At 40.0% G+C, this 237,614-nt stretch overlaps 19 protein-coding genes across 35 annotated transcripts; 5 read left to right on the forward strand and 14 right to left on the reverse strand.

The window, feature by feature from the left end:
* Positions 1-1,783: 1,783 nt before the first annotated feature.
* LOC111612002 (RIMS-binding protein 2-like) lies at positions 1,784-10,218 on the reverse strand. 6 transcript variants are annotated; one of them, XM_023351500.1, is made up of 6 exons: positions 10,045-10,218; positions 5,760-6,026; positions 3,887-4,043; positions 3,406-3,527; positions 3,238-3,309; positions 1,784-3,137 (listed from the first exon to the last, which is right to left on the reverse strand). In XM_023351500.1, the coding sequence occupies exons 1-6, from the start codon at positions 10,045-10,047 to the stop codon at positions 3,072-3,074; spliced, it is 687 nt and encodes a 228-aa protein (XP_023207268.1). In that variant the 5' UTR covers positions 10,048-10,218; the 3' UTR covers positions 1,784-3,071. The 6 variants fall into 6 exon arrangements, with proteins under 6 accessions (XP_023207268.1, XP_023207269.1, XP_023207273.1 ...); XM_023351501.1 differs by having other exon boundaries at positions 5,760-6,546; XM_023351505.1 differs by having other exon boundaries at positions 5,760-6,023; positions 6,463-10,218.
* A 151-nt stretch (positions 10,219-10,369) lies between these two features.
* LOC102218733 (14-3-3 protein gamma-B) lies at positions 10,370-18,238 on the forward strand. The gene is made up of 2 exons (XM_023351499.1): positions 10,370-10,613; positions 15,085-18,238. The coding sequence occupies exons 1-2, from the start codon at positions 10,527-10,529 to the stop codon at positions 15,739-15,741; spliced, it is 744 nt and encodes a 247-aa protein (XP_023207267.1). The 5' UTR covers positions 10,370-10,526; the 3' UTR covers positions 15,742-18,238.
* A 7,592-nt stretch (positions 18,239-25,830) lies between these two features.
* Positions 25,831-39,155, reverse strand: LOC102216953 (calcium/calmodulin-dependent protein kinase kinase 1-like). 2 transcript variants are annotated; one of them, XM_014473278.2, is made up of 17 exons: positions 39,074-39,155; positions 37,614-37,935; positions 37,482-37,529; positions 37,350-37,403; positions 37,217-37,268; positions 36,457-36,590; positions 36,276-36,312; positions 36,166-36,187; positions 35,969-36,057; positions 34,513-34,712; positions 34,381-34,434; positions 34,217-34,290; positions 33,247-33,334; positions 32,766-32,894; positions 30,887-30,990; positions 29,036-29,080; positions 25,831-28,724 (listed from the first exon to the last, which is right to left on the reverse strand). In XM_014473278.2, the coding sequence occupies exons 2-17, from the start codon at positions 37,866-37,868 to the stop codon at positions 28,643-28,645; spliced, it is 1,467 nt and encodes a 488-aa protein (XP_014328764.1). In that variant the 5' UTR covers positions 37,869-37,935; positions 39,074-39,155; the 3' UTR covers positions 25,831-28,642. The 2 variants fall into 2 exon arrangements, with proteins under 2 accessions (XP_014328764.1, XP_023206641.1); XM_023350873.1 differs by having other exon boundaries at positions 37,614-37,940.
* Positions 39,156-41,885: 2,730 nt separating this feature from the next.
* On the reverse strand, positions 41,886-47,843 carry LOC102218998 (mitochondrial uncoupling protein 2-like). 2 transcript variants are annotated; one of them, XM_014473275.2, is made up of 6 exons: positions 46,509-47,843; positions 44,749-44,956; positions 43,951-44,154; positions 42,430-42,531; positions 42,158-42,338; positions 41,886-42,087 (listed from the first exon to the last, which is right to left on the reverse strand). In XM_014473275.2, exons 1-6 carry the CDS (start codon positions 46,632-46,634, stop codon positions 41,967-41,969), a joined length of 942 nt encoding a protein of 313 aa, XP_014328761.1. In that variant the 5' UTR covers positions 46,635-47,843; the 3' UTR covers positions 41,886-41,966. The 2 variants fall into 2 exon arrangements, with proteins under 2 accessions (XP_014328761.1, XP_023207342.1); XM_023351574.1 differs by having other exon boundaries at positions 41,886-42,338.
* A 99-nt stretch (positions 47,844-47,942) lies between these two features.
* c2cd3 (C2 calcium dependent domain containing 3) lies at positions 47,943-69,811 on the reverse strand. The gene is made up of 33 exons (XM_014473279.2): positions 69,546-69,811; positions 68,663-68,932; positions 68,249-68,406; positions 67,603-67,781; positions 67,368-67,507; positions 66,463-66,595; positions 66,248-66,385; positions 64,398-64,545; positions 64,212-64,321; positions 63,918-64,121; positions 63,706-63,821; positions 63,183-63,301; positions 62,465-62,596; positions 61,959-62,378; positions 61,364-61,515; positions 60,018-60,261; positions 59,553-59,736; positions 58,353-58,536; positions 57,700-57,872; positions 57,466-57,601; positions 56,931-57,199; positions 56,754-56,828; positions 56,078-56,665; positions 55,498-55,839; positions 54,844-54,982; positions 54,705-54,769; positions 54,416-54,621; positions 54,180-54,310; positions 53,960-54,109; positions 52,834-53,024; positions 51,219-51,906; positions 49,845-49,953; positions 47,943-48,160 (listed from the first exon to the last, which is right to left on the reverse strand). The coding sequence occupies exons 1-33, from the start codon at positions 69,595-69,597 to the stop codon at positions 48,020-48,022; spliced, it is 6,486 nt and encodes a 2,161-aa protein (XP_014328765.1). The 5' UTR covers positions 69,598-69,811; the 3' UTR covers positions 47,943-48,019.
* Positions 69,812-71,395: 1,584 nt separating this feature from the next.
* On the reverse strand, positions 71,396-84,929 carry p4ha3 (prolyl 4-hydroxylase subunit alpha 3). Of its 2 annotated transcripts, XM_005810982.2 has the most exons (13): positions 84,546-84,928; positions 83,343-83,497; positions 83,016-83,239; positions 78,910-79,059; positions 78,781-78,832; positions 78,050-78,207; positions 76,383-76,562; positions 74,568-74,632; positions 74,312-74,471; positions 73,482-73,544; positions 73,106-73,174; positions 72,461-72,557; positions 71,396-72,012 (listed from the first exon to the last, which is right to left on the reverse strand). In XM_005810982.2, exons 1-13 carry the CDS (start codon positions 84,731-84,733, stop codon positions 71,942-71,944), a joined length of 1,632 nt encoding a protein of 543 aa, XP_005811039.1. In that variant the 5' UTR covers positions 84,734-84,928; the 3' UTR covers positions 71,396-71,941. The 2 variants fall into 2 exon arrangements, 1 of the variants encoding a protein (XP_005811039.1); XR_002754390.1 differs by lacking the exons at positions 71,396-72,012; positions 72,461-72,557 and having other exon boundaries at positions 73,048-73,174; positions 76,379-76,562; positions 84,546-84,929.
* Positions 84,930-87,473: 2,544 nt separating this feature from the next.
* LOC102219771 (olfactory receptor 472-like) lies at positions 87,474-88,409 on the reverse strand. The gene has a single exon (XM_005810983.1). It carries the CDS (start codon positions 88,407-88,409, stop codon positions 87,474-87,476), a length of 936 nt encoding a protein of 311 aa, XP_005811040.1.
* A 5,424-nt stretch (positions 88,410-93,833) lies between these two features.
* Positions 93,834-94,769, reverse strand: LOC102220031 (olfactory receptor 13C8-like). The gene has a single exon (XM_005810984.1). It carries the CDS (start codon positions 94,767-94,769, stop codon positions 93,834-93,836), a length of 936 nt encoding a protein of 311 aa, XP_005811041.1.
* A 3,543-nt stretch (positions 94,770-98,312) lies between these two features.
* LOC102220292 (olfactory receptor 51I1-like) lies at positions 98,313-100,517 on the reverse strand. Of its 3 annotated transcripts, XM_023351884.1 has the most exons (3): positions 99,630-100,517; positions 99,423-99,518; positions 98,313-99,305 (listed from the first exon to the last, which is right to left on the reverse strand). In XM_023351884.1, the coding sequence occupies exons 2-3, from the start codon at positions 99,486-99,488 to the stop codon at positions 98,553-98,555; spliced, it is 819 nt and encodes a 272-aa protein (XP_023207652.1). In that variant the 5' UTR covers positions 99,489-99,518; positions 99,630-100,517; the 3' UTR covers positions 98,313-98,552. The 3 variants fall into 3 exon arrangements, with proteins under 3 accessions (XP_023207652.1, XP_023207651.1, XP_005811042.2); XM_023351883.1 differs by having other exon boundaries at positions 98,313-99,518; positions 99,634-100,517; XM_005810985.2 differs by having other exon boundaries at positions 98,313-99,518.
* A 1,161-nt stretch (positions 100,518-101,678) lies between these two features.
* LOC102218762 (diablo homolog, mitochondrial-like) lies at positions 101,679-103,300 on the forward strand. Of its 3 annotated transcripts, none has more exons than XM_023350922.1 (6): positions 101,679-101,977; positions 102,079-102,196; positions 102,272-102,397; positions 102,490-102,600; positions 102,700-102,796; positions 102,901-103,300. In XM_023350922.1, exons 1-6 carry the CDS (start codon positions 101,862-101,864, stop codon positions 103,104-103,106), a joined length of 774 nt encoding a protein of 257 aa, XP_023206690.1. In that variant the 5' UTR covers positions 101,679-101,861; the 3' UTR covers positions 103,107-103,300. The 3 variants fall into 3 exon arrangements, with proteins under 3 accessions (XP_023206690.1, XP_005817238.2, XP_023206691.1); XM_005817181.2 differs by having other exon boundaries at positions 102,079-102,178; XM_023350923.1 differs by having other exon boundaries at positions 102,079-102,154.
* Positions 103,301-104,187: 887 nt separating this feature from the next.
* LOC111612067 (neuropeptides capa receptor-like) lies at positions 104,188-105,111 on the reverse strand. Its single transcript, XM_023351992.1, has one exon. The coding sequence runs from the start codon at positions 105,109-105,111 to the stop codon at positions 104,188-104,190; it is 924 nt and encodes a 307-aa protein (XP_023207760.1).
* A 1,891-nt stretch (positions 105,112-107,002) lies between these two features.
* LOC102234754 (nociceptin receptor-like) lies at positions 107,003-107,926 on the reverse strand. The gene has a single exon (XM_005817084.1). The coding sequence runs from the start codon at positions 107,924-107,926 to the stop codon at positions 107,003-107,005; it is 924 nt and encodes a 307-aa protein (XP_005817141.1).
* Positions 107,927-113,505: 5,579 nt separating this feature from the next.
* Positions 113,506-115,126, forward strand: LOC111605760 (diablo homolog, mitochondrial-like). Of its 3 annotated transcripts, none has more exons than XM_023350917.1 (6): positions 113,506-113,804; positions 113,906-114,023; positions 114,099-114,224; positions 114,317-114,427; positions 114,527-114,623; positions 114,728-115,126. In XM_023350917.1, exons 1-6 carry the CDS (start codon positions 113,689-113,691, stop codon positions 114,931-114,933), a joined length of 774 nt encoding a protein of 257 aa, XP_023206685.1. In that variant the 5' UTR covers positions 113,506-113,688; the 3' UTR covers positions 114,934-115,126. The 3 variants fall into 3 exon arrangements, with proteins under 3 accessions (XP_023206685.1, XP_023206686.1, XP_023206687.1); XM_023350918.1 differs by having other exon boundaries at positions 113,906-114,005; XM_023350919.1 differs by having other exon boundaries at positions 113,906-113,981.
* Positions 115,127-115,894: 768 nt separating this feature from the next.
* Positions 115,895-116,818, reverse strand: LOC106700364 (nociceptin receptor-like). Its single transcript, XM_014475731.2, has one exon. The coding sequence runs from the start codon at positions 116,816-116,818 to the stop codon at positions 115,895-115,897; it is 924 nt and encodes a 307-aa protein (XP_014331217.2).
* A 4,016-nt stretch (positions 116,819-120,834) lies between these two features.
* On the reverse strand, positions 120,835-121,761 carry LOC111612063 (growth hormone secretagogue receptor type 1-like). Its single transcript, XM_023351961.1, has one exon. It carries the CDS (start codon positions 121,759-121,761, stop codon positions 120,835-120,837), a length of 927 nt encoding a protein of 308 aa, XP_023207729.1.
* A 4,314-nt stretch (positions 121,762-126,075) lies between these two features.
* On the reverse strand, positions 126,076-127,008 carry LOC106700441 (growth hormone secretagogue receptor type 1-like). The gene has a single exon (XM_014475877.2). It carries the CDS (start codon positions 127,006-127,008, stop codon positions 126,076-126,078), a length of 933 nt encoding a protein of 310 aa, XP_014331363.2.
* Positions 127,009-129,558: 2,550 nt separating this feature from the next.
* Positions 129,559-130,497, reverse strand: LOC111612066 (growth hormone secretagogue receptor type 1-like). The gene has a single exon (XM_023351978.1). The coding sequence runs from the start codon at positions 130,495-130,497 to the stop codon at positions 129,559-129,561; it is 939 nt and encodes a 312-aa protein (XP_023207746.1).
* A 10,971-nt stretch (positions 130,498-141,468) lies between these two features.
* Positions 141,469-144,241, forward strand: LOC102225495 (diablo homolog, mitochondrial-like). 2 transcript variants are annotated; one of them, XM_005813232.3, is made up of 6 exons: positions 141,469-141,559; positions 141,825-141,942; positions 142,017-142,139; positions 143,407-143,517; positions 143,621-143,717; positions 143,925-144,241. In XM_005813232.3, exons 1-6 carry the CDS (start codon positions 141,516-141,518, stop codon positions 144,119-144,121), a joined length of 690 nt encoding a protein of 229 aa, XP_005813289.2. In that variant the 5' UTR covers positions 141,469-141,515; the 3' UTR covers positions 144,122-144,241. The 2 variants fall into 2 exon arrangements, with proteins under 2 accessions (XP_005813289.2, XP_023206648.1); XM_023350880.1 differs by having other exon boundaries at positions 141,499-141,559; positions 141,849-141,942.
* Positions 144,242-152,007: 7,766 nt separating this feature from the next.
* LOC102226791 (nectin-3-like protein) lies at positions 152,008-201,348 on the forward strand. 2 transcript variants are annotated; one of them, XM_014474177.2, is made up of 6 exons: positions 152,008-152,184; positions 180,319-180,669; positions 187,053-187,352; positions 190,237-190,354; positions 194,536-194,687; positions 199,808-201,348. In XM_014474177.2, the coding sequence occupies exons 1-6, from the start codon at positions 152,097-152,099 to the stop codon at positions 200,461-200,463; spliced, it is 1,665 nt and encodes a 554-aa protein (XP_014329663.1). In that variant the 5' UTR covers positions 152,008-152,096; the 3' UTR covers positions 200,464-201,348. The 2 variants fall into 2 exon arrangements, with proteins under 2 accessions (XP_014329663.1, XP_023207304.1); XM_023351536.1 differs by having other exon boundaries at positions 180,322-180,669.
* Positions 201,349-237,614: the final 36,266 nt, after the last annotated feature.

The raw sequence follows: 237,614 nt of genomic DNA on the forward strand, positions 1-237,614 counted from the left end.
AAAGACCCCGGGCCGGGAATCGAACCCAGGACCTTCTTGCTGCAAGGTAACAGTGCTATTGTGCAGCCTGGACCAGTCAAAGCCCAGACCTAAATTCAATTGATGTTATCCAGTTTGCAATCCAGTTGAATATAAATGCACACCATTCGTCATTGAATTTTTGTTTGAAAAAAATAGAAAAAAAAAATCAGAATGTGTAACTTTAAGTGAAAATTGTAGTTATTTCATTTGTATTTTCTTTTGGCTTTTTTGTTTGATTTTTTTTTTTTTTTTTTACAAAAATTGTCACAACTGTCTATTTTTATTTTTTCTACTAGAACTTGGTTTCTCTCTCTTGCACACTCTCTTGTTCATGTAGATGTGTGTTTGCCGAACCCAAACACCTTTGGGTTTTGATCCATATTCTGTTGTCTGCAAATTGGCTGTTAAAGGCAATAAAGATACAAAAATATACATAAAAAATATTTTAAAAAAAAAACATTAATCCTTTCTATTTTACAATTATGCTTTTGTTTCTAGTGTGAAATCCCAATAAAAACAATGAAATATTAAAAGTAGGACGTTATCCAGTGCTCAGTGACGGCTGTACTTGGACGTTTTGGGCTCCTGGCTCCCTGATGCCATCTATCTCTGTCAGCTCAGCGCGCTGATTGTTCTGGATGCAGTCCCACGTTGTACAGGAATAGACTTGTGATGCAAGCAGAGCTCTGGGTGCAACAGTGCTGACATAATCTGCAGACTGCATAGTCATGCTCCCCTACCATGGGTTCACTCTGAACATGCACACCCCCCCACACACACACGCCATTATGACAAACATGAGCACACTTTTTTTTCTTTCTTTTTTTTCTGCATTCATATTTGCTTTCTTAGCTTTCAGTCAAGTTAAATTTACTGTCGGTTCATGCACTTTTAATATTTTTAGCACCACTGCTTCTCTCTCATTTTTTTTCTTTTCTAACAGGGCCATCTTTTCTCGGTTTGATCGCCGCCCATCCCCCTCCCTCCCCCAACTTCCTCTTATTTCTTTTGGTGTGACTCTGAGGTTTGGCATTGTTATGACAACGGAGGACACAAGGCTGTCTCTGCTCCGTTTGCAAAGTTTCTGTTGCTGCATGCACATTGCAGAGCAGAGCGTGTACCGCCTCGCCTGGGGATGGGGAAGCCTCTGCAACAGCCCCCCCCCCCACACACACATACACACGCATGCACACGCCCACACACACACACGCCTTATCACACACAGAGGTAGGCGTGAAGAAGTTCTCAGAAATATGAAGACCTTCCTGTAATCTGAAACGCAGAATGAAACACCTGCATGGCTTCCATCCTTTTTATTTTCTTTTTTTTTTTAACCTCAAGATCTCCTGAAATTTAAGCTTTCTAGATCATTTTTTTCATGTGAATTATTATTGATGTCTGGAATCAATAGGGTCCAAATTTGCCGCCAATGCAAGGCTTCATCTCTGAGGGTTATTTCCTTAAAAAGGGAGGCAGCAGCAGCGATGCATTCATGGGTTCAGAGTTTGAATTTGCATCCTCGTCTTCGCGTGAGTGTGTCTTCGAACTGTACATTCAAACTGACAAAAGAGCGATCATTGAAAATACATGAATTCAGAGACACTTCTGCAACATCAAAGAACATCCAATTGAACCATTTAGTATTTATGATAAAATATCAAAAGTTACAAAACAAAATGAATGAGTAATTTGAGTCACATCAACCACAAGTTCAAAAACCAAATAATGAAAACAAAAACATCAAGAAAGATGGAAAACATTCTATTTTATGGCAATTAACTTTTATTTCAGCTTTAAGGATGTGTTCAGACACTTCAGCACGCTAACCACAAGTGTGTGTGCGCGTGCGTGTGTGTGCGTGCGGGTGCGCGTGTGAGCTTTTCCTGTGTTGACCACGTGGCTCAGACAGGGTTAATAAAAAGATCGCGCTCACTTCTGGGTTTCCTCTCTTCTTCAGAAGTCGATACGCTGGTAAGATCTTGATTAGTGGGTTTATCTAATCATTGGGAAACTTGTTGATTGTTTTTACCGTTTTGTCTCTTTTTACATTAAAATGCTTCATTATCAATTTGATTTTACACTATGCTTCGGTAGTTTTGTTCTGTTTTTTTGTTGAATGATGTTGAGTTGGAAGTTTGTGGAAACCAGCTTTCACCTTCACCTTCGCCGTCATTCTTCGGAGTTTGAGCGGGAGCGCCCAGAAGCTACTGACATACAGTGTTGTCACCCATAAAGTAGAAAGCACTACTAAACTTCACTACACAGTGTAGTGTTTCCTACTTTATGGATGAGTATACTGTTAGCTGCAGAGGAGAGTTAAAGAAGAATCAAGCCAGATGACGTCGAAGTTCATGCACTTGATTTGAACTTTTTTACACTTTGTACAATGTTCTATTAACCAACAGATTGATGTTAATATTGATAACATTTGTTGAGAAAATGATTAAGTCTGATCTGTAGATGGAAGCATGATGTTGCAGTTGTTGCTTTAACTTGGTTTTCTGAGCTTTTTTGTTTTTACATGAATGTTTTAATGTGTTATTTATTACCTCTTGCATCAGAGATTAAGCATGTTTTAGAAAGCAGATGAACACAATATAAGGCAAACTAGATTCAGACACTCTGGTCTGCACAATTCTGTGACTAAAAGTGTATTTTTTTTAAGGCTAGAAGTCACCAGACATCCTTCAAGTTAAATTCTCTGGAAATAATTTTGCTGGATTACAAAAAATATATATATTCTTGACTAAATCATGGTTTTAAAAATTGTCTCTTTTTTTCCCCTATAAGGTGAGTTGGAGTTTTTATTTAAAATGATCAATAAAGAATCTTATCCTATAACCTGTTTCTCTTCATTGTTCATCATCCTGATTGTTGTGGTGGGCTACTTGTCATACTTTGAAGGCCTTCTACAGCAAAAGTAATACAACACTACTATATAAAATAAAAATATACACAAATATTTGACATATTTACATTTTCTCAGTAAAAGCTGCTGATTTGATTGTGTATGTGACTTGGTATTAGTAGCAGAGGTGTAAGAAAGGTGTCTAACTCCAGGGTAAGGGTTGCAGGAAGTTTGAGGGAACCAAACCTCGTCTTCCGTGAAGATCTCCCTTTTAAAAAAAGAGAGAGAGAGAAAGCGAGAAAAATGAACTTCTGTGCAAACATTAAATTAGAAATCAGTCATAGAGTCACAGCAGAGTTTGTGCTCACAAAGTAAAAACCGTCTTGATCCATGTCACCCAACACATAGATGATGTCTCCAGATCGAAAGCCCAGTTCGACCTGAAACCCAAGGAAATTCATTTTAGGGTTGAAGACCCCCCTATACATAAGTAATATGCAGAAGTCTGTGGTTAGTTTGACATTTGAAGCGCTCACTTCACTGTCCATGTTGGGGGAGTTTTCCCATGGATCGTAGTCGAATAACGCCACCATTCTTCTAACGATCACATCTTCACGAATGCTGGCAACATCACTTAGCTCTGGTGTTAAAGACATACCTGTTTTGGAGAAAATGTGCAAACGTATTCTTTAAACAAGAGTAAAATAAAGAAGAAAAAAACAAGTAGGGAAGCTGTATTTAAATTTCAAGCCTGCCTTATGAACCCACAAACACAAAATGCTAAATAACTTTTTTTTTGTTACCACTTCCTACATAAAGAAAACTGCTCTAAGCTAACCTTGCACATGAGCTCAGAGGAACTGGAAGAGGGTTTAGCTCTAATCAGATTTTTCCAGTCAATAATATTAAAGATGCTTGAGTGCAAAATGTGTTTTTGCTGATTTAGGTTCATTTTCTCTCTATTTTCTGTCTGCGAGTCACAGTCTGACATTCTTGCAGAAAATGAAGAGTTGGTACCTGTGTGGTCCACGGGCAGGAAACCCTGCTGCATGAGAACGTGCTTCAGGTACTCGTCGTCCACTGGGACTTCAGCCACCATGTTGCTTGGCACGTAGCCGGAGAGACCACCAGACTCTCCATGGTAGAAACCATCGGAGTCTTTGTCTCCAAACACCTGGCGAGGCACACAGACCGCACGTCTCATCACTTTGTTCAAACATTAATGTGTGCACTTGTTTAGGTTGCTTTTTCAGAATATTTTTAGATTGCTAATTTTGCTAACGTGTTTCTCCTGACTTCCTGACAGGTAGTAAAATTATTAATGTTCTGAAGTGGCCCAGTCAAAGATTTGAAAATGTTTATTTTAGCATTTAGTGGCAAAGAGGCCTTCCAAGTTAAAAGACTCGGAGAGCAATACTGAACACAAATTACTGACGTACCATTTAAAACATGCAAAGAGCAGAGTTTGATTGCCGTTTGAAGAAATGTACCTAATTTTTTCAATGAGCTGTTATTCATTCACATGTAAATAAAGACATAATTAGAAAACTCACACTTTTATATTGGTTTTTTATCTTCATTTTCTTCATCTTATTTAATGTTGAAAACAAAAGCCCTCTTGGTAGGATTAGAATAATTTTAAGTCAAGTCAAATTTACTTTTATTGCACTTTACAAATAGTATGTTGCCGTTCCAAAGTGTTGTACAAGATCATCTAACACAAACCTAAATCTTTTAGGGTTATGAATAATTGTGGATTTATCTTTACTATTCAAAAACCAAGGGAGCACCATTTTCTGAATCAAGTTTAGGTTAAGGCAGGAGTTGGGAATGTACCGGTAATGCTTAAATCAAGGGTAAGTGAGAGAGCATAGAACTCAAAAGAATGTCATAATACTGCTAGAAATACCGGTGTGTGGGTGTGTGTGTGTGTGAGCGTGTTCTTGTATTTAATACATTGTAAGGACCATATTTCTAACGCTACTTTATGGGAACCCGCTGCTTCTTATGGGGCCCAAACCACAGGCCTTTTAAGAAGGGCAGTATTGGGGTTATGGGTTAGGTTTAGGACTAAGGTGTGAACTGAGATGAGGTTAGACTAACGGTTAGATGTGAACTGGTAAAGGTTAAGTTTAGGATAAAGAGCAGGGTTAGACTACAGAAATGAATGAAAAATAATAACGAAGTCAATGCAAAGTCCTCGTGAACACACCCAGACATACATAGTGTGTGCATGTGTCTCCTTGTATTTATACATTGTAAGGCCCGTTTTCTCCACAAATACTTATGTTTTGAGGACCCACTGTTCCTTACAAGGCCAAGGTTAGCCATAGAAATGAATGAAAAATCCCTTGTGAAGATATTAAAGCATATTGTGTGTGAGTGTTTGCGTGTGTGTGTATGAACCAGGTTCTTATATCCTTGTGGGGACCTATTCTTTCAACAATGTGGACTTGTGGGGACCACTGCTCTCTGTGGGGACATTTTCTTGGTTTCCATGTTTTTGGGGTAAGAAGTCAGGTTAAGGACCAAGATGTGAATTGACTTTTGTTTGGGGTTAAGTTGTAGAAAATTAATGGAAGCAAATGTAAAGTTTCCACAAGATATGAAAACACGAATGGGGTGTGTGTGTGTGGGGGGGGGGGGGGGGGGGGGGGGGGGGGGGAGTGAAAAAAGGCGGCAAGTCACCTAAATGAGCATCAAAAACAGAAAAGAAAAAAACAGTTACAGGAACTCAAGAGAAGAGTTCATGTCTCTGTACATGTTCAGCGGGCCTGCACAAACAGGAAACAGCAGCAGTATCTAATTTCAAAGAAACCTCTCTGCAGATTGAAAATGAGGAAGCACAACACACATTGCAGAGAATCACTAAAACATAAAGCGTCTTTACCTTGATGATCTGGCCAGGCACAAAGGGCAACTCCTCCGCCGCTGTGTCAGGGTTGGGAGACATGGCAGCCGGGTTGTACGGGTAAAGAGCCACAAAGAGTCGAACTGTGGGGATGGAGACCTGGCTGGCGGTCTCCAGGTCCCACTGCCTGAGGTCCTCCGGGGTGGCGACCCTCACCTCGTCAGGGTATATCAACACATCCAGCTCTAGTCTGGTCTCCATCAGCGCCGGCAGCTCCCGACTGTCCACCTGGCAGACAGATGGCTGCTGTAGACAGCAGACCTCTCTTTAGCTTCATCCTAATTTGAGGTAACTAAGCTAAGCAGAAGGAGCTGTAATCCTCTTTGAAGCAAGTGGATGGATTCATTAGTTCAGCAAAGACTGTGCACCGTAAGACTGCAGTTTGAAAACAAATGAGAGGGAAGACATCAATTGAAAGCATCAAGTCAATAATTTACCTTTTTCATTGCATCTTAGCATCAAGAAGAAGATACATTTGGAGTATGTAGTGACCATTTAGGAGTTCTTTACATTAATACTGAACAAACTGTTTAAGATATAAAATTAAATAACTTCTAACCAATTCCAAGAAGAGTCAAGCACAATTATTCAATCTGAACCGTTTGTCTGCAGTAAAGCTCACAGTGTGAATATTTTTGCCTTGATTAGAGCCATTTTTTAAACTCCTCCACTTCCTGCTTACGTGGCTTGACCCAGTTCACAGGCCATGGAAAATAAACACTTCCTCTCTTGACCTTTAGTCGGCAGGGTAGGTGGCAAGCTGCTCCTAAAAGAAACACAAGTTTTGACAGCTACTGTGATAATTGGGATGGACTGAAATGTAAAAAGGAAAACTGATTTTGAAAGATCTGGGTTGGACATGTCCGACACGTATGGCGCCTTGAACTTTACAACATTTTTGTCATGTTTCAACCCGCAACGGCTGCGTCAAGGACTCAAGGCCTCCAAACGTGGGTCACGCTAGACCCTACGCCACCACAGCATGCAGAACTGTACTCTTAAGAATGTGTTTCTTAATAAACAATTTTAAAAAAACAACAGGAAACATTCACTCTGAGAGAACAAAAAAACCCCTTATATTGCCAGAAAGAACGTAGTCAAAGATCAGGATTCCAGGAATGATGTTCATTAGACAGATGAATCTGAATTATTTGGACACCAGAACAGAGGACATTTTATAGCAGTCCTAGAAAAGAGTCTCTTAACAACTGTGAAGCATGAAAGTGGATGTGTCATGGTCACATCCACTTTAGATTATACCGTATAAAATTCATGGTGCACTTACAGTATATAAGGGGAAAATATAAAACATGTAAACAAAATAAAACTGAAGTAGAACCGGACCTTTCAATGTGGTCGGTGACCCAAAACATACCAATAAAGACTATCTGAGAATTCAAAAATGGAAAATCCTGAGTCAGGTCAAAGCCCAGATCTGGATCTTATTGAGATGCTGTGATTTGAAATTGACTGAACATGAAAAAACTTAATAATGTTACATCCTAAAGAGAAAAGTGGAGCAAACTTTACTCAGACCGGTAGTAGTTACTCACTAAAATAGTTTTAACTCTACTCTTAATAGCAAGAGCTAAAGGGATTGATCCTAATTGTTAGGCCTAGTTTTGTCCTGAGTTGGAACTTTCTTAAAAATTTACATTTTTGTTTTTTAAGTGCAAATAAATACATTTCTTTTCTAGGGATAAGAATATGTAAGAAAACATTAATACTGTATGTGAACATTTTAAACAATAAACAACTGAACACTGAATGGGGTGCAGCTCAACTTGGCACTTTTTTCCCCACAATGACCTCAAATAGACTTGTTCTGTAACTATCAAGAAAATCCCACTAGAACAAGATTTTCTAAACGTGACCCTTTTACCACAAGCCAATGTCAGCGTTCAAGCAAAAATGTTTCCCACAAAAAAGCCGGTAACAATTGCTGACATTTTGTCATCGAAAAATAAAACCCACCCCAAATTAACAGGAGTTTAAGTAATTGAACAGGATGCACCAAAAAAAATGTGCAACGTATGAAGCTTGCTGTTTATTTCACACAAATCATGCTACCCAGTCTGCAAACCACACATTTCAGTTGCAGTGTAAAAATAAACTACCTTGTGGCTTCTCAGAGCGCTGCAAAATTTGGGGCTTTGTGCTCTGCTACGTTTTTCTGTGGTCTCGCTCTGAGCAGCAGCAGCGCATCCACAAACTCCAGAAACTTTTGTAAGACATTGCCAGATGGAGTCCACTGATAACGTTGGCCTGGCAAATGGACAATGAGAAAAATTGGGAAATGTTTCTTCCACATTTAATCTAATTTAATTGGCTATCATATTTTCTTTGTATTTTTCATCTGGCAGAGAGAAGAGGGAAGTCTGGGCCTCCCTACTTAGGCTTCTATCCAACCCCGGAAAAGCACAAGAAAATGGATGAATAGATGGATGCATGGATGGAAAGTTTTTTGTGTGTGTTCTTGTATTTTTTTCTTCCAGACTTTAAATGAGAGACAATGTAATTTAAGCGTAATAAATATTTTTCTGATTAATCCAGAGGGTTTATTGGGAACACAAATATTAACACACAGTCACATCAAATATGAGACACCCAATACTTGAATGAGGCAGTTCAGAACATGCTTATCCTAATCTGTTGCATAATTCCTCTGTATTTTGTTTTATCAAGTTAAACGTTTGCACACTGTAACACATGAATTTCCCCAGAAACGAAAGTAAAGAAAGTGGAGCTAAATTATTACTGGAACAGTCTTTACTAATCCTGACCAGAAGGTGGAGCTGTAACAGCTAAAGTTGCAGGTCGGGAGAGACAGCATTGTGAGAAAGATTAAGAATCTGAAATCAAAATATCTCTAGATCAAAATATACACAATACAAACAAAACTTTTGACATGTAAACAATTACAATAGAAAAATCCATGAGGTGATTTTAAGTTGATAAAATTTTCTAGCTTAACCTATAAATCAAAATCAAACTATGTCAAATCTTGATGACCCAGAGTTGTAAAAGAGGCTTAAAATCAACATTTTAAATAAAATGAGACATATTAAATATTCTAGTGAGTAGTTGTTGAAGCTGAAATCTTTTATAGAGGTTTACAAATCAGTATCTCTAACCCTGAGTCCTTTTTATTTTTATACTTTTTGTCAATGTTTTGTATTGTAATTTTATGTCACAGACCAACAAAATGTGACATCGCCTCAATGATAGCTGAAAATACTTTTTGGCAAGTCTGAAGAGTTAACCGAATCGAGAGTGTGTGCAAACTAACATATGACAGTAAATTAATCCAATTTGTTCTAATTGTTCTGCTGAAAATTGAAGTTCTGCTCCTGCTCAAGTCTTTTTCATCAAATAAACAGTTTTGTTTTTGCTCTGAAGCCAGTCAGTTGCACTGAGATCTATTTAGGTCCATCAGATTCATAAAATACAAATTCCACAAGTCAGATTTCAACTAGCAAACATTTTTAAAACCACTTTCCTTCATGTCACAATGAAGTGATGGAATGATCAGGACCCCTGACCATACCTTAGATCAGGGGTCCTCAATTCCAGTTTCTGAGGTTCCATGTCCTGTAACGTTTAGATGAGCGCCTGGTTCAACAAGCCTGAATCAAAATCACTCAATTACTTCCTTGGTATGCAGTCACATCCTGCTCATGATCTGATTATTTGACCCAGGCCTGTTGAAGCACAGGCACAGTGGCGGTTTCTGATATGGGTGACATGGGCATCGGTCCAGGGCGGCATCTCATCAGGGTCGGCATGAGACCTCCACCTCCTCGAATCCCCGTAACTCCACAAGGCCTCACAACCGCACCCTCTTTGGTGGAAGAGAACTCTGGTGTGGTTCTAATGCATATGTGGACGCCAAAACGCTCGACTTGAGTGCAGGGTATTCTGGGTAAATACAGCAAGTCTAGTGCAAGCAGGAGAAATGGCTCGTGGTCGTTCAGCAAAGAGAAAAGAGAAATCCTGCTACTGCTAAAATCGGACGCCACTCCATTTGTTTGCATTTTGTGAAGAAAGGAAGTTGCACTCATGTCTTCTTCAGAGGTTTTCCTGTCGTTTCCTTCAGTGGTGCCTGTTGCAGCGCCACCACGTGTGAGGAGGGGGAGCATATTTTTCAAAGGGTTTCAAAGCTGAAAATGTAACAAATGTTACAATTTTGTCTACCGGACTACCAGTGGAGAAAGAACACCCTATAAATGTATTTTATGTTTGATTATGTCTTATAACAGCTTACCATTCAATGCCAGTTGATTCCCTGCTTTCTGCGCCAGCATGCTGCTGCCACTTCAATAAACTCCATTTCCCAGAAGGCCTTCAGTACCATCCATCCCCATCCTCCTGCTCATGTCTGTCTGCCTTCCATGTATGCAGTGTTACATCATTTGCACAGACACCCACCTTCCCGAGTGATGACGCAGCCCGTGGAGAGTGTGTGAAGAGGAGGGAGAGGAGGAGGAGGAGGAAGGTATGGAGGGAGGGGGATAGAGAGAGGAGAGAGAGAGAGAGAGAGGGAGAGGAGAGAGAGAGAGGAGAGAGGGTGTCCTGTCTGCACTGAACCTCAGACAGACAGCAGGGAACAGCTGCAGCACGCGCTTCGCCTAGGATTTCACTGCACTGCAATTTCAAATATCAGCCGTTTTCATCCACGAAGCCCACGTCGCGCAGCTCGACCGAGCAAAGCCCCCCATCCCCTCCCAGCACTAACCAGTAGAGAAAATGGTCGACCGCGAGCAGCTGGTGCAGAAAGCCAGGCTGGCCGAGCAGGCAGAGAGATATGATGATATGGCAGCAGCCATGAAGTCGGTAAGTCCAATCCAGCAGCGGGGGGGGGATGATGGTGATGATGATGATGATGGTGACTGAGTGATGATGATGGTGACAGAGGGATGGGTGGGAATATGCTTCTGGTTCTTGTTAGCTCCGTTTTAACAGCTACCACACTCAGCAGCTGCTGTAAAATAGCAGTAAATCTCTTTATTACGTTGTCATCAGCTGGACTGCAGCTCAGCCCCCCACCCCCATTTGTCCTCTGAGTTGGGTCCAGCCCCCCCCCCCCCCCCCGACTCCTCCCCTACCCCTACCCCTGTCCTCTGAGTCGGGTCCAGGCCGCGTTCTGCTGCTCATTGGGCGGTGCCTTTCTGTCGACTCAGAGGATGCTACAATGAGAACGCGTGCAGGCCCTGACGTTCATCTGTGGACTGAGACAGGAGCCCGGCATCAGAGTGACGTCCTGCTGCAATGCATCAACAGATTTCTTAATGTCGTATTCATGATATGATAATCTCCCGGTACCGCTCTGTCTCATTTTCCTCTGTTTTGGAGGTAGAGGTGCTGGGAGCAATGTAAGGTTCTTCTGAAAGAAAAAAAAAAAAGAAAGCTGCTGCTTCCTCCTCCTCCTCCTCTTTCACCTCCACCGTCTCCATCACCACCTCCCTCCCCCCACCTTACTCCCACTCCTCCGCCTTCTCCTTGTCTTTGTCATAAATTATACACTACTGCTCCTTTTAAACATGTTTTATCCAACCTTTTACTCAAATATACCCAACAGGAGCTGTTCTCTCCTTTGAAACAAAAGGTAGGATTCAGCAGGTTCTCTCTGGAATATTCTCTGTCATACTGCAGTGAGTCAGATTGAGCAGATTTCTTCCCCTGCCGTCTCCTCGGTGTGCGACCGAGGCAGCAATTCGGAGTCGTTTTCGGGTTAACAGCTCCTGATTTAACGGCGTAATAGCTGATGTGAAGTGGATGACATGGATGGGCTGTCTCACATTAGCTCGCTCAGCTCTTATTGGTCAATGCTGAGAACAGATCCTTTGTCTGCTTGCCTCTCTTCCTCCCTTTTTCCTTTTTCCTTCTCCTTTTATGACATATCAGTGCTGAAAAAAAAAAAATCGCTGTGTCACTGGTACCGGCAACATCCTTGAGCTGACGCCCCCAGATTAAAACCCATCTCTGCTAATGGAGAAAACCGTTTCACTACCTTGTGCATCGTTTATCGTTGCAAGAAGTGATTCCATTCCCTTCTTTCCAGTCTGCTGTGTCAGTCAGCGCCAAACTGGGCCCAAACAGCCTCTAACCAAAGGGAATCCCTTTGCCCTTGCGGCCCACGGAACGGGGAGGCCCTGTCGTCTTCATGTTAGCCTCGTGACAAATATGCTCTAAAACTAAAACTAAAGGACAGTCGGCCACTTGAAATCATCAAAAATGTTGATACCAGCAAGTTTTTTTTTACAGAATATTAATAATTGAACCAATGAATGGTTTGTTCCTGAACTTAAGACTGAGGAGTCGAAGGAAGCTCGGACGAGTCCATTCCCTCTCCACCCACTCGCTGTGACGTCACCTTCCCCCATCCTGAGCACGTAACCGTAAATGAGAAATAATTGCTCCTCTCAAATCAGTCATTCCCTGTGTTTTCTGCATGATCTGTTTTAACCCGACCCGATCTGCGGTCCGATCCTGTTAGAAAACCGATGCAGTCGAGTCTAAATATAACGGCTCAGCTCAGAGTGATGTCACTAAAGGTAAAAAGGTCATTTTGAGCCGGAGAGAAGGTCACTGGGACATGTGAACCACCCGTGCAGTCACGGTTTTCACTTACACTGCAGCCGCCCCCCAACCCGCCACCCTCCACCCCCCGCTCCAGTCCCCGTGAGAGCACATTAACCGTCTCTGTCCCTCCTTCTCTTGCCTTTCCTCTCCCTAAACCCCTTCACTCCGCTACCCTTCCTGCTAACCCCCCCAACAATCTTGAATATAATTTCTCGCTAGCTGGCATTAGCTGCACACGTGGCAGCTGGAACTACTGGTGCACTAAATGAATGGATTGCCATGGAAACTGGGAATTGCGCATGATGAGTGGAATATTGTTCATCCTCTTTGCTGTGGAAGGAGGACGGTCGGCAGCCAAATGAGCACAGCTAGAAAAACCTAATGATTGCTTCCCTCCAGAGAAATCATTATTAAAGTTCATTCTCAAGGGATCTGATTTCATTGGAATCAGAGGAAAAGGAAGCTGTGGATGAATTTGAAGGAGTTTTTTTTCCCCTCCTAAATACATCGAAGGGCTTTGAATGTTCAATGGACTTTTTTTAGGGTGTTTTCACACCTGATAGTCTGGTAGACATGGTTCAACTGGGGACCAAAATCGCAACATTTGTTACATTTTCAGCTGGTGTGATTCATTTTCACACTGAAATGTGTAAAAAAAACCCCAAACCTTTAGAAAAACCGGGGGCTGCTGTGACGGCGCAGGGGCAAAGCACGACTGGCGACATTTGCCGCATGTCTTCCCCCTCTCTCATTACCCTATTTCCTGTCAAACTACTTTCAAATAAAGGCCACTAGAGCCAACAAAACCTTTAAAAAAAAAAAACGTTCCTGCCCTTGCCTGTGGTGGCGCTGCACCAAGAACCACTGAAGTAAACACTGGGCGAAAGCTCATTCTTCATGAAATATAAACACAGAATGAGTGTCACTACATGACTCACATATTTGTTTTGGTTGTATTTACCCAGGTTGCCTTGCGGTACAGGCTGCTTCCTGCTTTTGGCGTGGACTCTGGTCCGCTTGGCGTTTACATATGCATTCGAATCGCACCAGAGTTCACTTCAACTGAACAGAAGCCTGGGTTTTTGGGCGGACCTTCTTTTTGGTCACATCACCCCAAACAAACCGTATTTTCTAGGCAAATGAACTAGAGTCAAATTAAAGCAAACTGAGCAGGGCGGATGTGAATGCACCATTAGTCACTTGAGAAGGTTGAGGTGACCCTGCTCCAGCCATGGTTGTCAAAATCCCATATCGGACAACAGAGGCAGGGGTGAGCAGGTTTTGTGGCTCGACAGTGAAAACAAGGCCAATAGATTTAAGGCGAATCAGTAATTCAAACTCACTATTTATCTCCACCGTTGAATACTGGAAGGGTTGCAGTGAGATGCGTCAAATCACTGGAATTCAGCCAGAGGAAGTTTCATCAAAGGAAAATAAAACTGAAATGATTTGTGCTTAATAAGAGGTGTTATCTTAGAAATAACACTCTATTGCCCCTGCCTCGTTGGCTACTCAATGGTGGCTTAATTTTGTAAATTGCTCTGAGAGGTCCAAGGTGATTGGGGGCTTGAAGTCAACCCGCCAGGGTTACACCTCAGAGACACCAAGCATAGTGGTAACAGCCCTGTATCAGTTGACTTATTTAGGGTTTAGCTGACTTTGCAGGTTGAGGGTTTATCATAGTGATGATTGGCAGTGTGGTTAAGGTATTTCAGGATCATTGTGTCATGCACACACTTTTTTCCATTAACACACATTGGATGAGTCACACTGAAGTCCGTAATTGATGATAATTAGGCTGGGATGGTTGTTTGCCAGAAAACTGAAGCTCCTCACCCAACCGGTATGTTTACCTAAGCTAGAGCGGGTTTCTGACAATTATTTAATGCACAACAGCTTGCCTACCCTGAGTTTTACACAGAGTTTCTCTTCACCGTTTTGAATGCGTGAAATATTGAGAGCTTGATTGGTAATCTATGAACACCAGAGGTAGTATAGAGAGGGACTTAACATAAAAAGTGACTTCAGTGTTTTTCTGAGAGTGGGTTGAAGTCAACCCACCAATGTTACGTGTCAGACCTCTAGCCATGCAGTCATAGCTGACTTTAGTAGGTCTGAGTCGACTTCACATCTCAATGATGATGCGACAGAGCAATGACAAGCGGTGTGTTCATCCAGCCGGCCGGGAAATTAAGAGGAAGAAACATCATTGGTTAGGATTTGTTGTAACCTCAAGGTGAGCAATGTTGTAAAAGTCTGCTTGGACGCAATATTTGATCAGCTGTCCATACATTAGAACTTTTTTTCTAATATCTTTAGCATTCAATGCAAGAATGCCAATGCATTGACTTACTAATCAGGATTTCAGTTAGTAACCAAAATCCTGAAGCTCAGGATTTCTTCCATCATCATTTTCCATCATTATAATGGAAAAGAAATGTTTCCTTTTGCTATTAACAGAACTTTTGCAGGTTTTTATGAAGTGCTTTAAATTGATCACTGGAAGTTTTTTCTTTTTCAACTAAACGCCTCTTTGGTTCCATGAAGTTGACTTGCTTTTTGAAAGCTCATGTCATCAGCTTGGTTGGTGGTTTAATGATCAGAAGCATCTCAGATAGGGACTTCTCTTTGTTGGTTTCAGACAGATCCAGTTCGTGAGAGAGGTTAGTGATTAATTGGCATGGTTCTTCAGAATTAACAGTATTTGTGCTCTGTCTTCCAGGTGACGGAGTTGAATGAGGCCCTGTCCAACGAGGAGAGGAACCTGCTGTCCGTGGCTTACAAGAACGTGGTGGGAGCCCGCCGCTCCTCCTGGAGGGTGATCTCCAGCATAGAGCAGAAAACCTCCGCTGATGGCAACGAGAAGAAGATCGAGATGGTGCGGGCCTACCGGGAGAAGATTGAGAAAGAGCTGGAGGCCGTGTGCCAGGATGTGCTCAACCTCCTGGACAACTTCCTGATCAAGAACTGCAGCGACACGCAGCATGAAAGCAAGGTGTTCTACCTGAAGATGAAGGGCGACTACTACCGGTACCTGGCCGAGGTGGCCACCGGCGAGAAGAGGGCCACGGTGGTGGAGTCCTCGGAGAAGGCCTACAACGAGGCGCACGAGATCAGCAAGGAGCACATGCAGCCCACCCACCCCATTCGCCTGGGTCTGGCTCTCAACTACTCTGTGTTTTACTACGAGATCCAGAACGCCCCGGAGCAGGCCTGCCATCTGGCCAAGACCGCCTTCGACGACGCCATCGCCGAGCTGGACACCCTCAACGAGGACTCCTACAAAGACTCCACTCTCATCATGCAGCTGCTCCGAGACAACTTGACACTGTGGACAAGTGACCAGCAGGACGACGAGGGCGGGGAGGGCAACAACTAAAGGGGAAGCCTCACCTCGAAAATCAGAAAGTCAAAATAATTACAAAGGGCCGGTGGACTTTGGCAGCCGCTTTCGCCGATGAAACTACCGCAGCAGCAGTTCTTTATTTTTCCATGTGTTAAAAGAAAAGAATCAAAAAGAGAGGTGAGCGTGGGAGGTTAAAATCTTAGTTCAAATATATATAGAAATATATATGACAGTTGAGAGGTGAGGCCTCCGTCTTCTTGGTTTTCTCTTTGACATTTGCCAAAAACCACTGATACGTCAGCCAATCAGCCTGAAGTGGTTGTTGTTGGATTGAAATGGCAGCCTCACACTGGCATAGGAACTGATCTTGTTCTGTCAAGATAAGCTGCTTACTTAGATTTTGTGTGATAGAGATGCATTTGAGTCACTTGAGAGAGAAAATGCTTGAATGGGGAATAAAAAAAGAAAGGCCTCACTAAAAAAAAAAACTAAAAAAAACTAGGCTGCATTGGTTCCAGTGGTAGATGTAAGGGCCCTGAAAGCTGTTAATTTTACTCTGACAAGTAGAAAAATCTGCAAAGATCCCCTAAATTTTTACGTGATTATTTCATTTTGAAAATTCGGTCAAAATGAGCTCCCTTACTGCTAATTTAAATGTTTTTGGCATCTTACAGATAAGTCTGTTGTGTTATTGGAGCCACTGATTCTTTTTGGAGGTGAGGGTTACTAAAAGGCAGAGACTTAAGGAAATGAATTACAAAAATGGAAAAAAAAAAAAAAAAAAGACAAAAAAACCCCAAAACAGATAAAAGCAGCTTCAGAGTTTGTGGTTTACTTCTGTGTTCGTTTTATTAAATGCACATGCCTACTATACTGTTTCTTCAGTGTAAGATGACAACAATAATATTGCTTATTCAATATTGTGCATGCTGGTGATGTATTTATATACAGTAGCTTGACTTTATTAACTTATACTGTGGGTGTTACGTATTCATATGATTGAGGAAAAAAAACAGGCTTTGTCTAATGTTGATATTTTTTTATTTCTAATTTATTTTTATTTTATTATTTTTTTTTTTATTTTTAATTTGCTATACCAAAATGGTGATCGTAAAAAGTGACCTGTAACGGCCGTTGCTTTAGTGACATGCAATATGTGTATTTAATTTGTTAATGAAAGAAAAAAAAGGATAATTTACAAAAAAAGAGAGAAAAAAAAATAACCCACCAGTGCTTACTTAATCTTACCAGCTGGTGTTTTTTTTTTTCACTTTGAAGAATGATTATGACATATTTTGTTCTTTGAACAGTATTTACGTACTTTTTTTTCTGTCACGCTATCCAGTTTGAAATGACAATGGTGACGTTTCCAAGGCTCGATGTTTCTGTTATGAATCTGCCTACATGGACCATATTTTGTTTCTGACGGTATACGTTTGACTTTTTTTTTTTTTCTATTTGTTTTTATAACTTTTAGCTGTTTTCCTGAGTGACAAAAATATCTTGAATGTGAGTCATTATGTAGCAGTTGCACAAGAACCGGAATAATAGCTATGATAATAAAAAAAGAACATGACTAAATTATACATGCACCATTTCCTCGGTGGTCTAGTGTATTGTTGTGTTGTCACCCGTGAGAACACTTTGCATTTAAGAGGAAGCCCTTCGTTCGTAGCTCGTTTTATCGTTTCGTGTGCTTTATTTTCCGTGCCTGTATCGTTTCTACATGCCTCATTTGCGAGTAAATCTCTAGCATTAAAAAGAAAAAAAAGAAAAAGGGAATCTATTACGGTATTTTGGACATCCTGCAAGCATGTTATAGATATGCACATTAAACACTAATGCACAACGTTACACCGCAGAGAACGCTTCAGTAAAGTTTCAGAACAAACACACACACAAAAAAAGCTGCTGAACAGATTTGTCGTCGTTAATGCTGCTACTTCTATAGATTATTTATATATCACATGGACAGCAGTTTGATCGACTTTTATTGTTTTTTTTTTTTGTTTTTTTTTAAATCAGTGGTTTGATGGATTTAAGAGGGAAACCAGAAGCCTTAAGGCCAGTAACACAACCTTGTTCATGTCTGCCAATTATGCGTCTCCATCCTGAATCAGCCTGCATGAGCTCACAGTATGAAACAGCTGCTTTGATTTATTTTTAAATGTATTGAAGAGCAGAAGCTCCAAAAGCTCAATTTTATTTTAATTTAATTTTCAGTTTTTTGTTGTTGTTCTTTTAAGTTATTTGTAAAAGAAAATCATGTCTGGGACTTTCATTGTCGCTAAGAGACTTTGCATTGCTCGTTTTTTTTTTTTGTTTTTTTTTACTTTTCATTCAGTTTTCTCTGCTTATTTGGCTTTTATTGTTGTTTCTGTGACTCAGCATCATGCATGTACACATTATGAGGTAGTTTGATCCAGAGGATCTGACCTAATGGTGAAACTGGGGATACAGCCTGTATGGTTAGAGTTTATTTTATTTTTTTGGTTGCCATCTGTTGTCCATTAAAGTTATTTGTTTATTGCTATCAATCTATATATTTATTTCTTGTCTATTCTAGCCATATATTGCCATCGTTGCATCAACGCAGATCATCCCTCTTTATTTAGCAGCGTTAAAGGTTTAGTATTAATTTTTAGTATTTAGTATTAGTATTAATCAAGCAACTGTTACAGTAACAGATAAAACATGAAATTGGGCCTCTGTCTCTTTAAAAACTCCTACTCTTTGTGAAACTTCAGGAAGTCATCACAACATGGCTCCTCTATTGGGAATTTAACAATATTTTTACCAGCGTTGCACTGAGACGTAGCTCTTATAAGGAGCTCAGCTGATGCGCATCCAGCAGGGGTTTGCTAATTGCTGCTGGCTAGTCTGAAGGAGCTGAGGTGTGGCCAGGAAGAAGCATGGAAACTGCAGCACAGAGGAGGAGCTGCAGCTTGTAGGCGGGGCTAGGTCCACCGAGGCATTTTGCTCAGCTGTCTGGTTGCCATGGGAGATTAAAGGATTCCTCAAACATGCATGAAAGAATGAAAGCAACACTTCAGGTATGTTTTTGATGACATTATAACCCGATGTAAAGTTTTTTTTTGTTTGTTTTCTTTTTAAAGTCAATTTTACATAATACTGCTCCTTTAAATCTTCTTTTTGCCCACACAGCAACTCTATGACTTTATATAACCCCCTGCGGGTCAAATAACTTGGGGTGTGTGTGTGTGTGTGTGCGTGGGTGTGTGTGTGTGTGTGTGTGATATGCATGCATGCTCGGAGCCGCGTTCAGGTGGGGACCGTGTGTGTTGTGTAAACCTGTGCTGAGTGCTTGTGGGTGAGATCGTGAGATGGAGTCGGTTTCAGCTGCAGAGCGAAGACACAAGCAGCGAACGCACAGCGAACATCATATTTGCTTTAAAACCACTTTTAGCACACAAATCACCAAACGATTCTGCAAAACAAAAAACAAACAATAAAAATAAAATAAAGTATCCAACATCCAAACAACGACAGAAGAGCATCTTTCCTTTTCACCTGGCCTGTGTCAGGCACTCAGAAAAGATCAAGGCTGCAGATCTGTGTGTTTCAGACAGGAAGATGGAGCCTTCTGATGATTGATAAACTGAAGTGGACGCCCCCCGCACCGCCCTGACCACCACCCACCACCTTCCGACTGCAGCCTCTCCTGCTGCAGCCCGCTGCAACTGAAGCTTTCATGAGATGAAATTCTGAGCTTTGAAAGGTCCTCCTCGCCAACCAATAGCTGAAAGGCTCTATCTGCTTGGCCTCCAATCCCGTCTCTGTTGCTAGGGCTATAATAAGTATCCCACCATCAGCCAAGCTCCTCGCTGCGCTTGCTGCAGACACCTTTTGCATCCTGGAATTAAAAAAACAAAAAACCCAGAAAGCTCTAAGCACAGGAGAAGAGTCGAGGTTCAGCATCAACCTACATATGTTCTGGTGTTTTAATGCGGTGCAGCGCTTTCTGGCACGCCTGCAGAACGGATATTGGGAAATTGTGGTGACATTAGAAATCCCTAAACACCCAGGAACCAGCTGATGGATTTGTAATTGGATCTCCAGCAGCTTCAAACTCAGTTTAGTGCTTGCATGACAAATTCTTTTCAATTAAAGCGACACTAAACAGATGTTTGTGCTAGGAAGGTACAGATTCCACAACTAACTATACGTTAAACAAGCATTGGAATAAAATTTCCCTTTATCTTAAGAAATGATTTTTAATCTGGTTTCATGGAAGGGAAAACATTTTGTTCTGCCGGGTTCCCATCACAGCCGTTACATAAAGGGAGGTGAGGATGAAGGAGCACATATGAAGCAGATGAGACGAGAACGCCTCCGTGAACGTAAACGCAGGCAGGTTATTCTTTCACTTTTTGGATTTCAGAAAGTCTTTAATAATCGATAAAAAAGGCAAAGGATTTTTTTTTAACTTCGTGTTTTAAAAAAAAATACGTTGCACTGAAAGCCACTGCCAGCAACAATAATTAAGTCACACGTTTGTTTTTTGTTCTACATGACAATACATCAGACAGTAAGAATGACACAAATATTAGCTAAATCCCAGAACAATAACATAAATTTTTTTAAATATTTTGAACTATTTCAAAATCCCCGATGATATTTTCATGGGTTTCTAAGCTTCAGACAAGTTAATTTATTAATTTAGAATATTTGAGTTAACTACAGGCAAACTTATACATATATTTTAAAAGAGGGTATTATGTAAAATCAACTTTTTTAACTTTACATCATGTTATAATGTTATTCCCTCATCAAAAACATTCCTGGAGTGTTGCTTTGATTCTTTCATGCATATTTGAGGAATCCTTGATTCTCCCATGGCAACCATTCAGCTGCGCTAAACTCCTCTGAGCTGCAGTTGCCAAGCGTCCGCATCACAGAGCAGCTCACTCGGCTCCTTCAGACTAGCCAGCAGCAATTAGCAAACACCTGGTGGAACTGAGCATCTGCTGAGCTTGTTATAAGAGTTGCTTCTCATGACCCTTTAACCCTTTAACGTAAAAACGTCGTTAAAGGGTTAACTGAAGAGCAATGTTGTGATGACTTCCTGAACCTGGAGTTTCAGAAAGGGAAGGAGTTTTTAAAGAGACAGCAGCCCAATTTCCTTTAAGTCATGACAATATATATTTAAGAATCAAAGCAACACTCCAGGAATGTTTTTGATGAGGGAATAACATTATAAAGCTTAAAAAGGTCGCTTTTACATGATACTCTTTTTTAAAATACATCCAGAAGTTTGACTTTAGTTCAGTGGATTTTGGTATTTAACACAAAAAAAAGATAAAAAAAAAAAGAAAAAACATACAAAAAAACACAGGGAACACAGGGAGCCAGAGCTGAAGAAAAACAGGAATCCAGGGGAAAAAGCCAGCAGGGAATAGGAAAAATAACAGGCTATAACCAGGAAAGTAACGTGAGGATCCAGCAAGGAGTGAGAGAAAGAGATGAGTCTATCAGGGGTCTCAAACTCCAGTCCTCAAGGACCGCAGTCCTGCAACTTTTAGATGTGCCTCTGCTGCACCACACCTGAACAGAATAATTAGGTCATTAAGGCTCTGGAGAACTGATCTACACAAGGAGGAGGTCATTAAGTCATTTCATTCCAGTGTTTTGTACCTGTGGCACATCTAAAAACTGCAGGACTGCGGCCCTCGAGGCCTGGAGTTTGAGACCCCTGACTGAGAGGCTGGGGCTGATTGGCTAACAGGATGCAGGTGTGAGGAGAGAGACAGAGAAAATGGCACAGGGGGCGACGGAGAGCACACAACCAGGAAAATGAATCAAACTAACAAAACAGAACACGCTACCAGAATCAATAAATCAAAAGTATTGGTTTTACACAATACTGCTCCTTTTAATTATCATTTTGTGAATCAGAGCAGACATTTTTGGGTCCAGGGCTTTCTAAGCTGGTAAGGAAAGTGCGGCCTTTGAACTTGTCAGTGAGTAAACACGAGTTAGTAATTACTGCCACTTCAGGAATATTAACATAACTCTGCTGGCTTTCCCTCTGTCTTGTTCTCTGACATTTAAAACACCAGGTTATTTGCTTCGTCCACCACCATCAGTCAGTTTGTGATATTTTGCTGAAAGGTCATCACAAGGTCCAGGCTCTGGTGCCGTTGTCTATTGATTTTACTTAACAGCACCGCCGCATGATGAAAGCGAGGCCTCAAATCTCCCGCCGTTCATAGATCTCACTGTCCATGTTGAGCCCCCCCCAAAAAACTCAAGGCTGTCAGGGATTACACCGGACCAGCGGTGAGTCTCCCCCCCCACAGTCCAAAGACGGATCTACTTGTAATCGACTCCTTATTTGGGCGGCGGCCAGTAGCCAAAAAGGAAATCAAAAAATGTTGGAATAAAACACTCTGTTGTATTTCTGAGTAGCTCCCCAAAACTAGAGGCGTCAAGTTTTAGAAGTTTAAAAACAATTTTAAAAAATCCAGCTGGCCATGATCTGCGGCTTATAGATCTTCCGGAAGATTACAGACGTGCAGCTTCAGAAATATCAGGCCATTAGAGGTAGAGAAGGAGGGGAAAAAGAGCGATGGAGAGGAAAAAAGGGGGACTGAGAACAGAAACAGATCTATAAATAGGCTTCCCTGCAGCCTGAGTAGACAGTGAGTAGACCAGAGACATCAATGTGACAGCCTTCCCACTAAACACACTATATGCTTCTTTAGTATGAATAGAAAAAGATAATATCCTATAACTAAAGATTCATTGTTTGCGTGTGATTTTTTTTTCTGAAAAAGTGGCATAAAATTAGCCCAAACACAGGTAAAGAAATGAGTTTTTTTCCTAAGTGATAAATGATAAGATGCAGAAGGCAGCTGAATTTTTCTGGCACGAACGCAGCCGTTACGCTCGACTGCTTCAGCATGAATTATTCAAGCTAACATTTAGACATTGTATTATTTATCAAAAAGTGCCACAACACTTAAACCAGAGGGTTTTTATGAAGCTATCCGAGCTAGCATCCCGTCGCTAAGCATTTAAAGCTGCGATACGCGACTCTACCCGGCTGCAGTCCGCAGCACCAGACGCTCAATTTTTCAAAACGCTTTAAAAAAAAAACCCCAACAACAATCAGATGTGATTATTTATAACTACAAAGACTTGTGTGATGAGGACAAGTTTGCAAAAGGTGAGTCTAAATTTAAGTCCCCACTCGTCTCCCCCTCCCTGCCTCCTGTTGTGTTACATAACAGCTCGCTCCTTGCCGGCCTTCCATTTCAGGAGAGACGCAGCTGGAACAAAAAACATAACTAAACCAAGTTAAAATGTCATTATGTAACCTATAAATGTTACTCCTTTTAACTTTCCAACTGTAGGAGAAAAAAAAACCAAACAAAATGAAACATGAACTTCAATATTAGTCAGTTATGATTTTGAGCTCAGTGGGTGTTTGAAGGTTTAAATAATGGATGGGAGGCTTTCTGGTTTAATTCTCTCTCTATAAACTTTTTATTGCCTCCTTGTCCTTGTTCTTCAGTGAAGACTCAACCACTTTTGGTGTTTTCACAGAAACAGCTCGCCCTCTTCACTGCCAAATGCCCTTAAAGTGGCTTGCAAAAATTATTCACACCCCATATTCATATTTTGTCCTGTTACAACCACAAACTTCGATTTATGTCAATGGGACTTCATGTAATAAAACAACACAACACAGTGAATAATTGTAAAGCAGATTACAAGCTATGGGGAATGTTATGTGTTTTCCAGCCATATCAGTTTATAGAACCATCAATTAACTATATACGAAATATGACGTAAAATAAATTTGACCTTGTAGTTCGGTGCTTTGAAATTGAGCCTCTGTCGCTTCTTTCTGAAACTCAACATGGCTCCTTTACTAATTCTTTGTTATTTTGATATTTGTTGAACATGAAACCTGGAGGAACTCTGGTGGCGCAGGGGTTAAGCACAACCCACATATGAAGGTCTTAGTCCTCGATGCAGCAGTCGCAGGCTCGATTCCTGGCCTGGTGACCTTTGCCCCCCTTCTCTCATTACTGTCAATTCACTATGAAATAAAGGCCACGAGAACAAAGAAAACCTTGAAAAAGAAAGAAAATGAAACCTGGGTGTAAATTCAAACTGGAAGACTTTCTTCACCTCCCAGCCTATCGTTGCTGGTCTTCTCCTCAGCTCCTCCAATCATCATCGCTCCCTTCGTGAGGTCCTGTTAACCCACCTCCACCTGTTCTCCACCTTCAGCTCTCAACTTCTTCAGTCGTTCTGCTTCCTCTCCACCACCAGAGTCCGGGCTCTGGGGGGAAAACGTCTCTAATCCTCTCTGACGGCGGTTATCAGCGCTACATCAGGGGTCGGAGCCAGGAGGCAAGTCTTAGCGTGGTCAATCACCCTCCGTGTGGCGCTGCTCATCCCACCCTCTACCTTCCCATTTGCTCTCTGCTACGCTGCAGCTAACAGAGCTAGTTGTGAGTGCTATGGCTAGTTAGCATAGCCACAGATGATGTCAGGTAAACGGTTTTCTCCACAATCAGCACATTTAGCAGCACGTTCAGGAGATTGATTGACAGCACTGAGACCCTCCTCCTGGCTCAGATTGGTTGCTTTTGGTTGGGAATGCTGCATTTCTGCAGATGGCAATAGCAGCTCAGGGAGGAGCTGGAGGAGATCAAACCTTTTACATATTATCGGTCTCATAACAAACTGTCACAACATGGTGACAGTTTAAACATACATATAAAATACATATATGCATATATATATATATATATTTTTTTTTTCTTTAGAAAAGTTACATAATGCAACTTTAAGAGCCACTTGTGGCTCCAGAGCCGTAGGTTGGAGAACCCTGGCCTATCTCACATAAAAACCTGACAAAATAAATAAAAAATTTTGTTGGGTCTCAGCAAAACGTGGAAAAGTTGAAGTAGTGATAACATTTGATCAAAAACGCTGCACATGCTCTCACCCTAACAACGTCTAGCCAGTCCCGGTTTGTTTTACAATCAGCTCCCCTGGTGCCAGCTGGTTGACAAATTATACCTCCCCCTGTTTGTGGGTCTGCTGTCTGTTATCTAAGATGGTGACTCATTATGAATGTGGGCTCGGGGGATTCCCCACAGCGCATGGAAGAAGAATAAGAAGCGTGCTTCTTTCACTTCACCTTCTCTGGGGCGGTGGGTTGAAGGGGGAAATGTACAGTCAAGCCGGTGGGTTCAGACGTGGGGAACTACACGCAGACAGAGGTCAAAGGCTGAAACCGAAGCGCCGAAACGCAGCGCGGTGACAGGAGCGGAGCATCGACGGCGAGAGAGAGCCAAGGATTAGAGCTCAGCTGAGGTTCAACTGGCTGGCTTTGTTTGTGGAAACTAAAAGCGGTCTGGGTGTGGGAGCAGACGCTGAAGCAAGTTTCCCCTGACCGCCGCTGAAACAAGGACACCACAGTTACTGCCGCCCCCAAACAAAGACTCCATTGTGCATTTGAGCTTACAGTAGAAAGAACAGAAGAGAAACAAGCAGGATGTTGCATGGCTGCATGAGGTAGAGATAGAGAGATAGAGAGGGAGAGAGAGAGAAAGAGCAGCCCATACAGTGAAGTTAGCACTCTGTACAAGCGCTGTATTGTGCTGTTGCATGGCAACTGTTTCCACAGAAATCTTTGCTCAGAAACACTCCTCTTTGGTCGTCACATAACTGTAGCGAGCGGAGAAATGGGCCGACAGCAGGAATACAAATCAACCATTTCGGCCCGCAAAAGCCGAGCAGTTATTAAAATTGCTCTTTAGAAACGTTAACAGCGGAGATTAAACATGTAGTTTCCTCACTGTGCAGTCTAAGCCTGGGTGTTTCTGGGTTTTAATGCATCACGTCAGACGCCTCAGGATGCAGAGAATACGGATTGTAGAGAACAGAAGCTGGTTCTGAAATAAATCCCAAAACTCTCATTTTTCTTCCATTTAATTTTGCCTAATAGAACAGCGAGTCGACATGTTGGCCATTCTGGGAAAAAAAAAGTCACATTAACTAGCCTTAAGTGAGAGAAAAATGAGGATATCCAATGAAATATTTATTTCTCTATTAAGAAATATTCACATACCAATGTCGTGTCTCATTTTTTTTATTTCTGGAAAAAGAAAATTGAGATAATTCAGATAATGGATGAATGAAGAGAGTGTTTTAATCACACATAAACAACAGAAACATAATTGTGTTTGAGTCACATGTGTAAGTATTAAACTTCCTTCAAAATGCCGAGACAGGATAGTGAAGATCCTAAAGTAATATGATGCTGTGCAATTTTATTCACTTATGTGGGAATAATGCAGGCGCGTCGCCATTGATTTCTCATCACAAATTATTTTTTTTGTTTTTTTTTTGTTGTTCTGCATTGTTTTTGTTCAGTTTTGAATGTTTGGTTACTTTACTTGAGTTCAATATAAAAGTCATATTAAACACCCATTTGTCAAAATATGTTAGAAAAACACACCGGATTTGAAAAGGGTATAAATGAACTGATTACTAAATCATTTCTGTGATACCAGAAATATCTTTATAACTTCCACATACTATATTCTCATCAGAGACAATCTTTTACAAACTGCACAACCTTAGAAAAAAAAAATAAATACCAGTGCACTTTCCAGAAGTTCAGCTCACAATGATCAATGTGATTTTAGTGCTGATCAGGACAGACTGTGCTGGGATAATGCTTGCACTGGATTGCTAAAGGATTTCACATAATGCTGCATCATGCTTCCTCTCAGTTCTCAGAGCTGAAGCGTCTATTTTTGCAGGATAATCAAAGGAGTATGAATAAGTGCATTAGATCAAAGATACTTTGATGATGACAATAGATTCATATAAATGGGTCAGACAGCAGAACTCTGAACAGAGAGTTATTTCTGTCTACTAATAAATCACAGTTTATGCTTGCAATAAGCTAATTTGCAAGTTTTTACTTACTGAAAATTTGTATTTTCAACTACACGCTCACAAAAAGGAGTTTATTGTTTATTGTATTTCATACATATACCTTTCAAAAGCATTAAAAAGTCAAGATTCTTTTTTATATGTGAAACTAGGGCGGATGCCCAGGGTGGCATTAGAAATGGGCGACACAAAAGTACCAGATGAAATAAAAAATACCTTTTTATGTTAAGACTGGACTCTACTGCTGTGGCTTTATAGTGAAAAGCTGTGTATGAAACGTTTGGACGCCCAGAGCGGCATTCATGCAACACCTGACTCCGTTTCTAACCTAAAAAGAAATAAAAATAATAAATGACTTTAAGGCTTTTAATGCGACGTGAAGAAAATGCTGCAATAACTTGTTTAAATAAACGTGCACACCTTTAAAGAAATTATTTGTTGAACCGACTTTTGGTATAATATTCATAGGAAACATTTAATTTCACTCTATCTTACAAAAACTCTCCAAATCTCTCAGATTGCTGTTCAGGTGAACCTGAAGAGGTTTTCTGACTTTTAGTTCTGGACTCTCGCTTGGCCTTTCCAAACCTTTACTGGTTATCTAGTGAAGCGGATTTGGAATTAGGTTTGAACAAAAAGGCTAAATCCCTCTCTCCTCCATCCTGAGTTTTCTAAACTCAGAGCCTGATGCTGCCAACACCTCGTTTCACTCTGGGTATAATCGTGTTCCTGTTGGTGATGCGCTGGTATATTTCAGTCAAATTTAATCTTGGCCCAAAATTTCCAACTTGGTTCCGTCAGACCATGTCATTCTAGACAAAACTATATGTTTTATTTGGAGTAAAAAGCTTTGTTTTGCATATTCAAATGTATTTGTTTGTCCAAAAATATGGAAAATATAGAAGACTAATGTCAGAAGTTGGGCCCGGTACTCAGCAAACATCCCGGCACCACTTTCAGCGCTCCTTCTTAACAGATTCCTCACAAGTTTTTGCTTTTTGTAATTTGTGAAGAAACTGTCCTTCTCCTGACAGCTACCTTTGCAGAATGAGATCATTTTTGAAATATACTTTTTCAAAATCTTTCTGCATAGTCTGGCTGCAGCTGAAGGTTTTAAATGTAGAAATGTCAAGAGAATCCTACAAGGATAGCTGAACTTTGTTTAACAAGATTAACCATAATTGAAGTTGGGTTTGCACCCAGGAGGGTTTACTGCTGGAGTTTAATCAAAATGTGTTTCAACAAAGCCTTCGCTTCCAGAAGTGGACTTTTATGCTAAATAATTTCACCGTTTTCTTTGTTTTCCTCCTAACAGATTCTTGATTTTAAATTTGAAGATAATTATGAAGTTACTTGGGGAAATAATCTCATTATAATTTTGCATTTTTCTATCAGGAAACCCTGGAATTTCCTGCTCTAAGGAACTTCAGGAGAGCTGATGCTTGCTGTTTTATATATATTTATGCTTTAGAAAATCAGTGACTTTAAATATTAGAATCCTTTAAGAAAAGATACAAAATGAAAAATATGTCATAAATAACAAAAGTTACAAAATGCTGCCTTCTGGTGTTCGATATTAAACATTACAGTTTTGGCTGCTGCCTTTACACACAACCAAATATTCAAACCCTGCTTGAATATAATGACTTTTATTTTATTTTTTTAAGATGCTGTAGGAAAACATAAAAATGCTTTTTTGGATGATATTTACATTGTGACTCTATCCATAAAAGTGACATGCAAGCCAGGTGGGACAGAAAAACAGCAGCAAACAAGCACAGTGGACAGAATGACATCACAACTAGTGTTTTAGTTCAAAACTAATATAATCTCAAGGTCCTCTGCACAGAGGTGGAAAAGAACAGTCGGCAGGTGAGCACAGCGAGAACGGAACAAGAGGAAATGCGAGGAAATGAAAAAGGACAAAAGAAAGGTGCAAAAACTCATCTTTTCCGCCTCCCTGCTGCTTTAATCTAAACGCGTCACTTTAATCGTTGCTCTCGATGAAGGATTCGTCCTCGTACAAGTCCTCCAGCTCTCCTTCTCTGCTCCCTTCTCTGCTGATTTTCCTGCGGGAGACGAACATCTGTTAAACCTAAACCTTCCTAATTGAGACAGCAGATGAGGCGGGCGAGGAGGAAGAGGCGTCGCTAAGCTAAGACAGTCACAAAGTTACTCTGCTTTGCAGCAAAGCTCATCAGTTTTCATCCAAGAGGAGACGAGAAGCAGAAATCACCCATCAACAGGATTTGAGATTTGTTTGTTTGCTCCTGTCTAATTTAAATCCTCTTACGGCTAAACAACCCTGATGAGCTGAGCTACGTGTGAAGCACTACGAATCAAGCTCAGCCTAAAACGCTTTTTAAAAAAAACAATTTACCTCGAAGACGGATGAGACGAAGACCCCAGTAAGCCCAAAAGTCCCCTGCAGGAAGGAGACGTGATATATAATAAGCCAGAGTTCAAACCCCAACACACTTCATCAGAAATACACCAGGGGTGTCGTGTTCCTGCTGCATTTTAAAAGGTGGCATCCAGAAAAACTGGTGTTTTTTAGCTGAGAGAATCATGTGTGACGTTTAAAGTTTAGCAGCCAGCTGATTATAGTTTAGGTTAGAATAAAGGCTAGAAATATAAGAAAGTAAACATTTTGTAGTTTGCTTCTTCTTACAAATGACCAGTGCTTGGTTTTCTGGTTGTGCCTCTGCAGAAACGTTAAAGGAGCGCAACATTCATTTGTAGCTTTATGACACTAACCGGTAAGGTTGAAATGAGGTAATGAGACTTTTGGGGAAGACCTTTTATTTTATTTTTTTTTACCGGCTGCACTACGTCAATATATTTGAAGAATTTTGTTGAAGGACTTTAACATATTTTTACCTGGTTAAAAGTAAAAAGTAACCGTCCAAGAAATTACTCAAGTAAGAGTAAAAAAGCATTTCATAAAAAGGCTACTCAACTACTACATGATCAAAACATCTGATTTATGTTTTAAAAATGATGTCATCAGACAGACAAAAGCTGTAAAACTATGTACCAATTCTGTTACTTTAGAATCTAAAAGGAAAGTATATACAAATAAATAACACAATTACAATAGATTCTGGCATAAGAAACACTTCTAAATCTTTTTTTTTCCTAGAAAAAAGTCAAACTTATGAAACTAATATTGTTGGAAATGCAAATATACTTTATGTTAATAAAGGATAAAGTACTACTGGTGGCAAAAAAGCACAGCAAGCACAAATACAAACTACCACTTTCACTTAAATTGTATCTGTCTGATGCATTTTTTCTCTTTTCTTCATTCAGTGACATCGGCCATCTTAACTTCACTGTATCTGGAAATTTTACCCAGACTTCTGGTCTCCACAGTAACCAGATCTCAGTCAAATAGAGCAGCTTTAGTACAATGGGAGACTAACAGCTGACAAATCTGCAGTAAATGTTTGACGTCATCAGGTCAACATGAACCAAAAGCTCTGAGGAATGTTTGTGACCGCTTGTTGAATCTATGCTGGGAAGAATTAAGGCAGTTCTGGAGGCAAAAGAGTGTCAAACCTGCCATTAGCAAGGCTAATTAACTAGCTAGCTAAAACTAGCCTCTCTTAGCTACCTAGCTAAATAGCTTTATTGAGCTCTCTGGTACTTTCCCTAAGGGAATTTGTCATCTCTGTCTCCCACACAACACTCTTCAATGCTACATAAAACACTTAAAACATAAAAAATTTACTATCACCACCCCAATCTTACAGTTCATTTTTTTCTGTTCTCCTGTTTGCTAAATCAAGTAGTTCTTCAGATGGGCTGTTGCTGAAGAACTGGAAGAAAAGACCAACTCCTTCTCTCTCAGAAGGAAATCATCTTGATATTTAAGCACCACTCTGTACTGACTGACAGAATTATAATTAAATAAATGTATTTAAAATCCTCTTTAAGTGCTTCGTATGTTACTGGGTGTGCAGAGCAGTTTCAGTGCTGCACACGCTTTCCATCAAGTTCATTGCCACAGAATGAATGTTTCAGTGTGCACACAGACACACACACACAATGAAGAACTCTTCGGAGTGACGGCCTTGGTATGCGTGCTATATGTGAGCAACACTACATGTGAAGTATAGAAGTGATCTATTTTTAATCCAAGCATCTGCTCGCTGCTTTGTTCCGTTAGAGGCCTAATCGCAGAGCTGGCAGAGAGAAGCAGACAGGATTTGCAGAGTAGGCTACTTACGTAAGAAGACCTCCGGGGGCAGACATGGACCTCTCTGCCCGTCTGCCCTGACACTCAAAGGGATTACTGAAAGAGCGCTTCCTCAGCATGGACTTCACCAGAATCTGCAGTGGACATCAGAAAGAGTCTCAGTGGATCTCTGTAAAAGCGCCTTCTAAAGCCCACTCAGCAAAAACACTGTAAATCACATTACAGTGTGATTTACCAGATTTAATCATGTAATCTGACAATTTACACAGTTAGAGATGATAGCTGACAGTGATAAACCATTTCTATTATCTTGACATGCAAATAATGCAAATCCACTCATGTAAAGGAAACCATGTTAAAAGGTTTTGTTGCTGATTAACAAGTATATTTATAAAGTATGGTTGTGTGAAGATCAGAGACAAAAGAAACGTTTGGTTGACTGAAAATTTTATGCTAATTTATAACGACATAATAGGTTTAGAGCTGCAACTAGTGGTTAATTCATTAATCAATTGTTTGATCCATTGTTATGATGATTAATCTGACCATTAAAGCTGATTTCATGCAATATTAGAAACGCATAAAAATACAAATAAAAAAAACATTTAATTTGTTTATTCAATAAGAAAGTAAACATTTTATTCTCTAAAAGGCAATAACATAGCATTTCTTCATTTATTTCTTTGTAGCAAAGAATTCATTTGCATAAAAAATATATTTTTAGCATCAATATGTGAGAAGCTCAGCCCATTCTCCTAATCTGACTAATTTTTGATGAACAAATTAATATTTGGATAGCAAAAGTTGCTTAATAAAAAAATCTTTTTTGCGGAATTTGAAGCAAGTGAACTAAAACTGCAACATGAGGAGTTCAGGGTGAACATATTTACAGACAAAGACGGTTTTTCAGTTTAAATGCAATATATATTGTACAGTTTTATCTTAATTACTGCACTAAATGTGTTGTTCTTTCAGTCTGTATTCTCCAGTTAACAATTAATCGATTACTAACGTAGTTGACAATTATTTCAATAATCGATTCATCACAATTAATCGTTTCAGGCCTAAATAAGTTGAGATTTGCTGGGTTAAACTGGCAGCACATCCTGAATTGCAAAACTATTTCTGGAACTTCTTTACATTTTGTCACATTTGAGCACAAAATTCAATGCAAGTCATTGAGGATTTATACCAAAGTCTCTTCAGGTTTGCCTTAACCAGCCTTGAATATCTAGAGGTTGCAATTTTTAGTCAGTCATCCTTTGCAAAAATAATAGTGAGTTCATTTTGACTTTATGTCAAACATAAATTTGCACATTCTGCAACAGACTGGATTTAAGTTGTAACTTTGACTGGGCCAAATAGTTTTAGTTTCGTCTCATCTGACTGGACCATCTTTTGCCAGCTATTTGATTACTCTCTCCATTTTCAAATAAAGTGCTTAACTCTGAGATATTGTGCTATAACTCATTTATACTTACATTTTACACTCTGTGGAGTCTGTTCATTAATTAAGTGACTGATGAAGGTGATTTAATCTTTACTTTGATTTAGGGGTATCAGAGTAAAGAAAGCCAAACAGATATGAATGCCACACTTTGAAAGATGTTGTGAAAAATGGCTTTATATTCCTTTTATGTTACAATTATCCATTATGTTATATTGCTCGGTCGGGAAAAAAAAAGAAAATCCTAATAAAATAGATGGAAGTTTATGAGATAGAAATATGTTTGCAAATCAACAAGATGATTGTTAAACTTTATAGGAAATTCAGAGAAAACACCAGAAAGGTATTTTCCAAATTCCCCCCCCAAAATTTTTTCTGACATAAATATCATAGGAGAGTAAATAGTAAAACTGGAAGATATGAGCTGGGCCTGGCTCTCCCAGCGGGCGCAGTGCAACTCACCACAGCGGACAGGCTGGGGATGAGCTTCACGCTGTTCTGCACCTCCTCGTCGGTGACCTCCACCGCCTTGCAGTGCTCCTCCTCCAGAGGGAGAGGACTGGAGCCGTTCTCCGTCACCCACGGATGGAGCTGTAGCAGCCACACACACACACACATGCCCACGCACACCCCCACGCACACACACATTTTCATCACTTGTGGGGACTTCACATTGACTTCCATTAATTGCTACGGCCTAACCCTTACCATAATCCTAACCGTAACCATCACATACCTAACCACTAACCCAAAAACAACAATTTCCCTCATAGGGACCAAGAAAATATCCCCACAAGGAACAATGGTCCCCATAACCCCACATAGTAGACAGAAATAGGTTCCCATAAGGATATGAAAACCTGGTACGCACACACACACACACACCCACGCACACCTGTGTGACACCCTGTGGTGATGCAGCGATTAGTGTTTGCATACTCGCCTTTATTTCAGGGATGGTGATTCTGGTTGCAGGGTTTTTATCCAGCATTCTTTCAATGAGATCCCTCAACTCACTGCTTATTGAAGGGCTGTTGGTAAGAGATCAATAAAGACGTCAGAGTTAAATGTCATAAATAGAATAGAATGAAACAGAAACTTCCTTCAATGTCCCACAGCGGGGAAATCGACAAGCAATCAAAGCCAGTAGATTCACACAAAGACAGAAATAATCAAGATATAAAAACAGGACAAATGAAAATATGCTGTACAATCCCAGAAAAATTTCAACATAAAAGTTATGAAAGAAATATGGTGTCTCCTGGTTTAAAAAAATGTTCAGCTGAATTTAAATATGTACTATGTTTATTTGGGTATTAAAAAGGCAGATTATTTGCAAAAATAGACCATAAAACCTGCAACAGAAGGCATATGCAGGAAACCCTAACTTTGTGATTAGCAACTCCAAAACTGAAAGGCAGAAGAAGTTCCTAAGGAGCGAGACGCTAAAGATTCTGGTTTGTAATTTCAGGTGAATTAAAAAATACTGCATTAATCTCAAAGTGAAATTAAATGTTGTTGTAACTTGTATTAAACAATTTTCTTCAAAGGTGTTGTTGTACACGCTGATGGCTGTGGGCAGGAAGGATTTCCTGTAGCGGACTGTGCTACAGTGGTTCTGAAGAAGCCTCTGACTGAAGATGCTCTGTTGTATGACAGTTTCTCAAACAGGGTGGTCAGCCATTCTTTGGCATTAACGAAACAGCGGAACTACCTGAAATATACAAAAAGCTCTAAAATGACAGAATCCAACATCAAGCTCAACAGCATCAAATAAGATGGAACCATAACAACAGGAATAAAGAATAAGGTGTTTTACTCCCTTAACGTCAACATCGTGACTTCCTGTTTCAGAGCCTCTACGGTTTAAGTTAATGTTTCGAAGCTTTGGGTCAATATTCAGACATTCTTACGTTTCTGGAAACTCCACAGGTTTATTCTTGATCTTGTTGTGCAAAGAATAGATGTACTCATCATAAAATGGGCACTGTGAACGAGATACACAGGTTAGAAATGATAAATGTGCTTAAATGAACTGATGAAACGGTTCATACAAGCATCCTTCGGGCGACATTACCTCCCCGAAGACAAAGCAGTACAGCGTGACCCCCATCGCCCACACGTCCAACGCCTGTGGAACAAACACGGCCACTGTCATGACGGGTCCTCACGCCGTGGTCTGTCAGTGATCCACAGGTGATCAGCTCACCTTCCCGCTGAAGCTCTGCTGGAGCTCGCTCATCATCTCAGGAGCCATGAAGGCCGGCGTCCCCGCCGTGCTGGACAGGAGGGCGTCGTGGCCCTCAAACTCGTTACTGACGCCAAAGTCTGCGATCTTGACGTGACCATCGTCCCCCAGCAGGAGGTTGGAGGGTTTGATGTCTCGGTGGATGATCTTATGGTAGTGCACTACACACACACACACACGCCCGCATACACACACATACACACAGGAAGAAGGCTGAGTTGTTATTGATTGTTTGAGAAAAAAAAATCTATCCAAGTTTATTCTAAAAGTAAATTTTGGTAAATGGCCTGTGCTTGTGTAGAGCTTTATCAAGTCCAGAGGACTCCAAAGAAATTCATTCACCCAGTCACAGATATTAACACACTGATGGTGGCAAGATACTTCACTGTAGTCACAGCTGCACTGGGGCCAGGCTGCCAGGCACCGGAGCCACCAGGTTCTCTGACCACCACCAGCAGACGGGTGTCTTGCCCAACGGCACAACAAGTGAGACAGACAGAGCGGGGCCTCGAACCGGCAACCCACCAATTATAGAACAAATTATAGCAACACAAACCTAAAGCCTTTAGCTGGAAAAACACAATGAAAACATACACACAAACACTTCTTCAAAAATGCAGCAGCACCTCCGACAAAAAAAAAGAAAAGAATAATGAACAAAAATATGAAAAAAAAACAAAAACCACAACGACCATCAAGCTCAAGAATTCTTTTATTCATGTTAAGTAGATAAAAATGCATCTGAATAATATATATATTTTTTATTTATTATTAAATAAACACAACAAGAAGCTTCTCAGAGCCTATCATCAGAAAGCCTGTTGGCAAATGATGAGAAGTTGACCAGTATTATGCTCTCTGTCGAGGTGAAAACATTGAGTTTTCTGGCTGATCTTTAAAAAGTCTCACCTGCAGATTCTGATTTTGGCCAATACTGATATTTTTGTCTGAAAAGTCACTAAATTTAAAGACAAATTTACTAAGTAACAGTAAAGCAAAATGGGACGGTGGTTGATTTTCAGATCTTTGCAGAGTTAGATCAGATCAGTGGGACTGATTTCAAGTGTAAATATCGGCAGATTGTCAAACTCCCAAAATGAAGGAAATCAGGACCAATTTATCAATCTACCTCCGAGTCTCTATTAGGGCACTGGAGGTCGTGGCTGTTCTGTATCAGTGAAATCAAGCTTGGGCTGCTTGGAAAGCGTCTCCCCATCTCCTTCATTTACCGAGCTCATGCTAGCCTCACTTGGGTTCAGGCTGCTCTTGAAAGCATCGATGGGATCCCAGTTTTGTCGAAGTATGTGACGTTGCTGCTTTGTGAGATTCAAGTTTCTCACAACCGATATAAAGAGCAACTTTGCTCCCACGACATAAATCACATTCAGATTATTCACACGTCCAGTCCTGCACTCACAGTACTCTATTCCCAGGACGACGTCTCTGAAGTAGAAGCGAGCCTGGTCCTCGGTCAACGGGTTGTCTGTGGGCACTTCTATCACCGGCCTGAGGGGCAAAGAAGCAAAAACCACACACAAACATTTTATTGCATCTCGTGGGGGCCACTCCTGCCATCTAACATATCAAACTGATGGATTAGTATGTAAAACATACCCCTCTTTCATTAGTTCGAAGGCTTAAAGAGAAAATAACTTGAATTGAATGATCAATTAACTTTGCTTTCTTTTATCATGCTGCAGCAAAAAAGGTGAATGATTCCCTACCCATGTGAAGTCCATCTTCATCAGGGTCATCAAGCACCTGCAAGATACATTAACATTGCTACCTCATGTTTGTTTAGGGTTTTTTAAAGCTATTTAAACAAATATTATTTCTGATCTTGAAAGGAGTCCATTAAATGACGCGTTGCTCTGCTGCTTGTTGTTCTGGTCATATCTGACGCACCTCTACCAGTTTAACTACGTTCGGATGGTCCAGCTTCTTGAGGATGGCGATCTCTCTGTACACTCTCTCCAGAGGCTGCATGAATTTGGGGAACAGATCCTGCTGAGAGTTTGACCCCTGAGGAGGCGGGCGACCTGGAAGTACAAACACACAGCGCCGGTCTGGATGAAGGCAATTTAAGGAGCTATTTCTTGGTACAAGAATCCCTCAAAATCCCTCAGAATGAGGGATTGCTGCAAAGCTAACAGCTCAATGCAGTCCAATTGTCCATCAACGGATTTCTGCGAAGGATCACAGGGCAAAAAAAATTAACACACTCAGATATTTGCATAACCTCGTACTAATGTTGCAGACAAACCAGACCATTTTCTGTAGCCATAAATAAGCGTCTGGCAATATTCTGAAGGCTTGTTTGACCACACTTCCTGCTAGGAGTGACAGAGCTCATTTAATTTGGTTGATAATTTGCCACTTCCTGATTTTGTCTATGTAGTTTTTAAACAGTGTTAAGGTCAGCGCTTCCCAGAACCATAAATTGATGATGGTTTTGGATCTATTTTCCATTGCCTTGTTGGAACAAATTTAAACCAACTTGCTGTTGTAAAACTTCCATTCAGCAGGCCTTTGACGGGACCTGGGTTTCTCCTCGCCTGCTAAAAACCAGCCACTTGTTACACACTATTTGCCTTGTACATGCAAACCTTTCACTGGAACCGTAAACCGCATAAGACTGAAGCAATCAAAATGAGATGTTACTCACGCAAAAATCCACACAGCCTCATCAGCTTCTTCTTTGACACTACCTTCATTGCCTAGTCAAAGAAAAGAAAAAGGACTAATGACGATTTCATTAAGCGGCAGTCAGGCTCAAGCAGTTTAAAGCTTCAGCTTACGTAGTACTGTTCAGAATCTTCATTATAGGCTAGTTTCACCACTCCATAAGAGCCCTGCAGGGAACAAATGAAAAGAGCTTTATGATTCGAGAATCAGAAATTAAAGCGCTGGGTTTCACATTGGCAGGTCACCTTCCCAATCTCTTTCTTCAGTTTATACTGGTTGAGCTGGAGACAGTCCTGTAGAGGTGAAATGGGAAAGTTTTAGTCTCAGAAACGAGGAGCTCAGGTGAGTCATAAGACGGTCCATCTGAGGTTCCTCACGTCGGCATCAGTGATGGAAACCCGTTTGGTCTCGATGGTGGGCTGCCGGGCCACGCGGCTCCCCCTCTCCTGCAGAGACATCTTCCTGTCTGTGAGGCGGGCCTTTTGGCCCACGGTAGACCTGGGCGCTCCTGACCTGCAGCCGTTAGGAGGGGTCAGGCGGTTGGCGGTGGTGTTCATAGACGCCACCATGTCGGCAAGCTCGCCCTGAGGGTCCGACTCCATCTCCGGTTTGAAGACGCTGTCCGAGCTCATGGTTTCCCTGACGATGTTGCCTTGTTTACAGTTGAATGGTTCAGTGGGACGGGCAGACGATGCATCACTGCGCTGAGAGGAACATGAAGAACTGGATGAGAAAATAATCTATAGAAACAGGCTTTATTTTTATTGAAGATAAATTTTTATTGGAGTTGGAAATTTTATTTTTGTGCGAAAGTCTCATGACTAGCTACGTTTCCATTAATCATAGAATTGCACAAACTGAAATTACGAAAATAAATTTGCTTAATGGAAAAAAAATAAAATTATATATATATATATATATATATATATATATATATATATATATATATATATATATATATATATATATATATATATAAGTAGTTCATAGAGTAAAAGAACAAAGAATAAACATATGTCTATAAAAAGTAATTTTTAATGAATTCTTTCCAGATCTGTATGTATAAATGACCTTTAATTACATTGAGCTCAGTGAAATGAGGCTTGCTTCAGCTTTCCCAACACTATAACGCCATTTCTAAAGGTGATGGTGAAAAATTTTTACTCAGAAATTAAACATTTAACTCCAAGATCTGAGGAATTAATTTCAAAACCATTTTTAAAAAGTTGTTCTGTGCAGCATAGCTAAGAATCTGATTTACTGTACTGCCAATATGCAGCAGTAATAAGGTGAGTTAAGGTCTTTTTTCTTTTAGAACGGGTTTCTACAACGTATCTGGACTTTATGTGACAGAAGCAGGCCTAAAAAGGCAGATCATGCAGCTTATTCTCTGAACATCAATGGGGCACATTAATTTGCAGAGTCTAAAAATAAAAATAAGAAGGAAGCTGAACAATTACCAAAGAACACATAAAAAAGTGAAGTTTCCACCCTGTGACATTAGGCTGCTAGTAGAAAACAATCAGCTTCCTATGAACAAGACTCATTGCTACCTAAAATACAGTACAGAGAATTGAAAAGCCTCTTATGTAACTTAGCGGGAAGCTTTAACAGGCTTGTAACTTCACAATATTTACACAAAGGACTGGACTCACACATGCAGACACACATTTAAAAATGCAGTCTGATGCTGCTTATAAAGTTACAAAAAAAAAAAGAGAAGTTAAAAGTATTTCTAACAATGTTTTTGCATACACTGGGTAAAACAAAAGCCTGAATGTCTCTGAAATATCACAAACTTCAGCCGGGATAACTGCGAGATAACGGATTTACTCACAGACTGGAGCCGTCCTGTTTCCAGGGCTGTATCTGTGAATCTGCATGTTGACTGGGGCTGAAGCTCCTCTCGCTCTGCAGGACGTTCACTGCTGAGCGGTCAGGGACATCAGCAGCACACGTCTTAGGGATTAACTCGGGCTACATATAGATGAAGCAGAGTTGTTCCCAGGACAGCAGGACGATCGCTTGTGTTTACAAGACGGGCAGCGGAACAAAAGCACAACACCGGCAAAATGTGCTGCTTCATACAGCTAAATAACAGACAGGATTACCATTTATTTATCGTTTAGTTTTGTCTGTACACTTAAATTATTCTGCATTAACTACATGGAACTGGATAAAAGCAAGGTCCTTTATGTAATTTAGTTCACTATTACATATAATGTTAGGAAAATTATAGATTTTTTTTTAGAACATGTTACATGATGATTGTGCCTAAAATCCAAACACTACAGCTTCTGTTTGTATTTTGTGGCTTTTGGTTGTTGGGTTGCAATTATTGGTTGCCGAGTCATGACGTTTAATTGTTGCATTGTGGCTTGTTGGTGAGTTGTCGCTTTTTGCATTTTGCTGATCCTACGGGTCCACCGAACAATAAAAATACACATCACACATTTTTATTTTACTTTTACAAACACACTAAAACAGGTATTATTTTTATTTCACTTCACAATAACGCTCCATGTTGGTTTAAAATCACCTCCAGTAGACTGGAGTTTAAGCTCTAATAGTTTAAGCTGTGCTCACTTATACTGGCAAAAACTAGTTAAAAAGTTCTCTGTCTTTCTCAAAAACTAAAATCTGGAGGTGCAAAGTTGCAGTAAAGTTGTAAAATCTGAATGACCTTAGAATAATCATTCATGGCAAAACTAGGGCACCTCTATCTATCTCAAAACTAGTTTTGAGATATGTCTTGTTTTTTCTTTTTTTACAATGCTTTAAAGCTGATGTTTTAAAATTGTGTTTTATTATGTTGGAAAACCCCAAACCCTTGTTTTAATCCTGCACGTCTGTCTGTAGTGTTGTTTCCCTGCTGTTGAAAATGGGGTCAACTTATTACCATTCTACTGTAGGATCATTCCACAAATGAGAGGATGTTTTCTCAGTGTCACATTAAGGAAAATGGGTCGTTTCCCTGCTTCAGGATAAAACATGAGGTCTGAAACCATCTGGCCCAGCTGTAAAAATAATAAATATATATATAAAAGAAGGAAAGAGGCCTGGAGTCAAATAAAACATGTCAGCGCAGTTTTTATAGTTAAAGGATCAACGTTTCAGGCTGCTGTATAGCAGTTATATTCAGTAAATTAGAATATTATGGAAAAGTTCATTTCACATTATTTAGATTAATTACACCAGACAGATGTTAACAAGATGCTGAGATGTTAATTATGATAGAAATTAATAAAATTTAGGTTTAATATCTGATTAAAGATTAATTTCAAATCATACGTTTAATCTGATAAACTCAACGGAATGTATTTTCCAATTTATTAAATATAATTGTGTCTATATATATATATATATATATATATATATATATATATATATATATATATATATATATATATATATATATATATATATATATATAGGAGTGCATAGAAACAGTGCTCCATTACTTTCTATACAGCCAGAGAAAACGACCAGCACATATCATTATAAGCACTTTAAAATGTTAAAAATATTAATGATAAAATAAAGACAGAAGTTACTGACAGGAAGTGCCATCAATGCTTTTATATCTTTAGTCTTTTTTATTTTTGCACATCCAAAAACAGTTTGAAACAGTTTCTTTAGCAAAAAAAAAAGGTTCAACATCAAGCAGCAAATTGCAGCCTTACACTTCTGTTTATTATGTACATAATGTAAAATGTAGTTTTTTTTAAAGAACTTCCTCTTCCTGATCTCTTCGTGTGGTCTGAGGTACAAAATGTGAAAAATGCACCCATCATCAGAACACGTTGTTATCCTGCTGAACTTGAAGAAGTAAATATACCTTTAAAATATTCCATGTCAGTGTCATTCTAGAATCAGAAGAAATTGATTCACAAAGATTTTAACTGGGCTAACATGCTTACTTTAATATTTTAAAATTCTGGTTTAAGGTACCCTATTTTTATTATTTTACTAAGATTATTACTTGGCTCTCCAGATGTTAGCTTCCATAAAACATCAATCATTTCCTCCAGTTTTTCATAATTCAGTGATCACAAAAATTCATGTCCAATCAACAGATCACCACATTTTTTTGGGCTAATGGAAAACTCTGAGTTTATTGCAAATTTTCTGCAAAAATGGTTAAAAACATTGGGTTGAAGCCACTGCTAACCCCTAGCTGCAGGTGGCAGCATTTCTTATTTTTACGACACAGTTGCCTCAGCCTTACAGTCAGTCAAGTGACAGTCCATAATCGATATGGCGAGTAACAAAAGTCATACATAAGCACCAATATTACTAAATTATTTACACATATTTCTAAAGCAGCACCATAAAATCTGTGAATTTGATTGCAAAAAATTACAAAAACAATCACAAAATCCTATAGAGGGAGATTCTCGTGAAAAAAAATCTATATTACGGTATTTAACTTTAAGACACATATTGACACTGACATTTATTGATATTTGAGCAGTTTGTAAATGGGTTTTATCAATACATTCTGACACAACCGGCCGTGAGAACATACATGATCTTGATTTGGGCCCAAAATGTAAACAAATTTCTGAGAGTCTGACAAATCTCAGTTAAAAAACAAAAGAGTGTCTCCGATTATGACCTAAAATAATAATCACCAATCAAACCTGCAGCTTGCCCTCTCTGGTGAGGTACCAGGTCCGGATCGACCGCTCACTATGAACGCTGCTGCAGATCCCGCTGCACAGCTTCGCTCAGTCAAACCGTTCTGAAGCGAGACGCCGCTGAAATCTTACCACGGCCCTCTGAATCTGCTCGTAGCTGACAAACATCACTATGTTCCAGGACCCCAGGCGAAGGAACGACGGCATGAAGCTGCAAGGAAAGATTGAGAAAAATCAGCTGCTGGACTGGATCTGCCCCGGTTTTCAACGACGACACCCACCCTTTGTAAAAAGCAGAGGGCCCCTCTTTAAGCAGCATGGTCAGAGCGCAGTTGGCGGCGCCGCCGTACTGCCCGGGCACGGAGTTCATGAAGCGGGTTTTCACCACGTCCACCGGAGAGGCCACCACGGTGGTGCAGAAACCTGCGGCGAACGCAGCAGTGAAGTGACACGGCATGTTGTCTGCAGGGGGGGGGGAAACACAGAGAATGCTTTGCTAAAGACCACAAAGACTGGAGAGAGATCAACAGGTGGGGGTGGGGGGAGACCCTACCTGTCATCAGTTTGTTCTTCAGGATCTGCTCTTTAATGATGTCATACGTCACCAGCTCAGAGCAGTTCACAATAGCGTTACGAGCTATGTTCAGCAAACACCCTGGAAAAAAAAAATTTTTATACGTGAGAAAGTATAAATAAGCTGGAAAAACAATAATAGAGCACTGAAACATGACGCAACAGCAGACCAGCATGAGTTTCTGTGAATCAGGCCAAAGAAACAGCAGCTAAGACGCCATCAAAACATAGTCATCAAGAACCTAGAGGGTCTTTGCCAGGTACATCAGGGCACAGTGTTCTTAATGGGGCAGTATTTACATCACGATCTAATGTTTCTCCCCTCATCAAAAACATACATGGAGTGTTACTTTGATTCTTTCATGCATGTTTGAGAAATCCTTTAATCTCCCGTAAGCTGTGCGAAATGTTTGGGTGGACCTAGAGCAGCCTTCAAGATGCAGCACCTTCAGACTAGCCAGCAGCAATTAGCAAACACCTGGTGGACCTGCACATCTGGTGAGCTCATTATAGGAGCTACTTCTTAGTGCAACGCTGGTAAAAACGTTGTTAAAAGGTGAATAGAGGAGTCATGTTGTGATTAAAGAGCAGGAGTTTTTAAAGAGACAGAGGTCCAATTTCAAAGCTTTACATTATGAACTAAAATTTATTTAAAGTAATATTTATATATATATATCATGAATTCCTCATTCCAGACTTATGATGTGATATACAGTATATATCACATCATAGCATTTTTATAATAACTGAAGGTAACAGTAACTTGCTTGTGCTAAAAAATGGCACTATGTGCCTGAAAAACACATAATACTTCTTTAATTATCCATGAAAGAGAAGGAGAAGTTTCCCGTCATTTTGAGAAAAATTAAATGCACAATCTATGCATTGTGTAAATAGATAAAGCATCATGATCTGTGCACATTGATTTAGATTTGGCACCCAGTGAGGGTTCACAGCTAGAGAGAAGGGCACACACCTCCAAACTGTGCATGTGGCTGCTGAGAGAGAGAGAAACGTTTCTGAAACCTATACTGGAAATACTGACAGAGGAGGAGGAGTAAAAATAGAAAAGTGCATGTGAAACTTCATGGGGTTTGGAACATAAAGAGTTTTATATAATAGTTGCAGCATAAAAGCTGAAATACACCTTTAAGCTTTGATGTGAATTGCTGACGGTGATCAGGAAAAAAAATCTCAATATTCTGATTGCACTAGATTGCACTACAAGCTTGGTAGTTGGAAGAGTTCTGACAAAATAAAAACGTGGATAGAGTTGAAAACTATTACTAGTAAGTAAATTGGTTATCAAAATAAATGTCAACTAATTTAGTATTTGATTAATCATTAACTGTAGCATGCTAACTAAAAATAAGTCCATCTGTTGAAAAAAACGAAAGCAGTAATTGAGCCAAAACTGTTAAAAAATATATATACTTTTTGAATTTAAGATTAAATAAATATCTTTTTAGTAAATATGTACACATCTTGACTTTGAAAATACCTTTCCAGAGCCCTTTGAGGCCCTCCACCCTGGCGATGGTCCTGTAGGCCTCGGTGGTGCTGCTGTACCTCTTGACGGATCCGTTCTCCGGCTGGTGGACCTGAGCCTGGAACCTGACCTTCACAACATCGGTGGGCTGAGCAAAAGCCACCGCCATCGCTCCGGTGGTGGAGCCCGCCAGCAGTCGGGTCCCCAGTCCAGGATCTGTCACACAGCAGTTCGTGACAACTAGCGACTGCAGGCAACTTTGCAGAAACAAGTCATTGTAGGGTCAGCCATGAAATCTGCTGTCAAAGTTTTACTGGCTACATGTAATATCATGAATTCCTCATTCCAGACTTAACACAGTGCAGGCACACAGAGCCAGCTCTCTTCTTGGCCTGCCAGTCGAAGACATTCTGGCTGCAGTTTCCTTTTTCTTCTTTTTTTTTTTTTTAGTAAAAATCAGTTTGTTGGGCACCAACAAGAGAAACACTGATTGTACTGTACAGCCTTTCAGGATTTCCTAAAGATTCAACACAACAGATGGGTCTTTCCTTGATGCAACTATTTCATAAACAAGCTAAAGTAATTCTGACTTTACTTTAGAATTACTCAAGTAATGTAATTCTAATTATTGAATGTATTCTATAATTAGAATACATTCACGGTATTCTAATTATACCATGAATGTAAGACACTGAAAGCCTAACACTACTACACTTAATCCAAAACCTTGACTGTTATTTCAAAGTGTTTTCGTGGCTGAAGCTTGTTGAAGGTTTCCCAGGCGTGCGGTGTTGGTCAGAGTGCACATACTCTCTGCTCCGTGGGCGTAGAGCTGCTTCATGGTGTCGTACAGACCGATCCGGACGGAGGCGAAGCACATCTGTCGGTGCAGCCCCGCCAGGAGCCCGTTGTACAGATTCCTCGGCCCCTCGGTCCTCACAATGGTGATGATGGTGCCAAATACACCTCTGTACGCCGCCTTCTGGCCTTTTGGGAGGGCCTTCGATTCTCCTTGGACCTGAATAAATATTACAGGTGAAAAAAATAAGTGAATAAAAAAAAACTGTTGAGAATAAGAGATTTATACTTGGAATACTTTTAGAAATGTCAATATTCAGTGTGTTTTTCAACATTTTGTCACGTTAGAAGCACAAATGTCCAAGTATTTTAAAGGGATTTTATGTGAAAACTTGCATACAGAATGAGATAATTTATGGTTTTCAGACCTTTTGACAAGAGAAACAATTTATTGCAAAATATCTCATTTCAGTCAAATTGAATGGTAAGCATTTATGAACTCCAGTTTTCAATACTTGACTATGATTCTCAATTGGATTTAGATCTGGGCTTTGACTAGGCCATTCTAACACCTAAATATGCTTTGATCTAAATTAGTTCATTGTAGTTCAGTATATATGTTTAGTGTCATCCTGCTTTAGGTTGAAGGCCTTTTAAAGCTTCCAACAGTTTGGTTCCTTATCAGCATCCCCACAGCATGATTCTGCCACCACCCTGTTTCACTCTGGCTATTGTTCTTCTCCAGCCCAACCAAGCCCAGATTTGTAACATACTCTACTAATAGTTCTCCAGTAAACAGATAATCCCAACTAATTACAAGTGGCCTCTTGGCTGCTGTTATAAATAGTGTTGTCTGGGCCCAGCCTGTCAGCTTAAATGGATGGTATTGTCTTGGTAGGTTTAGTCCAAGCAAGGTAAAGAGATTTGGATGGAAACGAACCACACTTATCAGTTTTTATTTGATGAACAAAAGAAACTACTGAGCTTTTCTTAAAAAAGGGGGGAAAAATTATTTACAGATGTTTCATCACTGTACTGCAACAGTCAAAAGGTGGGAGCAAAAGAAAAAAAAACATCTTAAAGCCTAAAAAAATGGAAAAAGTAAATTTTATGTCAATTGACCTGTAGAAAATAACACCAAACAAGATTCAGAAAACTGTTTACTGGGTTTATTTTACAAGATGAGACGGCGTTAAGTGGATAATAATTATTGAAAAAGTTGAATTTAATTTATTTGGTAAGAACAATGCACATTACAGGTGATTAACAATTCACCAGAATTAGACAGAATTCTAGTTTTCATCTGATACTTGTCTTGCTAAAGGAAAATTCTTAAAGATTATGAATAAAACAGCATCTTTTGCAAATCCTTGTATTTAACTTTAAAGTGCTAAGCTGATGAAATCTTGCAGGAAGACCATTAAATAGATGCTTTCTCCAAAACTATTGCACTTGATTTGTTTCAAACAAATGCTGAGGCAAACTACGCCTTCTGAAATATGCCACAACCATCAAATCCAAATCTGAAAACTCTTCCAAGAACTTTCATCTTTTAGCACCTTATTATTATTATTATTATTATTATTATTATTATCCTGAATTTGATCAAATTTAAGGATAAAAAGTTAAAGATAATGAATGATTTTAAGTCACTTCGGTGTGTACTGATAATTCTGGAGAGTCACAAGTCTGTGTAGGAGCTTAGCAGTAAATGCTGTTTTTGAAACATTAAAACCCATCCCACGTGTCCTGGCTGTGATGCTTTTTGTTACCTGCAGTCGTACTTTGGCGGTGTCCAACGGGAAGGTGACCAGGTCAGCCACGCAGCCAGCTGTTCCAGCTGAAAAAACCTTGACAACAGCTGTAGGTCCCAAGTCAGCTGCTGATCCTCCTGCCATGTTCAAAACGGTAAAGGATCAACGCAGTCTTTAAAAAGCAAAAATCAATCCAGAGCTTACAGTCATCCCACAATCTGAACACCGGATCCTTTCAGGACTTTATGAGCGGCAACAAACTGAAGCAAAGAATCATGTTCCAGGTAATAAACAGAATGTGTCTTATTAAAGTAGAGTTCACTTCTTGTGCCATTTCTTGTTGTCACTTAGAACTGAAAGCAGGCGAACAGATAAAATCACTTAGCTGGCATAAAAACCTGATGGGAAGGTGTTAACTGATTATTCTGAGACTGTTGCACTGCCTTCTCTGGGGGCGGGGGGAAGAAGAAAAAAACAAACAAACAAAATGAACACAGTGTGCGGTACACGCCTGAACAAAATACCAAACGTCTGGCTGCTGGCGGGGCGAGTTTTCAATACCCGACTCACCTGCTTGGTGACGCGAACGTTTGAACAGCTGGTCTGATCGGGTGACACGCTGGTTTAAACCAGAAATGTTGTGTAGCAAGTTGGAGTATCAGCTCAATATAAACTAATTTTTAATTGCAATAATTACAAATGCTAAAAATGAATTTATTATGATTAATTACTGAGGTTATGCTAACTACAGTAACCGCCTTCGAGTATGCAGCTCCTCCTCGGAGCTTCCGCCTCACAGAGCAGCCACTCCTGACTCCTCCACTCTGCTCCTTCAGACTAGCCAGCAGCAATTAGCAAACACCTGGTGGAGCTGCGCAGCTGCTTCAGTCAATATACGAGCTAATTCTCGTAGCTGGAAAAAATGTTAAAAGGAGCAATGTTATGACTTTCTGGAGGCAGAGTTTCAGAAAGAGCAGGAGTTTCTTAAAGAGACAGAGGCCCAATTTCAAAACGTTAAATTAAAAAGTCACATTTCTTTCAGGTCGTACTTGATATGTAGAGAAATTTTACAACAAATGTTGTAAAATGTTATGTTATGTTATGAAGGTAACATAGTTGATGGTGCTACAAGATGGCACAATATGCCTGGTAAATACATAATTCTACTTCTACTTTTGTGGCCCTCCGAGGTATAGAGGGCCACATAGGTAGATATGGCGGGCCGGATTTGGTCTGTGGACCTTGAATTTGCAACATTGTGCATTAGTTCAATAAAAGATTAATCTATTTGTAAAGCTTTTCACACATCTTTAACAAATCTTCCAACAGAATCGTCCAGATCTTTCTACCATGCAGATATTCATCCACAACATCTGCTTGGTTACGTCTAGGGTTTGTAACATTCACTAAATCTCAAGTTCAAACACACACAAAAGGTTCAAAGCGCAGAACATTTTTCAATATTTATTTATAAAACATACAAATATAAAAATTAATTTACATGATTATCGTGGTGTAAAACCACTGAGCTAACTGGACTTATCGAAACGAGCTGCGAATATCTTTGCAATTCTGTCCGTCTGTTTCTTCAGGGAAGAAGGGGACATGTCCGGCCGTGGCCGGGGACCTCTGCGAGGGGGAACACTGCGGCGGTCTGAGGAGTTCTGACCCTGCAAATATCACAAAGAAATAGATCTTCGATCATAAAAACATTAGAGTCAGGGACACGCCATTGCATGTTAAGGGTTTAAAATAATGAGTCAACGAGTCATTCTTTGCATTTTTTTAACATGAAAGACTCGCTGCTGATCGCTGTATGTGTGGAACACACAAACACAATCATGGATTCAACACTGAGTAACAGGCTTAAACCGGTTTCTTAGCAATGATGGTAGGTGTGCCGTACTAATTCCCAGCATTCACTCAAGCAAGAACATTACTGTAGTAACTAACTGCTGTTACTACAGTAGTTAGTTTTAGCATTGGTGTTGAATGTTTTATAGTTATTTATGTAACAGAATCAGCTGCTTTATCAGTGCATCAAAAAGCAACCTTATAATTTATCTGAGGATTTTATGTAGCATACCAAATGTGAATTTAAACAAAAGTTCTGCAAACTGTTTGTCAAAGTTCAAAATCTCCAAAGTCTTACCTAAAGTTTCGACTCCAACATTATGCAGTGGTACGAGTTTCATTTACTATTTAATTTATTGGTAACTGACTGTTATATTATTGATAAACCCAATCTGATGCACAGCAATAGTCAGTGAGGAGACAAATGGACAAAATTGTTGGTACCCCTCCGTTAATGACTGAAAAGCCCATAATGGTCACTGAAATATCTTGAAACTGACAAAGCGATAATAATAATGAAAAGATCTGTTGAAAATGAACCAATGAAAATCAGACATTGCTTTGGAACTGCGGTTCAACCGCATCGTTAAAAAAAACAAAAACCAATGAAACTGGCCTAGACAAAAATGATGGTACCTGTAACTTAACATTTGTTACTCGATCTTTTGAGGGAATCACTGCAATCAAACAACCTCTGCAGCAGCCAATGAGACCTCAGCACCTGTCCACAGGTAGTCAAATCTTTTTTTTGTATGATTATTTTTGTCAGATTCAAGTTATTTCAGTGACTAATGTGGGCTTTTTGGTCATCAGCAGAAGGGTACCAACAATTTTGTCCGCATGTGTATATTTTTAATAAAATGCAAATATTACTAAATTGTTTCACATTTACTTCTGGAAAATAATTGGAATGCAACTAAAAACTCAACACAATTTTAGGGCTATAGAAATGTATGGGCTGGGATGCTTACCTTGAGTAGAAATCAGTTCCATGGTGTTTACACAGAAATTAAAAAACAAAAATGACATAATTTTACTACTTTTATTCAAAACACACAAAAAAACATATTTCTATTGCTGGTAAATTAACTAAACATATTGTTTATTAATTAGATGAATAAGTGGTGCTCCTTTGGTTTCAACACAATGGCTATAAGTGCCTTTTTTCCCAAAGAGCCAAATTTATCTTTGCTATATGTATGAAGCGGAGCAAAAATGTTGTGGCATGTTTTAGCAACTTAACTGGCCATGCGCAGCAACAATTAGCAACAACAACTCTCCATTAAGCTGGAGAAAAGTCCAGTATTTCCTTTGGTGTATCAGTAAATAGACTTGAGACTTTGGGATGAGCAGGAAAACTGTGAGCATTTCAAAAACCATAACTTATAAAAATGTTAGTACCCGAAACTATCAATACCATGTCAGAATGAAACTATTATGATTCAAGTAGGAATAGCAACAAAGGTTTTAATATCAGAAATAAAGCTGTAAAATACTTACAGATTCATAAGATGTGTGGGAGAAGGATGGAGCTAAACGGATGGCTCTCAGTGACGCCTCCAGTTGGTGAGACGGGAGGAAGAAATTAGGGACTTCCACAGGTAATGAGCTTAAGGTAAGAAGTTTAAAAAAACAACAAGACTTAAAGATAGTGTCCTATATCTCTGTTATAAATCAATATAAAAACTTCATTAGTGCTCAAAGCGAAGTCTAAAACTTCTCAAATGCTAAAGCCTTTTAACTAATTTGGTTAAATTAGACTTTAAAAAAATTAAGAATCAAATTTGAAAAAGAGGACTGTACTACAAGTTATTGAAGTCCCTGAGCTTTATAAAAGGCTTTGACTCTGAAATGGTGGCATATAGAAGAGATTAAGAAAAGCACATATTTATTTAAAAGTTAAAAGATCAAAGTAAACTCTTCAAAAACTCTGTTTTGACAGATAAATGGCCAGTTTCCTCCTCCTCACAGACTCTCAACCTTGGAGTCGACTTCGACTTCCAGCTCCCATTCAGGAATCAAACTGGTTCGAAGACCGCCATCTTAAATCCCAAGAACATTGATCACCTCTGCATTTCACTGTTCCTCCTTTACAGCTGAATCTTTGACTCACTCATTTTCCACCTCTTGACTTGGTTACTGCAACAGCCTCCACATGGTACGATCAATATAAATAAAAAATACATCCAATAGCATGTTCAATAATTTCACTGAACTCCAAACCAGAACCGCACAGTATTCTGGAGGATGTAGGCAGAGAAAAGGCTTTCACTGCTCAACTGATCACGACTAGCTGAGGAACGTTGGTAGCATCAATTAACTCACTTGCTCTTTGGTTACCTAACAACTTGCACAGCAACAGTTTCAGGTTTCTCCACCGTGCCTCATAAATGCATAAAAATGAAAATAAAGGCATGGAGTGAAAGCTGTGGATAAATCAGGAAAGATCACACAACCAGCTTGGCAGTATTTTACATATTTAAAACATAAAACTAATCAGTAATTATCAATATCGACTGATTGGAAACAGTTTTATTATGATACGATTTTCAGCCATATTGCCCAGCCCTATGTTATTTTTTTTTTTACATTTTATTCCCTTCTTTACTTGGGAAGAATTAAAGTAAAGATCAGAGACACTGTAAAGTATCTCTGAGTTTCCTGCACAGTGCTAATAATAATAAAATAATAATTACAATTATTATTATTTTAAATTAATAAAAGTATAACTGTTGCAATACTAGGTTCTACATGATGGTAGCTTTGATATAAACTGCTAATCTGACCTGGTTACCAGTTAAACAGACTACTCAGAAAAATCAAGCTAACAATACGAAATAAATAAATGAATAAATAAAACCAGGTTAAGGATACGTCTGGAGCTGGTTTTCATCAGTGTCCTGAGTTCCTGAAGCACCGTGTGTGTCAGCGACAGGCTGTGGAGATGATGACGCCTCATCTGAACTGTTGGGGCTGTTGGACCCTTTTGTCTGATCGCCAAATTGTAGCATCCTGTCATCGTCTCTCTCTGTACGGTGAACATTTTCTGTGCGTTTCTCATCGGAAAGGCAGCCGTCTCGATTTTCTTCCAGACTTTTGTCCTCATTCTCACTCATGTCTGACTCCTTCTGATCCTCTATGCTCTCTACAGAAACCAGGTCGGGGTCTGACAGGATGCTGGTCCAAGGACTGGTTCTGTCTGTTAGTGAAGTCACCTCATTCAGAGACCTGGGCTGGAGCACCACCTCCTCGAAATTCTCGTCTCCTTCATCATCATCATCATCGCCAGCTTCCTCGTCCTGTCTAAAATCCTCTTGGTGTTCATCCTGTGACAGGTTGTCCTTGCTGCTTTGCTCGTCCTTTTTGTCGTCGTGGTCAGAGTCGGTGTCGTCCTCAGACGTCTGGGCAGGCAGCGGAGATGCAACATCCAAACGATGGTGAGTGGCTCTGTTTGGACTGGACTTGCTGTCTGGGTCGGGCGGAGGGCTCCTGCGTTCATCTGGTGAGTCTGATGAGCTCTGAGTGTTGGAGGGAATGGTTTCCAGGAAGTGACCTCGTAGACCTGAAAGACGAGCCAAATTATGAAGAGAGAAGAAAAAAAACCCCAAAACAGCACAATTTTGGTTTCTGTTCTCAGATGTGGTTTGATAAAAGAGGTTGATGTTAAAAATATTATCAAATTTATTTATCATTAATATTTTATTGCATAACTGTAATAAAGCTGCAGTAGGTAACTTTTATTTTAAAAAAGAAAAAAAGAATGGGTAACACTTTATTTGATGGGGTGTTCATAAGACTGACATGAACTGTCATGAACATGAAGGAGTCTTTCATGGATATCTATGACTGTTGTCATGAAATGTCATTTGGTAAATAATGACACTTTTAATGCAAAGTTGCTCTAAACGTTGCATTGAAAGTCCATTAGAAGTGCCAACGTTGTATTATTTTGTAAATAATTACACTCTAATGCAAACATATTTGTTAAACCTATAACTGTCATGACAGTATAACATGAGACATAATTGGGCATGATTGACTGCGCCAAGACTCGCCTCCTGGCCCTGATTGGTTGTTTATAGTTAGCACTGATTGAAGGCAGTGGAACTAAAATTTTTTCCCAGTCTATCGGTCTTGTACCAAACTGTCACAACATAGTGACAGTGTCAGTAAATACGTATGTAAATTTTTTTTTATAAAAGTTACAAACTGCAGCTTTAAAGCACGTTTTATGTCTTTAATTTATTGTATTTTATACTATGCATCTGTTGTTATGTCTTACTCATTTGTAAAGTGCTTTGTGAAATTTTTGAGTCATAACTGCTGGGTATTGTTTTTATTATGTAGGATAAACATTTGTTTTCCCCAACTTTTTACCTAGGTATTTTGTAATACATTTGTTTTTTTGGAAAAAAAAAAACAAATGCAAATTTGATCAGAATTGGCTGGCCGATCATTTTATATTTTTAATATTTGGGAAGAAGCTCACCACTGATGATGCTGTTGACTTCCCCAACAAGCTGGTTGGACTTGAGGAGCAGCTGACTCGAGTCGGTCTCCAACACACCCCGATCCACCTCTTGGTTGTGGCCGTCTTGTTCGGCCGCAGGCGGGAAAGTAGGAGTCGATAGCTTACGATTGAAGTATCGCTGAATGTTGTCAAGCTCGCTAAGTTTTCTCCTGTCGTAAAAATATTAGTAGTTTTATATTGGTACCGTGAGTTTTTTAGACAAAGTGTCAAATGTAAATGATTATTCTAGTAATTGATTATTGTGACGGTCAATCAATGAATCAGACAAAAAAAATAACAAAAAATCACATTCTGCAGATTTTTTTTAAATCGAACCACTTTAAAGATTTTTATATACAATATTAAAAATACATTTAACATTTTTTAAAACATATTTACACACAGAGAAGGCTTTTCATCTTAAATGCAATATTTTTTTAGAGTTTTATTTTAATTACTTGGTTGGGTATATTGTCCTTTCAGCAAACAGCCTTTTATGAGTCTATATACGTATGTTTACGATTAATTGACCACTAAATTACTTGACAATTAGGACTGTCACGATAACAAATTTTGCTGCGTGATAAATTTTCCCAAAACTTGTTGTGATAAGCGATAACATTGTTGTTTTGAGACCATTTTTGAGTAATATAATAGTAATAACGGCGTAACAATGCAAGAACACATTGTCAAGGATAAATAATCTTTAAATTCTAATGAACATTTAAACACTGGAACTGGAAGACATTTGAAATATCCAAAATAATTAAAGAAAACAACAGAAACGACAAATAAAATGAATTATAAAGTCTGTGTAAACAAATTTATCTTTTAAAAAAGGGATAGTTGAGACCAAAGCACCAGACTAAAAACTTTTATCATTCAGTTTTTGGTAAAAGCAGAGAGAAAAGAGAAACGATAAATCAAACAAATTAAAATTACTGAGTTTCTTTTAATTTATCATTCGATTAATTGATTTATTGTTTATTGTGGCAGGTCTATTGACAATTATTCTAATAATCAATTCATCACAATACATCTGATTAATTGTTTCAGACCTAATGTCCAGTTAAAGAATGGGAATTTAAAAAATTCATCTGAATACCTGAGTGCTGAAAACAAAAATGAGCTGGAGGGATTAACGTCATCGGGCGGCCCGCCACAGGCAGAGTGACACGCTGTTTGTTCTTGCAGATTCTGGTGGTAAAGACGAACTTTGTCCATGTGCTCAAAATGGCGATCGTTCTCACTTGGCCTGCGACATGAAATAATTAATGAAAAGGACCAAAACTGTTTGGATGTCGTCAAACTGCGAGAGTACCAACCTTTCAGAGAACGGCACGTCGCTGTGGTTTGGCGACGAGATCTTCTGCTCCGGGAATCTGCTGATGTGGGACGGGAAGCTGCTGTACATGGCTGTGGTTTGATAGCTGAGAGGACTGGTCTCAAACAAAGCCTGGAAATAAACACGTTCTCAGCTTGGGATTCAGAAAACACGTTTTCTAAATCTAGGGATTTAGCAATCACCCGATATTACATTTCATCAAAGCGGCACACTTACTGATGAGTTTGTGGCAGCTTCATTGTTGGTGTTTTTTCTCTGTCCACGAAGGTCCTGGACTCCCCTCAAAGGAGTTATAGACACTTTAATCTGACCGTGACACTGGCCACTGAAGTCTGTGATGTTGTACCAACCACACACTGACGGGAAACCCCAGAGTAAAGGAGACAGGTCTACAGTGGCAAATCCAATCACCCGCTCCATTTCTGCAGACGTAAAACATCAAAACGGTTAAATAATACCACGAAACAAGCCAAAACATCATAAATCACTATTCATCTCACAATACCTCCTTTGTGCCACACTTTGAACACAAGAAACTGATGTGGATCGACCAGCAGCTCCTTTGAAAGTCTGGAAATGTAAAGTAAACACGTTAACTTGTTGCAAATGTGTTGCATATTTTGAGGTCTGTGTGGAAAGCAGACCTGCACTCGTGCTGATGGTCCCACACAGGACAGTCCGTGTTGGTTACAACAGATGTGCAAACTGGTTCAGGCGAGTCAGCGGTGACGTATGAAACACAGCAGCAAGGAGTTCCTTCAGTGCGCTCAGTAAGAGGACAAGCTGGGGGAAAATGAAACACTTCTTTAGTCTAAATTCTTTGCCATCTAGAACATGGCAATGTATTTCTGGGGATTTTATGTGATAAACATCCATGTGTACAACATAGTGCACAAAGTGTAAGGGACACAATGAATGGCTTCCAAAAGAAGAAGACATTTTTGCAACATCCCTTCAAAATGCCTTTACAGTTTACGAACTAAATACAGTTCGTAAACTGCAAACTTGCCCGTGGTTTTGAAGAAGAATGGGCAATAATTTCAGTGTTAAACATGCCAGGCTGGTAGTGAAGATCCCTGAAACATTTGTTTCTGTAATGACAGTCAAAGATAGCCCTACAAAGGACTGACTCAAGGACTTTAAAAACAAATGCACTCCATAATTTGATTGTTTCTTGATATTGAAAACTATGCATCATTTTGCCCTTTTGGGATGTGCAACTCTGTGTTGGCTCATCTTATAAAATCCCAATAGAAGACAGTAAAGTAAACATTAAATGTTTTACATAACATACTAACCTTTCAGATTGAGGTGCATGGCTCGGTCCACTGCCACAGTCACAGGGAAAGAGTCTTCCACGCTCACCTCTGTGTGATGCGCAGACGTCAGGTCTGGAGTTTCCCTGCAGGGTTTACTCCTGTGTGTGCTGTGGGTGTGTGAGGATTTTCTGGGAGCGCATGGGGAGCCATCTGCTTCTTCCACTTCCTCCAACAAGATCTCCTCCTGACTGTCAGAGTCCAGCTGGGTGTCATGTGCAGCTGACAGGTTTGTGGGAACGGAACCATCCAACGGTGTGATGTGCACCCTGAGAGCTGCGCCTTGTAGATCGGCGGCAGAGCGCATGAACAACGGGTACACTCCTGCAGAAACATAATAAACAGAGATTCTACATGTTTCACCAACTCACAATTAAAACTTTTTAAGAGCTTTTTAAAAGCATTATGAATGAAATTTAAAACCAGTATTATGACAAAAATATACAAAAGAATACAAATATTCAAATATTCTAAGGCTAATTTTTAGCTTCATGGATGTAAGACTTTTTAAGGTTGCCTGATCACCCTGAATTAAGCAATAAGTACTTTTTTTCTTACATACCACTCAGGGACTGCTTCTGCTTGGGAGTCTTTGCAAGACAAGCCAGATCAACAAATGCAGACCCCACCAGTCGGTCTGAGTCGCTTGGCCTTGTAGTCCTGTTTTTAGAGAAGGTGACCCACACCTGGACCTCCAGCTTCTCCTCTCGCAGATACCACACCAAAGGCTGAGTGGCTCTGAGCTCCACCGTTCTACTTCCTTCAAAGCTCACCGTGGCTTGGTCGCCCTCAACACATGGGTGCTGCAATCGGGAGCAGACGGCGTCCTGGTCGAAGAACTTGTACCTGATGTAGCAGTAGGTAGAGCGCTGAAGCTCGCTCATCCCCGGAGGAAGCAGACAATGGATAGGAAGCCACGCTTTAGGCATTGAAAAAGTCAGTGAGAGTTTTCTCATGCCTTCTTCCCAGGATTCTTCATCATCTTGCTGTGCCATTTCCCAGCCCAAACCCTCGGCGGCTTTAATCACCCTTTCTCTGTCTGAGTGGTGAGCGAAGCTGATGGAAAGCTCCAGCCCACCAACCAAGATGTGCTCCGGCTGTGAAGGACGTTTTTTACGAACTAAGTACAGCCCGAACCAGCCAGAAATACCTAAATGTTTGAGAAAAACATGAATTAACTTCGGTGTTTATTAAAGAGAGCAGCTTGCCCCATCATACTTTTTTAAGAAGTAGCAGACCTGTTCTTTTATGAATGAGATCAACCAATGGTATTTTCACAGAACCCAACATGATCTGCGTTTGCTCAGGAGATGCTGCAAGAGAACAGAACAAAAATGTTAGAAACACAAACTCACCTTTAACCGTAATAAGACTCTCATCAAATTTGGGTCTGAGGCAAGCTGAGCTCCTCTAACCTTTTTGACCGTCTCTGTTCCAGACAGTAAAGACAGCAGACGCCTGCTCCAGTTGCTCAGCCAGGCTGCAGGTTTCCCCGCTGCTCATGTGCAGCAACAGATCACAGGTCACCTCCATGTGGTGGTCGAAGTCGGGGCAGAAGGTCCTGGCCGCAGTGCGGGTACACCTCCTCTCGCTGTCAGGTAAGAAGGACAGGTGGACCGTGACGAAAGGGTTCACCCCGACCTCTGTTAAATGGCTGAATTGATTGTTTTCTTCTGATAATGCTCTGAAAAGATTGAAAAGAGGATGGAAGGAAAAAGAACCAGGTGTTACTGTACTAGTACAAAAAATGCTGGGCTTTAACTTGAATATGTTTCCAAAGCTTTGTATACTTAAGCATTTATCACTTTATGACCTTCTGTTTGTGAACATTACACAGACAAATCACAGTAAAACAATCCAATCTGTTTTGAGGTAGAAAGCTCAAAACAGCATTCTACCTCAAAATGCTGTTTTGAGCATTTTGAGCATCTAGGCTGAAGACGGCAGTACCTTGCTGCTGCCTGCAGCCCAGACGCTCTGTGCACTTGAACCACAAGCGTCACAACACGGGAAGCAGCTCCTCGACCAGCCTGTCCTTCAGGTCGGACAGGCCTGTGCTTGTAGCGAATGCAAATATCCAGCAAACCTGGGGAAAAAAACAAAACAAAAACAGATTAGACACATTGTTAATATTTTAGATATTGTCTTCGTTTGGATCACCTTTATAGATGTGCATGTGCTTACCTGAAGGCTGAGGTTGAAATCCTGAGTGGCCCTCAGTCCTTGGAACCAGGGGAAGGGAGAACATCTGAGCCTCGTTAGGATGTTGTTTCTGCATGGTTGCCATGGCACATAATTTGGACAGGGGAAGCAATCCTCTGGCCACAAGCTGATCTCTGACATTTGGATAATAATATCTGCAAAGAAACATGATGACAATCGAATAAACAAACCATCAGCTGTCAGGATGGGAAATGTTGGAGTTTTAATGTTACTAAATGAGAACAGCAACTTAGGGACATGTGTACAGTGTAACCATATTATGTCAAAGCCAGGACAAAATACTCAGTCTTTAAAGGTGATTCTTTGAAAGGGTTAGGGTAGGTCAATGGCCTATGCAAAATATAATGGTAAAAACCAGCTGACCAAACCTCCTGGACCTCCACTGGGGTTGCTGGGGTTTCAAGGGGACAGGCAGTGCCTGCTAATTTATGACATTACACCGGATGTTTTTGACTTTTTTTTTTTCCAGACACCAAAAAACGTTAACTTATTGCCAAAAACCAACTAGGTGTTTTTTTAAGCACTTTTTGGTAGCAGTCAAAAACCAAATGGAGGTACAAAAACATGCAAAGTGGGAATTTTGAATAACACGTCCCTTTTAATATGACACTTACCTGCACCACACTTCAAACTGGACGCCTCCTCCACTAGTCAGGCCTTGGCTCGACAGCGAGCTGAGCAGCAGTCGCTGGACAGGAACTCCTTCAGGAGCGAGAAGGACGTGAGTCTCGGTGTGACCAAACACCGGGTCCGGGACGCAAAGAGTGGTGATGGTACGATGCGGCTTCAGGTTCAAGCCTGGTGGAGGAAGAATTAGGGCTAAGAAGAAAGTAACATGTTGGGTTTAAGTAGGCCTGTCGCATTAACAAATTTTACTGAATGATAAACTGTCCCAGAAATGATTGCGATAAGCGATAACATTGTTGCTTTGAGACCATTTTCATGTAATATATTGATAATGGCATACCCTCTCAAAGTTTATAGAATAAACTTTAACTCTATAAAGAACACTTAGCACTGGAAGATATTCTAAATATCGAAAATAACAATAAAAAAATAAAAACTATGTTAAAAAAACGAAATTAAAAACCAGAGGTTGACCAATATATCTCCGACCAATACTTTGGGACGATATTTGTGTTTTGTTCTTATATCAACGTCGGCTGTTACAAGTATGCATTCGCCGATCCAATAGTGCATCCAGAAGCCATGCCTTGAGATAACGTGACCACACGTTTTCTGATCCCTCCATGCTAGGCAGCGGCTGGTAACGTAGCAAGACTGAATGCCAACAACAACAAGGGTAAGTTTTTAACTTTCAATGTATTTTTAACTGTCTGATTTAGCTCTATCTGCCCTTTGAAACAGAGACAGAGACCCACTGTCTCTGTCTCAGTGTGAGCTGGCCGGAACAGTGGTGTCAAACGTTCCACATTGTTTGCCCCCAATTCTTAATATGTTGCATTAATAAATTGAGACTTGTGCAACATTTGTTATGATTATCCCATTTTTATCATGTAAATGAACAATTAAAAAGCAATATTGGCTTCCAGAAGAAAAAACATCGGGAGCACATATCGGGATCAGTTGGATTGATGTAAAAAGGATCGGTACCGGTCTTAAAAAAAATTCATGCATTGGTCAATCGCTAATAAAAACGCGCACAACTGAATAAATAAAATGGACTATGATGCTTCTGTGAGGAAAATTGCCCTTCAAAAAATATTAATCGTCAGAATGGAAATTTTCACTTATCATACAATTAATCCATTAATTAGGTTTAAAGTTTCATTTTTATTTAAAGGCGGCCTTACTGCTCTCTACGAGGCTCGGATCAACGTTGGAGGCAGCATTGAACTCCTGGGAGGGGAAACTGTACTGAACGTAGCAGTCAGCCTCTCCCCACACTGTGGACTGCAGAGGGGTCAGTCCGCTGACTTTCTCCACTCTTAGAACAAACACATGCTCCCTCATAATCCTCACTTGTACTGCATTCACCTGAAAAACAAAGACCGGGGTTAAAGATTATTTAAGAAAAGTAATTCAAGCAAAGGTTCAAGCAATATTTCAGTATTTGTGCATCGACACAGTTGTACAAGTGCCTTTATGTAGCATAAGTAGAAGAAGAGGGTGAGGCTCTGAGTCTTTTTAAAGTAAATTCTTGACTGATGTAATCAGCAATTCTATTATTTACATCAGTAAGCAAATATGTTTAATACGAATAAGTGAAAGCAGAGTAACAGCTCTTATATTACATATCAGAAGTGCTGAGCACATACCTTTGTTTGTGGGTGTGGCTGGTGATCGAGCATGTGAACCGGTCTCACCGCGTGAGGAGACGAATCGTACTCCTCATCTCTGGTGCGCTGGAAGGAGACGATCTGCTCCGCCCGACCCATGGCCAGAACAACCCTGAGGTTTCCCCTGCAGCAGCCTGAGAACACGTCGACGACAGGCATGTAGCAGTCGACCCCTAAAACAGGGTACTGCGCCTGCAGAAGGAGCTGGGTGATCTTCGGGTCCCTGAAAATAAAAAAAGGAAGGGAAATATCAAATACCATTAAAAGGGCTTCTTGCGGGGCAGTTTGCAGTCAGTTTTAGCAAGTTATCATATTGAGGCCATGTGTGACACAGATCACAATTAACTGTTAAGATGCACAACAGTGCCCTTCAGAGGAGAAAGTAAATAAGGCAACTTTCAGCTTGTTTACTGCTAACAGGAGTTTGGATGGATGTAGGCCTGTCAGGAAAACAAATTTTGCTGGACAATAAATTCTCCCAGTAATTAACAATAATACTGTTGTTTTGAGACCATTTTCAAGCAACATATTGATGATGGAATAATAATGCAAGCTCACCCTCTGAAAGACCAACAAACTTTAATTTAGTAAAAGCACTCCACTCTGACCCTGACAGATATTTTAAATGAAACCAAACAACCAAAAATAACAACAAAAACATACTTATAATGAAATTTATTATGATGTCTTTGTAAACAAAATTGCCCTTAAAAAATGTTAATCAACAGAATGGAAATTATCGAGCTCATTTTAATTTATCATGCGATTGATTACTGCGCATTTATTAGATGGATGTTGACGAATGTATTTTCTAGCTACAAAGAGACACTTTATAGCAAAATCAACTTACTATGTTACCTTTAGTTTTCATGAAAATGTAGTATATACCAAAGTGTGACGTCTTGAAATTGGCATCTCTTTCTTTAAGAACCTACTAGCTTACACTTCCCCTTCAGTGTGTCAACACAACAGTGTGTCCACTGACGCCGTTTAAAAGCGTTCTCAGGAGCTTAGAAGACCCGCAGTTCCACCAGGTGTTTGCTAATTTCTGCTGCCACTAGTCTGGAGGAGTAGGGAGGCAAGGGACTCAAGCTCAAAGGACGTGTCAAATTAAATAGCAGATTGTTTGAGCAAGCGTTAAGGCACCCCTGAATGGTTGCTATGGGAGTCAAGGATTCCTCAAACATGCAAGAAAGAATCAAGACAAAACTCCAGGTATGTTTTTGATGAGGGAATAACATTACAGCATGACATAAAGCTAAAAAAGACAATCTTGCTTTATAACTCCCTATAAAGTTATAAAAAAATAGACTTGTTTTTGTTACCTAAATGACATGTAGAACTGATGTAAAGGTAGTTTAACGAGGCCGAAGAGTCGATCGTTCCCAGAGCTTCCAGTTTTCTGCCATACTTCAATCACCATCATGTTATCCTTCATACGCTCTAAAAGTTTTGTTGTTAATCCCACTGGTGTTACCTGTTACACAAAAACAAAACAAAAAAACAATCAGATTTGGTTTATTTTGAAGTCTGTTTTTTTTTTTTTAACATTTTCACTGAAATGTGTATCCCAGCAAATCTACTTGCTTCTCTCCTCATCATGAGAGCACCTTTACATTAAATTAAACCACAAAGTAGGTTATGTTGTCTGAATGTTCGCAGAACATTACTTAAAGTGCTCGGACAAAAATAGAAAAGTAAGACAGCAAAAGCTATTTAAAACATAAATACAGTGAAAAACACAACTCTCTTAATATTCAAATATTTACTGAGGAAAAGCAGATTTCTTAGTGATTTAAGTCTTCAAAGATTAAATCAGAAAAGATGGCTAGCAACAAACAGACACGTTTAGCAAGAATGGCAGTGAAATGAAATGAAGTGATTCAGACCGACCGAGATGGCTGAGTTTCTTGAACCCACCTGAACGAAGTTGAAGGTGGGGTTTGCCTGGCCCCAGCTGACCGTGGATCTGGCCGTCTCATCACACCAGAACAGCTTAGAGTTCAAGAAGACGTTTGGAGCCTGCTGCGGCCCGCAGCTGAACTTCTTCCCATCTGGAACCATGAGTAAAGCATGCAGGAGGATTTGGGGCTCCTCTTCGGCCCGAGAAGATTTAAGAGGAGATGTTCGGATCCCGGGAGGATTCGACGGTTCCCTCGTATGTGTCTGAGGAGTCCAAACATTCAGCCTGGGATGATCCATCGTTGGAGCCGTTAAGACCTCCATGTCAGAACGCTGAGACCTTCCAACATGTTCTCTTTCGGGGTTGGCTGCGATTTTCACGTTCCCTGATTTTTCTTTAGAGAAACTTTTGCTGTGTGTTCCTAGTTCTATGGAAACCTGCAACATAAATAGCAACTGGGTCACAACCCCTTAACTTTGTTGCTTACAAAAATAAACAAGTAAAATAAAAAGTTAAAAATTACTGTGAGAGGTCCAACGTCCCGCGTTTCTCTGGTTCCCTCCGAGTTGCGAACCGGCAAAACAACGGACTGACTCAGCTCCTTACTTTGCAGCAGACTGCGCAGAGCGTGAACGGCCTTACCAATAAAAACAGGCTGCAAAAACAGAGAAAACTTGTCTGAATAATATCGGTATTTAACTTCCACTCATTGGGGAAAGCTAGCGGGAGTTTTTAAAACAATGTGCCGGGAGTCAGGCGTTTTCCTCTGGTATACCGAATATGAAGCGCCCGGCCAGCTGGCGAGGGGAGCTGGCTGTTAACGCAGCGGGAGCAGACATGTCCGAAAATGTCAGAGCAGGTTATGTTTTGGTGAACCGAGCAGATGTTTGAGGCTTACACACTTACATTCTCGCCTAGAAACGTTGTACAAAATAACGTTGTGTCATTTAAAGTGTAATATAACAAAATAATTTGCCGCTCTTCACCGCCATTGTCGCTCTGCCTGAACGCCCAGTTGGGACCTGCAATGAATTATGGGATATAGTGGGCCGTGAAGGATATACCGGACCCATCCTTCTAATCTGGGGAAAAGAAGGCAACATTTGGAGGCCGCATGGGAAGGAGTCTTCGAATTCGGACAGGCCTTGTCGCCACGCTATGACGTCATCGGCCTACAAATCCGTCCTTCGAAGGATGCAGACCCTGAATTTGAACACAGCTAAAGTGTCTGAGTAACTTACTTTTTTCTGGTCACTCTTTCTTGAGTAAATCTTGAAAGTGAGCTCACTCTCCCACCACAGCTTGATCGCTGCGGCGTTGAAGTGGACCGGAAACACAGAGAGCTGGTGGAACTTCACAGCTTAAAGAAACACACAGAGAAGCTGCATCAGAAACAAACACCATAAGGAACAGTTTTACAAGTTTTCTGCTTGACTCAACATTACAGTGTAGGGCTGATCTGTTGATTTTCTGGATTAACCGATTAACTGAATACCAAAAGAAGCTTATTAAGACATTTTATTTTACTGAATTTGAACCCGGTGAAACTACCACTAGATGAAACTACCACTAGATGAGTTCTGTGTTGAACATATTTATTGACAAATGTTTTTTTTTTTATCTTAAAAGAAAAAGTTAGATATTTTTGTGCAGCTTTGGGTTAATTACTGCTCTGAGTATGTTGTTCTTTCAGAAACTTTTAAAGTTAACTCCAGTTAACGATTAATCAATTAATCAGTTACAAATAACAACAGGAAGAATTACCTCCAAAAGTGATTTTACTGGAAACGGCTCTGGTCACGTCTACATCTCCACCTTTACTCCGCCGAAATTGACCCGAGGCTGAAGTCATTGGAAAAACATATTCCACAAAATATGTGCTATAAAAAAAAGAAGAGACTCAGAGATTCTCAAATATAAGTGTTACAAATGCTAATATGATCTCTATTTAAAATGAACATTACTAAATGTTTTACCACTTCTTGCTGGGTAATGGGCGCGGAGGTTTCTCTTTGACGGCCTTCCTGGTTGTGGTGGCTGAGCCGCCTGCAGGAACGGCCAGCGACTCGACGGTAACTCTTGCTATTCTGATGAGACTCAGCAACTTGAACTGCTCTGCACTGAATGAAGAGCAGAGATCATCGCCACGATCCGCAAACTGCTGTTCATCTAAATTTGGACTGAAAAAAAGTCAAAATGTGGGTCAGAACAGCCTTTGCCGTTTTCAGATGAAAAAAAACGACTTTAGGATGTTTTTTTTAGGCTCTTACCTTTGGCTGATCCCAGGTTCAGACTGCCTCGGTTTCTCTGGATGAGTTTTATTTGATGTTGTTGCTCCTTGACCGTTGTCCCCTGCGAAATCCGGTGCAGTGTCTGAGTGCTTAAAAACAATAACTTCAATCACTTGTTGCCTGAAAAAAATAGCTAAAACTAAAAGATAAAGAGTAAATACTCACAGGAGTTTTGTAAAACAGATTTTCCAGTAAGCTCTGATCATAAAGCGGATCGCTGAGCTCGCTGTCTCCACACACACTGCTGTGGCCGGAGAGAGATTCAGGAGGTGAGCCCTGGATGTCCCACAGAGGCAGTCCAGATGTCACAGAGCTGGGGGGGGAAAGAAAACAAATTTTAAAAAATGCTGGAAACAATTCAAATTTATTCTAAGACAAAAAGATCTTATGAAACTTGCTCTTCTTTTGAGCTCATATTTTATTAGCTTATCTAATTAAGTAAAAATTCTTAATTGCTTGTTTTGTTGCTTAATTTGTAATTTTGTTTTATCAAAACAGGACTCTATTGTAAATGGGAATTTGGATCTCAATCAGACAACCTGTATTACCACACAACTTGTATGGTCAAATAAAGAAATACAAAACGTAACATTTGCAAAAGGTTTGTCACATCAACACAACAAATTTAATATTTTTTATTCTGATTTTATAATATATCTGTGAGGCAAGGTTTACAAACATTTTAGCAATAAAAATAAAAAATAAAATCTGATGCTTGAATAGGAAAGAGAAATGATGTGCATTGAAAATGTAATCAGTTATAAACAGTGGAAAATTGAATACTTTTTAACAATGAAATCACAGCAACTGTTCTACACGACAGGTTGATATATTTACTTTTTAATGTATTTATTTAGGAACAAACAAACATAGTGGTTATGTTACAATGTCATTGATTTGTCAGCAGAATACAATTCTGCATTCAGAGTGCTTGCAACAGTTTTTACACACCCTAAATTTTTTTAACTCCATTGCATTTTATTGAATCTTTATGTGGTAGACTAGAGTTATCTGGTTGTGATCGTCATGTTAGCAAAATTTAAAAAGTCCAGCAGCTCACTGGGGAGAGGAAAGGTTTGTCATTGTGGTAGCATTGCAGGCGGGAGAAATGCAACAATTTGGGAAAATCTGAACTGGTCTGTTATTATCAATTTTGACACAAAGGAATGAATGATAATTTTTTTCCAGTAACGATTATATTGACATATTTATTATTTTTGACGAAGAGGTTGTTGCAAAGTTTGCAGACATACTCTAAGACTTCCAGCTTTATTTGTACTTAAAGTATTTTGTATTTTCCAGGCACATAGTGACATTTCATGGCAGAATCAAGTAGCTATGTTACCTTCAGTTACAATAAAAACAATGCATTTATCAAATATGACTTGAAAGAAATTTGACTTTGTAATTTATTAACTTGAAATTCAGCCTGTGTCTCTTTAAAAACTCCTGCTCTTTCTGAAACTCCGCCGTAAGGAAGTCATCACACCATCGCTCCTCTCTTAGCCCTTTATGTTTATACCAGCGTTGCACTGAGAAGTAGCTCGTATAATGAGCTTAGCAGATCCGCAGTGCCATCAGGTGCTTGCTAATTACTGCTGGCTAGTCTAGAGGAGCAGAGAACGGGAGTCACAGGGGAGACCTGCTCTGAAATGCAGAAGCTGGGAAGAATGGAAACTACAGGTCAGAAGATGAGCTGCGTGTCCAAGGCGGTGCTTGGTCCATCTGGATGTTTTGCAAAGTTGAATGGTTGCCATGGAGATGAAAGGATTGCATGCATGAAAAAGTCATAGCAACACTCCAGTTATGTTGCTGATGAGGCAATAACATTTTAACATGATATAAAGCTGATTATATAAAACCACCCCTTTAAAAGTGGTTCTACAAATTACGAATTTAAAATGGAGTGAATACAAAACCACTCAATCCCAATAAAATGTCTTGCCATTCGTGATTACACTAGGAGTGATAACACTAGGAGCAAAATGTAAGTGACATAAATCCAGTGAGTCTACCTGCCAAGCAGCAGATCCACAGCTCTTTTGTCCATGTCTGGCAGACAGTCCAGGGTGCTGTCTGAGGGGAAGGCTCCATCCCCAGAATCTGCATGCAGGATATTCTGAAGAAACATACCTGATATAGAAGGGAACAACCTGCAAACATAAAGCAGGGTAGTAGGTATTTAAAAACTGTGCATTTCTGGAATCTTTAAAAAATAAAAGCCACTGACTCTTTAGGTGTTTGGATGTTGTCCTTAGGGAGAGGTAGAGGACTGTCCTTCAGAGGCAGAGAAGAGTCGATGTCACAATTCAGAGCCGACTCCGCCATTGCATTCCTGAGCTTGTTTCCCCGCTCCAGAATGACTGCAACCAGAAAAAGGTTAACAGCTATGACTGAACATTTTTGCTTTTGCACATTAGTGACTGACTAGCTGCGTTTCTATTAACCATAAAATTGTGCAAACTGAAATTACAAAAATAAATACGCCCGATTTAGAAAAAACTCAAGTTTTTTGATAAAGGTTATTGAGCTAGAATGAGATAAATACAATAGTTGACCATAGCTAAATAGTTGTATTTCACAAAACTGCAAGAGAAACACTTTTTATGCGTCACTTGAGTCACGTCATAAACAGCCGATTGTTACTATCTATAAAAACGACTAAGAAGATAACAGGAAGTAGTAGTGTGATGATAGTTTGTTTTAGTTTTTATTTTTGAGACAATGTGCAGCTGGCTCCACAAGAGCTCTCACAGCATCACACAGTTCGTAAAAATGTTTCATTTAAGTGTGTTGAATCTGTAAAATGTCCGCCTATGTAGCTGCTCCCAAGTATAAGCAGCTTGTTGCTCCAACACTTGAGTAAGACACCAATGTCTCCTCTGATGGCTGATAGATGATGAGCTAATTGGCTAAATTATGAATACATCTTGTGTAACTGTTTACATCTGTCACTGCCATGATTTTTAATGACTTATCGCGTGAACAAGCTTATTTACATGTTATTTTAATTTCATGTCTTATTTAATGGAAACACCGCCATTGCAACGCTGTGTTTTTTTCACTTTAGTAGAATATAGACAAAGATTTGCACTCATTTGGAATGAAAACGCAGCTAATGATGTTGCTGCTGACCTGAGATGATGTCAGTATTTCCCGTCTCCGCTGTCGAGGGATTCCCAGCAATTTCACTGTTTTGAAATGTGCTGGACGTAGGAACCTGATTCTCCAGCATCTTCTTCTGGACATTTTGAAAATACAAGTGGTCTTTTCCTCTAGAATGAACAAAGCAAGAAACAAAAGAGATTAACAGAGGAGACAAGCAAGGGTGATTTTTTGTACGGGTATTTGTTCAGTAACTTTCCCAAACCTTGGTGTGTTTCCACCACTGCTCCCGCCGGATTCTTTCCCACCTCCAGTGGTGACGAGTACTGGAGGCGGGGGGGCCATCAGTTTGGGTACCTGCAGCTTATCGATGCTGGTGTCTGTGGCGGGGGCCGAGCTGCTGCTGTCGTAGGTTTCAGCCAGAGGCTCCAGGTTTAGGGAGACCTAAGAAGTCAAGATTGGAGATGAAAAGCAGCATATTTTATTATTCCATAATATCTAAGTTACATTTAAGCCTGTAAAAGGCTATTGAACTATTAATCTCATAATAAAATAAACTGAGCTTCATAATTTCCATGTTGAGGACTAATCATTTTTGAAGAGCAATTTTGTTTACAGAAACATCATAATCCATTTTATTTATGGTTTTATTATTGTTTTTGGTTGTCTGTTTTTTTTACTTTGGATATTTAAAATATCTTCCAGTTCCAGTGTTGAGTGTTCTGTACAAAAATAAAGTTTATTAGTCTTTTGGAGGGAGAACTTGCATCATTCTGCCATGATCATTATATTACTTGAAAATTGTCTCAAAACAACAATATCATCATTTATTGCAATAATTACTGGGACAATTTATCGTCCAGTAAAGTTTGTTATTGCACACAAAGCTTTGAATTGATCAGTCTGCTCACCTGGACTTCTCCCAGCTTTTCTGAGGTTGGCGACACCAGAGTGTAAAATCCACTAACAGGTTGCGACAGAGACAGACGGGAGATCCCGGCAACTTGAGCCCGAGCGACTGGTAAATGATCCGGCTTAGTCAGAACCTCCAGCACCAAAGAGCCCATATCTGTTCAGAAAAAAAGAGCTATTGATTTGTAAAGGCAAAAACGTGACAGATATCCATCTAAACATGCTTATCCTGGGAGCTGGCGGTTATTTCTAGCAGTAATTGGGCGAGAATGAGGGTTCACCATGCAGAGGCTACCAAGGCAACACAGCAAGACAGAGACACAGAAAACAACTGTGCACGTAGAACGATGAACCTAACAGTCATGTTTTGGACTGCGGGAGGAAGCCGGCGGACCGGGAGAGAAGATAATCACCTGTAAGGTATGAGGTGAACTGCTTCGGGCCGCAGCGGATTGCGTAACGAGCTGTGCTCTTGATGGTTCTCTGAGCCACCTGGGATGCATCTCTTGGAAAGAAGTGCGTGCCGTTGGATGACTCGCCCCACCAGCGCAGCCTGACGAACGTTGCAGACGGAGGCTTGTGGACTGTCCATAAGACCCTGCTCACTGTCACACACAGGAAGCACCTCAGCTGGCCCTCAACAAGAGGGGGGAGGCTTGTTGAGGGCGACACATCGCTGGGGACTGATAAGAGTTATGTCAGGTTACACCAAGCCGGAGACACACAACACACAGTTACTTAAAAAGTTAGCTAGAATTTATTGCAGTCCAAGCTGGTCTTTGCTATGCATCATGCAGGCCTAGCTGAAAGAAACATGTTCAATAGATCTGAGACAGAAAAAAGCTTGTGTAGAAACCAGAGCTCTCACTTTAACAGTGTGTGTCTCTGTCTGCTATATTTGTCATGCTTCATTCATTTCATTTATTCAAGTAATTCACACTAGAGTATTTAGACATTTGACTCAGTAAAAGTACTGATTCTTACTACTAATAATGTTCAAGTAAAAGTAAAAAGTACGTTATCGTAAAAGTACATTTCCCCCAACAAGCTACTGAAGTAAATGTAACCACCTCTAGCTGTAAAGGATAAAATACCGAGTTATAACATATTAAATATTATTGTGAGTCATTGTGTCGAATCAAAAATGTCAGTACGGTGTAGAATAATGAGAAATAACATAATTTATATATGAAAAGTTTCATAGCGTTTGTATATGTTCTTACGCAAGTGACAGTTGATTGAACGAGCTACCCATAAGTAGCACAACATTAGCAACATTAGCTACGTTACATTTACCTTTCCTTTTGTTGCTTGCAGCTTTGGCAGACTTCTGTTTCTTACTCTTCATTCCTCAGTTCAGTAAAAACAGACCGTAAGTGGCAGTCTCTCAGTAACAGAGCCTGAACCCGTCGCTGACATGTTTATTATCGCTCTTCTGTGAAGTAATAATCAGTTTAACTGGAGCTAAACTAGCCGCGCGCACACACAAGTACACACAAACCGAACAAGCGCGGAAAACTGTCTCCGAGCAACAAGACACACTTCCGCCATCACCGTGTCTTACTGGTGTATTCTGGGAAATAGAGTCTGTTTCTTTCTTCCGCTCTTCCTTTCCTTCCTTCTTTCTGTCTTTAGTTCTTTTTCTGTTTTTGGTTGTTTCTTTCACTGCGACATCTAGGTTACAACGACGATCATTTAAAAATTATTATATTGATTAACCCCTTTTTCCAATTACTCCACCCTCCCAAGTTCCTTTCAGAGACTCTTATGAACGGTGTATTAATAATTCAGGAAGCAAAGGCAAACGTATTACTTTTAGGTTCACAAGATATTTAAATTAAGGGCAAGAGAAGTATAGTTTCCCAAATATCTTAGATTATAAATGTAATGTGATGTACATCACGGAAAACACTTCAGTCTACCAAAATTTTGTCAAACTCCCTTATCAAAATGATAAATGTATTAGCTGATTTAATACTCCGGATAATAACAAAATGTTGCACTGTGTAGCTTAGATAATGTATTTTTTTTACAAACTGATAGAAAAAAATTACAACTTACTGTCAGACACTTCTTAATTTGGGTTACAAATAATTGAATTAATTAAGTTTCCAATACTGTTTATATATCTAAAACATGAGGCATCACAAAGACTCCATCTTGTGCACCACCAGCAGAGGGAAGCACTGATCCGTCACATCATTTCTATAAAAACGGAGGAGATGCAGAAAGACTCTGTTATGACATGAATGATTTAAACCCACTCACATGAGGAAATTTAATCAGGTTGACAACAAAATGAATTGCAGATTAAAATTTTTTGGCAGATCATTTTAAGCTTCTATTTTTCCCCAGTGTTTGTTTTTGACAGTTTGTTACCAAAGATCTTCTCATGTGTGTTTTAGGTAGTTTGAAGAGCCGCTGAGAGTCACTCTGCATGTTTGCTGTGGTAACAGTGAGAGCTGCACTGTGTGTGTAGGGAGAGGGAAAAAAAATAATGTCACATCAGTGACTTTAGTTTTCCAAACTTTCTGGTTTATTCGATTGCAGATCCTAACAGCATAATTTCTAGTCTTGATAAAAGCCCATAGCGTATGTAAACCACATGATTACCACTTCTGAATAATATAAGCTCCAAAATGTGAATTTTTAAACAATGCCGTCAAAGTCCAAGGGTCATTTTTGTTGTACATTCAAGCTTTTTACTAGAGCCTCCAGCGAAACAATACAGAACAACCTTCCTCTCTTTTAACAGCTCCATGGGAAAATATTGCTCAGTGTGTGTGCAGGAATGTGCAATAGAGATCTGTTACATGCTGTCTTCATATATTTTCTGTGTGTCTGTCTGTGGCTGGAAAGGCTGCCTCAGCTGGAAAGAAAATTTATGTCTCCGCGGGAACGAAAAAGTATTAAGTTAAGATCTCTGCCAGTCAAGCGGCAGGATGCTCCCCACAACATTTCCATGCAGAAGGGTTCGGTGGATTTGAGATTTTAATACTCTACGAGCCAACCTCAACCTGTTTCCAGGTGGCTTGAGAAGTATTTTGACACATATCAGAGAAATATGCACACAGGATGAGCTGTGTTTATTCAGAGAGATTTAAAAACGGTCAGACTATCAGGGATATAAGTATGAGGCATAGAGAGAGGCTGTTTTAATAGTTTATTTGTTTTGCTTGACCGCATCTTCATCGGTCTTAGTCAGAAGGGATGACAGTGACGACACTCTTCTGTCAGGCATGACAGAATGAGATGTTATACGCAGTCTGAGCTTTACATCGTCAACGATTACCAAATTTAGGACACGTTTCATTTGATAATTTACGTCCAACGCGGATCGTGTGCCCTGCACGAGCGTCTTCCAGCATTCCTGCGAAATGCAAGAAATGTAAACACTCCTCCACTAGCATGAAGTGACTGGTGGAAACAGTTGGTCTCCATGGGCTGATTTTGCTCCACCTTCACCTCCACATCCACGGCAGGAGTGTCCAGGCTCCCTGGGGCCCTGGGCTCCAATCAAAGACGCAGGCTGGCCCCTCCGGTCCCTCCCTCGTCTGTGCACACACACACACACACACACACACACACACACACACACACGCACACCCCCACACACATGCTCTCTCTCTCTGGCTGCTGCCTCGTCTCTTCCTGCCAACGTGCCTGACAGTAGTAAAGGCCTGTGCTCCCTCTCACTCCTCAGGATTCAGGCTGCAGCGACGCTCAAACTCTTGGCCGTACTCGTGGATCCATTTGTTGGCCACTGTGGCACAGAGACAGATTGGAACAGCTGTCAAACAAAAATAAGCAAACAGCTTTGACAAATGCGTCTCTTTTTCAGCCTTTCCAAGCACGTTGCCAACAAGCATTCCCACCTGTTTTGGCACTGCAAGTTGTTGTTGACCTACACAGCGACTTCTTTTGCAGCTGCTTCCCAATTATTATCATCATTATTATTATGCTTAGGTCGGTTTAAAAAGCCTGCGAAACAGATTTCGCTTGTCTGAGCCAACCGGCAGCAGATGTTCACTTTCCAAGATGAGCCCTCAGAGTCTGAACTGCAGGCTGTAATGTCGCTATGCTCAAACGCAAAATGAAACACAGATGGGCTCCAGTTCGCCGACGTGAGGAGATTAGATTAGTGTTTCGGGAAGCAGACGGCATTTTCTTGGCTTTTATCAAAAGTCTCGAGCGGGAACACCAAGACTTACCCCACTTGTCACCGATGAGCACCGGGCAGCCAGCATGCAGGGTGTCTTCGTCTCCCTGACCATTTCTGTGGAGGTTCCACCAAAAGATGGCAGCTTTCTGAGAAATACCATGAAGAGCAGATTTTAATAATTTTAACACTATTTAATTTTCACAGCAATTACTAAATGAATTCTAATTAATAAAAAATTACCTGAATTCATCCAGTTTTCTGAGAGGTCAAACATGTTTTCAGAATTTGTAACAGGAGTTTCAAGCAGCACGTCTCTATGTGTGATTACTTTTTTTTTTTTTACGCAGCGTTAAAACGCAACTAAGACTCCGGTTACAAAACGTAAACGCTACAAAACGTTCACATCGTTTCCACTCAGAGAAAACATGTTGGTAAAATTAAATGATTACTTTAAACCCAAATCTGCCAGAAATATGAATAATTGTGCGACTTAATGGAGGTACATAAAGGAGTTTCCTGGCAACCAGAAAAGAAAACCTCAACTTGGACGCAGAGCTGTGGGTAAGAAAATCTCTCCTTTTATAATTCTCACACAGCTGGATTAGAAGTAACGGGTAAATATGAATGTAACTCAGCCTCGACGTCGAAACGTGAAGTTAGGAGAAACGTCTTGTTGATAACCGAAGTGTTTTACCTCCACAACTGGAACACTGAAGTTGGCATATATGAAGGCCGTGGAGCCGCCAGCTTCCACTGAGCTGAGCTGTGGAAAACAACATTTCTTTAGAGCAGCGTCTTGTGTTTATGCCTTGTTGTAATAAATGCAAGTGAAATTCGCCAGTCAAAATAATTTAGGGATCATGATTTCTCGCAGCTATCGTGTTTTACGATCAGTTCATTCCCATGTAAAAAGGAAATCGCTGAGAAGAGTTGTAAATATGAAAGTGGGAGTGGCTGGAAACGCATCGTGAGATAAAAGGCTTTCTCCAGGGCAACCGCTGGATGAGCCCACGATACAACTACAGGAATCTGACCAGCAACCTCAAGCCAAAAGCGCAGATTTGACTTACGTAGATCATGAAGGTCGACATGCGGTTCCCAGTTCTCAGCTTGAAAACAGGACTGGAGGGTGACTGGGTTTAAAAAGACACAGAAACACTATCAACATTTAACCAACACACGCAGCACTTTGCAAACGTGACATTTGTCCTTAGACTTTTTCACGTGTTGTCATGTTACGGCAACAATCTTCACTTTATTTTATTGGTGTGTCAATTTATACATAGGACAGTGCCGCATAGTGACGTGGAGAGAAAATAACACGTGGTTTTCCAAACTTTTTCCAGATAAAAATCTGAAACAAATGACCTCAAACTGAAGTTGTGATTCACTTTCCAGCAGGGCAGTGATCCTAAATATACAGCCAGACTTACATTAGAACAGCTCAGATGAAAGTGCTTGAATGGCCTAGTCAATGTCCAGATGTAAATCCAACTGAAAATCTGTCTACTCATGAAAACTCTCCATGCAATCTGACTGAGCACAGGGTGTTAGAAAATGGATGGATCGGTTTGACCAAGAATTAGCAAAGATGTTGACTCTCAGTGAGGCAGACTGCTATAGACAGGCACCCACAGAGTTAGTGGTGTAACTATGGTGATGAGAGAAATAAGAGAAAAAGGGCATGATTAGAAACGAATGCCACACTTTTCAAATTTTAATTGGTAAAAGATTTTGAAATCCATGCACCCTTCAATTTACACTTCAAATTCATGCGTCACTTGGTGTTGTTCTCCCAAAAAAAATCCCAAATAAATACAGCTTTGCGCTCGAAATGTGGAAAAGTGAAGAAAGTTTAAGGGGAATGAACATAAACCTAACCGCAACTCTGTCGACTTACTGTGGCGTGGTCAAAATGTGGTTCATAGTGTCCACCAATCCCATAATTCACCACCTGCAGGAACTCGCCATACGGGTGCGTCACGTTCAAACCCGTTACCATGGAAATCCTTCGGTCCAACCTCCCAACGGTGGAGCTCCCCGAGGCCTTCAGCCACGCACTAGAAATGAAACATACCCAGTCGGTTTGTTACGCCTCCGGATGTTCTGATCCACACCAGCAGCAGGAACAATAGTTTGAAACTTTTTTTTTTTACCTCTTGCTGATTCGATAATCTGCTGTTTCCTGCTTTTCTCCAGCTGCCACCACGGATCTCTTCAACTTGTTATGAAAGGGCAGAAAATAAAATTTGACCAGTTTTATTTGGGCTTTTAAAAAAAAAAAAAAAAAAAAAATTATTGCTCAAGCTGTTAAAGTGAACCGCAAACTGTGTCACTGCACATATTTTTGGACTGACTCTCTCCACTTCTCTAAGCCACTAAAAGTAGTTGGCAATCCCTTTGCCTTCTGCTAAATTTACGTTTGCCAGTCTCCAACAGAACTATAAAACAGTCCCATTTTGTAGAACAGCAATCTGATAGTCACATCAACAACAAAACAAATCTGCAGTTTAAACTCTTCGGACGCTGAAGCAGACGGTGTCCTTTCGTGAAAACCCGTGAAATATGCCAAAAACCTCTAAATGGAGAGACCTGTTGGAAACCACTCTGGGGAAGTAAAGAGCCGTCCAGCTCGGTACCACAGGCCTGCTTCCAATTAGCCCACAAGCTGACATAGCGATGACATGGAAACTGAGCTCTCCATCTGACCAGCGGATGGAAAACTCTCAGAGAAACCTCAAAGAGACTAAAGAGGCATCATCCTAGCTAATCCACCAAACGGTTCCCGAAGCGCCTGAGTCGGCAGGCTGAGAGCTAGGAGAAAGGTTTGGTCTCCCTGGCAAAACTCAGGGAGATTGTTTGCTCTGCTGGAGGAATTTAGCTAAAAAAAAATAAAAAAAGAAGAAAGGATTCATGCTTCAGGAAGTAGAATGAGATTTGCCTTTGAGGGAAGTTGAGAATGGATTGTACCATCTTGAAAAGCGGAAGGGCATTTCTAATCTGACTGAGATGCTGAAGCGGTGATTTGATTTCATGAAAGAGAAACACAGCTACGGTATCTGGTTAAATGGCCGGGAGGTAGGAGGAAATTAAAAAGGGCTGCTATAAAAATAATAACTTTCAACTCATTCCTCAGGAGGGTCGCATTAAGTGCAAGGGGCAAAAATGATGGAATATGATAACAAAGCAATAAAACAGAGAGCATGAGGAGGTAGTAGAAATTAAAAAGCAAACAAACATGAAAATAAACATATTTTTCTTAACATTGGGTGCGTAAAGGGGAAGCATTATGTACTTTCCGGGCACATGATGCCATTATATAGCACAATCAAATAACTGTGTTACCTTGAGTTGTTGTTATAATAATGCTGTAGATGTCAAACATAACTTTAAAGAAGTTGGACTTTGTAATTTGAGGCCTTGAAATTGGGCTTCTGTGTCTTTAAGAAACCCCGGCCCTTCCCAACAGTCCGCCTCCTGCATATCATCATAACGATGCTCCTCATTGTGCCATTTACAACCGTTCTTAGGAGCGTTGGACTGAGAATAGTTCCACCAGGTGTTGACTAATTGCTGCTGCCGCTAGTCTGGAGGAGCTGAGAGGGGAAGGCGTGGGAGGGGTGTTCTTCACCCCGAATGGTTGCCACCGGAGACTCCAGGCTTCCCCAAACACGCACAAAAAAAATCAAAGCAAGACTCAGAGTATATTTTTGATTATAGAATAGCATTAGAACATTTCATAATGCTCAAAAAAGTTGATTTTACATAAAATCCACCCTTTGAAAGATAAATGTAGGTCAAAATGTTATTAGTTCTTCTCTTTACTAATTCAAAGAAATTAAAAAAGACTGTCTTAAATTCTGCTTCAGAATCACTAGACAAACCCAGACAGACAAACATTTGGGAATTAAAGCAAATAAAAGTCAAACGTTTACGCTGGAAAACGATACGCTCAAGCGACGATCACCTACGCCAGGCTGGGCGAGCCTCTTGATGTCATCCGCCTCGGCGTCTGTGAGGAAGTCGTGGTAAAGCTCCACATGAGGCTGCAGGCTCAGGATCTCCCGCCTCACAGGCTGCAGCAGCAGCGCAGGGCTGTTGTTGCTGGTGAAGAGGTCACAGAACAGTCCGGGGTTTTCAAAGTGCATCGGCTGCAAGAAGGAAAACAGGCATTATGAAGAAGTCCGTCAATGAGATCGAACAAGGATCAAAATTTGCTATACAGTATAAATAGCAAATTTTGTCACATATGTCATATATACTGTATATGTGTGTGTGCGTGGGGGGTGTATGTCTGTCTGTCTGTCTGTCTGTCTGTATTATATAAAAAAAATTAAGAGACCACTTAAAATGATCAGTTTCTCTGATTTTACTTTTTATATGTATATATTTGAGTAAAATCAACATTGTTCTTTTATTCTATGAACTACTGACAACATGTCTCCAATATTCCAAGCACAAATTTAGTATTTATTAGAAGAAAATGAGAAAGGGTCAAAATGACAAAAAAGACGCAGTGCTTTCAGACCTCAAATAATGCAAAGAAAACAAGTTCATATTCATGTAGAAACAACAAAACTAATGTTTGAACTCAGGAAGAGTTCAGAAATCAATATTTGATGGAATAACCAGGAGGTTTTTAATAGAGTTCAGTGCAGTGGGTTCCTTCATTCTCATTCATATAAATATATGAATGAGACCAACAGACTTTGGTAAAGTACCAAAGTCTGTTGGTACATTAATTGAATAATAGCACAACTAACAATCCTGACAATAAGAAAAGATTTAGCTAGCTATATTTAGATATATATATATATATACTGATGCTTAAATCCCCCCCAAATCTTTCCTTATTGTCAGGATTGTTAGTTGTGCTATAATTCAATTAAAGTACCAACAAAAATCAATACATTTGAAAATCTGTGAGCAATTAAGTGATATGAAATCTCTCTTCTATATGTAACTGGTATCGTACTACAAATAGGAATGTTTTTCAAGAGCAATGTTTTTTATTCATGGGGCTGTGATTGCTGTGTCATGCAGTGCACTACCATACAGTTACCCAAAAAATAAGTATTAAATAGTTCTTATCACTTTTATTGTTATCATAATAGTACTAAAAATATATCATGATAAAACTTCAACACTAAACTGACGGTCATGGCCTGAAGACGCCCTGAAGTCAAGAGTGGGTAATACTTCTACAGCGTGGTCCTGCCCTCTGCAGAAGCACAAAGCGCATCAGGACCGGACAACACAGCTGCAGTGATGCCTGCAAGAACCTCAGGAAGGCACAGCCAGGAGGAACGCCACATACAAAACGCTCCTGAATCTGAGCTGGAGCCTCCTTACTCAACACCACAGACAAGATGTTTTATGGAGCTTCAAAAGTGCAGCTGCTACAAAATTCTGCAAAGTTAATCACAAGCTAATCCTGCACTAGCAAACAATCCCACACCATCCATGAATCCTTAATTCATGATCACAAGATTTAGCAGTTTTCCTTTGAATCCACTTTCGCTACTTTATTGGTTCAAAATAATAAAAAGGCAGACAATGTGGACATTGACATGTCTCTGCAAGATGAACTATAGGTCAGTTTGGGACACTATGTGAAGAGTCCAATGCTGATGAATACCTGGGAGCCCTGAGTCAGGCACAGTCTCTCATAAGTGTCCCGTGTGGTTAAGAAGGAGGAGCCGGGTCTTCTGAAGCTGCTCTCCCCGGTCGGACCTGCAGAACCCAGCAGCTTCTCATATTTCTCAACATTCTGCAACACCCGTCCATTCATCGGATCTGGGAAAACAAAACACGTGCAAAGAGTCACCGAGGCCGGATACAGTATTATTACAAACCATTCATTCTTCTTGAAATCTCCCGTAGTTTGTCAAAGATACAGAGTTTGCAAAAACAAAGAGCGGCTTCTGCAAAATTTTCAATTTTCTCTTGTTATAAGTGAATTAATCTGCCAGTGGAGTTAGTACTTTTTATCAATATTCAAGAATTATTGACTTCAAACATGCTGTAAGTTAGTTTTGCCTTATTTCAATTGCACTAAGATATTTGCACTAGAAACTAGACAAAAATACTTGGTAAGATTTCCTGGTTTTGCTGTTTCTACCAGGAGCAAATTTCTTATGTGAATGAAAATAAGTCTAAATCCACAGATAATTTGGGGTTTAGCTGTAACTTGTGGCAAACTTAAAAATGAGATCATTGATTTTCCTTTACTTTCACTTTATAATTATGCAACACTTGGCGTCGGTCTATCACAAAGAATTAAGGTTTTGAAACAGGCAAAATGTTGAAAAGAAAAAGTGCAGGCACCGTTCTTATTGCCCGGCACGTGAAACGCAGGCGTAGACTCACCGTGATGCAGTAACTCGTGAGACAAACTCAAGGCATACGAGACATTTCCTGTCTGAATCAAACAGAGGAATTTAGAGCAGCCCTAGCAGTCAAACATGGGACCAACGTGTGTTTTCTCTGCTCTCCTACTTTAAAGTGGGAGAAAGCCAGGTGATCCAGAGCGTCCTCTAAGGTCCCTTCGTTCTCAGGACTCCACTGTCCCGCGGCTCCCCTGAAGAGACGAACCGACTCCTCCAACCACTGCACCGAGTGGTAGTAGTCTTCCTGCTCATAGGCCACCTGTGCACAATGAAAGAAATACTTTATTCTGATGTTAACATGATTTAAGTCAGTATTTTATAAACTGTATCAGGTATTCTTTTGTGTTCCAGCATTCAGGCAAAACTTTAGTTCTGAGTCAAATAAGATCAACAACTGAAGCAGAGCTCCTTCAGATTCTCTCTGTGCTGCCATGGACTTTTTATAGAAGACAAATAAAAACGTTGTAAGATTTTGACTCCTTCCCATTGAGACAGTCATAAACAATTGCCTGTATAATCTTTTTACAGTGTATATGTTTAACAGGTCTATTGCTATTGGCTAAAAAAGATAAATGATCACATTTATGAACCTGGAAGCAGTGCTTCATGGACGCTCCTCTCCCCCACAGCTCCTTCAGACTAGCCAGCAAAAATGGTCAAATATCTGGTGAAACTCAACATCTTATAGGAGCTACTTCTCAGAGCAATGCTGATAAAAAAAAAATGTTGTTAAAAACGTTGTGATGACTTCCTGAAAGCGGAGGGCCACAAAGAGCAGGAGTTTTTAAAGAGACACAGGCCCAAGGTGTTAAATTACTTTGTATTAAATTACTTTGTAATTTAACACCTTACTTTGGGACCAGGTGGGTATATTCAGTAAAACCCACCTGCTTCCAAAGAGCCATTTAAAATCCACATTTAAAGCCGTCTGTGGAGCACTCAATATGTAATTACAATAGTCTTTTGCATATTTACCAGGATGCAGCTAAACATGCATCAAAATCAGATCTAGAACTGACTTATTGCTGTGGGGCCTCAGGTAGGCACACTTAAGTTGAAATAAACTAGTTCCTGTAATAAATCGTCTTGTCAACGATTCCCTTATGACGCCTCAGTTCCCTTCAATGTGTGTAAAGATAACAAGTTTGAGCGTCTGAACCATTACAAGGCACGTGAAAACTCCCATCAGAGACTCAGGCTGGGATCTGGTAAAACCTACAGATGAGTTCAGTTTAAATATATTACATGCTATGCTTTAGGAACCAATACATTTTTATGAGAGAAGAACTGCTAAAGCAGCTATTGGCCACTGGCTTTCTTTCTCTCTCTCTCAGTTAAATTTCTACATGTATATTCAATAAAACCCACCTGTTTCCAAAGAGCCATTTAAAATCCACATTTAAAGCCGTAAAACAAATCATCTGTCCTTTTGATAATCATGGCCTCAGTAACAGAAGGTTCTCTGTGTTCATTGCTCGTCGGCATGAGAAAATGTCTTTTCCATTGCAGTGTCTCTCCCACACAGTGCCCTACCCTTTCACAACGCCGCTGTTATAGAAAAACAAAAAAGTAGCATGGAAACATCTTTCTCTCTTTTCTCATCCCAGAACAGCTGGGTGATCTGCTCTCTCATGAAAGAGATGACTAAGTATGGAGTTGGAAGAATCCCAGTTCTGAGTGACTGAACCCCCCAACACACACGACTGACAGGCCTGGAATAGAAGCACTGCAGACCTTAAGAAAAGGAAATTATTCATGCGAAGGGACATTTATGGAATAAATCTATTTTATTTTATTTTTATTAAACGATTTAGTCTTTTTATTTGAGTCCCGAGAGAATTTAACAAGGTTGTGCGTCCAATGAACAGCAATGACAGATAACCACCAGAGATTTCTTTCCTAAGCTCAAAAGAATTATATGTTACAGTTTCTTTTGTCATCATTTACTGCAGATTTAAGTTGCAGTATCTAATATTTAGAAAAATCTGTTTTTTCCCCATATTTATTAAAACTATCATCATGTATGGTCTGAGACAGATAATCTGAAAAAAATAAATAAAAATTAAAAACTGAGCTCCTTCATCTACTCCCAGTGCATCTATTATGGTCTGAAATCTGCACTGCTGTTGGTCAAAAACAACCAATCAGAGCCAGGAGGAGGGTCTGAGTGCTGTCAGTCAACCTAATGTATGCTGCTCAATGCGCTAATGGCAGAAAAACAACTTACCGTTACAGGAAAACATTTTATCCATCTTCGTCGGTAACTATGCTAACTAGCCTTAGCCTAAATTAGTGAATGTTGTGGTGAACATTGGCTAGGTTAGGTTAGCTACAGCTCTTTGCTAGTTGTTTAGAAATAGCAAGTGGGAGGGGTGAGCATGGGAGTGATTGACAGCGCTAAGACCCTCCTCCTCCTGGCTGTGATTGGTTGCTTCTGACTGGTGTATTTCTGCAGTTAGCGCTTGGAGCACTGGGAGAAGGCAGAGGAGCTCAGTTTTTTCACACATTCTCTGCCTTAAATTACACTGTAGTGACATAAAGTGCAGCTTTAACAGTGGAAACATATGACTGTTTTTTTTTTTATATTTTCCTTCTCTCCTCAGGCAGCTTGTTCTGTTATTTCATGTTCTGTCTCTGGCCTGATGTTCATATTTGGGTCGGCCTGCTTCTGCGGAGCCCACAGTGTTGTTATAGAAAACATGTGCGTGGTCTTTGTCTTGCTAAAGCCCTCAAAGTTTTTTCCGTTGTGTCACATCCTCACCACAAACCTCAGGGTATTTACTGGGATTCCATGTAAACGTGCAAGTATAGCATAATTTTGAAACCGACACAAAATACACGAGTTCCATAGCAAAAAAAATTATAATCTGAAAGGTGTGGCGTGCTCTAAGATAGATCTGATCTCAAGACTTTGTAGTAGCACCTTTCGTTGTAGGAACTCTCTACCAGGTTTGTCCAGACATTTCCATTCTTTGCAAATTATCTCAAGCTCACAGAGTGAGTGGAAAGAGTTTGGAGACTTTTTCTCAGTCAAGTCTGGTCTTTGACTGAGACATTCAAACACATGAACATGTTTGAACCCAAACCATTCCATTCCAGCTCTGGCTGTTTCTGTAAGGGAATTGCCTTTCTGTAAGGTGAACCTGTGCCCTGGTCTCTTTTGCCACCATGTATTTAACTCCAGTCGTCTTCCGGTCAACTTTGAATTGCTTCAACGTCCCAGCTGAAGAAAAGCATCTCCAGAACATGATGCTGCCACCGCCAGTTTTGGTTTGTTGAGTAATGCCTGGGAATAACTGTGGGAAGTAAAGTATGTAACTTTTTTTTAAATGCGCTTTTTACATATTTGTTAAAACTATCACGATGTTGTGACAATAGAAGACAGATAATCTGTGAAAAGTTTGATCTCCTCCAACTTCTCCTCGAGCTGTTATTGCCATCTGAAGAAATGCACTGCTCTCGACCAAAAACAACCAATCAGAAGAGCCAGGAGGAGGGCCCTAGCGCTGCAGATCATGGCAGTGTACTCGCTGCTAAATGTGCTCTTGGTGAAGAAACAACTTACTGTTACAGAAAAACTATTTATCCGCTGTCATCGGTAGCTGTGCTGGCTAGTCTGAGCATTCACAACAGGCCATGCTAGCTGCATTGTAGCAGAGAGCAAAGGGGGGGATGAGCAGTGCAACATGAAGAGTGACTGACAGCACTAAGCCCCGCCTCCTGGCTCTGATTGGTTTTTTCTAATTAACACTGGGAGAAGGCAAAGGAGCTCAGTTGTTTCGCACATTATCGGTCTCATCCCATTCGGTCACAACATGTTGACAGTTTCAATAAATATGTAAAAAAAGAAACATTTTATTAAATGTTACCTACTGCAGCCTTAACACTGCTTTAAGTTCCCCCACAACTTCATACGAAACACACTAAAGTTTGTGGTGGCAATGTGAAAAAATCTGGAAAACCTCAGGGGGTGTGAATTGTTTTGCGTGCGCCGCAGTTACCATCTATCTGGGCTTTTAAACATTTTTTATTTTTTTCAAAATTTCACTCCTTCCTCCTGGGCTGTGAAGAGTTTGGCAGGTAACGTTTTGATTGACGGGACTAAAGCACAGGTTTGCACCTAAACAAAGCAATCTCACTGATTCACGAGAGAGCCGATATCAATAGAATATGAGCTGACGAAGAAAGAATCAGTTTCTCCGTGCAATGGATCACCTTCCCAACCAGGAAGCAGTCGTCGCCAGACAGCGAGACAGACACAGCAGGCGAGCAGACGTCAATCACACCTCCACCGCTGGCCCTCTGGAAGCGGCCCTCTACCAGGCTCGAGACTTGGAGGGAGTACACATCCTGGAGCCTCATCAGCCCCTTTGCAGCCCCCCGGAGGTCTTCCACTTTGGGCAAGTGAGACTCCTCTTCCTCGTATCTGGACCTGAGGGCTGAACGGAGCATTAATGAAAGGCTGAGGTTTGCTTGTGACGGCTGAAAACGCGGAAGAAGTTCAGGTATCATTAGGGGAGGAGGGAGAGGGACAGAGCTCACTTTGAGCGGCTTCTTGAGCTTCGTTGCTGTAGACGACGTTCAGCCACTCCGAATGCAGCCGCTTGACGAGCGTGAAGGCCACCAGTGGGTTCGCTGTTGCAGCTGCGGGGCCTTTGTAGAGCTCCGTGTGGAGGTCGGACACTTTGGTATGAAACCTGTGCGAAAGATGAGATCGGGGGCCACAGAGAGGTGAACACATATGGTCCTCATCAGACTGGAAAGAATAGAAATGAAAGATATACTGAACCTGGGTAACAACCTGACACCTTCCACAAATACTTTGTACTCCCTAAACCCATTCGATGTCACAATGCAGCTTCGATGTATCTTGTTAGCATTTTTATGTGACGACCAAAAGAATAATACATGAATCTAAAATTGGTTTAATTACAAAAAAAAAAAAAGATTTTTGAAAGTGGGGCCTTGGATTTGTTTTCACCATACCTGACGCCATCACCGCCCAGGTGGTCTGGTTCTGGTCTACTTTGAATCCCCAAATGGAGAAGCAGCATTCAGGTTCTGTGCACTACAAATCTGGAACAAACTTCCAGAAAACTGCAAAGATGCTGAAACACCGAGTTCCTTTAAATCAAGGCTAAAACCCCACCTGTTTACAGATGCCTTTGCTAACTAGTAACTGGAACACTGATCAATATATTTTATGAATATTTGCTTGACTATTTGACAAAAGATATATTGCTTGTTTCATAATTCATTGCTGTGAAATGTCTTTTTACGGTGGGAAGCTTTTTGAGCCGCCTTGTTTCTGAAATGTGCTAAACACATAAACGTGACTTCACTTTGGATCATTGGCTGGTTCTGGACAGAGAGAGAGGAAAATATGTCCAGTTATATTAATACTGGAGAAAACACATAAAGTGTAGTTTGCTAGTTGTTGTTTTTTTTCCCTTTCTCAAGGCCTTGCATAGTTCTGCATCAAATAATGCCAATAATGACTTTAATTATGTCACACTTTATAACAAAGCCACTTCTTTTTAGTGGCTAAAAAGAAGGGGGGAAACCCACAGAACACATAAATGAAACAGTTTTAAAAAGGAAATAAAAATTAGAAAAATAAATAGTTATGCTATTAAGCTGCATTTAATTCATAAACCAAAGGGTGGAGGCGGCTGCAACAGAGAAATAAACAGATTTCTGATGAAAAGTCCTTGACACCGAGTGTGTACTTTCGCCATCACTCACCGCTTGATGTCCTCCAGTCTCTGCTGCTCGCTGTCGATATAAGTTCTCAGATAATCGATCAGTTTCCTCTCGACGTCAATGGCTTGCCTCACGTTTTGGAGCGACGTGTACATTTCTCCTTGGGCCTGGAAAGCGAGAGCAGCGGCGAGGAAGCAGCAGAGACGGAAAGCCGCCGGAGGAGCCTCCATCCCCTCGAAAAGTGAACTTCGTCGTTATCATGGCATGAGCTGAGCTTCTCACGGCTCCTGTCATCCGAAGGCTCGGTTCTGATCCGGGATCGGCTTCTCTCTGTGAGGAACTTCACCAGAATTCACCTATTGGAAGTTGTGTTGAGGCGACAATATTTTAAACTCTTTCATTTATTAACCGAGTTTTTAAGCACAGTTGTAAAAAAAAAAAAAAAAAAAAAAAAAAAAGAAAGAAAAGAAAAGAATTTTCCAAAAGTAAGAGCTCCTTTAACCAGCTTTTTGCTCTACAGCGACATCTGCTGGTCAAACTGTGCCAGTACTACTAAATCTACTCGCATCTGGCAACACCAGCTACTCTGTGTGACTGATCTGTGGGGAGGACAACAAATAACCAATACAGCCAGACAGTACAGCAAACAACCACAGTTGACAGACTATATAGTTGATATTGTAAAAAGAAAACACAGAGATCAATTAAAATATGGATTTATTATGCCTTTTCTGTGCAAACACTTTTCAAATAAGATCTCTGATTCGTGTAGTGCAGGCGAGTCCCACCTGTTTACCCAGCAAGACAAACCAATCAAGTTTACTTTGGATTTATTTTTCATTTATTGCCAATTTCTATTTTTATCTGTACTGTGCAACAATGACACAAACACATAATATTTCAACAAAGATAACGCGGATAAAGGAAAACTGCTCAAGTTTCACATCAGAACAGCGTCGCCGACAGTAAGAAATATAGACTCGTAGAAAAGTAAGAGGAAAGAACAACATTGATCAAGCGGGAACAGAATCCAAGAAGGAACAGAATAAAAGAATGAATACATGAATAAGAGAAGTAAACTAATGCAAAGGAATGAACTGACATGGCAAGATCAAGCAAAGTAAAGTAAATAAGTAAGAAAATGATCAAAACAGAAAAATAAATGAAATTAAAACACCCACAGATCATAACATATGTACTCAATAAACATATATTGCTTTATCTTTGACCTATAAAAATGAACATCGAATTCTTGTTTCTGCGACACACTGTCCATGTTGGAAGTTAAAATGTCTTATTGCCTTTAAAATATGTCGATTTTAGACTGAAAATCTTTTTATTTGCTTTTCTCTAACTGGTTTATGCAGCTGACAAACAGCTCTGCACCTTCAGCTGTTCAGTGGTTGAAACTTGGCGGGAGAACACATCCTGAAAGGTGAAAGGGTGAGAGGATGAGCAGTTGTCATGGAGCAATGTTAGCGCAGATACGCCTCCGTGGGGTTTATGTTTAACAGACGCCGACCTGCAAAAGCTGCTTATCTTTTTCTCCAGAACCTGTGCGCACGTTTGCATAGGTAAAAGTAGAACAACTTATCTGATTTCTGGCTGCAGGGTATCGAGAGTTCGATCTCTACTTGATTATTTCTTAGTCCCGCAACACCAATATACATTGGTATTGCAGGGCATTTTATTTGTTGTTAAGGTTTAAAATAAAAATTATGTTTCAGCCAGTTTAGCAAAAAAAAAAAAATTCTAAATCTGATTGGCCCAGAAAGCCATGTAGGTCCAAAGACATGATGGCAGTTAGCACAAGCTTGCCTTGAAAGTTAAGAATATCTGACAATCCATCAAAAACACAGAACAAACACAGTCTGTTGTATACTGTAAGATCTCTGAGATTTCTCAATAATCTTCATCTTGCATGTTTCAGATATGCCTCGGCTCCAATCCAGGCTAATTCATACCCTGAGTTACCTCCTCAACATGTCACTGAGTTCTACAGAGACTTACTGCAGTTCTATGGTTTTGCACATCGCTAGTATTTCCCTTTGCTTCATTTATCATCAATCAACTTAAGAGTCACAAAATCCATGGAGCAAACAAGACAAGTTTACTTAAAGTTTACTTATTAAATGTTAGGAGTACCTCACCCAAGTGTGTGAAATTTGCAAAAGCTGGTTAAAAATTGTTCAGAAATGCTTGTTGGCTTGCAATCTATTGTATAATATCTTCTATAATGGTAAATAAAAAGTAAATAAATAAAAATCAAGTAAAATAATTTTATTGTGTGTTTTTTTTATTGTTCACATTCAAACTAATTTTCTCAGAAGGTTGCAGCAAAAAAATTTATATTTTGGGTATTCTAATTGTGAAGGACTAAAACTAATGAAAATGAAATTTGACCAAAATCGAGATATTGTCTTATCCACATACGCCACATCCAATCTATTGCAGTTCTATAGTTTTGAACATCAATTTTATTTTTCTTTGTTTCCTTTAACATCATCAATTGACTTAAAAGTTACAAAATCCATGGAGTAAACATCTCAATAACAAGTTTGCATAAAGTTTTACTTATTAAATGTTAGCAGTAGCTCACACAAGTGTGTAAAATTTGCAAAAGCTGGTTAAAAAAAACTGTTCAGAAATGTTATTTTTTGGCTTGAAAGCTATTATATTTTCTATAATGGTTGTGCATCTTTGCTGCTGTCATGATCTCACTATCAAATAAACAATGTTTATTACACACAACCCACCCAAGTCTAAGTGCAGTCAAGAATGTGGCCCCTGTAAAACAAAAACATCTTTGAGTCACATGAATTTATGCATAATTAACAACAACATTTTATGTTTTTATTGTCATTTGACTGTTGTTTTTAAACAGACTTAGTTAACAGCTGTCTAACTTCTGATTAGATCTGTGTGGACTAAAACAATTTATTTTCAAACTGTCAGTTTATATTTGAGTCACTATTTGAAGAAGGGCTTATCTCTCTTTGAGCAGCAGAGAAACCTGTTCCCAATGTGCTTTCTCAGACTCTGGTCCCTGAAGCCATAAATGAGCGGACTGAGAAAGCGAGGTATCAGGATGAAGCAGAAGAAATTAAAAAAGGCGACATCCTCAGCCGGCCAGTTAGTGTGGAGCCCAATGAGAGTTTCGGAGATGGGCTGGGTGAAAGCCAGCAAGCACAGCAGCAGCTGGAAGCCGTGCAGCAGCACAGTGTGCATGGCTTTGCTCACTGAAGCTCTGTCCTGCCGCATCTTCCTGGTTTCCATCACAATCCTCATATAGGTGAAGAGGATGATAACACTTACCACTGCAAAGGAAAGTACATACACAGCAAACCGATAAACTCCCTGGATTGGAGACTGGTTGATAACTGTAGGTTTGCAAAGCGTGCTGGTAGAGAGGACATCTACAGTGGGACTGTGGTTCCCAATGAAAAGCTCAATAATGGCGAATATGAAGCTGATGATCCACAGAGGCAAAGTGATGATCCAGATACGGTCTGAGCGCCAGGAGGCCGGGCGCTGCAGAGGATAGAAAATGGCAACATAACGCTCCAGTGACATGGCAGCCAGGATAAAGGTGGTGTTCTGAAAGGTACAGGTGCACACTAAGAGCAGAGGGACGCAGAACAGAAGAGGTAACTTGACCTGACCCATCACACAGAGGAAGAGCAGCACAGAGGACAGGATCTGCAGGGTGTCGTTGATCAGCATGTGTGCAAACAGGATGTAACGGGAAGTGTCCAAAAACTGTTTATGAGAGGCAAAGATCTGCAGCATGACAGCGATGATGCACAGGAAGATGCAGAAAAATGGGATTACCACACACACCTTGATGATCACAGAGAAGCTTTTTGGGGAAGATACGTTGATAGAAAGCACAGACAGATTCTGCATTTTGCTGCTGTGAACAAATAGTTAGTGTCAGTGAAAAACACATACATTCAGTTGGCATGAACACAATGAAAGAACACAGAAGACAATCTATTAATGCTCGACATTTCCCCCATTGACTGGACTTCACTCCTCTAACAGTCCCCGCACCAGTCAGAGTAGCTCAGACATTTCTACTTTTCATTGTCTTTGAGGAGAAGGATCTAAGGAGGAGTCTCCTCGTTAAGTGAAATTTTCAGGACACATTCCAGTATGAAGACATGGACCTTAATCCTCCAGAGAAACACCGCCGTCGCCAAGTGTTATGATTCCCATTAGTGACAGACTTCACAGGGGAGAAAGACAAACAACAAAGATTGGCAACTTCTTTTAAAAGTGAAACTGTCCAACCGGTAAAACTAAGAAGAAAATTTCTTTTCATCTTCTCTGCAAACATCCTCCTTAGAAAACCCTACATGATACACTCTGAAAGAAAGGTCACCCAAATTGCGTTTTGCTGCAAGTGTTGATAGCCATGAACTTTTCTTTTTTTTAAACCACAACAGCATCCATGATGCCATGTGCTGGTTTGAAACACGCATGGTCACAGCCATTTACAAGACGTAAAATATGATGAGCAAGCGATGAGGCTTTTATTCTTGATGCGTTGGTTGGCATGCTATTCTCTGAAAAGACAGCCTTCATATAGAGGGTTTATATAAATGCCTGTACAGATGACGCTGCTCTGCACCTTCCAAATAGACCATTTTGAGTGAAAGATGCTTAATCTGCGCCAAATTACAAAAAAAATTATAATATGCAGGGCAGAGACCTTCTGATGTCTGTGTGAACAACCTAGCGACCTCAGTGAGTTTAATTTGAAAGCTGATTGTAAAAAAAAAACCAAAAGGAGTTTATTTAATAGATTCTGAAGGCCCTATTTGGATTAGATTGCTCTGAGCAGCACATAGAGACTGAAATGTACCAACTGCTATGTGTGGATGTGGTTTCATCTGTATTATGAATGAATTGCACAATGGTCATGGAGCAATGTTGGCGCAGATACACCTCTGTGGGGTTCATGTTTAACAGATGCCGACTTGCAAAAGTTGTTTATCTTGTCTGTGGAAACTGTGCGCATATTTGCATAAATCAAAGTAAAGCAAACTGACTGGTTTCAAGGGTTCAATCTGTTCTTGTTTGTTTTAGTCTAAAGATAAATTACAGAACTTTTAAGTTTTTCAACTTAAAGGCTGAAGTTTAAGTTCAGGTTATGATGTCATTCCCTCATCATAAACATGTCTGAAATGTTGCTTTGATTTTTTTTTTTCCAAACGTGTCAGAAATCTTTGAATCTGTCATTAAGGGCTGCCTTGATGCATGCTCAAGTAATTTGTTTGGGGAATCAAAGTTTATTTTCTTGCGTTGCCCATTGAGCTCCTTCAGACTAGCAACAGCAGCAATTAGAAAACACCTGATGGAACTGCATGTCTGCGGAGCTCATCGTATTAACTATTAACTAGACAGCATCACAGAGAAGCATTGCTGGGTCAGAAAGAATAGGAGTTTCTTAAAGAGACAGAGGCCAATTTCAAGCCATCAGATACGACCATGATGTGAAGTTACATTTCTTTGACGTTATATTTGACATGTAGCATTTTCATAACAACGGAAGGTAACATAGTTAGATGATTTTGCTATAAAATATGTGCCTGAAAATGCATAATGCCACCCAGTTTCCCCCTTGTAAGGATAAAAATAAAATTCTATTTCAGTTCGTTTAACAAAATATGTTCTAAATTTGCTTGGTCCAGAATACAATGTAGGTCTGTACAGTAGCACTTGCAGCTGTACAGCCGTACGCACTGTGCTGAGATTTTCCTTTAAGTAAAAAAAAAAGGGAGAAGAAAAGTTTATTGGATTCTTTTTCATCTAACCTGTTTGCTATTAACAAAATTGTTGAGAGAAAAAAAACAAATCTTTTGTGTCAAAAAATCCTGTAAGTAGCCCACATCTGTGTAAGTCTATTGGTCAGTTGACGTTTGTTTATTAATTCATTGTGAAAAGTATAGGGTAAGTAGAGAATAATTAAAACAAGAAATTAGGAAATATAATGTGGAGACACTAAGAATGATTAAAATATCAGTTAAAGATAATAAGATAAACGAAGCAGTTAGACATTTTTTGAAGGAAACATGATGGTATGGAAGAATTTATGTTAGGAATATAAAAAAAGATAAAGGGAAATACTCTTGTACGCACTCCAGCACAGCAGATGGCGATAATGCATCTTAACGTTAGATGTCATCCGCCATTAAAAATCAAAAAGAAGAAGAAGAAGAAGAAGACTTTCGTTTATTTGGCGGCTTGGCGCCTTTTCTGTAAGCTAAACGTGACTACGCAGTGAAGCTAACTAAAGATTAATGAGCGGAGTTTGAACCCTCCTATAGCTCTAGCAGGGGTCGAGTTGACCCCGCCTGAGCTTTTTACCGTGTGTTCGGTTCTGGCCGGGTCGCCGTTTTTTTTGGTTTCGCGAACTTTAGAGCCAACTGGTCACCCGGTTAGCTAACCATTAAATCTGTGGAGCTCTTCCTGAGCATCGCACTAAAAGACTGCAGGAGGGTTAAACATTTAAATCTAGTCGAAACATTTGCCAAAAGAGTAGAAATTAAGCAAATATTGTTGCTTCACCTTCTTCTCCTCCTATGGACGTCTGACACGCCACCGGAACCACCGGAACCTGGGAATCTCCATCTCTCCTGGGTCACACGGGTAGGCTTTGCTTTCCTATCTTTATTATTTTTTGCAATTTATAAAACAAAAAACATAAACAAAAACAGCGGAATAGGTTTAATAATTGGTTGAAGGACTTCGTCGACGTGTCACTGAGTTCTACAGGGACTGGGTTCAACCCAGTGGGTTGAACGAAGCTGAAGTTGGTTTCCGATTCGGGAAATGGGTAAAGGGTGATTCCACCTAATTTTTCATTACCTTCCGCATCTTTAATCGACTTTAGTTTAAAAACTACAACACCTAGACTCTTCAAACCTATACTAAATTATTCTCAACTAGTAGCAGAATATTTAGAACCATCTTTGGGATTTGTGAAACTTCAATAAAGGTTTCTTCCCCCCCCCCCACGTCTGGTGGCAAGCCAGGAGTTGGAGTAGCAAGTGTTGCCTGGCGAACATTGATTAAATGTTACAGAGCTTTACAAATGTTTGATATATTTACAGCGTGGGCATTGAGAGGAATGGGTCTGTTCTGCTCTGACTATGGCTCCGCCATGGCTTCAACAGTAGTTGAATAATTGACTGTGTGAAACTGATGCAATGCTGAGGAAGCGGGAGAAGCTAATGGTGGTAGACAGACAGACTGCAGCCGAGCTGCAGACCGTTCTCACCATAAAAGTCTCCAACAACACAGAAAAAGAGTTGCTAGATTTACCACTTGTAGTTTTTGGAGAGAAAAAATGGATAGAGGAGTTTGAAAAATCGATAAATATAGCAACAAAGTTGATAGGTTGACATTGCTTCTTTTGTTCTGATCACAGTCCCACTCACCCACTTTGCTCATCCTCACACTAAGCTGTGTATCTTGGCTTCGCCCATTTTGCAGAAATTTTTCAAAATTTGCCAGGATAAGGACCCAGCAATGAACAGTTCAAAATGAACTGTTCATTTTGAACTGTTCATTGCTGGGTCTTGTTGTCATATGAGTTTACTGATGGACCGGAACCATGTGACCACACATGCAGGAAATCAGCCGACACAAATAATCAGACTTTACTTATTTTATTCTTTTTAGCGCTAGAAAAGAGAGACGCTTACCCTCACAGGCTAATTTGTTGTGGAGTGAATATAACCAAAATTATACAGCATCTGCTCAAACACGGAAGACACATTGCTTATATACTAAGGTCCGCCTCCTGGTCTGCTGATGTGTCATGTCACTAAAGGTCCTCCCAGTGGTCATCCAATGCTCTAAATTAACTAAAGTTAAGTTTCGTTTCTACAGAAAGTTTCCATATAAAACAAAAGGCTTTTGTGTAGAATCTTTGTGTCCGTAGTTTGTGTGTGCGTGCATGTATGGTGCGTGTCTGGAGTAAACGTCTCAACAGTCTCTGCAGAGCTGAAGGACTCTTGCTGAGGGAAATCAGCTGTCTGGTGTTCCCGTCAAAAGCTGGAGCATATACATTTTTATAAGCTTATTTGTGAGCTAGCCTCTTTATTAGTAAATTGAATGTTATTTCAGATCTTTGTATAACTTTTCTTCAGGTTAACTTCAAAAGTGAGGTATTATTATTGCAGGTTAGTTTTCTAAACTACAAAAACGTAACTGTTAGGGAAGCTCAAATATGAAAAATTGGACTGATATTGATATCTGATAGTAACACCGGTGTTATGCCAGATTTACCAATATTTTATTTTCTGAATTTTTTTATCCGATTACTCGATTAACCGTAAGAAAAATGGGTAGATTACTCGATTACTAACATATTCGTTTACAACAGCCCTACTTTTGAACTCTAAACACAAACACAATTTATTTCTACAACAACAAAGCTCAGGTTAACCTTAGTTTTGCTTTATAATAAGCATTTCACTATTTACTTTTCACTAAGTCGCATAGGAGATGTTGAGCTTTGTTCAAGCAAATTTATTTCAAACAGGTTTTAAAAAACAACTGAACAGGCAAGAAGTACGACAGAGAAGAAACAAGTGCATACATAACCAAGAACAAAATAATTTGTTTACCACTACTTTTCTGTTTGAAAAGGAGTAGGAAATATTAAACAACTTATGAAAAATATTTTTATCGGAAGTGCAGAGAGGGGGCAGCAACACAGCAGGAAGATTTTATTTTAGTAACATTATAGGACTTTTCCACACAATGAAAACTTTTGCATTGTAACTTATTAGATTACAAAAAGACTAATTCTGCAAACAAGTAAGACTTGAAGTAAACTAACTTATTGTTTACTTTTGGCTATACCTCATAAAAGTGTGTAAAATTAATAAAAACTTGTCAGAAGTTGTTCTTTGGCCTTAATTCTATTATAAAATGTTTTTTCTACTACGGCAGTGTTTTTACATTACTTCCAGTGATCTTGCTATCAAAATATGTATATATTTTTGACATACCTCCCACCTAAGTGTAAGAACACAGTAGAGAATGTAAGCCCTTGGGGTTTTTTTTGGACTTGTACCGAAAGACTCTGTGGTTACAATATGATGAAAAATATAATTTGCAAGTAACAAAATTATCCATAATTAACTGTACAACTTCCGTAATGATGTTATTGCCATTTAATTACAAAAACAAGTCTATTGTTTCATAATAGACTTGGTTAACAGCTGTCTCGCTTAAGGATCTGCACATATTGTGTTTGTACAGGACTGAAACATATTTTTAAACTCAGTTTATAACTGGTTAAAATCTGAGTCACTATTTGAAGAAGGGCTTATCTCTCTTTGAGCAGCAGAGAAACCTGTTCCCAATGTGCTTTTTCAGACTCTGGTCCCTGAAGCCATAAATGAGCGGACTGAGAAAGCGAGGTATCAGGATGAAACAAAAATAATTAAAAAAGGCGACATCCTCAGCCAGCCAGTTAGTGTGGAGCCCAATAAGAGCTTCAGCAATAGGCTGAGTAAAAGCCAGCAAGCACAGCAGCAGCTGGAAGCCGTGCAGCAGCACAGTGTGCATGGCTTTGCTCACTGAAGCTCTGTCCTGCCGCATCTTCCTAGTTTCCATCACAATCCTCATATAGGTGAAGAGGATGATAACACTTACTACTGCAAAGAAAAGTACATTCACAACAAACCGATAAACTCCCTGGATCGGCGATGAGTTAATAATAGCAGGTTTGCAGAGGATGTTGGTAGAGAGGACATCTACAGTCAGAGTATGCTTCCCAATGGAAAACTCAATGACCGGGAATGTGAAGCTGATGATCCACAGAGGCAGAATAATGATCCAGATACGGTCTGAGCGCCAGGAGGCCGGGCGCTGCAGAGGATAGAAAATGGAAACATATCGCTCCAGTGACATGGCAGCCAGGATCAAAGTGGTGTTCTGAAAGGTACCGGTAGATACAAAGAGCAGAGGGACACAGAACAGAAGAGGTAACTTGACCTGACCCATCACACAGAGGAAGAGCAGCACAGAGGACAGGATCTGCAGGGTGTCGTTGATCATCATCTGTGCAAACAGGATGTAACGGGAAGTGTCCAAAAACTGTTTATGAGAGGCAAAGATCTGCAGCATGACAGCGATGAAGTACAGGAAGACGCAGAACAACGGGATTACCACACACACCTTGATGATCACAGAGAAGCTTTTTGGGGAAGTTTCATTGACAGAAAGTTCAGTCCGGTTCTGCATTTTTCTGCTCTGAACAAATAGTTTCTGTTTCAGAAAAACACAGTAAATTTCAGTTTACACAAAAAGAGTTAAAGAATAACAATGTTCAACATTTTCCCCATTGACCGAACTTCACTCACCTACCAATCCCTTTATCAGCCAGAGGAGCTCAGACTGTTTTACTTCACATGGTGTCTTTGTAGAGACGTGTTTCAGGAGGAATTGCCTCCTTAACTCAGATGTTCAAGTCATTTTCTACTATGTAGGCTTGGACCCGATTCCTCCAGAGACACACCACCATTGCCAAGTGTTGAGATTCTAATTAGCAACACATTTCAGAGGAGAGAACAGCTAATAAAGTTTCACAAAACATAAAAGTGAAACTTTCCAACTGATAAAACTAGGAAGAAGTTATCTTCTCTGCATAGACAACCTTACATTTTATATTCTAAAATGAAATTTATCCAAATACTTTGTGATGGAAGTGTAGATATCCATAGTATATACACATATTTTTAAATTTCAACTACAAACCTCAATGAGCTTTTATGGGATTTATGTGATATCTGATAAAGTACAAGTAGATTAGTACCTGGCTTATTTTAAGACCAGGACTGTAAAATATGGGATTTTCTTTAAATGATAGAGATAGCAACTGATTCAAATAAATAAATATTAGATAGGTGGATAGATAGATACATTTATTTTCTAAAATGTACTTTGAGAACAAGTGAGCCATTCTAGCTGCAGCGATACACCAATCACGCGTAATAACCATCTGCCTAATAATACTTAGGCCCTCTTTCACTTTATAAACAGCCTTCATTTGTTAAAGGAACAGTACTGTGAAAAAAATACATGTACATCATGGTAAAATGTTATTCCCTCATCAAAAACATAATGTATATCACCCCCATTTGTATTTCCTAAATATTGTTTCATGTGCCTTGTCTGCTCATACAGTTGGGCCTTTTTCAGTGCACAAAAACAACTCAGAGAAAGTTGATGATTTGATTCTTTTTTGTTTTTGCTGAAGGTCCATGAGTATAGGGCATAAGACATATGGCAAAGGTCAACAGGCCGGGACTTGAACGTGTAACAGCCACTTTGAGGACCAATGCCATCGTATATGACATTGGTCCCCAAAAGATAAGGCTTTTTATCACCGCGGACCGGTCAAGGCTTGGCGATTTTACTGTGGCCTAGGGGATTGAGGGATTGGGGTTGAACCGTCAGACAAGGCTTCTGCATGTTGGTGTGCCCGCTAAAGCCTAGTTCAGATGGCACAATTTCCAATTTTTGCCCTGATTTTCCCTTTACGAAAATCTTACAATGTTCCGAGTTCTAAGATTGTCGCTTGCGATAATCTTAACCAATCATCCTGCAGTGTGTGGTGTGTTACGCAGAACGTTGGACCGTAGCGATCTAAAATCGGGCATATTCAACATGTTTTATTGTCTTGGGCCAGCCTGTGGGGTTTTCCCTGACTGGGAGCAGCCTGTTGAATGTGACAGGTAGCCAATCAGAAAGCACAGTGACATAAGAACGGCGGGGAATCCCAAACAGCTGACATGGTGCAACCAAGAGTCGGACATCAGAGATGATATGTGGAAACAGCATGAATGTTTATTCAGCATTTCATACAAGAAATATCAACAGAAATGATAATGAGAGGAACTGGAGTGAAACTGGTACCGCAGTTGATAAACCCGATAACATTTCATCATTAACGTGACATAAATAGGTTATAAAGATAAGGCTATTCATTGAGTCAGGGCTTGACACTGACACTAGCTCGCTTAAAATGAGTCCACAAACTGTCACTACTGCTTCTACATTCACGTATGTTGGGGGTTTTACGGGATTTTCTTCTGGAACCGGGATGTTCGCAAGTGAAATCGGTTCGTGTGTGGTGTGTTGCTCCTGCCATGTGGCCAGTATAACAGGTTTTCGAACCTGTTATACTTTTATCGACTTGTGTCGTGTGTGGTCACGGCGGTCTGGAAAATCGTCTGACTATCTTTAAATTGTGCGAACTAGACTTAGGGGAAGTCTAGTTCGGAGTAGGACTCATAAACCCTACTCCTCTACAGGCGACCCTAACGTTCTCTGACTCTGGTCGGTATGATAACGTTTACACCTTCAAAATACGACACAGATGCGCCACAAAAACGAACATTTTACTTTCATGAAATTTTTAACTCACGATAACGACAAATTAATTGGGGACGACTTGCGCTTTATCCCTGCACCACCTTTGTTGCATGCTTCAACAAGACTTCTTCTAAAATAAAAAAGCTCAATTTTACCTTTTTATAAAGTTTTCAATGAGCATTTCATCAGTTACTCTACTATGGTAGCTTTCCACTTGTCTGTAAGTCACGTAGATGATGTTGGGCTTTCTTCAAGCACAAATTTAAACTATTTCAAAACATTTTCTAAAAACAATTGAACAAGCAATATGTACAAGCAGAGAAAATCATGTGCATACATAACCAAGAACAAAATAATTTGTTTACCACTACTTTTCTGTTTGAAAAAGAATAGGAAGCATTAAACAACTTCTGAAGAACATTTTTTACAGTATATCTATTGAAATACAGTGACTTGACAGCAACATTGCAAAAGGATTTTACTTCAGAAACATAACACAATAAATTTACAGAAGGTTTTCCACATAATGAAAGCATTTAAATAGTCATTTAGCAGACTCCTAATGTCAAGAGCAAAAGAGGACCAATGCGGCATTTGAGGGCAAACTGGAAATCAGAATTTTTAATGTTTTGTGAAATAAAAAAACATATTTAATGATATTTTTAACAAATTTCATATTTGAAATAATTTCCTCAGAATGTCTCCATATGCAAAATTTGTATTTTAGTTCTTCTCATTTAGGAATGAAAGAAATTGTCACCTTTTTGTCATTTTTGCTTATGATTTTGGCAAAAAATTAAAAACAGACATCAATGCCTCTTCAGTACTAAAACACGATACGAAAATATCACTAGTCAAGAAAATTACTTAGGCCATTGCTTTAAAAATGTGGCAATATGTCAATGTTAAATTGTGAAGGAACATGTTGACAATTTGCAGAAGCAGAACAATTGTAATATCTTTGCCAATTACATTTTTATTTCAGATTCATAATTCTGCACAGACACATCACTTATTTTCCTTTGCTACTTATATGATCATATATCAATTTCAGAGTTTAAAAATCCATGTATATCTTATGAGTTTGGGGAAACATCTTATTAACTGTTAGCTGTACCTAACAGTGTGAACTTTTAAAAAAAAACTGGTTAAGAGCTGTTCAGAAGTGTTTGTGGTCTGAATCTTGTTAAATAATCTTTTCCAATGTTTTTTTTTATTACGGAATGATATTACTATGAAACATCAACACTGTCAACCTTTTTTTTTTTTTTTTACCCCTCCAGGGGGTCTTTTTGTGGGCTCTAGTGTCCCTTATGTGACAGTAGGCTGACAGGAAACGGGGAAGGAGAGGGGGGAAGACATGCGGCAAATATCGTCGGGTCCGGGAGTCGAACCCGCGACGGCCTCGTCGAGGACTCAAAGCCTCCAAATATGGGTCGCGCTAACCCCTACGCCACCACGGCACGCCAACACTGTCAACCTTTTAAGATGTTTCCCATCTCAGTGCACAGTAGAGAATGCTGTCTTTGGGTCTTATGGGTACCAGTACCTCTGAAAAAACATCTTTGGTTGTGTCTGTCCAGCTTTAGGACCTGCACCAACCATGATTGTGTAGGAATATAACACATTATCAAGATTAAATTTGAGTCACTATTTAAAAAAGGGTTTTCTTTTCTTTGAGCAGCAGAGAAACCTGTTCCCAATGTGCTTTCTCAGACTCTGGTCCCTGAAGCCATAAATGAGCGGACTGAGAAAGCGAGGTATCAGGATGAAACAAAAATAATTAAAAAAGGCGACATCCTCAGCCAGCCAGTTAGTGTGGAGCCCAATAAGAGTTTCAGAGATGGGCATAGTGAAAGCCAGCAAGCACAGCAGCAGCTGGAAGCCGTGCAGCATCACAGTGTGCATGGCTTTGCTCACTGAAGCTCTGTCCTGCCGCATCTTCCTGGTTTCCATTACAATCCTCATATAGGTGAAGAGGATGATAACACTTACCACTGCAAAGAAAAGTACATACACAGCAAACCGATACAGTCCCTGGATTAGGGATGAGTTAATAACAGTACCTTTGCAAAGCATGTTTGTAAAAAGGACATCTACAATGGGACTGTACTTCCCGATAGAAAACTCAATAATGGGGAATATGAAGCTGATGATCCACAGAGGCAGAATAATGATCCAGATGCGGTCTGAGCGCCAGGAGGCCGGGCGCTGCAGAGGATAGAAAATGGAAACATATCGCTCCAGTGACATGGCAGCCAGGATCAAAGTGGTGTTCAGAAAGGTACAGGTGCACACAAAGAGCAGAGGGACACAGAACAGAAGAGGTAACTTGACCTGACCCATCACACAGAGGAAGAGCAGCACAGAGGACAGGATCTGCAGGGTGTCGTTGATCATCATCTGTGCAAACAGGATGTAACGGGAAGTGTCCAAAAACTGTTTATGAGAGGCAAAGATCTGCAGCATGACAGCGATGAAGTACAGGAAGACGCAGAACAACGGGATTACCACACACACCTTGATGATCACAGAGAAGCTTTTTGGGGAAGTTTCATTGACAGAAAGCACAGACAGGTTCTGCATTTTGCTGCTCTGAACAAATAGTTCCTGTTTCTGAAAAACAGTAGCAAAACAGTAAGTTTCAGTTTACACAAAAAGAACATAAAAATACAAAATACAATCTATTAATGCTCGACATTTCACTATTGACCGTACTTCACTCACCTACCAATCCCTTTATCAGGCAGAGGAGCTTACAGTTTTTTACTTCTCATGGTGTCTTTGTAGAGAAACATTTCAGGATGAATCCGTCTTAACTGAAATGTTTAGGTCACGTTGCATTATATAGGCTTGGACTTGATTCCTCTGAAGACACACCCCCTTCGCCAAGTGACTCTTTATGATATTCTTGTTTGAAAACCTTACACATTACCTTCTGCAAGGAATGTTATCACAAATCCATGCAAGATAGTCATAAACATTTTTATGTTATATGTGATAAAGTAACAATAGACTGATGAATATCTTATTTTAAGAATAAAGTAACAGAAAAATATAGGATTTTCCAGTGTGGTTGCTGAGGCAAAACTCGGGTGTGGGAGGAGTTCAGCGAGGCCATAGAGAAAGACTTTCGCACGACTTCAAGGCGATTCTGGTCCACCATCTGATGTACAGCAGTACAGCACCAACACTGTTCATATTGGGGATGGTCTGCTGCTAACCTCAACAGCTGTAGGCTGAGCAAACTTCATCCGTGTAGCATAACACATCATGTTCGGTAGAAAGTGTGACTGAAACACTAAAGTTTGAGCTTGCACCCTGGTCTCTGGAACATTTCAAAAAGCACTGAAGTGACAAAAAGAAGTGCTATATTTGGTGCATTGCATTATCTTCTTGGGCCATTTTCCAGTGTCTCCCTCTTGCACAGCTACGTCGAGGTCAGTGATCAGGGCTCAGGATTCCAGGGTTGAAAGAAGGTGATTCAATCAGCCAAGAAATGTCCGGAGTAGACAGAGAGCAGCTCAATAGTTTGGTAAATCCCCCACAGTTTGAGTAAATCTTGAGTCGTAAGATTTCAACTGATTACCATGAATCTCTTGGGCTCAGTTGTTCAACCTGAAGGTTTAACCCAAAGACGTAACCCGTTTTGTCAACAAGCAGAGGTTAGCGAGTGTTTGCTGAGTTTCGTCAGCTCTTTACGTCCATTCTGCGTCAGTAAAAAGGGATGGACGGGGGTTGGACTGTAATCTGTCCAAAGCAAATTTTCTCCAACTGAACTCTGAATGAAACAACATAACTATTTTTGGCTGGGAGACAAAATTGACGCTCTTCAAATCAACAGGATTCTTGGTTATACATTAAATGACACAGAAAAAAGACAAACAAAAAAGTTAATTTCACGACTTTCAGCAATTCCTTGGAAGACCACTTGGTTGACTTATTCCCAGTCATATCTTTTTCTCTCGAATTCATTTTGCAATTCAGACTTGACTGAGCAATAAGTGGCACTTAGAAGACAATTTTCTTTTACTTTGCAGCAGGTTAACTTGAGATTAGATTTAAATGTAAAAGGTTTGATTTGAAACATAGAAACTAAAGATTAGATCATGTTGGAACGTGTGACTTGACAATGAGATTGCACTGTCATTTTTGCCATGTCTGCGTAATACACAAGTACATTATATACATTTTATAAAAGTTATCCTACTCAGCAGGGATCTCTTGACTCGTGATTATGTATATTATTGTAACTGTGCACTTTTTATTTTATAATTTTGTACAGTATATTACAATTACTATTATTGCTAATATTGCTCTTGATTCTATATACTCCTTTGGAACTTCTGTGTGAAAATATATATATCTGGTAGACAAAGGCCAGTTGCCTAAGGGATTGTGTGCAAGGAATTGGATGCAAGATTGATAGAGGACGGCCAGGTTCTATTATATTGCTTCATAATATGCGAAGCAGATTATGATTGGCATCAGACATATTGTCTATAAACTTGGGCTGGGTAATGCTGGATTTTTTTAGGCCTGATCTAAACTCTGACAGGGATCCAACCTCCAGAAGTGTGGGACAAGAGGTGCACAGAGAATAAAGTAAACGAACAGGGAAAGTGTTGTCCAAACTCACTACCCGCCTCTCTGTCCTGCACGTATCAGTAGGACTTTAGATAAAGCCAAATACGTACATTTGCAAGCAACGTCAACAGATCAATACCTTTTACGTAATCAACACGAGCTGAGGCTTTATAAATATCCTAAGGGTGGAACTGTCAACACTCGCTCAACAGACTCCAAACTTTCTGGATTCTTTTCTTCATTCTACAAACACAAGCCATCAATAAGTGAGCAGGACTTTCTTTTACTTTGTTGAAGACAGAAAATCAGCACTTATCGCTCAACAAATCTTAAAAAGCGTCAGCTAGAGCAGCTAAACTAAAAGTCTTCAAGATGCAAGCCGTTCGTCGGTGTTCAGCGTGTGCAAAACGTGCTGCAGGAGGACTGGTACAAAACCAAGAGGTTTCCCTGTTGCAAAGGAGAGGAGCAGCCTGCATCCGCTACCTCAGGTAAGTAACTTTGTAAACAGGAAGCAGTAGCAGTTTAAGTTCTTATTTGCTGTCCATAACTTTAGATCTCTAAGTATTTCTTGCATCTTTTCCCTCTGCAGTACTTCTGAGAGGAGGAGGTCTGGAGTCCAGAAACCTGGAGAGCTGACGAACCCGACTCACATCAGCCTGGCCTCATTAAGTGTCGGCCATGGGCTTTGGGTGAGTCAAAGACTCAATGTAAAAATAAAAAAAACTATTCATCATGCCTTACAAGAAGAAAATATTAAAACTAATGTTCTTTTCTTTTTGCAGCAGGTTGAGGATCTTTCCCATAACTCTCTGATCAGGAGAGCTGCCTCAGTGCTGACAGACAGCTCCAGTTCTTTCCTCTCTCAGGCCACCCTGGCTCTCACCGATGCGCTGACAGACTACTCAAAGGTAGATTCTGCATTTGCATTAAATGTCCAAATTGTTGGTGTTAATTCATCACAGGGATATTAAACCTGCTCCTGTTTTGCTCTTTTCCAAAGGCTGTGCACTCACGCATCATTTTCCAAAAGAGATATCTTGCATCCGTGGGCAAGATGAGTCCATCAGAGGAGGAATCCCTCCAGCGGGCGATCAGTGGCTGGCGTTCAGAGGTAGGCCTGAGAAAAGATCTGAATTACACTTCTAACATTTTTGTTTCTTTAAAAACATGTATTTGTTATACTGATTATTTCTTGTATGTGTCCTGACAGGCTGCTGAGAGACTGAATGAATGTAAGCATTATGACTCGACCTGGATTAAAGCTGTCAACCTCTCTAAAATGGCAGCTGAGGCAGCATACTCCTCAGGTGAGGGAAATTAGAGCTGTGTAGTCAAACTTCTAATATGTACTTTTGACCATTTCCATATTGTTCAGAAAATGATGTGCATGTTTGGGCCTCTAATTTTGCAGGAGCCCATCAAGCGTCCATCCTGGTCCAAACAAATATTCAGGTGGCCCAGTCGCAAGTGGAAGAGGCACGGAAACTGTCATCAGAGGCAGATAAGAAGCTGGCCGAGACTAAAGTGGAGGAGATCCAGCGAATGGCCGAATATTCAGCTTTTCTAGAGGGCAGCGAGGAGCGTGAGGTGCATGAGGCTTATCTACGGGAGGACTGAGTCAACCACAGCAGAAAGCATGTCAGAGTGCAATTGATTTCCTTCTGAAATGTTCTTCTATTAAACTTTTTTTTCTTCTTTTCACTTTAACTTAATCTAGATTCTATAGCATTGTATAGATTGTATATATTTATATTTACAAGAAAGGCAACAGATTTCCAGATGGAAATAAATAAATAGCAATTTTTTAAGTATTATCTACTGTATCCCTTGTTATTTATTCGATTCGTGTCGTTTCCACAATTAAATCATCAGTGATGAATATGGAGAAAGAGAACAACAAAAGCTGATGTTTTACTGTAGCAAGAATGTTTGTTTTTTTTATTGTTTATCATTTTTTATGTTGAAAAAATAAAAAGATAAAGTATAAAAACACTTTTGTGGGGATTTTTTTTTTCAAAGTTTTGTGTTGCCTTTTCACATTTTCCCAAAGCTGTGATGATTTGATCTTGTTTATGAAGCAAAGGTTGAGACATAACTCGCAAAACAAAAACAGACTATTCGATTGAAAATTTTTTGATTCCGAGTTTATTTTTATTTCTGTAAAAATTCTAATTGTATTACAGATGCCACAATGATTTTTAAAAAGAGAGAGTGAACTTTATCATGATCTGGCAGATTAGAGCGAGATCATGGCTCTAATCTGCAAGATTTGTGTCAAGGTTTACTGAGATTAAGGAATATAAAGTTTTAAAAAAGGTTGCAGTACATTCCCTTTCATGCTGTTTCTGCAATTTAAAGTCCATCTATCATGAAGCCAGAGAAAATTGTTTTCTTATTTTAGCAGCAGAAGTAATAAATAATAGAATTACCTATTGTGCTGGAATAATTGTACAAAGCTGCACTGTCGTCTTATTTCAAAATGTAGAACTGCACGAACTGATTGGAAAACAATGAACTTATTTAGAAACATGCAAGCAACTCATGGGAGAAAAGATTTAGGAATGTAATTATAATTTAAAACTTTTGTTAATTTCTTACAATTTAGAAAAAATTATGCATAAAAATAAAAGCAAAACCACAGAGCGTAATAGTAATAATAATATAATTCAATCTTTTCTGTACTTCTAGGTAATTTAACTCAGACTGTGAATCTTTTACGAAAACAGAAGCAAATATAATTTTTAAGTGCAAGAAAAAACATTTCATCCCTGAGCCCATAAACCAGAGGACTCAGACATCTCGGTGCGAGGCTAAATACTATGTAATTAAAATATTGGATATTCAAAAATAAATTAACATCAACTTTAAGCGCAGCAGCTTCAGTGAACGGGTTCCATAGCAGGATGAGGCAGAGCAGCAGCTGGAAGGCGTGAAGAATCACGGTTCTCATTCCTTTCTGTGTCGACTGTTTATTCTCTCCAGATGCAGCTTTGGCCACTTTGACAATTTGAATGTAGCAGAAAACTAAGATGATGCACATGATGAAAAAGTAAAGTTGACTTATGGCAGACCTAAAGTGACGTTGCCACGGTTGTAAAATGAATATCTCCACTGAACACAACGCTCTTTGTTCGTAACGGCCCAACGGCGCCGTTGCAAAGAATATGGAGAGATTCAACATGCAGGGAACGGAGCTGATCCCGTGAATGACGAGGATGCAGTGCATTGACCTGCGTGTGGAGCAGAGCTCTGCGTGCCGCAGTGGCAGGCAAATGGCCACGTAACGCTCCAGAGTCATAGCTGTCAGAGTCACAGGTGTGACCGCAACATAGAGCAACGTGACAATGGAAATGACGGTACACAACCACACCTGTATGGTGAACTGAAGAAAGTTGATAATTACCAAAACATTAGATAGGATTAGCACAAAACTGTCCGACAGCAACATCACAGCAAATAAAATATACCGAGTGCTGGTGTGGAAGCACTCCTTCTTGAAGAACGTCACAATGAGCAACATGTTGATGCACAGAAAAATAGCCACCAAAATCTGAACGAGCAAAACACGGAAGCTTATCTGTTGCTGCAAAGAGCCAACAGCAACAGAGCTGTTATTAGACATTTTCCTTTTAAAGAAAAGAAAATGATTCAGTCAATTGATGCAACAACTCATTGAATGCATTGTGTTTCAATAATAAACAACAAAACAGGATTATTTCAATAACATACAAAGCATAAGTCCAACCAAGGTGCTCAGATGAAATGCAGCAATTTAAAAACCTCTGATTCTGCTCAGATGCAAATAGTTTTAAACAGCCTGTTCACAAAGATCTCCTTGCATGAAGGCTTTAAATACAAGACATCCAGGAGCAATATCTAATGAAAGTTAACTCTGTGGTGTCGTCATCGCCACTTGCTGTTTGTGCACCTCAGTTGTTCTCAAGAGAGAACAGATGAAAAGAAATGAGTTCTAGATGTTTGTCTCAATCTTGTTAAAAGAAAACAAAACTTTTTACATTGTCTTTCAAATTGATACCATTAGGCTGAAATACAGAGTTTCTCAAGAACACTACATTTTAAAAAGAAGCTTAGTAGTTTTTTGATTGAAAAATTGTGCACTGATGGAAATTTAGATTTATCGGCTTGACAAATCTGATTTTGGACTGCAGATAGGCTTTCACCTGATTCAAAACAGTGAAAGGACTGACACACAGCAAACCAGCACCACAACAAACAGTCCTCCCTGGAAATGTCTCAATGATAAAACACATTTTTTTTGATCAGGGAAGATGGCTAGCAGGAAGAATGCTGCACTTTGACAAAACATAAGGCCTTTCTGCAGTGCAGGACCCAGCCTCGTTATACTCTGGCGCTGGTTGTGTTTGCATTGAGCTGAGTGCCTCCTCAAAACTTTGTTTTGTAGCTCCAGCCTCTGATTTCTCTGCCTGCATTTACAGGACGTTTGTTTGCTTATTTCTGTAGTAGTCTGCATCTCAGTAATCAGTTTTCCCTTTTCATCTCAGATTTGTAGCCCGAACAAAATTCATTCATGTAACATAACATATACGATGACCTGCTGTAAAAATTGTGACTGAGACATTAAGGTGCGAGCTACAGGGCTGAATGGCTGCAGACCAGTCTTGAGACGAAAACTGACTCTACTTGTTTTTTCTTGGTCTTGGGCTCATTAGACAAAATGGGTTTGAGACTCTTCATCTTCACCCGCAGACGTACAACAACCTGAATAAAAATTAAATCAACATAAGTGATCAGAGTACACAGGTTTTTCTGGTTGGCCATGCACAACCTCCAGATGAATTGGACATCTGAACGGATTCTGTTCTAGCAAGAATGTTTGGTTTTTTTTTTTATTATGTTTACAATTTTTGTTATTTTGAAAAAATAAGACATTTTAAAAAGTATTTTAAAAATCTGTTGTGGCGATTTATTATTATTTATTTCTTTATTTTTTTTAGATGGTTTGATCTTGGTGACGAAGCAAGGGTTGAGACATCACTCAGTCTATGAAGTCACAAAACAAAAAAAGTCTATTAGATTTAAAATTTTTCGATTTTGAGTCAATTTCTTTCTCTATTGTGACTTCTTCTAATTATATTACAGAAGTCACAACTTAATAAAGAAAAGACAGAGTGAACCTTATCATCATGACTTTAATCTGCAAGATTTGTGTCGAGGTTTACCAAGATTAAGAAACATAGCAGTTTTTATACAAATGAGATTACAGTATACATGGACATCAGTCATATTTTTCTACAATGTTTTCTTTTTAACAAGAAAATTGAGAGATTTTGGGCATGTGAAAGAAAACAAACAAAAAATTAAACAATATAAAACATTATTAGAAGTTACAACAATTTTTTTTAAAATAAAAACACTTCACATTTGTGTTATACATAATTTTTTACAAGGGATGCTTATATATAAATATTTATAGAGTAAAACTGACTTTCTGTGCTTATTTCACACTTTGTACTCATTATCCTTAGTACCACTTAGAATGTGTATCTTTTTTCAAATCTGAGGCAGATATTGTTTTTAAGTGCAAGAAAAAACATTTCATCCCTGAGCCCATAAATCAGAGGACTCAGACATCTCGGTGCCACACTGAATAATAAGTAGTTACAGTATCGGATGTCCATGAACAAAGTAAAATCAGCTTTAAGAGCAGCATCTTCAGTGAACGGGCTCCACAGCTGGATGAGGCAGAGCAACAGCTGGAAGGCGTGAAGAATCACGGTTCTCATTCCTTTCTGTGTCGACTGTTTATTCTCTCCAGATGCAGCTTTGGCCACTTTGACAATCTGAATGTAGCAGAAAACTAAGATGATGCACATGATCAAAAAGTAAAACTGACTTATGGCAGACCTAAAGTGGCGCTGCCACGGTTGTAAAAGGAACATCTCCACCGAACACAACGCTCTTTGTTGGTAAAGTTCAAAAGAAGCTGTTGCAAAGAATATGGAGAAAGTCAGTAAACAGGGAACGGAGCTGATACCGTGAATGACGAGGATGCAGTGCATTGACCTGCGTGTGGAGCAGAGCTCTGCGTGCCGCAGTGGCAGGCAAATGGCCACGTAACGCTCCAGAGTCATAGCTGTCAGAGTCACAGGTGTGACCATAACATAGAGCAACGTGACAATGGAAATGACGGTACACAACCACACCTGTATGGTGAACTGAAGAAAGTTTACGAGCACCATAAGATTGGAAAGTACAAGCACAAAACTGTCCGACATCAACATCACAGCAAATAAAATATACCGAGTGCTGGTGTGGAAGCACTCCTTCTTGAAGAACGTCACAATGAGCAACATGTTGATGCACAGAAAAATAGCCACCAAAATCTGAACGAGCAAAACACGGAAGCTTATCTGTTGCTGGAAAGAGCCAACAGCAACAGAGCTGTTATTAGACATTTTCCTTTTAAAGAAATCGAGATTCGTTCAAATGATGCAACAACTCATTTGTTGCATTATGTTTAAATATTACTACATAAAACAATATTCCTTAAAAAAAATACAAAATCAAAGTCCAACCAAGGTGCTCAGATGAAATGCAGCAATTTAAAAGCCTGATTCTGCTCAGATGCAAATAGTTTTAAACAGCCTGTTCACAAAGATCTCCTTGCATGAAGGCTTTAAATACAAGACATCCAGGAGCAATATCTAATGAAAGTTAACTCTGTGGTGTCGTCATCGCCACTTGCTGTTTGTGCACCTCAGTTGTTCTCAAGAGAGAACAGATGAAAAGAAATGAGTTCTAGATGTTTGTCTCAATCTTGTTAAAAGAAAACAAAACTTTTTACATTGTCTTTCAAATTGATACCATTAGGCTGAAATACAGAGTTTCTCAAGAACACTACATTTTAAAAAGAAGCTTAGTAGTTTTTTGATTGAAAAATTGTGCACTGATGGAAATTTAGATTTATCGGCTTGACAAATCTGATTTTGGACTGCAGATAGGCTTTCACCTGATTCAAAACAGTGAAAGGACTGACACACAGCAAACCAGCACCACAACAAACAGTCCTCCCTGGAAATGTCTCAATGATAAAACACATTTTTTTTGATCAGGGAAGATGGCTAGCAGGAAGAATGCTGCACTTTGACAAAACATAAGGCCTTTCTGCAGTGCAGGACCCAGCCTCGTTATACTCTGGCGCTGGTTGTGTTTGCATTGAGCTGAGTGCCTCCTCAAAACTTTGTTTTGTAGCTTCAGCCTCTGATTTCTCTGCCTGCATTTACAGGACGTTTGTTTGCTTATTTCTGTAGTAGTCTGCATCTCAGTAATCAGTTTTCCCTTTTCATCTCAGATTTGTAGCCCGAACAAAATTCATTCATGTAACATAACATATACGATGACCTCCTGTAAAAATTGTGACTGAGACATTAAGGTGCGAGCTACAGGGCTGAATGGCTGCAGACCAGTCTTGAGACGAAAACTGACTCTACTTGTTTTTTCTTGGTCTTTTTCTTGGTCTCTGTCTCAGTCTTGGTCTCATTAGACAAGATGGGTGAATGTCGGTTTGAGACTCTTCATCTTCACCCGTAGATGTACAACAAGCTGAATGAAAATTAAATCAACATAAGTGATCAGAGTACGCAGGTTTTTTCTGGTTTTTCCTCCAGCACAACCTCCACAACCTCCAGATGGATTGGACATCTGAACGGATTCTCTCATGGCGTATGGATTGCAGAAAAAAACAGTGGTTTCTCAGCTTCTGACTCTTCCTCCTCCTCAGATACAATTATTTCTTCTAAAGAAGATACCAATGGCCAAGTGGATTGCCCTTACCTCTCCAGAGTACCTGGAGTAGTTCCTCAATCTCTGTGAGGTCTTCAACAAGTCTAAAGCCACTGTTTTGCTGTAGCATCTCCCTTCAGATTACACCACCCATCTTCAGCCTAGTTCTTCACCACCCATGGGAAGATTAAATTCTCTGTCAGGAGGCAATGAAGAATTATTCATCGTTCAACCGTCCTCATCTCCTGCTGGGGCGGATTTTCACTTGTGGAGAAAAAGGATAAGACAATTCTCCCATGCATTGACTACCATGACCTTGATGACTTCACAGTAAAGAACAGGGACCTACATCTTCTTTTCTCTACAGCTATTGAACTGCTGCATGGTACTAAAATGTTCACAAAGCTGGACTTGTGCATTGCTTACCATCTAGTAAGAGTGCGAGGAGGAGATGAGTGAAAGACTGCTTTTAATACACCTAGTGTTCATTATGAGTATTTAGAAATGCTAATTGAATTGACCGATGCACTTGTTTTTTTTCAGGCCCTAGTAAATTATGTCTTTCGAGATCTTCTCAATATGTCTTTGTTTATCTTGATGATAATTTTCTTCTCTGGTGAACAGACAGGTCAGCCAAGTGCTCCACTGACTCCTTGGCAAGACTGAAAAGGGTGATGTTCATGTACCCACAGTTTCCTTCCTTAGTTTTATCATTTGTGAGGGTGAGGTAAAGATGGCTCCAGTGAAAGTTAGTGCCATGACTGAGTGGCACCACAACCGCTAGCCTTTTGCAGCTGCAAGGATTCCTTGATTTTGCAAATTTTTACTCAAAGTTTATTTGCGAATTTTGTTCCATTGCAGCTCCTCTGCATCAAACAATGTAAGGCCTGAGTGGTCTATAAGACCTGTTCACATCTGTCTCTGACCTCACACTACCACATCCTCACTGCCTGTTTATGTTTGGAGATGGATCTCAGCGAGCTGTGAAGAACAATAGGCATCACTCCTTTGCTTTTCTTTCCAGAATGTTGTCCTGTTCAGAAAGAAACTACGTATGAACATGAAGGTGGCAATGGAGGAGGTGGCAACATTGGCTTGAGGGGACAGAATACCCTTTCTTGGTCTGGACTAATCACAAAAATCTTGAGTACATAGAGAAGGCAAAGCTATTCAGTTAATTCTTTCAATTTTTCAGTTTTGTTTATACGCCGTTTTTTTTTTTTTTTTTGTGCCTCCGTCTTGTTTTGTTACTGCAGTGACCTGGAGGATGAGTCTTGACTCCACCCCTGTTGAGCTTGGACCTGGGTGTCTCTGGTCAGGAGTCGAAAAGTTACATAACATTTTGGAAAAACACTGCTGTGACAAAAACAGGTGATACGTCTGATGCACTGCATTATCTCTTTTGACCGTTTTCCAGTGTCACTCTCTTGCACAATTGCGCCGAGGTCAGTGATCAGAACTCAGGGTTCCAGGGTTGAAAGAAGGTGATTCAATCAGCCAAGAAAGATCTAAAGTAGATAGAGAGCAAGCACAATGGTTTGGTAAATCCCCCACAGTTTAAGAGTAAATCTTGAGTCGTAAGGTTTGTACTGATTAACAAGAATCACGTGGGCTCAGTTGTTCAAGCTGAAGGTTTAACCCGTTTGGTAAACAGGCAGAGTGTAGGGAGCAGCTCGTTGGGTTTCGTCAGCTCTTTACGTCCATTCTGCGTCAGTGAAAAGGGATTGGACTGTAACCCTTCCAAAGCAAACTTTCTCCGTTTGGCCTCTGGATGGAAAAACATACCTATTTTTGGTTGGGAGCCAGAACACATGCTTTTCAAATCAACAGCGATCTTGGTTAAACATTAAATGACACAGAAAAAGGAAACAAATCAGGCTGTTCTCAGTTAGTTGTAGAAAAAAGTGGATTTGACAAGGTCAGACAGTGGGTTGATATGCATATTGCCTTAATAAATAAATAAATAATAATAAATACAAATTATCTGTAGCAGTCTACACTTTAGTAGACTAATGGCAAAAATAAAGTAGATCCTCTTTAAATCGCAGATTTCATTCACAATTCTTATTTAAAACATCTTTTTTCCCACTTTATTCATAATATGATGAAATATGTGAAGTAAACTATAGTAAACATGAGCTCAGATGTTAAAAACATTTGATTTGATTTTAAACGTAGAAACCGTAAGGCTCTGATCATTTTAAAACCCTTAACAGAGGTTATACTTTCATTTATCCATGTCTGTGTTACGTATTGTATAGTTAAAATAATGACAATTAACATTTTGATCAACATATTCAAATAAGGCATTTTAGCTACACATTAAAACCAGGCTTTTCTTTATAAATAGGAGTGAAAACTACGAGAATGAACTGAGTTCATCATTGGACTTCCGTCATCAACCATTTATGATAAACCCAAGGATAAAAAAAAGTGGACTTCACATATGTAAGGACAAAATATCTGATTTTGTCTTTCTCGCGATTCTGGGGTGTTTGATTTTGATAATTTTCTTGTTTGCTTACTTTCTTAAGTCCTTCCATTCCACTTAATTCCTGCAGTCATTATTGCTCTACAGCACAGGTGTCAAACTCCAGTCCTCAAGGGCCGGCATCCTGCAGTTTTTAGATGTGTCTCAAGTACAAAACACTAGAATGAACTAGCTTAATTACCTCCTCCTTGTGTACATAAGTTCTCCAGAGTCTTGCTAATGGCCTAATTATTCTATTCAGGTGTGGCGCAGCAGAGGCACATCTAAAGGTTGCAGGACACCGGCCCTTGAGGACTGGAGTTTGACACCCCTGCTCTACAGGTCTTGCCATTCTCAGCAGTTGGTATCATCTTGAAGCTCTTGCCATATCTGTTCTTGCCTTTGGATTAAGTTTTCTAGTTTATTCGGGTGTTCTGTTTCTCGTGTTTTTGGATGTACTTCTCTTAGATATTTGATGCATCGTGTTTGTAGTCAACCACCTGCATCTTGTCAGTCTTCAAACTCCCCGGTAACCAGGCTCTTTATTTCCCGTTCCCTGCTGGATTCTTCCATTCCCTCCTGGTCTGCTCTTTTCCTGCCTGCTCATTGTTTTCATTCATTATGCCACGCTGTAAGTTTACGTTTATTTTATCAAAGATGTTGACTTTCCTTTGGCCTCCAGTTTTGCCTGCACTTGGGTCCTATTTTAAAACAACATAACACTTTTTACTGGCAGATTTGTATTTGATCATTGATCTGAAAGAATGTCAAACAACCTGTGGTTGGGATGGAAAGAAAAATATTCTTATACTCACTGTATGTGTGAGTGTGTTTAAACCAATCATTTCATCAGAACTATGATCATAAAACCTCAACATCTAATGGTTAGTGTCCTGATTCTGCATATTTTGTACAACTTTTTGTGTTATTTGGACACAAATAGCAGAATGTTCTTTACCCACCATGACCACAGCAGACTGAGGACAGATAGCCTCATTACATAATTTCCTAAGCCATATCTTGAATAAATTGAGATACCTGTGTAATGTTCATATTATTATACTACTACATCATCCTGTCTAATTGCCCATGTCCTGAGGCTACCAGAACATTTGTTACAGTCCAAAAAAATCCATTAAAAAAAATTCTATATTTTATTTATGATTTTTTTCTGTTTTCCAAAAAAAGAAAAACACTAAAAGATGTATTAGGCAATTATGCTATGAGGCTAAAGGATATGCTCCAAAACAAGTAATGAAAATGATAGTGCTGCACCTGCTGGCTGTACTGAAGGTACAAAAAATGTAAGCAACTCAGCAATCTCCTGATGTTTATCTGCTTTAGGTTTCATAACTCCACTGAAGCTTCAGTAATGTGTGATTTAAAAAAAAAGCTACAAAGAAGTAGATTTTACCTTCAATGTTTATGACAATAGGTCTATTAATTATTTTTAATTACTTGAAAATATCAGCACATTGTTTTTCTATTGAAGATCAGAATGAAGGGAGAGATATATGATTAAAATATTTTGAAAGTTTTGATCAAATGTTTTTCTGCGAACACTAGCATCGCGTTAAACACATGTGCAACAAGAGGTGCACAGAGAATAAAGTAAACGAACAGGGAAAGTGTTGTCCAAACTCACTACCCGCCTCTCTGTCCTGCACGTATCAGTAGGACTTTAGATAAAGCCAAATACGTACATTTGCAAGCAACGTCAACAGATCAATACCTTTTACGTAATCAACACGAGCTGAGGCTTTATAAATATCCTAAGGGTGGAACTGTCAACACTCGCTCAACAGACTCCAAACTTTCTGGATTCTTTTCTTCATTCTACAAACACAAGCCATCAATAAGTGAGCAGGACTTTCTTTTACTTTGTTGAAGACAGAAAATCAGCACTTATCGCTCAACAAATCTTAAAAAGCGTCAGCTAGAGCAGCTAAACTAAAAGTCTTCAAGATGCAAGCCGTTCGTCGGTGTTCAGCGTGTGCAAAACGTGCTGCAGGAGGACTGGTACAAAACCAAGAGGTTTCCCTGTTGCAAAGGAGAGGAGCAGCCTGCATCCGCTACCTCAGGTAAGTAACTTTGTAAACAGGAAGCAGTAGCAGTTTAAGTTCTTATTTGCTGTCCATAACTTTAGATCTCTAAGTATTTCTTGCATCTTTTCCCTCTGCAGTACTTCTGAGAGGAGGAGGTCTGGAGTCCAGAAACCTGGAGAGCTGACGAACCCGACTCACATCAGCCTGGCCTCAGTAAGTGTCGGCCATGGGCTTTGGGTGAGTCAAAGACTCAATGTAAAAATAAAAAAAACTATTCATCATGCCTTACAAGAAGAAAATATTAAAACTAATGTTCTTTTCTTTTTGCAGCAGGTTGAGGATCTTTCCCATAACTCTCTGATCAGGAGAGCTGCCTCAGTGCTGACAGACAGCTCCAGTTCTTTCCTCTCTCAGGCCACCCTGGCTCTCACCGATGCGCTGACAGACTACTCAAAGGTAGATTCTGCATTTGCATTAAATGTCCAAATTGTTGGTGTTAATTCATCACAGGGATATTAAACCTGCTCCTGTTTTGCTCTTTTCCAAAGGCTGTGCACTCACGCATCATTTTCCAAAAGAGATATCTTGCATCCGTGGGCAAGATGAGTCCATCAGAGGAGGAATCCCTCCAGCGGGCGATCAGTGGCTGGCGTTCAGAGGTAGGCCTGAGAAAAGATCTGAATTACACTTCTAACATTTTTGTTTCTTTAAAAACATGTATTTGTTATACTGATTATTTCTTGTATGTGTCCTGACAGGCTGCTGAGAGACTGAATGAATGTAAGCATTATGACTCGACCTGGATTAAAGCTGTCAACCTCTCTAAAATGGCAGCTGAGGCAGCATACTCCTCAGGTGAGGGAAATTAGAGCTGTGTAGTCAAACTTCTAATATGTACTTTTGACCATTTCCATATTGTTCAGAAAATGATGTGCATGTTTGGGCCTCTAATTTTGCAGGAGCCCATCAAGCGTCCATCCTGGTCCAAACAAATATTCAGGTGGCCCAGTCGCAAGTGGAAGAGGCACGGAAACTGTCATCAGAGGCAGATAAGAAGCTGGCCGAGACTAAAGTGGAGGAGATCCAGCGAATGGCCGAATATTCAGCTTTTCTAGAGGGCAGCGAGGAGCGTGAGGTGCATGAGGCTTATCTACGGGAGGACTGAGTCAACCACAGCAGAAAGCATGTCAGAGTGCAATTGATTTCCTTCTGAAATGTTCTTCTATTAAACTTTTTTTCTTCTTTTCACTTTAACTTAATCTAGATTCTATAGCATTGTATAGATTGTATATATTTATATTTACAAGAAAGGCAACAGATTTCCAGATGGAAATAAATAAATAGCAATTTTTTAAGTATTATCTACTGTATCCCTTGTTATTTATTCGATTCGTGTCGTTTCCACAATTAAATCATCAGTGATGAATATGGAGAAAGAGAACAACAAAAGCTGATGTTTTACTGTAGCAAGAATGTTTTTTTTTTATTGTTTATCATTTTTTATGTTGAAAAAAATAAAAAGACATTTTAAAAAGTATTTTAAAAATCTGTTGTGGTGATTTATTATTATTTATTTCTTTATTTTTTTTAGATGGTTTGATCTTGGTGACGAAGCAAGGGTTGAGACATAACTCAGTCTATGAAGTCACAAAACAAAAAAAGTCTATTAGATTTAAAATTTTTCGATTTTGAGTCAATTTATTTTTCTATTGTGACTTCTTCTAATTATATTACAGAAGTCACAACTTAATAAAGAAAAGACAGAGTGAACTTTATCATCATGACTTTAATCTGCAAGATTTGTGTCGAGGTTTACCAAGATTAAGAAACATAGCAGTTTTAATACAAAAGAGATTACAGTATACATGGACATCAGTCATATTTTTCTACAATGTTTCCTTTTAACAAGAAAATAGAGAGATTTCGGGCATTTGAAAAAAATAACAAAAAAACTAAACAATATAAAACATTATTAGAAGTTACAACAAATCTTTTTTTAAAAAAAACACTTCACATTTGTGTTATACATAATTTTTTACAAGGGATGCTTATATATAAATATTTATAGAGTAAAACTGACTTTCTGTGCTTATTTCACACTTTGTACTCATTATCCTTAGTACCACTTAGAACGTGTATCTTTTTTCAAATCTGAGGCAGATATTGTTTTTAAGTGCAAGACAAAACATTTCATCCCTGAGCCCATAAATCAGAGGACTCAGACATCTCGGTGCCACACTGAATAATAAGTAGTTACAGTATCGGATGTCCATGAACAAAGTAAAATCAGCTTTAAGAGCAGCATCTTCAGTGAACAGGCTCCACAGCTGGATGAGGCAGAGCAGCAGCTGGAAGGCGTGAAGAATCACGGTTCTCATTCCTTTCTGTGTCGACTGTTTATTCTCTCCAGATGCAGCTTTGGCCACTTTGACAATTTGAATGTAGCAGAAAACTAAGATGATGCACATGATGAAAAAGTAAAGTTGACTTATGGCAGACCTAAAGTGACGTTGCCACGGTTGTAAAATGAATATCTCCACTGAACACAACGCTCTTTGTTCGTAACGGCCCAACGGCGCCGTTGCAAAGAATATGGAGAGATTCAACATGCAGGGAACGGAGCTGATCCCGTGAATGACGAGGATGCAGTGCATTGACCTGCGTGTGGAGCAGAGCTCTGCGTGCCGCAGTGGCAGGCAAATGGCCACGTAACGCTCCAGAGTCATAGCTGTCAGAGTCACAGGTGTGACCGCAACATAGAGCAACGTGACAATGGAAATGACGGTACACAACCACACCTGTATGGCGAACTGAAGAAAGTTGATAATTACCAAAACATTAGATAGGATTAGCACAAAACTGTCCGACAGCAACATCACAGCAAATAAAATATACCGAGTGCTGGTGTGGAAGCACTCCTTCTTGAAGAACGTCACAATGAGCAACATGTTGATGCACAGAAAAATAGCCACCAAAATCTGAACGAGCAAAACACGGAAGCTTATCTGTTGCTGCAAAGAGCCAACAGCAACAGAGCTGTTATTAGACATTTTCCTTTTAAAGAAAAGAAAATGATTCAGTCAATTGATGCAACAACTCATTGAATGCATTGTGTTTCAATAATAAACAACGAAACAGGATTATTTCAATAACATACAAAGCATAAGTCCAACCAAGGTGCTCAGATGAAATGCAGTAATTTAAAAGCCTCTGATTCTGCTCCAATGCAAATAGTTTTAAACAGCCTGTTCACAAAGATCTCCTTGCATGAAGGCTTTAAATACAAGACATCCAGGAGCAATATCTAATGAAAGTTAACTCTGTGGTGTCGTCATCGCCACTTGCTGTTTGTGCACCTCAGTTGTTCTCAAGAGGGAACAGAAAAAAAGAAAATTAAACCAGGATATTTATTTCAAATTTGATTGTAAGAAGTTACCGTAAGAAAAGACTTTTGATTTTTTTTTTTTTTATTCAAAAAATATGTATTAATGATTTTTCTAAAAGAACAAATTAAGTAGATACCAGCTTGGTTAAATAAGGTTTTTTATAGCCTGACAGAGAAATGACATGGGCCTGCTGCTCCATCCGTTGAAACCATTTGTAATTGGTGTACTGAAGAAAGAGAAGCGAGCCCAAGAATAACAGAGATTCTTTTTGAATCTGTGTCTTCATTTCCATTAAGTAGTGAGAACTACGGTTACAGGTAAATAGCCTGTACTTGTATGGTGCTTTATCTTGTCCAGAGGACAAGATAAAGCACGCACAGTGGCCCCAAGATACACGCACAGTGGCCCCATGATTTGGTGCGAGTATGGATACCACCATAGCTCATTCTCCCCAGGCTGAGTTGCACCTGTTCAACACCTTGTGAAACCCGTAGCTATCAAAGATGCACAGAGGCTCCCAGACACGACCCCAGCTGTTGCTTCAGTGAGCCGATGTCTGGAGAAACCCAGCACCACATGCCTGGATGAACTGCTGCCCACCTACACTCAAGCACTGAGGGGCAGAAATATTTTACTGTAAACTCTTGACATGGAAAGAGCTGGCTTTATCTTGTTCTGTTTCTTGACCCCATAACCAAGGAGATTGTCCTGCAACATGTGGGTCGCCGAGTTGATCCACCGATTGTAGCCACATCTTGCCCTGGGGATGTGGCTGCGATCCAGTTGCTTGCCATTATCGATATGCGAATGTGTGTGTGAATAAGAATGACCGATTTCACTGAAAAGCGTCCTTGAGTGAATATAAGTCTGATGTCATTTCATTTCTTTTAAAACATGCAGGACAGTGGCTGGCCCTTGACCACCAGGGTTGGGATCCACAAACAACTAACAACCTCCAACATCTGTCTTTGTGACATTGTGTGACTCGCTGTAGCTGCCTGCAAAGGTGAGTACAACTATGGCTCTTCCTCTCTTTGGAGAAGCTAGTACTTGCTCTTACTAGTCAAGGTTTGTCTACTATCATACGGCGTTGCTTTGAGCCAGCAGCGCCACATGAGTGTCCACACAAACCTAGTAAACAGTGGAAACAGAGATTGACCAAAGTCATTTAAACTTTAGGGTTCAAAATTTAAACATTAAGTCTTCAATGGCCAGAAGTTTCAATTTATTTATTTATATTGCACCAATTCACAGCAAACGTTGTCTCAAGGCACCTGAAAAAAAATATTTCAATTAAATCATACATACTGTACATTCCAATTGATTCTAGTTATTAAACAATTAATTATTCAAAGTATTTCTTTGTTTCCATCTAAGGAAACCCAGCAGATTGCATCGAGTCATTGACTTGCAGCATTCACCCTCCTCAACCAGCTTGTTGCGCTTGCGTTGTGTCGTTGACTTTACAGCAGCAATGCCCAAAGTGGGTCCTGGAGGTCCGGCATCCTGCATGTTTTAGTTCTTTCCCTGGTTTAACGCACCTGGTTCCAATGATGGCTTGTTTGAAGGCCTAAGAAGAACATTGACATGCTGAAAAGGTTGTAGGTACCACCAGGGAGAGAACTAAAACATGCAGGAAGCCGGCCCTCCAGGACCCACTTTGGGCGCCCCTGGTTTACAGCACTTCCTCAAACTGAGCGTGGATAAAAAGACCAGTTAATAATCAACAGCAATATCCTTAATTTTGGGAGTTGGGTCACTGGCCGATTTTTACATGTGAAGCTAATCTCATCCACTGATATTATTCATCTCAGCAAAGGTCTAAAAATCACCCAGTGTCCTCTTCTGCTGTCCTGTAAGAGAGATTTGACTGATAGACTGGCCCACCGGGTCAGGTCTGCATGTTTGCAGTTAATAGTCACCCCACTGTTACCAATTGAGCAATATTCTTGCTCTATTTTAGCTTTTCTCAACGAGGGAGGTAATGCTCCTTGGGGGGCGTTCAGAGGGCGGCAGGGTGCGCTGGCGGAAATTTTACAAAAGGGAGGCGCTGGGATTCTTTTGGGGGGCGTTTGCTCGAAGGTAAGCTTTACACTTTAAATGCACAACAATCATAGTTTATACTTTGAGCAACTTGCTAAAACTGTATTGTGTAACATTAAAACATGCCTGGCTGCAGCTGTATTGACATCTGCAGCTATCAATACACTTCTCTTCAGTGTTTGTTAGCTTCTCCTGCTACTGGTAGCTTCACCACATCAGTTCAGCGTCACACCGGCTGATGACGTTGCTGTTATTCACTTATCAGGTGTCTGATTTTCAAATATATTATGTTTTATTGAGGATTTTGGTAACAGTTTATTTGATGAGTTCTGAATAATTCTGTCATAACACCATCATAAACATGACATAACACCTGTCATGAACATGAGTAAGTCTTCATGAATATTTATGACTGTTGTCATAAAGTGTCATTCGGTAAATCATGACACTTTTAATACAAAGTTGACATCATTCAAAATGTCTTTGTTGTGACAACTTGACATTAACCAAGAAATCATGATCTGACATAAATGTGTTATAAAAGTATTACTGATTAAACTTTCAAAATTATGTAGCTTTATGTTATTAAAGCTAAAGTTTAATGTGTAAGCAGAGCATCATAAGCAAGCAAAGTCATAAAAACCAAAGCTGAACAGAGCAAGGCCCCAGTTGTGGTTGACATGTACCTAACAAAGTAAATCCATCAGTATAACATTCAACAAAGATCATTTCATAATTGTTCATAATATATTCTTGTTCACTATCCACTAACACAACAACCACAAGACAAACAAACAAACAAAGCACAAATCACACCTGCAATCAAACACCCTCCCTCTCAGACACACAACTCCGCAGGGGTTCACTCTCTGTGCTAGCAGCAACACACATACACAGACTCTGCACTGAGCAGCGACCCAGAGTTTGGCGTTTGCGGTACTCTGCTCAGTTTTTCAAATCACTAACCTTCGGTGCCTCCACATTGTAGAGATGATCCTTTCTCCATTTAAGTTCTTATAATATGAGGTTCAAGAAGAGTCAGTGAGTTGAATTCATGAATTTCATTTATTGAGACTAAATGCAGTGGTGGTCCATTATAATTTTTTTTTAATCCAAAGGGAAGGTAAAATTCACATAATAAATGAATATTATAGTTCCGGTGTTTCACACTGTTGGAGCAATGAATGCGGTCAGCTGTCAAGTAAATGGTTTTGGTGCTGTAGCCTGCTTGTTCCTGCTAGTACTACCCTGAAGTAGTTAGGAAAATCTGAGAATAGCCAGGCTGAGCCGTGCTGGCTCTGCTAATGGAAAATGAACCTGGCCAAAGCGGACCACGCCTTGAGAAAATGAATTTCAGTGTAACAAAGAATGATTATACAGATGGAAGAAATAAACAAAACTAGAATCACTAAAAACTTAACTAAGTTTAGATATAATAAGGCTAATCTGAGCAAGGAAAGAGACTAAGGAACACAGAATAATAATTAAACTAGAATCAATATATCAAACCCCAAAACAACACAGAATCTGACACATACCAACAACTCTGCTGACAATTCAGGCAAAATATTTGAACATGTATCCATCGTGAATCACATTCACATCCATGTTCAATAAATTTCAGGTTCTTCAGTTTGTTAACGTTTTACTGTGTCTATAAACGGACAGCAGAACACGTATTGCTTCAGAGCAACTAAAAACGCCTCGTCCCTGAGGCCGTAGATAAGAGGACTCAGACACCGAGGAGAAAGATTAAACAGAATATAGTTAATGTATCTGACGTTTATAAATAAACTGAAATCAATCTGAAGAACAGCAGCTTCAATGAAGGGGGTCCACAGCTGGATGAGACAGAGAAACAGCTGGAAAGCATGAAGGATCACAGTTCTGAGTCCTTTTCGTGTCGACTCTTTGTTGTTTCCAGATGCAGCTTTGGCCACTTTTATTATTTGAACATAGGAGAAAGCGATGAGGATACACATGATCAGGAAGTAAAACTGACTGATCGCAGACCTTACATGACCCTGCCACCTGTGCAAAATTAAAGCATCCACAGAGCAGATGATGTGTTGTGTGAAGAAGCTAAAGGTGACTGAAGAAAGCAGCATTAAAAAAACCACAATGTAGGGTATGATGCTGAGGCTGTGAATGATGAAGACGACCTGCAGGGCTCTGCCTGCAGTGCACAGCTCTGCATGACGCAGTGGCATGCAGACAGCCACATAGCGCTCCAGGCTCATCGCTGTCAGAGTCAGAGGAGTGACATAATTACACAAAGACGACAGGTGGCAAAAGAAAAGGCATAACCATGTTTGTAAAGGGACAGAAAAATAGACAAAGAGCAGCATCACATTTGTCATTATATTTATGCAATCAGAAAATAATGTATTGGCAAACAAAATGTAGCGCATGTTTGTGTAGAAGATTTCCTTCATAAAAAATGTTAGAATTAGCGTCAAGTTAATGCAAAGAAGAACGGCAACCAACACTTGAATAAAAATCACTCGGTCATTGATCAGTCGCCCTGAAGATTTACCAGCATCAAGAGAACTGTTGTTAGTCATTGAAACTTTACATTCGAATACAGAAATACTATGAAAAAATAATTTGCAAGATGTTCAGATTCCTGAATCAAAATATCCTCAATACTTTGTTAGTGGCCTTAAAATTTCTCATAGTAACCTTTAAACATGGAACTTACTCTGATTAACACAAAAAGACACATCTAAGGTATTTGATGTCAGCTTGTCTTTCATAGAGACCATCTATATATTGCAACACTTTACAACTCTAATGTGGCATAAAGGCTCACTGTTAGCACAAATGCCCTCCTTTGAGCTGTGTCTGTGTCTTAAACTTATATCACCATCCAGCTCACACATGGAAACAATGTTGTCATAATAACACACCTCTGAGCTGTCTGATCATGAGGTAATTGGAAAGTACTGTAAAACCTTTACTGACTAGACTAATCAATGGAGTTTCAAAAGCAGTGTAAAGAAACACTAAATACAAAAAAGAAGTTTCATAAATTCTTTGTGCGCTATTGTCTTTTTCTAGGATAGTGATTGAATAGGAACGGGTCCCAGGACTGGATCCTGAGGTACCCCACATGTGACTTCTCACTGCTGATGAGAAGTTACATATTGACACAAAAAGAATCCATGTTCTTTGGGTAAGATGTACCAGCTCACAGCTCTCTAGTTGCTTCAGTTATATTCAATTCAGTTAAGTTTATTTATATAGCACCAATTCGCAACAAATGTCATCCTAGGACACTTTACAAAAATGTATTTCAATTCAGTCACACTTGCATTCCAACTGATGCTAGTTATCAAACAGTAGTTCAGTTCACCTGTTCTCCTCTGAGATTTCGTCCTACCTGGCATGAGCTTCTTTTTAATGGAAGCAACGGAATAAATTACGTGTGAAACTTTAGAATGGAAAGTATCTACCTGCTCATCTACAGAGTAGAAGAGAGGTGCAAGAGTAAATTTGCTTAAAAGTTTCAGCTGTGCTGCCTGTAAAAGGTCATTATGTAAAAGCATCTAGCTGATGGAGATTGTACTTTCAAAGATAACAGAAAAACTACCAGATAGGGCAACGTCAATTACAGACCTTGGAAATATCCGCACCCTAACTGATAATCAAATCCAGAGTGTGTCCTCGATTAGGTGTTGCCTGTTTAACATTTTGAATGAGACTAAAGTTTTCAAGTATTACTGTTTGGTACTTCTGTCTTTGGGTTTGTCAACATGGATATTAAAGACCTAGATGTACTATTATTTTTCTGGCAATTCATGCAACCTTTTGTAAGCCTTAACATATTCAAAAACTCAACAAGCTTCACCAAAACTTGTCCCCCACGTAAAAATGTTTTAATTGCAATGGAATCGAAAGTGGGCTTAACCAAACTGCTCGACAGCGCCCTCTAACTTAAGACAGGACAAAGCTGCATATCATAGAGATCTGAAATTTGTGACATAGGTAGTTCCCAATAATTCAAGAAAAAAAAGTCTCTTGGTGGTATGCCATAAAATGTACAGGGAGGCAGTCATTTTGTGTTAAAAGGCACATTTTGGTCATTTTTCAAGTTTACACATCTCAAATTTTAACACACTTCTCCTAAGGATTTTTAGCTTTCAGCTTTATTTTTGGCCAGTATGAAGTTAAGGGATTGGGATTAAAAGTTATCAAAATCGTGGGTTTTCGAGCATGTTTAGGGGGCATTGCCAAGTGACTGACTTGGCGGACTCATAAAAGCAAACAAAGCTCTATAACTTTCACACACAAAGGCCAAGTAGCACCAAACGCATGAATAATCCAGGTTAGATGCCTGACAAGCCTATGTTGTCATATTCTGTCATCATGTAAGCCCTGCCCTCTAAGAACAGGAAGTGACTGTTTTTGCTTGGAAAGCTCCATCTATGACCCATCCATCCATCCATTTTCGCAGTATGGTGAATTCAGGGGTCACATAGTTGACATCCGTTTGGCCCCAAGTTCCATATATTTTAGCCCAACTGCACCAAACTCACTATGATTGATTCTTGTCTACCCCTCAACAGGAATGCAGTCCAATATTTGGTGGGCGGGACCTAATTCCTTCACCGCACTCTCAGGATTTGAAAACAAAAATCAGCCCCAAGCCAAGCTTTGGCCTACAATCATGTATCTTAACAGGACTAACAAAAAAGTCTCTTGGAGCCATAGTCCAAATCCTACAGGAAATCGGCCATATTGGATGAAAGCCACTATTTTGTTTCACATGTTGAATCTGAACAAACTCCTATAGCTTTTAAGATGCAGGCTTCATAATCAGTCAACACACTCCTTAGACATTGCAGATCAAACGTTATCAAATTCCTTTGGCTAGATCAAAGTACATGGGCATGGCAAAGTCTCAAGTCTTACCATTTGTCATAACACATCTAGGGCAGGGGTCTCAAACTCCAGTCCTCGAGGGCCGCAGTCCTGCAACTTTTAGATGTGCCTCTGCCTCACCACACCTGAACAGAATAATTAGGTCATTAAGGCTCTGGAAAACTGATCTACACAAGGAGGAGGTCATTAAGTCATTTCATTCCAGTGTTTTGTACCTGTGGCACATCTAAAAGCTGCAGGACTGCGGCCCTTGAGGACTGGAGTTTGAGACCCCTGAACTAGGGGGAATAACTTTCACACATGGGCTCCCAACTGCCTCAGACTTTGTCTGTCATAACCAACCAACACTGATCAAATTCACATGGTCAGTTGGTGACATCACCATTGCCCTATCCCCTTTGAAGAGGAAGTCACCTGTTTTCTTGCTGGTTCATTTCTGTTGACTCTATAATTCAACCTGTGTTCAAATGACATAGAACAACATGATGTTGAATCATGTCAACACTAGCTGGTGGCTGGACCATGTGTGCATGGGAGAATATGTCCAATTCTAATCCCTTGCCGTTTGCATATGGTTGGCTCTAAATCACACATGTATCATCCGATTTGCACCAAACTGGATGTAAATGACTGTAGTTAACCTCTGAAGATGCCAATAGCATAATATGGGAATTTGACTCCAGTGCTCAGGTTATTGGAACAGTTGGATGATACATCATCCAATCTGCACCAGAGTTTTGGTGCGTCATTAGGGAGCACTGCTAAACATATTGGTGTGCACCGTCTGGCGGACAGGTGCAGGAACTGCATGAGAGCGTTGACAATGATGAGTGGGTGATGTTGCTGAAGTTCCCACAGTCGTCACGAGGCCGGAGCGGCGCTGAGCTGCGAGGGCCTCCAACGCTGCTTGTAGCCTTTATTTCATGTTGTCTTTCTATAGATACATTGTAACCTGTCTGTGTTAAACCCGGTCTCTCTTCTAGAAAAGGCAAGTGAATGAGCTGCTGCTTTTAGAGATTTCTGCAAAGTCAACAACACAGAGCAACTGTCCACTGTCAATTGTATATGTAATATGTAATTACAGCCATTGCACCATAAGTTCCAAACAGACTTACAGCAACACCACAAGAAATAATGTGTGTATTTGTGTTATTTAAAGTCTCTCAAGTTTGCTGTTCTTTTCTTCTTTCATGTTATGCATAGAACCTGATCAAGAGTCATTTTGGGTCAGAAGGTTTGTTTTGCTTTTTGATTGCATTGTGTGTGTGTGTGTGTGTGTACAGCTACGGGAACAGATAGAGAGAATAATGTTCCAATAGGAATAGTAGCTGTGTTGTCATAGTCTCTTTTTTGTGACTATGACAACACAGAAGCAGTGTTGACAAGTGGATTATCACTATGAAAATTAGGTTTCAATGAAACTCAGTGATAGTGGGTTTTCTAAAATCTTTTTATTATTATTAGATTTTTTCTTTTTGATTTTGGATGCATTAGAGAACACAGGAAAGACAACAGTTGAAAATATCTTTAGTGTGACGTTTTTTTTAATTGGGGGGGAAATAAAAGTAACTAAAATAGGTTTGGTGTTTTTTTAACTACTAGATATTGTGCAACCAAAATGTCATATACGTTTCTCTTTCCTATCACGTTCTTATCAAGTGCTCGCAAATCAAAACAAACATTGGAAAAATAAAACAACTACTCTGTAATATTCACTCTGTAACCTACGAAAATGTCAGTCAACCTAAAATTTAATTTTGATATACAACTCAAGTAAACGCAGTTGATCTATCTTTACTTTGAACGATACAAACATTAAGCATCCACACATAAATATTCTAAAGACAAAATATGGTGTTTTAAATTATAATTATTATTGATTATTGAATTCAAAGGTTTCATGTTTAAACAAGTCGGTTGAAATGTTTTTTGAGATAATTGCATATTATACATCTTTAAAACTAATTTCTAGGCAAACATTTGCTGTTCCAGGTTCACAGTTTAAACATGTTGGCCTTGGATGGGCAGCAGAACAGCCAGTGTTTCAGCGCAAGTAGAAACGTTTCCTCTCTCAGGCCGTAGATAAGAGGACTCAGGCATCGAGGAGCAAGAATAAACAGAATATAGTTAATGTATCTGACGTTTATAAATAAACTGAAATCAATCTGGAGAACAGCAGCTTCAATGAAGGGGGTCCACAGCTGGATGAGACAGAGAAACAGCTGGAAAGCATGAAGGATCACAGTTCTGAGTCCTTTTCGTGTCGACTCTTTGTTGTTTCCAGATGCAGCTTTGGCCACTTTTATTATTTGAACATAGGAGAAAGCGATGAGGATACACATGATCAGGAAGTAAAACTGACTGATCGCAGACCTTACATGACCCTGCCACCTGTGCAAAATTAAAGCATCCACAGAGCAGATGATGTGTTGTGTGAAGAAGCTAAAGGTGACTGAGGAAAAGAAGATTATAAGAACCACAATGTAGGGTATGATGCTGAGGCTGTGAATGATGAGGATGCCCTGCAGGGCTCTGCCTGCAGTGCACAGCTCTGCATGACGCAGTGGCATGCAGACAGCCACATAGCGCTCCAGGCTCATCGCTGTCAGAGTCAGAGGAGTGACATAATTACACAAAGACGACAGGAGGCAAAAGAAAATACATGACCATGATTGTACAGGAACAGCAAAATAGCTCAAATTCAGCAGCAAATTTGAGATGATTAAATATACAGAATCAGAAAATAGTGTGGTGACGAATAAAATGTAGCGCATGTTTGTGTAGAAGATTTCCTTAGTGAAAAAGGTTGCAATCAGCATGGAGTTGATGCAAAGAAAAATACCCACCAGAATCTGTACAATTATCACCTGATCATTCATCTTTCGCATTGAAATTTTACCACCAACAACAGAGGTGTTGTTACTCATTTCAGTGTTAAGTACAGAAAACCTCTCAGAACCTCACTTTGTCTGCATTATAAATCAAGTATTTCTTTAACTCACTCTGATTAGAACAAAGTACATTTGCATGCAGTTCTAAGACACCAAATCATTTCTATTATCAGTTCCTTTCCAACTCTAATGTGGCATCTTGGCTCATGGTGGGCACAAATGCTCTCTGAACGTTCTTTTTAAACCCTGACATGCACATAGGAACCACGTGGAAACAATGTTGTCATTGCGACACACCTCTTACAGAAACCATGCACAAAGGAATTGTAAATTGAGCAAAACTTATTAAACTACAAAAGACACCTCATCTTTGGCTGGATGCCTGCAGCTTTCCACATCTTCAGTTCAGTTAACAACTTTTGACTTCCTTTATGGTCCTCGTATTGTAGTCTATTTGGCCACATACACTGTTTTTTAGGCCATCGAACGATTTGGCTACATGCAGTGCTGCCTGCATGTGTCATATTATAATGACTTATTATTATGTTTTTTTGATACATTTCTTTAGTGTTTTCTTGATTTATTGATTTTTCTTCTTGTAGAGAAACATCTTCCCACTATAGTGCAATAATTCTTTTTTACCACATGTTTGAACCACATAATTGGCTTCATATGGGCCAATTATCTGGCCCATATGAAGCATTTAGGACATCATATCTAAATAAACTGTTTTACAGGCCATTGGATGATGGATGATGGTTCTTTTTCAGTACATTTGTTTACAGTGTATTCTTGATCTGTTGATTTGTTTTTCTTGTACAGTAACATATACCCTCCATAGTTTAGTTATTCTATCTGGCCACATAATGAAGCCAAATCCACATTTATTTTGGCCAGCAACATGTCTGAATTTGTCTAACTTTATCTACGGGGAAATTCAAGAGTAACTAAACCATAAAAGCCAATGCATCTATATAAACTAATGTTTATTCACCACAGCATGTTTTGTATATTAAGTATTTTTCTGTCTTTTGTCTCAATTCAGTTTCACACTTTTTTGCATTTAATCCTCTTCAAATACAACACAGGCCCGTTCTTTAAAGGAACCGATGCAAGCCACAGTTCAGCTGACATTGAACTTCAATAAAGCACGCTGGCTCACATTGGGTGGAGCAGGTACATTTATTTTCAGGCTTCCTTCATTTGAAATCTTTCACGACAAAAGAACCTCTCGAACAATTGTCGACTCGGTTGAGGCACGCAGAGAGCTGGCGATGCGTAGGCCGACGGCAAGAGCATGGGGACAGTTTGCGAGAGGGGCGGTGCTGGGGGGGGGACCTGCTGGGTCGAGGAACCCATTATAACTGTTTGCAGTTCTATTATTTCTAGTATTAACTTATTATGTGGATTGTCATTTGGTTTAAAAGGTAATAATAACAAAGTTTATGCATTTTTAATTTAGTTTTTGCTTACATTTATTTCGCCCCCAAAATCGTAATTGATTTTTTTTTTTAAATACATTCTCAAGCTCTACTAAATATTGTCCAATTAAAAATTAATAAATATTTCTCCTTCCTACAACATTTTTAGAAAGTTCTCACAAATCAAACATTGGACAAATGAAACAATTACATGCTGTTATATATATAATTATACAGCCAGCCAATTAAAATGTGAAGTTATAAGACAAACCCCAAGTTATCTAAACTCCGAAGGGCTGAAACAATAGTCAGCGTTATCATGATTAATTTACTGTAGAAATAATCTTCAACTAATTTACTGATCGATTGATCACTAACTTTATATACAGACTCAAACCATGCCATTTGGTGCAGGAACCGCACCCTGACAGCAGATGTTAAGCCAAAACAATGCAAGGATTTTACACATTAAGATAGAGAACCTTTGTCTGTAAATGTGTTCTACCCAGACCTCCTGAAATGGCATCGCTTTAGATTCACCTGGTCCACATTCTGGAAAAAAAAAGTGAGCACCTTTTGCTGTTCTATTAATGGGTTAATCCAAAACTGTAGCCAACAGATCAGGCATCACTGTATCAACGTTAAGTCAAACAGAAAGGCCTGAGCTTTTCATACGCTGATGTTAAAAGCAGCTTTTTAGAAGCAGATGCATTATTTTGGCTACAAATGATCAAGTGTTCACCAAAGGAATGAGATGTTATTTCATTTTAAGCAATAAAATGTTTGTTCATATGTTTTTTCTTATGTATTTCTAATATTGCATATAGTGATTACATTAAAAATTCTGCACAATGTGTCGAATCTTTTATCCAGTTATTTGATAATTCATCAGAATAATCGTCTGAATATTAATTACTAAAACAATCGTGATCTGCAGCCCTGAAAATCAGCTGATGTTTCTGTACTTTGCGCCATACAAACATTGAGATTCTTAATAAAGATCTTAAAGATAAAAATAACCGTCATGATGCTTTTAATTATGGATTAAATTGGAGGCATTCAAATGCTTCATGTTTAAACAAGTCGGTTGAAATGTTTCAACTTCATTGCATGTTATACAGCTTTAAAACACATTTCTACACAATAAACATTTGCTGTTCCAGGTTCACAGTTTAAACATGTTGGCCTTGAATGGGCAGCAGAACAGCCAGTGTTTCAGCGCAAGTAGAAACGTTTCGTCTCTCAGGCCGTAGATAAGAGGACTCAGGCATCGAGAAGAAAGATTAAACAGAATATAGTTAATGTATCGGATGTTTGTATATACCGGTAAACTGAAATTAGTCTGAAGTACAGCAGCTTCAATGAAAGGGGTCCACAGCTGGATGAGACAGAGCAACAGCTGGAAAGCATGGAAGATCACAGTTCTGAGTCCTTTTTGTGTCGACTCTTTGTTGTTTCCAGATGCAGCTTTGGCCACTTTTATTATTTGAACATAGGAGAAAGCGATGAGGATACACATGATCAGGAAGTAAAACTGACTGATCGCAGACCTTACATGACCCTGCCACCTGTGCAAAATTAAAGCATCCATAGAGCAGATGATGTGTTGTGTGAAGAAGCTAAAGGTGACTGAAGAAAAGAAGATTATAAGAACCACAATGTAGGGTATGATGCTGAGGCTGTGAATGATGAGGATGCCCTGCAGGGCTCTGCCTGCAGTGCACAGCTCTGCATGACGCAGTGGCATGCAGACAGCCACATAGCGCTCCAGGCTCATCGCTGTCAGAGTCAGAGGAGTGACATAATTACACAAAGACGACAGGAGGCAAAAGAAAATACATGACCATGATTGTACAGGAACAGCAAAATAGCTCAAATTCAGCAGCAAATTTGAGATGATTAAATATACAGAATCAGAAAATAGTGTGGTGACGAATAAAATGTAGCGCATGTTTGTGTAGAAGATTTCCTTAGTGAAAAAGGTTGCAATCAGCATGGAGTTGATGCAAAGAAAAATACCCACCAGAATCTGTACAATTATCACCTGATCATTCATCTTTCGCATTGAAATTTTACCACCAACAACAGAGGTGTTGTTACTCATTTCAGTGTTAAGTACAGAAAACCTCTCAGAACCTCACTTTGTCTGCATTATAAATCAAGTATTTCTTTAACTCACTCTGATTAGAACAAAGTACATTTGCATGCAGTTCTAAGACACCAAATCATTTCTATTATCAGTTCCTTTCCAACTCTAATGTGGCATCTTGGCTCATGGTGGGCACAAATGCTCTCTGAACGTTCTTTTTAAACCCTGACATGCACATAGGAACCACGTGGAAACAATGTTGTCATTGCGACACGCCTCTGGCGATCATCCTCATCATACAATGTCAATCATCATGATGATGTTGAAAACAATTTTCACTAATGCTAAAAGTTCAGCTTTTTTCATTGAATTTCACCTACAATGCAATGAAAACTTAATGCATATAAAGAGATATAGAGAGAGACGAAACACAAGTAAAGCTGTTTATATATGATTATTAAGAAACTCATGTCTACTGAATGATGCTCTTTAATTATCTTAAGGACTGAACCTAATTAACATTACGATTTCTCTACATTACGATGTCACCAGGTGACTCAGAGCCCATCCAATCACTGAACAGATGCTTAGAACAGATAAATGTGTGGATGTGCCAAAACTTTCTCCAGTTGAACAGAAACAAAACTGAAGTTATTATTTTTGGACATAAAGAGGAACGATCTAGAGTCAACGCGCAGCTTCAGTTATTACAACTGAAAACCAGCGATCAGCCCGAAACCTGGGAGTAGTGATGGACTCTGACCTGAACCTCCAGAGCCACATAAAGACAGTCACAAAGTCGGCCTTCTATCACCTGAAGAACATTTCCAGGATTAAAGGACTAATGTCTCAGCCAGATCTAGAGAAACTCATCCATGCATTCATCTTCAGTCGTATTGATTATTGCAACAGCGTCTTCACAGGTCTGTCCAATAAATCAATCAAACAGCTGCAGCTGAACCAGAATGCTGCTGCTGGTGTTTTCACTAAAACCAGGAAGATGGAGCACATAACACCAGTTTTAAAGTCCCTCCACTGGCTCCCTGTAGCTCAAAGAATAGACTTTAAAATACTGTTGTTAGTTTATAAATCACTGAACGGCTTAGCACCACAATACATTAAAGATCTGCTGTTGTTGTATGAACCTTCCAGACCTCTCAGGTCTTCCGGTTCTGGTCTGCTCTGCATCCCCAGAACCAGAACCAAACGAGGAGAAGCAGCTTTCAGCATCTATGCACCACAAATTTGGAACAAACTTCCAGAAAACTGTAAAACAGCTGAAACACTGACTTCTTTTAAATCTCAACTAAAAACCCACCTGTTTAGAATTGTATTTGAAATGTAATCAATTACAAATTTATGGATGGAACTTGACTTAATGCTTTGTTTTGATTATTGATTCTATATTGCATTGTGTTTCTGTGTTTGTAATGATGTAAAGCACTTTGAAATGTCTTGCTGTTGAAATGTGCTATACAAATACAATTTGATTGAGTGATTGATTGATTGATGCCTGGTGCACCAATTTATTTACACACTGTCAGATCCTGGGTTTTAGTTGTTGGTTCTAAACAACTAACAACCTGTTAGTTGTTTTACCATTTTGATTACTTCAAATTTGATTACTTTTGGTTCATCCCTTTCTATGATTAGATAAGCCTTATTTTTGGTTTTGGGACAATGGTGTTGACGGTGGTAGAAATTCGTCCCACAACAGGTGGGTTGCTGGTTCGATTCCCACTGCATCGGCCTCTGCGCAAGAGATTTCACCGCCCTTGTCTGCTGGTGGTGGTCAGAGGGTCATGTGCTCCTGTGGAGTTTTTTATACGTTTTTTTTTTATCTTTTTAATTTTAATCTAAAATAATAATAATCTGGATATCACAATGTATGACTGGCTAGGCCAGACCTCAAGAATCTCAACATGCTTCTTACGGGATGGTACTCATCGTTCTTCGTGCTCCAAACACGGCCAGTGGAATTAAGACCAAGAAGTTCTATTTTGGTCTCATCTGACCACATCACTTCCTCCCATGACTCCTCTGGATCATCCAAATGGTCATGGGCAAACTTAAGACGGGTCTGGGCGTAGGCTGATTTAAGCAGGGGAACCTTCAGTGCATTGCATGATTTTAAACCATAACATCTTAGTGTGTTACCCACAGTAACCTTGGAAACAGTGGTGCCAGCTCTCTTCAGGTCATTGACCAGCTCCTCCCGTGTAGTTCTGGACTGACTCCTCACCTTTCCTAGGATCATTGAAACGCCACGAGGTGAGATCTTGCATGTCCAAGGGAGATTGACAGTCATGTTTCTTCCATTTTCGAATAATTGCTCCAACAGTTTATCTTTTTTCACCAAGCTGCTTGGCAATTGTCCCTTAGCCCTTACCAACTTTGTGGAGGTCTACAATTTTGTCTCTGGTGTCTTTGGACAGATCTTTGGTCTTAGCCATGTTAGTAGTTGGAGTCTTATTGATTGTGTGGGGTGGACAGGAGTCTTTATAAAGCTAACGCCCTCAAACATGGAATGGACTTTTTAGAGGCGGACTAACTGGTCTATGAGGGCCAGAATCTTTGCTGATAGGCAGGTGTTCAAATACATATTTGCAACAGTAACACACAAATAAATTATTTTAAAAATCATACATTGTGATTTCCGGATGTCATTATTATTTTTTTTTAGATTATGTCTCTCACAGTGGACATGCACCTAAGATCTAAGATGCACCTAAGATGAAAATTTCAGACCCCTCCATGATTTCTAAGTGTAAGAACTTGCAAAGTCGCAGGGTGTTCACATACTTATTTTCCTCACTGTATCTCAAGAACATAAATATGGACGATGGATAAAGTATATAAACTAAGGTAAAAAAATTAAAACAAACTGAGAAAATGTAATTGTGCAGTATGTAGGAATTAATATTCAATACAAAACTTTGCACAATAAATACTGTGAAGCCTAAAATTATTCATAAGGGAAAATATTTTTGTTGTTGTTTCATTTGACAAAAAGTAAAATGCATGTTTTGGCCTGACCGAGACGGAGTCCTGACATTAATCTGATGGAGAATCTTCTAATGGAGCTCCAGATTAGGGTGATGGCAAAGAGGCCTTCCAGCCTCAAAGATGAGGCTGGAAGGCTGGATTTTATGAGGCTGTCACATAAAATCCCATTGAAGTTGGCAAAATGCAGAAAAGTTTAATGGTATGAATACTTTTGCAAGTCATTGTTAAGACAACCGGGAGGTAAACAAAAAGTATGTGTCTGCGTTTAACTTTGACTGTGCATTTAGAGTCTTGTATAGTTGTAAAGACTTTAAGGTGTCATGGGGCAGAGTTACATTCTGAAGATCTTGCTTTGTTTTTCATCTGAAGTTGTTTTTGTCCATGCAATAATGATGATAATAATTAGCCTGTTGACTGTGCTCCTGTGTGTGTTAATAGGCTCCTCTGAAACTCATTAGAGCGATGTTTAAAGACTGTCATTAATTATTCAAAGAACAATCTGTTTACCATCTCCAAACATGAGAAAAACAACCTCGACATGAATGCAAACAAGAACAACTTTGTATGTTTGTAGTGTTTTCATTAAACATATTTTAAACAAAACCTTTGCATTATTGGTCATGTGTACTGACTGAACTTAGAAATAAAAATTAAACGTGTTCAAAATGAGAATTTCATTCATTGGTGGACTCTCACGGACGAATAACAACCATTCTTTTTTCCCCCAGGTCAGATAAATTTATACAGTATATATACTGTATATACTTCATAATTTGATGCACAAGTTTAATTTTAATGTGGATTTTCTCTTATCAACAAAAAGTGGATAAGAGATCAAACATACGCTCTTCAGGTGATATTTATTTGCATCATGCATTGCCCACACTCCATGTGTTGACATTAGCCAGTTTATGGAATTATTCTGGTAGAAATATTGATTTATTGGGGCCTGCCCATAGCAATGCATAGGGAGAGCATTGCTATGGGTAATGCTATGGGCAAGAGCCCATAGCATCACTCTGACATCAGATGATGATCTCTTTGTTATAGTGGAACTGCACATAACAGATCTACAGACATTGTGGAACAACTTCTATAAGCTCATTGTATCTCTGAATAGTGCTGTTTATGTTATATCTTATATGCATATAATCTAGTGGTGGCAAAAGCAACAAAAAACTAGTATGCTCTGGACTTAAGATGGAGTACATGTACACATATTCATGACATGCTTTGATTAAATTAATAAATGTAATTCCAGTACCGAAAATTTAACTTTATACCAGGTGAGTCTCTCTTACCTGAGAATGTGAACCTGTACTGGGCTGATTCTGTGCCTTCAAATCATTTTAACAATGCTCCTGTAGAAGATTCATAACTTATAACTTATAAGTCAGAAACAGGAACAGGTCTGAAAAACAGTCTGAGTGCTACACTCAAGAGAGATTCATTTGATGCATCAAAGAGTGATGTCATCACTGCTGATGTCATTGTTACCAGTGGAACTGAACATTCTAATGGTGCATTCACATCAAACATGTTTTGAGCATCAGGAGAGTCTGGTTTATATTCAAAGTCTATGTGGAGTGTTGGATGTGTTAGATGTGTCAAACACTCCAAACGGTTCAAATAGCCCTCGACGCGCCTCCACATAGACTTTGAATATAAACCAGACTCTCCTGACGCTCAAAACACATTTGGTGTGAACGCACCATTATATGTCCAGTGTCACTTTAGGTCAGTGCTTCTCAATTCCAGTCTTTAAACCTCCTGCTCTGCATGTTTTAGATGTGTCTCTATTTCAGAACAGCTGATCCAAATGATTGCATGACCTCTTCTGCAGTCATCAAGTACTGCAGAAGCCTGTTAATCAACCTCTGATTCAATACAGGTGTGTGACAGAAGGGGAACAACTAAAACATGCAGAGCAGGGGGCCTGAGGACCGGAATGGAGAAACACTGCATTAGTTCCATCATATTAGGACCAAAGTCCAGTCCTAATATGATGGACTCATTACTTTGGGTCAGGGGTAACATTTAGAGCAGGGGTGGGCACTCCTGGTCCTCGAGGGCCGGTGTCCTGCAACTCTTAGATGTCTCCCTGGTCCAACACACCTGAATCCAACAGCTGAATCTCCTCCTAAGTGCAGTCAAGTTCTCCAGAGTCCTGTTAACGACCTCATTATTTGACTCAGGTGTGTTGAAGTAGAGATGCATCTAAAAGTTGCAAGACACCGGCCCTCGAGGACCAGGAGTGCCCACCCCTGATTTAGAGGTAAGATGCTAATTAAGTTTTAGTTAATGATAGGGTTAGGAATAGACTAGTATTGCTTAGGGTTAGGGAAAATGTGTGGGTTAGGCAAAATTGCAGCTACTAAAATGAAGGGAAATCAATGCAAAGTTCTAATATGGGTCGAAATAGTTTTGACAAACCTGTACAACATTTTGTTTTCTAAATCATTATAAACAATGATGGTATAATGTTAGATTGTATTTCTGCCAATTGTGTAGCTGCAGTACATTAGTGGTCTAATGTGTTGAATGTGCTGAGACACATTCAACACATTAAAAACCAATCAGAACCAAAAGTTTGTCTTTTGGTTCTGATTGGTTGTTTCTGGACAGTAGCAGAGCCAGAGGACTTTCCACAGATTCTCTGTTTCATATTCTACTGTCAGACACTTTTAACAAACATTCATCCATCCATCATCTAACACACTTATCCTTGCACACACACATTCACACTTTAGGGCAATTTAGAGAGATCAATTAATCAATTAATTTGAGAAATTCTACCTGATCAGCTTTTATATAGGAAAGTTTTAATAATATTTCTTATGCTGTTTTGAACTCTGAAACTGATCTTGTGTTTCCTCCATTGATTTTGGAGTCAGGAATTTTATTTGTGTTGAGGCCTGTGTTTGTTTTTACTTACCAAATTTGTGTAAAGCCTCAAATTTCCATAATGCCCAGTTTTAGCAAAACATGGGTTTGGGTAGTGACCTTGGTTAGTACCACCTGGGTGTAGGTCGGCGTAAAGGTCGAGCCGGGCATAGATTGGCCTTCATACCAACGCCAACATGAAGGCCCTCCATGCAACCAGTGGAGGTTGGTCGCATGGACGTCTGTCTTCCCTCAGACCTCCATGTTTGTGTGGAGGTTTGGTTTTGCATGGACTCCTCTGGTTGCAACCTGGGAGTGGGTCGGTGCAAAGGCCGAGCCAGGCTATGGGAGACCCCTTGTTGATTGAAGGTCTGTCTTTCCTCAGACCTCCCTGATTGATTGAAGGTCTGTCTTTCCTCAGACCTCCCTGATTGATTGAAGGTCTGTCTTTCCTCAGACCTCCCTGGTTGATTGGAGGTCTGTCTTTCCTCAGACCTCCCTGATTGATTGGAGGTCTGTCTTTGCTTGGACTCATCTGTTTGTAGGGAGCCTTCTGTCTGCAGGGGGGTCTCTGGTTGGGTGGAGACTCTAGGATGGTTATTTTCCAGTGCAAGTTTCAACTTCACCTTCAGGTCTGCAACCTGACCCTGCAGAGATTTCATTGTTTCTTCCTGTGCTTTGAATTTGGAAGCTTGCTCAGTGTGACTTTTAAGCTGCTCCTCATATTTAAGCCTCACTCTGTACTCTTCTACCATGACTTCTATCAGACCTTTGTTGCGGGAGGCGTATTTTTCAGCCTCCCTCTTGAAATACTCCAGCTGTTGAAGAATGGTCTTGTCGGCTGTAACTTTAGAAGAGCAAGAAACCTTTGCTGCATCTTTATTCTCTGGCACGTTTCTTCCACGTTCACGTTGGACTCGCAGGTGATGTTCTTTTACTACCATGTTTTGCAGTTTCTCAATCTCCTCCTGCTGTGATTTGACTTCAGCCTGACACGCAATCCTTCGGTCTCTTTCCTCATGGAGATCCAAAATCTTACTTTGCAGTTCTTTTTTAAGATCGTCTACCTGCTTTGTGAGATCAATGACGTGTTGGCTAGTTTCCTCCACGACTTCCACTGAGGGGGTAATCTCGAAGCCAGCAGAGGGAGTTGTTTCCTGCTTGACTTCCAATGATGTTGGACTCTCGGAGTCGCCGGAAAGACCCGATTCCCCCTGAATCTCTGCTGATTCATCTTCCGGTTTAATGGGGCTGTCTATGTCTTCTTCAAAAGAAATGACAGCGTCGTAGTCGACTTGGATGTTGAGGTCCATAATGTCGATCCATGAAAGCTCAGCTGGAAAAGCTTCATGTTCACAAGCAATCTGTTGTTGCTTCATGTCGATGTTCTGGTAAATTCTTGCTTCTGTGAAAGGCATGTAATATCTGGAATTGATATCCTGCTTCTTTCAATTAATTTCGAACGTGCTCTGAAGAGTGATCTGTCGTGATAGAACTGAGGAACAGGTCTGAGAAAACTCTGTCTGTGAGCTACATTCAAGAGAGAGATTCCTTTGTGGTATCATAGAGTGACCTCATAACCGCTGATGTCATTGATACCATTGGAACTGAACATTCTATCCACCTTATTTCTGGGAGGATTTCATTGTAATTTGCAGGGGTTTTGGCTAATCTATATTCATGATAGAAGTTACATCTCTCTTTTCAGTTATTGTGCAATATTTAGTAAAACATGTTTATGGACACACCATCTGCTATCAGAGAGCTGTTCAGTACAGAGGATTGAAATTATGAGTTTAATCACGGGGAGCGACAGGAACACAGCGTTAAGTTTTGTAACGGAATTTCAAAATAAAAGCCTAAATATTCCTCTCAGGGTAGGTCTAACTAATATTAGCATTTACTATCTAATTTCTAATTTTCTCAGGTTATTACACTTCCTTGCTGCGCAAGACAGTGAATTAACATTAGCACAAACATTAGCATTTCACTGCCCCCCCATTAGCATTAGCCTTTTCCCTAAAAAAAGCTTTTAGCTATTTTTCTTATTTATTAGCCATGCTTAGTACACTGAATGGAGTAAGTCAATGTAAGACAACATGCTAGTGACAGCATTTAGGCTAATGTTAGCAATTTAGCTCATTTTAACTTGTACACTAATTTCAACATACTGAATGGCATAAGTCCATGTTACTCAACATGCTTGTGACTTTCCACATGCTGTCGAGTACATTGTAGCTTACTTTAGCATTGATGCTAATTTGTAGCATCAGAACGCTGGGTTCCAACCGACAGGCACACTTTGGCAGGCCCCGTTTAAGTTTCTTCAGAAATTTTCTAGTTTTAACTAAACATTTGACTGTTGGGCATAGTCCACAATTTACAGCAGGGTTAATTAAGAGTTGTAGGTTTCTGAAAGTTCAATAACAAGTAGATATGGGTTTTTGGATCACTGTTACGCTTAAAGGGGTAGTATAGTCAAAAAATCAGCTCTAAATCATGTTATAAAGTTATTCCCTTATCAAAAACATACCTGGAGCGTTGCTTTGATTCTTTCATGCCTATTTGAGAAATCTGTTAATCTCCCATGGCAACCATTCATTTTTCAAAATGCCTGGGTGGACCCATTTCTGCCTTTGAGGACAAAACTTCAACTTAGAGCTACAACTTCTAAGCTTCCGAGCTTCCACTTCACAGAGCAGCTTTTCCCCGTGAACTCCCACTCAACTCCTTCAGACTAGCCAGCAGCAATTAGCAACTGCACATCTGCTGAGCTCATCATAGGAGCTACTTGCCAGTGCAACATTGTTAAAAAAAAGAATGTTACCACAGGGTTGATAGAGGAGCCATGTTGTGATGACTTACTGAACCTGGAGTTTTTAAAGAGACAGAGGCCCAAGATCTAGGCGTTAAATTACAAAGTCAAATTTCTTTGGTTCTATTAAACCAGCCAGTTTAACAGAACTCGACAACCAACCAGTTATTCCAGGAGATTGTTGATGCCTATGAAACATTTGCTTTTGGTGAAACTTAGTATGGGAGATTTAACCAAATATGAGTGAGGATGTACAGTATGTATATATTTGAGCCTGTATCAATGGGTGTTCATTCCAGCCTGGAAATGGAAATCAAGAAGAGGTCAAACTGAATATTGCATTCACGCCCCTGGTGTAAACAACTCCCTGCATCCAGAAATGTTTGTCTTTATGAGACAAGCATCTGAAATAAACTCAGTTATTCAACACATCCAGTACTTTGTTTGCGAAACAATAAAACGTCCAGGTCACAAGTCTAGATTAATAGCTTGGTATTGCCTTCTGTATAAATATTTATTTGGTATATATATGCAATAAACAACAAAAATCAGCAACCTTATTGAGATCATAAAACAGTAAAAACAATACAGAGACAAGGGCATCTTTGCCATGATATGCGGTGAAGAGGTGGTGAGGGGTAGACAGGACAACGCGGAGACTCAATAGACACAGAAACCTAAAATAAACACAAAAAAACTCAAAACCTCACAATCTTCTGATAAAACTGTCATCAAATTTTTTTTAGCCGAAGCATGTGCAGGTTTCAGACAGCAACTTCTTTAAAATACCTTTAAAAGTTTCTGTTGATTCAAAGGTGCTCAGCTTCAGTACTTTTTTGGGAGTTTGTTCCAGTCTTTTGCTGCTGTGTAATGGAAAGATAATCCTCCATATTTGGATTTTAATTTGAGAACAGTGAGCATAATGTTTATGTTCTGATTATTGTACGAATTTCACATTTCAAAGTGTTTGTTTTGCTTTCCTAGTTCTTTTAAAACATTTTGATGAGGGGATAGAGATGTGTTAACAATTATAAAGTTTTATGTATTGTCCTTGAACTGTTTTATATTAACCGTAGCCTTTGAACACTTTGTAAACATTTTACACTAAGAATAGTTAGCTGGTCCATTGTGGAACAAAATAAGCATATTTGCATATATTAGCATATTTTTATACCAAAAAAACATTAAGTCTAGAGATATGTATATTTTGTTCATTTTCATCTTTATTTTCTCTGATGTTTATTATTCCTTCTTAATGGGGTGCCAAAATAAAGCCAAATTTCTTGTTTCTTTGTCAATAAAGTTGATAATGATATATGTGTTTTTGTTTGTTTGTTTGTTTGAAGCAGCAAAAGAAGAACAAAAAACAGTGAAATGAAAAATCAATGGTTTGTTGAATTTATGCACAGAGCTGAAAATGATTTAATCTGCATCTGAAGCGGTTTTAGGCCCAGTTATGAAGAGGTTGATCACATTTGTTTATATATATACTGTATATATATTATGAATTTAGCTCATCTAATGTTAACTATGTGTGTTTCATTTGAACCTTTTAAAACCTTGCCGTGACCCGATGACTTTATCAATAATATTTAAAACATCAATGAAAGAAGAGACATGATTTTATTGTGGCATGATGCCAGTTTACCACACGCAGAATTAATGACCTCAGAGAGACAGAATAAATGATTTGAAGGTTTTATTAATCTGCTCCAGTTAACAAGAAGAGTTGGGTGTGGTTGTTGTTTTTTTTATATATATATTCCTTTATTTAACCAGGTAAACCCCGTTGAGATCTAGATCTCATTGTCAAGAGGGACCTGGGGTTTGACAGAAGGCATTTACTGACATAATGTCTGCTCACCACCAGGCTCAGAGAAACTGAACCTGGGGTTGAGGCGATGTTAATCAGTCACCACAAGGGGGCAGAAGTGTTGAATCTGTCTGATAAGAGAGGCGAGGAGTGGAACTTGCAGGCCAGGTCCACACATGGATAAAGCAAAGGATGAAGGAAAAATGCTTATAAATTTCAGTTTTTATGATCTTTGAGTAACTGAACGTTAACTAGAAGGATAGATCGAGAATGGTTTTCTTGTCCTATTCTGTCTTTTGAGAGAAAATAATAAAAATGTTAAAAGCTTAAATTTTTGTTCCATTTATTTATTTATTTATTTATTTATTTATTTATTTAATGAGAGGGTTCTGTTACAATTAAGAACCACGGGATGGCGACAATGCACCACCCAACGCTGTAAAAATGATCAGGAAGAAGATGGGGCGGAACCTTTCTTCTGCAGTGCAGCAGAACAGTTTATTGTGGCGGACCAGCATGGCCGCGCTCTGGAGGAGATCCCTGTATCTCAGTTTCCTCAGGTCGGTCGCGTTTAACCTTTATATATAGTGACACAATCATTAGCTTGTTATTTAATATATGGCGCTTGCTTTGATTTAATTATTTTTTGACTTTATGGAAATATGAGCGAGTAAACAGCTGTTGTTTGATTGCCCCAATTCTCAGATTTGTTTTGAGATTGGCAGTAGAGCAGCGCCAGCCAAAAAGGAAGTTAAATCAGTGTTTTCCCCTCGCTGTTTACTGGTTTATTTATCTGTATATGACTCAAATTTTTGTTCTGTTCAGAATTTCCTTTCGGTACCTGTCCAGGATAAAACCTGCTGTCCGGAAATCCCCCAGATGGACAAGTGTCCTGGCTTCTCTCGCCGTCGGCGGAAGTCTGTGTGCTGTACCTTTTAAACAGGCGAGTCCGACAGCCGAGAATGTGCATATTTGGAGGTTTCAGCTGCTGTAAACTCATTGAACCCCCTGCTGCAGGTTGAAAACCTCTCTCACGACTCCCTGGTGAGACGAGCAGCCTCTCTGGTGACAGACAGTTCAAGCACTTTTCTCTCTCAGGCCACTCTGGCTCTGACTGATGCCCTCACAGAGTACGCAAAGGTATGGCTTCGTGTTGTGACTCCCATTTCTCCTAACTGTTGGCACTGATTGATACTTTACATGTGCTGCTGAAGCTCTAAATGGGCCATAACCAAAAGTTTAACTTGAGGTATGTGGTCTTTTCCCCCCCTCTCTACAATACACACTTCTGCTTTATTGCAACACAAAAAGAATAACTGGAATGGGAATTTTCTTTCAAATCTTATGACATCTTTCAATGTCATACAATGTCTTTTCACAAGTACATCTGCTCCTAATAATAAGTTGTTTTAGATTTTTAAAACATTATCTTAGGAGCACGATGTGAAAGTTGCACCAAATACGGTTGTGGCTTCCCTTTTATCTTTGTGGCAAGTCAAAGTCCCTGTAGTTCCGTAAGAACAAACATATGTATTGTGTTCCGTGAATTATTTTAGGTTATTCAACCAACAGATTGGTGTAAAGCGCTATTCTACCAATTCACCTTTCCAGTGCTTTAAGAACTTCTGATCATTCACAGAACGTCTTTAGAAATATGGACTGTGGACGCTGGCACTGGCGTTGGGGACGTCGGTGCTGCGGCTACATGTTTAGCATTGAGATGCTATTTTAGCCTTCAATCTCTTCGCTGACAGGCTAACTCAAGCTTAGCACAATTTGAAAACAATAGACTTTTCCAGCGTCCCATCAGATCTTTTTTTCTGTTTAGAAGCAAAACTGAACACTGTCGGCCAAGAGGATCGGCTCCGTCGTCCGTTGCCGCTGTTTGCAGAGTTCGCTTGTGCGCCATTTGTAGGGGCGTACCAGAAACACAATACAAAGGTTCCGACTCAGGACTTTAGTATATATAAAAAATGAAAATGCGATAAATTGCGCTGACGTTTTTGATAGTTCAAATCCATGTAATTAGATTATTGAAATTAACGTGTTGAATTTTTGACCCGACAAAAAAAAAAAAAAAAAAAAAAAAACACAAACAGGTCAAATGACAGATAAAATTACCAAAAAAAATTGCATATGTACATAAATAAATAAAATCACAAAAGCTTTGATTTATTATATTTTCTAATTAAACCAAATAGCTAATCTATGTTATCTACACCAATAATGCTTCTCTTGCTTGTAATAACGCATTAAGAGCGCAGTCTACACCAACTAACAACTTACAAGGTGTCCAAAGAAATCCCTTCATGTTTCAGAAAGTCCTCCAGGTTTTAAGTGTATCTCTATAAATGTGTCTTTGCTTTTGAGTGTAAACAGTGAAAATCTTCCCCTTGCCTCCACACAGGCTGTGCACACGCTCATCGCCCTGCAAAGGCAATATTTAGCTTCCCTGGGGAAACTGAGTCCAGCAGAAGAAGATACGATCTGGCAGGTGATCATTAGCCAGCGTGCAGAGGTCAGTCTCTGTGTTTCTTTTTATTGTTCTTGGTCCATCCCAACTAAAAACCTTATATCAAAGCAGGCGGTTGCAAATTTCTTCTTGCATCTTTTCGTGGCAGGTTGCCCACAGACAAGACGAACAGGAGCGCTTTGAACTGACCTGGGTCACCGCCGTCAGGCTGTGCGAGGCGGCGGCCGAGGCTGCGTACATATCAGGTGTGTGATTTGAAGTGTTTTCGCCCGTTTCGTCCTCCGTCGCTCCGGACGGCGGACGGATCGTTTTGCTGTCACTATGTGGGTCCTTTGGGCGAAAACACAAAAGGACACGACGGACGAGACGGGCCCGGCTAACAACCCGCTTTTCAAGTCTGAACTCGATGCGTTTGACGTCTGTTTGAGCGTTTTGTACTTGTGCGTTCTCAGGAGCCGAGAACGCGTCCATCACGGTCAGGACAAACCTTCAGCTGGCCCAGTCCCATGTAGAGGAGGCCCAGAAAGTCTCACGGGACGCAGAAAAGAAGCTGGCAGAGACGAAAGTCATGGAGGTCGAGAGGATGACGCAACACCAGGGGAGTAACGAGGAAGAGGAGACACCCGAGGCCTACCTGAGAGAGGACTGAAACGCACAATCATCAGATCATTTTATCGAATCTGTACCGACTGCTGCTTCTTCTTTTTTTCTGTCGCGTGAGATGACGAAAGTTAATTGTTTGTACCGAAATTAAAAGAAAGCATGAAAATATTGCTTCCTTTTCTTTTTAAACTACATAAGAATTGTTTCATGCAGAGTCTTACCAATCATTTTGGTTTAACTTCTTGTGAAAATATCTGGGTACACTTGACATGAGACAAAACTGATTTGCAAGTTTTGTCTTGCAAATTACAAACTCCTTTAAGACAAGGATTTTGTATTAAATCAATATTTCCTTAATATCAATGGAACAAAAACAGTCTCATTTGCAGAGTACGCCACTTACAATAAGATGATGTTTTTGCAGCGTAATCCAAAGTGTTGTGTTAAATTTTTTTTTTTTTATGTGATTGATTTGATAACTGATCAGATTGCAAACTGCATTAATGAACTCTGGTCTCTTTTAGGTTGATACTTTCTTCTGTGTTAATATATGGTCCGGGTTATTTTAATACACTTAAGATGCAACTAAAGTTATGTTTTGCCTTTTCTTTAAACGGATTATTCAAAGATAAATTCCGTTTATTTCTTAGACTTATGGCCTTTCTATATTTCTAGCAGCTATTTAATTACTTTTCTAACAAACTTCTATCAGATTTAGACTAGTGGTGTAACTAGAAAGGACATCTTTCCTCTTAAAGCACATAGTGCTGTTCTATAACTCATTCTAGTAACTATGTTACCTTCAGTTGTTAAAATGTTATATGCAGCTCTGGAAAAACCCAAGAGCCCACTGCAGTGAACCCCGTTGAAAACCTCCTGATTATTCCACCGCATATTGATTTCTGAACTCTTGAGTCCAAACATTAGTTTTGTTGTTTCTAAGTGAATATGAACTTTCCCATTTTCTATAAATAAATACCACATTTTTGCTCAGAACTTTGGAGACATGTTGTCAGTAGTTGGTGGAATAAAACAACAATGTTCATTTTACTCAAAAATACACCTATATAAAGTCAAACCAGAGAAACTGATCATTTTAAGTGTCTTCTTCATTTTTTTTTTCCCAGCGCTCTTTATCGACCACGTCTTACAAAGAAGTTTCACTGGGCTTTCTGACGCCTCGAAATTGAGTCTCTGTCTCTTTAAGAAGCGCCTGCTCTTTCCTAAACTCCAGCTTCAGCACCCCGTTACAACAACGCTTCTCCTTTTTGCCGTTTACAGCCGTTCTGAGGAACCTTCCCATGGTTTTATGACGCACGTCAGAAGGCTCCAGTCCAGATGATGCAGCGTATCCAAGCGAACCCAAATCTACAAAGAATGTTTCTGAGATCTGGTTGGATCGATGCCATAAGGAGTTAAAGTAACATCAGTGTGTTCTCTCTAGACTGGCCAGTGTTTGTAATTAGTTTGCATTAAATGTTAGGATGATTTTTTTTATTATTATTCATCCGTGTCGCTCGGTTTCTAATGGATGGGCGCTGGAACGCTTCTCACATTTGGAATAACTTTAAAAAAAAATTTTTTTTATTGAAAACAAATGACATCTATGAGATCTGTGATTGGCAAAGCCCCCCCCTGGTCATTCTGGGTGAATACCCAGTTCAGTCATGTTTGGATCACTCCGCTGGTTGTGCAACAGCCTCCATGTCAGGCTTCATTTTTCTACATTCACTTCTGTGAATAAGAAACCGCGACCAGTACAGTTGGATCCAAACGTTTGGTCACTGTTCATGGATAATGTCCTAAACACGGAATCAAACAGAACAGTTTTATCTAATCGACCATTTAAAAAAAAAAAAATTCTATATTATTATTATTATCTTAATCGCTTAGTTTTTTAAAATCAGAAACCATTTACAACTTTTCTGGCACTCAGCAGGCTGAGCGCTGGACGCCACACCCTTTGGCAAGAACCCCAGCTTGTAAAGTGTTTCTGTTGGAGCCGAGGGGTTTTCAGCTCTTGCTTTCGGAAGGTTTTTGAAAATTGTTCTGCCACAAAAGTCGTCGGGTTCTGTGGGACAAGCTGCTGCGTATCCAGGTGCTTCTTTTTGTCTGTAATGACGCTTAGGCCGATAAGAGCTCCGCTGCACTTTACGGTTCCATGTTGAGCCATTTGTTGGAGTTCAGATTTTAGGTGTCAGGATTTCACTAAGTTTCAGATTATTATGACTTGAATAAGGTTGAAATCTCTTTCAGTCAAATGTGTTTTTCTGTCTCATCAACCTAACCCGGGTTCCTTCTGAACTTTGCTTTGGTTCTTTCAACAACAACAAAAAATAAATAAAATAAACGCGAACCTACTTTTCTAAACTCTGCTGATATGTTCCGTTTATTGGCGCTAAGTACTAAAAGCAATGAAGTGACACTTGTGAAGAAACCAAAATATGCGTCAGCTGACGGCTCCAAATAATGTCACAGAACTTTGATCTGCTCTAAAAAGATTGTGAAAGTCTTAAACTCGTTCCTATTCATTTGTGCAAATACGCAAGCAGGTTTATTTGCTCTTCGGCGTTGGCATGGTGACATATTTTTGACCAATCCTGCAGAAATGCGCGCATGTCGCTGTTTTCCTCTGAAGACATTTTTTTTTTTCTTCAAAGCACGGCTCACCAGCGTGTCATCCCCGCATCTCTGTTTCACTCAGCAACGTCGCCTTCGCCGCAAATTGTCCGTGTCCTGACCGTCTGCGTGGCTTTTACGTCCTTTCTCCCTGTCGTCACTTCATCTGCAGCAGCCCGTCTTTCCACACGACGACACGCAGCAGGAAACATGCGGCCCTTCATCTGGGCAGCGTGGACGTGTGTTTTTTTTTTTTTTTTGGCCTTTGCTTTAATAGAAGTCGCTTGACAACCGGAGGAGAACGTTCCCGTTGCAGAAACCGGCATTTTCTGCAAATGACGGCGGCTGGTCGGCCTGGAAAATCACTTACATACAATATGCACGATGTTTCCTCCAGAGGTTAAAGAGTGGAAAAGATGTGTTTGAAATGGAAGCGTGATTTGATATGTTTTTTTTTTTAAATGATGCCATTTCCGGTTCCAGGAGAAGGGAAATGATAGACGGTAGTGGCAGTATCATGCTGTGGGGATGATGGGTACATTCACATTCACATGCGCTGTGAATCCAACCTGAAAAGATTCACGGCGGCTCTTCTGCAAAATCGACCTTTTTTTTTTTTTTTTTTTTTTGACATTCGTGTCATGTTGTAATATTATTCCGTCATCAAAAGCATAACTGGACTGTTGCTTTGACTCATTCAAACATGTTGGAAAACTAACTTGATTTAATGCAAAACGCTCAAAGTCAAGGCTAACCGCAAATAGCAAAACAAATATACAGACCCACTTTGTAGATTAGAATATTTTTGAAAAGCTCATTTATTTTAGGGACTTTATTGCTAAGTAAAACTCATTATTTAGATTAATGATGATTGATGCATGAAAGCCTTTGTTTCTGTTGATTATGGTTATTTCCCACGTATAGGTGGATTACATCAGATCAGGTTTCATTTGGTTTCTCTGACCATTTCTCTAACTTTAAACTCCTAAGTTTTAAAGTTTAGTTTAAATTTAAACTAAGCGTTTAACCCCCCCCCCCCCCCCTCCAAAAAAAATGTAAAATTACACAGAGATAAACCACAGCCCTCTGTAACGTTTGGCACAACCCGACAACCTAAATAAAGGCCAAGTCCTATGTGTACGTCTTTTTTATTTATTTATTTTTCATTTTAGAAATCCATATAAAGACGGTTGTGTTTGTAAAACCAGGATCAGGTGGTTCTTGTAACAAAAACCATAAAAACCAGTCGTTTAGTTCAAAGCCGTTAGAACGGCCCAGCCCAAATCCAAATGAGGATCTGAGAGAAAATCTCCTCAGACATTTTGAAAAACATGAATTAGGAATAATCTCTTACTTTAGACACAACATTCTTACATTGCATTCATCTATATGAAAAAGGTTAAAGGACTGCGAATGCTTTAGTAAGACACCACTGTCCCTGTTGCTCCTTCTCCTTAACTTAGTATTTGCTCCAGCAGATGGCGCTCTAAATTCATTCTTACTGCGCATTCTCCAACAGAGTTAACTGCAGCTTCACATTCTGTAACTTTTATATCTTTATTATTTGTTTTTCTAACCAGCCCTAACGCATCTGAGTGGTGTTTGTGGGTACAGAGTGAGCTGCTGATCAGTGAAAATCAAACGCTGAACTGAGACCAGTGTTTGTTGTGTCGCCTGGTGCAAACGCCTTCAGTGTGACATGTTTGGCTCTGACCATACGGCTTCATGCCAAGAGCTTCCTGTCACCAAACACTTGTGTCACCTTCAGTCCATCCCGGAAAAAAAAAAAAGTAAATAATAAACCGATAACATTTTTTAAAATGTTATTTTAAAACGTCTGCCCCACTTATTATAAGCAACAGCTTTTTTTTGTTTTTTTTCCCGTCAACGCTGTGGATGTGCTCTGTAACAGGTATGCCGTTTTAATTTACTTCACACACCCTCTAAAGGTCAGTGTGTGCTGCGTTGGGTCATCTCAGTGCGAGCTCATTATGGGGACGAGGCTTCTGAGCTGCAAAACAGGAGTGTGTGGCGTCAGCAGTTAGGTGACCTCTCTGTGCCGTAGACGGCCGTGCTTTGGCAGGGGACGGGACCGTGAGCGTGGGGGTGTGTGTGGGTGTGTGTGTGTATGTGGGGTGGGAGTGGGAGTGGGGTTGAGGGTGGAGGTGTGCGATGACTGGCTCACCAGTGCGAGTCGTGAGGAATGCTGTTGTTTGACAAAGGCTGTTTTCACAGGCCGTGAAAACCAAACGCCCCAGACGGGCCCGCGTTGTGTGTGGATGTGCAACCGCCGGTCACAGGGGAGTCGGTGCCTCGCCATGAAGGAGCGAGCTCTTCTTCTTTTTTGTTTTTTTCTTATTTGCAGCACAAAACCCTCCAGTGAGGCAACCACAATTACAAAGGTTATGCATCATAAATGCTCCAAGTCTGTTTCCTGCCACAGAGGAGGTTGAAGCATTTACCAATCATTATGCAGTTATGCGAGCGGCGCAAGAATAGGGCTTTTAGGTCATTAAGTGTTTGGTGACAGCAAAAAAAAGGGGTGTAAATGCTCGGCTCGTGCCAGTGGCGCAGGAGTTTTTAAAGCGACAGGCGGAGGCATTAGATTACAAAGTCAAATTTAAATCGTATTACATTTAGAGCATTTTTTTTTAACAACTGAAGGTAACACGTTTACTCGATGTGCAATAAAATGGCAATATGTGCCTGTAAAACACATAATACTGCCCCTTTAATTGTATTCATCAATTTATTTATTGTGTATTTTTGTGTTTTCCAGGAAGCGTTTTTTTAAATGCAATTCAATTCTATTCTATTCAATTCAATACAGTTCAGAAAACTGAATTTATCCCCAGAGGAGTCATTAAAGGAGGCAGGTAAAGCTCACATAAAAATAAATTCAAGATAAAATACATAAATAGAAAGAAATGCAATATTCATTAGCAAGATTCAAATGGGACATGAGGTAAGTAAGGCCTTATGTGTGTCTATGTATGTGTAAGTGTAATGTATTATTAATATTATTATTATTATTAGGTTTTACATTTATGTCTTGATTAAAGAGGACGACTCTGTATGCCTTTCTATGATCTGAACATGGTTCTCTGGTCATTTTTGAAGAGAGGGGCCCTGGCCCCCCTGTGTCCTCCCATTGGGAGCGCCACTGGCTCATGCACACACCAACTCTCCCTGCTGCACAATCCAATGTGAAGTGGCTCAGGGGGAAAAGATTGATTATCAAAAGGGCAGCATTCTCACCTGGGGAGACTTGTAGCTCTTTGAGGATATAAATAAGTCACCGGAGGGAATAAAAGCAGGGCAACATATCATAGGTCGCGCTTTTATTACACTAAAAAGAGGTTCCAGTGTCTCCTGACGGGGAGTCACGGTGTAAGACGAAGTTACGAAACTAAAAGCACGGTGACTGGATGCCAGGGAGCCACGCTGAGACGAGCATTTCTGCTTATCTTCACTGAATAAATATGATGTCCGCCTCCAACTGCTGAGGTTAGCAAGTTTAACACTTCAGGCCTCAGCGCGCGATAATAACACTGCTGCACACAGCACGGGATTCCTGAACGAGTAAAAGCTGTAATTATCTCAGGGGGGGGGGAAGGAACAATGTGAGGATGCTTTATTGCCGCTTTGTTTTCGGGACAAACGAGACGCAGCCGTCGGGAGAAAACGTTTTAGCGACGCGACTGCTTTGTCCTTCGCCAGATCCTCTCCTGGGCTTTACGGGAACGTTTTCCTGCTCGCGCTTCCTTATTTTCCCACACTTCTATAAGAAAACGCCGGTTTTATTATAGTTTTTATTATAATGGCCTATTCCATGCAACACGGCGGTATGAAAGTGAACTCATGTACATTTTCGTAACCATGTCTCTTTGAACAGAAGCGCCTCATGTCCACCTTCTCTACAGGAACCGTTCCTGACCTCCGGGTGGCTTCGCGGAAGTGTGAAACTTTTCGCATTCTTTCCTAGTTCCAAGCAGAAACGAGCTTTATTTGGGGTTTTATGTGACAGACCAACACAAAGGAGTGCAGAGCTGTTGAGTGGAAGGAGCTGGGTACCTGCTTCTGACATTTTTGGAGTGTGGCGTGTATTTGTATTCACCCGCCTTTGGTCCGAAGGCCTCCTGAAGAGGCCTTGCTGTAACCAACCATCATTTGACTCGACTGTGTTGGGACTCTGACTGAGAGAACTAAAATATGCCCACCGGTGTGTTATAGATGGTTCTGCACACCAAATTAGTGAGGCTGAACACAAGTGCGCCACACTTTCTAGATTTGTATATGTAAAACTTTTAAGAACACGCATCAACCCCCGCCCACATGCTTCACATTTATGCACTTTTTTTTGGTGTTGATTTGCAGTAAAATACGTCAAAGTTTAGGGGTTTAAGTTGACAAACGGGTGTGTCTGCTTTCGGAAGGCACTGCGTGTCTTAATATGTAATCTGTAAACATGCCTTGACACTGTGGACGAGGAATCAGTAGCATAGGGTTGATACAACTCCCCTGGGATCTGCCAAAACCAGATGAAGATTCAGTGTCTTCTTGAGCAACTCAATGCAGCACTTCCCTTCCTCCCCCCCCCCTTTTTTTGCCAGTTGTTGCTGCAAGAGCAATAATCATCAGTAAAAAGTAAATGGTAGTTTGAACAATGAGAGGTTTTACAACAGTTTTTACTTAATTTTAACTTGTGGCTTGCATCTGAGAATGCATGTGAAAAACTGGATTTCCTGCCTCTGGTACTAGAAATCTTACCGCCTCTTATTTATGTCACTGGATATTGATTTATTGATGAAGACCGTACATATAGTCAGTAAATTAGAACTTTTATTTACTTGCTTACCAAGCAGAAAACCTCTCTTTTTTTTTAGTAGGCTATAAAGTCAGCGCACATCTTTGAGAGAGTTTCAGTTCTTATTGTATCACTTGGAGGACGTTTGATTTGTCTGATATTTGATGTTTGATTTGAGATGGTGCAGTTCTCAAGAGTTGTGATATTTCTTATTTGTAATTTTAGATATAAATGAGTCATAAATTCACAAAAGACTGACATGATCTAACAACAGAACGCCCATTAGAGTTTACAAAGCTACGTTTCGCCATGTTTCTCTTTGCTAATCGATACAAATGTTATATTTTGCATGTCATATTGACCAGATGGTGAAAGTAAATGGATTTATAACACCAGTTAAAATTCATTTAAAGGAGGCGTATTGTGTTCTGTTTGTTGTCCTGTTAAAAGTGGTACAGCCCATGCGGCTCCGTTGCTATGGAGAACAGTTCCACAGGAGCGCGAGCCGAACCATCCTGAAAGAGAGAGAAGGCACGAGCGAGGAGAAAGGAGGACATACTGAAAGTGCCGAAACGCACAGACACACGGAGAAACCATGGAGACTAGACCCACGAACCGGAGGACAGTACCTAATGACGGAATGCGACTTTTAACGTCCTTTTTCATCCTGTGCGGAGCCGCGGGTGAGTTAACGGTTTTTCTGCTTGTTTTCGCTCGAGCTACTTTTCTTGGTAGCGGAGAGAAGTTGCGGTGGCGCCGCTCTCGGTCCATTCTTTACTTTGAATCCGCACAGCCGAACTGACCAGCACTGCACTGATTAACATTTCATACCGTGTTATACTCTTTCAGGCTCCCGGTAGTTGTATGTGTTAGTTAACTATAAAACGGGACCAGTCCTTGTCTCCCGACGGCCACTGTTTGAGAGCGACAGAAAGTCACCGCAGGCATCCGTTGACCGTTAGCTAAACCGTGATTCTTGATCCATTTGAATGCCACTCCGGTACCATATCTGTGAAACGGTGTTAAACTCGGAGCGGCTGCAGACCAAAAACGAGCCACCTCAAAAACCAGATCTAAATGAGTTCGAGTGACAACTTCTGTGCGCTAACTCTGATTTAACAGGGCTGATTATGCACACAGTTTGCAGCAACGGGTACTTGTAGCTAACATCATGCGGGGAATGTGAGGGAAATACCGGCTGGGATTTCTCCCACTCAGATGGCTTCGGAGCCCATTGAGCAGCAGCAGCAGCAGCAGCACAGTTTTTTTTTTCTTCTTCTTTTTGCGGTTGGACAAAAATAGAAACGACACGAAATAATCTGGGCGTCACTTATGGTAGGCAACGAGGGTTTGCGCCTGATGTGAAAAGTTTGCCAAGATGTTGGTTGCAGATGGGATGAGGGGGGGCAGGAGGGTGGATAAAGAGACGTTATGTGATACAGAAAAGGAGGGGATGCAGCGCCGACTCTGTGTGGAGGGGGTGGTGGGGGTGGTGGGGATTGGGGGGGAGACTTATTTTAAGGCAGAGCCACTGCTGCAGCCGCAAAGTCTCTGGAAGTATTGACCTGAAGTTGGGCTGCCTGCCAGCCAGAGCACCTTCCCGTCCCGAGCTGTCCCGGGCAGAGCAGCTGGAGAACTTTGCTGTGTCCCACCCTTGAGCTGGGATTACAGGACACGGCGGAACAGGGGACAAACACAGGCGGCTGCTGAGTAAATACCACCTTACAGTGCACCGCCTGATTCATCAATGAAGCCAAGGGCAGGAAAAAAAGAAAAGAAAATAGAATAGAGATAAATGCCAGCAAACCCGTGAAATAGGGAGTAGAGTTTTCCTGTATGCCATGCTTAATTGTTTACTCACTAACTGAATTAATGCAGAGTATGTAGCACTATGCACAACAGATATTTCAAATCACTTTTACAAACAGGCATAATTCGTCGGACAGAAAGCCCAAAAAGTTGCTAATATTTACAGTCCCAGAATTTTTAGCGCAAATTTCCATATCAGCATAAATACCGATATTCTGTTTTAGCGCAAAAACAACAAGACAAATTGTACAGTTTATACATAATTTTAATACACATTTCTCTTTTGCATAAGTTTTACCACTGTACCTATTTTTGATAATTGCTGATCTTTGACATATTCCTGTGTGTTTACATTGGCGGTGGACATATATTGTGATTCTGTTCTATTTAAGAGGACCTTATTACTCATGGACCTGGTAGATACGTTTTAAATGTTACAATTTTAAAACTGTTAAAAATAAATTGTCAATCCTATGGTTAAAAATGATTTGTTGAGACGCCAGAGAAAGCCCTTGAGCGTCCAGCGTTTTCTCCGGCTGTCTGAGCCATACAGCAGGGCGTTGCTCATCCCTCACCTGATGCTGTGCACTTCTAATCAGCTGGCTTAAAGTACCGTCCTATTAAGCCTCTCCTTGCTTTCCAGAATCAGAAATTTGTCTGTTTGAAAATATTTCTGGTCCCCAAAAGTCATGCAGAAGTCAGGGCTAGGAAAGAAACAGAACCACATTTAAACAGAGAAACTGAGAAACAAACTAATGGCAGCGATAACTTCTCCATAGAGATGCTATAGCTGCCTCTTTTCAGGAAAGAAACGCTGTTAAACACGCACTCACCAGACTAAAGCGTTCAACAAAGAGAAAAAGCATCAAGAGAACGCAAATGGTGGAAAAGAAACCATCAGCTCACTAAATAACTCCGCTTGGTGAATCGCCGCATTCGTTTTCTCATGTTATCTTGCCAGAAAATCTGCAAAATTTAGCTTGTAATTAGAGCTGGGTTAAAATCATGAAGCCCCCGCCGAGGAAATCTTCTGACATTAGTCAAAACTGTTCATATAATGACTACTTTTTTCTAACCAACTCCATTTCTGTAGCTCTCTCTCTCTTTATCTCTGTCTCTCTCTCTCTTTCTCTCACACACACATAGACAGACTCCAGACACATGTTCTTTTGCAGAATCCTCTTCATACCGTTCTTTTTCTATCTGTACCCACAAAACACGGCGTCGTAAATCAACGTGGAGAGCTGATAAACAACACACTGTTGCAATCTTAGCCGATTAGCATCTGAACACGCTGCTCCCTCGGTGCCTCGTGGATGCAGGCATGGTCACCTTCACGGTCAAGTTTGTTATAAACCGGGCCGAAAAGAACCAGCTTTAGTGGAAAACAAAAACTGTAACATGTTTTGCTTGCTGGAAATGCAAGTTTGAAAGAGAATTTTGGTGGCAAAGGCGCTGCTTGACTTTCTGGTTCGGAGGAGACGGAGCTGTGAGGAGGGGATTCGTCTGAGGCGTGGCTACAGACTGTGAGGTCTGTAATTGAAGAGCAACGTCGTGTGGTTTCTTCTTCAGGGGCCGCGTGATTCACAATATAAATAAATAATGGAGTAATGGAGCCATCGAAATTACAGAGTCCGAAATAGATTTGGAAAAAAAAAGAGGAATTACTGACAGAGCAGATATGATCCCTGGAGAGACTAATAGCACCATTACCACATGGCGCAGGGCACCTGAGGTCAGGACCTCAGGACCTTTTGTTTGACACGATAGTCCTATAACTTAATACAGATAATCACCTTCTGGCTTGCCCGGCTATTGTAGTGTTAATGCAGAGATGCCATTTATACCTTAAATCTACTTTGAGTGATAGTCTGTTTTAAGTATTAGTATAGGTAGGGAAAAATGATCTGCTTCTGCACGCTGGTTGTTTGTTGTTAAAATTATTCAAAGAAACTGATTTTTAAGTACACTGTAAAATATTTGAATTTGGCTTAACTTGAAAGTGAAAGTTCACTTGTTGCCTTGAAAAGGCAAGTAAAAACTGCTCAGAAACATTTAGTTTGAACAGAACTTAAGCATTTTGAGAAGACATTATCCTCAACCACTGCAAATTGATAGTTGCTTTAAAAGGAATGGGGCAGTATTATGTAAAATAAACTTTTTTTTTTTTAGCTTTACATCATATTATAATGTTATTCCCTCATCAAAAACATAGCTGGAGTGTTGCCTTGATTCTTTCAAACATGTTTGAGAAATTCTCTAATCTCCAGTGGCAACCATTCAGCTGTGCAAAATGCCTGGGTGGACCTAGCTCCGCCTATGAGGCGCATCTCCTCCTTGGAATGTTAACCTCACAGATCAGCCCTCCCAGGTGACTCCCCTTCTCAGCTCCTTCAGACTAGCCAGCAGCAATTAGCAAAACATCGGGTGGAACTGCACATCTGCTGAGCTCATTATACGAGCTGCTTCTCAGAGCTACGCTGGTAGAAACGTTAAAGGGTTAATAGAGTTGTGATGACAACTGTTGTGATGACTTCAGATATAACAGGAATTTTTAAAGAGACAGAGGCCCAATTTCAAGGCTTTCAATTACATAGTCAAATTTCTTTTAAGTCATATTTGATATATGTAGCTTTTTTAATTTAAGGTTTTATTGGCTCCAGTGGCCTTTATTTGATAGTTTATTGACAGGAAAGTCGGTAATGAGAGAAGGGGAAGACATGCGGCAAAAGTTGTCAGGCCGGGAATCGAACCTGCGACAGCCGCGTCAAGGACTAAGGCCTCCTTATGTGGGTTGTGCTTAACCTGCCACCACAGCACATCCCGTATGTAGCATTTTTATAACAACTGAAGGTAACATAGAGCTATAAATGGTTTTATGGGCCTTGAAACCACATAATGCTGGCCCTCTAAAAACTCATAAGATGTAGGTCAAAGTTGCACGCTTCCATCTCCTTCACGGTGCAACACAAAAACAAAAAGCTACCGCTAAGCACCCTGGGAAATAGTCTACACTCCCGCCTTTTTCTTATTTCAGTTTTTGAAGTGCTAACTTCAAACCCCACACGTTTAAGGTCAAAATCAATTGAATGTTTTAGTTTGAGCGGACAGCTGTCTCACCCATTTTGATCCTTTTAATTTGATCCTAAAACTCGGTTTGTGCCGCGGCTGATTGAATGATCTTAATCACTTTAAACGCAGGCAGGGTTTTATCTGCCAGGAGCAGATGAGTGCAGGGCTTTGTTGTGGGGACATTGAGTTTTTTTGTGTGGGGTTCAGGGAGCAGGCTGTGGTCACCAGCTTCTGTTGACTCCACCCTTTGCTTCCTTTTTCCACGACAGATGTGACTGACTGTCAGACGTTGGAAACTCCCTGGTGGTCCATTAATGAAATTGGAGCTAAAAACTCCAGAGTTTAACTCACTCTATCAGTTCTTGATCAAGATTGTGTCCCTTAACATATTTTAATCTGTGATTTCTGTAGATATTTTGACCCTCTAATGTATACATTACCGTAGCCTGGGCTCTGATGATGCTACACATTCATATTTATTCTTGTATGAACATTTAAGTATGGTTAGGGGTCAGTTTTGGGATGCTAAATATGGTGGATATCCATCAGTCACGGAGTGAATGTAAATTGTTTGCATGAACATTTCAGCATGAGCACATGCCGCATTGATAGGCGTATTATTATAAATCCAACATCAACTGCAAAGTCCTAATTTTGTTTATCTATAAGAAAGTAAAATAAAAAAAACATTCATCATTCCTCACTAATCAGCAGAAACAGATTTTGCGAGCCTGGCTTAATATTAGGGTCAGGACTTCAACATCTTAGTTTTGATTAATTAACAACATATTTTAACGCACTAAAGATTTTAATGCACTTAATCGCGTTTTTGTTCTGGACAAAACTTTCATATTCATGTGTTTTGAGTACACAAGCGACATACTTCAAACTTTTATTGCAATAATCACTTTTTCTGTTTTTCTTTTTTTTTTTTTTTTTTTTTTACATACAAAAGTCCTAAGTTGGAACCTTTGCATTGTGTTTCTGGAAAGCCCGTAAATCTCTCATGCACACGCGACATCAGCAGACAACAGTGATGGACCACAAAGTCACTTTCCTTGGCCCACTGGGGATTCATTTTTGCTTCAAAAAACAATCTGATGAAACCCTGGAAAAGACTGTTGTTGTGTTGAAGTCGTGCTAAAAGGACCTAGCCTATCAACAAAGCTATTCAGGCCTAAAATAACATCTCAATTTTAAACATGTAGCAGCAGCACCGACGTCCCTATAGCTGGATTTTCTGTATGGGTATAAAGACTTAAGGAGACTGAAAACAAACTCATGGCACACCTTTCAGATTTTCACTTGTAAAAATTGTTGAGCATCACGTGGGTTCCTTTGACTTCACAATTACGTCCTTCTTTGCTTTTGTCTATCGAATAAAATCCCACAAACAAAATGGTTGCAAAGTTGCAAATGTAAGAAACAAAACAAAAAAAAGTAAGGGGTTTGAATACTTTTACAAGGCATCTAAAGTATATTCAAAGAACCCAAGCAAATGTCAGGGGGAGTGGTTTCTTATTTTTATTTGATTTTGCCTACTTTTATCTACAAAAGAGGTCACACCCTGCCACAAAGCTCGTGCAGACACACCCAGTCGAACACATGAAGTCTAAAACTGTATCAGCAGTCACCCAAACAGTCATTCACACTTCTCCTTTCCTAAATAACTGGTGCCGTGTTTCCCTATGCCTACAGATGAAGTTCAGATATTATGATTGTGGAAACTTCCTTTTACTGACTTTCGTTTGTATTTTTTTTTTCACTTGACTTCTAAGGGTTGTCGAGGAAATTCAGGTTGCCTAGGAGAAACAACATTTACAAGCTTATTGACAAATCAATATTGAATTGTGTTTATTTGCAAAACAATCTGGTCATCAAAGAGTCTCCTACTGTACCTCCAGTAAATTGATTTGGTTGGATGCATTTTGTAGCTCCCAAAGTTGCATTTTAGTTTGCACATTAAAGTATTTTCACTGCATGGTGTTCTGCTTGAACAGGGCATTTCTTTGTTGGTGTACTTTGCTGAAACAGCATTTATGATATTCATAAAATACTGCATGATGCCGGGCTAGCTTTTGCAGAATTTTAGACATCTTAGTCTAATAACTATTTTTTCTTCAACAATTTTGGAAACTAATGCAAAGGTTTGTTACCATGACAACTATGGCTCTTCTGGTGACGCAGATAATTTTAGGGTCAGACATTTTTACCCAAACTTTTGATTTTCTATGCAAGCCTTTAATTTTGTCTATTCTTCCACTGAAAATCCTGCCACTACAAATGGGCATTTAAATGTGATTAAGGTAAAATATATATTTTTTCTCCATAGAGTTTTTGTGGCACTAGTGGCTCGTTTTTGTTTTTTTTTTTGTTTTGTTTTTTTGCGAGAGTAGGCAGACAGGAAAGAGGGCGAGGAGACGGGGGAGGACAAAAAGCCCATTAACATTAGGCAGTCTCTTAATAGGAAAAGACTAACATAGTGAAGGGAAAACTTGACACAAGAAGACAGAAAAAGCATCACTTTCTGGATATTAATTAGAACTTTTAATCCAATGCTTCATTTTGTATGCACTTCATTCTTCAGCTGGCAATTTTGCAGCCTGCTGAAAACGAGAAGAACAATTTGCGAGTTCAACTTGGACTGGAAAAAAAGGTTACAGTTTGGCAGTTTTTTTCAATAGACAAAAAACAGGAACAGCAATAACAAAGGTTGACACAGTGGAAGAAAAAGCAGAGCAGACTAGAAATAATGGAGATACTGTGGTTCACGAAGATGGGCGAATCAATATCCTGATAGAACGATTCCTACAGCCGAAAAAAAAAACATGACTTGGGACCTTTTGAATCTATAAAAGAGATACACTGATCAGAATTTATTTGACTGATTCTGGGTTTTTTTGTTAGGCTTTGAGCTGCCAACACCAATTTTAGCCATTTCTGATTTCTTTTAGTTGCTAATAACAGAAAAATATTGTAGCTACACTCAAAATGTTTTGTCAAGCCTTTCTTTTACAGTTACGTTAGGGTAGCTAACATTACAAGAATAGTCTCCAAAGAATTTAATAGATCCTTAATCATGAGGTTTCCAACATTTCTAAATCCAGCATATTCCATAGCTGATAGAGATTGACAACTCAAAACAATACAACACAAGACTTTGCTGTCCTTCCACTTACCTACAGAAACCTTTGCTCTCTCTCTCTTACAACCTGAACTGCAGAAATGTCTTGCCATATTATAAAAAACACTGCTCCCTCTTAGGTCGTTTCTTACATCTCTGTGCATTTTCTGACTTAATTGTAAGCACCTCAATACTTAGCAATGGGCAATATGGCTGAAAAACATGTCATGATATAAGCGCTTCATATCTATGGTAGTTATTGATTAGTTTTTTTGTTTTAAATATACAAAATTGTAAATTTGGATATCCAAAGTACTGCCAAACTGGTGACATAACCTTTCCTCTTTTGTCCACAGCTTCCTCTTGAACTCGCTAGCTAAGCAAAGAGTGAGTGAGTCAGTTGATCCCACCTGCCTTACTTAGCTGAAACTTAAAGTTTGAGCTGTTAAAACCTTTCATCTGCCTAAATTTCCCAGAATGCTGTGCGGTCAGGCCTGTCACAGTAACCAATAATCAATAATCAGCTGAACACATCATAAATTAAAACAAGCTCAGTAATTTTCATTTGCATGATTTATTGTTTTTCTCTTTCTTTCCACCAAAATTGATTGATAAAGTCTCAACTAGACTTTTTTTAAAGGACAATTTTGTTTAGAGACTTTCTAATTCATTTTATTTGTTGTTTCTGTTGCTTTGTTTATTTATGTGGGATATTTAAAATGTTCCAGTGTTAAATGTACATTAGAATCTAAATTTTATTGCGCTTTGAGAATGTGTTCTTGCATTATCTGGATATTACTTGAATATGATCTCAAAACAACAATATTATCATTTATTGCAATCGCTTCTGGGACAATTTATCGTCTAACAAATTTTGTGATGGTGACAGGCCCACATGTGGTTCTGGATCAAAGTTCAGGCATATTTTCCGTTGATATTGATAACGGGTCTATCGCAATACATACTATTACTGTTTTATCACCCAGCCCTATAAGTGATACTGAATAAAGCTTATGTGTCTTTTTCACTTTAGTAACAGCATCCACACAGATGACTGTTAGCTTCAGCTCTTAACAACTTTGATCCATTCCGTAATTAAATACAAACAACTGAACCATGGCCTTCACCTAAACATATAAGGTGAAAAATGAATGAGAATGCAAATAAAATACAACATAATACAGCATCATGTGCTTGTTGAGGCTGACAGTAATGCTCTTATACTTTTAAGGGAAGCTTTAACTCTATATGGCCAAGGTCTTTGTAGATTTGATCTTGTGTGAGATGGTTGCTACGTACTGGAAACTTCAACGTTTTTTTTTTTAAAAAAGAAAAAGCTTTCCTAATGGGTCTTAATGTCTTTGAGTTTGCCCTTAGAGATATACATCTTCTGTTTGAATAAATGAGCTCAGGGCAACAGACAGATTAGGAAAATAAATACTTATAATTTAAATATAGAATCACGCCAGCCATTGCTTCTAACCTCATCTTTGGTCTCGATTCCATGCATTAATATGTAATTAACTAGGCATTTTAAATGGAAAGGAACATGATAGAATGCTATGAAAACACATTGAAATGCTAATATTAACAGCAATATTTTCTCACTGTGATTTATGCTATGTCCTGTCAAACAAAAAAAAATCTTGGACAGACAGGAACTTACTGTTTTAGTCACTGAGTCATAGGAAACGTGGCTATATAAATGGCTTCCAGATATTTCCTTGGTTAATTACCTGCTGTGAATGAACAGAGGGAGACATTTTTTAACTCCTTTTTGCCTGCTGTTTTCAGGAATCAGGGTTTTTCCCTAAAATGAAAAGATCACGCTTTGTGACTTACATGAGGGTCACTGGGACACGCTGTGGTTTATAGTCCGTATTAAAGAGTTATACTCGCAGGATGTGCATAGTCAGCAGTCAAACCCCCCAGGAGAGGAGCACAAAGGTTATGGGAAACAGGTGTGGCTGAGTTTCACCTCTCAATCTTATTTGTTTCAGTCCTTTGAGCTGTGGGATGGGCACACAGTGAGTTGTGTGCGCTGACCCACCCCCTACCACCCAAGTGGGAGATTATTAACACCCACCAGTCAAAAACCGGGCTCTGCTATCTGCTGGGCTATCTCTCTTGGAAGTACACAAAGATTGTTGACATACATCTTACTGTAGTGGGTAAAACAATAGCTACCCCTGCCTACTTTTCTCACCTCCGTCTAGCTTGAATTAAACAATCATCTTCAGTAACAACACAGTTTCATTTAGTTGAAATGAGAACAGCCTTCACTGCAAACATTTTTACTGAAGGAAGACACAAAGTTGGCTAGTTTCAGTATCAGTACGTTGGATAAAAATAAAGCCAAAAGATGCGCAGAGATGTAAGAAGTTTATAAAGAGAGTATTTTAAAAATAGAGCAATAATTTTATGGAGAAACAGCAGTATATTCCTATTTTACTTTAATGCAATCGGAGTCAGAAGGTCAGAACTTTCCAACATTGTAAAAACTCAAAATCGTACTGAGTATTTTTGGTTTAGTTTCTAATGTAAGTATCTTGGTACAATTTAAATAAGACAAAACAATTTGATAGGCAACTTTTGAGCAAGATATAGGAGGTTGTTTTAAAAGTCAATAATTCTTTAATATTAATGAAAAAGTACTGGCAGATTATTTCACTTAAAACAAGACAATTCCCCATGTTGTAAGTGAAATAATCTTCCAGTAGAAATAGTACTTTTTCATTTCATTTCATATTGAGGAATTATTGACTTAAAACTACCTGGATTTCTGCTCAAAAGTTACTTAGAAATTAGTGTCTCTTTATAAACTTTTTACTTCTCTGCGTGTCTTTTGGTTTTATTTTTATCCAACGTGCTGATACTGAAACCAGCCAACTTTGTGTGTTTCTTCAGTAAGAATTTAAAGTCTCAGGATTGTTGTGGTAATGCAACTGAGTAGGGCTTGTTATTCTTCAGTGGCTTAATTTCTCACCGCCACTTTTCTAGAAAAAAAACTTCTTAGTTTATGGTCATGTTGGATCAAATCTATTATGCGCATAACAAACAAGTGTTATTGTTTGACACACAACTGAACCTAGCAGCAAAAAACACAAAGTGCGCTGATATTATGGCACAACTGAAACTATAAATCAGAAAACTATAAATAAGACTGCAAGTGCAATTATGAGAAGGTTGTAAAATGTGAATGTGACGTGGAATTATCCATATCGCACATATTGTCCGAAAAGACCTTCGCCAATGTGAGTTGTTTAACAGATCTAAGCTCAGATGCATATGTTGCATTAAAAGTTGCAGCTCGACCTTACACACCTGGATTGCAGAACTTTTTTTTTTTTACCAACTGTACTCTGAGTTCATTTTGCAAGTTTCCCAGTAATCTTGTTTTCAGACAGACTGAATCTGAATACATTTCCCCCTCCTGATCAAAGTGTTTTACAGGGAGAACAAATAAACTGCAGTTTTCATTTCTGTTAAATATTTATAAAGGAAAGTGGAAGACATTTCTCTGCTGTCCTCTTTTTCAACTTGCCTGGCTGCTATAACATAGAGTCCTGCACACTTCTGGCAAAATTTGGAGTTCTATTTTTTTGCCTCTACTTGGATTGCAGCAAAACAACTGTCCAGTTTGTTTTGTGGCTCTAAAAGAGTGTTGGAATATCAGACATTGCACTGATTGCAGTACATGTCACACAACAGGGTAGTTTATTGAAAGGCAATTCCACCTTCCCCCATGTCCCAGACCTGGTAGACGATTAACAATTAAATTGTATTTATGCATTTCAATGTATTCTTTTTTTAAATTAAAATGATTCACAGGGTTTCCCACAGAAATCTAGCTGAGCCTTTTGGTAGGGCACCAGGGGGCAAGTAAAGCCAGGCTTATAGGGAAGCCCTGATTCAAGTTGAGTTTCAAGGCAGAAATCCAACTACAAACTTGACTACTGGTCAAGTTTTATATTAGTTTTAAACATCTGTGGTCAGATATAGGAGGAGACATGGCAAAAAAGCTGGATATCCACTCTGAAGTCTAGACATAATAGATGGAAAACTAGAAAATTTCGGAAGAAATTTAGCCGGGGCCTGCCAAGGCGCGCCCGTGGGGTTCGGGCCCGGCGTCGTCGCGCCACAAATCGGCGTCGACGCCAAAGAACGCCGCGACGTAAGCAGTGGCACGCGGAGAACCGCAAGAACGTTAAGCGAGGCGGACGTGCACCGTTCGGTACGATTTAAAATGTTGTCGAGGCTTTTATTTTGGAAGTTTCAGTATGCTTCATTTCAAAGGGCCAAACTAATCCCATGCGTAATAGTCCTTGGGTTAAAATAGTTATATAATGCTCAAAACACAAGTAGCTGATGTAAAAGTATTCAAGGCTTTTATTTTGAAATTTTCAGTATGCTTAATTTTAAAGTTCCGAACTAATCCCATGTGTAACATTGCTTTGGATGAAAAAGTCATATACGGCCAAAAAGACCAATTACTTCATGTAAAATATTCAAGGCTTTTATTTTGAAATTTTCAGTATGCTTCATTTTAAAGGGCCAAACTAATACCACCTGTAAGAGTGCTTTGGATGAAAAAGTCAAATAAAGCCAAAAAGAGCAATTACGTCATGTAAAAATATTCAAGGCTTTTATTTTGAAACTTTTGTTAAGCTTCATTTCAAAGGGCCAAACTAATACCACGTGTAACAGTGCTTTGGATGAAAAAGTCAAATAAAGCCAAAAAGAGCAATTACGTCATGTAAAAATATTCAAGGCTTTTATTTTGAAACTTTTGTTAAGCTTCATTTCAAAGGGCCAAACTAATACCACGTGTAACAGTGCTTTGGATGAAAAAGTCAAATAAAGCCAAAAAGAGCAATTACATGATGTAAAAATATTCAAGGCTTTTATTTTGAAATTTTTGTTAATATTCATTTCAAAGGGCCAAACTAATACCACCTGTAAGAGTGCTTTGGATGAAAAAGTCAAATAAAGCCAAAAAGAGCAATTACGTCATGTAAAAATATTCAAGGCTTTTATTTTGAAACTTTTGTTAAGCTTCATTTCAAAGGGCCAAACTAATACCACGTGTAACAGTGCTTTGGATGAAAAAGTCAAATAAAGCCAAAAAGAGCAATTACATGATGTAAAAATATTCAAGGCTTTTATTTTGAAATTTTTGTTAATATTCATTTCAAAGGGCCAAACTAATACCATGTGTAACAGTGCTTTGGATGAAAAAGTCAAATAAAGCCAAAAAGAGCAATTACGTCATGTAAAAATATTCAAGGCTTTTATTTTGAAATTTTTGTTAAGCTTCATTTTAAAGGGCCAAACTACTACCACGTGTAACAGTGCTTTGGATGAAAAAGTCACATAAAGCCAAAAACAGCAATTACCTGATGTAAAAATATTCAAGGCTTTTATTTTGAAATTATTATTATGCTCCATTTTAAAGTTCCGAACTAATCCCATGTGTAACATTGCTTTGGATGAAAAAGTCATACGGCCAAAAAGAGCAATGACGTCATGTAAAATATTCAAGGCTTTTATTTTGAAATTATTATTAAGCTCCATTTTAAAGTTCCGAACTAATCCCATGTGTAACATTGCTTCGGATGAAAAAGTCATATACGGCCAAAAAGAGCAATTACGTCATGTAAAATATTCAAGGCTTTTATTTTGAAATTTTTGTTAAGCTTCATTTTAAAGGGCCAAACTAATACCATGTGTAACAGTGCTTTGGATGAAAAAGTCAAATAAAGCCAAAAAAGAGCAATTACGTCATGTAAAAATATTCAGGGCTTTTATTGTGAAATTTTCAATATGCTTAATTTTAAAGTTCCAAACTAATCCCATGTGTAACAGTTACTGAGTTAAATCAGTTATATACAGCCCAAAGCAGCAAGTAGTTGTAAAGGCCAGTTCTCAGTCCTGATCTGTTTCAACTGAGGATAGATAGAACTACAGTGATGCGTTTTTGTAGTCCAAATCACCAGCCAATAGCCTCTTGAGTTCCGTTGCTATGGCAAATAATGGTCTCAGCAGGTGTGAGCTCTGAGCTGTGAGCTCTCAAACACACAAGTGTGTTTGAGCAAACACACTTTACTGAAAAAAAGCATTGGAAACAAATCCTTCTTGTTCGGGAACCGTAATACATATTCGAAAAGCGTTTTAAGCGTATGACAGTTCAATGTGTCTTCTGCGATAGTCCCGAGATTCATATCTGTACCTCACTCAGAGCATTTACAGTGATGAGAGAAAGAAATGTTGTGCCCATATCTGATCCGAGGTCGGCTGTCACTCTAATATGACCAAAAATGAGAAACTTTGGGTCGCTTAGAGGCAAATTGTGGACAAACCGTAACTGGTATCGACGAGCCGTCTTCACTTTCGAAGAGATCACAGACGTATCTACAAAATGAAATTTGAATGGCATTTCTAGGTGAATTTGTGACGACACAGCAAATCCTCAAAAATAGGGTATTTCTAGGATTTTTCCCATTGACTTATAATGGGATTTTTTTCGTAGTTTTTTGCGAATTATGTCGCCACGTTAAGCCCAAATCCCACCAAAAGTAATAGCAATCATGGCGTGAATTTTCTGCACGTTTTGATACCTCATTTGTAGGTGTGCACCCAGCGGTATGAGCCGCATTAACGGTTACGGAAGAAAAATAAATAAAGAGACGCTTCTCTCCGACAATAGTAATAGGTTCCTGCCATTGCTTTGCATGGCAGGCCCCAATTATCAAAAATAATGTCAGACTGCAGTGAATTAACATTAAAGAATAGCTGAAGAAATGTTGTTCCTGTGAAATCACAATGGTTGTGTTTCAGTTTAAACACATCTGGATGGACCTGGGTACTGTACTCTGTTCAAAGTAGGTGGTAGACGTGAATCGAGGTTAGCTCTTTGATATCTGACTTAAAAAGACTGAGAGTTCTGCATGCGTCTGGAAAGGTGGGTGGCTGAGAAAATTAACTTCCTTTGACCATGATAATGTTGGCGATGCCACACTGACCAACCTGCATCCTGTTTCTATCGACTGCTGAAAGCAGCTAGGTTTTTCATAGTTTGCTTCATTTCCGTCCTCTGTTGAGAAGTGGTTACTGCTAATGTGCTGATGATTCAACACTCCCAAAAAAAAAAAAACCCTGATGCTGTTTGCATAAAAAATAGATCGTTTCTTGGCTGATTCGGGTTTAATTGAATTTCTATCTCATATATTTTTTGTTGTTATGCCAAAGTGGCTACTTTCCTGTTTCAAGCTCTGTGTCTTATTTATAAATGCTTCTTATAAATCAGATTCCAGTTAAGTTTCCTATGAAGTGGTGTGCTCTGTGGTTATTATTGTAAAAAAGCTTTGCATTAAGCAACATCACTACTATAAATCTTTCGAACCACATTATCAAATATTAGTTTATTGACACTATATTAACCCCTTGACAAGACTGTCCAAAAATTTGGGCAATCTTTCAAATCTTGCTAATCATTTAAAAAAACAAAAATACTTCAATTTCCCATTTCTGTCCCTGCATAATGTGGGAAGCTGTGTTTTCACTATTTTACAGCAGTCTAATAAAATTACAGTAGTCTATTTAGTTCCCGAGGAGGACAGTGGGCTCTGTGTTTAGTCCACTGTTCACTGTATCACTGAATGATCACTATGCTTGGCCTTACATATCTTTTTAGTGAGAATATTTAGAGGGACAAAGCATGGATAGGATGAAAAATGGGATTTTGGTTGGTTTTATGGCTTGGTTTTCTTTTGAGAATTAAGAAGCCTGTGTTTTCTTCTTGCTGCTTATATGCAGTAAAGACAGGAAGTTGCGTGATCGACTCGAGATTAAAAGCTTAGATAAAACGAAAAGACATTTACATAATCTTTTAATGTACGCAATACTAATTTAAAAGACTATACTCATAATAGTAAGCATTCTGTGTTTGACCTCATGGATGAATTTAACAAATGAGTAGCCACATGTTAGCTAATTACATTACAAGCTGTTTTGAAGTTGTAATTTTAAGGTGAACCTTTAAAACAGTTCTAGTATCTTGATGCTGGCTGAAACTCTAAACTCAAACAGGTAACTCATAGTAAATACCATAATTTCACCCATCCATGCCTACATTTTGTTAATGCGTCCATCCATCTTCTTACAGTCTATGGGTTTTGCAGAATTTAAGCCACTATTAAATGTTGTATTTACTGTTTGAAATGTTAAAACATGATTCAGAACTGAGTCTGGAAGTTATGGAATTCCAAAATTAAATATTTATAGGTCTATTCCTATATTGTAGTCCGTTCCTGATTAGCTTTAGGGATTCACTGATCCACTTTTTTCACTTCACTTTTCAGGTTTAATATTATCCCAAACTGATCCAATACAGAAAAACAGAGCTTGACTTAAGATATTTCTTAAGTCAATTAATTCACTGACATAAATGTGCTGAATTACTAATGTGTTTGATAACTCTGCACCAGTACAGCAGACTTAAGATACACCAACAGCTTCACAACCTTGGTCTAACATGTAAAAACAACACATTGGCTTACCTCAGGTAGCTCTAGCATAATTCAAAATATGAATACTACACTTGGACGATGTTAGCCTATGTTAGTCTTCTAAATTTTACTTTTTTGCACTTTACTGATTCCACAATACATTTAGACATTTGATATATTGTTCAGCGCTAATATAAATCTATCAAAGACATTTTTAGTATATGTTTAAAAAAAGATATTCCTTATGGCCAAACTTATGGTTATGTCCCCAGACAAGAAGAAAATAATTATGCTCAAGCTTTGCAATGTTTTCAGTTCCTGTTTACCCAGTGTGGTTTTATGATAACAACCTAGACAAAGTTTGTTTCGTGTGCCGTGTTTGTGTAATCTGGTTTTATGGGGAAGTGTTTGCAAACGTTGCCTCATCCACCTCTATGCTATATATGGTTGTAATGTTTTGTTACTAGATGTTAGCGCTGTCCTGCAAGTCTATTAATAGGAGACTATAAAATACTGTCAAAGAAAAACACCTGTATTCAGTTTTTCAAGGTGAAAAATTACAAAGAGGTACCGTTACTCTACTTACATTTACTCAACACTGTTTCAAGGTACATTGTTTAATTATGATGGACCACTCATAATATTTTCTACTCTAGATTTGCTACAATTTAGATAATAAAAAAATATGGTTCGAAGTGCTCTGTTTTAAGTTAAAAAGGTCACACATTTGTGTAGCTTCGTGGCAAAAGGTCTTTTAAGATCAACAGAATTTAGCAAAAACGCCTAAACAGCTGCCATATCCATGTGATTTCATATAAAGTGCAATTATATTTTAGAAAAAAAGGCAAAGACTTTTCACAGCACATAGACATTCTGTGATTTTTGTTGCCATCTCTGACGTTTCCAAATTGTTCCTTTGTTTCACGCATGCATGGAAAAATAACATTGTCGCCCACCTCCTGAGCCGCAGAGCTGTGTGGACATACTAAAAACCCCAGGCCCCCACACACAACAAACAATAACAAATCCCACTCTAAGACAGGATGCTAAAGGCCTGTTTGTGTTCCTTTGGTACACAGTGGCAGACATTGTCCTTCCTACGTCCTACAGCAGAGTTATAGTTTGACTCTGAGAGGTTTCTGTCTATACCAACATTATTGATCTTTTTTTTTTTTGCTTTTAAGCTCCGATTTTTTAATCAAATGTGACTTAGATGAGAAGGGCACCTAAGTCCAAATCGCGACAGGGGGGGCAAAGAGAGAAAGGTTTTTGAAGAGGACAGTGACATGTGAAAGAGGCCCGCCTGCCCCTTATTTAAAGGCCTGTCAGCCTGTGTTTGTCTTCACCATCAATTAGCTCTCTAAAGAACCTCACACCCTCGCAAAATACAATGCAAGGAAGGAAGGGGGTAGACGAGAGCTGGTGTGGAGACTAATGTTTTCTTCACCCTGCACAAATATTTCTCACAATAAAGGCATGCTATAAAACATCCAATTCACCACTTGGCCTGTCCTGTTTTTGACTGATCGTTGGAGTTAACGGCCTTACAAAAGTGGAGGTCTGTGAGGCTTGTGTTAGTCGTTGTGTCATGTTGGCCTGGCTGATGCATTCAAAGAAGCCAGTCATAGTGGTGGGAAAAGAAAGTATAATTCTCATGCCTTCTAAAGTTTTAACATTTAAATGATCTAGCCTTTACCAAATTGTGAAGTTATTCAGATCTACTGATAAAGCAAAAATGGATATGTGTGTGTGAAAATAATGTTCTTAAAAATACCACTCCATGTACAATTTGTAAAAGCTTTTTTCTTTGCTTTCTTTTTTTTACAATGACTATATGCTGAACTATTGACTTTAGTCTACCTTACCTTTGCCTTTGCTAACTTTGGAGCAACAAGTCGGTTACATTAGCATAGTTTTGGGAATCAGTAGCGCGGGAACCATTAGAACTGTCTTATTTCATAAGTCCAGTATGGCCTGGTTTAGGACAGTCATCCAATAGCCTTTTGAGTTAGAAAATGTTTAAAGTTGACAGGAAATTTGAAAATGTAGTTATGTGTTATTGGAAGACCAGTTTCACTTCAGTTGTTTAATTCTAATCAAAGTGTCAATAGACTGGTAAAGATAGGCAGTGGTTACGGAGTTTCGGTGAATAAAAAACGACACAGTCCTCAGTCTCACTATGTGTTCACATACTGGCCATACTATGTTGCCATTGCTCTTCCAATCCTGTCACCAAAGAGATTTTTTAACCCATCTTTTCTATCACTGGTACTGGCGTACAAAAGAGCCTATAATAAACAAACTATCCATGCTTAGCCTGGTGGGGGCACAAGTGAAGTCTGGTGGCCCACCAGGCTTATAATGCACTGAGGGAATTCCTGGACTTTTTTGGTTGCCATGGAAGTTATTTTGTCTGCTGTGTCTTCCTTTTTCACTTTCTGATTGGCTACAAGTCACATTCAACAAGCTGTGTTCTCATTTGTCCTCAAGGAACACCACACACTGCAATATCTGGTCAAAATAATCCAACTTGTTAAATATCCCCAATTTTAGAGCGGAGCGATCCCGACATCTTTCTGAGCGGATTCGATCACTCTTATCACATCATACACAGCATTAATATCTCATAAGATTATCTTTAGAGCCAACCCAATAATCAGGGCGTCCTTAAAACTGTCGGAAGGACTAACTCGGGGGGAAAAAAAGTTAGCCCTTCACAATAAGTAGGCATTATTGTGAAGCTATGGAATCTGCCCATACGAAACCGATTCCAGTTTTTGTTTCATTGTTTGTTGATTCCATAGTTTATAGTTGATTAAGGTTTAGCAGCAGATCTGTACTTAACCACGGTAACCTTCAAGCATTAATTGTAAAGTAAACTATACTACACAGTTGACATGCTGGAAGTTCACTGATTAAGCTGAGTCAGAGCATCATTAAAGCATTCATTCATACTTTAGAGGTACTGAGGAGATGATGCAGCGAAAACTCGATGTATTTCCAACGTTAAGACTTAAGAAGTGTTATCCTATACAACACAGAACTTTCAGTTTGAATAGAAATGCCCAGTATTTTATAAAAATTTTATTCTTTTTTTGTTTTTCAAAAATATGCAACATATTCATACCAAATGTCAGGTTTCTCTTTAAAAAATTTTATAGCAAATTTAGGATTTGTTTGCTAACAGCATTGATGTTAAGGAGGCTAACCAATGCCACAGACATTTTTATGTTAAGGTCTATAAAGGAACAATTTTATTGAACGACTATTGTAACCCTCCCTGAATAATGTTTTTAAGAAGCACACAACATGTACTGTATGTTTTACTTAATTCCAAAACCAAGAAAACATACAAATGTGTTGGAAAAAGGAGAGTTAAGTAAGTCTTTTTTTTGTTTTTACAAAGCTTGTCTCAGGTAGGGATGTTTTTTCTTTTCTTGTTTCTTGCTGTGCTGTGTAAAGACAGTGTAACAAGGACTATAGATACAACAATCACAATTTCCTGGCTGAAAGTGATTTCTGGCTTTCTTTGAAGTTTGACCTGCCAATTTAGTATGTAATTTCTTAGGACTGTAGACCCTAAAGTGAAGGAATTACAAGATAAATCCCATTTATCCAACAGAGCTTGTAGTTGTCGTTTCTGTCGATCTCTACATTCATTAATCTCAAAAAGTTAGCCAAAGTATATGCAAAGTTTATTCAGCTTCAGACTGAAAATGATGGCACTTTACTTCTGATTCATTTAATGAATAGTGGAGACGCATATTTCAGTTTTTCACCAATAGATCACTTATCAAACCAATCCAGGAACATTTGTATCTCTCTTTGGTGCTTCTCTGTTTTAGGCTAACAGTGGATGTAGTCCTCTGTTAGCCTAACATCTTGCTGGTTCAAGATGTTCAAGCTGAGTAACAATAGATCTCTACAGGAGACTAGGTGGAACAAAGAGTCACAATGTCACGATTTAGACTTAATTGAGGCTCTGTGTGCATGGAGATGAGCACAGTAAACTTTTGTAAACAATAAAAAATATGTGCGTTCACGCAGCAGGTTAAGGCGCCACAGCGAATGATGTAGGTATGCTGGGGAAATCGGTGGCGGTGCAATACTGTCAGAGAACGACACAAACAACAAATAGCGCCATGTTTGGTATTCGTCAGTGAGACACAAGAAGGACAGAGAGACATGGAGCTACAACATCATCAAAAGAAAATAAGAACAGAAAATATTTCTGTTTCTTACAGTTTTTAATCCCTATGCCTTGTTGAAATGTTTTCCCTTCCTCATCCATGCCTCCATTGTGTCCTTCCTTCTTTCTTTCCTTGGTCATGTCCTTTCTTCCTTTGGCCTTTACTTCTTCCCCCTTGTTTTTCTGTCTTTCACTTTACCCTTCACCATGTCCTTTCTTTTACCTTTTTTTTTTATGTCTTTCCTTCCTTCTGTTCTTCCTTTCTTGCCATACATCCCTTCTTTCTTTTTTCTTTCCTTTCTTTCATTATGGAAATTCAACATGAAAACGGCGTTCTGAAATGAATCCACTCTGGAACCCAGTTTCAAAAACTGGGTTTGCTTCTGGTTTCCCAAAAAGTCAAATCTGTGTGGGTAAACAACAAAAAGCTTTTACGGATACTCCTGAAATCGTCTCCTTGGGGACAGAGCCTGAATTGTTCTCCTAAGCATCAGTGTGTGAAACAGAAATTTGAAATCTGCCATTAAAGCAAATGGGTTGCAGAGGCACAGATTTTAGTTTGTAAAAAATACTGAGAAATGGCTTCACTCCCTGGAAAGACACCATTAATAGTCTTCATGTGCACCCAAGTCTGGGGCTTCTTCCCCAGACTTGGGTGCATTAAAAAACCATTTGTTTCAAACCTAACTTTTGGAAAAGCTACTTCATCATTCAAAGCCTTCAGACTACGACTTACGGTAACGTCCCAAAAACTCTTTCCAGATAAACCAATTTAAATCATCTCGTAAACAACTTGTGTCATTTAACAACACAATAAGTTGCAGAAACAGAAGATTGCGATCTCAGTTCTCCTCAAATCGGCGAGGCCCTCCAACATATTGTATTTATTTCTGTACATATGTAGAAATGATCGGCCAGGCCAGGCACATTTTTTGGCCCTTGCGTAGCTCTGCGTGTTGCGGAGTTATCTTCCTGTCAATTTGTTTCCGTACTTTGTCCATACCTGACCTAGTTCTTGCTTTTTTTTGTCCTTATCCATTCTTTACTCAACTCAGTTTCCTTTTGCTTTTGGTCCTAAAACCACACTCTCTCTTGCACCGATCTCATGTCTGCATTCTTCTCCTGTGAGGTCTTTAGATTAGTCCCTTGTGAGTGCTGTTTGACATGATAATCTATGCATGGAGTTTGTCTATATGAACATGACATATTGTGTGTTTTGTTAACTGCTTGTGAGTGAATCCCTGTGAATCCCCACTCTCGTCCCCCGGCGTCTCTCGCGGTTCTGACATGCTCCGCGGGTCTTCGCATTGGCCAGAAGACGGCCCCTCTCCTGGGGAGGTCAGGGCCGAAGCCGGGTCAGGTCTCGGCCTTGGCTCATCAAGTGGGCCAAAGGGGGGAATGTTTGAACCGGTTGCCAGGCAAAAAGGAAGGTTTCGATTTTACCTCTCGTGTCTGTCGAGCAGCTTGTCGCAATTAGTGATGTCAGAAGGGAAAGAAACAAATATGAAGCATTTTCTTCAAAGAGCAAGCATTTCCTGCCCATGAGTTCATTCTTTCCTCGGGTTTCTCGCCGAAGAGAGGGTAAAAGTCCAGCCAATTTCTTATTAGTCATGATAGATTTTTCAGGTTGGGGCTCTTCTTTTTCATCATAACCCAACATCAAACGTGTCAACTGTCAAGATCCTTTTTTTTTTTGTCTTGTTTATTTTTTATAAAGATCTGAACTTTTGTGTTTACTTGACAAGATGGATCACTAGTAATAAATCCTGTGACACTTGTGAACTGTACCTCAGTGGTATGCCTATTCCTCTGATGAAACTAAATGACAGCTTTGTTTAGCATGCTGCTTAGATTTCATTTGCCTGCAGTATTTTAGATAATATGTCACAGTGCTCTAGTTTATGAGGCCCGACTGTGTTCTTGCGGCAGAGCAATGCCAAGTTTTCCCCCCTCCAACTCTCCTCCTGGCTGAAGGTATCCCATGCAGCAGCCATCTGTCTACCGCCTCAACTAATGGTAAAGGGTGGAGTCCCTTTTCCTTGGTCTCGTTACTTCCCAATGCTTTACTGTAAAACAAACAGCGCATAGCACGCACAGAGTCTAGTTTCTCCTTGCACTTTGACAGGCCTCGAAAGCCGACACACCGAAACCAACGCCGCTTGTCGTACGGTGAACAGTTGGAGCGGCGTGTCAGGTAGCTCCACTATGTAGGGCACGCTACGGAGAAGCCTGGTCTCAGCACACGTGTCCGCAGGCATCAGTGCGATGTCGCGCATGCCAAACATGACGCTTTACTACAGGAGCAAACATTTTTATCCATCTGTCCTGTTATAGACACATTGTAAATCTATATGGCTGTACAGCTGTTGGCATTGTTTCAAAGCTTTGCCGGGTTTTTTTCAACTAAAATAACAAAGTTGAACAAATAGTGTGACAGCAAACAGTTGTTGTGTCAGCTCAGATGACCATGAGGTAGAAAATGCTCTGACCTCGACGGCCCCTGACTCCCCCCCACTGCAATGCACCCTGGTGACTATGACAGAAGCAATGCAAACAGAGGGCAACACATGCACTGGAAAACAGATTATAGCACCAATAGGTCTTTTTTTTTTTTTTAGACCAGGTCATGAATCAAATGCAGGGAATAGACGTTTATTCGTGTCTAAACTATTGTGGTGAAATGTTAGAATCCAAAGTGACTTTTGCAAATGTCTGTTCAAGTGGATGACAAATAAGGCAAGACTGGTTTATTTTTCTGAGGGAAATGTGTTAACATGTGTTAGTGCAGTTCGTAGCAGAACTATACATGTCTTGCACGTTTTGTCACGTTACAACCTTAATGTATGATTTTCAGAACTTTTTGCTATTAAAAAACTTTAATGTGTGCTTTATAAAACTAACTTTTGCTGCAATTGCAGCTACAATTTTCATATTTAGAAGACTTTTGCCCATTCTTCTTTGCAAAGCAGTTCAAGCTAAGCAATTTTCAAGTTTTTCCACTGATTTTCTTAATTAGAGTTAGGCCTAGACTTTGACTGAGCCATTCTAATACACCTTAACTAATGTTTGTTTATGGGACAGAGCTGATTCTCTGTCCCACTCTGAAGTCTTGTGAAGTTTTCTTTCAGTATTACCCTCTACTTAGCGCCATCCATCTTCCCATCAGCTCTGAACAAAAGCATTTGCCCAACATGACAGCATGAGTCACCAAGGAGGCAGTGCATTGTGGTTGATGTCCAGTGAAAAGTTTCTGTCGGGTCTTCCACACATTTGCCTTGGCCCCTAATTGGCGTACAGCATTTCACAACTAATGTTTAGTCGTGAAATGCACGACTAAACATTGATTTGTCAGCAGATTCTCACACCTAAACTGTGGCTCTTTGCAGCCAATGCTTTGGTGGTCTTGGCTGTTTCTTTGATTTGCGCTGTTCTTGGTCAGCCTTTTCCCTTAAGGTGGATGATCATGTCTTGGTAGAATAGCACTTAAGTCATATTCTTTAATGAGACTCCAATTATATTTACTATTCCACCTTCCTAAACTAATGGCCTACGTCAGTTTTTAGCCAAAAGTTTTTTTTTTGTCTTTTCCTAAATTATGTTTGGCAAAAAATTACTTAAGGCATTGTTTCGGAAGGTGACAATTTGATATTATTCTACAATCTAACCATTTCTAAACATTCCTCATCTGTTCCTGGGACATCTGACATTGATTAGAAGATCAAGGTCACTTCTATGATGTTCATCAACTTTTATTTAGCGAGTAGATAGGGCATATGCATTTCATGCTTTCCAGACTGTTGTTCTTAAATTATAAATTTTTTGTCCACCATACAGTTATGAGCTACTTTGTGTTACTCTTCATTGTAAAATAAAGAAGAGTGAACACAGCCTGAGTCTATGCTTTGTGCGCTGAGTGATCTCATGCTTATTTATTTGCTTTACATTATTTAATAGAATTCCTAATTGCACTTTCTAAACCATTTGAAAGAAGGTTTGTTGCAGTTTATTTTTGTACATGTTTGACCAAGGTAGTCGACCTGTTGTCAATTCCAGTTTCAGTTTATTTATTTTACATTTGCTGTTGCACTGATTGAACAAATAAAATTTGGGTTGTTTTTATATGTTTGACTACGTTTGTACTGGCGCAGAGTTATCAAAAAATATAATTCAGTACATTTATGTCTGTTTTTATAAAAAAAGAAAAGAAAAGTCAAGTCAATTCAGCACTGTTTTTCTGTATCGAATCGGATATGTATCGGCCGATACTGAACCTCAGATATTTTTTCACTTCTGTAATCAGAAGTGAAAAGAGTGTATCAGTGCATCTATGTTAGCATGTGGATAGTACTCAGGACAGGAGAATAAAACTCCCCCTCACAGCCTTCCCCATGCTGAAGCTTGAGCAGCTATTCAAACACAGGGTCCTACTTTTGCACAGATGGTCACACACTTATTTCTTATTTTGGGAGAGAGAGAAATACTCCATTTATATGTGTGTGTGTGAGTGTGAGCGTAATCACTAAAATTACAGGGGACGTAATGGAGCTCAGGGAGCGTCAGCCTCCTTGGCTATATTGCTCACAAACCATGATAGCATTGCTGTGGTTTACCACTCATATCCATGCCAAAGACTTGAAATACCCGCTAGTGGACCACTTTTATAAGTTTTACCCCAATCACATCTTTGACGGCGTACAAAGTAGAAATTTACGGCTCCCAAATTTAGTTTATTCTGACTGCAGCCATGTTGGGGAAGCTTAACGTTGGAATATTTCAAATAAAATCAGCTCAGGGTAATATTTTACTGTTTTGGGGGTTTTTTTCTAATAAAAGAAAACATTTATTATGAAGGTTTAAGACTGGTCTACTCTGCTGCTCAGTAGGGTACAGTGTTGTAAATTATTGCCTCTTAAAAAATAAGCATATGTGATTCTATCAATGAGTCATTCTCAGAAAAAGTGGAAAGAAAACAGACTGAGATGGCTTTTTTTGTCCCAGCAGCTGCCTCGACCTGTAATTTAGGATTTATTTCAGGTTAGTTTTCCAAGATACGACCTATACCACCACCGAGCTGGAAGTGTTTGTTTGTCCTGCTACAACCACGTAGCACATCTGTCATCATGTGGATTATCAAATCAGAAACAGTTTTGATTTCATTCATAAAGCAGAAGAGAGTTCAAGTAGATCTTACTCCAAAACAGATTTTCAAAAGCTGTGATCTCTTTTATTGACCAATTAGACACAACAGACTTGCAAGTGGTCATTATGAGAACCATTAAAGACATTTTCAAATCCTGCAGGGTTTTATTTTGTGACATTATTTAAGTTTAATCCTTCTTCTTTTTCTTTTTTTTTACTGCAAACTTCAGTCTGATTTCACCTCCTACGCATCCGGCTGCTATTGAAGCTGACGCTGGCCAAAAGGCAGCGTGCACTCCGGTTTACAGTCCATCACACGATTGACGTAAAACTGATAGACAACACCTTAGAATCACAGTAATTGACCTGACTGTGTGTGATGGGGTGTGTGTGTGGGGGTGGGTGCGGGTGAGTGTGTGTGTCTTCTGACCGTGGGAGGAAAACTTACACATCCACAAGGAGAAAATGCTGCTCACAGAAAAGAACCAGCTATTAGGCCAAAAAACAAAATGCATTTTCAGTGCAGTCCTTGGACATAAGCCTGTCGCAGTGATTCAGTTAATTGCATGATGAATTAAAATGAGCTCGTCAATGTCCATTCTGATGAGTAGGTTTTTTTAAGGGCAATTTTGTACAGTGATTTCATAATCCGTTTTATTTATGGCTTCTCTTATGCTTCTCTACATGTTGATTGCAACAGCTATCGTTCTTAAACTTTTCATAATACCACATTTTCAGGTTGCTGTTTTATATCATAGAAAATAAACCAAAAAAAAGCATTCTGATGAATTTGATGGATACAGTTTGGTTATTCGGGGATGCACGGTGGTTCAATTAATACCACTGTTTCCACAGTAAGGAGGAAATTGGAGATTTAACATCGGTGATTGGCCAAAAAACCGCAATCGGTGCACCGCTACTTGGTACACTTTGGGATAGTAACAGTCCTTTAACTCTCTGGAACCACATTCATTGTCACATTTTCCATTTCTTTCTGTACAGCACTGACATGGTCTTTAATGTTCAAAGCCTGTTTTATGTGTCTCAAAACAAGACAACAAAAGCTACGGGGTGGGCTCAGAGTCAAATTTGTGGGCTCATAAAAAAGCAGGAATAAAGTTAATCTATTGCTTCCCTTGTTTCATCTCTGTCCAGAAAAGCGTACCTGCTAGTTAATAAGATTCTCTGACAATTAGCAAGAGGAGCAGTCTGAGTGCCCCGTGGTGAAAGTGTGCAGCTTCAGAGGCAGAGCAGAACCCACAGTCACGCACAAGAAATCTGCTTCGTCTTACATTAGAAAACAAAGACATTTATTAAACACAGAAGTTATTTCTACCAAGGGAAGGCAAATCAAACTAAAAATCCTTGGCATGCATTATTTATATGAGGGTAAGCTAGTGTGTCTTTCTTTGTAGTTTTAGCATAGATGATCTCTCCAGAAATGCTGAAAGTTAACTTGTTTTTGTAGAATGCAGCTGCTGCTGTGAATTTGAACCTGATGTGAAAGTCACATAGTATTAGGACCCCTGGATTTCAGTGATGAGGTAAACACAATAAAACACGGAATTTTACAGATGTACAGTAGTATTTTGGCCGCTGCAGCTCCCGTACCAGCCTTTACCTGGTTACGCAGGCTCGGCTTGTGCGTCTGTTCGGCTCTCCCTTCAACACAGACAGAATGAACCAGTCACCCATGGCGGAAAAACTCTCTCAAACTCTGACGTCTTCTCCAAAAAGTAAATTCATACCTTGTAGCTTAACTCAAGCTTCAGGGCCACCAAGTTTTATAAATGAGAGAATATGTTTTTAAACGTTTTGTCAGCATGATTGGAGGCACAAAGATACAATGACTACTCAAAGACACACAGGGGAAGCTAGCTAGCTGCAACATCTCAGTCCAGTTGACGGTGATAATATACAACTCTATAGAAGAAGTAGCTAGCTTCAGGCAGTTATGTTTGCTAACTCTTGAACATGCAAATAAATCAGAGTTGACGGTACTTATTGCTCTGTGCCTCAAATCAGATATTCCTTTGAGGGAAAAAAAGCAAACAAACTTCGATCAGTTTTGGTAAAGCAGTGCAAACGGGGAATAAGTGGGAGCTACATAAGTATTTTGGTGTTGTGTTTAACTCTAAGGCGTTTTAAAAGGCATATTTTCTTCCCTATTAAAAAACGAAATTCACGCCAGCCCTGTTTAGTCCGCTTTAATTGAACTCTGGTTCGTTCGCCTAGAAAGTTGGGTCAGTTTAGGAAGGTGTGACTCAAACCAATCAGTTTACCAAATATGCGAACTGTGGTCCGCCTACAAACCGAGGACTCGGTTCGGTTGCAGTGAACTCTGGAGCAGTTTGAATGCATATGTGAATGCAAGAGAACCAAAGACCGCACCGAAAGCAGGAAGCGAACTACAGCGCAGGGCATTGTGGGTCAACAGAGCCACAATAAATGCCCGAGTCTAGCAATGCAGGCAGAAACGGTGTATAGTCTTTTTATCCAAGTAAAAAGGCGAAATCCTACAAATGCTAAAAAAAATGATGGGGAAACAGTTTAATGTCTTTTAAACCTAATGTTCTGTTGAACCACAGCAGTCTGTCTATTGATTTGTTCATTTCTTTTTTCATTCACACCATAACTACATACTTTTTGGGATAATAAATATGAATAAAATGGGAAAAAATTAAATCAGAAAAATTTTAATGAAAAAAGTAGAATTTGGGAACAAAATAAAACTGAAGTAGGAAAATAATAAAACGTAATTCTTAGGGCCCTATACATTCATCTCATTATGTGATGTTGAGTTCATCAGTAAATAGGGAAGCGTTGTTCTTGGCAAAGTAACTTTTGTTGGCTGTTGTTCCTCTCCTTGACATGTGTTTTCCCACTTCATTAACAGACCGTGACAGATAATTTTCCTGTTTAGTTTCTGCTGTGACAATAACATCGGAACATTCTTTTTTATGTCTTTTTAATTCAGCAGGTGTAAGCAGTAACCAGGTGGTCGTCCCTGACAAAGTGAACGCGGTGCTGGGGAAGAACATCACGCTTGGCTGCAGGATCCTGGTGGAGCCCAACCTGAGTCTGACTCAGGTCTCCTGGGAACGCCGTCTTCCATCGGGTCCCATCACCTTGGCAGTGTTCAACCCCGAGTACGGAACCTCGTACGCCCTGGAATACGGCAAGCGCATCTCGTTTGTTTCCCCGTCCATACGGGATGCCACTATCATCATCGAAGGAGTTGGTTTTGCTGATATCGGGTCATACACCTGCAAAGTGGCGACTTTTCCTTTGGGCAACACGCAAGCGTCGACCTTTGTTAACGTTTCAGGTAACGTACAGTATTACTGTCGGCTAATACATCTGGAGTATTTTGTTTTTAAGATTAAAACTTTACAGAACTGTTCACAGCACAGCAGTTTGTTGTGGTAGAACAAAGCTTGACAGAGTGCTAAGCGCTTTCTCTGGAGAAATGAACCGTTCCCTAACCGCTGCCTAACATTCAAACTACTCCTTGGAAAGATGCCAGTTGTTCTTAAGAATCTGCAGCTGAGAGAAGCACCTCTTGTTTGACCTCAAATGTCTCAAATTTGAATCATTCAAAAACGTATGTCATTGCTGCCTGAACACACCATTTTAAATGTTTTGGTGTGTCTGACCCGTTGCCCTAAGAGCAGAATGCAGGAACTTCAGACTGAATCTGAATCAGACGCAGCAACAAGTAAATTGCAGGGTGTAATACAAAATGAGTCTCATAACGTTCAGTTACATGTTACCAACTTGGATGAAAATCGAGATTTGGGAAGGGGAAAAAGAAACATTTGCTCTTTTCTGACTTTTCATTTTCTTTAAACATTTTTAACATCAAACTCAAATTACCATATGTGGTTCATTGAGAGATAATCTCGCTAGAGAGACACAAAATAATTCACTTGTGATCTGAATCGTTGATTTTCAACTGAAACAATGATGAGAAGCTATTTTAAAAAGAAACCGTGCACCTCCTAAAGATAGTTTTCATCTTGAAATCATTTTGTCACTTTTAAAATGAGCAAAACCATGTTTTACAGTGGCTAAAAAGAGTAGTTTCAGGCTGTTTAATTATTGTGCTTGAAGATAAATTGGCTTTAATATATATTACAAGGTAACAAAGCTATGATCAGTGCGCTTTGTGCTTTTAACTTTACTTAATACTTGCTCCCCTTTGTTGGAAATAACTTCATAACCATATAAACATACAGTCATTTTAAATATGAATGTATTTGAACTGAATGACCACATTTCCCAAGAATCTTATTGTTGAACTCCTGCTAATTAAAGGTTAAACTGCAGTGTCCTCATATTTCTGTGTGGAATACTCATTTTTTAATCTTCTTTTCTTTCTCTGCACTCAGCATATGCTTTAAGCTCTAAATGTGACTCGGTGTTGAGAGTAGGAGATTGCGTATTGGCTGCAGCTTCTTGTCCTCCTCCAGAGACAGGAGGAGACTCTGATGTCTAATGAGCGGCACATTAAGTATTGTTGCAACAGCCGCAGTGTCTGGAACCTCGTGGAGCTCAATTACACTTTGCTGTCTTCTCTGAGCAGATTCTCAGGCTGTTTTATTTTATTTTTTTGTGCTCATAGGGAAAACATGTACACACATACTCAAACACACACCTTCTTTACAATTCAGATGTAATTAGGGTGTGATTACAGAGGAAGTATGTGTCCTTTTCAGTCTGATATGCAGCGTGTGGGAATTAGGTTACCCCACTGGGTAATTTTCTCAGACATGGAACATCACAGTTTGAAGAGTTAAACACAGTAAGTTTATATTCCCAAGCGCCCTTTTTATGTCCTTCGTGTTTGTTTTGACGTGTATATGTTTAAGATTCCTCTTTTCATTATAATGAAGCTCATAATTCCTCTGCAGCTGTGTGATACAGCAGCAGCAGTGCATTGCAAGATTATTTGTACCTCGCTTTTCAGAATTTCTGGCAAATGAAAATCTGAATTGTATGATGTGCATATGTCTTCACTCTTTGATAGCTTAAATAAAACCCAGTCCAATCAGTTCAGAAGTCATTTAAAGTGAAACTGTTTGGGGCTGTGTGATGTAAACCCAAACCATTTTAAACAGCTGCTCAGTTCACCTCAGGAGGCCAGCACTGAGACGGGGTCAGGCAAAAAATTATGCAGAACTAAACCAATTTAGACGAAAACGTCAAAATTTACACAGAAACATAAAGATAGAACCCCAAATAACCTATGTAGACAGTTTATCAACAAAACATAGATAGATTCGGGGTTAATTACACTTTAAATAGTAAGCAGAGAGCAGCACCTCTGTGTTTTTAGCCATGGTGTAAATCAAGCTGGAAGATGGATGGAGCTAAACACAGAGAAGAAAACTTGTTAGATGCTGCAAAAGACTCACAACTGGGATATAGTTTCACATTCCAGTGTGACAACAACTCAAAACATACGGCCGGAGCTCCAGTGGAATGTTTTAGCTCAAGGCATATTCATATGTTAGAATGGCCTAGAAAGTCCAGACCTAAATCCAATGTTGGATCTCTGACAAGAAACAAAGGTTGCTATAAAAATATCAATTCATCAATGTATTGCAATCCATTTTTTTCCAATTCAGAATGGATTCGGGTAAATTGATTGCATCCCACCAGTCAGAGGGTTCACAACAACACGGTGAGCAACGAGATCCGTGTCCTGTTTTATAGTAAATCATTCCCCTTCCTCCATTTCCCACACTTTCTGTTTGTTGGACAAAGATGGGAAGTGGACGGTACGGTAGCAATGTTGATTAGCTCGCTGAGCAGCTAGCACCTTTTCTTAGACACCAGGAACCCATTGGATACCTGTCAGTGTGGCCACCAAACACTCAAATGTGATGTTGCCTTCTTTTTGAGTTTACTGGTGGTTGGCAGACAAGCTACTTGGTGTGCAGTCCCACCACCTACTGGTGAGGTTTGTGGGTCAGAACAGCAGTATCGTTCAAATATGCTTAAAAATTCATAAATGTTGTGAACTACCTCACTTTCTATAATTTTTCACGTGTACATACACTCTATGTCCACTTTAATACAGTACTGTCATGTTTTAATATGACAGAAGCGTTACTGTGCTACTGTTTTACTTTCAGATATTTTACTCTCCAAAATGCTGATGTATGCACCGTTAAAGTAATGAATACAACCACAACGGTTTATACAGGCAGGAAAAACAAAAAAATACAAAGTTATTAATTTGTCATCCGATGAACTGGTTCTATTCTACTTCCTACTAATTCAACATTGATGTATTTAAAGCAATATTGAAGGGATATCTAATTGAACTATGACCCAAACACAAATGCATTCCAGAAATTTCTGACTTTAATGAGTAAAAACATTGAAAATCATGTATTAATTTCGTAAAAGTGTAATAAAATCTTCCCACGTCTTATTTTCATTAGCTGCATCTCCGTGCCCACTACCACTAATTCAGATAAGTCAAACGAATTGCAACTTTTTGAATCGACTTTAAAATGGAATAAAGAACAAAGGAAACCTCCTAAATATGACCATGAACATAGGAGAGGATTGTTGTTAAAGCCCTTAACCTCTAACACACCTTTCGATACTTGATTTATGCCATGTGTGTTGTATTTACTTCCTTTTCTATCCATTGCTTTTATAATTTCCCCTACTGAGATTCCGTGTTTGATTCCTGTTTATATTTTGAGGATCGTGAAAAGCACACGGCTGCAGTTTCATTCCTTTCAAATTAACTACAGTAACAACATGGAACAGCCAAGCCCCTGAGTAATGGACGAAAGTCACGGCACGCTTTGTAATGTTTAACAGGTGCAGTGGATATTGGCTTCATTTCAGAAGTCACACTCTCCACGCAAAAACATCTCCAATATGAGTAATGTCATGAGAGAGAGACACAAATATTTACCCATACATTAGCTCTTCTGGCTTGGCTTTTCTTTTCTCCTCTAGTCGACAACAAGAAAGGACAAAAATATTTAGGCAACGGTTTAGTCGGTAAAACCCGTCTCGTGTAAGCAGAAGGAAGGAAAATATTACCCTAAGTGAATAAGCTACAATGACCCCTTTGTTTTTAACTACTGGCAGGTCAATGGAAATCTACTGAGCAGTTCAGTTACTTGAAAACAAAACAAGGATGCAATTAGATTTAGAAAGTGGATTTTACAGATAAGGAAACTACCGCTGCGTTTTCGCAAGGCGTGTAAGCGCCGAGAACCTATTTTCGTCCCAAAGCGCTCTCTCCTTCGCCGTCTTCATGATTGGACTCTTTGCTCAGTCTTTAAATGGCGATTTTACGTCGGCTCAAAATGAGCTAAGTGTCGTATAATTTGCTTGCAATAAAAGCACTTTCAGATCTCCCTTAACAGAATTCTGAATTTGACCCCCGAGACAAAATGTCGCATGCAAAACGTTGCTGCTTTGTTATAGCATATCAAGTTGTTTTTTGTTTGTTTGTTTGTTTTTTCTTACATGCCATAAAAACTTTTCTATTGTTTTGCTTCTTTTTCACGCATCCATTTTTTTTAAAAGCGCAGTTTCCCAACGGGATCAGATGTTGTGTGTGAATCGAAAAGAGTCATTGTAGGCATATTGCTGAGGGGAAATTATTGGCCTTTTCCCACCCAACACTTTTCCACTCATCCAGAGGTTTTCCTTCGCCACCCCCCAAAATGAACACGTCTGTCTGATTTGGTTATTCTGATGTTTCAGCTGGCTGGCCTGCCAACATAGAGCAGCTACTGTTTTAAAGGTCAGAGGGCTGCAAGGAGGGGCAGAGAGAAGTGAGTGAAGAATGTGAGGGCGGAGCCAGGAGGTCAGTGTCCCCGCCTCTTCTAAAGGGGTACATGAGGTGGATGGTTATTTTTGGAAAAGAAGAAAAGCGGGGTAATGCTAGTTGTTTTGTTTTTTTTTGTTCTGAATTTGCTGCTGCACCTCCTCCTTGGCTGATGATAAGGAGCAAGATGAGAGATTTTTAATCCAACAGCTTGAAGGATTTAGCAGGCAGCGAAAGAGGAGGTGGTGTACTGCAACACGATGCAGACAAAATAAACCAGAGCACACTGTAACCTGCTTTTAACCGGGCCTGTTGTTTACTTCGGTTCCCCTCCAGTAAACATTTTTTTCTCTTGTCTCCTTTTTGTCCTTAACTCTCCCGACTGTCACTGCTGACAGTGTGTGGTATGTTGTTTTATTTTTCTTTTCATTCTTTCTGTCCACAGCATTGTTGAGACTGTTGTTGAGTTCGCTCTTTGCACAAAAAGAAGCGCGGTTGCATAATTCTGGTCACGTTCCTCCTACATAGACCTGCTTGTCGGGTCATTCTCAGAGAAATGGTGTAACATCGTCACAGCGCAGAAACAGTCAAATGGAGGACGATTGTTGTGTTAAATGTAGTCGAAAATAAACAGCACAAAGCAGAGTCCCTGTGCAGTCTGGAAAAATATGAAGTTGTAATTTAATAATTACTTAAACAGTCCCATTCTAAAAGTTAGAATATTATTGGAAAAACTATTGATTTCCGGAGCTTTATCACTGAGTGTAGGTTGTTCCTTTAACGCCAAATGTATCATTTTTAATAAGAATTTTTCTCTAACAAATTACTTTCCTTAAAATTTTTTTGCTGCAATCAAGTAAACATTTTGTGTTTTTAGTTATGACGACTACATCAACACAAAAGCCTGATGAATTAATAATGGTACAAACAAGCCCAAGAAAACAAGCCCGGGAGTCCAAAATGGTTTCTTTTCTATAATGAAACACTTTCAATGTTTAATTTTAAAAAGAATCAGAATTTTTTTTTAACTAATTGCTTAAGTTACCAGGTTTAAGAGGGTTAATTACACACAGATGGAGTATGGACAGTAAATCAATAGCAGTATAATTCACAAAAGACACATGATCAATACCAATAGATGATCCACCTGATAGAATATTCAATATGTAGAGTATTAATGTAGGTAAAGGAAAGGCTTTGGCTGCTCTACCTTGAATTGACTCGATCTTTGGTTACCTAGCAACAACTTGTTGAGTAGCTTGCGCAGCAGCTATTTCAGGTTTCTCTGCCAAGTCTCAACCACTTAAAATAAAAAAAACAACAACAGGAAAGGTCATGCCACCAGTTTTTAAATAGCTTGAGTATTTCTGATATATAAAACAAAAAACCATAATCCATTTTATTTGTTTTTGGTTTGTTTATTTAGTTTGGATATTTAAAATGTCTTCCCGATCCAGAATTAAATGCTCTTTAGAAATTAGTTTATTGATCTTTGAGAGTGTGTACTTGCATTATTATGCCGTTTTTATGCTATTTATTAACAATGCTCTCAAAACGACAATATTATTGTTTATTGCAGTCAATTCTGGGATAATTTATGTCCCAGCAAAATTATTGTGACAGGTCTACTTCTTGCTGCAAGTGCTCCCAACTGCATCACTGGTCAGTCTACAGTGAGAAACTCTCCACCTTAATGTAGATGACTGTGTAGACTGTTTGTCAATTTTTAATGTGCGCATTCTGGGTGAAAGATGGAAATCAATGTTTTCTCTTTTAGCAGTTAAGTACACTAAGGTGACTGGACATTACTAATTCATGCATGAACACAAAAAGATCACTAATAATTGGTTCATCATCTATTCAGTTTTTTGCTGTTGTTGTTTTTCTTCTCCTCCTGTAAACAGTGGAGCCCAAGGTGTACGTGTCTGCAGGCCCCGCGGCTCTCCTTGATGGCGGGGACGAGGCGCTGGTGGCCACCTGCATCGCGGAGCGCGGGCGGCCCGCCGCTGAGGTGTTCTGGGAGGCCGAGCTGTACGGGCGATCTGAGAAGCAAACTCAGGAGGAAGTCAACGGCACCACCACGGTGCGCGTCAACTACATGTGGAAGCCCCAGAGCTACGCCCAGGGAAAGATGCTCACCTGTGTGGTGCGCCACCCGACTCTGCAGACAGAGTTCCGCATACGCTACAAGCTGAATGTGCAGTGTAAGTGCTGAATTAAGACAACTCGCATAGTTTTACCTGAGAAAAATCGTGATAATTTTCTTTTGATACAGTTGAAATCAGAAATTTAGATACGTTGAATAAATACTTTTTTTTTCTCAGTCTTTTATTGTATTAACTTAGTGAGAATTACCTAAATGATTTCTATTTGCTACATGCCACAAAACTTGGCAAGAAAATTTTTTTGATATCTTTTTGTAACTTTTTAAAATTCAAAAGTAGAGTTACGTACAATTAACACACACAGTAGATGCTCCATTTGATATATCAAACTTTATTGGAAATAGCCTTGGGATTATTTGAAATGAATGTGACACAGAGACAAAGGAAAGAGAGACAGGTGGGGAAAAGGTTAAAGGAGGTGGAAGTACAGGAGAGGAAGAAACATAGAGAGAACACAAATCAACAACGGTGAAGTCTGCTTCCAACCCTGCAGAAAGAGAGAAAACCAGAACCACAAACAGCAGAAATGTAACAATAGTTCTAACATTACTGAAAATCACACGGTACAAGTCAGTACAAGGCGTATTTTGGCATCTGCGTCCCAACATTCAGTGTATCTGAAAAACATCAGAATCTAAATGTTTAGAAGCATTTGTCAGTCGACTCTCTGTGTTTTTTGAAATCGGAAATATTTCCAGTACAGTTGAATTTCTCTATTTGTTTTGTCTTGAGGAAAAAGACAAAACATTCAGCTGACTGGTAGTGGAGAGCAACGTGGGCTAGGGCAGCATTGGGTTTCGCTAAGCTGCATTCACCCCAAGAAAGCTTCAGTTGCTCGGGGACGTTCTCTGCCGTCTCATCGGAAGAACTTCAAACTATAAGATTATGATTGAAAATGTACAATTAACTTTTAAAACTGTTTAAAATCTTAATATCAGGAACAGTTTCATGCCTCCCTGCAACAATAGTTACAACAATCCCCTTTAATTTTGTAAGAAAGCAATAGTGTCAACTAAAAGTAAACTGAAAGTATGGATTTGAAATTATTTCGATGAAATTAAAGTCAGAATTGCGAAGGTGCCCCATGCTTCCTTAACAAGCAGACTGTTAGTCTGTTTGTTCTGTGTGAGTGGAGACTAATGAAGGTGTTTTATGAAATATTGATCAAGCCTTTAGAGCAACACAAGTAGCAAGAGGCTGCCGGACACAGCGGATGGAGACACACGGAAACCAAGGTTAATGCAGGAAGAAGGAGGCTCTCTAGTTCAATAAATCATGTCAAGTGCAGAGGCAAGGGGTTTTAAGTGCAAAAGAAGCACAATTTTGAACTGTGCGGAATAGGTTCAGTGGACGCGGCAAGTAGTGACATCTTCGCCTGCAATGCAAACACTTCCTTCATTTGCCCTCTAGAGAAATCAAAAGGAAAAATTAGATATCTGTGTCACTGTTTGCCATGTTTTATTACAGTGGCGTGCGTTGCGCTTCAGTTATTTCTTCCCGGTGACGGTGCCGGTTATGGGTTATTATGTGGCAGGCTGGATCTGCTGACTGACTCTGCTGTTTTCTAACTTTCCATCAACGAACGCTCATTTGTTTGCTCTCCCAGCTTGATTTAACCAGCAGATGCTGTGGCCTGTTACCATCCTGTGATTACAATACATGCTTTGTTCCTTCTGGAAAAGCTCGTTTGTCACCTGGCTGCTTGAATTACAGAGACTAACTGTGAAGCTTTAGTCTTCTACCGCTGGAAAACTAATTTGATTAAGTACAAGACATGATTCAATTCTGTTCAATTCAAATGTACTTTATTTATACCAAACGGAAATTTAAATGTTGTAAACTCATATCTTCCAAGTATCTCTAAAGGCTTCTTGCAGATGAAGATTCTATGGGCAGGTATCTGATGATACCTCTGACTGAAGACTGTTGCTCCTGACTTTTATGACATGGTAGGAGCTCAATTTCTGAACAGCAGATATTTCACGGCAACATGTGCTTAATGACACCATTAGTTCACACCTCCTTTGCTTATGACACCCCTATTTATATCTGTAGGTGTTGTCACATCAGCCCTTATTGGTCCGTTTTAATCAAACTCCAGTTCAATTGTTAAGAAAGTCTGGTTCATTTGAGAAGGTGTGAATGTGTCATAAAGTCTGATGTGGACCAAATATAAACCTTGGTCTCTGTTCTGTTAAAGAGAACTGTGGCGCGTTTTGAATGTTTATGTGAACACCAAGCGCACCAAAGACTGCTTCAAAAGCAGCAAGTGTAGTAAAGCTCAAGACAATTCAACCAAAACAAACGGGTGAGTCTAGCACTAGTAGGAGAAATGATTTGTGGTCTCTTGCCAAAACCAAAAAAGAAATCCTACAACTGCTAAAATCTGCCACTCCATTTGTTCACATTTCGCAAAGAAGCAAGTTATGCTCAGCGTGTTCTTCAGAGGTTTTTGTGTCGTTTCCCTCAGTGGTTCTTGGTGGAGCGCCACCACAGACGAGGGGATGAACAGATTTCTCAAAGATTTTGGTTCATTTGACTCAGTGCAGCTTGAAAGCTAACTGCATCAGATGAAAAAGTTGTGATTTTGATCCTCAATGGAACCAAGTCTGCCAGGCTGTCAGGAGTGAAAACACCGTCTGTCTGTCCGTCTGGTTAGAAAGCTGGGCAGAGAGACATTGGAGACCATATGATCCTCACCCATTGTGATCGAGGGAAGACATGGTTTGAACGTCCTCCTTCCCTTTCTGTTCTTTGGTCTGCATCCGTGAAGCTTTTGAAATTCTAGCAAGCTGCCTTCAGTTGTAAAAGCAATGCCTTGTTGCCACGGTGAAGAAGAAATATCCATTAATGAAACGTTGTTTTTTATATGTATGTGTCATGAAGCACATCTAACTTTTAAAACATTTTTGTTTGTTTACAGTTGCACCAAATATATCCATACAAGGAATTGATAAAATCTGGTATGTGGGTCAAACAAACGTGAGAATCACCTGCACAGCCAAAGCCAACCCTCCTGCCCATGACTACAAATGGATCAGGTCAGTGTCTCCAACACATTCCTGCTTTTACAAAAAAAAAAAACCTACCACTTCTGTCTCTATAGACTCTAATGTTGCAAAGCTTTCTGCATGAGAACATTCAGCCCATTTGCTCATCCATTTTAGGTTCAGCATCTGAAGCAGTTATTCTATTCTATTCTATTCTATTCTATTCTATTCTATTCTATTCTATTCTATTCTATTTGTAAAATGATTCACTGTGGCAATCCACCAAAAGAAAAGAAGACTTAAAATATGTTGATCTTTTATTCCAGGTGCACAATCTCACATGTAATTAATTTGTGTACATTTTTTCATTCAAAGAGAAATCATTTTTACAGTTTCTATGAAACGAATAAAGCATTTTTGGTCATTTATTAGCCTCTCTAAGCTAATCAGTGTGTGGAGGAACCTTTTCCTGGAGGTTAAGTACGACATGATTCAGAGAACAATTTCTCCTTTTTTTTTCTTCATGGCATAGGGAAGATGATGTAATGATTATTTTAGTAATCGATTATTCTGACGATTAATTGATTAATCAGATGAAAAACTGGCACATTCTGCAATTTTTCATTTGACCACTTGCACATTTTTAAATAAAATATTAGAAATACATTAAAAGATTGAAGTAAGCATAACTCAATTCCTTTTCTAAAAGAGAAAATAAACATTTTATTGCCTAAAATTCAATGACATCTCATTCCTTTTGATCATTTGTAGCAAAGGATGCATCTACAGCTAAAGAAATACTTCTGACAGTGAAGTCAGAAGTATTTCTGACTCAGTCTTTTCTGCTTGACTACATCAATAGTGTAGGGCTAATCTGTTGCCTAATTTTCAACTAACCAATTAATAACTGGAAAGCAACCGGTGCCTAACAGGATGTTGTTTTATTTACAGAATTTGAGCAGTGTCAAACTTCTGGGTAGAACATATTTACAGACAAGGAAGGTTTTTTTTCAACTTAAATGCAAAATATAGAGATTTCTTGTGCAGTTTTGGGTTAATTACTGCTTTCAGTACGTTAACTTTTTTTAGTCCGTGTAGTCTAGTTAACAATTTCTCATTTACTAAATTAGTCTATGATTATTTCAATAATCGATTCTTCATGATTAATCAAATGAATCGTTTCAGCCTTTGAATCGTTTCAGCCTTAGCTGTGAGCCTGTTTCTCTTGTAGATGCCTTTTGTACCAGGACATTTTATGTTAAAACTGGGAGGACTTATGTCTTTTAATTTGGAAATGATTCACTAAAGAGAAGACCAGACACAGGAGAAGGAGGAATGGGCAAAGAGTCTTATATTTAAATATATAAGAGTCCAGACTTTCTGGATACTGAAATCTCATGAAATATTGTAGAAAATAAACCAAGTGTTTCCCTGTTGACAGAATGTGGGCTTGTACTGGGTATTCACATCAACTGTATCGTTAACTGTGGCAAACATGATTTATTGTAATTTTTATTTTTTTGTCGAATTGATAAAAATTCTGATTCTAAATCCTTTATTATGCATTGCTAAAAGGTTATTCCAAAGATTTTACAGAGGGGTGCATATTTTGAAATACTTCGGCACTTTAAATGAAAGCTTGCTAAAAGGATTCTTGACATATTACTATGTCGCTAAAATAAAGTGCTGCACACATCCAGAGTTGGTTTGAGTTATCCAGGATCTCAGTAATACTTCTTATTAGAGCTACATTCTTGAAAAGGCCCCAGATACTCATCATGTGAAACTGTCTCAGCAGGTATGGAGTCTGGAAAAATGTCCTAACATATAAATTCACAATCCCCTAAAAACTTTTGAGATGTTGTTAAATATGTCCCTGTTGTATAACATGACAGTAAACACTTTAAGAATCATATTCAGGTTAAATCTTCCACTGGAGTACAGTAAAAACTTCATTGAATATATTGGTAGGTTGAGCTTGTTGGCAGCTAGCAAATAAGAAGATGCCAAAATCTGCAAGTATTTCTGATATATGTCAAAACAAACATGACGTGGGAGACAGGCTGCAGTCATTCCAGATTGGCTAATTAAACCTGCCTGGCTGTAAAAGAAGAAGTTTGTATCTATAAATTACCGATAGTCTCACCCTGGAGCCTGGACACTGGAGCTGTTGCATGTAGTGCTGAACCCTTTGGGAAGACTCCCTGCTATAAATAAAAGACTCTAAACGGTAGTTCCCGCTTAAAGCAATCGGCCTGTTGGCAGCTTTCCGTCATCATTAAAAACTTCATGCTTACTGTTTGCTCTGGCGGGTCTGACCTTTTCTGCTTGCTGTTCTGTCACAGATTTTAGCTGAAGCTGCTTTATATCCACAATATTACATTATGAAAATCTTTTTTTTTTTGTTAATTTGTGCACAGATTGACAATAATGTAAATAGGGATGATTGTATCATTGTTGTTGTGTTTAAGTTAATTGTGGTTGTCTATTAGGATTTTGTAAAACATGTTGATACTGTGGTATACTGTAGGTGAATACTGAATTTGCGTGAGGTGATTATTAGTATATTTTTCACTTTACTAAATTCATTGTCCAGGCAAATCTTTTTGTTCTTCTGATGTCTTCTACATTATTGTAAAGCTCTTATTGTGAAAGTTTGACACATACTGTGTGTTAAGAAATATGCAGAGGTGGTTAGTGTTGTTTTTTAATATTACTTATTCCGCTTGGTAAGAATTTGTTTTTCTTTTTCTGCAAATTAGGTAAAGAAAAACAAAACTGTGCTTCAGTCAGAGAAGCACTACTTTAACTTATTTTTGCTGAGGTGAAAGTAAAGTATTTTTTTAAAAAAGCGAGTCTGAATAACTGATCATAACATCTGATTTAATATTTAAAAATTAAATCAGACCGGCACAAGTTTTGTGTACCAAATTCTGGTATTTTAAAGACTAAAATGAAAAAAAAAAAATCCTGATTGTTTTTTTGTTTTTAAAAAAAATAAAACACAAGAAGTTAAGACTTACTGTAATGTTTATATACATTACGGTACATCCAGTGACAATAAATAATGTTTACTTTATCTTTTTGATCTAAACATGCCACGACAACAGGTCCAGCAGATCAAACATAGCATGAGAACAACAACGTTTGTATAGAAACAAAGTCTCTCTTGTGTGTCTGGTTCTTCTTTAAATGAAATAAGCTTGTTCTTCATTTAGTTACTCTCAGTGGGTAGAGTACCCAGCGATTTTACTCAAGTAAAAGTAGCCATACTTTCATAACAATATTAAGAAAAAGTGAAAGGTGCAGTGTAGTAAAACTAGTGCTGAACTTTTCTTTTTATCCCAAAATGTTACTCACTCCCAAAAGTGTTCATATATTGTGAAGACTTATTTTGTGGAATAAGTCTTCACAATATATAAACACTTATTTCTGTTTCTATGCTGTGTTGACGGTGGTTAGCAGGATACAAAATAAAGTTAGAATGCTTTAAAAAAAAACAACTTATTATTATGATATTGTTAATATTTTAGCTGGCTAATCCTAAAAATCTTATCAGCTGGTTACATGTTAAACAGACCAACCAGGGTCTGATTCTGGAAAACTGTTTCCTGATGTTTGCTAACCTTCTTAACATTAGATCCAGGTCAGCTAAGTGGAGGTGACTGCTAGCTGAAATTTTTTTTTTAAATTTAGATGCATCATTTTGAGCAGGATAAAACCTGGCGTCATGTTTGAATTCTATCATTGTGCTTTAAAAGTTAGAAATCTGATGTTCCTTCGTTTGCCATTTACCTGTTTAGGATTGTATTTGAAACGTAATCAATTACAAATTTATTGATGGAACTTAACTTAATGTCGTTTTGATTGTTGATTCTATGTTGCTTTGTGTTTCTGTGTTTGATATGATGTAAAGCACTTTGAAATGCCTTGCTGCTGAAATGTGCTATACAAATAAAATTTGATTGATTGATTAATTTAATCAGCCTACAAGTTAACTAATTTAGTGTTGTTGTTTTTTTGCCTAAACCCTGACGTTATTTCAGGGTTTAGGCAAATGTAAGGAACTGTAAAAACAATTTCCTTACATCTGAAGGAAGAATTCATGTAATTTATCTGAATAGTTACCAAAATACAACTCAATACAAGATCGATCCAGTTGGATTTTTCTTTTCAGTTTTTGTCTGTTAAATGGCACAGACTAAAATATGTCGCCTCTGGTTTCTGTGCAGGTTGGATGGAGCCATGCCGGAGGGTGTTAAGATTTCAAATAACAGCCTTTCTTTCACACGCCCGCTAGAGCGCAATGATTCTGCAATCTATCGCTGCGAGGTGACTAATGACATTGATCGCAGCACTCACAATGTCAACTTCTGGGTTCAAGGTACTTTTAACTTTTTTCTCACAGTTTGGTTACATATTACCTGATCTTCTCAACTTTTTTTTTTGTTTTTTGCTTCAAGTTTTTCTCATGTAGGATAAAGTTCAGTAGTTAATGTCCCTAGAACAACTAAGCTTCAGTGTAAATGTAAATGTCCCTGCCAGGATCCACTTTCACACGTCCCCGGCAACAGAGGAGGAGCACGGGCCGCAGATAAAGAGTATCAGGACTGAACGTTTCCAGTGTTGTGGTTTTGGCAACATTAGATGACTCAGATAAGAAGCTGTTTATCCCTGCTGGTTCAGCAAAGTATTCACCCATGTAGCCTTTTTACTGGGCTTTGTTAAGGTCAGGTTACACAGCAGGACATAATGAATTGGGTTGAGAGATTTGCAGCACACAGAAGTCTGTGTTTATACTCCATAAAACATCTTTGTTCAGCAGTAGATTGTGCCCCTACAGCACTGGTGCACCAGCAGCTCTGATTATTTAGCTCAGCTCAACACCTATAGATTAAACTGTGAAGTAATGGGAGAGTGGAGTTCACTGACTCTCCAAACAGGATTTACTTTCATTTGAATTTGATCCTGTTGATGCAATTACAAGGCTTTGTTCACACATCTTATTTTTTTTATATATTTGGCAATGTTGCAACCGCAAACCTCTCTTAAATTTGTAAGGGTTTTTTGTTTAGAATTTCTGTGTTCCTTAGTTTCTATTCTTGGATTAGATTAGCTCTGTTTTACCGTAATTCAGTCCCATAGTTGCTTTAGTTTTATTATCTTCCTAATGTCTAGTTATTGGTTAATGTTAGATTTGTTTTCCTAGTTACTCAGTTTAAGTGCTCTCCTTTGCCTCTGTGCCATTTTCCCTCTCTCTCCTCAGTTTCCCCTTCCGCTCTCTCCCCCCACACTGCAACCCTTTTTTAATCACCTGTTCCTTGTTCAGGTAATCAAGCTCACCAGTAAATATACAACTCATTCTCAGTCACTTCTTGCTGGTTCCTCTCATTATATCCCATTACTTCTCCTTAGATTCCAGACTGTAATTTTTCCCTGGATTCCTGTTTTTGTTTTTCTCTGTCTCCATGTTATTTTTGTACGTTTTATTCTTCATTTTTTTATCAAACATTTTTCATCTACTTGCTGCCCCTGCCTTTCTGCGTTTGAGTCCAACGCTCCTGCAGCTCCACTCCTCCCACACGACTCCAACACTCGGCTCCTTCAGACTAGCCAGCAGCAATTAGCATCTGGTGGAACTGAGCATCTGCTGAGCTCATTATAGCAGCTACTTCTCAGTGAAAAGCTGGTCAAAGCATTGTTAGTAGAGGAGGGTTAATGTAGGAGACATGTTGTTATGACTCCATGAAAGCAGAGTTTCAGAAAGAGCGGGAGTTTTTAAACAAGACAAATTTCCTTTAAGTCATATTAGATATCATATTAGATATTAGATATCAAATAAAACAAATGTTTTATAACAAATGAAGGCAACATAGTAACTTCATAGGGTTATATACCATGTGCCTGGAAAATACATAATATTTAAATAAAGTTCATATGTGGAAATTGTTGTGCATCTCTTGACTGCATTACCTAAATCCAAAAGGTTGCACATATTTAAAATTATTTTAAAAAAGTGCCACAACATAGAATTTCTATTAGACAAAATGAAATATCTTCTTTAAAAACCACAACCTCCATGTTCTCCATTGCTCAGTATCGCTGCTAACGACATCAGATCATCGACCACAGCTTCTGCGTCCTCAAGCCCCACCCATGTTTCCACTTTCCTGCCCGTATTCACACCCACCGTAGCGAGGAACGTACTCTAATGGAGACACTCCCAACCTGACCAGAACCACACCAGACATTAACCGGTTAGAGTGAGACTCGACAACGGAGAAGCAGCAAAACGGTTTATGAAGTGGAACGTAAAAGATACATCAGCCGACATGTGTCAGAATGTTCAGGGGGGCACGAATACTTTTTGTGATTTACGTCACGATGAAACAAAACCTCTAGAAAACTGAGCTGCTCCCATCTGCTTCCTGTGTTTTTATTAGGTTGGGTTCATCATTATAAAGTTAGGGCGTGGCTCCTAAGAACTCTCCATTGCTTGTGTTGCTTTATTTTTACTTTTCCTCACTCCTTAATTTTCTGCTTCTCTTCAACAGTAAACCCCAGTTTTGAACTTTGCTTTCCTCTAACTATCACAGTCTTTCTGGCTTCTCCGCCGTTGAGAGACCTTGAGGAGTCCCGAAAGGCGCCGCCGGGCTCCGTCTGCGAACGGCCTGCTTTGGGAAGTTCCTGCTCCGAATGAAAGCACAGCTGACATCCTGTCCAGAACGGACTTGCACTGAGCAATTATCTTGTTTTTCTTGTCAAATCTGGAGTGTTGGGCATGCATTCTCTTGCCTCCATCCCCTGTGGAGATGACCCGTTTGAGCTCAATAATACTCCCTGCCCCCTTCAAGCATTTCACATTCCCATTTCGTCTTTGCAGCTTTGTGGTTTCGACCCACGTCGCTCACGGTCAGCTACATGGATTCCTAGTCCCTACATGAAATTATGCTAATTGAAAAAGCAAAGTGAACTGAAAGCGTTTCAGTTCACCAACCTTATTCTGGGTCTACCTTTGCTTTTCCTCTGATCCCTGTGTGCAATTTCAGGTAATTAGATTCTTACTCAACCAATTGTAGCAATAATTATGGCTCCACAAGGGCCCAGACTGTGTTTTAAATGCACTCAGGCTTATGATCTGCCTGTCAACCCATCAAGTAGCGTTAGACCTGCAGGCTCCAGGTCAGCATAGAGACACTTAGCGTGACCTTGAGCTCCAGGCAGCACTGATTGTGTTCAGAAGAGCTGAAGGACAAAACCAGATTCAGGAACGTTGCATCGATCTCCCCAGGTTTTGTCTTCTCACATATCTTTCCTACGGCTGGTTTTAGGAAAGGAAGCAGGTAGACCATCTCTGTCTGTCTCTCATCCCGACACAGTCTGACATTGAACACTTACAGCATCTCCCAAAACTATTCATTCTGCTCCTTCACATTTTTATTGCATTATTATGACAACATTCAGTGTGTTGTGTTGATACTGTATTCGTAAGGAACATGATAACATGGGATCAGCTTTTTTTAAAGAAACAAATAATATCTTGATGGTATAAGTTTGTTTTCAGGACCTCATCGCATACTTAGAACTACCTTATGTTGCAGTTGGAAGTCTCTTAGTAGAAAGTTTCTACTAGATTAACTCTGCTAGAGATTTTAGGATGTTACCCGTTCTTTGCAATTAGCCTAAGATCGGTAGGATTGGATCAAGAGCATGTATGTACATTGATTTGTCACAGATTATCAATTGGCTTTAGCTCTGTACTTTGACTGGGCCCTTGTAACACACAAACATGCTTTGATCTAAAGAACTCCCTTGTCTTTTTGTCTTTCTGGAAGCTGAACCAGTCTGAGCCAACCAACCTTAAATCTGTATATTCAGGCAAGGGCTGGGCAATGAAACAGTATCAATGTCTATCGTGATAAGCACGTGATCAATATTAATAGAAAATGGGTCAAAAAGAATGTTAATAATTGCACTGAACTCCTACATTCTGGGGGATGTAAGCAGAGGACAGTTTTTAGCCGCTCGACCTCTCACGGCCAGCGAAGCTAGCTACTTGGCTGCATCAACTCACTCACTCACTCACTCACTCACTCACTCACTCACTCACTCACTGACTCACTCACTCACTCACTCACTCACTCACTCACTCACTCACTCACTCACTCACTCACTCTTTGGTTACCTAGCAACAACCTGCTGAATAACATGAGCAGTAGCATTTTCAAGTTGCCCCCAAAATACCCTGGTATACTTCACTCCTCTGAGGTCCGCACTTACTCACTGCGGACGTCCACCTGACACGTCCACACAAAGTAAATGTTTACGCCCACGTACTCGGTGACACACCTGTTGGCACAGGAAGCTGCTCAGCAGGAAACAGCACTCACATTGAGCTATTTTGTAGGTGACACCAAGTTGATACTACAGTCAGCACAACCAGTCGCAAGGACACGTATGATGACTGCCACGCTCTGCTGCCCTGCTGGAGAAGAAACATGGATAGGCGTCCGACCAGCTCATCAAACTTGCTAGTATCCATTTGGATTGTGGGAAATGAAGGAATTTGTCACAAGAAATGTATGCAGTGGGTACACTCGACTATGAAAGCTCAACCATCTGTGATTCACAGAATACACACAGTGTGCCTGAGTATGTTGGAGCGGTTTCAGGTTTGACCACCGTGCCTCATTGCTGCTTAAAAATAAAAAAGATTGGGCTGAAGCGAAAGGAGAAAATGAGGACAACCGCTTAAGAGGAAATTGTGAATAAAAGAGGAAAGGTCACATCACCAGTTTAGCAGTATTTTGAATACTTGGAACAAAAACCAAAGCAGTAATCATTGATATAGAGAATGCTTACATTGACACGTTTCTCAGCCATATCGCTCTGCTCTAATTCAGGCTGAGGTTCAGTGTTAGTTTTCCTCCACAAATAACATTTTGCAAGTGGGTCAAAATGTTTGCTCAAGTCTGACCAGAATATCTTCTTTCACATTGACTGTGTCTCCTACATGGTTTCTAAAAAGCTATAAACAGGACTTCTAAAGGCTTTCATTTCACTTTTCCGTCATAGCCAGATTTATAGGGTGAATTGAGTATCGGTTGTCCAGTCATCAGTCTCCCACATGAGCTGTAGATCTCTACACCCTGTCAGTCTGTCAGTGTGGATGGACATAATACTGTTCAGTTGATCATTTTTATGCCCCTTCACAACTTCACATTACTATGAGTTGACACACTACGTCCCTGTAGCGTGTCAGTGTAACGTGACAAAATCTGGTAAACATAAAGGTTGTGTGTGTGTATATTTGCTGTACAGCGCTGCCTTAAATTTTAGATCTTCAGAGGAAGCTCCGACTCTCCACTGTGTTATAAATTCATATAGCAACCATATTTGCTTTGTCAGTTGCTACAAGAGACAAAGCGCAGCCTTCCTCTGCTCCAGTTTTTATGACTCTCCTCTCACTCCATTCGCTGTCTTTTCTCTCTGTTTCACCTGCAGATCCCCCCCCCACCACTGCGGCCCCCAGCACCACCGCCTCCCCCATCCGCTACGCGTCCGGAACCGGAACAGACATGGACCGCCGCCGAGCCCTGTTCACCTCCCCCACCCTGGCCTCGGTCCACGACAGCAGCCTGGGCACCATAATCGGCGGGGCAGTGGGCGGCGTTCTCTTCCTGGTCCTCCTGCTCATCCTCGGGGGCGCTTGTTTTATGCGCCAGCGCAGGACCTTCAGAGGGGACTACTACACCAAGCAGTACCTGGGACCCTCCGACATGCAGAAGGAGTCTCAGATAGACGTCCTACAGCCGCACGAGCTGCAGGAGGTTTACGGGGACAAGACGAGCAAGGGCAGCCAGGAGCTGAAACCCAAACTGGGCGGGGACATCATTTACCCCGACTACACTCCGGAGCGGAAGGACAGGGACGACTGGAACGACAGGGGGGATGGCCCCAGGGTCACGAAGGAGGGGAACTATTACCCAGACCACTACAACAACCAAAACATGCACCCCTGCGGGCCTCCCGTGCACAGCCCCATTGTTAACAATGGCTCCCCCTACCTTCCGGAGGACTGCTACGAAAACGGTACAGACAGCGACTACGTGTCGCACATGGACGGATCTGTGATTTCACGCAGAGAGTGGTATGTGTGAGGACAACTAGGGACAAAACGGCGAACATCGAAATGGGATTTAGTCAACAAGTGACAGACTTCAAAGGATGCATCGATTTATTTAAGAAGCAGAAATTAAATTTATAAGCTTTTCACATTGAGCTTCTTGAATGGTTTTGCTCCGCCTTGATTGTAACCACTTAACCTTAAGGATGTTTTCTGGGGATTGTACTTCCGAGTTTGTAGCGATGAGCTGCAACGAAGCTGGAACGCCTCAGAAGATATGACCTGTTTCTGCTTTGGCCTACGGTGACGTGTCAAATCAATGTGAACGAGGTTTTGTTGCCCTCTGGTTTGTGTTTGCACCTGTTTCGTACACGGTCGGCTGTTCCACGCCCTCGTTGGCCAAGTATTTATTCCGCAGACCGAACGGGCTTTGCTCTCCTGAAGCCTCACAACTTCTGCCGCGTCTAGAAAAACTATCTCATGAGAGTTCGTTGTGCATTTTCACACACAAGTGAAGAGTTTATTATGGCTGAAACCAGTATTTAAAGCAAATTATATTGCATGCTTTCTAAAAAACAAAGGTATCATTAAGTGAAAGGGAAGTTTACAAGATGAAAAGGGAGACTTGCTGGCGCGTCGTACAAAGGGTGAAGCAAAGCAATGGATCTCAGTATGTAGCGGTGTAGGCATGGGCCGGTATGAGAGTCTCAGGGTTTCCTAACTGGAGGAAAAAAAAATACTAACAAAATGCTATTTATTCAGAATAGTATATTATATGATTGCTTTCATTTCAAAACAAAAAGCAAACATTTTTGTAATTTAGTGGTAAAAATTTAACCTCCGTTTTCTGTAAAAATTTATTTGTTTATTTATTTATTTTTTTTACATATTTATTCAAAGTGTTGCTATGTCGTGACAGTATAACATGAGACAGATCATCTTTAAAAAATGTTGGCCCCTCCCAGTCGTCCTACTGCCATCTGCAGAAGAACAAGGGGGAGAATGTGAGCGGCGTATACACAAGCTTGATTCACTGCGCTAAGACCCTCCTCCTGGCTCCGATTGGCTGAGTGGGAGCGGTGTGTTTCTGCAGATGGCTGTAAGACCACAAGGAGGTTGTGGAGGAGCTTGATGTTTTCCTAGATTATCTGTGTTAGGACACAGTAGCAGTTTGAACAAATGTAAAAAAACATTTTTTTTATGAAAGTGACATTCTGCAGCTTTAATACAAGAGGTGGCACTCAGTTTCCTTTAAATGAGGGAAAAGCATTGGAGTTTTTTTTTCAGCCAGCTGACTGGTAGGGCTTAGCAACAAGTGCACTAGGCTGCCCCTCCTGCACTTGTTGCTAAGCCCTACCAGTGCTGTGCTCTCTTTCTTTCTCTGGCATCGTTTTGAAAAGGCTTTAAACAGATTTTTTTTTTGTCATTTTAAAGTTATTTTTAGAACCCTGTTCCGCCCTGATCGCGGTACCAGCCCATGCCTAACACACACCCTGACCGACATGAACAATGTTTGGTATCATAACTCAGTCATCAGCCGTTCACCATGTCACCTACACACTTAAGAGATCAGACACTGTGGAAAACACCTTTATTGTGTCAGCTGCTCCCAAAACTTTAACACCCACAGTTGTCATAGCAACAGCATTTTTTATTTTTTTCTGGTAGTGCTTTTTTTATTTTTTTAGTTCAAAAGAAGTGTGAAAATCTCAGGTTGCTCTTTGAAGCAGTTTATTAAAAATAAGTTCTGCCACCAGAATCTGACTTTAAGTGTGTCAGACGGTCAAACCCTCTCAGTCTGTGGAGACGTGCAGCACGTCACTGGCAGCTCCTCCTGGTCCTCCAGCTCCTCCTGGTCCTCCAGCTCCTCCTGGTCCTCCAGCTCCTCCTGGTCCTCCAGCTCCTCCTCGTCCTCCAGCTTCCTCTCGTTGTCGCTTCTTCGAAAAACTCAAACGGATAAGCTGATGAAAAAGCGATGATAGCAAGTGTCGACTGTGCCTGACTTTACGCGGAATAATCAATTTTGTTTCAATCTTCGCTCCGCCTGAACACTTATCAGCTTCGGCTTTGCTTGGGCTTTGTTTTTTTTTGTTGTTGTTGTTTTTCTACCTTAGAAATCACAAGCACATATCTGCCAGAAGCTCTTATTATTTTGACTAAGTACAGGAGACAGAAGAGTTTTGACCTGGTTCTAAAAGATTTGACTTAGGGAAAGTCAAATCTGTTAATTATTGTCTATTTTGTTTTCTTCAGTAGCCATACTTTAGAAGTGCTTTATTCGCTGAAAGTGTCAGTGAACTCATTCAGACTATTGTCTGGTTTCGATCATTTGCTCTCAGTATATTTACAACAGACTCTCCTATCAGATGAACACCGACATGGTTTAAACTGCAGATTGTGATTCCCACATGCTGTTTTCGAAAACTTCCACATGCCAGTGCAGATTGAGAACTAAGAAGATTTAGTTCACATAATAGTTTTCAAAATACTTCCTTGTTCCTCAGCCATTAGTTATTTATGTTTGGGATCAGTAGTGATGTAACATGTGAGAGAGCTACAATAATATTACACTAGGGATGCACCATAAATCAGCACTAGCATCAGTTATCAGCCATAACAATATTAATATTGAATGTAGGCCCAAATTGTTGTACCTGTGCATCCCTTTAAAGACAGTTTACTAAAGAATTTGAAAATAAAAATAAAATAGTCGTAGATTTCTCTTTGGCATCTTAGTGCCTCTAGTACTAATAGGATCAGTCTGGGATCCTATTCAAAAGAATTTAAATCCTTACATTTTGTCCGAGACTTCCAGAAAACATTTCCAAATTCAACATTTTCGATAACATTAAAAACTCCAAAGAACCAATCAGAGCGCCTGTGGTGTGTTCTCTTCAGCCGTCTTCCTATCACTTTAAAATGATTCCCTGGTTCCTATAACTCCGTTCTGCCGCTGTCTTCACTTTCAAACACCTAGTTGATGCTGAAAATAGCTTCCTAGCTCTTCCTTACTCACTAAGAACTTCCACACCAAAGAGTGTTGTCAGCACATCTAAGCTCACCCATCGGAAAAACACAGTTTTTCTTTTGAAAGTCGGCTGATCACAGGGTCATTCAAGCAGAAAATTATCTCATTCTGGGAACCAGCAAATCTTTCTGTGCAAACTGATGAAATGATGTTTGATCATATGTGGGGATCAGGTCTGAATCCACAACACTAAATCCAAATCCAAACTGTTACACAGCGGTGGCTGTTATAGAAACGCCACCAATCTCAAGTTGTGTAAAATTGAGGTTTGATAGTAACTGAAACCAAATCTACTGATATGGTTATTGACATAAGATCATGCAGTCATAAAAAAAAAAAAGCGCAGCTCTGTTATTAAACTTCTCAGTAAGTTTCAGAACCGCCCCTGTTTCCCTGCTGAGGCCTGATACCTCTTTTCCGTTTTCCCTCCTGAATATTTTCTGATTTCTGTCTCTCAGACCAACTGGCCATTAAAGTTTTGTTTTTTTGGGGTTTCCTTTTTAACAACTGCAGATCAAAGGAATCTGTTATAAATACCAGATGCGAGTGATACGGCTGTCATCATCTGACATTATGTGGGCTGCGTAAACCACCAGCAGTTCTGCTGCTGCTGCTCGTCGCAGCTCAGGGTCTCCAACTCGCAGCAAAAAGAGAGGCAGAAGCGGCAAACGGATCCCTGGGAGTTCTTAGTTTTGTTTGAAAACAGGATTATTGAGATGTGAGCAGCTGACGTCACTGCAGAGCATGCCGTAATGTTGGGGTTTGGCTCCTCTCGAGGATGTGGAGCGGCCATGGAAACAAGAAACTTAATCTGCGAGTTAAAAAAGAAAGAGAGAGAAATCTGAAGCGTGGAGGTCAGGGATGTATGTGTAATGGCTCCCTGTGGAAGAGATACATGTTTCTTTCTTTCCCCACAAGCAGCATTTCTTGTGAAACTAAGTTGAAACAAAAGAGCTGACATCATCAGCGATCTCATCCTTTCCTGCTTGGTTCGTCCCGACACTGTTCCACTCAAAGCTTTAGCTTTGTTTCCTCAGGATTGATACAGAGATCAGTGGCCTTTGCCAAGTCTCACCGCAACCAAGCAGAAAGGAAAGTCTTTCTTTTGCCAAACAAGTGTTGGTATCAGACAAGAGCAAAACACAGCTATCCAAAACAATCTGGTTCTTTCTGACAATGAACTTTCACCCTTTAAGTCACAAATTACCTGCCAGAGCTGCAGAGTCATGAAGTCACTTTAATAGAACCTGTTTGACACCATGAACTGGTCTAAGATTGAATGAGAAACAATTTCACTGAGATCTATCAGCCTTGAAAAAGTGACAGTCATGTCTAAGGCTTTGGGACTCCAGCTAACTCTGCTATCACATATGGAGGTGACATGGAACAGTGGTGAACCTTCCAGAATAACTTTTAAAGTTATCCAGGCCTCAGTAAACTCACTTCATGTGAGCGTTCATGATTTCATCATAACAATCAAACGGAGTAAAAATGACTTTCACGAGAGCTGAAAAGAACACTAAACCCTCTCTCACATTAGAATAATATAGTCACCTTCCTAAAATAAAGGTCTGTGTCATTTTTTGACATAAGTGTTTTTTTTTGGGGGGGGGGCTTGCCTAAATAATTTTTTGACAAAACCAGGCAGTGATTTGACTTGGGCCGTTATTTTAGGAAGGTGACAAAATGATAAAACCAAAGACTTTTAGAAGGATATTCTGTGAGCTGGCTAAATAAAAGTGGAGCTTCATGGAGGATGTGGATCCTGTAACTTCTGTTGTTAAACGAATAAAAAGCTTCATAAAACAACAACAAGCAGCCCTCAGATGTTTGTAGTGTGACGTTCAGGTACAGCCCTTGCTGCTTCAGGACCTGACCGTCTTACTGAGTTTGATTGAACCATGAACCGAGCACAACAGCTCAAGGCAAATGTTAGCGACACTAATACTCAATGGAACCTTATGCAGAAGAAAAATAATTAGCAAAATTAATACAAAAACCACAAAAGCAAGTCCACCTCTAAATGGCACAAAGCAACAAATCAAGTGAAGTTTTTTTGGAATGCTCTGATCACATTCTGGTCTTTAATTCAATTGAGATGTTGTGATATTAACTTAACTCTCCCACGGTCGTACGAGACAAGGTCCATCAAAACCCTGCAAGTTTTTTACCCTGTGCGCGGCTTGGCGGGGTAGCGCTGACCCTGGGTTTTATTCATGCGTGGTTTCGGGAACTGACGATCTGACCGGACAACCCTCCCCAACTCACCCCGCTGTCCGACCGTGGCGTGCTCCTCCTGGGCATGGCGGTAAGACATGAGACCGCAGGAGGAGGGTTAAGTAGCCCATTTGTGCTCCAACGCCATATGGGGCGGCCAAGTTAGAAACAAACCTGCAAAGAAGAGTGGACCAAAATGACTCTAGAGGCGACATGAAAGACTTACTGCTGGTTGCTGCCAAAAGTTCTTGAATCCAAAAGCAGCTCTTGAGTTTAATAGGCAATTCCAATTTCTGATTATATAAATAAAATTACTTGTACAGAAAATGGATGGATGGATGGATTATTATTATTGATCTTATCTTAGTCGGATATAAAAATTTGTTTGATTGAGACATTTTTAATTTGACCAAACGAAGCTAAAACCAGAAGGCGTACAGTACGTCGTAACGGATTCAGGTCGAGGCCTTCGTTTTTGTCGGGGGGTGTTGGGGGATTTGAAAGATTTCCGGCGCACGTCTCCACCCCTGGTTTTCTCATGGCACGGCTCCGGGTCGAAGGGTTTAGATGTCTCAGAATAAACTGCTTTAATCAAGGCTCTCACTCGCGCCGTCGCCACACATCTGCCACTGCGGCCCCACATGGAAGGAGCCGTCCTCACCTCAAAACCTTCAGCTTTTTAATCAGCTTTTATGCCCTTCTGCCTCGGTTTGGGTTTTAAAGCAACACTGATTTAATGGATGATTTTTCTTTTTAATTTTTTTTGTTTGTTTTCCCTTTTTGTGTGTTTTTCGGTTACTTGCTCACCAACTGGTTGCATGTGCAGCTACTTGCTGCCAGTTCCATCACTAATGTTTATATTACATGTACATATTAGGTCTAGTATTGGCGTGGGATTAGTTGTTCTCTGTCGTTCTGGGTTTGTTCTGGACTCCCTTACTGAATAGCTGGTGCCTTAAGTGGGCTGAGCAATGCACAGAAACTTTAAAAGCTGACAGATACTGAAAGCATTAATGTAAAGATTATTATTATTATTATTATTCAAAAGAGGGCAGATGTGCCTTTTTTTTTAATACGTATGCCAACTTTCATATTTAAGATTTGCTGTTGCCAAGGCAGCAGAGTTGACAAAAGGTTTGTTATCATGCCTTACAGAGTTTAAAAAGGACACATGTAACAAGTTGGTTACTGGGAAAATTGTAATAAAGCAATGTTTCACTGGGAATTTTGGCGAGCCAGGTTCATAGAAAATATTATTTTCCTGTAAATATGCTGGCTTTTTTATTATTATTATTATTATTGAAGAAAAATCTTTTTTTTTTTGTATGAGGTCGGTAATTTTCACAGACTATTAGTTATCTTACGAGCTTTCAGCGGGCTCCTGCCGAGAGACCCGGTTTTCACTGCATTTTGTATGGAGAGTCGCTGATCAACTGTTTTGTACGGCGTTCTGCGAATGATTGAGGTCTCACAGGAATCAAGAGACGAGCGGGTGGCAGATTTTCTCTTCTGTTCTTTCGTTTGCAATAAAAACGTCATCGTTTTCACCTCCACGTCTCCTGGAGTCCTGCTTTCAGAGAGCGTGTTTTGAATCTCTTTTATAATTTGCTCTTTTTTCAGTGTCCAAGGAGCGGCTCGGCTCGGAGCTCAAGAGTGTAGAGTTTAGATTTAGGTGCCACAGTCCTGCAGGTGAGTGTTTGACTTTGAGGTTTATGAGGTGAATCTTTTTCCTTTGTTATGCAGTCACTCAAAATGAAGCAATAAATTTGAATTGCTCGTCTGTAGATGTGCTTTCCGGTCCTCTTTTAAGGAACTCGTTTTTTAGTCACTCATTCACCTATTACTCTACGCATGTTAAGTACTTTTTTTAATGTGCTACAGTAATGATTATTTACGTTACAAACTATTTGAGGCCTGACTCATCTGAGCTGGAGTGTTTGTGTTTTCCAGTTTTTCTCATCATTGCCGTTTGACCTTGGAGTGTGTTTGCTGGGATGTCGACTCCTGGGAAGATTGGCAGCTGTCCTACGTTTTTTTTTTTCCCTCCGGCATAATTCGCTCTCCTTCACTGTAAAACGGTGACCTTCAGTCATCATGGGTTTGAAAATGGCCTTGCATCCCAGGTTGATGGGCTGCATCACTGAACTCCTTCTTGGCCTCTTTTCTACTTCACATCCTGACAACACACACCTGTGTGTTCCAGGTCAAAACCCCTGCTTCCATAGAGATCGCAGTTAACACACGTCACGTTTAGTGGTGCGGCACATTTCATCAACAAGGCCTTTCAAAGCGCTTTGTGACCAATTCTGAAACAGGCAATAAACATACTCTGTCAAATTCTATTATTAAGATTAATCATCGCCAAACACATTGATCAACGTTCCAGCTATTAATCAAAGGCAACTCTAAGCAGGTGAGTCTCCAGCCTTGATTTGAAGGCTTAATATCTGGTTCTGGGGATGCAGAGCAGAACCAGAAGACCTGAGAGGTTCTGGTATTTTTGTGCTAAACTGTTCAGTAATTTATAAACTAACAGTATTTTAAAGTCTATTCTCTGAGCTACAGGAAGCCAGTGGAAGGACTTTAAAACTGGGGAGATGTGCTCTGTCTCCGTATCTGTTGTTAACATCGGGTCAGTTTTACTTGTCGGTCCGATGCCAACGTGTTAAAAAAAAAAGACTAATACCTCTGTGAATGCTGACATATTACTAAACAGACTGTTTTTTTAGATTAAGATGAATTTTTAGTCATTTTAGGAAGACTAAAAAAAGACTACCACATTATTTTTAGGTAGTCTCTGATGGGTGAGATGCTGGAATCAAACAAAGGAGGAAATTTATATTGCTGTTTAATGTCTGCATCCCAACAAACTGTCACCATTAATCATTTTGCCTCTTTTAATGCTCCTCCTTCTCGTGGGGTTCTGCAAGGCTCCGTTTTCAGTCCTCTTCTATTTTCACTTCATTGGCTAAGCAGTCAGAGCCATCCTGATCAACAGTAAACCTACAGACCTACTTCCCTCTGATGCCCTCATGACTTTATTTTTAGGTGCTTTTGGTCTCCGTATTTGGACGTTTTAAAGTATTTTCATGATTATTTAATCAATAAATGAAATAAAAATAAAAATAACAACCTTTTCAGAATGGACCTTAAATCACAATAGCAGCCCACGCTCTCCATTAGCGCTGAAGGCAATTTTTTCAGGTCAGTACAGGAAGAAACATGCAGAGTTTTAGTAGATTAAAGCTTCGCTGAAACATTAATCCGGTCTGGTGAATATTGATTTCAGTTGTGTGTGACACACTAATGATTAGCAAAGTTAAATCTCTGTTTTATGGCCGAGTGAGCCGAACAGTTAATGTGCATAAAGTCAAATGTTCCTTTCATATCACCTAGTGCAGCTCACCGGGTTCAGTCTTGTGTCTGACATGCTTTTTGTTTATGCTGCTGGTCTGGCTGAGATAGTTGAGTCCAGTTGCTCGTTTCTCCATAAACAGTCCTCCATCCTGGAGTTTATTCAGTCGTTCACACAATAATCTGATCATTATTTTAAGCGTCCATAATCTTGTCTCCCACATTAGTTACTCTATTTCTTGTCCAATAGTTATTACCTCCTGCTTTCCTCTCATCAAATAAACCATTATTTCCATGTTGCCATGATTCACACATTTTAGTGATTTTTAGTCTCAAAACACACAAGAAAAGCAAGATTAGAGATCCAAAACTTGTTCATGATGTTTTTATGTTTTCACAATGTAAAGCACTTCCAACGGCCTTGTTGCTGAAATGTGCTGCTATACAAATGAACTTGAATGATTGACCATCATGGCTTTTAGTCAGCTGTGTGATTTTGCGGATCCTGTAGAAAACACCTGATCCTGGCCGCACGTCCATCAGAGGAAATGTCGGCGTTGATCTCAATCAACCAGAAAGCAACTGGCATTGATTTGAGGTGTGATTTTTGTCAACTGTCCAAAAGAGTAAATCAGCTTGTTTTGATGCTACCTCCCAACAACAACAACAACAAAAACACCAGGACTGTCCCTGGACTGCTAACCGCTGGTGGATCAGAACAAAAGGTGACAGACTGGTGATTAAAAACAGAAAGTCGGCGCCTTTCACTTTGTTTGAAGTAGAAGTCACCGAATCCGGAGAGCATCGGTCTCTGTCACCTCCAGCCTCTTCCACGGTTCACACCCTGCGTAGAGACTAAGTGACCCGTCGAACGCCGGCTCTCCATCCCGTCCACATCAGCACCCTCTTCATCACCGGCTCACCCAACTCACGGCGGCCACCCACATCCACCCTCCGCCCCCTCCCACCCCCTCGTCACCTGTCACTCCTCGGAGATCTGTGGTTTTCGAAACAAAACTGTGAACTTCTCACACTGAAATTGCGCCCTGAGAACACTCACATAGGAATTCTCAATGGCATCCCTAATCCAGGCCCTCCTGCTCTAAGTGCACGGCACTAATCCCCCAGAGTTAACCTGGCTTTGGAGGCGCGGCGCCCACAGTGTCAGAAAGGGTCGCTCTGGAAAGGTGACAATCGTCCCCTCCGGTCCAGATTAGGAGGCAGTAGAAGAAACCAGATACATAATCGCTTGTGGCATGCTAGGGGGAGAAATCTGCCCTCTTTTCTGGCTTGAGCGTGCGGCTCTGCCCCCGGTACACTCGCTCTGTTATCACCGCAACTGGGATAACCCCGGCCTAATCCATCACGGTTAGCATCTGCGTGTTTGTGCAGGCAGGGTGGGTAAATAAGGCCGTGTTGGTGGGCTTGGGTTACGGCTTGTTGTCCCTTCTCTTTCTTAAGTCTTGAGCAGATGGCTGCAAAGGAGTGGAAGGGACAGGGGTGGGGGAGGACATTTCTTCTTTTTCTTTCACAGGTAATGAATCAGTCAGCAAATGTGTTTGGTTTTGTTGCCTCGTAAAACAGCAGCAGGTCCTTTCAGCGGCCTTTAAAGACCCCACCCTAAGATCTCCACGGCTTTTTTTCCCCCCCTAGTCTTTCACTCAGCAGCGTTGATCACATATGTCGCTTCACACCACATACTGAGAGGGAGGAAGAGAGAGAAACGTCCACCTCTCCAAAATCTGAAGCCACCAAACAGGACCCGGAGCATCAGAGGGGAGTTCACATCAAAGGCGGTTGCTGACTGAGCTGCAGCGACAAGTTGTTTGAGCTCACGGGTTCGGAAGTAATGCAAATGTCGCAGAGGGCGGGAGAGCGCGGAGCAGCTAAAACAAACCTGTTGTCACACGGCCCCTGCGGCCCCCGCTGGTCTTTGTCTCCATGCGACGCGTTGGAGGCTGAGGGACGGCAGCGGCCTGTGGCAAGGGAGTCCCAGTCACAGGTTTGAAGTCTGTTCATGTGGACGAGCGTCTCATTTATGTAGAGGCTTCAGTGGATCTGTTTCAACGCATAACCCAATGAAATAAAACAACAGCAAAATCCCGCAGATGGATTTTAGTGATTGAATTCAGAAACGTCTTGGTTCGGTTGAAGTGAACTCTGGTGCGGTTTGAATGAGCGCGTGAATGCCAAGCAAATGGAAGACGGCTCTAAAAGCAGGGAAGTGGACTATAGAGAACCCCACCAGCTAAAAATGCAACAACTGTTGCAATTTTGGTCCCCAATCAAACAGGTGAGAAAACCCTCTGAGACTCATTATTCAGCCTCGTTACACGCAGTGATTTATTTCAAGACTTCATTTCTGCTCATATTGATGATCATGGCTGACAGCACAGGTGTACAAAGTCAGTTGGTGTCTTGTATGTTTCAGTTTGCTTCCTGGTTCATCAGCACAACTTTGACGTGCTGAGGAGATAGTTGGACCATTTGGATCAGCAGCAGAGACACGTCTAAGACTGGCAGGACACACAGGACCGGACCTGCACACCCACAGCTTACAGCTAAGAAAACCCAGAATTCATTTTCTCTGAAAATTCGACGAATAAAAAGTTATTTAATGGCCGATGTTGTCATGGGAAAGACTGCTGCCTGGACAGGAGGCCAGAACACAGTGGTGGACAGCAGGGTAAGCCACAAACAGACGTTGTAAGAGTGCTGTCTCTTACTGGGGTGCTGTGGTGGCGCAGGGGCAAAGCACGACCCACGTTAAGGCCTTAGCCCTTGTAGCGGTGGTCGTGGGTTCGATTCCCGGCCTGGCGACATTTGCCGCATGTCTTCCCCCTCTCTGATTACCCTGTTTCCTGTCAAACTACTTTCAAATAAAGGCCACTAGAGCCAACAAAACCTTTAAATAAATGGTAGTGTCTCTTACTGTGATAATGGAAGCTGGATTGGAAAGACAATGTGTAATAAGAAGGAACACAGACAATGTAGCTGGAGTTTATGCTTTAAGAGCCTCCATGCAAGAAAAACAAAATCAAGATATAACATCAAACATTCAGTTCTTTGTTGGGATGGGTTTACTTCTTGATGTGCAGTATTATGTTTTATCTCTGAAAAACAAAGTAGTTGAAATCTGTATTCGCTGGCTGAGGAGGTGATGTCTCTGACCCAGATGTTTACCATACAACATATATGACTTCTGCTTGCTTTTTATTACAGTTGTACAGGTTTTTGTTTTTGTTTTTGTTTTGTTTTTATCAAAACTCACCTCTGAGCAACAGCTTTAAAATGAACCCTACACTTGCTGAGCCTTAAAGTCATCCATAAAACACTCTGACTAACTTGAGCATCAGGTTTTGTTGCAGCACCTACAGTAGTTCTTACCTCGGCAACGAAAGATGGAGGGAAACCCCCCCCCAAAAAAACTTCAGGTCTCTATTGAAGTTTTTCTTCAAGTGTGTGGTCGCACAAAGAGGTTTGCATTGTATTGTTAAACAGTGGAGTCAGTGTGTGTAACCAGCATGGCAGACACAATGGAAGCTGTTTGTTTACTTTCTGCTAAAGCTAAGAGGGCAAAAAAAAAAACAACCCTCTGAAGAACCTTGTGGTGAAGCCAGAATTAGCAGCGGTGCTGCATCACCTTCACGCCACACATCTGACGCGTCTGCAGCAGAAACGGACAAGAGATCGCAGTGCTGTAACAAAAAAAAACAACCTTTGTGTGGCAGGCAGGCAGGGTCTCCTGTGAGACCCCACAGCAAAGACAATGAAGGTTTTCATGGATGAGCCACATTGTTGCTCCAGACTCAACCGGAGGCCATTCACTCAGCGGATCCTGTGGGCTGCTTCCCGGCCCACTCTGCAGCCACGGAAAAGAAGGAGAAGAAAAAAAAAATGTAGGGTGCATTTCTCTCTGCTGACTCAAAAAGTTTTCCACAGACAAAAGTCCTGAGAGCAGCAAGTTCCCATATAATATAAAATTTAAAAAGGATGATTTTTTCATTCTTTCTTTCTTTTTTTTTTTTTTTTACAAACCAAAGGAAAATATCCATGTCCGACCATCAGCTGTAGCATTCATCTTTATTAAAGTGAAAAGTGGAACCAGGTAGGCCCGGGCCTCCCCCCCCTACACCCCCCTCCCTCCGATGGATCAGCTGCTAATTGGGCTGGCGGCGCGCGACCTGCTCTGATCGGGATGGGTGGGCGAGAGGTGACGACTCGGACCCCCACATCCTTCTGCATTGTTCTGCAGAGCTGGAGCAGATATAATCTTCAGTGAATTTTAATCCCGGCCAAAAAAAAAAATAAAGAGAATAAAAAAACAATGCTGCGTTCCCTGGGAAATTTGTCTGCGAGGTACCCGTAGGAAAAGGCAACAAGAAGACGCTCGTGACCAGAACCGCAGATCGACCGGCGTGATTCTGTTGTGGAAAATGTTGAAAGATTTGTGGCGCGAAGGAAGTTCAGCCACGGCGTGTTCTTCTGGGTTTGGTGAACATTATTCAAGCAAAAGAAAAACATAACGGAAGCTGCTGGTAATATACACTGTTCAAAAAAATAAAGGGAACACTTAAACAGGTGTTTCACACTTAAAGTGTTCCCTTTATTATTTTGGGCAGTATATATATAAAAAAAAAATGGCACCAACTTATAAATTTCACTGACCGCAGCTGTGTTTCTGGTGATCACGTGACATTTCAAATATAAATTCTCCAAACAAACTTTTCTTTATCGATAAAAAAGGGTTTTGTTTTTTTTTCCCATATAAAAATTGGTTTATCTCTGCTACCGGATGTTACTACTGGCTCATACCACGAAGAAGAAGATGACAGGAAGTAGTTGGAAGATCATGGCGTCATGTTTTTTTAAATGACTAATTGCTTGAACACACTTATTCGTTTCTGATTTGAATTGTGTTTCTTGTTAAATGGAAATGGCAATTGCGAAATTGTATTTTTTTTCTTTGTCCCGAAGTTACAGATCTGACTCGCCGACTTCCCTTAACTCCCTTCATCCGACCTGCCAGAAGCTGCTCACCTTGGAGACCTGCTGGGTGCGGCCTGATTTACACCTTCTCCCCCGGAGTTTCATGAATACCAACAAAGGTTTTGCAAACATTTGTAATAAAATGCAGCTACAGACAAATCCATTAGACGTATAGTTTGTATTTGCTGAGGGAAAATGTGGACAGAGAAATCTTATTTTGGTTTCAGTTTGGACTTTCATGGAGCTCCTGCTGCTGAAATCTATAAATCCCTCATTTAAAAAATGATTTTTTGCAGAGGGAGTCAAACATTTGTAGTTTTTGTCAGTCTTTAGATGGCCATCCGGTGGACTTCTCTAGTTTCTTGAATTCATTTCACTTCTCATCCAATCAGCTGAAATTAGAGGTTAGATCGGAGAGATTTACTTCGGACACACATTTAAGAGTGACTAATACAGAGAAATCAGTAACGGTTCAAATATTGTTTTTAGACTTTATTATTAACTCTGCTGCTCAGGCACTACAGACGGAAACTAGCTTCAAATAAATCTGGTGCAAAGCGTCTTTTATTAATGTTTTTTGCACATTGTCCCTGTTTTAGATAAACTACAAAACTACAAGTTGTGAATTATAAACCTCTGACATATCGCTTCGAATACACTCCTCTGAGAAAAGGAATACTCTTAACAGACGCCATGGTAACGGTACACGAGAGAGGAAAATATTTACATAGATTTTAGATTAAAAACACAATTTAAAATCTCCACGTTCTCCTTTTTTCTACAACAGACACTACAAAAGTCTTTCACTGGGATTAGGGAGGCTAAACTTTCTATGGTAACTTCTCATATTCACAAGTCGACTCTGTTGCCTCCTGCAGATGAAGACATTGTTCTCTGGTGACATTGACCGTCAAAGGTGCCATCGCATGAATTCATTTGGCGCATTTGAGTCCAAATGATGATTGAAACATGAACAATCTTAATTGTTCATCTTTGTGGCTATTTTATAAGACCCTTCCATAAACGTCAAGACTGTGCCATTCTATTCATGCTATGCTACATGCTAGTAACGTGCTAGTAATGTGCTAGGCGTTATTAGTAACGCGCTAGATGTTACAAGTAACATTCTTGTAACATGTTAACTCATGCTAACTAGCTGTTATGCTACAACTAGCTCACAACATGAATGCTAAAGCTAGTTAGCATGGCCACCGATGATGGCAGATAGTTTAAATGTAACAATTAGTTGTTTCTCTGCTTTGACACACAGAGCAGTGCATACATGAACATGATTGACAGCACTAAGACCCTCCTTCTGGCTCTGATTGGTTGTTTCTGACTGGTCAGGTATTTTTCTACAGATAGCAATTCTAGCACTTGGTGGAGGATCTCAATCTTTTCACAGATTATCTGTCCCATATTATACTGTCAGAACATAATGAATGTTTTAACAAATCTATTTTTGCAAAATGTGCATGCTGCAGCTTTAAAGAAGACGCTATCTTTTGTGGAGCATGACCTGTCCCACAGTGACTCAGACGGCCCGGCTCCCTTTAACTTTCTGATTGTGGTAAAGAAAAAAAAATAAAAAGACTTTCTGCTTGCATGTCCCTTTCCGGTGTAAGTTCCCACCTGCCCGTCTTCATGCTTGTCATTTATTCTCTGCTTCCTCTGTTGTTTATTTTTAGTGTTGACGCTCTGTTCCCTTCACCTGCCCGTCTCTTGTCAGTCTGCGGCTCCTGCGGGGCCCGATAAGCAGCTTCTGATCCGACCGACCAGACGGTGGGCCGGTCCCCAGAGCGTGCTCCTGGTGAGCAGCTGGACGGGGTCGCGTGGATGCAGTCCGACAGCCGCAGACGGCCCCGCTGGTGCGTTTCTACATGGTACAGGGAGGGGTCCCTGGGGGGCCGTCATGTGACTCCTGTCTGCTGGTCTCGGTGTCAGAGCTCCACAGCTAGCAGACCACCACCAGAGAAGCCTGTCCTAGTTAGTTCCAAGTCCCTGGAGCAGAGGAGTGGCCATTATAGTTTCCATTAAACCCTTTGCCAGCTCAGCTTTTTAAGAAGCAGTCAGCATGTTTGGGCATTATAATGTTTAATCATCTGTTTGACTGGGATTCATGTGAGGTGTTTTTATGTTTCAACCCATATTTCCTGAGTCTTCCACCCGACAGCGAGACTTCTCCTCACCGGGACAGATGAGCTTGTCACAGTCAGCTGTTGGGCCGGATGATGGATCGTGAAGCTGGGCTCACAATCAGGACATGTGGCTCTTTGTTACAGTATCAACGAGGCTATTATGTGTCAGATTTATAGCTCTGGTTCGCGTATGAAAAGCAGACAGAAGCCGGCACCGTTAGGAGATCAGTCTGGCTCGTTAGGAGAAGCTCGGTTTGTGTTTTATCAAAGTGGGTTATGTACGACGGCGTGCTACGGCCTTTGTAGATAGAAAAAAAAAGGAGTACATTTCCGCCAAAAAACGACTCTTGGAAATTTTCTAGAGAAAAAGTCAAAAAAAATGTAAACGTTTGAAACTGAGAACATTTACAGAGGTCGAACATTTCCGATCTCTGAAAGTCAGACATTTTTTTCTAGAAAATATTCAAAGTTTCAGAGTTGTTTTTTTTTTTCCAGCACATTTTCAGTAAAATGATTTGACATGATGGTTAATGCAGCACATTAATCATCATATCAACTCGGAATGATTGCACTGCAACATAATAGAGTGCAGTTTCATACGAAGTCACACAATCTTCTTTATTGATCAGTTAGGAAATTGTTTTTCGGCAATTATTGCTACCCTCACTATAATCCATAAATGCAACTTGAAAGAAATTTTTAAGTAGTGCATAAACGTGAAGTTGAAGGAAGCGTCCACAAATCTCTAAGCTGTACGTCAGAAGCTCTCCAGGAATTTTTAAGCTTCTCACACCATCATCCAGTTTGAATAAACTTGATGGCAACTGTATAAGTACAGCATTAAAGTTAGCTACTATATCGCTAAGTGTAACATAGTGACACTCATTTAAAAAAAAAAAAATCACACCGTCCTACTTTCTCATTTCTTTTAAGTCTTCTCTTTCCGACTGCTTGACTTTCTAATCATCTGCCTCCCTGTTTAAAATTGAGACGCTTTTGACTTAATTAAACACAGCCGCCATCAGCCACAGAGGCTCGGAGGACAAACCCATGAACAGACAAAAGGAGGAGAGGAACTCCATTGTTCCACCTCATAACCCGCTTGTGTTGCCAGAGTGGAGAATGAAGTGGAGCTCAACTCGGTTCACATCAAATAAATTACTTTGAACAGGAAGGCCGGGGGGAGAAGGGGGGAGGCCCATTTAGGAGCTTCTAAAGTTGAACAGCGTGAAGTCTTAATTACTGAGACCCAACACTGGCCTTCTCGGCCCGACCCAGCTTGGCGCTCACGCTGCGATGGTCAGGAGTCGAAGGCTGTCACCCCCCCAAGCCCCCGCACAGAGGGCTTCAAAGGAAACAGAGAAGAATATTTTCATATCCGCCAGCGTGAGGGAAGAAAATGAATGTTGGTTAAACTCCACATCACTCCATGATCGCTGAATGAAAGTGATTAGGTCTCGCCGTGTTCTTGGTTTGGTATCAGGGGTGCAGGATTCTCTTATCGTTTTCTCCATCCTGTCAGATTAAGCTTCCAGGTACACGGCTTACTGGCACTAATGATCCGGGCCGAAGCTCCTGCTGTTCAGTCACGTGTTGCCGCTTGCTGTTCAGGTAAACAGTAATTATTAGTCCTCAGTAATCATTTCTGAGAAGTGATTATTATGAGATTAAAAGCAGAGACCTAAGGCTTCGCTGAGGAGCTGATGAGTTCACCAAAAGACTTTAATTAGTCGCAGATTTGTAGTTAAAGTTCAGTTTTTATTTAAGATGAATGTATGCAGATGATACAACGGCTTATATTTATAGCTAAGTGGTTTCAGTTGTAATAAGTGTAGGAGCTTTTCACTGTTTCCAGGTCTACAGAGAGCATCAAGGCTCCGTTTGAAGCCCCTTTACTGTCCTCATTGTTCTCTGCCATGTTCCCATCTCAGCTTTCTTGGCTGATTAAAAAGAAACATTTAATCCTGGACAAAAGCAGAAATTCTGATGTTCTTCTGAAGTATTGTTTCTCACACTTACTGTATGAGCCACTTCATCACTTTGCCTAAAAATCAGTCAGTTTTGGATTATCATTCATTTTTTTCTTTGCGGTTGATCTGCTCTTGCCCGTGATTTTACCGGGATTAAAAGAAGTTTCTGCTGCCTTGAACTCTACATCGCTCTGCCCACCCGGAGCTCCTTTCCTTCCTGATTAGTCAAATATCCGGGCGTCTCCCGCCGTGATGTTAGAACAAATGTCACGGGGCATCATTCCTTCGGCCGATGTCCGTGTTTGTTCTGGTGTAAAAAAAAACACACACAAAAAAACCCAGCAGAGCAATCTCCCCAGGCTGCTGCCTCCAGAGGCCTGTCAGCGGCCCTGAGGATCAGCAGCCCGGTAGCCGTGAAGATACACTTTCATTTCAGCCAGCTCGTAATCCCACAGTGCAATAAAACCGTCTGGCCTCTTTGAGTCTGGCTCCAGTCAGACCAAGAAGTTTACTCACAAAAATGTTCCAAACCCCCCCTGCAGCATTAGTCAGTGGAATGTAAATCTTAAACGCTTTTCCTCCACTATTTTTCCCTCTATAATTGTCACCGAAGCGCTCCTGGAAAGAAAGAAAAAAAAGAGTCGGTCATTTTACACGCAGAGAGAATCGCCAGTAAGGAAGAGCTTCTCCCGTAAAGCGGGACACCCACAGGGTCAGAGGTCACGGCGGTGCGGTCAGCAGTGTTTTGGTTGGCGAAGCAGCTGCGGCTTCGTGCAGGAAGGCTCTATCTCACAGCTGCCTCCGGTTATGGTTTCAAAACAAACAAGCGGCTTCTGCAATTCCCCCCCAATTAGGTTTGTCGTTTTATGAACTCGCATTTTGTGTGTTTGTGTGTGTGTGTGTGTGTGTGTGCGTGTGTGTGTGTGTGTGTGTGTGTGTGTGTGTGTGTGTGTGTGTGACTGAAAAAGAAACCTGAATCTTTGTTTTCTTGGATTTGTTAACGTGTCGCTATTTGCAGATAAGCAGGAAGCGAAGGCAGGCGCAGCGCGGTGGATCGATAGTCGACGGGGATCTGCGGTCGACTCTGTTCTTTTCTTTTTTCCCCAGGTACTGAGTGATAAAGTAGCCTGGGAACCGAGCGATTTTGAGGCCGCTTCTTCCGTTTGAGTTGGCAGAATGCGCGGGCCCTCTTCCTACTCAAACAGATTTCCCCTCTGCTCGTTCCCACAGCGGGCCAAACTCAACCGATTCGACTCAGCGAGGCTCTGGACCAGAGGGCGGCTCGAGGTCCGTTCTTCATCTGCGTGTCGCTAATGACATTTGCCTGTTGAAGTTTTGTCGATCTGCTGATCCAATCTACAGTAAAAGTAATCTCAGGGCACAACACGGCCAAGAGAAACAAATTCAATAAATTTCAAATTTATACAAACGTCTTCGTCCAGATTGAGAGGCACTTAAAGCCTGGTGGAAGATTGGTTCACGCAGATAAAAGATTAAAAAAAAGAAAAGGGTTTCTTCATCCAACATTTGATGTGCATTTATGGAATAAGTGGTCCAAAATGTGTCCAAGCAGAAACATTAGAAGTTTTCCAAAGAAAATTACAATTTTAATACGATCTCCTAAACCAAAGGCACAGTGACTCAGACTGCAGCCAATTGGAAATATTTAGGAGGCTTTAAGTATTTTAGACAAGTATTTAAGAGGTTGCTGTGCAACTTTGTGACCCTGAATTAGCTCAAAGGAGTCAGACAGACATAAAACAAAGAAACGTCACGTCCCTGAAGGAGAAATAAGCTGAAAATGGCTGGAAGGACAAAAAATGAATCACTAAAATAAAACCCCAACAAAACTGCACAAAGTTAGGAGCATAAAAGAAATCTGCAACTGGAAACTCGCATATTAAAGTGAAAATAAAGTCCAGGAAACGAGACAACAAATATAACCAACCAATCTGCTGATGATAAATACAGATGGGGAAAATGATACAGCAGCTCTTCCAGATTAGATTATGATCAAATGAACATGAAACTGCTGGATCTTAACAAGTTAAAATCTTAAGATTTAGAAGAGAGACCAGCATCCAGGTGCTTCCAATCATGTGATTGGTTAATGGATCATCAAGAAGTCTGTAAGAGTCAGAGCTTTGTTGATTGTTTGCTGGTGTGGAGCAAACATGTTAAGATAATCAATCTGGGAAGGGTTTTTGAGTCAAGCTGATGTCGCTCATTCTGGGTGAGAAACATTCATATTTAGGACAGAAGCTAATCTTCCCGAGAGACGCCATGGAAAATTCACTCCAAGATCAGACTGCGTAATGCTGACAAAGGCTGCCAAAAAAATGCATGAATACAAAAAAACCCCAAGAGTTCAATTCCAGCCTCTGCAGCCCCGGGCAGATTGAAGTCATTGAGTCGACCTCAATGACTGTTTGACAAAGTACTTTGAAGTTAAATGTGAGAATGCAGTCTGATGGCCAAAGCTAGGCCAAAACTGAAAACTGTTCCCAAACAGCAACAAATCTAAAACCCACCAGTTTAAGAGAAAAGAGTCAGAGAAATTCACCCCAACTTCAGAAATGCTTAAAACAGAAAAATTAGCCAATTAGTAAAACTATTATCACCATAGAAATTTGCCCACGTTTTCAATTCTAGAAAGTTAATGTTTTTCAATTTTGGCTAAATGCATTGGTAAGAAATCTGGTCACTCCCTGGATTAGTTGCTCAAAGATCTGGGTTCCAACCTGTTGGATCTGCTGTGGCACAGAGACACATAGAGTACCAAGCTTACACATCACTTGTTTTTGATCTGGGGCTTAGGATCCAAAGAACCCAAGAAGTGAGCTGACTCCACCTTATCTGATTTGCTAAATGGTGCTGGTATCAAAGCAGGTATTGTGAATTTTGTCGATTCGCCTTCTCATAAGGTAGTAGTGGTCCAACCCAGCCCATGATGTTTAAAACCAAACACGCATCGATTCAGACACGCCATAGGAACTTTATCAGTAACATTTTAAAAAAAGAAGCACCTACTGCATGAGGGGCTGAAACTTAATTTAAACCTGAGTAATGGCAATAAGAACTCAAAATGGCTGAGAAAGAAAGAAGTCAAGGTGCTAAAATGCCTAAAGGACCTTGACTTGATTAAAAATGATGAGGTTAGACCTTGGGGTGCATTTATACCAACCTTGTTTAGTTCATTTAATCAAACTCTAGAAAGTCAGGATCATTTGTGGAAGTGTGAATGTGTCATCAAACTCTGATACTCTGGTCCGCCTACAAACCCAGCTCTGGGTTCGGTTGGAGTGAACTCTGGCGAGGTTCAGGCGCATGTTTAAGCACCAAGTGGCCCAGACAATCCTGCAAAAGCAGGAAGCAAACGATAGTGCAAGGCATTCTGGGTAAATACAACCAAAACAATCACGCTAGTCTATTGCTAGCTGGAGAAACGACCGTTTACCAAAGAGAAATCCAATTTCTACCACAATTTTTAATAACATTTTGTGAAGAAGGAAGTTGCGCTCAAGTCTTCTTGAGAGGTTTTTGTGTCGCGTCCTTTACTGGTTCTTGCCACAGCGCCACCACAGGCGAGGAGGGCGAACAGGTTTTTCAAAAAAGGTGCAGATTGAAAGAGAACCACACCAGCTAAAAACGGAACCAGATGTGAAAACAAAACTCACACCTCGATAACCTGAAGCAATTCTGGAAAGAAGTGTTAATCAAAAACGTGAGGAACTGGAAAAATATTTTCCCAGGGGGCCTTTTGTGGGCTTTAGTGCCCCTTATATGAAATTAGGCTGACGGGAAAGGGGGAGGAAGAGGAAGGAAGACATGAGGCAAATATTGTCGAACCCGCAACAGCCGCGTCGAGGACTCAAGGCCTCCAAACATGGGTCGTGCTAACCACTACACCACCACGGCACAACCTTTATATATATATATATATATATATATATATATATATATATATAAGCTCATCTGCTTAAATCTGGCTGCAAATATGAATGACAAACTTGAAGTCATATTTAAAGCTACGCAGCGGTGACATATTGTTGTCGACATTTAATACAGAAAATATGAAACCTACAGTTGACCTCTGTTTCCTTATCTCAGATCAGTTTCATGCAGCGCTGCCTGAAACTTGACCATCAGATATTAAACTTACTTCCTGGATCACATTTTCTCTGAGCTCCCAATAACCTCCTCGGGGTTCAGAACAATCAGATGTCATAATAATAATAATAAATAAAAGGAAAGGATTGTGTGACAGATACACTGAACATTTAATGTATTAAATCACACTCCTATCAATCAACACCCCCCCCCCCCCCCCCCCCCCCCCGTCCCCCTGCCCCACCCTCTCCCAGCAGCTCATCTGCTTCAATCTAACTAATTTCATGATCATAAACTTCCTGGCAGCCTCCGACTCTGGAGCAGAACTCAGCCAAGACCAGATTCTAAATCCAGGCTCTGCCACTGCAGTAAACAGATATGGCGACTCTGATTTCTCATCGTAAACATTTACCTGTTAGATCATTAACATCAGATGGTTTGGGCCACGAGCTTCAGATTTAGGAGCTCGAGCAGCAAGACGACACGTTGGTTTAAAAAAAAAAAAAAAAAACAGAATAAAAGAATGCTGGCAGCCGCTCACAGCAGAATAATCACTCAGCATCAAGGAGCAAATGCTGAGTCAGTGAAGGTATGATGAAGGTCAGCCTGTGTGTGTGTGTGTATGTGTGTGTGCGTGTGTGTGTCGGTGCCAGATTCAGAGAGAGAGTGCTGGTCACCGAGGGACAATTAAGCCTCTTCCTTCCTTGTTCTGGTCTGGAACAATGTGTGCTGATGAGGCTGCGCCGACACTTTCTGTCCATCATCATTTCCTGGTGCAGGAAAAGTCATTTAGCGTTCAGTCGGGGCTGCAGGAGCCGCAGGACGGCGTGCTGCAGGAATGCGCTGGCTGAACGGTCACTGCGTTCACAACGGCCGCCGTGGGGGATTCCTGTGGCTCGTTTGTCCTCCTTAGTTCTCAAGACAAACTTCGCTGCTGCTTGCTGCATCCATTCAGATGGAACGCTCTGCGAAGATTCTCCTCCCAACACAACTACACATCATCTCTATCTCGGTCGTGTGTGATGGATGGTGGCACAGAAAGTTGTGGGTTCAAATCGCGCTTGGACTTTTCCTGCATGGAGTTTGTCTGTTCTCCCTGTGCGTCCATGGGCTTTCTCCGGGTACCCCGACTTCCTAACGCTGGAACTGGAAGACACTTTAAATGTTCAAAAGTAAACGAAACGACAAATAAAATTAATTCTAAAGCCTCTGCAAACAAAATTGTTTGCTTGTTTTTAAAACTGGAGAGCTGAGACCAACGGACCAGACTGAAGACTTTTTGTCATTCAGTTATTGGTAGAGAGAAACTAAAGAGAAAAACAATAAATTATGCAAATGGAAAAATATTGAGCTTCTTCTTAAATTTCTCAGGCGATTAATTGATCTATTGTTTGTTGTGACAGGGCTACACCAAAGGACTGCTGGACTGTGCACAAAACCACAAAATGTGACTAGGCCTGTCGCGGCAACAAATTTTGCTGAGCAATTAAATTGTCTCAAAAATTATTGCGATAAACGATAATATTGTTTGAACACCTTTTTAAACCGATTTAATGGTAATGACATAACAATGCAAGCGATATCCTGCCAGAAATAAATGATTTTCAAAAGAACACTTAACGCCAGAACTGGTGAACAAAACAAGCAAAACAACCAAAAACAAAAAAAATATGATGGACTCTTAACAGAAAATGTACTTGAATAAAAACTAAACAACATAAAACCAAAGTGGAAATAAAAACTACATTCAGCCAAAAGAGAGCAGATTATGAAGTCTGTATACTATATTTCCCTTCAATAATCATTAGATTCAGACATAGACTTGACATAACGATTGCATCAGTTTAAAACCTGATGGAATAGTTCAATCCCCCCTTATGCCCAGCAAATGAGGATGGGAGGGGTCAGTGGAGAGCACCGGAGTTGAGCCTTTCTTCATCCAGTGTCATCAGTAGCACGAGAAAAAGGCAGGAAGAAACGATAAATTAAAATGAGGTCGATAATTTTCACTTGCCATGCGATCAATTGATTTATTGTTTATTGCGAAAAGCCTTAATGTGACCGCAATCCGACCTCTGGTCGCATCGACCCGCTCGCGCCGAAGAACGTCGCCGTCACGCACCAGCACACCGTTTACAGATGCGATGATGTGCGGAGCCACTGCTTTTAAAGTTTCCTCAGCAGTGGGAGTCGACAGTGTCGTCACAACGAGACGAAGGAAGTTAATAAAAATAACTGATAGCAAGGGCCTCTTGTGGAGCGTTGACGGCAACTTTTGTAGAGCAATCTGGTGTTTAGTCTGAGTCAGTTTGGTGGGACTGTGATGTGACGCGCTTCATTGACACCGACTTATTTCATAAGTTCATAATCATTTTCAGGCAGTTTACATCTAGATTTACTTCCTGCTGGAGCAAAATTATGATGCATGTATCACATCAATTTCATAACGGCCGAATTAAACACATTATTGGTGCATCATTGAAAAAAAAATGGCAACAAATGATACCTGATTTAAAATTCTAACGGGTAAAAATCCGAGGAATCTGCCATCGTTTTGCATGCAACCTGACTCTGACACCAGTAACAAAAACCAGAGCAAATGATCTACTTTGAAAGTCACATAATTAGAGTAAATAAGACTCAACTGTGTGTAATTGAACCTCAGAATAAATCCAGCTGTTCTGCAAAGATCTGAGACGTTTGGTAGAGAACAAACTGCAACATAAAAGCCAGAAGCAGGTCAGAAAAGCTCAGTGGTAAAGTTGGAGAGAGGTTTAAAGCAAAGTTAGGTTTTAATGTTGAACCTAACTATTTCTGGAGCTCTGATCAATCAGGTAAAGATGGAAGTACGGCACAGCTGCCAACCAAGTGAGCCGCAGCCGTCCACCTATAAACTGCAGGACCGGGCAGTGGAGAAGCAGCCGAGACATTTTAACTGAGGAGCCGCAGAGATCCACAGAGAGGCATCACTTCAAAACCCATGAAGGAGTCCTCAGCAAAGATGAGGAAAAGACCAAACTGGAACCAGTATGAGGGGAAAAAAACTTCATCTGTGGTGGGATATTATCACTGAACATCACAATTATTGATGCACAGTAAAGTGGAAGCTGGTAGTGGCAGCATGGGGATGGATTTCTTTATGAAGCTGATATAGACGGAGCTGAAAACCTGTCAGACTGAAACAGACTAAAAAATGTGGTTGTTAAAACATAAAGACAAATTTCCTCAAGTACATTTATCTAAAATTATAAGTTGTTTTTTTTTTGTAGTTTTTTTTTTTTTTTTAACATTTGCAACTTAAAAAAAAAAAAATCTTATTTAGGACTGTAAAGCCAAGGTTGCAACTGCTGGTCTGACCAAAGTCCAGACCCAAACCTACGGTGATAAAACTTGAATGTTGATATTTACAAAACATTTTCTGTCCAATCCAAGTGAGCTCGAGTTGTTTCTTAAAGAATAAGGGGGGAAATAGTTTCTAAATCTGAAACCTAATAGAAAATATTCTGGAGAATCTTAACTTGAGGAGGTTGAATTGAAACACAAAACCTGTCAGATTTTCACCTGCAATGAAACCTTTTCGTTCTTCAACTTCTCTTGCTTTTTGTTGGTCGTCACATAAAACGACTTTAGAAAAGTCTCACCTTATTTTGCTAAATTAACACAGAGACAACAAAAACAAAATATCACTTTACAAACCCATACATTACCAAAATGTTAATGGGCTCAGGCTTATGCTTATGCTTGTTCATGAACTCAGCAGCGTACGTTAATAAAATATCTTCTGTCCAAACATACAAACACATAAAACCCAAACTAAACCCACTGACACGTCCTCTCATCTCTTTTTGTTCCCACCAGTTATCAGGTCTCCCTATAGGTAGCAGCCATGACCTTTTTTATATGATCATTTCTCTTATAATACAGAAGTTCTTGAATCAGGTTCATTGCACAGACTTTCCCACCTGGTGCAACTGTTTGCCTTCTGCATCTGCAACCTGAAACTCGCAGGAGGAATGTGGGACCGGTCGGGTCTGGTATGGAGTAGAAAAACAGGTGCTGCTGTCAGAGCGGCTTCATCACTTCATCTAAAGATCGTCGTCTCAAAGCCAGGCGGTGTGAACGTCAGCTGAGCTGAACGGCAACATTCAAGGCGTGACTCGGGCCCATCGATTTGTCTCCTGTCCTTCCTCCTCCGTCGTCCCCTGACGGGCCGGTTGGTGCCGGTGTCCGCCCCCTCTCTCTCTCTCCTCCGGTCTAAGGTTGCATGTGAATTTTCTGTGGTGTCAGCTGGGTTTTAAGTGCAGCGTGTGCTGGAGTGGAGGTGAACTCTCGTTTATCCCCACGCGGCTTTAATTAAGAGCTCGGTGTCAACAAACGCGACATCTTTAACTGGTTTGCGGCCTCCATGCAGGAGAAGGCGTCCTCCACCCGCAACAGGCAGTTTGTCATCTTCCACGGTAGAAAGCGAGGGCTTGTCATGGACACATCTGAAGCAAATAAATACAGAAATGAATAAATCAGCAGGAGACGGGAGGCGTGATTGAAACTGATGCGTGGCTCTCAAGTCGTAAGCCGCCGCTTATTACTCAATATTTTGCTTCCAGGGAGACGGAGTTTGTGATCTGTTAAAGGGTTCGTGGGGAACAGATCTCCAGGAGTTGCAGGAAAGTTTTTTTTCCTTTTTTCCCAGTTTTTTTTCTTTCTATTGCTGTTGATGAAGGAATCTTGTCCTAAAGGAGTTTCCGTCCATTTAAAAAAATGGTGCACATACCAAACAGAACTTAAAAGAAATTTGACTTCTAAATTTGATGGCTTGAAATTGGGCCTCTGTGTCTTTAAGAAGCTCCTGCACTTTCCGACTCTTTCAACACAACAATGTTTCTCATTATGCCATTTACAACTCTTCTTAGGAACATTGGGCTGAGAACTGGTTCGTATTATGAGCTCAGCAGACCTGCAGTTCCAGCATGTGTTTTGTGGAGATTTGTGGAAGTAGGCAGAGCTTTGTGAGAGCAAGCGTTTAGGCGCCCCTGGCCCCGAATTGTTGCCAGGGGAGATTCAAAGCTTCCTCAAACATTCATGAGAGATTCAAGGCAAACACTCCAGGTGTTTCTTTGATGAAGGAATAACATTATAACATCTTAAAAACTCTAATAATGCCTAAACAGCAACCCCAAATGCCAGAGAGGGTAAAAATTTAAGATCATGAATAACCAAAGAGCAGAAAGGGAAGGATCGACATTTCTTTGATCAATCATAAAGCGCAAAACTCATATCCCAGACTCCAACACCTCTGCCTGGTTTTCTAACCAGACAAACAAGATTTAAAGAGTGGCAGCAAAAGCAAATGAAATGGATTAGCAGTCCTTGCCAACAACTCATGATGTCAGTCAACTTTATTTACAGCAACAGATAGATTTGGTTACAGTGAGGTGAGTCAGCTTTCTTGCCAAACAGAAAACTGAGCAAACACACAAATAGAAATATGATTAAAAGTGACTTTTAAGGGGCAGTATTAAGTTAAGTTGACTTTTTGAGCTTAACATCATGTTATAATGTTTTTCCCTCATCAAAAACATAGCTGGAGTTTTGCCTTGATTATTTCATGCACGTTTGAAAAATGCTTTAGTCTCCTGTGGCAACCATTCAGCTGGGCGGACCAAGCTCAGCTCAGCACTGCAGTTTCCAAGCTTCCTCCTCACAGAGCTGCCCTATCCCACAATTTCTACACTCGGCTCCGTCAGACTAGCCAGCAGCAATTAGCAAACACCTGGTGGAACTGAGCATCTGCTGAGCTCGTTATCGGAGCTGCTGCTCAGAGCAACACTGACAAGTAGCTCAACAGTGCATTTCTCAGCTGAGCTCCTTTATTAACCGTCTGTTAAAGGGTTAATGGAGGAGCCATGTTGTGATGACTTCCTGAAGGCGGAGTTTCTGGAAGAGCAGGAGCAGGAGCCAAATTTATTTGATGTATACAGCATTTTTATAACAACTGAAGGCAACATAGTTACTTGATTGTGCTGTAGAATTGCACAGATATTGAGCAGCAAGAGTCTTCAGTCAGAGGCCTCAACACATTCTTTGCAAAACTGACTGCTACTGGAGCTCCTTCCTGCCCACATCATTACTATTCACAACAACTCTGTTAAAATGAAGATATGAGTTATGTCAACATTTAATTTCCCTTTGGGAGAAACGAAGTACTTTTGAATTGAATTCAATTTGGACAAAATTATAGGGTTGGGCCGCACCTGGCCACCTCTTGGTGGCGCCACTGACTGATCAATTCATTATTCTGCCTCTTGTGATGTCAGTGAACCTAAATAATAAACAAAAAGCAGAAGCAGCTGCTGTGTTTTTCTTCAGTGTGCTTTGATTTTTATTGAAGCTGCTCTCCACTAGGACAAGACAGAAACGCCGTGAGGTGGGATGGTTTCAGTGGTTTACTACGCCGTGGTGGAGGCCCTGTGAGCTGGGTGGAGCAGGTCATCATGAGACAAAGGCACTTAAAGATAAAAACCAAACCATATTTACTTTTGTTTTTTTTTTTCTTTTTCACACATCTGGTTTTGAAGCGCAGATGAAAACAGCCAAACCTCAGCACAGCCCTGTAGGACGACTGTGGAGCTCTAAATTTAGTATAACTGAAGCTCCAGAACGTGGCTTCACAGCTCCACCCTTAAAGGTGGGACTTTAAACTGCAGTAAATACTCACAACACCTTCCTCTTTTCTGCTTTTTTTTGGGGGGGGGGGGGGAAGCTGTGGGGAAAAGAGAATTTCAAGCTGTTTTTGTGCTCCAAACACCTCGAAACGTCAGGTCAAAACGTAGGGAGATTGGAGCTCCGATTTGAAATGCATCGCTCTGGGGACGTCTGGCCCTCGGTAATTCAAACGTTCCCTCCACAGCTAATCATCACCTTTCAAAGCCGTAAACAGTTGCTTACTTACACATCCACCGGAGCAACATTTGCATCCATCTGCGGACACGTTTCCAATAATCTCCTCTCCTGCTGCTCCACTCTGGCCTCGCTCAGCTCCTGGGGGAGCCTTCTGACTCCTTAGCTGCTAAATCCTGCAGTGCTCTCGCTAATTGTGTCTGTCTGCTGTTTCTGTGCTGAGCCACTAATTTGTGCAGGATTCATTATTCGAAAAAGAGGGAGAAAACCTCCCACTCCCCCAGCTCTCTTGTTGCTAAAAAACAAAAAACATGTGGGAACGTGGAAAATTCTATAAGAAAAATACAGTGAGGTATTTTTTTAATACAACAGTTTAATATGTTGTGATCCACCTACCAGGTCAGACCTGATAATGCCAAAAAAAAAAAAAAAAGATAATCAGATAGAAACTATGAGTAACAAAAGAGATGAGGTAGAACAGACAATTTCCAGGCAGAATAAAACTCAGATTGTTGCGGTTCGGTGGTATTTTTGTTACTGCACCAACTTGGTACTCTAGATCTCTTTTCCACTCTAATTTCCACCTCCTTCCACATCTGATAAACTTGTTTTTTTGTTGCACCAAAGCCCATTTCTTCTCAATTTAGTCACTGAATGAATTACATGAACACTTTTGCATTTTGTGAAAAACTACAAGATTATTTTTAACAATCAAAAAAAAGCCTCGGCAGCCCAGCCTGCACAACCCTGTCACATGGTCATGTTCGGATGTGGTTAATGAGGTGTGTCCCTCTGGTTCTGCAGCAACGGCAGCCTCGTGGTTTGGGTTTTTCAGAACAGGGTTGGTGTGCAGAATTCAAACGCAGCTCCTTTAACAGGTTTCATTGTGAACACAAACGCTAAAAACATCGTTCCTTCCATTTGCGGGGACTTTCTAAAGGATTCTTTTGAATTTTTCACATAACCTGAAAATATTCAATGTGTTTATAGCACAATTAAGTAACTATGTTACCTTCAGCTGTTAAAGAAATGCAGCATATGTCAAATATGAATTGAAAGACATCTTGACTTTCCACGCCTGGAAATTGGTCATCTGTCTCTTTAAGAAGCTCCTACTCTTTCCAACACTTCATCATCACAACAAAGCAATCTTAGGAGCATTGGACTGAGTAGTAGCTCGTCTGATGAGCTCACCAGGCGCTCAGTTCCAACACCTGTTTGCTAATTGCTGCTGCCGCTAGTCTGGTGGAGCTGAGTGGAGAAGTTGAGGGGGAGGACTGCATGGTGAGCTGGAAGCTCGGCTGTGGACTGCAGCTTTGTGGGAATGGGCGGAGCTTTGTGGAAATGGGCGGAGCTTTGTGAAAGCAGGTGTTTAGGTAACTCCTAATGGTTTTGCATTCGTGAATGAATTTTAAGTAACACTCCACATATGTTTTTGATATACACAGTGGACCATAAGTTTCCATACACAGAAAAAATAAACATTTTATATTGGACAACCGTTTTTATTTTTGTGGGACTCTGTGTAATCGCTGCATGTCTTGGACCACTTCGTGGCTGATCTACAACGTTTCCAGTTTTCTGAAATTTGCAAATAGGTTTTGCCACAGTGTCGTGTGTGTGATGCTCTTTCCATGTTTTCTGTTAAAGTTTCGTGCAACCATGCGACTGCTTCCCGATCCAGCCATCAGTATAATTTCAATTCTTTGCTCTTTTGTCAAACGCATCTTTTTGGGTATCTGAAATATAAAAGAAATATACAATTCACATTCTCCTATGTATGGAAACTTATGGCCCACCCTGTATTAACCTCAAAAAAAGTCAATTTCACATAATACCCCTCCTTTAAGATCAACACAAAGCTGTGGGTAAATGTGACCTGTGTGGAAAAGGGTTTTTTTCCCCCCCCTCTACCTGAACTGGTCGAAGAGAGCATTCATCAGAAAAGAAGCAAAGATGCCAAGAGGCCCACGGTAACTATGAAGGTGCTGTTAAGTTCTTCAGCTCACTTGGGAATATCTGTCATCAAGACTCAACAAATCTAATCTTTACAGAAAAGTAGCGATAAGAAAACCATAAATCACCCTGTTTGCGGTTCGCCACACAGAGCATGTAGCAAACATGTGGAAGAAGGTGTTCTAGTAAGATTAGACTGAAACAGCACGCAAAATACTAGGGTTGATGGAAAATTAACACCTTGAACACATGAGAGTTGATGAAATTATGGTTGGAACAGGCTCAGAAGTTTCACTTCACTATATTGCTTTGTCTTGTTATAAAACTAAGAGGTGCTCTTTGCAAGGCACCGCGTATTGATTTCCCTCAACCATAAAACCCATTGATTCTCCCAGAGCGAGTCAGTAAGTCAGTCTGACCTCTGCCTGGCGTTGAGGAGGTTTCCTCAGCACAGGCTCTCAGCCTGCTGGCTGCTCCGGAGGACGACTGGTGCCAGGACCGGCCTGCAGGCCCAGGCGTGACCAGCGGGTTACCAAACAACCCGCAGCAGATGAACCAGAACCATCTGGTGCCTATTTCACTACCAATCTCATTTGATGCTGCGCCAGTCGCCTCCCTCTTTCGTCCCTGCAATAAAATCTCGCGCAAAAAAAGAGAAACGAGCCGCCGAAGGATGACCGTACCAGGCACGATTTGGGTTTTGTTTTCTTTTTTTCTCTCTGGACTTTTGCGCCAAAACGCAGAGATACGCTTCCCTGAAATGCATCTGAAGAAGAAGAAGAATCATCATTTATCATGAGCGCTCTTTCTCCCTCTCACTCCATCAAATGCTTACCGTATTTGATGGAGTGAGACCAGAAATGCGTCTTCGCTCCACTTGAGTGTGTTTAAGTAATTTCCATCAACTAAATAACCATTAAGCACTCAGCGGTCTGGCCTCAACTGTTGAAACACATAAATGGCCCATGAACTGAACATTAGACTCCTCTTCCTCGGAACTTCCGGATCACTGTTTGAGTAATTTCCACCACCTTAATAACCATTAGGCACTCAGTGATCAGTCCATTTTATAACCTCCTCCGCCCGAGGAATCCCTTGGGAGCATTAAAAACAAAAAAAGAAGAGGAAATTGGTGGAAGAAGTTACAATGTTTCTGTCTTTGCAAACCGTTTCATTGTGCGAAAGTTTCCATATCATGTCTGCATCAGTGCCAGTTTGCATAATAAGCTGCGGGTACTTCCTGTCAGTTGTAAGAAAGTATACCAGCGTTTCAAAATGAGTCACCTTACGCTGCAGATGGATAAAAACTTCCTCATAGAGCACAGTGATTCATAAAGAATCACAGCACATTTCTCTGAATACTTTAGTCTCCAGTAGCAACATGGCTTTAAAAGGTAAGACTACAAGTCATAAATATTTATACGAACATCCAGGCATCTATATCATTTTATAGGAGATGGTAAATGCACCGCTGACCATTATGTGGCCCTAAAAACGAGACGAGGACATTGACTGAGTCCTGAGTGCTCTTTGTTCATGATGGGACTAATGTCTGAACTGCTGCAGGAGGATGCACCGTGCACTGAAAGGTGCCGGTTGTTTTCTTTTTTTTGTGCTGGCTGGTTCTGTGGTCTCTGCACAAGGTTGTACCTGCCTCCGCAGAAAGCACAATCAGCCGAGCGATCTGGCAAACTGTCAAAAGCGTCCGTCACAAACAAGAGGTTAGCAACTAGCGGATGGGAGCAGTGCTGCAGGAGTCCAAATCATAACTTTGATGCTCTTACTGTAGCTGTTTAGTTTTTGGACCTGAAGACGTGTTGTGTTCTTTGCACAGGTATCACTCAGGGACAAAGATACTTTTTAAAAGTGGACAATGGGCTGTGAGAGGCACACCAACGTGAGAAGAACTCCCAGTTCTTCTTGAAATGTAAGAACTGGGAGCTGGGCCTTTGTGCTCAGTAGATCTTTTTTTTTTTTTTAAACTCAAAGCTCTTGATTGGATATCATTTTTGCCCAATCTATTTTTATTGAATGAATCAGGAATATTAACCGTGACTAAGGCAAATTAGACCTGCAGTGCTTTAGAAGTTATTCTGGGTTGCCTGGTTGAGTCATTGGGACACTTGCAGTAATTTTAGGTTGGCCATGCCGGGGAAGATTCACTATATTCTAGGTTTCTTTAACTTGTGGTTCACTGAAGTCCCACAGCCTAAAAATAGAGTTTTGTCACACTTTCAAGGTTTATTGATACAAATGACTTAGATTCTCACCCTTCTTGAATTTACTTAAATCATTTCCTAAAGTGAATTCTTTTAATCTTTTAGTCTCCTTCATGTTGTCAGACAGGTTTTGTCTTTGTTCTTGATTCTTGAGTAGTGAAATTTAATTTAACTTTTCAAATCATGTAAGATGTAGGGCCTGGACTTCAATGTATTATTATTGATTAATTGGATTTAAATGCATTTTTTTGAACCTTTGGATTTGCGTTTCCAGTAGGCCCTTTTATCTGATGCACAACCACCATTCACAAACGGCGATGGATGACAAAGCCGCTTCTCTTGGCCCAATGAGCAGGAGTTCATTTCTGCTTCAAAAAAATGATCCGATGGAACAGTGGAAAAGGCTACTGCTGTGCAAAAAGCAGTTAGCCAATCGGTGAAGCTGTTCAAACTTAAACTAGCATCTCAATGCTACACATGTTGCAGCAGCACAGACGTCCCCGCAGCTAATGTCAGCTCAGCGTCCACAGTTCATATTTTTAGAGAAGTTCCATGAATGAACAGGGTTTCTGGAAACACTTTGGTATAACAGCACTTTGCACCAATCTGATGGCTTAATAGCCTAAATCACAGATTAAAAACAATAAAATGTCTCTGTTGTTGAGTTTAAATGTCTATTTATTCACTAATTTAGCTACCAAATGGATTTTAAATAAGAAATATTGCTTATTTTGTTGATGGTTTTCAATTAAAATGTGATTAGTTACAATTATTTAAATACAGACTCTGCACTTCATTTTATTTGAGTTCCACCACAATTACAATGTTGCAAAAACTACAACATGCCCAAATAAAACGTGTTAGCAGAGAGAACGGGTTTTCCATTGTCTTACATTGCCTGCAACTATCTCAAACATTTGAGTCTGTCGTGATCACGTTGTCGACTAATATACTTGTGTTCCCAGCAACTTATCTCACATCAAAATTTGCACACAGTGTCCATTGAAAGTGGCCTATTTTTACTCACCTGCAGCTGGAAACCAGAATGAATCTGCTGGAAAAGGTTGGGCTGTGTTTTGTTCACGCTCTCTGCAGAAGAAGGCACCCAGTTTGGCCTTATTTTGGGATTTCTGCTCCTTTTGTTTGGTGCACGGATGCCAGCAGAGTCACAGGCCAGCCCTGGTATGTGACTCGGATTGAGGGTGTCAAATCAATCAGGCTGAGAGTCAGAGTGGTATCTCTTCAGCGTTTGGAGTGTGTGTTTGTGGGGGTGTGCGGGCGTGTGTATGTGTGTGTGTAGGAGAATTAGACTTTTTAAGAGGTAGCTCTGCTCTAAATGAGCAACAGCTGGCAGAGACGATGCCGACTATCACAGATTTTACTCCTCCGTTAGAAAGAGATAAGGTTACAAATGCTAACGAGGTTAAAGAGCAGGGCCCTTTACAGGAATGAGTACAGAGTTATTACTGGCTGATCGCCAACCTGTTTTTTTTTTTCTTTTTTCTTCCAGATATTTCCAGATGTGCATCTACAGAGAAAAATGATAAAAGGGAGAGAAAGCATTGCAAAAGCAGAGCCTGTTACACATCTGTGAAAACTGTAAATACCTTGTCAGGGAAATGTTAACATTTCATTGTCATGTAAAACGAATCAGCTCAAAGTCTGCAAGTGATACACCCGGAGAAGATTGAAAATTTCCAGACGCTCCAAAATTTCCAGCCTCCACCCACCCACTGGGACTAGCCACATCAGGTAATTTGATTAGCAGGAAGTATTAAGTCCGGGTCCGCGGGATGCGAAGAGTCGGACGTACGTGTCAAGAACTTGCCCTCAGAGTTCAGCGAAGCGTGTGATTTTTGTTTTGTTTTCTCTTTGAGTTTTACCTTCATGAAGTTCAATCCCGAACAGTCAGTGAATAAATTGGAGCAAAAGGAACACAAAGTAATAAGAAAGTTAATGTTGCATGCAAAATCACTTAATGCCCGTTAAATTCAGAATGCCTTCAAAATGTATTTATACTCCTTCAACTTTTCCCAGTTGTGTCAAATCCTAACCACGGACTTCAAAGTATTTATGTGCCACATAATTACAAAGTGAACAAGGATGATTCTTTTTTATTTTTAGTGTTTATTACCAATAAAGATGTAACAAGGTTGTTTGTCTTCATCTTGCCTGAGTAGGTCTGTATCACCGCAGTTGTGTTTGCAACTCCCTTGAGGTCTGGCACATCTGGAGACTGAAATCTGCTGACTTGTTTTTGCTAAATAACCTGATACTCTGTCACAATGGATGGACTCTGGACTTTGACTGGTCCATTCTGACATATGAACATGCTTTGATTGGTTTGAGCCTTTCGAGTTTAGTTCTGTGTGTTCTTCTTAGCTCCACCCATCTCGCTATCAGCTTTGAACAGCTTCTGTCTCCCTCTTAAAAAACATGCCCACAGTATGATGCAGCAGCCACCATGTTTCCAACCAGGAGAATGGTCAGTGAACAAAACTCTGGCTTTGGGTACGTTTAACCAGAGCCTTTCACCGCATCTGCTGTTGTGTCTTGTACATGCTTTTTTAAAACAAATAAACAAAAAAAAACATTTTCTTCTTGAGATAGGTCTCTGCATCTTCTCTAGAGTTATCTGGGGTCTCTTCACCGCTTCTCTGATTAATGCTTTATTGACTGTGTCTTCGCACTTTTGTCAGTCTTTTGATTCGCAGACAACTGAAAAACCAGCTACATTGTTTTCTACACTAACCGTACCTAAAATGTCTCTGCAACGTTATGACTGATCTTGGCTGGTGTACCTTTGGGTCTTCATGTTGTTGTTTGTTCAATAAGGTTCTCTGAAAACAAATGGATAAAATCCGGACGAAACATCCGTCTAACCATTTTTAAGTTGTATTCAGGAGGCTTTAAGTTTCAGGTACAATAAAAAGGCTCATGTGAAGGCTTGCATGTTGGTGGTGTCTCTTTTTGAAAGACAAAACAAAGTTACAATCACATTGAGGTTACAAGTTGAATTTGTTGTTAGTTGGAAGCTGAGTTTAAAATGTTGTGATGTCCTGAATATCCAGAGACACATAAAGACAGTTACAAAGTCAGCCTTCTATCACCTGAAGAACTTTTCTAGGATTAAAAGACCCGCAGTAAGATCTAAAGACACTCAGCTCCATGTTTATCATGCATTGATTGGTTGCTGCTCTCGTTCTGACTAAAACCAGGAAGATAGAGAACATCACACCAGTTCTAAAGTCCTTCCACTGGCTCAGTAGTTCAGTGAATATACTTTAAAACACTGTTAGTTCAGAAATCACTAAATAACTTGGCACCAAACTACATTAACGACCCGTTGTCATTGTATCAACCTTCCAGACCTCTCAGGTCGTCTGGTTCTGGTACTGGTCTGCATCCCCAGAACCAAACATGGAGAAGCAGCACTCAGCTTCTATGCACCACAAATCTGGAACAAACTTCCAGAAAACTGCAAAACTGCTGAAACACTGAGTTCCTTTAAATCAAGGCTAAAACCCCCACTTGTTTGAAGTTGGCTTTGATTCTTACTAACTGGAACATTGATCAATCTATTTGTGTATTTGCTTGATGATGGCATTTGGCAAAATGTAATGTTTATTGCTCATCTCATAATTGGTTACTGTATTGTGTTTTTATGATGTAAAGCACTTTGAACTGCCTTGTTGCAGAAATGCACTACACTAACAGACTCGACTTAATGCGATGCTCTCTGAAGTCATGGAAACTCATCTCGTTGCGAACGTGTGTGCGCTGCAAGTGTGTAAGTTGTAGTATTTCCTTTTTTGTAAAACCCAGTTGCACATGCTGCAAGTTCTCTCGCTGTGCCTGTTGGTTTCAGAAGAGATCATTCAAAAAACCGTTACAAACCGCACAATAAAAAATGTGATGGCAGCATTTTTTTTTTATATATACATATTGGATCATCACATTCACCGTAGCGGTTTGAATGACTCAACACTAAAGCTGAAAAGATGGCACACGGTCTAAAACTTTGCACTGCACAACGCGTGGCTGCCTCACTCATCCATATTGCATGCTCTCCATAAAACGGCGACAACTCAAGCAAATAATCTGTCTGAAAGAGAAGCGGCATCCAGAGTGAATTAAGGAAACATTATGTCATAAAACAATGACCCAGAGTGAGTGATTTCCCCCCAGTGCTCGGGCATAAGCAGAAGCAGTCAGACTGGCCGTCTCTGAGGTTACCCCACAGGGATGGGATGGTATGAATGATAAAAGAGCTTTACCCCCTTCCCTTCCCAGCAGACACATCCTGC

The sequence above is a fragment of the Xiphophorus maculatus genome, chromosome 18 (genome assembly GCF_002775205.1).
Source record: "Xiphophorus maculatus strain JP 163 A chromosome 18, X_maculatus-5.0-male, whole genome shotgun sequence".
Lineage (NCBI taxonomy): Eukaryota > Metazoa > Chordata > Actinopteri > Cyprinodontiformes > Poeciliidae > Xiphophorus > Xiphophorus maculatus.

Excerpts from the sequence above, each read along its gene's own strand:
- LOC111612002 (XM_023351500.1), bottom strand. Across the intron at positions 3,528-3,886 it reads CCTGCCCGTGGACCACACAG|GTATGTCTTTAACACCAGAG; the intron begins GTACCAACTCTT and ends TCTCCAAAACAG. Across the intron at positions 3,138-3,237 it reads ATCAAGACGGTTTTTACTTT|GGAGATCTTCACGGAAGACG; the intron begins GTGAGCACAAAC and ends TTTTTTTAAAAG.
- LOC102218733 (XM_023351499.1), top strand. The coding sequence starts at position 10,527 with ATGGTCGACCGCGAGCAGCTGGTGCAGAAAGCCAGGCTGGCCGAGCAG. Across the intron at positions 10,614-15,084 it reads TGGCAGCAGCCATGAAGTCG|GTGACGGAGTTGAATGAGGC; the intron begins GTAAGTCCAATC and ends TCTGTCTTCCAG.
- LOC102216953 (XM_014473278.2), bottom strand. The coding sequence starts at position 37,868 with ATGAGCTCGGACAGCGTCTTCAAACCGGAGATGGAGTCGGACCCTCAG. Across the intron at positions 30,991-32,765 it reads TCCCCAGCCTGTCCGCTGTG|ATTCTGGTGAAGTCCATGCT; the intron begins GTGAGTTGCACT and ends TGTCCACTGCAG. Across the intron at positions 28,725-29,035 it reads TCGTCTCATCCGTCTTCGAG|GAAAATCAGCAGAGAAGGGA; the intron begins GTAAATTGTTTT and ends CGTCTCCCGCAG.
- LOC102218998 (XM_023351574.1), bottom strand. The coding sequence starts at position 46,634 with ATGGCAGGAGGATCAGCAGCTGACTTGGGACCTACAGCTGTTGTCAAG. Across the intron at positions 44,155-44,748 it reads CTACGCCCACGGAGCAGAGA|ATCCTGGACTGGGGACCCGA; the intron begins GTATGTGCACTC and ends GCTGTGTGACAG. Across the intron at positions 42,339-42,429 it reads GAAGAACAAACTGATGACAG|ACAACATGCCGTGTCACTTC; the intron begins GTAGGGTCTCCC and ends CCCCCCCTGCAG.
- c2cd3 (XM_014473279.2), bottom strand. The coding sequence starts at position 69,597 with ATGAAGAGTAAGAAACAGAAGTCTGCCAAAGCTGCAAGCAACAAAAGG. Across the intron at positions 62,597-63,182 it reads GAAAGAGTGACCAGAAAAAA|CCTGTTTTTATTGGTAAGGC; the intron begins GTAAGTTACTCA and ends CTGTTTTTGCAG. Across the intron at positions 58,537-59,552 it reads TCCGAGCCTCGTAGAGAGCA|GCTTGAACCTGAAGCCGCAT; the intron begins GTAAGGCCGCCT and ends TTCCTCCACCAG.
- p4ha3 (XM_005810982.2), bottom strand. The coding sequence starts at position 84,733 with ATGGAGGCTCCTCCGGCGGCTTTCCGTCTCTGCTGCTTCCTCGCCGCT. Across the intron at positions 78,833-78,909 it reads TGGCTTTCTCCCACTTTAAA|ACAGGAAATGTCTCGTATGC; the intron begins GTAGGAGAGCAG and ends TGTTTGATTCAG. Across the intron at positions 73,175-73,481 it reads TGTCGACCTTCATGATCTAC|CTCAGCTCAGTGGAAGCTGG; the intron begins GTAAGTCAAATC and ends TGTTTTCCACAG.
- LOC102219771 (XM_005810983.1), bottom strand. The coding sequence starts at position 88,409 with ATGCAGAATCTGTCTGTGCTTTCTATCAACGTATCTTCCCCAAAAAGC.
- LOC102220031 (XM_005810984.1), bottom strand. The coding sequence starts at position 94,769 with ATGCAGAACCGGACTGAACTTTCTGTCAATGAAACTTCCCCAAAAAGC.
- LOC102220292 (XM_023351883.1), bottom strand. The coding sequence starts at position 99,488 with ATGCAGAACCTGTCTGTGCTTTCTGTCAATGAAACTTCCCCAAAAAGC.
- LOC102218762 (XM_023350922.1), top strand. The coding sequence starts at position 101,862 with ATGCAAGCCGTTCGTCGGTGTTCAGCGTGTGCAAAACGTGCTGCAGGA. Across the intron at positions 102,398-102,489 it reads CGCTGACAGACTACTCAAAG|GCTGTGCACTCACGCATCAT; the intron begins GTAGATTCTGCA and ends TCTTTTCCAAAG. Across the intron at positions 102,797-102,900 it reads TGAGGCAGCATACTCCTCAG|GAGCCCATCAAGCGTCCATC; the intron begins GTGAGGGAAATT and ends CTAATTTTGCAG.
- LOC111612067 (XM_023351992.1), bottom strand. The coding sequence starts at position 105,111 with ATGTCTAATAACAGCTCTGTTGCTGTTGGCTCTTTGCAGCAACAGATA.
- LOC102234754 (XM_005817084.1), bottom strand. The coding sequence starts at position 107,926 with ATGTCTAATAACAGCTCTGTTGCTGTTGGCTCTTTCCAGCAACAGATA.
- LOC111605760 (XM_023350917.1), top strand. The coding sequence starts at position 113,689 with ATGCAAGCCGTTCGTCGGTGTTCAGCGTGTGCAAAACGTGCTGCAGGA. Across the intron at positions 114,428-114,526 it reads TCAGTGGCTGGCGTTCAGAG|GCTGCTGAGAGACTGAATGA; the intron begins GTAGGCCTGAGA and ends GTGTCCTGACAG. Across the intron at positions 114,624-114,727 it reads TGAGGCAGCATACTCCTCAG|GAGCCCATCAAGCGTCCATC; the intron begins GTGAGGGAAATT and ends CTAATTTTGCAG.
- LOC106700364 (XM_014475731.2), bottom strand. The coding sequence starts at position 116,818 with ATGTCTAATAACAGCTCTGTTGCTGTTGGCTCTTTGCAGCAACAGATA.
- LOC111612063 (XM_023351961.1), bottom strand. The coding sequence starts at position 121,761 with ATGACTAACAACAGTTCTCTTGATGCTGGTAAATCTTCAGGGCGACTG.
- LOC106700441 (XM_014475877.2), bottom strand. The coding sequence starts at position 127,008 with ATGAGTAACAACACCTCTGTTGTTGGTGGTAAAATTTCAATGCGAAAG.
- LOC111612066 (XM_023351978.1), bottom strand. The coding sequence starts at position 130,497 with ATGAGTAACAACACCTCTGTTGTTGGTGGTAAAATTTCAATGCGAAAG.
- LOC102225495 (XM_005813232.3), top strand. The coding sequence starts at position 141,516 with ATGGCCGCGCTCTGGAGGAGATCCCTGTATCTCAGTTTCCTCAG. Across the intron at positions 141,560-141,824 it reads CTGTATCTCAGTTTCCTCAG|AATTTCCTTTCGGTACCTGT; the intron begins GTCGGTCGCGTT and ends TGTTCTGTTCAG. Across the intron at positions 141,943-142,016 it reads GTGCTGTACCTTTTAAACAG|GTTGAAAACCTCTCTCACGA; the intron begins GCGAGTCCGACA and ends CCCCTGCTGCAG.
- LOC102226791 (XM_014474177.2), top strand. The coding sequence starts at position 152,097 with ATGGAGACTAGACCCACGAACCGGAGGACAGTACCTAATGACGGAATG. Across the intron at positions 187,353-190,236 it reads CTACAAGCTGAATGTGCAGT|TTGCACCAAATATATCCATA; the intron begins GTAAGTGCTGAA and ends GTTTGTTTACAG. Across the intron at positions 190,355-194,535 it reads CATGACTACAAATGGATCAG|GTTGGATGGAGCCATGCCGG; the intron begins GTCAGTGTCTCC and ends GTTTCTGTGCAG.